This window comes from Crotalus tigris, unplaced genomic scaffold (genome assembly GCF_016545835.1).
Source record: "Crotalus tigris isolate CLP2741 ecotype Arizona unplaced genomic scaffold, ASM1654583v1 scf7180000024434.1680833, whole genome shotgun sequence".
NCBI classification, from domain to species: domain Eukaryota; kingdom Metazoa; phylum Chordata; class Lepidosauria; order Squamata; family Viperidae; genus Crotalus; species Crotalus tigris.
In genome coordinates, this window is record NW_024100602.1 from 745,247 (window position 1) to 1,025,658 (window position 280,412).

The 280,412-nt window shown below is 38.9% G+C and overlaps 2 protein-coding genes and 1 long non-coding RNA gene across 5 annotated transcripts; 1 reads left to right on the top strand and 2 right to left on the bottom strand.

The window, feature by feature from the left end:
• The first annotated feature begins 612 nt into the window (after positions 1–612).
• SLIT1 (slit guidance ligand 1) lies at positions 613–154,423 on the top strand. Of its 3 annotated transcripts, none has more exons than XM_039331113.1 (37): positions 613–781; positions 28,205–28,276; positions 28,539–28,610; positions 33,484–33,555; positions 100,437–100,508; positions 113,065–113,136; positions 114,579–114,650; positions 115,855–116,018; positions 117,657–117,804; positions 119,293–119,364; positions 120,551–120,622; positions 121,265–121,336; positions 122,307–122,450; positions 123,105–123,268; positions 123,775–123,798; positions 126,098–126,242; positions 126,641–126,715; positions 127,285–127,428; positions 127,549–127,692; positions 127,889–128,055; positions 130,310–130,442; positions 131,606–131,674; positions 132,369–132,440; positions 133,795–133,866; positions 142,587–142,658; positions 143,936–144,099; positions 145,287–145,411; positions 146,322–146,419; positions 147,861–147,997; positions 148,844–148,937; positions 149,119–149,256; positions 149,939–150,176; positions 150,290–150,420; positions 150,710–150,864; positions 151,439–151,727; positions 152,681–152,892; positions 153,542–154,423. In XM_039331113.1, the coding sequence occupies exons 1-37, from the start codon at positions 747–749 to the stop codon at positions 153,778–153,780; spliced, it is 4,440 nt and encodes a 1,479-aa protein (XP_039187047.1). In that variant the 5' UTR covers positions 613–746; the 3' UTR covers positions 153,781–154,423. The 3 variants fall into 3 exon arrangements, with proteins under 3 accessions (XP_039187047.1, XP_039187045.1, XP_039187046.1); XM_039331111.1 differs by lacking the exon at positions 613–781 and adding an exon at positions 1,002–1,445; XM_039331112.1 differs by lacking the exon at positions 613–781 and adding an exon at positions 1,002–1,445 and having other exon boundaries at positions 150,710–150,819.
• Positions 154,424–159,684: 5,261 nt separating this feature from the next.
• On the bottom strand, positions 159,685–232,608 carry LCOR (ligand dependent nuclear receptor corepressor). The gene is made up of 6 exons (XM_039331152.1): positions 232,510–232,608; positions 219,309–219,441; positions 214,220–214,507; positions 204,463–204,556; positions 200,111–201,079; positions 159,685–171,007 (listed from the first exon to the last, which is right to left on the bottom strand). Exons 3-6 carry the CDS (start codon positions 214,455–214,457, stop codon positions 166,318–166,320), a joined length of 5,991 nt encoding a protein of 1,996 aa, XP_039187086.1. The 5' UTR covers positions 214,458–214,507; positions 219,309–219,441; positions 232,510–232,608; the 3' UTR covers positions 159,685–166,317.
• Positions 232,609–257,364: 24,756 nt separating this feature from the next.
• On the bottom strand, positions 257,365–265,427 carry LOC120302546. Its single transcript, XR_005555158.1, has 3 exons — positions 264,499–265,427; positions 261,979–262,088; positions 257,365–260,456 (listed from the first exon to the last, which is right to left on the bottom strand). It is a non-coding gene; the product is annotated as an uncharacterized LOC120302546 (long non-coding RNA).
• Between the last annotated feature and the right edge of the window lie 14,985 nt (positions 265,428–280,412).

The window sequence follows — 280,412 nt, forward strand, 5'->3', positions numbered from 1 at the left end:
AATGATAGGTGCATTATGAAATCACATTTGATTGATTGACACTGACATCAAGTTAATATTAATTCTTAGTGGCCACATTGATAGAACATCTCTAAGATGATCTGTTCATTTCAGGTCTACTAATGTTGCATCCATTGCTGCTGAAATCAAGCACATTCACCTTGTGCACCTTCTCTACTTCTCCTTCTCTTACCATCTACCTCTCCCACCATTATGAATTTCACAAGGGAGGTGAATCTTTGCATAATTTAAACCTGGTCATTTGTGCCTGAGTGCAAACTCAGATCAACTTGACTGATTTGATTTATAATCTATTTGGTTTTTTGGGGGCTATCCAGGGTATTTTCAGGAGTCTTCTCCAACACCAAAGTTTGGAACTGTCAATATTCTGTATATTTTGCTTTTTCGACTTTCACTTCCATGAAGCATCATAGGGGGGAAAAACTGTCTCCACAATTCTGATCTTTTAACACATCATAGCATCTGAATATCTTTTCCACTGCTACTCTGCCAAATGCTAGTCTGCAACATATTTCTTTTTAAAAAAATTTTTAAATGGGGTTGTTGTGTTGTTGTTTTTCAAAAAAAAAAGGGGGGGGAAATGGCCAAAGGTGGTGGTGGTGGGGAATTGTTGATGTAGAGAAAATATAAGTAGACAAAGAAGTTACGAAAATTATATCGTTATTGCTCAGGATATCATTTCTCCTCTGGAAGGAAGCTGGTATTGGAGCGAATTCTCTGTGGTCATGTGGATGCCTGCATCAGCGCTCACTCCTCACAGGTTTTTGCCTTGTTTGTCTTCTGCAAGAGTTTTAAGCCTCGTCCCTCTGCTTCTCTGCGCATCCGTTTTCCCGTTCCCGTTCCCTCACTATATGTTGGGGGGGGGGGTGTATCTCTGCGCCCGAGGCGAGTGCAGAGAGTGAGCTAAAGGGGGGGTGGGTGGGAGAGGTGGAGCCAAGGCTGCTCCTGCCATCTGGGATTGATGGATGAGTGCTCCTTCTCTGTGTGTGTTTCTGTGTGTGAGTGTGCGTGCGTGCGTGTGTGTATTTGAGCGAGAGAGGGGAAGGGAGAGCCCGTCCGCCCGTGCCCCGAGTTCCGCGTTCCGGACGCGCAAAGGCGCGACAGAACCTGGCATCCTTCGCTTGCGTCAGACACAACGAGCTGCTCCACGCCGCGCCAGCCAAACGCGCCGCTGCGAGATAATGTGCGGGGCAGCTCCTCGCTAGCAGGCTAGCCCAGGCAGGCGGCATGGCTCCGAAGCGGCGAGCGGGGTCAGGCGGCGTGTGGCTGCGGGCGGGAGCCTGCCTGTTGGCCTGGGCGACCGTTTGCCGCGTCCGGGCGAGCGCTTGCCCCACACGGTGCGCCTGCAGCGGCACCACGGTAGACTGTCACGGGCTGGGGCTCCGCAGTATTCCTAAGAACATCCCGAGGAGCGCAGAAAGGCTGTAAGTGTCACCGGAGCGAGGGGACGCGCGCCGCACCGGGAATGCCGCGGCTCTCGGGTGCCCCGAGGGCCACTTGGGAGGCGTTTGATCTCTCAGCGCCGCTCCGATTTCGCCGGCGCCCGCGGGAGCTCCGCAAATGCTGGCCGTCGCGATTTCCCTCCCGCCCTGACAAAGGAGCCCAGCCGCACTCGACGCCTAGGACGCCTCGCTGTGGGACGCGCTCGAACGGTCCCGGAGGCGGCCGAGACAAAGGTCCCTCTGGGGAAGTCGGAATGCGAGGAGGAAGTTGGGCCAGACTCGGGCAGCGTTCGATTCCGAGCGTTCCTCTGGGGCTTCGGGAACAATCCCTCGGTTGCCGTTGTTAGGCAGCCCTGGCGCGCTCCCGTGCGGATATGCCCCCTCTCAAACCTCCGGGTCTGCACGAAGCAGGAGCCTCCCGCCCTCCCTTTTTACATACGCGGGGCAGCGGTTCGGGTCGGATGAGGAGCCGCGGCTCCCGCTGGGCGCAGACTCAGGATCGCGTTTCCCTCAGCGACGAATAGCGCAGAGATTCCTCGCTAGGCAACTTTCTTGTCCCTCGAGCTTTGTTGTTCGGAGATCTCTCTCTCTCTCTCTCTCTCTCTCTCTCTCTCTCTCTGTGTGTGTGTGTGTGTGTGTGTGTGTGTGTGTGTGTGTGCTTCCTTGGTTGCGCGTTCGCAAGTCGAGTGTGAATCTTCTGGGGGCCGGCTGGGGCTGCTTATTTCCCAGAGCTTTCTACGAAAACTGTTGTCTGGCGCTTGCCTCAGATGTGTGGAGCTCCAGTGGGGATAACGAGAGCTTTTACCCAAGGCATCCAAAGGGCACCAGGCTGGGGAAAACGGAGCTACATAGATACCTGCTTTGGAAGGAGGGTGGGTGGTAGTGAGGAGATTTTATGGAAATGGGCTAAGAGGGGGATGAATGGAGACCAGCGTTTACATCGCTGAACTGGCTGGCGTCGTCATATCGCTCTCTGCCCTTTTTAAAATGTCCTTTCTGGGACAAACCTCTTTGCCAGGCAGACGTATCGCTAGCTAGAATGTATCTGGGTTGTATGGAGACTGCAGCAAACACGCCAGGGCTCAAAACTAAACGGTTGTTGTGGAACGGATGCTTTCTCTCCCCAAGAAGCCCGCAAGGTTAGGGACACTACCCGCCACACGGTCCCAGTTAGCTCCCTTCTCCCTCCCTTCAGCACTTTGACTAGACTAAGCTATAGGAAAGCAAGAGGAAACTATTTGGGGAGATAACTAATCCTCTGGATCAATGAAGCCCATCTTGGCTTCTTACTAATTGCCCGAAGCCTTAGCAAATAAAGGAGAAATCAGGCGGGAAACATGGACTATGGGCATCTCTGATCTCTCTTGCTTGTGAATTTTTTTGTAATAAAGCAGGGGTTAGTGGGGATAGAACTATTAAGGCTCATTCATAACAGCCTCATTTGCTCTGCTCATTAGAATGACCCCTATGTTTCTGCACCATGAAGGTGGCTACTACTTTGAACTGGGTGCAAAGGGAAGTAAAGATGGAAGGCATACCAAATAATTCATTAGAAAGTGCAACATTGGATTGTGCAGTTTGGTCAGGGAAGGAGGACAAGTGGGTAAGGTGGAGCCACTGCTACTGAGCAGAATATTGCCTCTCACACTTGGGCTTCTTTTGCTTTCTCTCTGAGAACTAGTTGAAACTCTATGGAAGGTTAATGATTAAAGTCTGGTATAAAGACCTGATATCCCGTTCAGCTACCCAAGCTGTATGCGTCTGTTCTGCACTTCCTACCAGTTCTGCATCCATTCCTGGGTCTCAGAGTTTCAATCCACCACTTTTCCAAAGTCTCCTGTTTCTTTCCCCTCTCAGGATTATGTCTCCTGAAGCCAGATAGATGGTATGCTGCTTGGTGCAGTGGATACACTTTTAGATTTATGGGGTAACCTAGTAGAAAATAAGAATGGGCTTAAAATATTCCAAGGCAAGATTTATATAAGCAAAAGGTGAAGCAGAAGTAAAAGGGGGGGGGGACTCCCCTTGCCAGGCAGGGTGATGCTACATCTGACTTGAATGACACAAACAGCAGTGAAATGAACATTTCTTTTGATATGGTAGCATTGCAGCATTCTGGTGAGATTTATACTTTGGAAAGTGTCTAAGGGTAGACTTTCACAGCGAGCAGGTGACTTTCCTCCCTTTGGCTGCCTCCTTCATAGCTTGAGCTTTGTTCCCTTCTGTGCTCATCAAAGCCAGATGTGGGGTATAATCCATCCTTCTGGAGACTGAAATGAGACAGTCCAGTGACAGTTACAGCCTCCCCTGCCAGGACTTACAGCTGCTATGGGCTGGAAGTAGCCATATTCTAGGCTTTGAGGATGCCTGGCCTGTGGTGCATCTGGAGGATCATGTACAGGGCAACCCACCCCTCTTATTGTTGTTCCTCCTACAAACCAATTAATGCTCTCAGATTAAGCCTAATCAGGTCATATGCCTGTGGACACCTCTGTGCACAACAAAGCAGGCTTGGTGAACTCTCCTAGCAGCCCTGTGTGATGTCTTCTTTAATGGCATTTCCTTCTTTGGCACCTTAATTGCCCTCACTGAAGTCATTATTATGCCTCAGCCGTAAGAAGCTGCTCGGGGAGCATAGATGAATGGAGTCTGCCTATCACTTGGAATGTGTGGGATCCACACATACAAGACTCTGCTCTTACATAAATGACATAATACCAAGAATGGGTACCATGCTGTGCTGACAAGAAGCATCTAGTTTGTTACTTATAGTTGCAATGCTGTCATTTCTTGTAACTCTTGCTTGCTCATGTCAAAACTGGCAGAGGAAGAATTGCAATGGGTTTCAGGAGTACTTTGTGAGTTTATGGATAATATGAACGTGTGACTCATCCTCCTCTGTATCCTGAGACATACAGAGATTGATAGCACAGATTATATAGATCTTCTTGCGTAAAGGGGAACCATGCTAGGGAAAAGTTATTCCTACTCCTATATCTACTCCTACTATTATAGAAAGTACTGTATAGGTTTTAAACTGCTCCCATCATTTGACCGATTAAAGTCCTAGCACTTGCTTACCTAACTGTGGGTACTGCTCATTTTGTTCAACAATCAAAATACATAAGAGAGAGGAAAATAATATATTTTAGCTGTTTACTATGCTGCGCTCTTTGTTTTTAGACTTCCAAAGAACCTTTTAACACAGTGTGGTTCATGGAGTGATACATAGCTATCTATACAGATATGTTTTACTTTATTATTTTAAACAAAAGCAAATGTAAGAAGGACTCAGGTTGCTAGACTGCTAATTCAGTTAGGGCTGTTTCACATTTTATATATGGAAATGGGATGGCTGATGTAAATTATGAATTTGGTGATCGTACATATAGCCAGAAGCAATTCCTGGGATGATAGTGACACTTTCCTGGCTCCAGTAATTGATGCTGGTTGTATCTGCAAATGCTTGCTTGGAAAGTTATAACTTCTACATAAATTCATACAGTCCTTGGGAAGAATACAGATGTCCATGTATATCAGAAAATACGCTATGAAAATTAGCTTTGCTCTGATGCATAATGCCTTGCTAAGAATAAAATAATGCCACAATTCAGACTTTAGGCTTCATGAAAATCAGGGTTTAGAATGATGTCCAAACTATGGCATCCTTGGTGCTCTCTGGGCTTGGATGTTATGCTTGGAGATATTTCATTACCCAACTAGGTAACATAATCAGTGTGATTGAATGTGGTGTTTGCTTCCTGTTTATATACAGTACTTGTCCTGCCTGTTTTAGTGGGGGCGTGGTTTTTTCCTTGGTAGTTCCTTGATTAGGGTTTTATTTTCTGCTTGTTTGCCTGGTGCTAATCCCTGCTTATCTGGGTGTTGACTACTGGAGGGGATGTGTTCTGGTCTTTTTGGGTTTTTTTCTGAGCTTTTATATTGTCTCTTTTGAATTGTATGTAAATACAGTTTATTTCTGTATGTCAATTGTTGGCTGATTTGTCTGAATACCAAACTCTCAGGAATTCTCAGCATTTTTATTTATTTAGATTGGTCTAGGATGCTCACTGTTTTCCAATTGAAATTAAGGTTGAGTCTGTTTATTGTGAGACTAAGGAGTTTTTATTGTATCTTCTGACTGTTAGGCTGGTGTTCATGGATGCATTTTGCTAGTCTTCTGCCTTTTATTCAATATCTTCTTTTCTAGTCTTTTCTTCTATTAGATGTTCAAACCGAAAACCATTTCTTTTTAATTGTCTATCAAGGCACAAGAAGAAAGAATATACTAATAAAATTTTATAGGATATCCAAATTGACAAATCATACTTAAGTGATAATTGTATGCTACTTTATGGAGACGAGTGAGTCAGAAATTTGTGAAGCTATCTACTATAAAAACAGAAAAAACATACTTTTTCTGAATGTTTGATGTTCAAAACAGAGATTTGAATTCTAAATCATAGCACAAGCTGTTGTTTGTGTGATATCTGAATTGATCCAACAAGTATTAGGTTAATCTCTTTAACTCTGTGGTAAGGTTAGGGTTAGAGTAAGCTGCAAATAGGCCCTTGAGATATTTTATGTGAACCAAACAGCAAATGATAAGCATTTTGAAGTGAAGTACAGAGTATCTAGCTCAGGTTAAATTAGTGTGAAACCTTTAGCAGTAAATCCTACAAGTATCTCTTTCCCTCTAGTACTTTTTTCTTCTTAGTATCTTTCCTGGGAGTGCAGAGTTCGCATTTATTTTGCAAGGGGAGGGGAGGAAATCAACCAAGTGTTCATCCATTGGTTGCCCCAGGAATTGATGGATTGGTTTGTCACCAAGCCTGACATTGTGTGCTGAGACAGAGTGATTAGCCCAAAGTCATCCAGGTGGCTTTCATGCTTAGGCAGGACTAGTACAGTCTCCCAGTTTCTAGTTTATGCCTTAACTACTAGGCCAGGGGTAGGCAACCTTGGCTCTTTTATGACTTGTGGGCTTCAATTCCCAGAATTCCTGAGGCAGCAGCTGGCTCAGGAATTCTGGGAATTGGTCCACGAGTCATAAAAGAGCCAAGGTTGCCTACCCCTGTATTAGACAATACTGGCTCTCATTTCCTCTCTAGTAATAGAAAACAATAATACAGTAACTAAAAAACAATTTTTCATTACATCCAAAAATCAGCTTTTCATGCCTAAAGGTAAACCAGCACTGCATTCTCATAAGCTGAGATGATATAATAAAAGGAGTACATAGAATCCATAAGGTAACTGCATCTTGCTCTAAAATGTGCTCTAAACATTTTGAAGAAACTTTCCAAAGTTTAATATTCCCCCCTCCCGCCCCTTCTTCACACTTTCCCCATATTTGCATGGTCCAGGGTACCACAGTTCTTTGGTTCTTTGAGTAGATGCTGTTCTTGTTTCCTTTAGTATCACTAAGGAAGTTAGCTGGCCAAGTAAACTTTGTTTATAGATTTGTGCTTTGTTTTTCTTTGGCAAATCTGGGAGGCAGTATGTTAGGAGATAGAGCAAGAGCTGTTTCGATGTTTTTTTGACTGCCTTTCACCAAATATATGAGCCTCTTTCTTTAACAAATAGGTCCCCTGGTGTCCTAGCTTCAGAAATAAATACCAAGCTGGAACAGTCCATGGATAGTTCTTTCTAAAGAAAGGCACCGAGAGAGCATTTGGTGAGCAACTAACATAGCAAGCAGATTGCTAGATACCACTCGCTATTCTTAATGGCATTCTGCAAGATACTAAAATAAAAATGTAACTGTTAAAGAAAACAAAATCATGTGAATGCATCTGAAATAAATGCTAACTTGGTCTCAGCTACTGCTAGCAAGCATAAAGTCAAGGCAGCAATTACTATTATAAGAACCCAGAGGGTGGGGGAATCAATCTATAAATTCTAGATAGAAATACAGCCAGCATCATGTCGCTGGCCTTAAGCAGATGACATATGGTCAGCTGACAATCAACCCAAAGACCAGACTTTGTTGCAAAGACAACAACATCTCTTGTATGAAAGAGTTGGGTGACCTCACAGGTCCAACTCTGAATGGGTAGGAGCTCTTGCATTGTGGCTGTTTCCCATGCTGCTTTGGTAAGGCTGAAAAGGAAGCAATCAGGCTAACAGACATGGTGATTTTTCATTGCAATGTCACCAGCAAAGCAGTGCTGGGATGGAAAGCGGCCATTTCAGTCACATTCAGCCTGTGCATTTCCTTTTCTGTAATACAGTGCTAGATAGATATGAGAAGAAGCCATGTTGCAGCAGGTCCCTACCTTATTGTTAAGATAAGCATATGAATTGAGCCATAGCTTTTTCCAGAATGGCCAATTGCATCTCTTTTTATAAAGTTTCTGAGTTAAGAAACTATATCAGCTATATTGCCATGGGGTTCATCTGGCAGGTAGCCCTGAGTTCTAATGATGGCCTTTGTTTTCAAAATAAGAAATTTTTCAAATCTCACTTATTTTTATGACACGGAAGAACCTGATTCAGATTATTTAAATGATGTCTTTTCTTGATTTTTCTTAAGACCATTCTATTCTGTAGATTAGGGAGGTGCAAAATGTTTTGAATCTAAAATGTTTTCAGTTGGAAATAAGTTGTTCCTATCAGTTTTGAAATACAGTACTTGAACTTAAAGCAATCTTGTGCTAAACTTTTGAACAACAGTTTTAAATTGAAACAAATCTTCCAAGCTCAAATGTTTCAAATTCAAAAAAGTTTTCCATAACCCTGCTTCATGGGGGATTTGCATATGCCAGTGTGTGAAGGTACAATTTTTTTATAATTGTAAATTACATGTTTATCTTTAAAAAATTAAGTTAGTTTTCAAGTAACATATCAAGTACATATCAAATATGTACAAAATATTTTTTGGGGTGGAGGGAGAATACCAACGTTGATATACTCAAGATGAAAGGAACAATCCTTTTACTGCCTTTATGTCACAATCCCTTAAAGAAAGAGAAGACCCTACTGAAATTGGGTTTGGTTCTGTCCAGATAATTGTTCGCTGTGATAGTAGTAAAAAAAAATCCTGGATGAGAGCCACAAGCATGCAGCCAAAGTTCTACCCCATTTGTCTCTGTTATCATATATTGTGGCTGCCATTTAGACATTTTGATACAGAAAAAAAGGGTGGGGCTTTGAATGCATGCTTGTGGCTGTCATCTTGACTTTTTTGACCACTTCCCTATGGATGCATCTCTTCCTTTACATTTTATTAAATGCTATTTTGAACCCATCATTCTAGGGAAGAATAAGATAACTCCTGAACTTTTATTTATTTGCTTGTTTGTTCGTAAAATTTATTGGCTCACCATCTTACCTCAAGGTAACTCTTACCGTTGTAAAAGATAAAAACAATATAAATTAAAAACATAAAGAAGTTAACACAAAATGTCAAACATTGTGGCCCAATTAAAAGATGGGGAGGGCAGGAGCAGGATGGTGGAGAGGTGGGATCTGTTGTTAATCCAATGCTCAATTTGTGGCAGGGTTGAATCATGGCACTTCTAGAGTCCATTGCTGTATTTTCACATGAATGTGCTTTGCAATTCCATTTTCCTTTATGCTGTTTTTCTACCTCTTTTCTTTTCAAAACCCAAGTTCATAGTATATTGTCTCTGTGGCTTAGTCAACACAGTAGAATTTTTAAGTGAGCTGTATGGCAATTACAGCATAAATACAGATAAGACTACCTATATAATATGTATTCCAGCCCTGCAGAAGCCATAAGTTTTCTCCAAAGGAACACCTAGACTGTGCTGATGTTCCAGATTGCTCTTAAAATAATAGAAGCTTTTTCTGTTGACTTTGCTAAGATCTCTCTTTTGACCCTGATTTTCTTTTAATAGGTCTCGACACACCCATAAGTTGGAATATGTCTCCACCTAGGCTAAATTATGTTGAGGTGGCTTATGATTTTGTTTCTCCTCTAAACAATAATCCTTTTCTTTTCTGGTTTATTGTATTGCAGTTTTTTGGGTGTTACTACAACCACTGCTGAATTGGGTGGTTTTAGAAATTTAAATTACAACTAAATAAATTATACATAATTTTGAGAGAAACTTTAGTGTTTCTTTTGAGTCAATAGACAGAAGTGCATACTTTCAATGTCAGGAGCCACATATATGATTCCTGAAAGGCTTGGGTACAGCCCTCCTCCATCCCCTGGAGATTTTCATCCATTACTATCCAATTGGAAAATTGTTAAATACACAAGTGTAATTACTCAGTACTTTTTGGAGTGTGGTACTAGGCAAATCACTCAAAACCTTTGCTTAGAAAAGTTGTTGCCATATGTATTTTGTGAAAATACTGATATACCATCAGATCTTATATAGGAATAAATGGGAAGTAGTGAAGCTACTTTATTCCTTTTTAATAGCCAGATGTTGTAAGGGATAAATAGTTGGAATATGCATAGATCTATTTTGGAAGTTTCAGATATTTAGCTAATACAAGAGTTAACTGTTCACTGGAGAGTTCACTGTTTTGGCACAAGGCAAGATTCCTTATGGAAGTAGCATTATAGGCTTGTGATAGATCACAATGGCAGTCATGTTTCATTTCCTTTCCTTCAGATCCTTGTCTGGGTGGTGGGGAATTTGCAATTCTATTCCAATTTCTCCCTTCAGCTACTTCCCAAGCAGATGCTGTCAGTGTATTGCCATGGAAACACTGAGTTCGCCTCTCCATGGAATTGTGTGCAGAAAAAATATTAGTTTAAAAACTCTGCAGCGTTTGTATTGATGGAGCTGAGGTTGCTAACCAGGATGAATTGCCCCAGGGATGAAGAAAACCCCACTAATAGGCAGTAAGGCTGCAGAATTTGCCTTCAGAGAACATTTTTCAATAAAATACCATAGATTTCCTACAAATTCCCATTGCCTTGTGTTTATTATGCCTTATATACACTTTCTTTTAATTTATTATAGTGACCTTTAACTTTGGAGTTAATATCACATACATACATATGTATGTATGTGCATGTGTGTTGTGCATTTGTATGTACAATTTCATGTAATGATTGGAATGATTAAAGGTAAAAAAAAAGCAGTAGAGTTGAGATCAATTCTGATGACCATAGCCATTCAATTTTCTTGGTAGTGCAACAGAAAGAATTTGCCATTGTTCTCTTCCAGGATGCCTTTTTTCATTAATAATAAACCTTGTATTTATAATACAATCTATGTTATTATTCCTGTGGCTCAACTGAACCCTTCCTTTATTCAAATAAGCTCTTGCATATAATCTGCTGCTCTCCTCATAAAATCAGGTCCTGTGATCTTCAAGCATAGCAGTCGTGATTCTGCTGCAGGGAAGGAAAGCAACACATCTCAGGAAGAGATACTTCTCTAATGATTTTGAGCTTTAAGAGGAATAGATTCCAACTGATGCTTGCAGTGTAACCATAGAAAAGACACAACAATTTCTTCATCATGTCTCCAGGTCCTGTATACTTCCTTGAAGAACACCAACTGTTTGTGCATCAACTGAGTTTAGCTCAAATGTTGGAAAGAAGACTTGGCTGCCCTGAACAGATGCAGCCCATTGAATTATAGCATCACTGCATCTTCCTTCAATGTGATATATATCCCCCCAAAGTATGAGTTTCTAATTGGCCACTAAAGGCAATTCAATGCATGTGTTAAATTGAGAAGTTGCATGGATCCCATACCGAAATTAATAACAAGAATGGCCTTATGTTCCTTGTTTTCCCAGATTGGGATAAGATACATTTCCCTTCCTTCTCATCTGCTGATTACTCCTGCTGCTATCTAGCTAGTGTTTCCTATTGTGTTACTTTTTTGGTTTTTCTTTTTCTATTATGAACTTTGATGGAACTGCTCTTGATAAAGATTTCATTGTTGGTTTTAATATCTGTAGGTTATTGCAGTTTTGCAGTCAAAGTTAGGAAACTTGGTAATGTTGACTCAGAGAAAACACAGAGAAAGTCAGTGGCAGACAAATAGCACTCTAATATCTTAAGCGTCTTTGTTGTTGAACTTAAAAGCTGAACATAATGTTGTTTCCCTGGGCAGCACATATGAAGGGACCTTGCCCAATTTATGTTTCAGTGTTTGAAACAGATAGAAAAACCAATGCAATAATATGAATATATTAAACTAAAACAAGTTATGCCAGTATTTACTTTAAAAGATAATCTCCATTACCACACCAAGAGAGACAGACAGAAAAGAAAAATCACATTAACTTGGGATGCAGCGGAATGAAAATCCTCTGTATGTGTGCTGTGGCAAGAGAGTACAAGAAATATTGTTCCCCTGGTTCTCTTCAAGTCTTCAAAAGACCTGACCTAGAACTGATATATCCTGTAACAATGTATTTGGTTTAAATAAAAGTATCCTGCCTGTGTCCCCTTGTGATTTATCAAAGAATCTGTGTATCACATTGTAAAAATATTCCCCTTCCCGATAAGCTCTCACTATTCCGCCACAGCTTTAGGGTACATAAAATTTGCAGTGTCCATTGTGAACATGACCAGCGGTGTGCTTGGGGAGTATTGGAAGGCATAGTTCACCCTCACCTCTAGTTTCTTACTTGCTTCCACCTATTCTATTGCTCTCCCAGCATAGGCCCTCTTCTTTACTACTATTTCCTGAGTTCCTTGCATGCCCGTTCACTTCTACCAGCCTTTCGCCAGCTGTCAACATGAATGAAGACAGGACTCATGGGGGGGGGGGGAGAGAAGAGACATATTTGCAAACACTGTTTTAACAATACTCTGAATGACCAGAATGTCACCATTTTTATTTTTTATCTTTTTTGGAGAAGGGGAGGGTTAATATTTGTATAATTCTGCTTAATGTAATAAGATTTTTAAGGTGTTGGACTAAAAAGGGGGAGACCCAGCTGTAGTCCATACTTAGTCACAGCAGCCATTGGGTGGTTTCTGCCCAGTCATTCTGTCCTCACATGGAGGTTGTTGATGTGGACGGGGGAGGGGGGACAGGGCAAAGAAAACACCTCCATAAGCTCCTGAGTGAAACACAGGGTTTTTATTGTATTTATTTAATTAATTATTACATTTGCACGCCACCCATCTCATCATCAAGCAATATAAAACTACTCAGTCAAGAATCTGAGCTTTTGTTGCTTATTACATAATTTCCCTGTATTTGTCAGTTTCAGTCACTTCCTCCACTTCCTAAAAGAACAGTTGTCTAGCGTTAGTTAGTAATAGTAGTAAAGTTGGAAGGGACCTTGGAGGTCATCTAGTCCAACCCCCTGCTCAGGCAGGAAACCCTACACCATTTCGGACAAATGGCTGTCCAGTCTCTTCTTAAAAACTTCCAGTGTTGGAGCATTTACTGCTTCTGGAGGCAAGCTGTTCCACTGATTAATTGTTCTCACTGTCAGGAAGTTTCTCCTTAGTTCTAGGTTGCTTCTCTCCTTGATTAGTTTCCACCCGTTGCTTCTTGTCCTGCCTTCAGGTGCTTTGGAAAATAGCTTAATTCCCTCTTCTTTATGGCAGCCCCTGAGATATTGGAATACTGCTATCATGTCCCCCCTTGTCCTTCTCTTCGTTAAACTAGACATACCCAATTCTAGCAATCGTTCCTTATATGTTTTAGTTGTGTATATGCTACCCTACAGGATCTGACTGGTTGTTACAGTCATGGCAGGATCTGCCTCCTTCCTCCCTGGACAATTTAATTATTTAGTATCTATATATTTCTTTCTCTCCCCCCCCCCTCTATATTATTTTCAGTTGGGAGGCTCAAATGGTATGTGCAGGAATGGTAGGCAAACCATCCTAGAGTACCCCAGGCAGAGCTCTAAGGCAGACCCACCCCATTCCTGCTGCGGTGCTCTCGGTGCTCTCCGCTGGGGTTATTTGAGATGCTGAAGTAGAGAGAGGGGTTGTAAAGCCAGAGAAAGAAACCAGCCACTCTGCCTATAACAAGGGGCAGACCCCCAACTCATTTAGCAGTGGCAGAGAACAGTATAGGGACTGCCAATGTGGATAATGAACAAATGTTATGCTGGCATTGGTTTGTTCAAAGAGGGATCAGTAGCAGAGAAAGAAAAAGGCTCCCAATGGTGTGTCAAAAAAAGAGAACAATTATAGTAGGCTCTGTAAGAGGCAGTAAATAGAAGTAGTGCACATAAGTAAGAAGGCAAATATATTTTCAGATGCTTTGGCACAGAGTCTTTTCCTGGACACAGCAAAATAATTTCCATTATATTCAGTTATTCTTGTTTTTCAGGACTTCAGAAGATTAGCTTCTGTAGCAATTTGTATCAGAAGGCTGATTAAATCTGAATCATATACATTTGAAAATGAAAAGGACCCTTTTTCAGGCAGTCAAAAAGAAGACAAGTTTCATTTAACAGATGAGAAAGTGAAAATTGATTCTAAGCTTTGTGAGTGGAGGACTGCGGAGAGCAACAGAAGCAGAATTTACCTGAATTCTATTCTCCACAAAATTTCCAGAGGTAAACAATATATATTTTAAAGAGAAGGTACAACTGAGGTCCTATTGTACCTTATAGCAAGAATTGATGACATTCTGATGCTGGAAAAATGGCAATCTTATTTTGAAGGAAGAGCTACTGGAGCTTTTCCTGTGTTTCTGAGACAGAAGAGGGAAAAAGTCAGATTTCAGATCAAATCTCTTACATAAAACTGCTACACCAAGGATCAAGGATTAAGGAATGGCATAATGGGGATGGGATAATCTGTGATTTGCTGTATTTGAGAAAACATACAAGTATCATACAACCCTTTTCCCCACAGGACTTCATATTCTATGAATAGAATAAAGCCACTTCCGAGGGACAGGGTAGAATTACTATTTATTTCCCAAACTAAAATCTAATTCCAAGCGATGCATCCTGTTCATTGGCATCAATATATTGTAAAAATTAAGGTATTAAACATACCTTCTTGATCCAAATGGCTTCATAGGGTTGTTGCTATGGTAAAATCAGGGGAAATATCCATCCTGAATTAACTGTTAAGCAAAATAAGTATGTGCTTAGGGCATCAAGAGAAATAGGGTAGCACAGAGGTTTTTCTCCCCAGCTATCATGCCCTTTAATCTTTCACTGCCACAATCAGCTCTAGTTTTCAGCACTTATTAAGTCTTCGAATCTTTTCAGTTAAGCAACGGAAAGGCCAAGAGTCACCATTCTGAGCTGGGTTTAGCGCATGAGTTGGCTGTAATCCAGTCCTGACACTGCCTTTAACCGCTTGGAAAAAAATGTGGGATACAAATAAATAAACAAGACGGATGCACTTTTTAATGCTTCAAAGATTCTGCTCTTGGGGAAAAAAAACCCTTTTATCTTGTGCTTAATATTTTTCAGGCATTTCAGTTACTCTCTAATGGTGAGATTGAGAAGAGAACTCACTCTGATATACTCTTGCTATATCTATTTGACTGGATTGAGTTTTCCTGGCTGAGGAATTCTGGGAGTTGAAGTCCACAACTCATAGAAGGGCCAAGTTTGAAGACCCCTGGTTAACACTTTTTGTTTACTCTCTAGACTTGTTAAGGAAAAACACAAAAAGGCTTAGGAGAAAGAAAAGGTGTTGCCTTGCCTTGTACAGCTGGATGAGTATATGTGTGCACATATGTGTGTAAGAGGGAAAGAAGGGTAGGAAGGGTTATACTGATTTTATTGTGGAGAAGAAATACTTCCACTAACACCTTGTCCAGAATATTTAGTTGCTTAAAATCATGGTAAATGTGATTTGGCAGGCATTGTTTTTTGGTTCACAAGAATCTGATGGACAGCTCTAAGTTGAAAAAGTACAAAATTGGATTCTGAACTATCAAGAGTAGGCGCCCTCCAGTTGTTTGGGTCTATGATTTCCATGATTCACCTCCTCTAGCCAAATTCACTGGGGTTCTAGATGAATTTCAGCATGAAGATCAGGTTGGAATGACAGGTGATGTGGAACAATTGTTCAGATCACTCAATACATCAGGTTTTGTAAGAGTTGGGATAAGCCGACCCTACCAGATTACTAGTTTTTAAGCCTGGTAGAAAGTTGCAAAATCTATCCAAAGTAATGTGCCATAAGTATGACAGATCACTGATTTGAACTTCCTAGTCTGCTTGCAATGTCAGAACTAGGTATTATTTAGGACAGTGGTTCTCAACCTTTCTAATGCCGTGACCCCATAATATAGTTCCCCATATTGTGGTGACCCCCCAACCACTTATACATCACCGGGTGCCAGGGCGTGGCCAAAGAAAAGGGGGAAAAATGGCGGATAGCCTTGTTTGGCGACCCCCGTGAAATGGTCGTTTGACCCCAAATGGGGTCCCGACCTACAGATTGAGAATCACTGATTTAGGAGGATATTGGGCATGTATTTTCTCTTAGGACAAGTGAAATACTAGAAGTGATTAAGATAGAATTCAGATTGGAAAATTGAACTTGCTTTGGAACTTATTTATTTATTTATTTATTTATTTATTTTCTGCTCTCACATTGAACTCACACCTCCAACGTATATCATTTAAAATGGGGGAAAGAAAAAAAATGGAGATATCCAGTTATGGATCTTTCACATCGTGCAAATAGAATTCACTAATCAACAAATTTTAATCAGTAAATGTGATGCTTTTGACAACAAATCATATCTGAATCTCATCAGACATTTATATATTTTCACTTTCTTTTATTCCCCACCTTTTCCTGTCTTCAGTGTCTGCTCTCCTGGTTCTGTCATCATTGGCATTAACACATGGTAATGAAAAGGTCAAAGAAATGTAAAAAATGTATTGCTAGGAACAACATTCTACATGTTTTTTTTCTTTAAAAGTACGTGTGATACTTCTTAGTCTTATTATTCATGTCTATATTGAAAGGTTGGCTTTATAAATATAAATTAAATGTAAGAGAAAAATACTAATTTTTATTTGAGTTTTGGAAAAGAACTATGAACAGATTAAATTAAAGTTACATTATAGAGGCCATTGTTTTTATTTAAACCTTTTATTGCTATTTTTAATTAGGTGATAATGTAATAAATGAGCAGCAGTAGATACAAGAGGAGAGGAAAAAAAGCTGAAAATATTAAAGTGGGAGTTTGATCTAGTGGTTAAGGCACCAGGCTGGAAAGCAGGAGATGTAAGTTCAAGTCTTTCCTTAGCCATAAAAACCTGCTGGGTGATCTTAAGCTAGTCACTCTCAGCCCAACTCACCTCATAAGCTTGTTTTGGGGGGAAAATAGGAAGAGGAAGGAGTGCTGGATATAGTCACCATCTCGAGTTTTTTGTAGAAATAATATAGGTGGAACACAAATAAAATAAAATAGGTGATGATAATTTCCATCAAACTTTCCCTCTTGTTCTTTATATCCTATTTTACCTTTGTTGCTCTGTATTGGTTTTCACTATAATTGTTTTCCTGTTATTTTGAATGGACTGTAATATGCTAATATGATTCATAAAAAGAAATATTCTCCAACCTGTTGTTCTCCATATCAGGTTCTCGTTCTTCAGTTGTTCAATCACTGTCTCTCAGCAACTGTCTTTTTTGAATTGCTGTGTGAGTTAACAATGATAATACTTATCAAGCCATCTTATCCCCCATCAGCTTCTTTGATTGCCTTTGGTTTTTCTAAGCATCTCAGTCATTTATTTCTCCAGTAATTCTGGCTTCTGCATTATGTGTCTGAAATATTTAAGCTTTATTTTCATAATGATCAGGGTTTCTAGTGAACAACCTGGTTTTATTTCTTCTAGTATTGAATAATTTGTTTTTCTTGGAGGCCTAGATAACCATCACTATTTTCTCCATCACATTTCAAAGGAATAGAGTTATCTCATTCAGCCTTTCTGATTGTCAGCTTTCACAGGCATGTTTGGGAGATATAGACACTAAGTTTAATATCTTTCCACTTTGCTATTTTGTCTAGCTCTGTCATAGCCTTTCCCCCCAACTAGCAGAACTCTCTTTGTTTCATGGCTACAATCACAATCACTATCCCTGTACATTTTTTAAGCTTTTTTTGAGATAAAGTCTGTTAACTACTACAACTTCTTCTCCAATATTTGCATTGAGTTGAAATTATCTATTGACATAACCATAGTTCTTTTTTAAAAAAAACATTGCGCAGCAAACAGTTTTTACATTTTTTCACCTCAGCAAGAAACTTCTTAAGTCTTCCTCATTTGTACCAAAATGATATCATCAGCATATCTGAGGCTGTTGATATTTCTTTCAACAATCTTAATTCCAGTATCCATTTTTCCTAGTATGGCATTTTTCTTGAATAGTTTGCTTTTAATTTATCAAATAAATAAGGTGATCATATAAAACCTTGTAACATTCCCAATTCTGAACCTTTAGTTACTCCATATTCTTGCCTCTTGTCATCACACATATTTTACAAGATTTAAGCGAGAGGCACAGTATCTCTATTTTTCTAATTTCTTATGGTCTAGACACTAAAAGAAATTGCAGTTAAATATGTCTTTTTAAAATTCTCTTTTCCATTTCTGTTGGATGTTACCCATGCAATCTTGAGGTTCCCTATTTCTTTGATGCCTCTGTTGTATGTAATGTTGAAATCTGGATTGAAAAATCTTGAGCGTTATCCTACTAGTATGTGAAATAAGTAGTTATTCAGTAGTTTGGATATTCTGTAGCACTGCCTTGTTTCGTCCTGGAATATAAAAATCCCTCGGCCTGTATTTTGTTTTCATATTTACTTACAAACCCCATGTAGCATTTTTACTCCATCATCTTGTAAGATTTTAAAAAGTTCTGCCTGGCGTGTCATGTTCTGCAGCTTTATTATTAGTAATACTTTTGAGTGGTTCTAGGTTAGTGACTGAGTCATGATATATATAATCAAATCTGCGACCTTGTTTGCATAGATCTTTTGTATTTTCATGCCATTTTCTATTCTCCTTTATATATTTTTTTACTCCTGTAGACTTGTCTTACCTTTAATCATGCTTACTTCTGTGTAAAATATTTTTGTTTTTTGTTTTTGTTTATTTTCTTAACACTGGCTAATTTCTATTTGATTGCTATCCTTAATTTCCTTGTACTGCCTATTTAATACTGTACAACTCTTCATATTTTCTTGGGGTTTTCTGAAACTCAGTATTTGCTTGGGTAATTTTTTTCTTCTGTCTGTTGCTTTTTACTTTCTGCTTTTCTTCAGCTATTTTCAACATGACAGCAGGCAACCATTTCACTTTGTTTTGCTTCTTGTTAGTCTGATGATTTTGTTTTTTTCAAGCTGTAATTTTGCAGGGAGTTTATTGTCTAGCAATCAGTGCAAGATCTATTTTTGTGACGAATTAGGGCTTATAAGTGTTATTGCTTGTAGAATATTGATGTACTAGTACTAACATTGATAATCTTTTAGCAATAGAGGCTACTTCCATCTTCTTATCTTTTTATGTTGTCCATAATAGAAGATATTCCTTATATTCCCATTCCAGTACATATCTATTTGTTGATTCCTAGAACTGTAGCATTCATTCTTGACATTTAAGCTTTTAACAACATTATATTCTCCTTGGAGTAAGATTCTAACTAACCATGTACCAATGGCATCAAATTTCTGAGCACATCAATATATAGTTATCCTTTTGGCTTTAATCCAGCCACAGGAAAAACACCAGTGTTATTCAGACCCTCCGCTTTCCTCTAATAATTCAATGGATGCTAAGCATGGGGATAGATATCTTCCATTATTACTGTTTGTGAATATACATTTGTTTCTTGACAAAAAATATTGGAGTGGTTGTCATTTCCTTTTTCACCCTTAGTCTGACTCCTTATAGTAGGCCACCTTTCTGGGAATTGCCACATATTGGAACTAGTGCAGTATTACTAAGTGGTTATTGATTAACATTTGCTGATCTATTGTCACTTACAGTTAGATAAGGCAGTTTTGTACAGAAATAGTTAGGAATTATATTTAGGGATTCTTTGCAATCAAATGGGGCAAGTGAATTCCTGATGTGAAACATCAAAACCTCTTGCATGTGGCAGATTTTCACAGCCTCATACAGGCATGTCTGACTCTTATTAGCATAGTATTATTTACAGTTTGCACTCTTCCAACTTCCAGTCCTAGAATATATTTTTGTTTTTTATTTAATTAAACATTGCTGGGTGGGGGAACAATTTGGGGATTTGACAGTTTTAACTGTGAAGCATGATTACAGTAGTATGATTTTGTTCTGAAAGAACACAACCTCTTGTGTCCTGTGTAATTTATTTTACTTTTTAAAGACACACCTGTAACCTTCTCATTTATTTAATTGATGTTTTGCTCTGTGTGTAGTTGATTTCTTTACCTATATTTAAAATACTTAAAGTAATGTTAAACATCAAATGAGCTCTATTATTATACCTGATTGAAATAAGCCAGAAATGGAACTTGAGCTCCCATCAGAAAGAACCAGGCTTTCCTGCAGAATGAGTATGTGGGAATGGTCCTAGCAGCACAGAAAGGATAACTTTCCCAAAATGGCTATTGTTACTTTATTTTCTTGAAAAGTATCAAGAATATCATTATTGATTTTTTCATACATCACCCTTACAGCCATATCAGCAAGGCTTTGGGTTAAGAATAATAATGCTACATATTTTTTTTAAAAAAAAAAATCAGCATGAGGTTTGCCTTGGATAGAACTCATAGAAGTCATGAAGTAAATTTCTGTTGCACATTGTACCTCCTTTACCACTGGCCAGTTGTCCTTTGGAGAGAATCCAGTCAGACAGATAAGGTTAGGGTTAGAGTTCACATGGTATTCTGAGTAATTTTGATTCTTGTTACTGACTGTATTCATACAACGTGCTTAATATGTTTATTGAGTTAACCAATTTTTCTGAGTTTACATAATATATTGAACCATAGGCTACCGAATAAACTTGGTTCATACAATATATTAAGCTATTAAAAAAACCTTATGAAAGTTAACACTAAACAAGCTTAGTTTATTGTCAGAAGTGAACATTGAGATTCACACATGACCAATTCAATTAGCTATTTTATTGTTCATGCCTTTAACACAGGAGTCTTCTCAGACTGCTGATTTGCATCTGGGCCAAACCAGATAAGGTTCAATGGCATTCAAGGGGGATCAAACTTTGCCCTCTTGTGACTATGTAGAGATTCCAGATTAATTCCCTGCTTGACTCCTCCCCCTGGCTCTGCTAGTCTCTTTTTGACATGTGTTATATAAATTAAATTTCTAGCTCTTTAACTGGACAAGTTAAGTTTTGGGGTGAAAACTACCTTTGCCTTTCATCTTATATAGACAAAATGGGTCTATAGACAAAATGGGTCTAATCAGATGCTGCTGATTTTCAGAGTCCACATACCTATAAAAAGGCTGCTATTTTTATACAGGATGTTTTTGCTATTTAAAATTTACCTCCCATATAGGCCAATATTATTAAGAATAGTGTTTCTTATCATCATTCTGTCTTTATTAACTTTACGGCAAATTGATTACAAGCCCGAGTCAGTAAGATAGCATATTCCAGTAGCAGAGAGGAAATAATGTGAAATGTATATTCAATCCATATTTTTTAAGCAATAGCTTGATGAAGAAATCATAGTAACTTTGTTTACACATAATGCAAATTCCCAAGTGCAAGCCATAATAGCTAGGTTGAGTGCTTTTTTTGTAAAAAGAAAAGGTGCCGGAACTCACACATGTCATATAACCCGCCTTGCCTACCCTACAAGGTTCCATCCAAAAAAGGTCCGGAACTCCATTCTGGGCGTTCTATGACAAAAGAAGCCTTGGCTAGGTTCACAAATCACATTATGCCACAAGGAGACAATGAAGAAAGACACCATTTAAGCCTGGTTTTGGTAGAAGATTAGAGACTTGGAAGTGGAAGGACTACTACAGAGTTCAGTAGATTCACCACTAATAATCTTTCGCGAGCTGTTGCTTCCATTCTTGCTTATCATGTCCCTCATTCTTTTGAACCCAAATGGCAGTAGTTTTCCTATGGCCATGGCACAAAGGATGGAATATGCTGCGGGAAAGGGAACAGCAAGTTGTACTTTGTATGAGCAAAAAAAAAAAAAAAAGAAAAAAAAATTAATCACTTGGATTAAATCAAATTATCCATATTCTTACAGATTTATGCAGAGGAGCTTTGGCCCCCAATCCTGGATGCCAGTCTATCAGCAATGCTTCCCTTGGTGTCCCCAATTCATTATTTTATTTTATTTTATTTTATTTTATTTTTTATAATTATTTTAATTTTCAAAAATGAAAGGGCAATTACTGTACTGCAGTGCAAAATGCTGGCATTCAGAATGTCGCTGGGTAGTCTACAGATCCCAGAGCTGTAATAAGGAACACCCCAGTGATTTATTTGGAAAGTGCCCAAAAGAAGACAAAAATAATTTGAGGTTGTAAAGAGCTAGAAAGTATGGTGGGCATAGTCTCATCAATTTACCTTTAGGTTAATTGGTATTTTGACTGATAACACATTCCCGGACAATCTAGCAATCGATACCTAGTCTACATATACAGTTGTGATAATACTGATACCCATTTGATGATTCTCTCCTGGCTAAAGTTGGAAGTAATGGCACAATATTGTGGTGCTTCATCAGCCTCAACATCAGGGCAGGGGTGGGGGAGTGGCAGTCATCACTCGGAGGTCCCTGAGTCCTCTTGGGATTCCTGCCCCGGAGATTGTTGGGTGTGAGTCCCTCCTATTGAAGTTGGGTTCACGAGTTCAGTTGGGCTTGTTGCTGACGTACCTACCTCCCAGCTGTGTTGCAACAGCCCTGCCTGCGCTGCTGGAATCAGTAGCCGGGTTGGTGGTGGAGTTCCCCAGACTTATGGTACTGGGGGACTTTAACCTGCCATCACTCGGCGAACGCTCAGAGGCGGCACAAAAGTTCATGGCTTCCATGGCAACCATGGACCTGACCCAGATAATCCAGGATCCGACTCATAGAGGTGGTCACACGCTCGACCTTGTGTTTCTCTCAGGGCAATGGAGACATGATCTGGAATTAAGGGGAATAGAGATCTCTCCCTTGTCATGGACAGATCATTTCCTATTGAGGTTGGATTTCAGAGCATCACTCCCCCACCGCAGGGAGGTGGAGCCGACTAGGTGGTTCCACCCCAGGCGCCTAATGGACCCAGATCGGTTCCAGGAGGAGCTTGGGGAAATACCTGACTCCCTTGTCCACAACTCGGCCGGGTCCCTGGTCGCGGCCTGAATGAGGCAGCGTCTGGGGCCCTGGATCGAATTGCACCTCTGCGACCTCTCTGTGGTAGTGGTCCCCGGAGGGCGCCTTGGTTTACTGAGGAGCTCCGGGAGATGAAGCGCCACAAGAGACGTCTAGAGCGACGTTGGAGGGCCAGTAACTCTGAATCTGACCGATCACTATTAAGAGCCTATCTTAGGACTTATTTATTGGCGATAAGGGCGGCAAAGCGTGTTCACTTTTCCGCACTTATTGTGTCCGCAGAATCTCGCCCGGCCGCCTTGTTTAGGGTGACCCGCTCCCTTCTTAAAGTGGAGGAGGCGGAGGAACCCTTGCAGGGGAGAGCTGAGGAGTTTGTTCAGTTTCTTTCGGACAAAATTGCTCAGATTCAGAGGGACCTGGACTCCGACTGGGCAGTGCCAGCCGAGATGCCAGGGGCAGGTCTTAGTCATGTTATCTGGAGCGAGTTTGAGCCTGTGACCCCTGATGAAGTGGACAAGGCCATGAGGGCGATGAATGCCTCCACCTGTTTATTGGACCATGCCCCTCCTGGCTGGTTTCTGCCAGTAGGGAGGTGACACGAGGCTGGCTCCAGGCGATAATCAACGCCTCCTTGATGGAGGGGTCTTTCCCACAACCTTTGAAGGAAGCGGTGGTGAGGCCCCTCCTCAAGAAGCCTTCCCTGGACCCAGCTGTTTTGAAGAACTTTCGTCCTGTCTCCAACCTCCCCTTTGTGGGGAAGGTTGTAGAGAAGGTGGTGGTGTCCCAACTCTTGCTATCCTTGGATGAAACGAATTATCTGGACCCTTTTCAATCTGGTTTCAGGCCCAGCTACAGCACTGAGACTGCTTTGGTCGCACTGACCGATGACCTCTGGTGAGCCCGGGATAGGGGTCATTCCTCTATCTTGGTGCTTCTTGACCTCTCAGCGGCTTTCGATACCATCGACCATGGTATCCTTCTGCGTCGTCTCGGAGAGGTGGGGGTGGGCGGCACCGTATTGCGGTGGTTCTCCTCCTACCTCTCTGACAGGTCGCAGTCAGTGTTGGCGGGCGGACAGAGATCGACCCCTAGGCGCCTCGATTATGGGGTGCTTCAGGGCTCGGTCCTGTCCCCCCCTCCTTTTTAACATCTACATGAAACCGCTGGGTGAGATCATTCAGCGACACGGGGTGAGGTATCATCAGTATGCGGATGATACCCAATTGTATATCTCCATCCCGTGTCCTTTCAGTGAAGCAGTCAATGTGATGTGCCGGTGCCTGGAAGATGTGAGGGTCTGGATGGGGGTGAACAGGCTTAGACTCAACCCTGACAAGACCAAGTGGCTCTGGGTCTTGCCCCCCAAGGGTCATCCTGATGGTCCATCATCGGTCCTGGGGGGGATAAACTTACCTCTCTCAGTGCAGGCACGCAACTTGGGTGTCCTCCTGGACTCACAGCTAAATTTGGAACAACATCTATTGGCTGTGGCCAGGGGGACCTTTGCCCAGGTTCGCCTGGTGCACCAGTTGCGGCCTTATTTGGACCGGGAGGCTCTACTCACGGTTACTCATGCCCTTGTCACCTCAAGACTAGATTACTGTAATGTGCTCTACATGAGGCTACCCTTGAAGAGCGTTCGGAGGCTGCAGTTGGTTCAGAATGCAGCCGCGAGAGCGATTGTGGGTGCACCAAGGTACACCCACATGTCACCTATCCTCCGTGAGCTGCACTGGCTTTCTGTGGGTCTCCGGACGCAATTCAAGGTGTTGGTTATCACCTTTAAAGCCCTTCATGGCTTAGGACCAGGTTACTTACAGGACCGCATACTGCCGCATAGTTCCAGAGACCGGTGAGGTCCCACAGATTGGGCCTCCTTCAAGTCCCGTCAGCCAGACAATGTCGGCTGGCGGGCCTTCGGGGAAGGGCCTTTTCTGTGGTGGCTCCGACGTGGTGGAATCAACTTCCCCCCCGAGATTCGAACTACTCCCACCTTGCCGGCCTTCAAGAAAGCCATTAAAACTTTCCTGTTCCGGCAGGCCTGGGGTTGTTGTATGAATGCACTCATTTTTATTGTTATATTTGTTTTAATTTTTTACGCCGCCCTGAGTCCCTAGGGATTGGGCGGCACATAAATTTTATTCATAAATAAATAAATCAAAGCTCTGCTCTTTTAAGGGGGCGGGAGGGTCTTGATCACTCCATTATAACCAATATCTTGATTTTTTTACTCCCCTCTCCCCAGCTTTCCCCACTCCCAGTAGATGCCTCTGGTTAGGAGAGCAATTTTCTTTCATTTGTTCCACCCACCACTCAGGATGACTTCCTCTAGATAGGATAGTTGCTAGCACTTCATGAACCAGGAAAATCTTGGCAAATGCAGCCAATACTCAAAGCTGTCCATTTTAAAGTGCACAAGAGTATTATATAACAGAGTATTATATAACATGGAACAAGTTGTATGTCTGGTTGGAGACTAGAAATAATAGAGGAGAATAAATATGGAAAGGTCAAAAGTGAAAATATGTGTATAATAATGTATAATAATAGTAATATGAATTATTCTTAGTAAGAAGTAGAACATGAAGAAAGAAAAATGTAAATAAGAAATAACGGGGCTATAAGGACAAATATTCTAAAGAAGAATAAGGGGGAAAATGTAAATAATAGATTACCGTTACGCAATTGCTGTAAAAAAAAAGAAGTATATATTGTGTGTGTATGTGTGTTATGTTTTGCTTTGTTTTGTTTTGTCTTGTTGGTTAAAAATAAAAATTAAAAAAAAAAAGAAAACAGCAGGCAAAACATTCCCTCTTGGAGCTACAGGCTGGACTATCACTCCACTATCATGCTAAAAATCAGGAACACCACTGCATTTACTTGGCAGGGTCACTGAATTGATAATCAAGTGCTTTTCAGAGAGATGCACTCTAGTTACTATATTGAAATGAAAAAGCGATACATATATGTATGTATCAAGCCTTCACAATGGTTCCACTATATCAGGAATTTATCAATCTCCTTCTAACAAAGATTGCCCCGGGCAAAAGCCCGGGCCCAATTATTGTACTTCTGTAATTGAATATGTAAATTTCTGTGGGCACTGGCACATTTGAGTGATAGTGCTTTTGCTTCACACTGGTATCCAAGACAATAGCCCCATCTCCAAGATGGCCTCTAGATAACACAAGCAATATAAATGGCAATTTGCTGAGGAAGTCATTTGTTGAAGCTGACTGGGTTATACCCCAGAAAGCCCTTAAACACATCACGAGTCTGAGGTTGCGGCTGCTGCTGCTGCTTCTCTGTCTGATGAGTGCAGTTTGCCAACACCTGCTGAGGTGCATAAATGTTGAAACAGTGTTAGCAGCTGTGACAAACTCTTTCTAGCAGTTGTCTTTATTGAACTATGATGACTTTCTCTCAAAGGTCCTTGTCAATTCTCATTCTCTAGAGGTTCTGAACTTGTTGGCAGGGCTTAAATTTCTCTTCACAATATGCAGTAGAGAGAGAATCACTATTATTATGAATGTATCCAGCTGAGGATAAAATTACTTTGGCAGTTTTTCCTGTCTTACAATTTTATCCAGGGGCTTTGTGTCCATGTAGATTCTCAGTCATCCAGGTCATGGTTGTCTCAAAGGTGCTTTTTCAAGAGGCAACTGGTCTTTACTGATTTTCTTTGAAGACGTTTTGCTTCTCAATCAAGAAGCTTCTTCAGCTCTGACTGTGTGGTGGGGAATGGAAGGATTTATATTCCTTGCAGATAGCTGGTCTTTTGCATTCTTTTACAGAATTGTTGAGGCCACTTGGAAGTTTATCTGTGTCCTCAAGATCACCTGAGTGGTGCAAATGGATGTGGAGCCTTCTTGGAACTGCTGAAAGGACTGTGTTGTAGACTTGAGATAGATGATGCAGTATCCGTCCCCCTCTGTTGAAAGAAGGTTGTTCAATTTTGACATAAATGGCGTCTTTGACCCCTCTTTCAAACCTGTGGTACTCTCTGTCTAAAATGTGGACTTTGCTGTTTTCAAAAGAGTGGCCTCTGTCTTGCAGATAGACTGATGAATCTTGTCCTGATGGGTTTGTTCTCCTATGTTGTGCCATGCATTTATGTTTTGTTTCCCTGGTGTACAGATCTGCACATGTCTCACTGCACTGTACTGCATATACCAGGTTGCTCAGTTTGTGTCTATCCTTGAGGTGGACAAATTTCTGCCCTAGTGTGTTCTTGGATTTAACACATATGTTGTGTTGTTTAACACATATGTTGTGTTGGCTAAAGATCCTCCTGAGTTTTTCAGATATTCCTGCAACGTATGGAATGAAAACATTGCTTTGTTTATTGTTCTCTCCTTTCTATTACTAACTAATTGTCTTTAATTTGCTAATATCATTCATAGCAACTATAGTCCTATTTCTCAAAGAGTTAGGAGATATGATCCATTCCTAGTATTGTATCGATGTGAAGTAATATTTAGCAGGTGTGGTTTCCTATCACTGCTATGCGGGGTTGAGAGAAGTGCAGATTTGTTACTTGTTTGCAACTGAACTTTTAAAGGGTAGAAAAGCAATTGCTGCATTGTCACCCAATCTATGGGGGTTTAATTGATTTTGAAATCAGAAACTAAATCTTGTGCAAATTTCTGTTCATATCAGGATACAAAATCAGTTTGCATACATCCTTCAGGAATGCAAATAATAAGCAAGTATACAGCAATCTTCTTCAAACTTGTGCCTTCTTTAATCATGGGACTTCAGCTGTAATCATCAGCAAGTATTTCCAAAAGAGCTGAAATCCAACACATGTGGACAAGTGTCTGTTGGGAAAGACTGGTATAGACATTCTTTCCAATGGATTCACTCTATCATATTCCTCTTCATTGTCTTGTGACTGTTAATCCCAAATTCAAGCCTGTACAAAAGTGCCCATCACTCCTACATTCTGAATAGCACACCTAAATTTGCATATATTCAAAATATATTTTTGACTAATTTCAGCTCCATCTAATGCCTCTGATATATGCAGACCTAAATTCTTTGTTTTTCTGCCCTCCCTTAGTGAACTTTACAAATCCACTTTTTACTAATTTCTTAGTTATGATAATTTAAACCTGTACAGTGGTAGCAGTCTTAATAGAAGAGAAATTCTGAAAGGTGCTCTTTTTAAAAATCTCTTGATTATGAAATTCATTTCATTAGGGACTAATACAGAGTACTGACAGGCTAGAAAATGAGATAAACAATTTCATGAAGAAACAGAGGAGAGTAGACTGCTTCTAAAAATGTCATAGTCCAGGAAGAACCTTAAGTTTATGAACTAGCTCAATAAATAATCTATACAAAAGCTGGAATGACTTGCCTTATAGATGAACTGCTATATAATATTTTCCCCCAGCTTGGTGCCTCCAGTTTCTATAACTAACCTTCAACCTATTTGCAGCCAAAACATTTTGAGAACATCTGGTGGGGAGCTTCTGATGGGGAGTGTGGATCTGAGACATGCATATCTTTTCATTGCTGATGTTTCTTTCCTTCTTTTCACAGGGAACTGAATGGAAACAATATCACTCGGATCAGTAAACATGACTTTGCTGGGCTGAAGCAGCTGAGAGTTCTGTGAGTGATTTTCCCCAACAACATAATCATCTTGTTCCCTTCTCTGTCTCAGTATCACTCAAAGTTTAGGCCAGGTGTTCCCTTTAGTTGATGGTGGCCTTAGTTCCGTAAGAGGATTGGTCCTGCCTCAAGTAAGATGCATACTCCTATTCAAAGAAACAGGACTTCCACTTACTAGTTTAATAAGTGTGCCTTTGTCTTCCTGTTTTCCCTGTTTTTCCCTTTAGATGTTCAACTTCTGATTCTTGTGTCATTCTTATAGGCAGCTGATGGAAAACCAGATCAATGTGGTGGAACGAGGAGCGTTTGACGACATGAAAGAATTAGAGCGACTGTGAGTGTCTCAGAGCTCTGGATGTGCTATAAAAGCTGGTGGTGGGGAAAATGCCAGAGAACAAAAAAGAGATGCAATTTCCCAACAGATACCTCCATTTTTTCTTTTCTACTAAACCAATGGTGGCGAACCTATGGCACATGTGCCAGAGGCGGCACTCAGAGCCCTCTCTGTGGGCACGCGTGCCATGCCCTGAAGATGGCAATCGTCCCTCTTCAACCAGCCGCCCGCTAACTCACCGAGGTCCACGTGGCTGGATGCATCCCAGTACCCATGCGCTCACTGGCCTCTGTGTGAGGGGCCGATGGTGTCAGGCAGCAGCCACCCCAGCCCCTGCCTTGCCTTGCCCTGCGACAATGGCTCCCCTGCCCTGCCCTACCCTGCCTCGCCTTGCCTTGCCTCACCCCGCAGGATGAGCCTCCTGCCCCCTGCCCCACCTGCCAGAGACCCCCTGGATTTCCCCCAATCCTGCCCGGCCCCCACAGGTGTCCCTGCCCACGAGCAACATTGAGGTGATCATGCCCACCTTGGCCACACCCACCCAGTCTGTCATGAGCACCACAGCCACACCCACCCAGTGGGCCATGCCCACCTGGCACCCGGCGATAAGTGGGTTTTGGGTTGCAGTTTGGGCACTCAGTCTCTAAAAGGTTCGCCATCCCTGTACTAAAGCATGCATTTACAAGCATGAGTTAGGGGTCCCATTGGACTTCCTGATCCTTGATAGATTAGAAGTGGAATTAAGCAGATATAGGAAGAACACACCTTATGGTCAAAGGCAATCAATTCCATTACTTAGATCAAGAATAACTTCTCTTTGCCCCACCCTCCTGCTCATATGAGCAGATGGTGCAAGATCTATGTGTTTTTACACTCATCTTGAACAGCTTGGCTGGCATTTGTACCCAGATGTTCTCAATCTGTTTGCCATTCTTTTCAGGTCCAAAATAATTTTCAGTAAGAAGCATCCAATCAGGAACAATGCACAGACCTGTCTCAGCAACATCTGCATGTTTTCTTCACAGCAACTGTAAAAAACACTACTTAAAAAGTTGCTGCTGCTCTCCTGGTACCAACTCTGCCACCCTCAGAAAGCTAGAACAGTCCCAGTGCAATGTTGACTGATGTCCAATATCTTTAGAACCTGTCACTATTTATATTGGCAGTTCTTGTAATATAGATATGCCATATCTATATTACCATGGACAATGATAAAGTGCCATGGACAATGAAAAGTTTCTGTTTACTTCTGGATGGATTTTCTGTATCACTTCAGCCCTTTCCTTTATTTCTGTACTGTTCTACACTCCACCCCACCCCAATTATCCTCTAGAAAAAAAACCTGCCTCCATGGTACTATTCGAATGATGGCGAACCTATGGCATGCGTGCCAGAAGCGGCACCTAGAGCCCTCTTTGTGGGCACACCCGCCACTGCTGCCAGCATCTTGCGCAGCTGGAGTAGAGGTAGTAGAGCATGTCCCCAGGCGCTCGCTGGCCTCTGTGTGGGGGGGCTGATGGTGTCAGGCAGCAGTTGACCCTGCCTTGCCTTGCCTTGCCCTGCAGCAATGGCACCCCCTCCCTACTCCCTGCCTCACCATGAAGGAAAAGCCTCCTGCCCACTGCTCCACCCACCAGAGATCCTCTGGATCTTTCCCAATCCTGCCCAGCCCCCACAGGTGTCTCCCCCCACAAGCAACATTGAGGTGGCTACGCCCACCCCGGCCATGCCCACCCAGTCTGTCATGATCACCGCAGCCACACCCACCCAGGGGGCCATGCCACCCCGCTGCTCCCCCTGAGGACATCACAATGTTGATGCAGCCCTGGTACTTTGTGATAAATAAGTGGGTTTTGGGTTGCGGTTTGGGCACTCGGTCTCTAAAAGGTTCGCCATCACTGTACTATTCTATGACTCAGTACCTGACTTGCTCTTGCATCGTTAATATTCTCTGCTCTTCAGTCTTGATAATAGTCCAAAAATATATACTTAAAATACACATGCTTTGCAACCAGAGTAATAAAATTAAAACTATGCATGTACATAATCATGCTATGGTGTATATATTGAGTATTTCTATTTACAATATTTGGTCATTAACTTTTTCATCAGTTATTATCAGCTAAATCTGCAAACACATGCTGATGCTAACAGGAGTAATTTGTCAAAAAGTATGTCAAAAACAGAAAGCTATGAGACTCTGACATCATGGAACATGAGTAGAAAACCACGATGTATTGGAATTTGAATCTGAATCCAGCACTATTTTACGGCATAAAATATACACAGGATAAATATTACTAATTATACTTTTTTATATATATAAATTTTGATTTTTTAATACAGTTCAAAAGTACTTATTCAACAAACATGTTGTCTGAGTTTATCATTCATTAATACAAATCGAATTCCTAATCCCTTATTCTTTACCCCAGCCATTGATAAAATAAGTCCCAAGTTTGAAAAGATTCTGTTTCTTCTTTTTCTTTCAACCTCAGAGTAAGTCTGTCCATTTCCACACAATCTTCTAGTATTTTTTTAATTATTTCTTCCTCTGGTGGTATTTCTTCATTTTTCCAATATTGTGCGAATATGATTCTTGCTACTGTTGTCACATGTAAAATCAAGTGTATACTTTTTGTCAAGCTTTTCTGGCATTATACCTATTAAGAAAAGTTCAGGTTTAAAATCAACATGTTTTCCCAACATCTTTTCTAGCCAAGTATGTATTATCCAATATCTCTTTGCTTTAACACATGTTCACCATACATGGTAATAGGTACCTGACTTGTGATTACATTTCCAACATCTATCTGACATATTTTTAAACATTTTTGCTAGTCTTGCTGGTGGCAAGCGCTATCTGTAAAACACTTTATATACGTTTTCTTTGTAAGAGGTTGACATTGTCAATTTATAATGTCTTTCCCACAAGTTTTGCCATTTCTCTAAATCTATATTGTATCCAAAATTCTTTGCCCATGTTATCATTGTTCCTTTTACTTGTTCCTTTTCCATTTTCAAATTCAATAAAAAGTTATACATTTTCTTAATTAGTTCCTCATCAGAGGTTAATAATATCTGATCAAACAAGGTCTGTTCTTTATAAAATCCATACAATTTAACATCTTTATTATATCTCATTTGCATTTGTAAATATGCCCACCATGATAGATCAATACCCTGATTTTCCATCTCTTGTTTAGATTTTAAATTCCCTTCAGAGTTTAAAATATCTTTATATGTCCATATTTTCTCAAGACTGACTAAATTTGGATGTACAAATGCTTCCATTGTTGAAAGCCATCCTGGAATTTTCAAGTATATTTTACATTTTATTTTTTCCCATGTTAGTAATAATGCATTTCTAATATAGTGGTTTTGAAAATATTTATGAATTTTATTTTTCCCATACCATAGGAAAGCGTGCCAACTGAGTTGTAGGTCATGTCCCTCCAAATACAACAACCTTTTATTTCTAAGAGTTATTCATTCTTTTACCCATGTTAGTACTGATGCTTGATAATATAAAACCCATTCTGGCAAGCCAAAACCTCCATTTTCCTTAGCTTCTTGTAACATTTTCAGTTTAATTCTAGCTTTCTTTCCTTGCCAAATAAAATTTAAAATTAGACAATTTAAGTCTTCAAAGAATTTTTTTCCAGTTTTATAAGTATCATTTGAAATAAAAACAATATTTTTGGTAATATATTCATTTTCACTGTAGCAATTCTTACTAAGATCAACAATTGCAAGTTTTTCTATTTTTCTAAGTCAAGTTTTATTTGATTCAGTAATTTTATATAGTTATCTTCTTTTATCATTGAACATCTTGCTGTCAGGTATATTCTCAAGTATTTAACCTTTGTGAGTATTTATAGTTCTATTTCTTCTGACTTTTTTGTTTATCTGTAAGATTTTTAACTATCAATTTAGTTTTTTCTCTGTTTATCTTATGTCTTGCTATCTCTCCAAATTGTTCTATCTTTTCTAATAATTTAGGAATCATCTTTAAAGGTTTCTCTAGGATGAATACCAAGTCATTTGCAAATGCTTACAATTTATAAGTTTCACCTTTTATTTCTTGTCCTTTAATTTCTGGGTCTTGTCTAATATTTCTATTCAAAACTTCCAAAGTTAAAATAAATAACAATGGAGATAGTGGGCATTCTTGTCTTGTGCCTACTAATTATTCTTAAGAAGGCTTTGAAGCTTTTTTGCAAATATAATAGGATTTTCACATAGCATCACTGATGGGTGGGGATGGGGATGTCCAAAGAAGCAAGACAGCAGATGCAATTTCACAATTCAAACCTTGCCCCTTTTGTAGAACTTGGATTGTAAGACTGCGTTCACCAACTGGCCTATGTAGGCTCTGCCACTGGTGTCTAATTTAGAGATGCTATGGAACCAGTGCTTAGATTATCAGCGGAAAAGGAAAATCTTGGCATCTGTAATGGCTATTTCCCCATATAATTGGAGTATTTAGTGGAAATCACTAGCTTTGATGGCATGAGATACATTGACGGTTATATTGTGTCACTGGTAAAATAGGATATTTTATTGTAGATATTTTACAGGGTTTGTGTTTGTACTCCTTGCCTAATGTTCATATTTTATTGCACATATCTGCGTCCATTTGCACAGAGAGATTGATAAATATGGACTAGGAAAATTATTTTTTAAGATCAGGGAAGTATTATTCCATTCTAGCCATAACATTTTGAAGATATCTTGCAGAAAACTGACCAAAAAATTGAATTGCAACTTGTAGTCAGTAGTATATCATCCCTGGGTTGAGGAAGACCACCTGCATCTAAATGTATCTATGAATGCTTATGATGACTTCTTTTTCCACTCTCCATTTCTCTAGACGGCTAAATAGGAACCAGCTACACACTTTGCCAGAGCTCCTCTTTCAGAATAACCAAGCATTGTCACGGCTGTAAGTAATGTACTGCATTTTTTTCATAGCTTGTTGTGTAATATTTTGCAACTCGTTCTCCTGAAAAATGATGGTGAATTGGTGCTGCCATTCATTCAGGCATTTAAGCTGCTGGGTGTCAGTACCATGACTCAGATGAATTGTGCAGACAAGTACACTAACGCAGCGTGAATCCTTGGATGTGATTGTGTTTTGTAGTTGTTGAATAAGTTTGTCCAGTCCCTACCTATAGATGTTGTACTACCTTAATATCATAGATACCAGTTCAATATGAATCAATGTTTTTGCTTCCCTGGACTCCTAAGATCCTTCTATGTTTTAAGGAAGTCAAAGACCATTTACTATATTGTCTATATATCAAAGCTTATGCACTATATATGCTAATGTGAACATACTACAGTTCATATATAAATACTGGTACTATGTGCTGAATTTTACCAAATGATATTTTAGGATAATAGCTGAGATATGAAAGTTGATTGGTAATCAGCTACTCATTGTCCCAATTGTTCAGTTGGCTGTATTTCTACAGGAATTTTTGAAGCAGTTTTAACTTCTGGTTGGTCAGCAAATTAGGCATTAATTAAGTATGAAAATTGGGACAGGTAGAGCAGTAGCTACAAAGGAGCTCCATTGCATATCCATATCCAGATACTCAAGTACTGAAAATACAAAGGAAAGAGTAATTTCACATGCTGCACAGATGTACCTGGGTTGAAAGGATATTACAATTATGCCTCTTGCTAAACTGATATTGATACATTTTAGTAGCATAGTATTTGTATACATGTATGACTCTTTGTGTACATTACTGTGAAGTATTTTCCAAAATGTTTCAGATGAGGAATTCATGAATGAGAATTGGATTTCTGACTTTCAGGATTAAATGCTAATTTAAATATTTCATGTTTCTCATTAAGCAGATATGTAATTTTTTGTTTCAATTTTTAATTGTCAGGGGCTAGAAAAGAGAAAAAGTGGATCATACTTTTTTTTAAAAGTAACTGTAAATAGATTAAAGGCAAAATGTACAAATGTAAAAAAAAAAAATACCTATACATTTGTATCTCAAATGGTTGTCCTAAAATGTTTAAACTTTAATTTGTTGGTAAAGCATCTTTATCATTATTATGTTTCTGTGTAGCTTTTCTAAATGCAAATGTACCAATAAGTTATATAATATATTTGCTTCTATGATTGTTAACTATTAGCAAAACATAACATCATGCAAGGGGGGAGCACCTGCTGAGGCTCATTATCACATATCAGAAGGATGTGAAAAGAGCTTCTGGCAAAGCTTTTAAATCAGAAAATCCACTTATATAATTAGTGAGTGCATCCTCTCCAGTTACTGAAGGCAAGAGCAGAAGTAGAAATATTAGGTAGTATTGAGCCAAAGTGGAAGCAAAAAGATGACATCGGCTACACATAAGCTTTGGATTTTTCAGAATTTCAAGAATGGCTGACTACAGTGGCTATGTTTGTATGCACTAATCTATTGGGGTACATGACTTATCTGGGGACACACCAGCAAATCATCACTGGATCTCAGCTGGATTTTTTTTTAACCTGTTAGTGAAAAACTGAAAATTCCACAGTGTTCTCGTTGTGTTCTGAAGCATCACAGAGAGACTGCAGGGTGCTTTAGTTTCCCAGTCCTTTTTGGCTCACATTTTTGTTGGACTGACATCTTTATCAAGGAACTCAATGAACTTTTTATACTCCTTTCCTTACAACAATTTAGTGGGGTACTGGTCTGTACTGGGAGAAATGGACTGGTTGAAAATGAGCTCCTATGCATCTGAGGGCAGAGGATCAACAATAAACCCACCAGAGATGGTGTCCTTAGAAAAGTCCTAGTCTTCAGGGTTGCTTTTGTCTCACAACTGAATGGAGGCAGCCAGAAGGCAGAAGTATGTCAAGTAAACTAAGATCACCAAAGGTAGGCTGCAAAATCTGGCTCACCATAGAAAATAGGTATGGAGAGTCACTTTACCATTATATTATGGTTGTCCATATTTTTACAGGCCACATATGTTAGCCCAAATTTAACTCCAAACAATTTTGTGTCCAGCTTGAGCTAAAATCCTGTTACATTGTTGACTAGGTTTTCACATTTGTGAACTAAATCAGCACATCATTTGAATCCAGCTGATAAATGATTTCATTTTTTTCTGTTTGCTTTCTCCCTTCTCATTCCATCATTTCTTCTGTGCTATGTTTTTCTTTTCAAATTTTTCCACAACATATACTTGAATAAAGAGTATTCTTTGTACCTTGGGATGGAATAGGAGTTTTTAATAAGTAAAATTGATACTTTAAATTATTTGTAACTTTCCCAATTACACGTGTGTGTATGTATGTATGTTTAGGCCATATTTAGGACTTCTCAGGGGAAAAGGTTATTGAAATCAGAACTGACTATTGATAAATTTTATTTTTATTACATTTTTATTGTCTGAAAATGTTTATAAAAAATTGAATATCAGAGTTGTTTACATAGCATGTATGGTGCCAGAGTGCCCATAAATATTTTCCTTACATTTTTAAAAACGTAATTATTAAAAAAGAAGAAAAATGGAAGACAGATATTTTATAAGTGCATAGTATTTAGTTCTGATATTACCTCTGATGCTCATAATGGTAATAGAGACATTCTTAGGAATCTAAGTGTGGTCATCTTTCCAGCAAAAAAGAAAAACTTGGGCTGAGATAATAGAAGTCATATTGAGTAGGAGGAGTAGAAGGAATAATAGGACTCAACCTGACTAGTTTGTCTTCTAAAAATGTTTATGACTGGGCTTGTCCATCCTGGATCCTGGTGATATTTTCGTGAGACCGTAGCCATGACAGGATCTCACAATTCCAAATATGTATATAGCCTACCGCCCCCTCCAATTGTTTTGGGAATTATGAACTAATGCCACTTAAAATATATTAGGGACTTGTTTTGTGCCTTGCATACCTGAATGGTACAGTTCTACACACTCTGAATATGTGACAAGTTATCTACTAGTGTCTATTCAGAGCTAAGGGAGATAAATTGATAGTTCAGCATAATATGGTAATTTTATTGTTTATCTACAGAAGCCAGATTTTAGTAGTCTATAGCGGAAGGAGGCAGAAAGCCCTGTTTTCTTTATCATGCATTTTTGGATAGTTTAATAATGAAGGAATCCAGCAGCCTCAACCAGTGGGTGGCATTCTCCTTCTGAGGAAGGGCAGGGCTGAAGAAAGAAAGCCAAGCTATCAAGGAGAGATTTGCTTGCCCCCCTCCCCCAATTTTCTCTACCTTTTAAGAACCACCAAATTGATTCCTATGGAATGCCAATTTGGCCTGGTAATAGGGGCTCCAAGTCTCAGGGACAGCTGGGGAATGGGAGGGGGAGATGTGCAATCCGTTTCCCATTGCAGTCCAGGACTTGCTTCTCATCTAGATGGAAGATCTTAAGAATGAGTATGAAAGGAAGTACCAAGGAGATGGTTTCCTCTGTTTTGTAAGGAATAATATAAAAGGACAAGAGCAAGGGTAGGTCTGTGCTAGCTCTCTAAAAAGCTTGGTTTCTGAGGCAGCCGTTGCCAAGGTAGCTGATTACTTGATTTGGCTCACTGCCATTGGCCAATGACTTTCCTCCTCCAAGTTTTTAGACAGTTGCCCACTGTTGTTGGACAGTATCCCTCTCATAAATAAAGCCATAGCCATTTCTAGATTTATGAGGGGATCAGTACATGTACATGTTGTGAATGGATTAAGCCTTTCCACACATAACTATGTGTCCAAATCCTCCACTCTGTTCTAGCTGGATCTAGCTGACTTTCATCTTTTTTTTCGTGTTAGAATACATCTTTCAAACTAGATTACATGTTACATTATCCTTCATGTTTCTAAACTTCATTGTGTCTTCAAGGATTTCTGGAGAATACAAATTGTAAATCAAAGCTACATAGGATTGTATTCTATTTAAGAGGATTTTTCTGTCTTCTGTTTATTGTAATGGTGCATATGTTTGCTCTGAACCTAAAGCTTATGGGAATGCAAATGGCTATATGAGTTAAGGACCTGCATGCATTATTTCTGGTGGTGCAATGTATTTTTAAATGTTATGGAATTTTACATATCTTAAATTTTTTCTCAATGCATTGAAGTATTTTGTTTGTTTATAGGTTACATACATAAAGGACAAGTATTTATAATAAGACACAGTACATAAAAACCATTGAAATTTACAGTTATACTACAGCAATAAATAATAAAATTGGCTATCATGCTGAATGTCAGTGGCTCCATGCTGCTCATTTTCAAAATGAAATGGGTAACCTATAAGCAAACAAAATACTTCAATGTCCCCCCTAGTCCTTCTTTTCATTAAACTAGACATATCTAATTCCAGCAATCGTTCTTTATGTTTTAGCCTCCAGTCCCCTGATCATTTTTGTTGCTCTTCTCTGCACTCTTTTGAGAGTCTCAACACCTTTTTTACATCATGGTGACCAAAACTGGATGCAAACAGTGAACAAACAGTTACTTTTTAAATACGTTCTCATTTTTTCTTTGCATTGTTGTCCTATAATAAGTCTATGTGATCACTAAGAGTTGACACCAGCTTGACAGCATATAATCATTCAACCTAAAATAAGAAAGATAGGCAAAGTTTCCAGAATATGGACGAGATATGTGGGCTTAAGATATTTAACAGTGTGGTCTTTGTCATTATTAAAAACTCCCTCTCTCTGTGGATATGGTTCAAAAGGTAATTAAATAACTATTAATGATGCCCAGACTTCAACAATTGTTGTCATGTATATTATTTTGAAGCCATGCATATTTTTCACATTTTTACTGAAGAGTTTGAAAGATTTTGTTTCTAATATGGAAATTATTTATGAGACATATTCTTATAATTGGGGAAGGAAGAACCAGTTTCTTGTGTTGACAGTAGTAAATAGGATGAGGTTAGCTGTGACTTTCACTGTACTGTATGGCAGCTTCATCAGCAACATGATACAAAACAATATAATATTTCTGCACTTCCAGAATTATTATAATATTTGCCAAGAAGAGATAGGGAAACTATTAAAACAAGCAAATTAGTACTGCTTGTAGTAATAATAGTAATAATAATAACACAAAAATTATAATACACAGTTGACGGAAAATACGTTGCAATAATAGAATCATACAATATGTATGAGGGGCATTGTTGAGCTCGAAACCTAGAATAGTTTTTTTTTAACTTTCCAGATTTGTGAATAACACAATTATCTGCTTCTCCTTCTGTCTTTCTTTTATGGAGCACATAAGCCTTACTATTCAATTCTAATCAGAATCACCTCAAAGTATGAGTTGGGAGGCAAATAAGAAAGAAAGAAAGAAAGAAAGAAAGAAAGAAAGAAAGAAAGAAAGGAAGGAAGGAAGGAAGGAAGGAAGGAAGGAAGGAAGGAAGGAAGGAAGGAAGGAAGGAAGGAGAAAAAAAGAATACTCAACATAATGAAATATTTACATTCTATCATGGTACTTTGCTATTTTCATGATGGAATGGAGTATGGCAAAGTCCAGTCAGAGCACAAAGAAGAATTGCAACCAAATCACTGTCACCCTTAACTTGGCTGTGTGTAAAACACTCTGAGGGCAGTTAAACCTTGTGTAATTCTAACAACTAGTTGTCACTGTACTCTTTATTAGACTCATTTTAAACTTTTGCAAAGCTTGGCAACTTCTCAAGTCACTTCAAAGGACAAGGAGATACTGGTTTAACTGTTAACAGTTTCTGCCAAGAAAGCACTTAGATGGATGGGAAGGGATTCCTAGCATCTCTGTGACATTACTTTTCATAGATGTAACCATGACAACCTGGTTTACAACTTGTTTGATATTCATTATGTAGCCTCAGTAATTCTTTTGAGTATCAATGTGCAACACATAGGGAGAGGGCGTCTATTTCATTCTGCTGCATGACTTTTTGCTGGAGACAGGTGAAGGAGAAACGTAATGAATTTATTTCCTCTCTGTCATAAAAACTATTTTATAAAAGGACTGAAGGAAATGTGGATTAATGGTCAAGACAAAAATACATAGATTATGAATAATAACCTACATTTCAGATCAGCTACTTTGTGACAGTTTGTAGATAAACAGACTTTTCCTCTACAAAATATATTCTTTGCTAACTAAAGTTGTGTTTCAAAGCACTATGGTTATTTTTGTTCCTCTTCATGTAAGCAATTAAGAAACACAGCTTTAGAAGCTGTGTGTTCCTAAGTGGTGCAGCATTGCTGAGTTACAATATTTTCATGGTATATATGTGGTATGGGTATTCTTATGTATATACATTTTTTTTCTTTTAAGGAGTTCAAAATAGTCAAGAATTCTATTTCTTTTTAGCTCCTTAGCTGATCTGCATGAAATGTGGGAAGCTCTGATTTGTTGAACGTCACCCGGTCAGCTTTTCAGCTCCACAAGACAGACCTCCCTGTTGTCCCATACTACAATTTGTCTCTATAATGGGCACACATTCAGAGGTCCTATGGTAAATACAGTTTCCAGAACCCCTCCAAAAATTGCCATAAACGTGTTGTTTTTAATATGTTTCAATGTGGAAATGGCATATTCTATTTAATATAATTTAATTTGAGTTAATATTAAATCAATTTTTGAAGTGTGCTCCTGGCCTGCGATTGAAAGGCCAAATGTGGCATTCAGCTTCCCCAAAGGTTGCACATCTCTGCACTATGTGGATCATCATATGTAGTGTTGTGTATGTTCCCTGGATGGGATTAACTGAAAGACAATTATATTGGGATGGAGAAATACATGTCCTTAAATCTCTTTTCTCATTAATGAACGTTCAGAGCCAGGAAATGGTGCTTGTCTGATAGTTTGCTGGAGAAGACCCAACCCTGCTGACCTTATTTCAAATGGGGTTCAATTAAATTGTCAACCTTGGACAGATGAACAAAGGGCTAGGCCTTTCTTGCTCCTTTCCTGCATCTCACATTTGCAAGAGGACCAGTCTTACTGTGAAAATGAAGAACTGTTCAGTTGTCAAGGTCACCTTTTTGCTTTGGTAATCATGAGCTAAATACATTTCCATCATTCTTCCCTTGCTAAATGTATAGCTTCATGACCCACAGGGACAGTGACTTTTGTTATTATCTAAGAAAACATATGGCAGGGGACTGTAGTGAGAAGGAGAGCAAATGGTCCTTTTTTCAGAGCATCTAACATTAAGTTAAGCATAAATAATCTCTCTTTCTTTCTACAAGTTTGTGGTTACATCCATCTCCAGCCATGATTCAGATTCTATATTATTCCTGTTTTTTTAAAAAATGCAAATGTATTCACACACACACACACACACACACACACACACACACACACACACACAGGAAAATGCCATGCACTGGGAAAATAAGGACTTTTTCTCACTACTGAGTGAAATCACTCTCTACTCTGTGCTCAATATACAAATTTTAACTATTTCAGATTCTTTGAGTCAGTGAAATCTATACTGGTCGAATATTTGTTGCCCCATTGTCAATGTTTGTGCTACTTCCATTCTGACTCACTGCAGAATGACACTTTCTTAAGTACACCAAAAAAAGTCCTCACAGGACAGGTGGGTACATATGTTGTCCCAATCGGTCCGTCAATTAAAAAAAGGTGCAACTTTCTTGCTTGCATAATAGCCCCTTATAATCACAGGAAAATGTTATTTTAATATATAGTGCATGGAAGCACAAGTACATGTGGAGGTCCTATAGTTTTCCAGCAGGAATAGACAACCATTTATAGGCCCATTTTCATCCTATATCCATTTGATCATAAATCAAGTTGAGGATAACCTATGACAAGACTGAGATGGGATGGTGTGTTCATTCTGGTCTATCTTGATCTCTTGGTGCCCTTTAATATCATCAGTCTTGATCTCTGCCTCTCTCTTTCTCTGCCTGCCTGCCTCCCTTTCTCTCTGTCGCTCTCTCTCTCACACACACACACACATTGTATAAATAAAAAAATTAAAAGAAATAAAAAGTAACAAACTAATACAGAATAAAGAAAACAAAGAGAGAAAGAGATAAGGAAAAACAGACATGGAGAAAGAAAGAAGCTTCTATTTACCTTTATAGCAAATACAAGTACAAAATTATCCTTATGATTACAAAAAAGCTCACTTTTTTTCTTTTATCCATGATTTTTCTAGTCATAAAAACCACATAATAAGGGACCTTTTTCTGTTTCATACGAAAAGTCTATAAGGAGTTTCCAGTCAGTCATAAATGTAAATATATATATTTAAAAATAAACGAAGTTAATTTAACCATTACTGCAAGTTCCACCATCTTCACCAACCATTCTTTATTGTGGGTACTGTTGAACTTTTCCATTTTTGAGCATATAATAATGCATTAGTCATATCTATATAAACAAAATTCCACTTTTTTTTTTTAGGCACCTATCTGTTGATGCTAAAAAACCCCATGGGATTTGAGGGTACCTGCTCACTTCAGCCTGTAATACAACACTCTGATCTGCCTGTGATGTGTCCTTGACTTTGTAATGGGTTACAAAGTGCAACAGATTTTGTAGTTGTAGTAGTAGTAGTAGTAGTAGTAATAGTAGTAGTAATAATAATAATAATATTGGAAGGGACCTTAGAGGTCTTTTAGTCCAAACCCCTGCTCCTTGTAGCTGTTATTAGATGCTTTTGGCTTAGGAGAAAAACACTATTTAATGTTGGTACAACTAAGGACAACTTAAGTCTATTTCACTCAGGACAAAGACAAAATATTAACTTAACGAAACAAATATCTCAATGTGGGTAACATACCTAATATTCTTTTCTCCTCCTATCGTCCCACAACAGCACCCTATGACAGTGATGGCGAAACTTTTAGAGACTGAGTGCCCCAAAACTGGCCCCACCCCTGCTCCACCCCCTGCCCCGCCCCACCCCACCCCATCCGGCCTGCCCGGAGGGCCACTCACCACCTCCAGGGCCTGCCACAGATCGCCCAGCAGTGCCATGGCGGCTACACCCTCTGCCCTTACCCCGCGGCATCTATTGTGCGCGATGGGGCTTGAGGGCAGAGTCTTGTCTACACTGTCTGGCTGCCATGTCCTTGGCTACACTGCTCCGTGTGGGCCACGCTTGGGGGCGACTCTCCTCCAGGGGGGCTGCTGGTGAGGGGGTCATGGGGGAGGCAAGCCTGGAGCAAGGGCACGTGTGCCCACAGAGAGGGCTCTGAGTGCCGCCTCTGGCACCCATGCCATAGGTTCACCACCACTATCCTAAATGGTGGGTTGAGCTGAGAAAGAGTGACTGGTGCAAAGTCATCCAGCCAGCTTTCATGGCTAAGATGGGGTCACCGTCTCCTGGTTTCTAGCCTGGAAAGCCTGTGCTACGATTAGATGCAAAGCAAATTTTCATTCTATATTACAGGTAGTCCTCGATTTGCAACCATTCGTTTAGTGATCATTCAAAGTTATAATGGCATTGAAAAAAGTGACTTATGACCAGTTTACACACTTATGACCTATGTGACATCCCCATGATCATGTGATCAAAATTTCAGGACCTTGGCAACTGGCATGTATTTATGACAGTTGCACTGTCCCAGGGTGCTCTTTTTGCTCTTTGAGACTCAGTGTGCACTCACAGTAGTGGAGAATATACTCTGCAGCCTTTCTGTAGCCACTTTGTTTTTAAATTAACTGGCTCCCTACACTCTCTGTTTTCTATTCTTATCATTGTGATATTATTTAATTCCAGATAAATTGGGAAAATAATCATTTAGTTCACCTTCTGAATGCAAATACAACGCTTTGTTCTTAAGTAACTAGACTGCATATGAATGTTCCATGCCATTACAACCAATATTACAGGTTCCAGTATCACAAGTTCTATACAAAATCTCTCTCCTTTTCAGGCAACATTCAAATTGGGGGATTTAGTGCTTCTTTAGAAGTTTTCTGGCATAAATACAAAGTTGAGATAATGATAGATGACATGAAATAAATAACCCTATTTCTCTATAATCACTTATATTGACCACTAGGAGGCACCGCATGATCAGTTTCAACCTTATGAGGACTCCTTAGATATGAGTAGTTCTGTTGTCAGATGTTATTCTATGAAATTTAAACCTTCTACCAGGAATTGATCTCACAGATTTTCATATTTTTGATGACTACATAGAGCGCATTAACTTTAGGGACTATCCAGCTTCTGACTCACCACCTTCCCTGAAGCTCTCAGAACAGAGGGATATCAGTGTTATAGATTATATCATGGCCCCATGTATGAAATTGCTTCTATAGCCACTTAATTCTCCTGTTAAGATAGTGAGCAACATTTTTCTATTTTAGCCAGTTATCTCTATGAATTAGGAACACTGCCTCCTTATCATGCTCATCGACCCTTTTAATGACTAGATATGATGGGTAACATCTGAAAAGTAAAGTTGTTAATACAGAGTGGTGGATTAAAGTGAATTGTAGATTAAAATTGGATGCCAGTAAGACATGCAATATTTGATTTAAGTAGTTCCCACCATTCCCAAGGTAAAAGTTTTATTATTCATTTTTATGTTTTGTGTTCAAAATTTGCTTTTGTTTGTTAGTTGCGAAGTCGTGTCTGACCCATCGCGACCCCATGGACAATGTTCCTCCAGGTCTTCCTGTCCTCTACCATCTTCTGGAGTCCATTTAAATTCACATTTGCCAATATGTTCATTATAAACAGACTTTTTAGAGCTCAGGGCCTTAAAGTAGTAAGAGGTTTTTGTATCACAATCTATCTCAGCAAGTAAGAAACATTGTCCTACGGTATGTTCCAGCACCAAGTTATGAATTAAAAAGGCAAGCTTCATATAATTCCTGTTTAGCATGCACAGTAAGGCACATTTCTATTCCAGCAATATAGCACAAACAGAATTTTTCCCCTTGATGCTTGGCCTACTGTTGTGGCTTAAATTATTTCAGTGCACCTGACCATTGATCAATGTTGAACCTCTTCAAGTGTCAACTTAGTGAATTATTTAAATACTGCCTCTACTGGCTAAACTGGCAGAAAACTTGTGCATGTTTAGAATTGTAATATTTTTCTTAAATGAATATTTAAAGGAACTGAAGAATGAAAAGTTAATAAAGTAACATCTTTTTGCTTCATTACATGGGAACAAATGGAGAAAAGCCTACTTCTCTCTCCTTAAGAATAGTTTGTTTTCAAAAATTAATGTTCTGTATATAAACATTTAGGGCAAGAAACTACCAAAATGATCAATTTTATTTTATAGAAAGATGCACAGAGAATTGCCCTTTTTAGGACTTAGATGCTATTAGCAGTATTAAAACACCATCTTCCTAATGCGGTTTAGTTCAATCAATATAATAAAAATAACTCAAAGTAATTTTCAAAGTAAATAAGCTTATCAACTGTTTACCAAGCAGGCCAATCTAGACTAATTTGATTTGTGGAAAAGAAAAAGGTTAAAAAATATTACTCTATGCCTTAAGTTGGGGTTATTGGAAGTGACTAGAGATATGAAGCTTCTGTAGTTGACAGATTGCCCTATAGCAGAGCAATGTAATTGCATTTCCTGGGGACATTTGCCTTGTTTTGGTTTTTCTTCCAGGTTGCCTTTTGCTGGATTTCTCTGCTGAACAAAACATATGACTCGTTTTGTTCTTAACTGCCTGAATAACAACTCCTATTTAAATTCCCTTTTGCTTATGTTCTATCTTTTTCTGAATATCTTGTTGCTGACTTGCTTCCATGCTGTTTGGAAATGGAAAGACAAATTTACTGGCAAAATATTATCTGTTTAAACATGAGCTCATTGAAAATGATTATGTAGCTGATTTGAACCCCAGAAAGTGAGAGCTGGATAGAATTTAATGTAAGGTCTTTTAATATATATATAAAACAGTAGATTTAGTTTATTCTTAATAAGAACACTGTGTTCTTCTTGTGAAATATGTTAATAAGCTGAATGTCAGAAAATATTAGACATAGTTGTTTCGTTTTTTACTGGCTATATTCATATAATATCCTAAATCTGTGGTAACAAAACACACTTCCAAGAAATATGATGGCATCTGAATTGGTTCACACAGCATGCTAAGACAATGGCTAACTTATTAAATCTTCATTTTGTGGATGTGAAGTTGGATGTTTAAATAATTTAACAACCAGTTCTGTTTGTCGTCATCATTGGTGTGTCGCAGCTTGCATATTTGTCAACACCGGTGCGACGCGTGTCACATATTCGTCATTTATTTTGTGGAAGATGCTTTTCTTCTCTTTAGATGGGAATTGTAACACCTCTGCATTTTCCATTGTTGTTGCTCCTTGTCACCAAGCTGGCAGGCTGCACACTGTAATACTTTACAGTATATAGACTTTTGCTTCCAATCTTTCCTGTCTTTCATCCTTTCCCAAAAGATTTTCTTTCATACATAGACAATAACAAAGATATTACATGACGTTTTAGGGATTTAGACTTTTTGTAGGTCAATGACAGTTTAAGTCATTTATTTATTGTTATTAAATTTATTTGCTACCCTTTATGCTGTGGGGCTACTTTAGGTGGCTTAAAACAGTAAGAGGAAGTATAAACATAGCAGTACCAGTAGCAAAATAATGAAACAATAAAATAAACAATGAAAATGCAGTAATATGAGATTAAAAGATGGGCGAAGGGAAGCAGGGAATGCGGGAGGGGAGGTGGGATCTGCTATTAGCCACCTCCATGTGGGACTCCCCTGTTGGGTCTCCAGGCCAATTGGCAGAGCCTGGTCTTCAAGTTCTTGCAGAAGGATAGGAGGGTGGGGGCAGATCTCACGGGGGGGGGGTTAAGATGTTCCAAAGGGTGGTGCTATGGCAGAGAGGGATCCTGACAGCTGGAGTCCTTTAACTGATGGGATTTGTAGTAGCCCTCTTTGCCAGCACAAGTGACCTGCGGGACAAGATGCTTCATCAGATAGCCTAGATCCATGCCATTAAGAGCTTTAAAGGTCATAACCAACACCTTGAACTGCACTCAGAAGCAGCCCAGCAGCCAGTGCAATTTGCAGAGCAGAGGTGTAACAAGGGCCATTCTAGGGGTTCCAAAGACTGTTCATGCTGTTGTACTTCCTACCAGCTGAAACATCTGAATGGACTTCAGGGCTAGCCCTATGTAGAGCATGTCAAAGTAGTCCAGACAAAAGATGACTAGAGCTTGAGTGACTGAGAGCAGGGAATCCAGATCCAAGAAAGTTCACAGCTGTTGCACAAACTGAAGCTGTGCAAAGCTGTGCAAAGTTCTCCTAGTCTCTTTGAGCAGGTGTCATGAGTCTAGGAGAACCTCTAAGTTGCGGACTGGATCTGAATGGGAAAGTGCAAGCCCATCCAGAAATAAGGATGACAAAAATCCAATTTTTGAGGTTCCATGTATCCAAAGCCACTTGCTAGGGTTCAGTCAGAGCCTGTGGTCCTCCATCCAGGCCCCTACAGCTTCCAAGCACTATGAATGGTAGTGACTGAGTTACTTGGGTCACCTGGCATGGAGATTTAAAGCTGAGTATTATCAGCATACTGGTGATATCTCAACCACGATGATCGATGAACTCACCTGCAGCTTCATGTAGATGTTAAATAGGAATGCGTGGCCAAGGCTGGATTTCTCATTCCCTATCAACGTCAGTTGGGACTGGTCTTGGAGAAAGGGGATGAACCAGCGTAAAATTGCTGCCTAGCCCAGTTCCCACAACTGGCCCAAAAGAATACCATGGTTGGTGTATTGAATGCTACTGAAAGATCAAGGAGAACAAGAATGGTTGCACTACTCCATCCCACTTTTGTCAGAGATCATCCATAAGTCGATAGATGAATGATCCATAAATCATTCTTCTGGGAATCCTTTAAATGTAATACTCTGATATGGCTATCACATCTTAGGAATATATGTCCCCTTTGGTATGGGGTGGGTATGGATGATTAGAAGGATGCCGAATGAATTATTACTGAATGAATTTGGATTAAATACAAATGTCACTGGCCAGTATGAAATAAGAATGTTGAATATTTGATAATGAGAAAATGAGAAAATGATTAAGGATAAAATTGCAAAAACCAATATATGAAAAAGGAATGAATGGATCAAGAGGAACAGGAAGACTGATTAAGCCATAGTTGGATGGAGTTGTTGAAATCCTCAAAAAATGGAAAGGTGATAAGTTTAAAGAACAAAGGGCAAATAAATTATAGTGGAAGCAAAATTAATTTTGTAAGAATAGAATGATGGGAGTACACATTCCACCTTTGGGGCAACCATGAACTGGATGACTGAGAATCTCCATAGACATTCAGGATATTTGTCCCTTACTATAAAAATGTGTTTAAAAGAGGAAATAGAAAAGGATACAACTCCTAGAAGAGGATATATTTTTATTTCTGTAATTCTTAATGGACTTTTGCTGGTTATGATTGGATGATAATAAATAGATGCTAATAGATAAAAGATGAGGTATGGGATGAAGAGATTTTTAACTGAAATATTAGAGAAGTGATAATTTACTGAAATTTTTTGAACTTGATTCGATGAAAAGGGAGGCGATTTCTTCATATATTTTTTCATTTCCCCCTTCCTCTTCCCACATTTTTTTCCTTTTCTTTTTTATATTTTTTCTTAGTTTGTATTAGTTTTTTTTTATTTTTGTATTTTTAAACTTTAATAAAAATTATTATTGAAAAGCTATACAAACCCACCCATTCTAGTTACATCATCAGTCAATGCAGGCCACCAGATGATCAGGAGGCTGAATTGCAGGCCCTGCCCCTGAAATGTTGTGCATTGTCTATACCAGGGGTAGGCAAACTCGGCTCTTTTATGACTCATGGACTTCAATTCCCAGAATTCCTGAGTCAGCATAGCATAGCTGACTCAGGAATTCTGGGAATTGAAGTCCATGAGTCATAAAAGAGCCGAGTTTGCCTACCCCTGGTCTACACTAACTGAAGATTGTTCTTTGTGTTTTGTGTTTTGAGAGACTTTTCTAGTTTTAAATGGACATAGTAATGGTTAAGCCTTGCCTCTTCTGATACTTAGCCATGGTCTTCCTTAGACGTGTCAGATGAAATACACGCAGCTATTAGATATGCTGCATCAGCTTTTGCGTCTTGTAAAGGTGTTGGTTTGTTTTGATCCTTAAAGTATGATTTCAAATACATTGTGCCAGCATTTACTGTAGTACAGTAGGCTAGTATAATGAGACTACAAGAAACTGAAAGAAAATATATTACATGAGAAAAGCTATCACCTTTTTATCAATTCTGCTTAATAAGATATATACATTCTACCAAAAGTCAAGTCCCATAAACAAGTTACCTTATAAATTGCATTAAATGTTTGAACTGACTTCTTCCAAACATTTCCTTGTTAGTTTGAACATGACCCTTGAACATTCCTAAGTACAGTAAACTTTTCTCTAAAAAATAATTAATAAAACATACTGTGATAGGCTATGGGACCTGACTTTTTTATATCTGTATATTGTTTGTATGCAGGCATAAACATTCATCTTATTCTTTAATAACACCCTAAATTCATCTCTTTTGGGAAAATAGGATTTGTATCTCTCATCTGTTAAACTATTTACTGTTCCAAACTTACCTGCTGTTGGGTACCTAACCTGACATGACCCTTGTCTAAACTGCCCTAAAGCACTTGAGCAATTAAAAAGGCTTCGGATTAACATGTCTCAGTGTTTGCCTCCTTCTCCAAGCCAAGTCCCTTGGAGGCTCCAATCTCATTTTACACATGTTTTTCCTAAAGACAAAGAAAGCTGGATTAATTTTTACTGTGCCCAAGGGAACTATTTGCAATTAAAGATGTCTCGCTGACTGGGACTGGGTGGTAGGAAATAACACTAAAAAAATTTGCAGGATATTTCTTTCTCATCTACTACTCATCTACTTTCTCATCTACTTCAGCATCTAGTCCAGAAAAAAATGAGAGACAGGGTCAATATTCACTTTTAAAATAAGGAGTAAACTCCAATTCATCCTAATTACAGGAATGTTTATAATTATTCAAATTTCTTCCCTTGTACTGTAATACAGGCTTTCCCAACCTAATACACCCAGGTGTGTTAAAAGTCCACCACATAAAATCAAGTTGCATCAGAATATGTTTCATAAATCTCTGGTATGGGATACGTCCAATTATATTATATGGAATGAAATACATATTGAATTCTGTTCATTTAGAAAAAAACCACACAGTTCCCAATCTTTCTGGCTTTGCAGACGGGCAGCAGTGGCGGGGGGGGGGGAAGTGGGGATGGTTTTGTGCATCCGCCTGCCGCTTGCGCAAATGGAGCTTCGTGCACTTGTGCCCTCACCCGCTGCTTGCATGGGCTGATTCCCAACTAGGGTTTGGGGACCCCTGCTGTATAGAATCGAAAGTATTTCAGTTTATGGTAGAAATGTGGCATTTTGCATGAACATTCTAGGAGGTTCACTTTAGCTGATTATGTCTGGCTCAATTATATAAATTATGTCTATTTATAAGTATTTCATTCTCGAGTCTTTTCCATAAACTTAAAATAGAAGTCATAAATGATGAACAGAAAGTTGGAAAGTGAGCTTAATGTTTCTCTTATCCTACTGTGCCAAAAACGTAGCTGTTATTTTATATGGAAGAATGGCTACCACTAGTGACAACTAGTTTTTTCCCCAAATCCTGAAGAATATACCATTCTAAATTTTATGTTAGTATATCAATACAATTCAGCCAAATGCTAATAGGAAAAAAATAATGTTAAGAGAGACTGGAAGCTTTTGTAGATCTTGACAAATAACTGAATAATAATCATGGCAACAAAACCTATTACTTAAGATGAGAATATGCAGAGTTCTCTGAGGCTGGTTGTTGCTTGCAGCATCTCTGAGGTCACATGATCACAATTTGAGTGCTTTGCCATCAGCTTGTAATTATAGTCACAGCATCCTGCAGGCACATTAAAACCACTTGCTGTCTTCACTGCCAGCTTCCAACAGGCAGTCAATGGAGAAACTGGCAGAAAGTCACAAATTGTGATCACATGACCACAGGACTCTGCAATTGCCTAACAATAACAACTGGAATTGTTGCAACTTGATGTTGTAAATTGGCCTGGTCACATGATGTCATGCTTTATGACAGCTTTGTTTAGGGACAGAATTGTTGGTCCCAATTATTAATTAATTATTAATTAATGAGCCGAGGTGGCGCAGCAGTTAGAGTACAGTACTACAGGCCACTTTAGCTGACTGTGTTCAGCAAGTCAGCGGTTCAAATCTCACCGGCTCAAGGTTGACTCAGCCTTCCATCCTTCCGAGGTAGGTAAAATGAGGACCCAGATTGTTGGGGGCAATGTAAATATATATATATATATTGCTTACTGGTGTACACTGCTTAGAGAGTGCTTGCACTTAAAGCGGTATATAAGTCTCATAAATAAATAAATAAATAGATTAGCATAGTTAAGTAAGAAAAACCTTTATAGTAAAGCAAGAAAAAACAGGATGCTGAATGAATTATTACTGAATGAATGTGGATTGAATACAAAAAGTCATACCTATCAATCAACCAATAGGAAGATATCACATAAACACGACTGACAGAATAGCCCAAAGCACGTACTGTATTCCAGTAGAGAGAAGTTCCCTGAGCATGGGCTCCAGTATGGGTCCAAAAGCTCGGAAGAGTAAACCTCTGGTCCCAGTGACCGTCCTAGATTCGATTTTGCAACAAAAGTCAGTGACCAGTACGAAAGAAGAATGTTGAGAATTTGATAATGAATACGAAAAAAATGATTAAGGATAAAATTGCAAAAACCAGTTATATGAAAAAGAAATGAATGGCCCAAGAGGAACAGGAAGTTTGAGTAAGCCATATTTGGATGAAGTTGATGAGATTCTCAAAAACGGAAAGGTGATAAGTTTAAAGGACAAAAAGCAAATAAATTATAGTGGAAGCAAAATTAATTTTGTAAAGATAGAATGATGGGGGTACACTTTCCAATTAATACAACCTTTAGTTGTATTTTTTTGTTGTTTCTTTCATTTATTTTGTTTATTATTTTATTTCTTCTTTGTGCTTTCTATGGTGTGTGTTACAGCTGAAATGTCCAAGCGATGTTTACAAAAGGCTTCAGTATAGTAATTTGGCAGACTAGAGTCCATCCTTCCCTCACTATGCTCCAGGATATTTCTAAGTATTGTTCCTCCTTGCTTAAATAGATTTTCCCTTCGTTATAATTCTGTTATAAGTGCTTTGGCTTCTTGGACTGTAAGAAGATAGATAATGGTGACAGAGTCCAGGTTGGTAACAAAGGCCATTTCCCCCCCTCCCCTTCCCCTTATTTCTACCTATGACACAGCTGGAATTTTATGAAAAGGAAAATATTTACAAAGTTGTTGAGTGTGTGCAATGTGGTTTGCTCTGCTAGCTTTTCTGAAAGGTATATTAAGTGCAAGAAACAGAAGACCTGATGCCTCCACCTGACTCCTTTTCCAACCCATTTATCAGAAATAATATTAACTCATTGTTTTCCCTTCCTAAATTTAGGGAAAATAGAAATCCTGGCTCTCTGCCTGCAACTGCGAAGACACTGCCCTGCAAATGCGTTGTATGATTTACCCAGCAATAAGTTCATTCAGCCCTCAGAGACCTGACATTTGGCTGCTAGATAAATGAAAGAACATATTTGACTCTCTAGGCCCTTCAGGAGGGGATCAGCTTTTCCAGCTGGAGCTGAATTGGGAAGGGAGGAGGAACTGAAAACTTATGGAATAACATTCCTAGGAAGAACCTAACAATCGGTTAGGGAACTGCTCCTGGTTTATTCAGCACAGGACAGTGCCAGGCGTTCAGGATCCCATTATTTGCTAGCAGGGACTCTGAGCCAGTTCAGGACCCAGCTGCATGTGTTTTTCCCAGGGGCTATTGTTCCAGGTTGCTAGGAAACATGGCCCTTCAGGTGTCGCTAGGGAGACAAGGGCCTGGGTATTTGGTTTTAGGTCAGCCACAATAAAAGCTACAGAACTGCCTGGGCGTCCTGGGCCCTCCTCTGTCATTTGTCAGCTGCTCCTCCTTCCCTGTGCTGTATGTGTGTGTGTGTGCATGTGCAAATATGGAAGGAGGGAGAGAGAAAGAGTGGGAGTGTAGGCTGCTAAACAACATGGGACCGATGCCAGTTTGGTGATCCAGCTGACATCTTTGTAACAATGTAGTACTTTGCGGAGATACTTCAGGCCCATGGCTGATGCCTTGTTGAGAATCCATTCCCTTTGTTTTCTATATCTTGAAAAAAATTAAATCATCCCTGGCAGTTGTCAGTTCCTTTCTCCACTACCATGGCTTTCCTGGTTTGGAAGGACAAATCCTTTCCTCTGTCTCTAAGTCCTTTCTTTGGAACAGATGGTGGCAGGAGTGGGGTAGGGGTTGGGAGTTCATCCTCCATCAAAGGAATGGTGCTTTCTGCCTCCTGTAGAGGTGTCAGCCCATTGCTATTGTGTGGCTCCTTGTATGAGGGGAACTAGTCATTCAAGACAAATGGAAGCAAACCCTCCTCCCCACCCTCACTTCACTGTCTTTGAAATACAAGTTCAAGAGCTATGAAATTGGATCCAGTGGCTGTATGAGAAGGAAGAATATACTTCAACCTTGCTAGTTTTTCTGACTGTAATCATCCACATGCCATTTTTTTCTCCTCCAAATCTTCCTCCAGATGGCACAGATCAAATGCATATACAATATGCTTGAAATTAGATTTGTCGGTGGATGAGTAGGAGATGCCATGATATTTATCTGTTTATTCTGTTGCAATACATATTGTATAGTAAATTGTGTGATTTAAGGATTTGGTACTAATAAGGTAAACCTGCCCACTTTAGATTTACAGACCAAGCTACCTTCTTTCTCACTGTGGATTGTGTGGATATGATCTTCCTAAATTCTTACCCTTGAATGTGGAGTCCTGAGACATTCCAGCTCTCACACAGTCTAGTGGAACTTGGTGCTTTCATATCCCATTACTATGCACATGATTTTCTGCAGCATGTTTGCTTAGCCATTTGCTTAATGGCTGCTTGTTAATGTAAGTGGAGCAGATGTAAGTGCAGATACTGACCATTTAAAATGGAGATTTAAGACAGTTAATCAGTTCCAGTTTTGCCTCTCCACAGAGATATTGGTACAAAGAAGGGTAGTGTCTACAGGAAATTATTTTTGCTTCATACACATTTGAGATAAAAAAGTTGTACCCTGCAGAGTATCAGTTTTAGAATATTGTTTATTGATAAGATGTTCACATGATTCTGTACTTCCATGAAACTTCCCTTTTGCTTTTCCTTTCTATCCTTTGTTCGCCTTGCTACAAATGGTTGTTTTTCTGCTCACCAACTTACAAATTCCTTTTGTTAATCATGGCTGCATGCATTTCTCTAATTGTTGCTCTATATTGAATTATTTTTTAAGTGCTCAGTGAAAAAGCCATGCTTTTCACACAAACATATATAAAACGTATCAATAAGTTATTTTGAAAAATGAAAAAAACATATAAGGCAAAAAAATCCTTATTGTTTTTTTTTTTTTTTTTCAAATGGAGCAGACAGGCTTCTTACTTACTATTTGCTATGAGCAGGCTCTTGACTGAATCTGGTACCCTCTGGTAAGTTAAGGTTCAACTCTCAGTAAAGCTATGATGTTATACCTACCATACTAAGAGTACCCAGTTGGATAAAAAGACTCTTGTTAACCAGCTACCATAATGAGAAAGAAATCTTTCTTTTTCCTATTCCTGAAATCTATCAGATTTTTATAAGATGAGACTAGTAATGGCCACTGTCATTGTAACTATTCATTTAGGGTTGGACTTTCAAGGTACATCATAACCTACATAGAAAAAAATAAAATAAAATCTGGCACTATTCTCATTTTTAAGAAGAATGTTAGTGCCAAAAATATAATTAAGAAAAGTGAATGTGACAAAATGTAATGTGAATGTGGCAAAATTTAATTTTAAATTTTAATTTAATTTAAATTTTGATCAGACAGACCAATAATTAAGGAAAAATCCAAGTTTAGTGTATGTTTTGGGGACTGGGTTTCTTTCTAGGGACCTGGATTGTTATTTGAATTTGATTGGGCACTGCATATTATGAGTGCCTTCCTATTTGACTTTGAGTCATCAGGAGTTGCTGCCTTCCTTCTCGTTCTTGCAGACCTGAAGGCCACATGCATATTTCTTTCCTTTAAATTCGAGATGCACAATCTTTTTCAGGCCAAGAGCTGGAAGGATTGGGTCACAAATTCTACTAGTTCTTTTGGATTTGGGAACAATGACCACACTAATATGAACGGGGAACTTTTATTCCAAGGCAGTATAAAAAAAGACACAAATCAAAGAATCAGACACAAATCATACAGGAATACTGAAACTGTAACATTACCCAATATATTAATTAAGTAATGTCAATTCAAGACAGCAAGTAAAAGCATTCAAGATTACAACATGACAAGAAAGAAAAACTTTATGCCCCTTCTGCTAGTTAGGAATCCCAAAAGGTAGATGATGGTTAGACTCTTTCAAAGTCAGCAGATATGAAGCAGCACTCAGGTGGATCAGCATTGAAGTTCCATTCTATGAGATTTTTTTAATTAACTTATATAAGCCCTGGACCCTAATTAAATACACCTGCTTTTCAGTTGTCTCATCTCACTGGATTTTAACAAAGACAAGGAGAAAAAGTTGACCTTATCTTGGAACACTTTGTCCTTTTGCCAAGAATGGAACAATCACAATTCAAAACTAAGCAGTCCTGCCAAGAATGAGACCATGAAGGCTAAGGAGACTTTGTTTATAACAGGTGGTGATGAGAACATCTCAAAATTAAAAAAAATATGTTTCTCAGAGTTTATTGGATTGGGGATGAGAAAGATCATAGGTTTACATAGGTTTTTCACCAAGGACAAAGCAGAACTAAACAAGACCCAAGTGTGACCCATTAATGAATAGAATAAATGCTTGCTTAATTCTGCATTATATGGAAATATAAAATCACATCAACTTCTATTGGTGAGGAAGAACTGGCAAGGAAGAACTGAGTAGTGGCATGTGCCATGCACATAAAGGAAAGAGGTATGTACCAGTATTCAATTCCTCCTGACCAATTTTCCTATGGAACTACCAGCACCACAGATGTAGGTCCCTGCTTTAAATAAAATTACCTTTTAGAATATTTTATGTTGATTAAGGTGCAGAATGAAGATCCTAAGTTCATGTGTAAGGGAAAAACCTAGTTCAAGAAAAGTACATTAAAATGGATCATTTTGATGATATATTCTTTCTTAGTTTTAGTGTCACTGAGACTGAGGGAGGCCCACCTGTTGGCCTTTTCCAGACATTCTGTCTCTGAGCTGCCTCCTTATTGCTTGGATTCATGTTTCTTCCTTCTCTCATTTCCTTCCACAAATAATGAAAAAAATAAATAGCGCAGAATTCAAGAGCAGGGATTCAGGGGACTGGGGAGAAGATTGATGTGCAGGATAGATTGCCAGTCTCCTGTAGAGCATTTTTCTCTCCTTTTCCACAGGTGCTGACCCTTGACATTCCACAGCAGCCTGGGTCACTAATTTGAAATAAAGCAAACATTAGCCCTCCCCTGAGTCTTAGTTGTGGGGTCTAGACTTCTTGCCTGCATTTACATTGCACTTGTGACTGCAGGATGTGTGGTCTCCATAAAAATAAGTCATCCTGTTCTTAACCCTAGGCAAGCTTCTCTAATCAGCCCTTTTCTTGTAATGGCGAAGAGTAATCTAAAGGTCTGCTCTGGGGATATAGCCAAACGTTGGATTCAATAGAGAGTAGATATTTCAGATAGAACATCATAGATAAAGCACTTTAATTTTGATTTAAAGATCCTTAAAGATTGTCTATATTTGCTTTCCTTGGCCTTTTAATAGATTTGCAAGTTCTATATTTTATTCTATAGAGTATTAGCTTTACTGATACAGGAAATATTATAGAAATATCTATAAATTTGTCTTATAAGGAATTGGACAATGACAGCTTGATTGATGGTTAAGTTGTCTTTGCCTCATTTTGTTCCTGATAACTCTATATGTAATTTTTTTTTCCAATGAAAAATATAGGTTTTCACTAGGTGGATAAATGAGTGTGTTAGATGGTAAGAAAGTAACCAGATAGGGTTAAGATTTCACTCCTACTCAGTTTTACAGTATATTTTTAACTATATTATTAGCTTTTAAATTATATTGTGTAACACATATAGAATTTACTTAGTACCTACTGCTGCAAGTCTGATGGATGAAGATCTCACCTATTTTGTAGCAAAGCTCCATAAATCATACAACCTGTAACTTATACAAGCCTTGGACATGAAACAAATCTTCAGTTCAATAAATTCGTTCTTTCCCATCCTGCAGTCCTTCATATAGACATTTATGAAAGCTAGATGTATTACAATAAAACATAGCAATAATATGCCCATCTTCAAATTTCTATAATTTTGTTTTGATTCTACGATTTATATTACCTATCTTTTGCTTATATGACAACTTATATTAGCTGCTTTTATTTTTATGTGTGTTTTTCCTAGCATACCACTCAACAGGTCAGCATGTAAGGGTTAAGCTCATAATACTCAGAGTTAATGAACAGCATAGAAGAACAATACATTCTGAATAAGTGGAAAAGAAAAAAAATGTTCACATAAATTAGGGGATTAAATGACATACTATGGGGACAGCTAAAGAGAAGAACTGCAATCTCTCTCTGCTTATTAAACGTAATCTAAATGCTAGGTTCATATACTGATGAAATATAGTCAATGACTTTGTATTGACCTTCCAGATATTTCCTTGGATTTTAATTCAAATATTTGTGGATGGTTTCCTCTTCTATTTGTTCTCCTCTTGAAACATTAAATAACAACAAACTTGGTTCCTATCACATCATTCTTAAGTGTCAGAATAACACAAATGCCAATGTCAGATATTCTTGATAGTTCATGGCCAAACTGTTGGTGATAAAGACACGAAGTAGTCTAAATTTAGCTTAAACATGCTTAGGCGAAATCAGACTTCCAGTCCAGGGAGTGACCTCTGACTATCTCATTGTAATTGCAAAGGGCATGGTAGAATCAAGTAGAAGTCACACTAGTGGCTAGATGTAGGACATTGTTGCATCACCCTTCAAATTCTTGTCAAAATAGGCCTACTGGAAAACTAGTTGCTGACCAAGACATCTTCTTTGTTTTCAAGTGCCTAATAGATGCTTCCAAGAGATTCATAAGCAGAGCACTAATCTTCTTCTTCTTGTGCTTTATTCATTATTGGACGTTAGCGATCATGTTAGTGATCCTGTTTTTATCAGCAGCCACGTGGCTTATGTATGGCTAGATTAACAGGAATGAAAAGGGCTGACAAATAAGTTCCCCTGTTGTGCTGTAACTGTGTTGTAAAGCATTCTGTAAGTATCCAGGTATTAAGATTCTGGAGAAAAAAGCCATAAACCACCCAGAGTCATTGGAGACAAAATGGGCAGCAAATAAATTTCACAATAAATAAATATATAATAAATAAATGAATAAAATTAAGAAAGATGCAATTTGCAGATGAAGGCTGCTAGGTTAAAAATTATAGTAGTCCTCAAATTATTATCACAATTAAACCCAAAATTTCTGGTGCTAAGTAAGACATTTGTTAAGTAAATTTTGCCCCATTTTATAACCTTTCTTGCCACAGTTGTTAAATGAATCTCTGCAGTTGTTAAGTTAGTAACACAGTTTTAAGTGAATCTGATTTCCCCACTGACTTTGCTTATCAGAAGGTGGCAAAAGGAGATCACATGATCCCGAAACACTGCAACCATTATAAATATGAGTCAGTTGCCAAGTGTCTGAATTTTGATCACGTGACCATGGGGTGGCTGCAACAGTCGTAAGTGTGAAAAATGGTCATAAGTCACTTTTTTCAGGATGTTGTAACTTCGAATGGTCACTAAACAAACTGTGATAAGTCGAGGACTATCTGTAGTGTTTTAAGTCCTTTGTCTACCTAATAATAGAATTGCCTTGACTATTGCTTACATATTTGTATAAATGCATATTTTTATGTGAGTGTACACACACTTTTTCATAGTCTCTCTCCACTGGTGGCTTTTATATTTGATGACAGGCATTTTTTCTAGGCTTCTGTTAACAAATATACCCATTTTCTAGCCTACTATAAGAAATTTATACGGAAAGCCTAGTCTTTTCACTCTAAGAAGAATTAGCCCTTACCCTATGTTCAGGAAGGTCACAGGAACTGGAGCATGCAACTGTATTATATGCCTTGTACTGTAAATCTTTGTTAGAATAAACTGTCCCTGGCTGCCTAACCCAGTTAAAGGGCATAGGCTTTGGTGACAGGAGCAGTCTGTCATTATTAGCATTTTCTTTTTGGCATGAAATCTTTTTTGCTACCCAGTCGGCTTACAACTCTCTTGCCTTGCAGATGATTACAGATATTGGGAGAGAATGCTATTAATCTTGCTTTCTTCAAAGTCGACATTAGCTTGTGGCAATCTTTGTCTTAGAACCTTATGTCTATGACCTCTGGACATCAAGTAGGTTGAGATGGATTATTATCAGACTTGCATGCACATATGTGCACTCACTAGTAAGGACTTAACAAACTACAAATTTAACCTACCTTTCCCTGAAAACTGCAACCATTTTCCCCCCCAGAATATAAAACCTAGATATTTATGGAAGTTCTTATAACATGTTGCAGCATGATCATTGAACTAGTCTGTCAGTTTAACTGTATATAAGTATAAACACAGCAATATTAGGAAGATATGAAAAATGTAATGGTTCAAGACTTGAATGAGATCTGTTATAGCCTTTGTTTTGACGTGGCTTGCATCAATTGGATTATACACCGGTAGCCTGGGCTGGGTTTAAATTTTTTTTATTTATAAATCTCTAATTCTAAACCAGGTAATGACTACAAAGAATTATCAAAAGCAGATTGGAATAGTTATTTTAGTAAGGCTAGAACAATGACAGCATTCTATGTTTTCATGGGATTTTGTGTTTGTGTTTTCAAGATGATTTTGTGTTTGGTCAGTGTTTTTGTGGCATCATATAATTTTGTGAAGTTGGAAAAAAGTTGCAAATTGTTTTGAGTATTTTCCTTCATGCAAATTTAACCCAGTGAATAAAATGTGGCACACTGATGATAAACTCTTCATTGGGAAAAAAATTAAGCTACACAAGGACACTTTCTCTTTATCCAGTGGCAGGGGTTTTTTTTATCCTGAGATGGCTGCAAATCATTTTAGAGTGTGATCTCCTATGGTATATTAAAAATGGTTAGGCAGAGGGCTTTTTGCCACACCTGACTGCTAGCATCTATTGTTGTATATATCAAGAAATAGGCTATGCTACCACCCAAAACAGAATGGCTTCTCTTATAGTAGCATACAAAAGCATTACTTCAAGTAAAATCAATCTGCTTATATTTGGTATTCTCTCAAAAGCACGCCAGGTGTTCTTTCATATAATATATAGCAATTTGCTTTCATGCCCCAGATGGACTTCAACAATAAACTAATTCAATCCTGTTTTTTTTTCTCTTGAGAATCTCCCCTATTGTAATAATAGTGGGTGACTGATTAATGAAATGTAAAAGAGAAATTAAGGTTTGTATCATATTAAGAAAGGACAGCTGTCTAGAGTATTCTACTTAATGCAGCTAAAATTCATGCAATTATTTGAAGATAATGGGATAAATTAAATGCCTTTGTTTCCTAGTTTTAGGCTATCATGTGAATTTTAAAAAGCATTGGTTGGTTAATGAATGACATAACTTATATATAATTATAAATATATTGTTATTATTTCTTTTATTGCATTATCCTTATAAAGAGAAGACCATTGGAAAACAGCATGCCTATTTTTTTTATTGGATGAGCATATACAGTATCTTAACACTAAACTTCAGGCAGTTATTTGCAACTAAATAAAACATGCTAATAAGACTCATAGACCAAGGAACTCTTTTGTCTTTCTGGTGCTACTACAAATCTGACTATCTAAAAAATTGTTCCCATTGTTGCTCACACTGATGACTCTTCAGAAGCTGTATTGCCTCAATGTAGCGTTCATGTTCAAAATGGAATTGTGGACATCAGCTTGGTGGCATGTTGTTGAATATTTCTCCCTAAGGTTGAACTTGCTTGCCTTTCCAAATTCATACCACTAATAGTTTAAAAAAAAAAAATCTCCCCTGGACAACAATTCTCAGACAGTAGTTAAAGTTTTTATTTCTATTTATAAATTATTGATAAATTACCAGACAATAGTTTGTCATGTGTGATGAAACCATAGGCTGCCCCTAGGCTGGCAGGTGAAGGGCCCAAATAAGCCTTCACATTTACAATTAGATCATAACAAATCATTGATAGCCATATTTTAACATTCAAAAATGAAGACAATTGGAAAAGAGCTAGTTGTTTATATTGCATGCATATATCACATATCACATAATTTTAAAGATATTTATACATGTAATTTTATTTCATAGTATTGTTTTATTTTTTGCTTCATAACAGTGAAGTTGCAAATGACATTAAATCAGTTAAAATCTCTTTGGTTGCTTCCAACTAAACTAATTACACCATAGATACTCCTTTTAAAAAGTTGCCTTATAACCCATTATCTGTTAACGACAATGAGAAATCTCGTGTCATTTATATTATGGTTTGTGGTATGAAATGAAATGAAATTTCTGACATTTGAAGTGATACTTACATAAACTCCTTGAAACAACAATCCTAATTATCCAAACCTCAGGCTGAACCTTCTAGGACCTGCAGTAACACTTCTGTTAATATGCTTACAGCCTCTCTTTTACGTATTAGGAGGCAGCAAGAGCAAGGCATAGTCCTAGAGACTATACCTGAGAAGTACCACCCCTGTCCCTCCTGACTATTGTGAGTGATGCTACCATCTGCCTTAATTACTCCAGTTGTAGACATTTTGGGATAGGCTTTTCCCCCAATCAGATGGAGGAGAACAGTTGTGGAAACTAGATGTGTCCAATGAGATCTGAATGTAGGGTAATCTCAACTGAAATATCTCTTTGTTAGAATCAAATATCATAATTGGCTGGATTCAAATTCCCTTTTAGGGATTATCAACTGATCATGAATTTATTTCACAAGGATGATATAAGGATAAGCAGGATGTGGATGAGGATAAAGCTCTAAGATTTTAAATAAAAAATCAGGCCTCTATATATAGATTCAGAGGTTCATAAACATCAGATGTAAGGATCTGTGGGATGATTAAGTTTATGGATAGCTGTGGGGAAGTGGAGAGCAGAATGAATCTGACACAAGAACTAAGATAAATTCCACCCAATCTCCTCAGACTAGAGGTGGGCAGAAGAAATTCAAGTAGATGAGGAAGGACACTACATTTTAGGTGCTGCTAACTAAAAAATCTTGATAATACTCTCTTGGGTCATGCTACCAATTTCTCATAAGGTAACCAAAGCAGAGTTACTGGTTGCAAGTGCTGATGAGTGGAAGAGGTTTGCTTGAAGCCTTATAAATGATATTGGCTGACGGGTGAGCTGCATTAGACCAATGGATGTTGGGTTACTCATCATGATTTTAACTGTCTGATTTGAATGTATCTATCCCAAATTCATACCTCAAATGAGATAAAAGTATTTGCATACAAAGATTCTAAGCTAGTAGGAAAGTGGCTCAATCTTTTGCATTCCCATGACATCAAAAGTATTCTAGAAGTGAGCTGACTAATTTCTGAGAAAGCTACAAAGAGAATTAAAGGATGTGAAATCAAAGATTTTTAGTGGGTTTTAGTGGGTTTAAAAACTGCAGTTAGCTTCCATGTTAGAGACAACTCTTGCCTTATGCCTTCAGCTCCTGAATCTCAGGTTTTTCTAATGGCACGTACATAACTTGATTTAAAAAGTCTGATCATGAATGATTGAAAAAAGATTAGTAAACATTATTTATTTTATTTATTTATTTATGAGACTTATATACCGCTTTAAGTGCAAGCACTCTCTAAGCGGTGTACACCAGTAAGCAATGTATATATATATTTACATTGCCCCCAACAATCTGGGTCCTCATTTTACCTACCTCAGAAGGATGGAAGGCTGAGTCAACCTTGAGCCAGTGAGATTAGCAGACTTTTAAACATTCCTCAAGTTGTCTGGAAAATGGACAGCCAGTTCCTCTTTTAGAAATGGAATTTTAGGGGAAAAAAATGAAAATCAACTGTGTTCTAGAATGAAAGCAACCCAGTTGTTATAAATTCTGTAATGTAACCATTTTTCCAGTTAGTAAATCTTGAAGTGGGAAACTTGTTTTCAACAAAGCTGATTGCCAGAGGTCTTACAGCTTTAAAATCTCACCTGCTTCCAAAGCCAGGAGTGAAATTGACAAGAATTCTGCCATCTCTTCAATATCTCCAGCTGGCCTTTAAAGCCCTTGGGCAGTACATCTTCTTCCATTTGTGTGGAGTGAGTGTGAGAGATCTTCATTGCTACAGGTTCTGCATCAGCTTGGGGCATGTTAATGATTTTTACCTCTTGTTCTCAGCATTTCAAGTCATCCAATATTAAAAATGTTTTCTGTTCTCCTGTAGTTGCTGATGGAAATAGATGGTGACCAAATGGAAGTGTTCACAATGCAGGAGGCGCTTCATTTATCTGATCACGGGTCAGCCCATATCTGCTTTCTTTAATTGATTGGGAGTCAGTGGAAAGGTGGAGTGTCTTACCTCTTAAGGCCTGAAGCTTCATATGTGTTGTTTTTGCCCACATTTTTTATTAAACATTTCAACTTCTATAAAAGTTAAATATTACTAGTTCCATGAAGTGACTGTGGCTATTGCATGACTCAAACAAGCAACTATGTATTCAAGCCTGTAATTAAAACTATTTGAACATTATCATATGTATCGAAGTACATTGGGTAAAGCTATAGTTTGATATATATAGTATGATATAGACTCATGTTCATAAAAAAACCTATCCTTTCAGCTTTCTAGAAAATATTCCTGAAATATTTCAAAATCTATCTGAAATTATCATCTTATAGATAGATCAGATACTATAATTTTGATGAATAGTGTAATGGCCCTGATTATTGGTGACATTTTTAAAGGATGGCTTGGAAAATTGGTTGAATGTATAAGGGAAAAGGTCTAGCTCTGGGGTAGGCAACCTTGGCTCCTTTATGACTCGTGGACTTCAACTCCCAGAATTCCTGAGCCAGCTCTGCTGGCTCAGGAATTCTGGGAGTTGAAGTCCACGAGTCATAAAGGAGCTATTTCAAGTGCTGAAAATCCTGTTCTGTAGAGACGAGCCTCAGAATCTAAACCATTTTATGTAGTTCTTGGATATCTAAAGTTATGTGCAAATGTTATAATTCTTAAATAATACAAGAAACCCTAAATATTTAAATATACAACATCTCTTGTGCACTGAAGTATATAAAACTCATCACTAAAAGCAGCTCTACCACTCTAGACTCAGTGAGCTACAAAAAGACAGAACATGGAGAAGAATATATACATTCTGAAGGAAGCACAGAGCTTTGAATGTTTTTTAAAATGTTAAATCCAAAGTGTTATATGCATACACATTTGAAGTAGGATATGGGCATTCTTCAAAAAAATGCTAATCACTAACACTGTTGCAGACAGCCATAGCTCAGTGAGGAAGCACAAACTGCACACAGTAATTATCTAGTTCACCCTCCCCCTCCCCCAATGTGGAAAAGCTGCCTGAACTCATAGATAGTTATATGATGCTAACTGGCTGAGATGGTATGTATGAGCGCTATAGAAATGCCTTTCTTATGTGCATTATTTGGTGAAAAGTTATGAAAGCAAAAGAATAAATTCATTTTTTCCCCATCCCTTGAAGTTGGTGTTGACTTCTGGTAAGTGTCTGGACAAGTTCCTATAGTTTCTTGGCAGGATTTTGGAAGTGGTTTGCCATTGCCTACTTCCTAGGGTTGAGAAAAAGTGACTGGCCTAAGGTCATGCAGTTGGGTTTGTGCCTAAGGTGGGACTAGAACTATGGTCTCCCAGTTTCTAGTCAGGTGCCTCTAATCTCTGTACCAAACTGGTGCTCTCAACTCAAATTTCAGCACTGCAAAATCTTAGATAACTCAGTGTTCTATTGAAATTAGTAAAACTTAAAGTGTATGTCTAGACATTGTAAGCAGCAGGTCATTAACAGATATGCTATCTTTTCCTAGTGACAAACCTAGATTACAGTACTGAATAATGTTTATCATGCAGTGGAATTTGTTTTGAATTCTTAGCCATCAGCTAACAAAAATGGTACCAGCTGGGTTAGTAGAGACTCTTACATGTATTTTGTTCTCCTACGTACATCAACATATAAATGCATTACTATTTTGAACTGGATATCGGGATTCCAACCCAGGCAGTCAACAGAATATATTTACTAACACACTAAGTCTGGGTTTCTGATCGGGGTTCTAGCCAGCATGGAGAATAAATGAACTGCAGATGGGCCCCTTCTACCTCGTGTGAAAAATGAATGAAAATTGCTCAGCAAGTAAAAAGAAAATTCCTTGCTACTGTATGGACCAGAAACAAATTTGGATAGCCTGCCATAGATAGTATAGTATGAGAAATAATTTAAAAATTATAATAATTACATTAAATAACACAGTAGAATAATTCCTGTAGTGAGCATCAGAAGCCCTTGAGGAATCAACAATGTACAGCATTTGAAGACGTGTTCCACGAACATCCAATGCTTTACTAGGCCCCAGATTGGAGATTTTAGTAGCTCATCACATATGGAAGAATTTTACAGTCTTATAACTTGGGAAATTAGGCACTTAATGACACAAAGGGACTCTCTATAGAGTAGCTCTATTGCAATCACTTTCTATTTAGAGAGGGTAAAAACATTGGAGATCAACATTATGTTTTTTGCCATTTTTCCTGCTTATTGATGATTTTACTCAAGCATTCTCATCTGGTTTTCTGTGGAATGTTTCCATCCATTATGGATGGAAATTCTGGAAGTTGCAGCTTCAAACATCTGTTGTAGAAGGCAGCTTTAAGAAGGCTGTTGTGCATTTGAGATTATTTTGTGCTTTTATTGCTCTGTTCAGAGCTTGAGAAACAAGATAGGAGGAAGAAAGCTTTATGGGCTACTTTTTGTAATAAAGGCAAATGGGTTTTGTGATTATTTTAGTGCAGCAAAATGATGTATATCTCACAGTGGGGGAGGAATTATCCAGAAATGTTTCAATCATTATGTGACTAAAGGTTTGAGGAGGCAGCTGCCTGGCTGTGACTGGGAACTAATAGGACATGCTAATACCAAGATCTGAACTATTGCCAGCTAGTCAATGTCAGGAGACTGTGGTGTCAGACTCAAAGAAAAGATGCTGGTCTTGCCAAGTGCTGTATGCTTGGCAAAAAGGCAATGCCAACTCTTGTTCAATTGCCAAGTGCTGCCAAGCTCAGCAGGGAGACAAAGTCGGGGTCTTGGTCTTTAACTGGGAAGCTAGTCATGTTCACTAGGATGTATGTGGAAGAGTGCAATTTTGAGCAAAAACACTAAGGCTGGGCTTTGTAACCTTTTTGTGCCATGGAGACTTTTGAGAGTCTACTGAAACACAGGGGCCCTCTTTCAGAAAAAGAATGTAAATGCATAAATAAAATAAAATAAAATAAGCAAATATATAGATTGTATTATGAAAGAAACGTACAGACCGTCACTTCAAAACCACCTCTCAGAGCTCCAAAACAGAAAAAAAAAAAAACCTTCAAAACCACCTCCCAGAACTCTAAAACCAGAAAAAAAAATGGAAGGTAGTTTCCACAGGAGAACAGTATCTTCCTTCGAATTTCAGATGTTTTCCAAGCTGGTTTTTGGACATGTCAAACAAACACAGCAACTTTGTTGTATATAATAATAATAATAATAATAGTAAAGTTGGAAGGGACCTTGGAGGTCATCTAGTCCAACCCCCTGCTCGGGCAGGAAACCCTACACCATTTCGGACAATGGCTGTCCAGTCTCTTCTTAAAACTTCCAGTGTTGGAGCATTTACTGCTTCTGGAGGCAAGCTGTTCCACTGATTAATTGTTCTCACTGTCAGGAAGTTTCTCCTTAGTTCTAGGTTGCTTCTCTCCTTGATTAGTTTCCACCCGTTGCTTCTTGTCCTGCCTTCAGGTGCTTTGGAAAATAGCTTAATTCCCTCTTCTTTATGGCAGCCCCTGAGATATTGGAATACTGCTATCATGTCCCCCCTTGTCCTTCTCTTCGTTAAACTAGACATACCCAATTCTAGCAACCGTTCCTTATATGTTTTAGCCTCCAGTCCCCTAATCATCTTTGTTGCTCTTCTCTGTACTCTTTCTAGAGTCTCAACATCTTTTTTACATCGTGGTGACCAAAACTGGATGCAGTATTCCAAGTGTGGCCTTACCAAGGCATTGAAGAGTGGTATTAATACTTCACGTGATCTTGATTCTATCCCTCTGTTAATGCAGCCTAGCACTGTGTTGGCCTTTTTGGCAGCTGCCGCACACTGCTGGCTCATATTTAAGTGATTGTCTACTAGGACTCCGAGGTCCCTCTCACAGTTACTACTATTGAGCATGGTGCCACCTATGCTGTACTTGTGCATTTGCTTGTCATGTAAGAATCTGAAAGCATATTGACGATGCATTTAATATTAGCTCTTGAAAGCCAAACCTAGAAATCCTATCACTTATGGTAAGCTTGATTGAGGTGGATCAAGGACTTGATAATCAGATAGGAATATAAATGTTAAGAAAAGAAAAGTGAGAGAGAGAGGGAGGAAAAAAAGCCCATTTTCTTTTCCTTTCTCAGGGTATTCAGACTGAACACATGTTTCTTCCTTGTTCCCACTGACAACCCCAGTGACATTTCTGTTGGTATATGTTTTTGCAAATGGTGAATTGTTGTGAATGCAAGTGTTAGATTATTGTTATCTAGCACTGGTGGCTCCAGGGGAAAAGAAGTAGGTGCAGATTAATTTTGCAGATTCCCATTGACAGGAATGTGTATGGTGTTTCCTTATATGCTGTCTTTCCTTAAGCGATATGAGATGGCTGAAATGTATACTAATTATAGGGTCATTTATGCAATAATTATCTATAGTGGCTTAATCAGAGGAAAATATGAGAAAAGCATCATGGAAGGATACAACTTTCTGTCTTGGTAATGTTTTGGCATTGTCATGTTGTAGCTGAAGTGAGTAATTCATGATACCCTCCAGTTTAAAACTGCAGAGCTTTAAGCAAGGCAGAATATTATTTATTTGATTGATTGATTTTTTCCTACCTGTACAAGTAACTCAAGGCACAAAAAATACATAATATGCCCTTCTCCTATTATTTTCCCAACAACCTTATGAGCTGGGTTGAGTTGAGAGAAACTGACTGGCTGAAAGTCACATCCTGAGTTATCTGACTATATAATGATTAACACTGACTTTTAATCTGAAATAAATAATTATACTGAATTTTGCATTATAAACTTTGAGCTATAAGAAACGTTTAACGATGATACTCAACACATAGTGCTCTTAGATCTAAGTGCATTATATTTATTTAACAAATAAATATATTTGTTAAATATGTACTACACAGCACTTCCTGTGATTACGGTAGATTACTTATGAGAAAATGTAACTTGCAAGGGACCAAATGCATATGTTGTCAATAATCTAACTGCATTTCAGCCTATTGTTAGAAATTTCAGTAGCGAGAGAATAGTTTTCTTCGATGTGATCTATTGATTAGTAAGAGAAATGCCTGTATGCACAGTGCTGGAAAAATGAGAATATGCCATCAGAGGAAGAAGTAATAAGAAAAATCCTGGACTGTGCTGAGATGGACAAATTAACAAAAGAGATAAAAGAAAAGGAAGACACAGAGTATTATATAACATGGAACAAGTGGTAGGTCTGGTTGGAGACCAGAAATAATAGAGGAGAATAAATATGGAAAGGTCAAAAGTGAAAATATGTGTATAATAATGTATAATAATAATAATAATAATATGAATTATTCTTAGTAAAAAATAGAACGAAGGAAGAAAAATGTAAATAAGAAATAACGGGGCAATAAGGACAAATATTCTAAAGAAGAATAAGGGGGGAAATGTAAATAATAGATTACTGTTATGCAATTGCTGTAAAAAAAGGGGAGAGGAATAGATATTGTGTGTTATGTTTTGCTTTGTTTTGTTTTGTTGGTTAAAAAAAAAGAGAGAGAGAGATGCCTGGTCCAATGATATTATTTATCCTTCCATACCCAATCTAAAAATTTGATTCCTAGCAACTATTATTTTTCTCACAAATCTCCATTGTGTCCAATTTATTTATGGCATCTTTTTATAATTGTATGATGATTCTTACTTCGTTTCTAGTCCCCTGGCATGGAGTCTAACAATCCTATCTAGTGTTTTTTTTTAACAATATTTTATTGAGTTTATATACATAAGGAAAAAATAGGAACAATACGGGTATGGTAAGGGAAGGGGATGGGGGGAAGGGAATAGGGGATTTAGGATAAAATAAGGATAGATACAATCACATATTTTAACAAACAAGCTACTGTCTGGATCATAATAATGAGTAAATATCATACTCAACCATTTTTAAAATAAGCTTAACTATAGCCATATTACTAACAATTAATAAACAAATAAATTCATCTATTTAAATAAACATGAATAATAAAATCTCAAGAAGTCCTGACTATCAAGATTTACAAATAAAAATCACTAAAAATAAAAATGTCATCAACCTATTAATTAAAACTTGGTTAAAAATCAATCATCTATTCTAAAATATTAAGTCCTTTTCAGATTCTAACGTGTCTCTAACCATTGATAAAAAATTTCCCAAGTTATAAAATAAACTGAGTCATCTTTTTCTTTCATCTCCAATGTTAATCTATCCATTTCTGCACACTCTAAGATTTTAGTAATTATAGCCTGGTCAGCATGGTAGATTCTCATTTTTCCAAAATTGGGCAAATACTATCCTCGTGGCTGTTAAAACATGCAGTATCAAATAATCATTCTCTTTACCATAATTAGGTCTTAATATTCCTAACAAAAACAATTCCGGTTTAAATTCTATCTGTATTTTCATCATCTTTTCCAACCATCTATGAATCTTAGACCAGTATTTCTTAGCATTAGGGCATATCCACCAGGCATGGTAATAAGTGCCTGGCTGTTATTTACATTTCCAGCAAGTATCCGAAACATTTTTAAACATTTTTGCTAAGCGAACTGGTGTCATATACCATCTGTAAAACATCTTGTATAAGTTTTCTTTATATGCTACCGCTTTTGTAAGCTTAATATTTTTATCCCAAAGTTTTTGCCAGTCTTCCAAATCTATAGAATATCCAAAGTTCTTTGCCCATACTAGCACTGTTTCTTTCACTTATTGTTCTTCCATCTTCCAGTTTAAAAGAAATTTATAGAGTTTCTTAATCAGATTCTCATCTGTTTTTAACAAAAATTTATCTAATGGAGTCTGTTCTTTATAAAATCCTGTTGATTTTATATCTTTTTCGTATCTTGTTTGAATTTGCAAATGGGACCACCATGTTAAGTTAATACCTTGTTGTTGAAGAGTTTGCCTAAATTTTCTCTCTTTGTCCAAAATATCTTTATTACTAACCAGTTATCTAGTTTTTTAAACATTCCCAGTGTTTACATTTAAACTAATAAATCTGTATACATTTTTAAAAATCTCATTAGTTTTTTTATCTGACTTTTCATCATCTTCAAAACACAGAATAAATTAGTATTTTAATACAAATATATAGGTAACATACTGACTAGACTATTTCAAAGTCAGTGATTGAGGTGTGCAACTGAATTGCAACTTCATACAATTGGAACTGAGTTTGCTTTGCTTCATCTTTTCCTTTCTCAGATCTGGGTAAGTGAGAATATCTAGTTCACACTTATTAGTGAAGTAAAATCACAGTAGGAAATAATAGGAACTCTAAGCACATCATCATGCAGTGTCCTTGGCAGCACAGCCCTCCATAGAAATTGGTAACAACTTGAAAGAGAGAGAGAGAGTGTGTGTATGTTTTTCTCATTTTCACCTTGGAAAAATGTCTAGAAAGACAAAGGAGTCCCGTGCTGATAGGGCATGGATAGGGCATCAGCTAGTGGTAGCTATCCCATTAGCTGAATAGGGAAGTGTAATTATTACATAACTTATAGCAGGCATAGAGTGATTTTTGGATCTTCTTGTGACAGAATGCCTCCTAGAGTTTATCCTTGCAGCAGTATAGCTTATTAACTCCTCATCACTGTTGGGGATGGCAGGTACTTCAAGGATATGATCCATAGCCCGGAGTCTTACTTTATATCTGAATAGGGGCAAGAACTTATTAAGCCTACGGTAATTAAAAAGAAAGTGAGAAAAGGGGCACATTAGAAATGTCCTACAGTATGTATTCAACCAGTGAAGTGGCATACTATTAATAATCATGATTTAGAGGGTTTAAATGCACCCATTAAACTTTGGGGAAAATCTGTCTCTAACATTTCTAAGGAATCTTCCAAAGGAATTATGTCATATGAATTCTATCTTTTTTTGAGTTAAAGCAGGAACATTGTGCATCAAAGAGAAAAGGTCTCACCAGGCATGAGGTCTTATCTCTTTTCTGCAAGGCCTCTGACACTCTCCAACATTTTGATCCCTACTTTCCTTGCCATGGCACAACTGTTTTGCAGTACTTCCACCATCTATTTTGGAGGTAGGCAATTTATTTGAAATGTTTCCTCAGTTGTAATACCTTCAAGGCCTGGATTTTAAAATAATAACTTTTTAAGTCTTGAGGTAGGAGGGGGAGGAGGGTGAAAGAAATTCTATGGCATATATACTCAGGTTCTTACAACAACAACAACAATAATAATAATAATAATGTTGGAAGGGACCTTGGAGGTCATCAAATCCAACCCCCTGCTCAGGCAGGAAACCCAATACAATTTCAGACAAATGGCTGTCCATTCTCTTCTTAAAAACTTCCAGTGTTGGAGCATTCACAGCTTCTGGAGCAGTGGTTCTCAACCTGTGGGTCGGGACCCCATTTGGGGTCGAACGACCATTTCACGGGGGTCACCAAACAACACAGTCCCCCTTTTCCTTAGCTGTGCTACTCCCTTTTATTCTATTGGCTTTTGAAAGCCAATAGAATACACTCTCTTGAATAGAGTCTAATTCTATTGGCTTTCAAAAGCCAATAGGAATTGTCCAGGCTGTCTCTGCCCTGCTGAGCCCGCCAAAAGTTCCATTCTGCAAACGGTGCTGCACCAGTTGAGTAGTCCTCAATTTACGACCGGTTGAGTAGTCCTCAACTTATGACCGGTTGGGGGTCGCGGCATTAAAAAGGTTGAGAACCACTGTTCTGGAGGAAGTTTGTTCCACTGATTAATTGTTCTAACTGTCAGGAAGTTTCTCCTTAGTTCTAGGTTGCATCTCTCTTTGATTAGTTTCTATCCATTGCTTCTTGTCCTGCCTTCAGGTGCTTTGGAGAATAGCTTGACTCCCTCTTCTTTGTGGCAGTCCCTGAGATGTTGGAACACTGTTGTCATGTCCCCCCTCATCCTTCTCTTCGTTAAACTAGACATACCCAATTCCAGCAACCCTTCTTTATATGTTTTACCCTCCAGTCCCCTAATCATCTTTCAGCAGGAAGGTCCTACCCGAGGCAGAAGGACGAAACAGTGATGATTATTCAGTATTTGGAAAATAGCATCAGTCTTGGATTGGTTAAATTGCAGACACAGAAACATTTTCAGAAACTGCCTGGTTCCGCATAAATTGAACTGGAGTTGGATATACAGTAGTGAGAAGACTAATCTATAACCTTCTGTCCAAGATAGCTATTAAAATCTTAGTAAATTGCAGTTATCAAGGAAAAAACTATGTAGTATAATCATAACACAAGAATGTAATTTACCTCATTAAATTTATTTGGAAAAGATATTTATTAAATAATTTATTAGAAAAAAAACTATTATTTTGATTTTTGTTAAATATGATTTTAACTTTTTCCTTTCATTAACATGTAAACAAATCTCTGTGTAAAGCAATTTATAACACAGAGTTCAATAAGAAGCAATCAGTTCAAGAATGAAATCTACATTCTTTAACAAACATTTTGAGATAATTTGCAGCAGTTTCTTCTTTCTAATGTTGTACTTAGTTTTGTATGAAAAAGTCAATTTTATGCTTGTAATATCAATATTCTAAATTGTTACTAATATTGACAGGCTATTTTGTATAGCATATTGAGGCAAACTAAATAAACCACATTATGGCTTAATGCAAAGTTTAAACATAGTTTAACTGGACAAACAATAAATCTTAAATACCAAACCTTCCTATTCTTTCTTGAGTAATGTGGTCTGTTCTTTGGCCATATGCTTCATTTCTCTTGGTTCTGCCAATATTACCAGTATGCAAATATTAATTAATTTTGAACAGTGAGATAAGGACATAGCCTGATCTACATATGCAGAAAAATGTGGTAGAAATGAGGAGAAATTCATAAAGCAATGAAGAAGTTCTTTGCTTACAGAAATCTCTCACAGAAGAAAAAGACAAAGTGAGGGTCTTTTATCAGTGTGCCTTTTTTTGTTCCTCAAATGCACTCAAATGATAGGATTGTTACTTTTATACAGTACTATCTTCTTATCTTAAGCTCTTGTGAATGTGGTGTTTACACCTAGAACAGAGGTTGAAAGATGTAGGAAGTTAGCCATTTTCAAATAGTGCAAGAGAGACCATGCTATCTAAGCTGATTCAAAACAGTTAAATAGCAGTTCCTAAGATATTTAGAGGAAAGGATAATTAGTTAATTAACAGAAACACCAATCAGAGGCAGAAAGCACAACAGCTTTGGGAATTACCCACCCACTTTTTCTGTAACAAGCACAGCTCAGAGTGAAAATCTTCTGGACCTGTTCCATAATGATGAGGTTATCCTTTCTAAAATCTCATCTCAAGTATATCTTCATCATTGGCGTAATGTGTGGTATGCAGTCTACAAATCTTGGATGGCCCTCACTGCTTTCATCTGATTTTCCCCCCTAATGGGTAAAAAACTCAGTTGAGTCAGCAGCTGTCAATGCTTGGTGCTGGGAGCCAAATTGTCACAGCCCAATGCAAGCTGCCAGGGCTGCAGAGTCAGGGGTGTAATGAGACCTTAATAGTGCAATTACCACCCATTGATTTACCCAGCACATAATTGGCAGTGGCAGCAGCTGTCTTGTAATAGATGGCTGTGATTATTGGCAGTGATTATTGAGGAGCTGGTATAGGCCGTCCTGAATTTTTGTGGGCCCAAAGCACAAATTCAAATGCGTGTCTTGCATATAGAAAGTCATACATTCACTCTTGTCGCTCTCTGGTAAAAATATTGCAGGTTAGAAATTTTGGTGTGGGGGTTAAGGCATCAGGTAGAAACCAGGAGACCGTGGCTTCTACTCTTGCCTTGGGCACAAAGCCAGTTGAGTGACTTTGGACCAGTCACTTTCTCTCAGCCCTAGGAAGGACGCAATGGCAAACCACTGCTGAAAATTGTTGCCAAGAAAATTGCAAGGAAGATAACAAAAGGATATCAGAAAGTGGTTTCAACTGTTACTTTACAAAAAAGTAAGGCAGATGGAGGTGCATTTGTAGAGGCAGAAACTGTCTTAAGAAATACAGTGAAGAGAGCAAGAGATGGAAAGGAAGAAAGAGGAAGAATCACTTCATTGCAGCCTGCATTGCTCATAATCTAAAATGTTATTCTATCATTGAGTGTCCAACTAAGAATATTTCTAGTTACAAAACCATGGAGTTGGAAGAGATCACAAAGATAATCTAGACCAAGGGTGTCAAACTCGCAACATCACGTGACGTGTTGCGACATATCACGACTTTTTTTTCCATTGCCGGCAATGGGGTGGGTGCAGTTTCGCCATGACGCATCTGGCCCGTGGGCCAGCAGTTTGACACCCGTGATCTAGACCAATCCTCTGCAATGTGTAGGAAAAGCAATGAAATGTCCTTGACAGTTGGCTGTTTTCTCAAAAACCCATCACCTTTATAATTTCCATAGGTAACCTGTTCTTCAAATTTTACAGATTTTTTCCATCACAAGATTTTTTCCTTATATTTAAAGAAAAGCTGCAACTTATTTGTGTTATAAATTAACTTACACTATTGTTTATGGCCCTAATTTCTCTAGCAATGTAAAAACAGTTTCTGACCATCTTCCCTATGGCATCCTTTTATGTATCTGAACTGATATCATAGTTCCCCTTTTCTTCATACTGAACATCCCAATTCCTTTAACCAGTCCACAATTTCTTGAACCCATTCCTTGTCAATATCCTTCTAAAAATATGTTCACAACTGTACATAATACTTTAGATATGGTCTTACTAGAACAGAGTAGAGAAGAATAAAGATATCACACATCTTTGATTCAGTTCTTCCTTTAATGCAGTCCAGAGCTGGGCTAGCTCTGCTAGCGGTCTACGACAACTCACTACAGCCATCTTGCTAAGGCCACCTCACCGTGGGACAACTCACCATGGTCAATTTGCTGCAGGACAACTCACTCTGGAACAAGAGTTATAGTAATATCAAAGGAGTAATCGAATAGAATCATTAAAGAAAGGATGCCAAAGAAGGGATAAAATAAAATGTGAATGACAAAAATTAAATTTAAAAAAAAAAATTTAAATAATGAAATTGAACTGTTGAATTGTCCCACAGCAAGTTGTTTCATGGCGAGTTGGCCATGGTGAGTTGTCCCCGCAGCGAGTTGGACCGTGGCAAATTGGTCGTGGTGAGTTGACCATGGTAAGCTGTCCCATTCCGCTTCTAGCAGCTGTCTCATTTTCAGCTTATTGTTAAAACTTTCTTCAATATAAAGCCATAAATCCCCCACCTTGTATGTGTGCCCTGTATTTTTCCTCCCTATGTGTAATACCACATATTTCTCTCTGTTGAAAGACATCTTGCTCCTCTCAGCCCAGTTTTCTATTCTTATGCTATCAATCACAGATATTTTCAGGCTTTGTCTTCATATTCCACAGATTAGCCAGATTACTGACAATATCACTGAGGACAATATCTAAATTTCCTTTACACATTTAGGGATTTCTCTGGATCCCTTAAGTATCAGGGACAGACCATTTTCACTGGATCGTGCTTTCAAATATTTCTGTCAGCTTTCTCTCAAAAATGATTTGTCCTCAAAAATAGGAATTTTTAAAGTTACTCTGATCTTAGTCAGCTGCATCATGAAAATCCAACGGAGAGAGGTGGAACTTTTTCTATCAGCCTATTGTTCATGAACATGTTACTTCAGCTCTATAAAACAAAATTCATTCTGGGATAATATATGTCTTACCAGCAATTGATCTAGCATTCAAAAACAGGATGTTTGAGTTGGAGGAACCATCGTACTGCTATTGATTTCCTTGGCTGCATTCTTGAAGGGTGGCCAAAAGTTGCACCTTTCCACCATATCTCCTCCAGACATTTATTACTTAATGTTTCTGACCAGACTCATATTTATTTCTCGTCTACATTCTCCAACTGCCTGTCTTACACAACCAATCATCAGCCCACATTCATTCCCCCACCCTGGTGCTCACATAAGCATACAGAAATAAAAACGGAGCAACTTTGGCCTCAAGACGTCCCTAATGGGCTCTTGCTAGAATACAGAAGCTGATCTCAGTCCAGTTTCTCAGGGATATATTCACTTAGGGAGTTTGTAAATGAAAAATACATAGGCTTCTCATGTTGTTTCTTGAATTATTTATGTTATAGCATTGGTAATAACCCTTTTAGCTTTAACAAAATGATATTGCTTGACTTGAACAATTCCATGACTAAAGCAGTCATTTCATTATAAGTAACCCTCCACATCCTTCTTTCAGTTGCCAATTCTACTACTGTCTTATTAAAGCTACATTTAGAGCCCCTTTATATGGATTTTTTATTCTGACAGTAGCAAGCAATCTTACATTAAGTCTATTGTGTATCTTTATTACATGGAATCACAGAAATGAAGATTTGGAAAGGACTATTTACAGCATTGAGTCCAACTCTCTACATAGATCCAAATTAAAACATACCCAGACAGAGGGCTATTTAGCATCCACATCCAATGAAAAAAATATATAATGTCTCTTAGCAATTGGTTCTAAGCAGCTCTTTTTGTGAGGAAGTTTTTTTTTCTAACGTTGAACTGGAATCTGTCCTCTTGGGATTTAATTCATTATTTTATGTCTTGTACTCTGGAATAAGCCATAGTTTCTAGTATTTGAAAAGTATCATTATATCCTTCCCTCAGATGAGTTTCTTCAAAGTTGAATATATCCATTTGCTTCACTCTGTTTAGTAGGGCTGGCTGTCCAATCTTCTAACAATATTTGTTGCTCGCCTGTGAACGTGTTCCAGTTCTTCTGGATCATTGCACATAATACTTGAACAGGGTCTGGCCAAAACAAAATGGAATGGAACAGTGACTGCCTGTCATTTGTTAATTACCGTTCTGATGATACAACCTAAAATTGCATTTACCTTCTTTGCAGTCATGTCAAACTGCTCATTCATTCTCAAATTATAATTAATTAGTTTTCCAAGATCTGTTGCTCAAGTACTATTGCCTGTCAGTCCCATTCTATATCTATGTATGTAATTTCTATTTCCTAAGTGAAGAACTTTGATTGGTCTCTATGAACATTTATTTTGTTTCTTGCAGTTCACTTCTTCAAAATAATGAAAATATTGGATGTTTGTTGAAGAAATGTTTATAAACAGTAAACTGGATGGAAAATGTGCTCTCATCCAGTGCAACTGGATGAAAAATATTGAATGCTATTTCTAGTCTTCTACTTAACCACTCTCAAATTTGTGTCACCCACAAATTAAGTAAGCATTCCTACCATATCTTGCAAATCATTGGTGTAAATACTAAACTGTAGAGAAGGCCAATCCTTGTGGTAGCTCACTTAATATTACTCTCTAATTCAATAAGGAACAATTCATGAATGTCCTCTGAATATGATTCTTGAACATTTATCTATCCACCTAATTGTTGTGCCATCTAGTCTGCAATTAATCAGTTTGCTAGTGAGAAAGTCATGGAATAATTTATCAAAAGTTTAACTAAAGTATATTATGTAAGTCTTCCCACAATCTATTAAAGAAGTTATCTAAATAAAAAATGACATAAGTTAAGTCTGGTCAGATTTGTTTTATGCAAAGTTTTGCTGAGTTCTATAATTACCACTTTATTTTCAATGCACTTACACACTATTCCCTTTATGAGCTATTCTAGAATTTTCACAGGTTTCAAAGTCAGAATGATTGTTTTATAGTTTGCAGAACATTTTATTTTCTACTTTTTAAGATAGAGAAAACATTCGCTCTTCTCCATCTAGCAATTTACTGGTTCTCCATATCCAAAGTGATTGCAACCTAATAGTTTGCAGTCCTTTAATCCTCAAAAATGCATTTCTTTAAAAGCTTGTTATATTACATTCAGAACTATAACAGCATTCCAGAAGTCTAGAGAGATATATGGTCTTATTTTGATGGTTTTTCCAGGATAACAGTTTCTTGTCATGTTCATATATAGCTTCATAATTTCATTTCAGTCTATATTGCTCCATATCAGAGCAATATAGGGTCAATGATCAAACCATTACTGTACTAAGTTCTAAGGTGTCTATATATTCAGGGATCTATTGATGTATGTAACAAGAAGACAATTGATTGTTCTCTCTGAAAGATGTCTTCCATCAGCCCGCATCTGTCACTATTCTTTGACAACATTTTTCATTTGCACAATTCATATATTAACAAAAAAATCATATTAACTGTATTGCACTTATGTCATTGTTTGAAGTTCTATGCCAAGAGTGCAGGCTTTCTTTTCTTTTTCTCCCTTTTTAAAGAAACAGTTCAACTCAGACTGTTTGGCAGGAAGCCATGCTACTATTAGGACTTTTAGTCTGTTGGCTCTGCTCAGTAAGAATTGAGATCTCTCATGCAGTGATGGTGAACCTTTTAGAGACCGAGTGCCCAAACTGCTACCCAAACCCACTTATTTATTGCTGGGGGTCAGGTGGGCATGACCCACTGGGTGGGCATGGCTGTGGTGCTCACAGCAGACTGGGTGGGCATGGCCACTTCAGTGTTACTTGTGGTGGGGGCCAGGCAGGGTTGGGGAAATTCCAGGGGGTCTCTGGTGGGTGGGGCAGCCAGGAGAACTAGCTGTTAAATTATTTAAAACCCACCGATGGTCGCTTCCAAAGGTCATGTGCTCGCTTGCTTGCTACCCACCGTCGCTTCCAAAGGCCACTCACTCACTCTCCCACCAAAACCTGCTCCTTTTATAGGTTCCCTTCTCCCTGTCCAGCTCTCGTAGCTGTTCCCGGACTCTGCGCACATGGAGAGGGGGAGGGGAGCACTCCGGCCTTGCGTCTCTCTATCTGGGGTGACAGCGCGTATGCCCATAGAGAGGGCTTTGAGTGCCAGCTCTGTCACACGTGCCATAGGTTCGCCACCACTGTCTCACTGTGTCCAGCAACTTGTAGTGCAGCCTTCTCCAATTTGACATCATTCAGGTATGTTGCAACTGAAACCCCCAGAATTTCTAGAAGCAATATTTTGGTATGGGGCAGAATGTCCTCAAGAAACAGTCAAAATTGTCCAGGAGAAAAAGATCAGTGATCCATACTTTTATCTGATCATAAATATGCGAAAACATATAATATAATATATGTGGGTATATGCATAATTCTGTATTTATTTTTGTCATATTTATGTAGTGTATATTGGAGGTGTGATCCTTTAAGAGCTGTATGCAACGAAATTTCATTTTAATGCAGTGGTTCTCGACCTGTGGATCGGGACCCCATTTGGGGTCGAACGACCATTTCACGGGGGTCGCCAAACAATGCAGTCCGCCACTTTTTCCCCCTTTTCCTTAGCTGTGCTACTCCCTTTTGAAAGCCAATAGAATAGACTCTCTTGAATAGAGTCTAATTCTATTGGCTTTCAAAAGCCAATAGGAATTGTCCAGGCTGTCTCTGCCCTGCTGATCCCGCCAAAAGTCCCATTCTGCAAATGGTGCTGCACCAGTTTAGTAGTCCTCGACTTACGACCGGTTGAGTAGTCCTCGACTTACGACCAGTTGGGGGTCGCGGCATTAAAAAGGTTGAGAACCACTGTTTTAATGTATGCCGATTAATGTACATTCAAAGTGACAATAAAGTTATTCTATTCTATTCTCTTTTGCAAGCTATTCATAAAATACAGTATATAGAAAAATTAAAGATCGTATTGAAAGTATTATAGGCACAAGTACGTCCACTCAAAAAAGCAGCAAATAGTGCTATTCCTGTTGTTTCTAGTTTAAATTTTTCTGTGTCAAACATTTGTTTTCTAAATTACTATTTTAATTTTAAACTTTGAAAAGACAAATCAAATTTATAAAAAAATCCAATGTAGTCCATTGTCCCTACATTGCATGTTAAGTATTACAATGACCAAGAATAATATTATATAAGATTTTAGCCTCCTGTTTATAGTGGATAAAATTGAAACATCACTCTTCATAATCAGCAGTTGTCTTAATTATTGCTTGTACACAGCCCAGAAAAATCTTGTGATAGTCACATCCACAATCTTGGCTTCATGGATTTTGATGGCAACTTTTCCTATATCACATATACCTTGCAAATTGTGAATATCTGAAAATCCCTGTTGAAATCTTGTAAATGCACAGGAAGAAAAAAAACCCACTCCAAGATATCCTTAGTGTATAGAGCTTCCTTGAAGCTCTTCATCTATAATGCAAGCCTGGATGCACTATTGATTTACTTTACTAAAGGCACTCTTTTTAATCCTTGAATTTCTTTTCTTATATATAATCTCATGTCCTGGGTAATATAACTGAATGTTGAGGAATGGAATTCATGCATTCAAAAAAAAAAAAAAAAGATAACTAAAATTCCTGAAAAGTGTTTTTATGCATTTCTAGGTTGCATTGATAAGTGATCTAAAACATTTTGCTGCCTTAGTCAAAAGTAAGATGGCTACCAGTTGTTATCACATATAACTGCAGCTGGATAATGTCCTCTCTCCAGCCCCTGAGTCAGTAACAAGCTAGGTCCAAGACAAGATAGTGTTGAAGAAAAAATATTGTCCTCTACTACACTGGAACAGCTGGAAGGCTCCCATCACATGTAATGGGCACTAATTAAGTTAGACCTAGCTGAATAGTATGAATTCCATATTATTGTAGTACCTATGCACGATATTCCATATGGGTCAAGCACTTAAAGTGGCCCTTCTTTGTGCTCTTTCTTGCAGTCAGAGAAGCAGTTACCACTTGGTCAGTTTCTCAGAGTTGAAAGATGACTGTGTAACATCTGGCATGATGCTCTCCAGCAACCAGTTAGCTTTTTTAAAAAAATTATTAGTGAACTAATACTTTGGATAGAACTTTTTAAAGAATGACTATAGCTAGAAGACAGAACCATTTAGAAATCCTAGTCCTTTTGCTCTGGCGACTAAAATGATCAAATCAGAAATGCAGTTAGAGAATGCTGGGTGTCAATTGCAGCCCTATGTGGAGAGGATATACTTTGTCAGGGTTTTTTGTATGACTGACAGTTAAGGTGGATTACTATAATATGCCCTAAATCAGGGGTCCCCAACCCCCAGTCCATGGACCAGTACTGGTCTGAAGACTGCCAGCAACCAGTCCGCACAAGCAAGCAAAGCCCCATCCGCAGGATGCAGGCAGCACACAAAACCACTCACCCTCTGGCCCGTGGAAAAACCTCTCTCCACAGAACTGGTCCCTGGTGCCAAAAGGTTGGGGACCTCTGCCCTAAATGGAGCTCCTCTTGAAGACAGAAACTTCAATGAATGCAGAATTCAACTGTCTGAATATTAATGGAAATAAGGCAGTTTCGCTTCATCTCTCAATACTCAGTGAGAGCTAGTAATTATCCTGTGATTTTGTAGATCAATAAAAAGTGATGCTCATCCATTTCAAATTATAAAAAATATATAAAATAGATGTAATTTGACATGTAGATTTGATCAAAGCTGGAAATAAGGAAATATAGAATATTAAAATTCCTTACAGTATCCTGCCTGCTCAGTAGTTCTGAACTGATTAGAATCATGACCACAGGCAAATTGTGAATCTCCTGCTATAGAAATTCCAGAGAAATTATTCCTTATTCCTAGTTTCTGCATGGCAAAACCTTTCCAGTACTTCAAGATGTGATTATCCTATTCTCAAAAATAATTTCAGATTAAGGCACAAAACATTTACAATTGTTCTACAATTTATTTGCAAAATCTGCTGTCCTAAATTACAAAATTCAAAGGGTTCCCCCCCCCATCATCCTTCTAACAAAGACAATTTCCTCTTGTTAACAGGGTCTCTTCTCTTCAGTCTCTGTCTACATGTGGCTTTCCTAAGAAAGCTCCTGACTTTGTTTTGCAGATTAGAAGTAATGGCAAATGCAGTTCTTTGCAGCTTATTCCAGTGCTTAAATTAATTCATTCATACTCATTGTTGTTCCATAGTGGAATGTGTCATGCTTCACCTCCCAGCTGTCAGTTCATGTTGTGTCTCTTTTGCTCTTTAGTGCTCAATTTCTTCTCCCTGGGAAGGTATCTGTCAATGCACTAATTCCATTGTACCTTTCTTTTTAAAAGATGAAACAGATGCGAGGCAGATACCTTCCATCGACTTTCTGGATTTGTAAATATGCTTGTATAAATGCAGGGAGATATAAAATATATATGGATGGAGGACTAAGGAGCCTTTCATAATATGCCCCTCTCCAGGGACTGAATTGGTCCAAGCATCTCATTTACATGCAGGGTCTAAATACTCTTCAGATTTGTGGTCACAGCAGGAGGAAGGAAGCCACTGCTACTGCAGTAAATTACATTTGAATTTGCAAGTGCCTAACTGCTAATTGGACAGTTTTAAATTTGTTTTGGGAGCCGGAGAGAAATGGATTTCTGGAGAGCTGATCAGAACATTATAAGCCTAGAGGCTTTTGATCATAGATACAGGTAGCTTTAAATGTTGCCATGACAATTCCAGAGCCTGTCTATTGCCTCCTGACCAGTACAATTGATGGTGCCATCCTTGCCCTTCTCTCCAGAAGTGGTAGAATTTTATGATCTGCTACCATAAATGTATTAATGTTGATTCTGTTACTTTTTATATTTTAATCCTAACACCAGAGCTATAATTATGACTTTAGGACATGGTCCTTTGCTGCAGGGACAGAAAGCTTTTACTAAACAAAGCTGCAAAATATGCTTCCTTTTGACATAGTACAAATATTGCTTGAGGAAACATCTTTTACCCTGGCTAATTCTACCTGTCTGCTGTCTGTTGTCTGCATGCTTCCAGCAGACAAGAGCCAAACCAGCAGCTGTGAAAGCATCAGTCCCAAGGGCTGAATCAGAGGCGACTTTTGTGCTAATTACTATGTCCATCATGCGGGGAGAGATGAGATGGAAGGTTTCAAGGCTGCCTGCTGTTTTGGTGGTGCTAGTGACCAGCTGGATGGGAGGAGTTGTGAAACCTCTTAAAATTTTGGCTCCATAGGGATTTCCTCATTCCTGTTCCCGACAGTGACAGGAGAATGCATTGCATTATAGGATGTTATGAGTTTTCCTGAGCAGGAGGTGGGATACTGGCAGATCTTGGGGGGACTTGAGAGGAATGGTAGCAGGTGCTGTAGCAGCTTTCAAGCAGGCCTATCATCCCATAGGAATGGAAGTCATGTGGCTAGTACCAGGAAACATCTATTTTCTAAGAAAATGATTAGCATTACACTAGCAATATATGCAGTACTTTAACCAGCCAATAAGGCTTTTGTGGCAAAAAGGAACAGAAACAAAGATACTGTGATATGAAAATCTTTAAAAGCCCTTGGGGGATTATTTGGGTGAGGAATGTTAATTTATACAAGCCCAAAACTTACGGGAAAACTTTTATAAAATGTTTTACAGATGGCACCTTGATCCACAAAAAATGTCTCGTATGTATTCAAACTTGCAGCCTAAATGTTGGAGATGTGGTTGTTTGGATGCTACTTATTATCATATTTGGTGGTTATGTAAAAATATAAAAGCTTTTTGGATTAAGATATGGTGGAATATTCAAAGAATTTTAAAAGAAGGATAAAATTTACTCCACAATTGTTTTTGTTGGGTATTGTTTCCGACTGTGACAGTAAAGAAACTATATTAATGTTAAATCTAATTACAGTGGTTAGGTTGTTAGTAGGGCAATGCTGGAAGAAGGAATCTTTGCCTACTTTGCAAGAATGGTTTCTTAAAGTTTCCTATTTAGCGGAAATGGCAAAGATTTTGGCTTTTTTGAAAGATCAATCGCAAGAGAAGTACCTTTTGGTATGGAAAAGATGGATAAATTTTATACAATACAAGTATGATATAAAAATATTACTTAGCTTTTGAATAATTTATATTTAAAGTTTAAGATATTTTTTAGATATTTTTTTTCTTTTTCTAATTTCTTTTTTTTCTTTTTTTTTCTTCTTCTTCTTGTTTCTTTTCTTTTTCTCTTTCTGTTTTTTAAGTATTGGTGTTAAAGTATTTTATGATTTGTTTAATTATTGTAACCAAATTTGTATATGGTTCATTTGTGTTTAAAATTTTTTCTTTTAAATTTTAATTAAGCCTGTATTCAGCTCTGGGAAGGTTGGGGGAGGGTTGGGGGAAGGGAACTTTTTTTTGTAAAATTTTAAAAATTTTCAATTAAAAAAAAAAATCTTTAAAAGCCTTATTCCCACTTGCATTACTCATTCATGCCTTGAAATTTCCTTCCTTGCCTCCATGACTTAGCCTTTATCTCATCCCCTCCCATGAAAGAGACGATGGGCTTAAGACATCCTCAGCCCTATTAGTCTTAGATTTCCATCCTGCATTCTAGTACCATCCAAAGCCAGCATGAAGATGTGACAAATCAGTTGCATTTCACCATCCATTATTGTGGAGGTAAAGTCAGGTCAACAGTAGGAAGCATGATCAGAAGCATGTTTTGGGAGTGTTGAGAAGCATAAACCTGCCCCTTCTCTCATTGCTAGCAACCCTTCACTTCAGTCATTTTTCTCAGTTGCCGTTCTCTCCATCACAATATTTCCTGAGTTCCTATCAGCTCCCTCATTGGCCCCACCTTCTCTCAACCGGCTTCCAATAAGGTTGGGAAGAACCTGTCTGAGGAAGCAGAGGAATATGTTTTTTTTTATTTGGCAGACTTCTAGAACTATCCTTCCTTCTTCCTGCTACAGTGCTCCTCTTGTGGGCATGTTTCCTCCATTGGCTAATAACAAGCTGCAGCAGAACAGCGAAGCCATTAGAAAAACCTCCATTGCCTTTGGCATATTCACCACTTAAGACACTATTTGGCAGTGGTCTGGAGTAGATGAATCAAAATGAAGATTTAATTCTATAATAGGTAAAGGGTCTAGGTTGCACCATCTAGTTAGGTGGAAAGATAGCTCAGCATAAGCTAAGTCATGCCCAGTATGGAAAAGAAAAATAATACGTTAATAGAATTAGAAAACCCCTTTAGGTCTCTGAGTACAGCTCCTACTCAGTCAGAAATCCAACAGATGTGGTAAGTGAAATGCCAGGGAGCCCTCTGAGTATTTGACTGTAGTCTTGAACTGCTTTTATTGTTAGGAAGCTTTTCCTAACAATTTGAGTCCCCTTCCTGTAATTTAAATCCATTACTCAATTTCTCTAACTCTGGAATGATAGCAAGCATCACCAGAGCTACTTCTGTGTGACTGCCTTTCAAGCATTTGAAGGTAATTCTCTACAGTGTTCTCAAGGTTGAGGTGCCCAGCTCTTACAGATTCTCTTCAGGACTCAGTTTCTAGTCCCCTCATCATCCTCTTTGCTTTGGCTGAAGCTTTTAGTTTCTCTGAATTCTTGAAGTCTGATAGGCAGACAGTATTCAAGATTGGGTCTGACAAAAATGAGTTAAAACACTTCCTCCCATGATTTTGAAACAATTTAAAATTGCATTCCTTTTTGGGGGAGTAAATTATACTTCTGATTCATATTTAGTTTAATAATTAAGAATTATTCCATTGAGAAAAAGATAATGTTATTAGTTTTGACGTCCTCCATCCTGTACCTATGCATTTGATGTTTGTTTTCAGAGTAAATAACTTATTTTTGTTTTCTATTATATTTTATTCTATTACTTGCAGTCTTTTTCTATAACCCAGAAACATTGCTTTGAAATCTAGTTCTTTCTAAGGCATTAGCTCAGCTTCATGTAAGGTGCAGATTTGATAAGTATTCTTTTTTGCATCTTCATTCAAATCATTAATAAAAGTAATCAAGAATAGAAGGCTCAAATACGTTTTTCCAACTGAATGAGAAACCACTTATAAACACTTTTAAATACAGTTTTGAAGCAAACTATGTATCAATTTAATTGTCATGCTATCCAGCTGATACTTCAGCCTTTTTATGAACACGTTAAAAGCTACTTCGTCAGATACTTAGTTGATGTCCAGGTTTATTTTGTCTATAGCATTTCCATAATCTGTTGAGGAAGTTACCCAATCAAAACATAAACTAATTTTAATTTGCTTAGATTTGTTCTTTACAAATCCATTCAGATTTCTGGTAATCACTGCATTGTTTTCAAATTGCATACAGATCTTTTTGTATACAAAACTTTTTATGATCTTCTCAAGAATCGTCCCAGGTTTCAGGTTCAGACAAACTGAGCTGCAGGATTTTGCACAATTTTCCTTTTTCCCCATTTGAAGATAGGGACATCCCAGTGAGTTAGAACTTCATCAGTTCTCCAGGATTTCTTGGATATGAATTGATGCATAAAGATTTATTTTCCTAGGATGAAATTCATCTGGTCTTGGAAATTCAAAGGAAATAGATCTTCCATTATCACATTTCTATCATGTTCATGCTCCAGCCTTGCCCTTTCATCTTGCCTTTTCATAATTAACTCATGGAACACATACTTAGTTTTGGGGGGAAAAATTAAACCAGAGTAATAGGTGAATAGTTCTTTTTGTTGTTGTTGTTGTTACCTGATAGTCTTTTATCAGGCACTGAGCAATTGAGCAACTGTTGTAATGGTTATTTTATTTTTCTGTTACTTTTTTTGTTTTACATCTTTTGCCAAACTTAACCTATTCCAATTGTTTGTTTTGATACACCATTTCTACTGTTCTGGGCTACTAGTACATATTATTCTTCAATGACCTGGGTGTTTTTCCAATTCCTACATGTGTCCTTTTTTATTCTGAGGTAGAGAAAGGTGAACTTTGATTTTTATTAGCCTTTAAAGTACCTCAAGATTCCTGCTTGCTTATATATCTAATGGCACGAGTGGAGTGGAAATTTGAGAAAGAAATACCACAACTGCAAGCTGATTGTTTCACTGATGGCAACTGTGCATTGGAAATAGAATGGTTGATCTTAGGCAGTAAGAAGCAATTATCATCCTGCTGTGTCCAGCCCTAATCCTCTCAGCACAAGGAACTGGCAAACCAAACACGCTTCAATCAGGTTAAAGTGTGAAGTTGGGATTAGCCAAGAGAATGAGAGGCACATAATACCATTGCATCTCCTTATTGCATCAGGCTCAGCCTGGCCGTAGGGCAGGAGATTAAATGCTTGGCTTGCTTGTTTGAGCGAGCACCCCACTGAGAAAGCTGCGCCCTATGGATGTCAGATAGTTTGGCTTCAGTTCCTTGCTGAATGCTGGTCAGCACATTGGGAGGCCTTGCTTTCAGTCAAAACACCCATTCCAGATAGGTCTTATAGATGACATGTCCAAAACATATATGGCATGATGTAGGACAGGGCTTTTCAACCTGTGATACGGGTACCACCTGTGGTACATTGGCACTTGGCAGGTGGTATGAGATCATCTTAGAAAAGTGGTAGCGGGGGAGGGGAATGAGCTGAACTGGCACAGCACCACACAAACCTGAGCGAGAGATGGCTGGAGCTGCAGGGCTGTCAGGGCTCAGCGGAAGCGCCAGGATCAGCGCCAGGCTCCAGCTGGAGCTCGGCACTGATCCTGGTGCTTCTGCTGAGTGCAGAAGAAGCGCCGATCAGCTGGAATGTTGCAACATCTCCAGGGTCTTGTGGTTTACATTCAGATGCTTGGCAACTGATTCATATTTATGACGGTCACAGTGTCCCAGAGTCATGTGAAGTGACCAAAACCTGCTGCAACCACCCAGCAGACGGGGGGAATAAAAACCAAACACCCCCCCACCCCACCTCCGCTGCCAATCCTCAACAGAAATGCCCACAACAATGGAAACCTCGGACAGGAGGAAGAGCACCGCCGCGTGGGCAGGCAGATGTCTTGCTCAGCTGTGGCTTGGTGGGCACTTTTTTCAGTGCCATTGTAACTTCGAACAGTCACTAAGTGAACTGTTGTAAGTCGAAGACTACCTGTAATTTATCACTTTTTTCCTTTTTGGGGGGGGGGTCATCAAGTTTTTGACACCTTGCTAGGCGACTGATGGTACTCGGATGTTGCCATATCCTAAAAGTGGTAAAATTGGTGAAAAGGTTGAAAAGCCCTGATGTAGGAGACAAAGACAACAGGAGTAGGCTGCTGAGGCAGACATGTGTTCCTATGCAATTCCCTAAGTGCCATAAATTTGTGGTGGGATGGGATAACAACTAAATTAGAAGTTTTGTTAGATTGATCTTAAAGGCATGGTCATTCCAGTTTTAAAGAAGTGTTTGAATAAGAGATACTGACTAACCATTTTTAACATTACAGAAATAAAGAAGATTAAAATGCTTCTATGAGCAAAAAAAAAAAAAAGTCACCCCAGTATAGTGACTGTTTATCTATTAGAGAGTTTATCTATTAATATCTGGAAACTAAAACTCCATCAGAGTGGAGTTTTAGTTTACAGGTATTAAATCACACAGTCACATGCTAAGTATAATAAGGGGCATTTCTTGATATAGTCACTATTATACATTTGACAGAATCCTGATGGTTTGTGAAGATTGATTGAAGTCTACAAATGTCAGTTCTGGAAAATTTAGTATATGTTGGATGGAGGTTAAGTCACCAAAGAAGTGATGGGAGCATTGTATTATCTTCAAATCATAGACATCTGCCCATTGATTATCAATGCTTTTCATCAGAGGAACCAAGGAAGCTGGGTATCATGGTCCCCCTGTCTTTCTCCTCTCTTGAATAGTTGTCAGTAGACATATGTATGAGGACAGGTGCCTAGTAGTTGTACTAAATTGTAGTGTAATTTAATGCTTTTATTTATTGCAAATCTCATTGAGTTTGATCTTGTTATAGATTATAATTATTATATTTTATTAAACACATTTTGCCCCATTTTTGTGTCAGTTTCTGATTTTTTAAAGTCTGCATAAACATTTTCATAATTATCATTTGAATTTTATTTATTCAATTTCTATAGTTGATCAACTCAACTCTGGGCCTTATCACTTTATCTTTATCATGTTATCTCTTTATTTTTATCTCTTTCTCTTTATCTCTCTTTATTTCTAAAGTTACAACATCATTCTCTTCTTTCTACCTATCTATTCTACTTTCTACCTATTCTTTCTATCTATCCTGTCTAATCTTTTCAAACCATAAACCATGAATTCGTTTTTAATGTTTACCACAAAAAGTATATACAAGTAGTCTTTGATTTATGACCATAATTGAATTTGCAATTTCAGTCATAAGTTGTGAAAGTCAACAAGCAGGTCACCACATGACTTTGCCTGGTTTTTTTTATCTTTTTGCTATGGTTGTTAAGAAATGACACAGTCATCGTTAAGTAAATTCCACAGTTGTTAAGCAAACATCATGGTTGATAAGAAAACCCAATGTAAGCTATGAGGTGGGGATTTTTTGGGGAAACCTGAAATAAATGCCGGTTTCTAGCAAAAATGTCATAAATCATGGTCACATGGCCATAGGTTGCTGCAAGTGGCCATAAATGCAGGCCAGTTGCCGAGCACCTAAAATGTGGTTACGTGGCTGCCAAGGAGGGCAGAGACATCAGAACTTGGAATCTGGGGTGTAGATAGCTTTTTCAGGGTCCATTGTAATTTGGAAAATTTGCTAAACCACTGGTTGTGAATCAAGGACTAACTGTAAGGGATTTCTAGTCAAAAATAAATGAAATAAGTCAATTTGGAAATCTCAGCAAGTTAGATCATCTTCATCATTCATTGCTCTATTGTACGTTGTGCTGAATCTTTCCATCTTTGTGCATAAATAATCTTGCTGCAGCTGTCATATAGATCATATGAATCAGTTTATTTCTTTGAACCCATTTTTTAGTTTTTTGACATGTCCACTAAATATGATAAAATATACCTTCTTGTTTGCATTTCCAACATGAATTTGAGGCACCTTTATACATTGTTGACAATTTCTCTGATGACAATTTTATAAAAATTAGCTTTATGATATAACATAGTATAAATTTCAACCCTTTAATCACATATTTTCCAATTGTTCCATCTGTATATTATAACCAAAACTTTTAGCCCACTTGATCATACATTCTTTCATTTGTTGTTTCAAATAATGAATTTTGAAATTCATACATTTTAGCAATTACATATTCTTCATTTGTACATAATTCGATTTTCAAATTCAGTTTTGCAGTGTTCAAAACCAGAAACCCTTTTGTCTAAATCTTTATACTGTAATATTCTCTGATTAAATATGGAGAGAGGGGAGAGGGGAAAGAGGAAGAATATTAGAAATTGAAACTCTAAAGTTAATTATATATAGTTAGAAAGAATATATGATTTTGTACAATCTTTTTAGAATTAATAATCCCCTCTCCCCCCCATATACATGTAGTCAATTTTTGAATCAGAATTTTCTCACAAGATTTGAAGAAATGTGAAAAATTCAACAATAATTAATTCCCAGCTACAGCATTAAGGAATGCAAATTAAGTCAGTTCATCCAAACCAATCCAAACAAAAGCGAACCAAAAATATATTTTTGCTTATCCTTAGTTAAATAACAAATAATAAATGAGCATAAACGTGGACATAAATAAAATAGGGCCTCAAAATGATTCAGCTATGTAGAACAGTGTTTGCATTGCCAGGACTATGCTTGGTGATGCAGATGGGTCTAACCACATGCTCAGCTAGTTTCCCACTCATTGCTAGGTAGTGATCTCTTATTCTGTAATAAAGCTGCTTGTCTTTGGATATCCATTTATCTGACTCAGCATGAATGGATGGCTGGATGGGGGAAATAGCAGCCAGGTTATTCTTCTAAAGTCAGACAGAGTTCTTGCTCCAAACTGTTATTCATCAACATTGGAGCAGTTCATGTCTGGGAAAGTGGCAGCTTAATGTTCCTTGGAAAAGCCATGAAACTGAGTGAAATCAGAGTTGTACAAAGGAACCCCTTCCTTTCCTTCAGGGAAAAGATCCTGAAGGAAGCTGTCTCTAGAAGAGATCTCTAAAGGTCAGACACTTCATCTTTCTTCCAATTCCACAGTTCTGTGGCAGTTTTACAGAGATCTTGACTAACGATAGAAGAGAGGCAACGATCCAAAAGTGAATAAAAATTCTCAATAGGAAAGAGTCGATGAGCTGAGCTGATAAGCACCCATGTTGAATAAAAACATTGTAAAAAGAGGAAATTTCCTAGAGCATCTATTCCAGACAGTTAAGTCCTTGTTTTTGAGAATAAGGCAACAGGAATATCTAACTTTGGAATATCTATTATTATTATTATTATTATTATTATCATCATTATCATTTAAAAAAGCATTTTGAAAATGCCACTTAATATTGGAAAGCCCCTGCTGTAACTGTACAAGTAGGCTTTGACTTTTTGACAAGGCCATGATTAGTTCAGTAGGAGGCACTGCAGTTGCCACAGAATGATGATCACATCCTTCATTGGATTTTTAAAGAGACTAATGACAAAGTCTTCAGGGATCTATTAAATCTATCAATGTTATCTCTTTTTTATAATAAAGCAATTTATATGTTTCAAGAAATTGGAACAAAATACTTGAAGATTATCCTAACAGAGAATTTTATTCTTTCATGCTTTCATGTTTGTGAAAAATACAGGTTGATGGAACAGAACTGACAGAAACTCCTTGGTTTCTTGACAGAACAATGATCCCTATTAAATCTTTGTTTTAGTCACCACCAGAATGTTTAATAATAATAATACTCAGTGAATTGGTATATACTGCCTCAGTGTGTGCACTAGAATGTGTGCACTATTAGTCATTGCCTGGGGCAACATTCTGAACTAGAGAGAAGAAGGAGGCAAAAGAAATTCTGCCTCTTGTAAAGCAGTCCTGAAGAAATGAAAGCAGATGTTTTCAAGGTAATGCTTTTTCTCCATAAGCAGAAAATGCTCAATGTAATTTCTGCAGCAAGATATGAAACTAGTTATGTCTTTTCTAAGCTAACAGATCTGATCTGCAAAAATCCAGACACCCACTGGATGGCAAAGTTGCTTGGATTTTTGCAAACCAGATCCAATAGCCTTAGCTTTTACCAGCACAAATGCTGATTTAGTTTACAAAGCATTGCATATCTATTATAAAATAATTGTTTCTATTATGGCATGAATCAATTATGATTGGTTGTTTGGTACAAAATGTACAGTAATCAGGACTTCCCCAATTTACATGTCAAATCCAGATGTTCTATGTCAAAGATCTTAGAAACAAGACACTAAACAGAATAGAGGGATATGCCCAATATCTATTAAAAGCCTATTCTGCCCCCTGCTGGAATCTAGTGCAACATATTGTCATTCAATTATTTGCAAACTGTGTTGTGTGTGTGTAAGAGTGAGTTTTATACATTATAATCCACAAATATGTAATGAATTGCCCATTTATGCTGTGAACTACACAGTCCATCAACTTCAAACAAACCAGCCACTTAGCTACAAAATAATTACTATACAAAAGAAGAAGAACATCATGGCTTCAAAATCTAAGGGACTGGTTTGAACAAAACTCAGCAGCACTTTTTCGTGCGGCTGCTGATAAAAACAGGATCGCCAATGTCCGATAATAGATAAGGCACAAGAAAAAGAAGATATAAAAGAAAGAGCTCTGAGAGACATAACTGAATTAGACATCCATTTAACATTCTTAACCAGTTTTAAATTATTAGCAAAGTATGATTCAGAATCTGAAAAAGTTAAAGATTGTATCTCAAATGGATGAAGAATTTGAATATTTAGTCATAGAAATACAAAGTGGGAATCTGAATAGAAGAGCATCAAATATTTTGAAAAATATGCTTTGAATTGTACACGTTTTATCTTTGGAATGATATTCCAGTTTTGATTTTTAAAATGAATCGTACTTTTCCCTCAAAATGTTGAAAAAACAAAAATTTTAAAGGTTGGAACTTTTTTCTTTTTTTTAAATATGGTAGTAATGTTGCAAAGCACAACAATACTGGAAATGTTTAAAAGAAGAATGGGGGAAAATGGGAAAGTTGTAATTCGATTACAACCTGAGATAGTTTTATTAAACTGTGAAACCATATATCCCTCCAACAGATCCTATGTGATTTTTACTGGAAAGGTTCATTGATTCATGCTTTGGAAAAAAGGCTAACTAAATTGTGAGCATATTCTTAAATAATATCCTAATTGAACAATAAATCCAATTTAAAATTTAACGGTAATTGGAAACTATTCCAATAGGACAGGGGTCTGCAACCTTAAACATTCAAAGAGCCACTTGGACCCGTTTCCCAGAGAAAAGAAAACACTGGGAGCTGCAAAACTTGCGCGTGTGCGAGGAGGCGGGAGTTTGTTTGAAGAGTTTAATTAAAAAGTAATAGAGGCTGCTGTGCATGAGTTCTCTCTCTCTCTCTCTCTCTCTCCTCTCCCTCTTTTTCCTCTCTCTCTCTCTCTTTCTCTTTCCTCCCCCCTCTTTCTCTCTCCTCTCCCCCCTCTCTCCCTTTCTCTCTGCCTCTCTTTCTCTTTTTTTCCCTCTTTCTCTCCCTGCCTCTTTCCTCCCTCCCTCTCCCTCTCTTTCTTTCCTCTCCCTCTCTCTCTTTCTCTCTCTATCTTTCTCTTTCCTCCCTTCTCTCCCTCTCTCCAATCTTCTGCTCACCTGGCAAGCTGGCTTCAAGCTGTTCTCCAACAAGCTGACACACATTTTTATTGGGCTGGCTCTCTCCTGCCCTTCCTGCTTCCTGCAGAGACACAGCCAAGGCAGGAGCCCCACCCAATAAGCTTGTCAGCTCATCGGAGAATAGGGTGAGGCCACTCTCTTTTTTACAGAGAGAGAGAGAGAGAGAGAGAGAGAGAAGGGAAGCACAAATGCCTCTCTCTGTCTCTGTCAATGGCAGAGGAGGCTGGGAGCCACAGGAGAAGGCTCAAAGAGCCGCATGCAGCTCCGGAGCCGCAGGTTGCTGACCTCTGCTCTAGGTGTTCGCTGATTCGTTGTTTGATTTTTTCCAGAATCTTCCCAGATATTGAGGTCAGGCTGATAGGTCTGTAATTTCCTGGATCCATTTTTTCCCCCTTTTTTGAAGATGGAAGCTCTTTTCCAGTCCTCTGGTAGTTCCCCAGTGCTCCAGGATCTTTAAAAAATATAGTTCAGTGGTTCTGAGATCACATCTGCCAGATCCTTGAGAACCTTGGGGTATAATCCTGGTCCTGGTGATCTGAAATCATCTAGGCTGGACAGGTACTCACTTACCATTTTCTTGCCTATCTTAACTTGTGTTTCTATTCTGTTTTTTATGGCACTATTTTTGATAGATTGGTCTGTTTTTTCCCTTCGTGTAAAGACAGATGCAAAAAATGAGTTAAATAGTTCTGCTTTCTCCCTGTTGCTTGTCACCTTCTTGCCACTTTCACTCACTGATGGACCAATCATTTCCTTCACTTTTTTCTTGTTTTTTACATGTTGAAAGAAGCTTTTTTTTGGGTTATTTTTGACTTTGGTCGCAAGCCTTAGTTCATGTTGAGCCTTAGCTTTCCTCACTTCATCTTTGCAGGTTCGGGCTATTTGCTGATATCCTGACTTAGTTATGTGCCCCTCTTTCCACTTTCTATACTTGTCCTTTTTATCTTTCAATTTATCAGAGAGTTCTTTATGCAGCCATGCTGATTTCTTTTGAGAGTTTTTATTTTTCCTCTTTGTTGGTATACATACCTAGCATTAAAAAGGTTGAGGTTTTCTTTCTGGTTCTAAGAACCATTGCCATGGATGAATTTATGCCAGGCAGAAAACTATAAAATTTATCACCAAGCACTGGCCACACTGGTCATTTAAAAGGGCCATTGAGGTTTTCTTTCTGGTTCTAAGAACCATTGCCATGGCTAAATGTATGCCAGGCAGAAAACTATAAAATCTGTTACCAAGCACTGGCCACACTAGTAATTTAAAAGGGCCATTGAGGTATTCTTTCTGGTTCCAAGAACCATTGCCAGGACTAAAATTATACCAGGCAGAAAACTAAAAAATCTATAATCCATCAAAGCCACACCTAGGATTAAATAGGGCCATTGAAGAGGTTTTTTTGGTTCTAATAACTATCACCATGGCTAAATTTACAGTAGGCAAGAATGGTCTAAAATCTATTATCTAAAGGTCAGTTGTGATTGACTTGGTGAAGTAGCATTCTTGATGGAAATCATATTCATTCTTGGGTTATATTCCTTCTTCTTCCATCAAAACACAAATATTCTCCTTTATTGGTATTCCTCGTATTAAATTGCATCACCACGTTTACTTTCGGTTCTAAAAAGTCTGGCTGGTACAGCATTATTTCTAAGGGTGTGAAGGTGGGAGGGAGGTGATCCCAAAGGATTGCCTTCCGGTTTGAGTCTCATTGAGGGGTTCCTCAGGCACTGGAGGAGGCTTGTAGCTGAGTGCTGTTTACTCTTCCAATGTGATTCGTTCTCACTGCTTGCTCAGGGACTTAAAGGGTCGCCCAGGGCAACCCAAGAGAGGACTTCCAGTATGAGTCCCCCACAGTGTTTGCTCAGGGGCTCAATGAGACAGGCAGCTCATTCAGTGTGTCACAGAGTGGGAAGCTCAGAGACTGTAAGACCTCTACCAGTAGGGGCATCACCACCATCGCCATGCTGTGTTGGTATGTGGAATGCTCATAGGGCCCTATCTGGTTCTAAGAACCACAGCCAAGAGCTAAAATTGTGACAGGTCAGAATTTTTTTTATTCTTTTTAGGTATGTTTGTCACACTTACCACTGCTCTTTTTACCATTGATACTTTATAAAAAAAAATTGCAGGAATAAACATGTTGCAAACAGTACCTACCAGGCATCCACACTTTCATGGTATACTGGAAAGTGAATTAAACCATCTGTCTTACTGTTGATGTCTTTTTCGTCTATATGGATTTATGTCTTTGAAATAAAAAAATCAACATCACCAAATGACTAACTTATGTTCAGACTAGAAAAGCTATCCATCAAAGGGGACTTTTGTGTTTTATCCTACTAGTGAAAGAAGACAATATGCAATGAATTGGAACATTGTTCCCTTGAGAATTCCTCAGACCATGCAACTAGTCATCTTTTACATGTTTTGCTCCTTTTAGGGACTTGAGCCTTAACTAAAATTTCCTCAGGTCCCAAGAGTTGACTTGGGAGAAAGTAAGGGCAACTCCAGGTACTGAAGCAATTTCCTGAGAGTTAAGCCAGGTCCTGGGCCTGAAGTAATTTTAGTTAACTTTCACCTCTACTTACTTGAAGTACTTTTTAGCCTTCAAGAACATGGCTAAGATTACCTCAGACTTTACCCCAAGCTAATTTTAATTCTTATTCCCTGTGGTGGTTTAGAACTTTTAAAAGGACATGACTGAAATTATCTCAGGTTCCGCCAATATTTTACTCTAAGAACTTGAGCCTTGGTTAAAATTACCTCAGGCCTCCAGAATTGACTTTATTTCAAGAAAATAAGTCCAATTCCCTGACCTGAAGTAATTTTAGTTAACTTTTTTGTTTAGTTACTTGAAGTAGCTTGTCCTTTACATATTTTGCTTCTTTTAAGGACTTGAACCGACTAAAGTTACCTCAGGTCCCAAGAAATCACTTTATTCCTGAGAGCAAGGTCAGCTCCTAAGTAATTTTATCTTTACCTTTAAAACTATTTTTAATTCTGACTTGCCTATGGTGGTTTGGTCCTTCTAAAAGAACATGGCTGAGATTACCTCAGATTCCACCAATATTTTAAAATGTGCGCCCTGGCTAAAATTACCGTATATGCCGGCGTATTAGGCGACCCGGCGTATAAGACGACCCCCGTCTTTATAGCCGGGCCGCATTCCTAGAACGTCGTCTTATACGCCAGAAACTACCAGTATTTCCGGCGTATAAGACGACTCAGCGTATAAGACGACCCCCGTCTTTGGCGCCGATTTCAGCGCTCGCGGAAGTCGTCTTATACGCCGGCATTTACAGTACCTCAAGATTACTTCAAGAACTGACTTTATTTCAAGAAAGTAAGGTCAACTCCAGGACCTAAAGTAATTTTAGTTAACTTTTTGCCTTTAGTTACTTGAAGCCACTAGTCCTCTACATGTTTTGCTTCTTTTAAGGATTTGAGCCTTGACTAAAACTTTCTCAGGTCCCAAGAGCTGACTTTATTCAAGAAAGGTCAACTCCAGGGACTGAAGTCATTTTGCATTTAAGCTGATTTTAATGCTTGTTCACCTGTGATAGTTTAGCCCTTTTAACTACATCTGGCTAAAATTGCCTCAGCTTACTGCAAGGACATGGCTAAGATTACCTCAGATTTACTCCAAAGCTAATTTTAACTCTTATTTACCTGTGGTGGTTTCGTCCTTTTTAAAAGGACATGGCTGAGATTACCTCAGGTTCCACAAACATTTTATACTAAGAATTTGAAGTCCTAGCTAAAATTTCCTCAGGCCCCAAGAATTTACTTTATTCCTGAGAGGAAGGTCTGCTCCTGAGGCAATTTTATCTTTAAAGCTAATTTTAACTCTTATTCACCTGTGGTAGTTTGGTCCTTTTTTAAAAGGACATGGCTGAGATTACCTCAGGTTCCACCAAAATTTTAAGAACTTGAGCTTTGACTACAATTACTTCAAGACACAGTGGTTCGCGTTATTCCCCAAGGGAAAGACTGAGATAAGTATCTTTAGTGACCTGTGGTATTGGTGCCCTTTAAATAAAACACCATTGAGATATTACCTCAGCCACCACTGGCGTTTTACTCCAAAGAATACAAGCCATGCTTAAAATTACCACAGGTGCTATCCTGACTCCCCAAGAACAATAAGCTATTAATTAGCTAAAAAAACTCATGCTCCCCTCCGTATCTTATAACTAGAAAAGTTTCAGCTAGAATTACCTCAAAGCTCAAAAGGCTGTTGCCCAGTCTCGAGCTCAAGGATTTGGGCCATGGGAGAGAGACTTTTTTGCCCTTCGGCGCCCCGCAGCATCATCCTTTTCAGGGAACAAGAGACAAGGTAGCGGCACCTACTGCCTCTGCAGCATGCTTTGCTTTTTGTACTCAGCCTGAGGAGCCCACCAACTTTTTAAATGTCCCCTTGGAGAGGGGACAGACTGCTCAGCCAATCTGAGGGACGCATTTTCGGAGCAGCCAATCACGGGCGAGATGGGCGTGCAGAAAAGAGCCCGCAAGGCGGTCCGGGGGCACTGGGCGGGAAAGGCGCGTGGTCACACAGGTGCGAGCATTCGGCTGTTTCCTTGGCTCGTGGAGCGGTTGCCATGGAGATGGCCGCGGTGCACAAGACGGCTCATCACAGCCTGGTGGGTCTCAGCCGCACAGGTGAAGGCGATTAGGTGGCTGCGATGCTGAGTGTGTGTAATGCCTTTTCCTCAAGGCTTCGCCCCACCTAGGAGACCCTTCACTCCACCCGCAGACCCTTGGGCTACAAATCCCATCCGTCAGGCAGCCAGCGGGTCTCCCCTTGTGCATAAGAGGCCGGAATAGGGCTGGAGATTGCCTCCCCCCCCGTTGCAAAGGCCCAGTTTTTAAAATATCCCCATCATTTTTGCAGGAGTGCTTTTTAGGATTGAGAGATCCAGAGGGTGACTTTGGGTTTCTACTGAGGAATGCTTTGGATTACAAATCCCATCAGCCACCTCCAGGGTGGGGGTGTTGATAGGGAATTTTTTTTCTCATGTTGAGCAGGTTCCCCCCTGCTTAAAATGCTCACTGTTTTTACAAAACAATCTGAAAATGTAATACATACAAAAATAATAATAATAAAATTATAGTTATATGTACAGTCTAGGAGATACTTTGGACTATAGGTCCCATTAGCCGGCCTTGGGACCTGTAGTCTTACAACAGATTACCCTTCTGGTTGGTGGGTCGTCCCCTCCACCTAAAATTCAAAGCTCTTTTTTCATCTTCTCGACCCTGTCACAATCTTGCCAGGCAGCCCTTAGTTTTATTTTGAATTTGTTATTTTTTTTTTCAGTCTTTTTTTCTTTAAGAAAAAAAATCCAGGACTGGTTTGCTTTGCTTTGCTTTGCTTTGCTTTGCTTTGCTTTGCTTTGCTTTGCTTTGCTTTGCTTTGCTTTCCAAGGATTCTGCTAAAATGTTATAATAGAGTTTCTGATACATAGTGTCTTGGCCAGTGAAAGAAATTGACTCAAATTTGAAACTATTTCTTCCTTTTTCTATTATTGGAACTCTTCCGTATCCACAGTTAAATATTTTCAAAAGAAGTCCGATACATTTATATCTCCATCATAAAGATTTTAATGACTTTTAATGAACCCCCTCTCAACATTTTCCACCATATTGCGCCCTCCAGATAGGGTATGTTGTGTAAGAGCCATCTAAATATCTTAATTTGAGGATGTTTCAAATTATACTATCACTATAACTTACAGTATTGATTTTATATTATTGTTTATGGACTTGTTACTGATTTCTGCTGAGTTGACCAAGAACATTTAGTTTAAAGTCCCACAGGGATGTTTGGATGCTGTTGAAACATCATCACTTTTATAAGTCTTCAGTGACATATTGGAATATGTTACTTTAGTATCTTAAATTTTTTGTTTGCTCCACAATGTTTGTTATAAGTGTCTTATTTCTTGTTCATACATATTTTTCTATATTTATTTATAAAATTATTTAGTATTTCAAAAATACTAACTAAATGAAGAAAAAAGTGGACAAGGCAAGCTGAAGGAAAAGTACTGAGCACATATTTTAGATTGGTGAATCAGGATTTCAATGTGACTCACGGCATACATGCCCAAATCCAAGGATACATACTTTTTCTTTAAAAAATAATTAAAAATACAAAAATATAAGATTTTTCAAAAAAATACAAGAAGAATTCCTTGAACTTCTTAAAACCAAATCATTAGTTATAGAAATAGGTCACAAAACATCTTGCTATTGCAAATTCATCCAAAATAACTATTATTGAAAAGAGCAGACAATGTGGAATCTGTATTTCTAGAGCTCACTCTTGATTAGGTGCCGTCAAATCAGTGTTGACTCTTAGCAACCATATGGATAATTCTGGTGTAATGATGGTAAAGATGGCCATGCATCTGGGCTCCACCAGTCCTTGTCTCCTATTGCCTTGTCAGCCCTCTTCCTCTCAAATGACAATTCTTTTTTTTTAAATTTCTCTTTTGCAGAGACCTGAGTGAAAACCTTCTTCAGGCTGTGCCCAGAAAGGCCTTCCGTGGAGCCACTGACCTCAAGAATTTGTGAGTGACCATGATAGACAGGATAGTGTGCCATTGTATCATGCTGTTGATTTTATAATAATTGATTATGTGCCATCAAATCCCTTTTGCCCCTTAGTGTCCACCTAGGTAGATTTTTTTTTTCAAATAACAGAATTGTAAAGGACCTCGGATGCTTTCTAACCCAACCCCCACTCAAGCAGGAAATCCTATATCATTTCAGACAAATGGTTGTCCAATCTCTTTTTAAAAACCTCCAGTGTTTTGGAGCACCCACAACTTCTGGAGGCAAGTTGTTCCATTGATTAATTGTTCCAACTTCAGGAAATTTCTCCTTAGTTTTAGGTTGCTTCTCTCCTTGATAAGTTTCCACCTGTTGCTTCTTGTCCTGCCTTCAGGTGTTTTGGAGAATATAGGTTGATCCCCCTAAAAAATTTAAAATAAATTTTAATTTTTAACTAAAAATAATTGTACTGAAGATAACAAATAGAAAGAATAAAAACTATATAAACTAAAACATATAAGAATAAAAAGAAAAAAGAGAAAAAAATAATTTCCCCATTCATCTCAATAAGTACAATGTAAATAATTTATCACCATATATTGTTACAGCATATACTCTATTCACCTCATATCTCATCTCTTAATTAAAAACAAAACCCAAATTCTTGTCATTTGTTCTTTATTAGAAAAAAAATCTATAAGGGGTGCCAAATATAACTAATTATCTATCTTAAACGTGATCAAATAAGCCAACCCTATATTTCTTCCCTGTAGTTTTAACAGTCTTAATTCTTAACCCCTTCAAATAGCATATCAGAGCTTGATTTCTTGTCACCATTTTGTCCTCTCTCAAAAAAATCTTCCAAAATTTTAGCAGACCTCTTTTCAACATCCAGTAACAGGAATTTGTCCCCTTTTCTGTTACTTAAATCCTTTAATACTCTTTTGTACATTTGGTAAAAAATTACTTATATTTTCCTGGTTTAATGGTGTATATCTCCTTTAGGTAATGAAGTTTTTGTTTGTAAGTGTCTATATCCTTCTCTTTGATTGCCTCATTTATAACCATATTCAGATTGATTTCAAATTTATACAGAGTAACTTGTTAGTTTTCTGTTACTTCCTTGGTATTCATCATTTACTAAAATTTCAGAGTTTATTTTTAATAAAATTCATCGGAAAACTCACTGATAAATATAATACTTTCCATTCTTTATTCAGTTGAGTTCTTTGTTTCCCTCTAGCTCCCTCCAATATCCAACTTCGAAAGTCTCATTATCTTGTTTGACTTAATGGAAACACAAACAGTTCCATTTCCATGCATTATTGAGTTATTTTGCTTTTCTTAAGCTTTCTCATCCAACATGCGTCAGCAATAATGTCACTTTTCCCTCAGCTTTTTCTAAAGCCAGCTTCAGCATTTGGCACCACCTTTTCCATGTAGGGCTCTACTATGCATTGGATGATTATTTTGCTAGCCTGTGAATTTAATGGTTTGTACTGTTGAGTTTTCTTTCTCTGGTATTGATATGTAAATTGACCTCTTCCAATCTGTTGGCCACTGTGTCATTGTCCAGACTTGTTGCCATGCTCAGTAACAATCATTATTGAGTTTTCTGTTACTTTATACTTTTCTAAAGACACTCCATCATTTTATTTAGTCTTTGGATTTGCTAATAACCACAGTGCTGTTCTAACTTCAGCTGCTAGTGTTTGAAGTTCTTGCAAATAGAGAATATCTTCTAAGATATCTTAAATGTTAACTTCTCTACTATGCAGAATTTCAGTATGGTCTTTCTGTTTTTGACCTTTGAATCAGTTACTGTCTGTCCACTGGCATCCATTAATCTTCTGAGATCAGAGATCTTTGAGGAGACTTTCCCCATTTTTCCACGTGTATTTTCATCTTCAATGTTTTTATGGATGTTTATGTAATATTGCTTCTTATCTTTTCTAACATTCTTTTGTAGGTCCCTAAGATCTTTGTCATTCTTGGCTTTGCTTTCTCTTTTCTCTTGGCAATTTTCACCATCTGTTCTGACATCCAGTTTGTTTTCTTCTATTTTTTTCTCTTTGCAATCTTTTTCACATTCAACCTTAATGGCTTCTTAAATCACAATTCCTTTGATTCCTTAATAATGAGATTTAGGACTTCAGAATGATTCCTGATGTTGTCCTTGAAAATGACATATATGCTGAAAATCATATTGTGGAAACTGATTGGCTTTGTTCTTCCATTTCTAATCACATTAGATTGATTTGGAAATGAACAATTTGTGATCCACAGCCTGATGTTAGCTATCTCTGTACTGCTATAAATGAGTTTTTCCACCTTCATATGCCATAAATATAGTCAATTCGATTTCTATGACCTTCATTGAATGATATCCATACATATAGGCTGGTTGTTTGAAAGTTACGAAAGCAATGAAGAAATCTTTAGATTGGCAGAAGCTAATAAGTTATTTTACTGCTTCATTTCAGATAGCCCAATTACATTCTAGTTTCCAACCATAAGCAGTATGTCTTGCTTGCATATTCTATTTATTTCAGATTGACTACAAAACTCATCATCTTGCTCTTCTTCAGTGCTTCTTCAGGACAATCATCATAATAAAGGCTTATCCTTAAAATTTAATACCTATTATTAAAAAACTGACTGCACCGCACACAAGTACTGCTTTACTATATTTGTCCTGATTATAAAAAGAACACTCTCCCTTCTTGAATTTTTTTTTTATTTATCCTGAGTAGTGATCTTCTTACTGAAAGGGTGAGAAGGGTCCAATTCAAATTATTTCAATTAGCTCATGCCTAAGATACTAATGTGTAACTGATGCATTTCAGTTTTCACTATGTTGAGTTTTTCCATATTCATGCCTCTTCACATTCACACTGTGATTCTGTCTTTGCAGCTTTGAATTTTCTTTTCCTGCCTGGAAACAGTGACAATTAGACATCCCAAAGAGTTTAATGTAGCCACTTCATAAACACATAATTAATACTCTGAAAGATCCTTAGTTTTTCTTTAATAACATGTCAAGTGCTATCAAACCTGAAGGGTTCATCATCCAATACTATATTGTTAATCCATTTTCACTATCTATTCATGTGGTTTTCTTGGTAAAATAAAGAAATCGCTTATCACTGTCTTTCTCACTAGTGTGAAATGATGGCTTCGCCATCCTCACTAACTTTGCCAGCTCTTCTTATATCACTGTTGCTCAACATAAATGCTTGCTTGCTTTATTTTTTTATATGTATATATTTTATTAGTTTTTATAGGATTAGGAATGAGGTAGGGTCGGGATTGGGATTGGGATTAAGGTTAGGGTTAGGGTTGGGGTTTTTTCAAATAGCATTCTCAATATTTAGCAAATAGCATAATGTCTGGGTTCATATGTTTAAAAAAATAATAACTAATAGTTAATTATCATAAACAATATGTTAATTAATCGCTCGATGGTCTTTTTCTTGCTAATATATATTCAAACTTACATATCACATTCCTTTCTCTCCAACTCATTTTTCTAGCCATTGATAAATATCCCATGTTTTAAAATACACTGAGTCTTTTATCTTTTATCTTTGAAGTCAATCTATCCATTTCTGCACATTCTAAAATTTTCTTAATTAATTATTCTTCAATTGGTAAATTTCATTTTTCCAATGTCGGGCAAATACAATTCTTGCTGCAGTTAGTATGTGTAAAATTAAATATATACAGTCTTTCTCATAATTTGGTCCTATTATTCCTAACAAAAATAATTCTGGCTTAAAATCTATTTGTTTTTTAGTCATTTTCTCCAACCATAAATGTATTTTTGCCCAAAATCTTTTTGCTTTTGGGCATGTCCAGCAGATATGATAGTAAATACCTGGTCTTTGTTTGCATTTCCAACACTTGTTTGAAATATGTTTAAACATTTTTGCTAATCTCACTGGTGTCATATGCCATCTGTAAAACATTTTATATAAGTTTTCTTTATATGCCACTGCTTTAGTTAATTTAACATTTCTTTCCCATAACCTTTGCCAATTTTCTAATTCTATATTATATCCAAAGTTCTGTGCCCATATTATCATTGTTTCTTTTACTTGTTCTTCCTCCATCTTTAAGCTTAACAGATATTTATAAAGTTTCTTAATTAACTTTTCATCTGTTTTTAACAATATCTGATCAAATTCTGTCTGTTCTTTATAAAATCCCATTGTTTTAACATCTTTTTCATATCTTGTTTGGATTTGCAAATATGGCCACTATGATAGATCAATACCTTGTTCTTGTAAATCTTGTCTATCTTTTAATTTTGCTTCATTGTCCAAGATATCTTTATAGGTCACAACTTTGTCATAATTAATTAAATTTGGGTAAGCAAAAGCTTTCATTGTTGAAAGGTACAGTATCTTGATTTAAATTTTCACTTTTATTTTTTCCCATTCTAAAAGAAGTGCATTTTCTTATAAAGTGGTTTTGAAAGTATCTATGTATTTTATTCTTCCCATACCACAGAAAAGTATGCCAACCAATTTGTAGGTCATGCCCCTCTAGGTATAATAGTCTTTTGTCTCTAACTATTATCCATTCTTTAAGCCATGTTAAAATAGTTGCTTGGTAGTATAACATCCAATCCGGCAGTCCAAATCCTTCACTTTCTTTCGCTTCTTATAGCAATTTCAATCTAATTCTAGCTTTTTTTCCTTGTCAGATAAATTTCAGTATTGTTGTATTCAGTTCATCAAAAAAGGCTTTTCCCAGTTTTACAGGAATCATTTGAAATAGAAAGAGTATTTTTGGCAAGATATTCATTTTCACTGTTGCTATTCTCACCAGCATTAAAAGTTGTAAGTTTTTCCACTTTTCCAGATCCAGTTTTATTTGTTTTAGCAATCTTATGTAATTATCTTCTTTTATTGTTACACATCTTGCTGTTAGATAAATTCCCAAGTATTTAACTTTGTTAATATTTGAATATTTGGTTTTTTTGCTAGTTGGTTTTTTTGCTTTTCTGTTAGATTTTTTGTTAGCACTCTAGTCTTTTCTATGTTTATTTTCAACCCTGCCACTTCTCCAAATTTTTCTATTTTCTCTATAAGTTTAGTGCTTGTTTCAAGTGGATCTTCCAATATAAAAACCAAGTCATCTGCAAATGTTTGTAGTTTATATTTTTCATCTTTTATCTCCAGTCCTTTAATTTCTATATCTTGTCTGATGTTTCTATTCAATACGTCCAGTGTTAGTATAAATAATAATGGAGATAGTGGACATCTCTGTCTTGTGCCTTTTTTAAAGTTAAAGTTTTCTGTAAAATCTCCATTTACAATTATTTTGGCTGTTTGTTTACAATAAATTGTTTAATTACATTTATAAAGTTTTCTCCCAAAATCCATTTCCACTAGTTGGTGAAACATAAATTGCCAGTTTACATTGTCAAATGCTTTCTATACATCAAGAAATATTAAAGCCATCTGTTTCCCTAGATGAATTTCATAATACTCTAATAGTTCTTAAATTGTTTTTTATCTGTCTTTTAAGTAGAAAACCATTTTGGTCTGTATGTATAAATTCGGTCAAAACTTTCTTTAGTCTTTCTGCTATTATTGAGGTGAAAATTTTATAATCTACATTTAATAGCGATATTGGTCTATAGTTTTTTATTTGCATTAGATCAGAGTTTTCTTTGGGTATTAAGATAATATTAGCTTCAATCCATGTATTTGGTATTTTAGCCTCCAGAAGTATTTCATTACACAGTTCTTTCAAAATAGGACTTAGTATATCTTGTAATGATTTATAAAGCTCTGCGGGTAATCCATCTGGACCCGGAGTCTTATCATTTTTTTGCCTTTTTATAGCCTCTATAATCTCCATCATTGATATTTTTCCATTTAATATATTTTGAATAATCTCTGAAATTTTTGGTAAGTCTGCTTTTTTTAATTACTGCTGTATTTTTTCTTTTGGAATTTCCTTGCATTATAAAATATCTCATAATAGTCTTTGATATTTTTTTTAATTGTATCATTTTGAAACTGTTATTCACCTTTTGAATCTTGCAGCTTATTTATCAGTTTTTTTCTCTTTTTCTTTTTTCAGTCTTTATGTAACCATCTCCCTGGTTTGTTGCCATTTTCAAAAAAGTTCTGTTAAGCCCTTTTAATCTGTTAAGCCATTATTTCCATCTCAGCTAGATTTAATTTGTGTTTTATTATCTCCATTTGTTTCTTAAGTATTTTCTTTTGTGGGTCTATTTGTAGTTCTGATTCTAACTTTCTGAATTCTTCCTTCAACTTTAACTGTTGTTGTTTCTTTTCTTTATTTTTTTAGTAGTATAAGTTATAGCCAATCCTCTGAAATGTGCTTTAGCCATATCCCACACATATTGAAACGATGTTTCTTTTTTCTTGTTTATTTTGAAAAAAAATCCATTTCCTTTGTCGCTAGTTGTATGAATTCTTTTTTTTTTTCAATATAGATTTGTTCAAGAACCATCTTAATTTTTTATTGGTTCCTGTCAAAGTCATCTTTATTGGGTTATGATCTGCCCAAACATTAGTTTCTATCTCAATTTCCTGTATCGTATTAAGTTCCAAAAATGTCTATATCATATCAGTTCTAGAGCATGATTTATGTCTATTTGAGTAAAATGTATATTGTAATTTCTTTGGATTTTTCCATATATCTTGGATACAGAGTTCTTCTGTCAGTTTTGAAAATGCTTTAAGTAATATATTTCCTCCTTTCCTCCCTTTTTTAGCTCTTTTATAGTCTAAAGTTCCATCTGTTATTGCATTAAAGTTTCCCATTATACAGAGATTTTGATAGTTCAATTCTAATATTTTTTAATGTAATTTTTGGTAAAATTGTCTTTGTTTATCATTTGGTTCATATATTGCTACAATCAGTATCTGTTTTTGATCCATTATTATTTCCACCATTAATATTCTCCCCTCTTCATCCGCATAAATTTGTTTAGGGTTCATTGTTTCTTTAATTAAGAGCTATTCCTCTTTTCTTTTAAAGTGCTAATGCAAAGTGAAGTTTACCAATTTTCGGTTGTTCTAACAACTTATAGTGTTGTCTCTTAATTTGTGTTTCTTAGAGGTAAATTATATCCATTTTTAATTTTTGTAGTCATGTAAAGGATTTTTTCCTTTTTGAGGGAGAATTTAATCCATTTATATTCATTGACAAAATCCCACTCTCCTTCTCCATCTCTTTCAATTATATCTAGGTCTTAATCTTCTAGTCAATCTTATCTGTCTCTGATCTCTTGGTCTTGCTCCTACTTCTATGTATGTGTTTTTAGCTTCTTCCTCTTCTCTTGGTTTGACTGCTCCTTCTACTGCCATTTCTTCTAGTTTCTTTGTTTCTCTCTTTGTACCAGGTTCAAAATCACCTCCTTCCAGAAATGCTCTGGAATGCTCCATCTCCTCATGGTTTCTCATTGTAACCACCAAGTGTCTCTTGAATTGCTTGTAACGTCTCTTGAGTTTCCTTTTGGAAGTTATTAGCCTTTTCTTGTTGGAGCATTGTATCAATTGATCTCTGGTAAACTGGACTTGCAGAAACAGAAGAGGGAGCAGAAGTTCCTTTTTTTCCAACTTTAGATAGATTGGAGATGCTCATCTTTATCTTTTAATCATACTTTATAATCCACCAAGTAAATCAGAATTTGTAATCCAATAGGCTCCTAACAAATAGGAGAGGTAAATAATAAAAAATAATAAGTAATAAAAAAGAGCAAAAGGGAAAAAAAGAAACAAAAAAATATACCAAAATTTGTAATTCGAAGTATTATGTTAGAAGAAATTTCTTGTTATTCACTCTATCAAAACAGCTTGTAAAAATTCCAGGTCAAACTGTATTTGTAATCCAGGTAAGTCAGATGACTTCAAAAACAATTTTTATTTATAATTGTAATCCATCCTGTAGGAAAAGGCAATCCAAAGGCAGCCTTCTCTTTTCCAGCCACAATCTTCAGGACTATAAATTCCAAGGACACCAAAAAGTTTAAACCAGGGGTAGTCAACCTTTTTATACCTACCGCCCACTTTTGTATCTCTGTTAGTAGTAAAATTTTCTAACCGCCCACCGATTCCACAGTAATGGTGATTTATAAAGTAGGGAAGTAACTTTACTTTATAAAATTTATAAAGCAGAGTTATAGCAAGTTAAAGCATATAATAATAATTACTTACCAAACACGACGAGTTGTGTTTCTACCAAACAGTTATACTTTGGTTTCATCTGACCATATGACATTCTCCCAGTCCTCTTCTGGATCATCCAAATGCTCTCTAGCAAACTTCAGACGGGCCCGGACATGTACTGGCTTAAGCAGGGGGACACTTCTGGCACTGCAGGATCTGAGTCCCTGGCAGTGTAGTGTGTTACTGATGGTTGCCTTTGTTACGTTGGTCCCAGCTCTCTGCAGGTCATTCACTAGGTCCCCCTGTGTGGTTCTGGGATTTTTGCTCACCGTTCTTGTGATCATGTTGACCCCATGGGGTGAGATCTTGCATGGAGCCCCAGATTGAGGGAGATTATCAGTGGTCTTGTATGTCTTCCATTTTCTAATTATTCCTCCCACGGTTGATTTCTTCACGCCAAGCTGCTTGCCTATTGCAGATTCAGTCTTCCCAGCCTGGTGCAGGTCTACAATTTTGTTTCTGGTGTCCTTTGACAGCTCTTTGGTCTTCACCATAGTGGAGTTTGGAGTGTGACTGAGGTTGATAACACGTTCAAACAGGTGCCATTAATACAGGTAATGAGTGGAGGACAGAGGAGCCTCTTAAAGAAGAAGTTACAGGTCTGTGAGAGCCAGAAATCTTGCTTGTTTGTAGGTGACCAAATACTTATTTTCCACCATAATTTGCAAATAAATTCTTTCCAAATCAGACAATGTGATTGTCTGGATTTGTTTTCTCGTTTTGTCTCTCATAGTTGAGGTCTACCTATGATGACAATTACAGGCCTCTCTCATCTTTTTAAGTGGGAGAACTTGCACAATTGGTAGCTGACTAAATACTTTTTTGCCCCACTGTAGAAACAGGAAGTCTGATGAAATTACATTTAATTAATTAAATTATTAATGAGATCCCTGAGGCTGATGCTGCGAAACTAAATACTGGATATCTGGCTCAATTTTTGTAAGGAACAAACGAAGGTCTCCTCTTTCGGAAATATTCAGGCAGTTTCTTTCTTTGGTCATAATATGATTAACAGCACTAAAGCCTGATTCCACAAGATATGAGGTAGGGAAAGGTATCAATAAACTGAATATCATTTTCCACATATTTGGATATAAGGCAGGCATTTTTTTTACTTTGCCATAGGTTTTCATATCCACCACTATCAAATTTATGTTTACTTTCTTCATCATATCTAATTTCTAACAGTTCTTCTTGGCAAGTTATATCAGCCTCTTCAATATTTGCGGTAAAAGGATTTTTCATCCAGTCATACACCTTCAATTTCAAAATATCTTCAGATCGTTTTTCCATGTCCAATTTAAGTTTGTTGAGGTGGCTACTAAATCTGTCAATATCCTCTGGAGTTACATCATCTTTTATAGATGATAATTCAGGAAACTGATGAAATTCTCTCTTCAATAGATTATAACGAAGTAGTTCAAGTTTGTCAATAAATAATGACACAATACTTTGGCAACCTATAAGAGTCTTATTAGCTCCCTGAAGCTGCAAATTGACATCATGAAATCTCTTGAAAATATCTGCCAAATAAAAGGCATCATTCTTTACTGTTTTTAACTGTTGACACAGATTGGTCTCATTATTACTTTCAAAAAATTGTATGACACTATCATATAATGCTACAAAACGAGCCAAAGATGTACCCTTTGACAGCCACCGAACTTCTGTGTGCAAAAGTAACGTAATAAAATCTTCATTATTGTCCTGGCAAAGCTGTCAAAACATTCTATCATTTTTTGGTTTGGATTTGATCTTGTTTATGGCTTGAATTATTATATTTAATGATGAATGGAGAGTTGTACTTAGATGTTTTCCTACAAGATGTTGTCTATGCACCACACAATGAATACATAAAACATTTGGCACTTCTTCCTTCAAATAAGCAACAAATCCACGATAGCAACCTACCATTGATGGTGCTCCATCAGTAGCACATGCAACAATATTATTCAAAGGAATATTATTTTTTGTAAAGTATGATTTCACAGTATTAAATATAGATAATCCTCTTGTATCTGTAATGAGATTTATTGCGAATAGCATTTCTTCTTATAATGTATTGTTTTCATCAAAATAACGTACATATGCCATCAATAAAGCATTATTATCTGCAGTGGTAGACTCGTCCAATTGCATAGAAAATGAAGTGTTTTGGAGAATACTTATCAGTTTTTTTTCAACATTAACTGCCATTTCATCAATTCATCGCTTTACTGTGCTATCGCTTAGGGGCAACGTTTTTAAATTTTCAGGTATATCCTGATGCATTACTGTTGAAATAAATTCTTTTATAGAGGGTATTATTACTGTTTCTCCAATATTATAGCTTTTACCACTTTTTGCAATTAATTGTGAAATGCGATAAGCGCAAATTAATCCATCTTCGTTCGCTGCATGTTGTTTCTTAAATGATGCAACGATTGTTGAATGATTTTGAAATTTTTTATATATTTCCTGAAAATATTCAATGGGCTTGTCCTTATCATTTGGATGCTTTGTAGAAAGATGTTCTCGCAATCGACTTGGCTTCATTGCCTCATTGGATAATGTTTTATGACACATTGGGTGTTGTTTATTTACAACAGATTCTATGAAACCCATCTTCAGATACTCTGGCAAATAGCCATGAGCGTATTTCTTTTTTTGAGACATGGCCTCTACCTTGGTCTTGAGGGAATGCCCAGTGGAGTCTGGTTTGCCCCCGATCCGTGCCTGTCACAGCAGGATGAAGAGAGAGCCTGGTTCTTGCCAGAGATGAAACCTCTATGACTGAGGGCTCTGTGCGGCTCTCAAAATGGCGGCCGCGCCAAAATTAGCGGCCGCTTGTATTTGGGCTGGGCCTTCCCAGCCTTGAGGGACCCTAAGGGGAAGCTTGTTGTTTGTTGTGCCTTTAATTTCCACCCCCCAGAGCCGAAAATGAGGCACTTGCAGTTTTATCTCATTGCGCAGCCTCTGCTGCGATCCGGATTGTCAAGAAAGTCGACGGGAGCCTCGCGATGACGGCACGCTTCGGTGAGGCTCTCTGGTCTCTGAGAGCTCCGTGGGTGGTCACACAGCTGAGGCTAACACCCCACGTCTGCTGGAAAGCTCTGTGAGCCGATCGGAGGGCTCGATGGATCTGAAAATTTAAACGGCTCGATTGAACCCCTACCGCCCACCAAAAAAGCTGGAACGCCCACTAGTGGGCGGTAGGGACCAGGTTGACTACCACTGGTTTAAACTATAAATTGTGTCTGGGCATCCAGCCAAGTTTTAGAGCTCCAGTCAAAACAACTTAGTAAAAAAAAAAAAAAAGGTTAAATGTAATTCTCAGTTTTGGCACTAGATGTCATTAAATGTCCATTCCCACCAAACTTTAAAAAGTTAAAAAGTTAAAATCCGATGGTTTCCAGACACAGAATAAAAAAAGATTTATAAATACAAAAGTTTCCCAAATTATCCTTCTTTTATCCCTCAATTATCTTCACAAAATTGTTATAAATCAGTTTTAATTTCCCCAAAGCTTAAACCTCCACTTATAGTTCAGGAGTGAGGGGTAGAGAACCCCCCCCTCCCTAAAGCTTGGGGATTTCTTGCTTTTGAGTGCTTTTTTCCAGAACCGGTATTTTTCGCTTGTGGAGAGGTAAGGAAAGTAGTCTCACCCGGAATCAGCTGTTTCGCTTTCCGCTTGTTAGTATTCATTGTCTCCAACGATCAACTGCTTCTGGCTGACCACATGGGTGCGGTCAGCCTTTCTTCTTGCCGGTCCCGAGGGCTACTTTGGATCAAGTGGGTCAGCTACCATTGGCCTGTGTACAAAGTTTCACCTTTTGGCCAGTCACCTCTATGGGGTGACTTTCGGTCCTATTGGATCCCCAGCTGGTAGAAATTGGGCTTGGGGAATGGAGCTTCATTCCCCTGTGCCCATGTTGCAGCAACATCACCGGAAACTCCCTAAATGCTTACTTGCTTTAGATGGGCAGCCAAGTGACCTTCATGACTTGAGTACCCTGATGGGAGTATTACTCTTAGTATATGTATTTTTTACTCACCAGGAACCTACCACTGAAATGAGGCAGTATAACAAGATGAGGCAGATAGTGATTTCATAAGCCTTTGTAAAGGAAGATAAATAAGTTAAAAACAATGTCTGCCATTTATTATGCAATATTTGTGGACACTGTTGCACCCCAAATCATAATTCCCCCCAATCAAACCTTCTCGTCCTTGGTTCTTGCCATAATCTAATTCTGCTTATTTCTGACCACCGTTTTCTTGCATTCCTTCACTTCTCATCTGCTAAAGCTGTGCTGATGTATGGAACATCTTACTGTACATCTAAACTAGGTAACAATTTATCCTATCTTTCTTCAAACAGGCAGCTGGACAAGAACCATATAAGTTGCATTGAAGAAGGGGCCTTTCGTGCTCTCCGTGGGCTGGAAGTATTGTAAATATCTCTCTTAATGAACTTCAAGATTCTACTTTGCAGTCTTCCTAATCTCAGGATCTTCCAAATGTGTGGATTCCAAATCCCAGAATTATTAGTAGTAGTTATGCTATTTGCAGAATTTTGGAGTTAAATTCCACATGTGGGCACTAAGATGGAAAAGGTGTTATATATATTTTGCATCCCAGATCAAGCTACAGACATAGAAGACATGGGCAATGTATTCTCAGATCACCCCCTTTGAAAGAGGATTTGTAAGAGAATTCATAGAAGCCATGACTTCCCTTCCATTTGTGGAGAGTGATTTAGTAGATAAATAGTGGTTATCAAACTGAGAAGGGATTCCCCATTATGTGACTGATAGGAGTTTGGGTTTATATTGAACACATAATCTAAAGTGGCTCAGAGTGTCCAGCTTTCCCTCCCAGGTATGGCTGATAAGAACAGCTGTTGCTTCCTAGTTTAGGGAACTGGGAGGTTTGGATATAGGGATTGGGCTGCTGTTTGGGGAATGGAAGAGTATTATAGTGGTGATGGGCATTGGGGGTTATGGTAAGAGTCAGAGAGTGGGTTATTTCCAGGGACTATGAGACTGATATTTGTTACTGGTCTCATGGTCAGCTGCTCAGTCTAAACCCTGGTATCCTATCAGCAGATTTTCAGAGGTTTTTAGCCGCTGCTTCTGAATGCAAGTTTGGTTTGTAAGAAGGTCTCCTTTATGAATAATTTAATACTGATGAGAGGCCTGACTGGGCATGTATGACTTTTGGAGCTATATCCATTTAGGTTTTGAGTCTGGCATCAGCTGAGGTCCTGGGGCAAGGTGGAGATGTGGTAATTGTCATTTGGGATCTCATGAGCACTGTACCATGGGTCACTGGATATGAGACCCTGCTCATTAAGCTGACCTGGGTTTGCTGCTGTTGTACCAGTCTCCCTGCTGCACAGCAATCTTTTTGCCTGAGCTCCTTGACACCATTTCTGGATTGAGAGTGGAATTCCCCAGACTTATGGTCTTTTGGTTCCGGCAAACCACCTCTTCCTAATTACATCTGCCTGCATCATTAGTCTGGCAGAGGACATGCTGTAGGTTCTGTCTGACAGGAAATTACATTTGGTGGGTCTCAGGAAGTGGGCCTTTTCATGCCATGGTGCGCACCTTGTGGAATCTTCTTCCCCAAGATTTTAATTTTTTTTATTTTTTAAATTGTGACTGTTTTAATGTATTTGTTTTTAAATTAAGTTTAAATTAATATACTGCTCAGAGTCACTTTCTTGTGAGATAGACTACTATACAAATTAAATAAAAGATGATAGAGATAGATAGATAGATAGATAGATAGATAGATAGATAGATAGATAGATAGATAGATAGATGATAGTAAAAATAGTACGTGTATTTCAAGTATTAAGTGATGCTTTTCTTTTTTCTCATTTCTTAGGACTTTGAACAACAACAATATCAGCTCCATACCCATCTCCAGCTTCAACCATATGCCCAAACTGCGTACTTTGTGAGCACATAAGGAAATGGCTCCTGGGTGTGATAGGGTGGGGGAGGCAGAAGATAATTGACTGGGTATCGTACATATCCCGATGAACTAGAAATTAATAAATAATATAAGGGGTTCTGATGGAAACACTTATTGACACTTTTAGATTCTGCACATTAGCTTTAGGATTAATGTTCTCACAGTCTGAAATGCTCCCAACATGCAGGGTCTTATTATGTGGAGTTGTATAATAACGGGAGACTCATAACAGGTGGTAACATGTAGCCAAACCAGGGCACTTTGGAAAAACCTTAACAGGGACAATACTGATAGTTCTTGGATAGAAGACCAGAAAATCTCAGGGCTATAGGCTGGAGTGGAAAGCAAAAACAAAAATTTGGTAAAATCATCAACAAATTCTTACTGTTGCCATGAAAACTACGTGTACAAATCCAGGTAATCACAAAAGCTCAAATTGTGAGACACCATGATAACATTGGAAGGTAGTATAGTTGTCTGTCCAAGGACATCTAATTCAGTCAATCACAAAACCAACGAAATCTCTTTATTGGGTGTTCCAACACACAATAAAAATTACCATTTTGGAAACAAGAACCCCATCCAATTTCAAAAAGTATCTGGTATTCAACAAGATCTAGCAACACATCTACCATCTCTAACCTCTCCCCTATTGGCTTGGCCACTATTGTCAATCAATGCTTGAGAGATGTGTTCTGTGATGCTCAGCTTTAGCGGTAACATCTCTAATGAAGCCACTTCTTTGGCTACTTTTTCTCCAGTTCTTTTTCTTTGAAGACTTGATATACAAAATTGGACAATTGATTAGGGTTATGATTCTTACCATATAATAGATTGAATGGAATTAGTTAACCTGGACATAACTCAGTCTGAGATTGATTAATGGGTTAGTTGACTATCTCAAATGCCCTTATTTTGAGTGCCTTCCAGCAACAGTCTGGGTGGGTGAATGCCATCATTGAAGAGGCAAACAGAAATCTGGGTAACTTTCAATCCACTTCTTAATGCAAGATTCATTCCTACTCCTATAGAATCAGAATCTCCTTTCCAGAAAATGTTCCCAAGTTATCAGTCAAATTCATTAGCTTTATCAGATTCTCTAGAACTGGATTTGTAAATTAGGAGTATCAAGCAAAAGAGTTTTGTTGTTGTTCTTTCTTCCCACACCTTTACTTTGTCTCTGCAGCCGCTTGCACTCCAATCAGCTGATCTGTGATTGTCATTTGGGTTGGCTTTCCCAGTGGCTCCGCCAGCGACCTACTATTGGACTCTTCACCCAATGTGCTGGTCCTTCATCCCTTCGTGGTCTAAATGTTGCAGAAATCCAAAAGAATGAATTCAGCTGCGCAGGTCAGTGGCATTGGCAAGGTGCTAGGAGCTTTCTCCTTGGGGGCAAAAAGAATGAATTTTCCTCCAAGCCTTGGAAGAAAATCCTCTTAGGATCCCCAGAACAACCAGGAGGAGGTCTTTTCTGCTTTCAGATTTAAGACAGACCAGCACTTGTACCCAAGAGTCAGTGGTTAAATCTGCCAATTTCCCTCCTACATACATTATATAACTACACTTCCTTTTTATAATATGATGACCTCAGTATTCCTATTTCACTTTATAGATAATGCACAGCAGAAATTGTTTCATGCTGCAACAATTATAATTTTGAAGAGAATTCTGTTTGTCATGAGTTATCTGCATTGATCAAATAACACATAGCACACAAGGATCTATATGTGAACCAATTATTATTGTTTGAGGCATATCAAGGATAGAAATACATTTATTTCTCTGTAAGATTTACTCCTTCAGCCAGATAATTATCCAAGTGACATTCAACTAATGCACGCATCAGAGCTTCACAACTACTTGTCCCTCCCCCTACCTACTGGCATCTGCCTTCAAAGAAGGAGGCAATGTAGCAAATTGTGTTATGACTTAATTACTCTATCATTCCAAGATGAATTATCTTCTTGCCTTCAATAATATTGCTTCTGTTAATATAGTAGCATGCCTGTCCTAAGCTGTAGCAAAGCATAGAGCTATTACTAAATTTTCCAAAGAGTTAAGCAAAGGCTTCAGGTAAAAATTTACCTGGCAACCTCTTGCAGCTAACACAGTGTTAATACTTTTGAATGGTTTCCTCCCTTTGGATGTTTGCACCAGACAGATAGATCTTATGTCATGCTATCTTTCTTTTTCCACAGAAATGTTTATTCTAATTCCTCTTCAGTGATTTTTGATCACACTGTAACTTGCATCTATCTCTTCAGGAGACAGCATAATATCTTCACTCACTAGCTATCCTTTTTCTTTAAAACATCTACACTATTACTACTAGCTTCCCGCTACCTCCAATTTCAACTTTTTCTTTCTGTAAAAGACATTGTGTTTGTGTATTAAATCTTTTCTCATTTTCTCCCATATTCTCTCCCATCTCAGATTATCCCTACCGGTACAGCTTCTATGTCTGGGAGATCATTAAATGATATAAGGTGTTTACTTCTCTGTTTTGTCACATTACTATCCTGTTTTTCCATTCTCTGTAGCTTCTTTGCTCACTACACTTCTCAGACATGTTAAAATGCATAGTTGCCCCTTTCTCTTTACAGTTTGTATACTTGCTGTCCCTCAGAGTTTGAACTCAGTATTAGTTCTGGTTGACTCAAAGTGAATACGGGAGGTATCAGTTCCAATAGGCAAATGTTTTCTTGCAGTCTCAAAGCAAATATGCATTTATATTTTTATTTCACATTTGAAAAGTTTACACAAATTTAACTATTGTTTATACTGTGTGACCTTGTGTTGAAACTGTCCATTAATTGAGTAAATTCCTTTCTTAGGTCAAGCCAAATATTCCCCACATTATAACATAATATCCGCAAGCAAAGATTAAGTGCATGTACAAGTCTGTCTCCCTATGTGCACTGCAGAAGCACTTAATCTCTGCTTATTTTGTATAGTGAATCCTATAACTTTCTCATTTTATTTCTCCAGGCCAAGATGATGTTACCAGGATTCACATCTGCAGTTTTTCATCTGGGTCCTGTCCTGCCATGTGTACTTGTAGCAATGGCATTGTAGATTGCCGTGGCAAAGGTCTAACAGCCATCCCTGCAAACCTACCAGAAACCATGACAGAGATGTGAGTAGGAACATGTTGGCTAGGGAACAATTATGTGACCTAGTAGCAATGGAGTTGGAGGCAATTGTATCCTGGAGATTTTTTATTTTTGACTCTGGAGGGGGCTTCACTGCCATATCAGACTTGAAGACCATCTGATGGTCCTCCTACACTTACAGCTTCTGCCTGAGAAGCAGTTAAGGACTGTTGATTGGAAGGGATCTATTTCTGTACCCATATCTGGATTAGAAGATCCTATTCATAGTCACTGATGACTAAGTAACCTCTAACATGGATTACTAGCACATGCTCTACATGGGTTTGCTTTGAAGAGCACTTCAAAGTTACAGCTGATCCAGAATACAGTGTTGTGGGGAGCTGTGGATGCACCTCAAGTAACACTACTACTTCATGAACTGCATTGGCTGCCAGTGAGCTTCTAAATGCAATTCAAGGTTCTAGTTGTCCCCTATGAGCCATTCACAACATAGAGCCTGGCTATTGGCAGGACCACCTATCTTTCATTATGACTCCCCATCACAAGCATTGATGGGATATGAGATAATGCCTTCTCTATCACCACATCTGCCCTATAAATATCATTGTCATTCAAGATCCAGATGTTCTCTATCCTATCTGCCTTGCAAAACTTTCAAAGACTTAGCTCTTCCCAAGGGAGTGTTGGGCCAAGTAGCTTTACAACTCTGCTTTAATTGTTCTGGTTATTTGAATCACTTCTTGTTTTTAGTTCATTTTATTTTGTCAGGTGTTATTTGTTGCTTTTAATTTGGTGTAGTGCATTAAGATTTGTATGGCATGGACAGCCATATAAATTGCATGAATGAATCAATGAATGGTTGTCTGAATCTACCTTTTGTTTATTTAAGTGAAGAAAGTGGAACATTAATGTATTCATATGTCTGAAAAAATTTTTTAAATAACATTATCGTGCTTCCTTCATTTATCCTGTAGTTCTATTATGCAGGCAAAATATGAGAACTATCTTAAGTAATAAGTTTTAAATAGTCATTTGATGGGTATTTTATTTAGGCTTAAATATAATTTGTAGCTAATTCATGCATTATGTCCAAGTAAATATACTAGGAAAATGAATTATGTAGATTTGTAGATTCAGATAATTGAGAAATTGTTTATTGTGTGATCATGTGATTACATCCACATAAGTAACTTGCAAATGAAAGTACAATGTGTTATAAAACAAAGCATGTATTAATGATTATACTACTTCACTAAATGTAAAACTGCATGGATTTCTAAAACCTATAATACATCAATTTAATTGTATAAAAGTATTATTAATTAATTGGCAAGCTGAGCTGAAAGTCATGCTAGTTTGACTCATGTACAGATAGGACACTACTCTCCTTTCTCTTAAACAGATTATTCTGTTCACCCTATACAGTGCCCTTATTGAATAATGTGGTATTTCATCTATTTTTATTGGTGTACCCCGGTTGTTTTCTTTCTAATGGTTGGCTTATAACACAGACGTCTGGAACTCAATGGCATCAAGTCCATCCCCCCTGGAGCCTTCTCATCATACAAGAAACTGCGTAGGATGTGAGTGACTTGATATAGATCATGTCCATCCAATCATTCTGCTTCTATCAATTACATTTTTCACCACCTTGGTTTAGTCTATGCTTCTTCAGCCTTGTGCAGTCTTTGCTCATTATACATTTAACTCTTTATTCTTGATGTCTATTATTCAGCTGAGAATGATAGCTAGTGAGGAAAGGATAAATTGAACAGCAAATTAGGCTGATAAGACCTATGTCAGAGATAAGGCATTTGAAATCCAGAGGTGTGGCTATCTAGAGTTCCTAACATTTTTTTCAGGTAGTAGGTTGGGAGCTGTGGTTCTCAGTTTTTGCTTTAGATCAGAGGTGTCAAACTCAATTTTAAGAGGGCCGTATCAGCATTGCGGTTGCCCTCTGGGGGCCAGGTGGGTGTGGCCAGGGTGGGTGTGGCCTACTGGGTAGGTGTGGCCAGCTCTACATCATTCGTGTCAAGGGTGCCTGTGGGGGCCTAGGCAGGAGTGGGACAGAACTGAAGGTCTCTGGCAGAAGGGGGTGGGACCAGGGCAAGTGCCAAGGCATGGTCCACTGGAGGAACCTCACTGTTCCTCTCAGGCCATGCAGGGGGGTGGCTTATGGAGCTAAGACTGAATGCGTTTCAGCATAGATGGCCACCACAAAATTGTACATTGGCTCCCGGCCGGCCAGGGCCAGGGCCAAGGCAGAGGGGGCCGTTCCCTCACTGTTTCCAGGATGGCTTTGCGGGCCACATGAAACCACTTTGCGGGCTGCATCCAGCTCCCGGGTCTTGTGTTTGACATATCTGCTCTAGATCTTCTTCTTCCATGCTCCATCTTCAGAACTGGATGGCAATTTGCCTTTCTAAACACAAATAAGTGTATTTTAATCTGCATTTATTCAATCCTTGTCTGAACAGGAAGAATTAATCCAACTCTGACTCTCAGGAGGGTGATGCAAGAATATATTATGTTATATGGGTAAAGAATGGAAGAAATAAGGAATAGGCCAAGGGTTATATATTACTTCAGTTTTCCAAGGTTGTCAAGTGGTCCCTTTGCTGTCCATCATTATCACAGAAAATATCTACTTATCCACTTATTTCAAGCTTAAAATGGCAAATAGACTGTTTGGGGGAATAGTTTACAGGGAAGAAAAGTGGCAAGGCTTTTGAGTATTTATGAATGTTGATTTTGTCCTATATGTTCTAGAGACCTGAGCAACAACCAGATTTCAGAAATTGCACCTGATGCCTTCCAAGGCCTTCGTTCACTCAACTCTCTGTGAGTAGTCAGTGGGGAAAACCATATGGAATACATTACTATAGTTAAGGATGCAAAATCCTGCTTGCATGTTGGGCAAGAATGTTCTTCTTTCATGACGCCACTTGCACAACTTAACTGATGCTAGCCAGAGTAACTGCTTACAATATCCTGTAAATGCCAAGCTGGAGCTCCCTGAAGATACCAATCTCTATTCCCTGTTTCTTTGACCAATATTTTCTGTAGCTACTGGCTCATCTCATAATAGTTACTTCATAATTCATTTTCACAGTTAGTTATTTCAGAGAGAAAATGTTTCTATGAATCAGGTTTTCAGGCCATTATGCTGATTAATTATAGTACAGTACTGCAATTCTTCTTTTCAAGGGGTTTGCAGTGGAATGTTTGAAAAGTGCTGCCTTATAGAGTTTTAGCTATTCATCTGACTTAAAACAGCTGCATATTTTGGGCGTATTGGATACAGTACTTATAGGAACCCAGATTTTAATCTTTTTAAATACTAAAATATTGCTGTTGTGTGTGACATAAGAAAACTGTGTATTAAAAAGTGAACCTAATATTGAATAATACATGATAGCCACCTCTCTCAATACATTATATAGGGCATCACTAATCCAAGGACTGATTTTATTTCTTTTCCAGAGTCTTGTATGGGAACAAGATCACAGAGTTGCCCAAAGGAGTATTTGGGGGCCTTTATGCACTACAACTACTGTAAGCACCAGTAAGAAAGATAGCTAAATGGCTATCTGGGATATCAGCATAGTAGGAGACCCTTAGATACCTCTATTACAATCATTTAGAACTTCATTTCCAGCAACATAGTTATTATTTATTTTTAGAAAACAACAGCTTCTCCAGTTGCTTAAAAACTGATGATAATGTACTCTATTTTCCTCACTGCCCGCCTTACTCATTTATATTTTTCTCCCACATTCTCACATCTAGTTGTTATCATTTCATTTCCAGCATCAGATTCTGCATCTCTTCCTAGCCTACCTTTACTCCCCTTCCATCTGCACAATTCCAGATGGAAACATTGTTTGTTTTTAGTCCTATAAATCTTCCCTGTGGACTTTTCTCTATCCCTTTACTTGGCTTGAATTAGGGATGGATAAATAGCTGTATACTTTTTGTGATTTGTCCAAACTTAAATGAATGGCATCTCATTTTTGCATCAGTTCATCATTAAAAACAACTACATGAAAAGTCATACAGATTATCCTGTGCATTTCATTGTAAAATGTGTGTGTGTGTGTGTGTGTGTGTGTGTATTCACTCTTTCCTACTGAGATGTGCATTAGCTGTATTCATATAAAAATGCACAACTCAGTAGGAATAATGTACCACATTTAACTGAGTCATGGAAACTGCTTGCAAAATTGTAAATTAAAGAGTAAACAATGCAAATATTTATTTATTTATTTATAAAATGTATTGCCCGTTGAAAAATGCAAATATTAAGGAATAACTTTGCTTAATTTCCATATTGATTTGGAAGTATGCATTAGATGACTTCAGATTAAAATAGGTTGAATTTATTTGCCTGAGTTTTGCTAGTAACGTGGTTGGGTGCACATGGGTAGGTCCTTTGCATAACAAGCAAATAATTTTGTCTAATATCCAGTACTGTTATCACAGCATGTGCACACATTACTATAGTATGGTTGCTCCATCACTCCAGGCTACTGAATGCCAACAAGATTAACTGCATTCGAGCAGATGCCTTTGCTGACCTGCAGAACCTCTCACTGCTCTCTCTTTATGACAACAAGATCCAGACCTTGGCCAAAGGCACTTTTGCCACCCTGCGTGCCATCCAGACACTGTGAGTGCTGGCTTCAGATTTGTTCAGGGGTAATAGGGGGTGGTAGAAGGGTGGTAAAAGGTTTGAATTCCGGAGGGCCAAGGGGAAGGCGAGCCAGAATCTGGGGGAAAAGAACCAGGAGATTACAATAGATAAATTATCTAAAAAGAAACAAGAAGTCCTGTTCTCGTAGGAAGATATTGGCTCATTGAGCTGGTGTGGTGTTTTGATTAATGTATTGGGCTATAACTGGGCAGACTCAGATTCAAGCCCAACTTCAGTCTCAGAAGCTTGTTAGGCAACTTTGGGTCATCTCTCAGAAAAACCCATCTCATGAGGTTGGAGTGAGGGGGAAAAAAATTGGAGGACAAAGTGCTCCCTAGACTGTCTTGAGGTCCTGGAAGAAAGATAGACTATAAACCTAATGAATACAAAAATCATTAATAAACATAATAAAATAAATTCCTAGAGGATATTCCAGAGCCATTGGTAAGCCTCTATGTTCTGGCAACTAAGCAGAACCCAAAGAAGGGGGCTACTGAAAAAGCATTCAGCTTTGCACTGGCTAAAAGCACCATCTTAGCAGCCACACATGGCTCTCAGATCAAGCACCTGAGCTGCTAACAGATTCCTGAATGGTTATGCTCAGTTGTTCCTTTTTCTTTCCTACTGCAGCCATCTGGCCCAGAACCCGTTTATTTGCGACTGCAACCTGAAGTGGCTGGCAGACTTCTTGCGTGCCAATCCTATCGAGACAAGTGGTGCTCGTTGTGCCAGTCCCCGGCGCTTGGCCAACAAGCGCATTGGACAGATCAAGAGCAAGAAATTCCGCTGTTCCCGTATGAACTGCTTTCCTGCTATAGGGTTGCTTTTGAATTTGGGTCGAGGAGATTGATAATGGGTGCCCTTTCTTTGTTATAGCCCACCTTTCAAGTGATTTTGTCTCAACACACAATAGACTGTAATGAACAAGTAGAAATGTTCTCCCACCCTTTCCTTCCTTCCCAAAATATTGCCTCCTTTGCATTTCCACATCCCTCATTTTAAATTTTCTTGTGCCCAGAGGTCTAAGGAATCAGGATACATATAAACCATAAGCCATCTTAAACCATAAGCCATCTTGAACTTAGACCAACAGAAATGCCTTAGTTGAAATGATCAACTAGCCTGCAATTCAACCTCTTATTTAATGTCTAGAACACCGAGATAAATCTTTTTACTATAAATTGGTTGACTGTTCTAATCTCTTAATTTGGAAAAAAAATATTGCATGCTTGCTCTAACATGCCTGAAAGCGTTGTGTTTGCTGTATTTACATTAATACTCTGCCCACCTTTCTTTACAGCCAAGGAACAATACTTCATTCCAGGTAAGGGGAAAATGATAAAGTAGGATATGCTGGGATTAATATATTAATTAAATGCATATACCTATTTGTCCTTTCTTTGCTGGGCAGACATATAAGAATTGCCTATTAAATTGAATGGTTTATGTTAAAACCTCCAAGTGTAATTGAATGGCTTATGTTTAAATAACTTATGTTAAAACTTCCACATGTAGCTCAAGGTACTGGTTATTACCTGTAAAATCTTTCATGGCATAAGCCTTGTTATCTAAGGGAGCATCAGTCTTTTGTAATTTTTGCCTGTTGTGTATGGTTGTCCAGAGTCAGAGTACTCCAGGATCCACCTATTAAGCAATATCATCTGATGGGATCTAGAAAATGTGCCTTCACTCTTCATGTGCCCTCTGGGACAACAGTGTCTTTCCTTTTCCCAACCATGTTTAAAACAACCCTTAAAACATAGTCTTTCCTTGGTTTAGATTGGATTACATGTGTTTTGTTTTTTTTTAGAATGAACAGTCTTTCTTTTCTGGATTCCAGGCTTTACTTGTATTTTTTTAGTTAGATGTATTATTATATGCCACCCACACTTGTTATGGAACTGGATAGCCTCATAAATTTAATAAATAAACCCAGAAAATTTGTTATGAACAGGATAACCAAATTTCGTCTTCAGAGCTGTAGCGCTTGCCTTTCGTACATCTAGCATGGTCTTTCAATTGTTCCTTTTACTAGGTCAGTGGAGAAAAGTTGCCAGAGGAAATTAGTGTTTCTTCTGAAACTAAGCTTGATTATGCTAGGCAAATTGATATATTCTGTGTGTTGTAGTATAACTTCTGTTATACCTTACTGCTGGTCAGGATGAGTGGGGTTTATGGAGTTTCCTAGATTGTAGCCCAATACATCAGGATGACTTCACGTTGTCTAACATATTGCTTATCACAATGCCTATCAAATGACACAGTATTTTCACATCTCAGTCATGCACAACATGGTTTAAATTTGATCCTGCATCACTTTTACTTCTACTGAACTCAAAATACTGACAATATGTAGAAAACAACAGGAGCAAATCAGTGCTCATCCTGATTTCTGTTAGCTGACCAATAAGAAAGTTCAAAGATTATAATTCAGTGTCCTTACCCCTAAGCTACAATTGGTTATAGAGTAACAAATATAGATGTATTTGTATCCATTTGCCCAATTATTCACCATGGAAATGTTGATTAGAAAAAATATGGACTTGCATTGAAATCCTCCAAAGTTTTCCCAGCTGTCTTACTATCATTCCATTATTGCATTTAAAAACCTCTGCAAATTTTGAAAGTGAAATGATAATATGCTAGTACAGGTAGTCCTCAACTTACAACAGTTTGTTTAGTGACCGTTTGAAGTTACAATGGTACTGAAAAAGGTGACTTATGACCATTTTTCACAGTTACATCCATTGCAGCATCTCCATAGTCCATATGATCAAAATTCAGATGTTTGGCAACTGACTCATATTTACGACGGTTGCACTGTCCCAGGGCCACGTGATCCCCTTTTGTGACCTTCTGACAAGCAAAGTCAATGGGGAAGCCAGATTCCCTTAACAACTGAGTTACTAACTTAACAACTGGAGTGATTCACTTAACAAGTGTGGCAAGAAAAGTCATAAAATGGGGCAAAATTCACTTAACAAATGTCTCGCTGAGCAATGAAATTTGGGCTCAATTGCGGTCGCAAGTTGAGGACTACCTGTAATTATGCAACCAAATACTTTCCCCCAATAACAGTGGCCTTGATTGTATGTTGCTACAGCAGCTCTCAAAGCGGAACCCCCACTCTGAAGCAGACGGAGGGAGCGATGGGTAGCCTAAGTCAGTCAGGAGATGAACTGGAAATCTCAGTGGGGAAATTGGCTTTCAGAACAGAATTATAAATAGAGTTAACTTTTAAAAGCAAGCATCATGAGATCAATCCAGATCCTGATCTGATGAAGTGACATAAAACCCTTATGTGGAAATGCCTTTATTCCTGAATATGAAATGCAAGAATACACTTGGAAGGCGAACCAATGAAAAATTTAGCTTAATACCCATACAGGCTGATCCATCAGGCTTTTTTTTTTTTTTTTTTTTTACATAGAGCACAGGGGTAGAAAATGGAATTTTTTTTTTTGCTTTTGCAGATGATCCCTGCTCTCTTCTGTTTTGTGCAGAGGAGTGACAATGATTATACCCAAAGGCAGAGAGTAGTAAGGGGCATCTTCTGGTCTTCTCTAGAAGAAGATTCCCTAGCAGTACAGCTATCTTTAACTCACACTTCCTTTTTCTGGCAGGTACAGAGGATTATCATTTGAACAGTGAATGCCATAGTGACGTGGTTTGCCCGGCCAAGTGCCGCTGTGAAGCCAATGTAGTCGAGTGCTCCAATCTGAGGCTGACAAAGATCCCAGAGCGCCTCCCACAGGCTACTGCTGAATTGTAAGATCTGAACTTGCCCTGTCCATCACTGAGCATCCATTCATTTTTTTTTTCCATAATCCAAACAGAGTGCTCTTTCCTTCTTTGTCTTCCCTATGGCTTCTTCACCCATGACACCATGCCAGAGGTCATTATTTTTAGGATGCATTCTGCCACTGCTCCTTAATAAGATAAAGCAGGAGGCAATACCAATTCTGTGTGCAACCTCTTCGGAGAACTCTGTACAAATGCTCATGTCCTTCTTAGGAAATCCCCAAACTTTCACTGTGTCACTCACTTCATTTTTTTGCTTATTCTGGTTGATTTATGTATAAGAAAGCCTGGGTATTATATTGTTCATGCACTGTAAGTCTTTGCTCCCAGGCTTGCATGTTTATTTTATTTACTTTCCTGTGCAGACGCCTGAATAACAATGAAATCACAGTGGTGGAGGCGACAGGTATCTTCAAGAAACTTCCACACTTAAAGAAAATGTGAGTTACATGGATGAGAACTTCTAGGAACACATTGCTCCTTATGTAGGATTTTGGACCGGGCTTTATAGCATAGCAATATTTTAAAAAGATGTGGCAGAGGGAGAGCTGTCAAAGTTCCTACAGGCATTGGTATAAACAGATATAAAGAACTATGCTGGATCCATCTGCTGTCTCCCTGCATATATGAAGTCCGCAACCAGGGCATTGTGTAATAGCGCCCTCCTGCCCACATTCCCTAGCAATTTTGGGAGGCATATTCCTTCGGATAGTGGAAGTAATACACAGCTATTTTAACTAGTGTTTTTCTTCAAGAAACAGATGCAAATATGCTTCCGGTTAAAAAATTAGGCCAAAAATTATGACAGATGTTTAAGTGGGTGCAGAAGTAGTCTAGAGGAGAATTAAAAGCTGCTAAATAAAACACCCTTCCAGCATGGGATCTATCAGAACTAGTCTTCTTTTGTTACTGTTGAAGCCTGGTAGGCTGTGAACTAAGAAGCACTAAGATGCAGATGAACTAAGATGCAGCTCTTCCTGTATTGACTTCCTGCTCCTTGCTTCCCTAGAAATTTGAGCAACAACAAAGTCTCAGAGATTGAGGATGGGGCCTTTGAGGGGGCAGCCTCCGTGAGTGAGTTGCATTTGACTGTTAACCAACTGGAGTCTGTGCGCAGCTCCATGTTCCGGGGCCTGGATGGGCTGCGAACACTGTAAGTCAGCCCTAACTGAGAGTAATGGGGGGAGGGAGCACCATCTTGCAAAATATTGATGTTTCTTCTTGACAACTAAATAATTGTTACTACAAAATGGCTCTTCTCTTTTCTCTCCAGGATGCTGAGAAACAATCGCATCAACTGTATTCACAATGACAGCTTCACTGGGCTGCGCAACGTGCGTCTTCTCTCCTTGTATGACAATCAGATCAACATTATTTCACCGGGGGCTTTTGACACGTTGCAGTCACTCTCTACTCTGTGAGTTGTGAGGAAGGGAATTTTTAGTTAAATATACCACCTGGTCCTTTCTCCCAGATTTTTGTTTTATTTTTCCTTTCCAAACTATTCTCTGCTCTCAGAAACTTCATCATGAATTGGAACTTAATTCCACTTGCAGGCAGTTAAAATTTCCCTTGACAGTAGTATTATTTATCTTCTTTACCTTTGAACCCAGGAATCTACTGGCTAACCCCTTCAATTGCAATTGTCATCTGGCCTGGCTGGGTGATTGGCTTCGCAAGAGAAAGATTGTGACTGGGAATCCACGCTGCCACAATCCAGATTTTCTGCGCCAAATCCCATTGCAGGATGTTGCCTTCCCCGACTTCAGGTGTGAGGAAGGTAACTTATGGGCGTTCATATTTTGGATAATAGCAAGGACTACAAAGCAAATGTGCAAGTTTTACAGTGGGGTTTCTTTTATATGTGTGCCAAATCATTTTGTCCCTTCTAAAAGAGCAGTGTAATCCAGATTAATAAAGAATCATGCTTAAACATGCTGCAAAGCTCTAATTGACTTCTTTATCCCATTTCTGTATTCAACATTGTTTTATTACAAATCTAAAATAGCATAGGGCAGTGGTGGCAAACCTATGGCATGCGTGCCAGAGGCGGCACTCAGAGCCGTCTCTGTGGGCACTCGTGCCATTGCCCCAGCCTCTCCTCCCCCCATGGTCCCCTCCTCAACAGCAGCCCCCCCGCAGGAGAGTCACCCGCTGGCATGGCCTGCACAGAGCAGCGCAGTCAAGGACATGGCAGCCAGGCAGTGGAAACAAGACTCCACCCTCGTGCTCTGTCATGCACAGATGATGCTACGGGGTGTGGGCAGAGGGCGTGGCCGCCATGGCGCTGCTGGGTTGCTTGGGTGATCTGCTGCAGTGAGACATGGCGGTGGTGGGTGGTCCTGCAGGCAGGGCAGGGGGCAGGGTGGGGGGCAGGGCGATTCTTGGGCACTCAGTCTCTAAAAGGTTCGCCATCACTGGCATAGGGCATTCACATAAACAGGCACTGCAAAACAATCCCATTCTATATTTCAACAAATTTTGCTTAGATTTTTACTTTTGAATCATATTGTTCAGTTCCATGGATATATCAATTTGCACATTTTGTTGCACCTAGCTAAATATAATATCTATATTGCTCAGTCCAGTCATTTTTGCAAGTATTTTCCTTTAATATGCATATATCATGCAACTTTTACTAATACACACATTTTTGTGTACCTTTTTTCTGCCTTATTTTCCAGTTTTTTTAATCTGTCCCAATCAGCAAACTAGTTTTGTATGAATGTTTTATTTAGAAATTTACATCAGAATATCAGGAAAATCTGCAGATAGGTTATGAAAGCTTGAATTTTGCATTGAAATGATAACTGAATTAGTTTTTCCTTCCCTTTAATGTGTCAGATCTCTAGTGGTCCAACTTGGGCAAGTCATTCAAAAGATGCAAAAGCAACACTTTTCATTGATTGAAATGAGGAGAGTATAACAGGCTGTTATGAAAACCACAAAAAACTACATGTGAAAATGAAGAGTAGAATGGAGTTATATGCAACGACTCACTTTAAATTCCTTTGGAATTTGTTGAGAAATTCTGAGCACTGCAATTTGTGGGACAGTTGTTCAGTTTTCTGCCCTCTTCCTACTCTTTGGATGGAAATTATCATATTTCAGTTTTGATCTTGGCTATCTCAGTTACAAATACATGGGCATAACCCACTAGTCTAATATGAACTACACAACTCTGTGTGCTTTAGATATATAGAAACTAAGCAATGAAGAGTAGCACCAAAATAGAGAAAGCCAGTCTAGTGTCTTCCAGTCAGAAATTAGCTGAAATGTTATTTTTGCTAAACATGCATGGAGTTCTAATTATGTAGTGGTTCCTAGAATTATGTCTATTAATTTTAAGCATTCTTTTTTAAACTTAAACAGTTGGTTAAAGGCAAAGCAATTTAATTAGCTATGGTGTTTAACCATCCAGATTAAGTAAGTGAAATTTCTTGATGAAAACAATATTGTATGATAATACTGATTCACTAAAGGAATAAACCATGTGAGTTTGGCAAGCAAGTGTACTGTCGTTGGCCTTGATCCAATGTAGTAATTACTTTCAATAGAGGCTTTGTGTGGAGGATAGGTAGGAATGGCTACGACCCGGAAAAAAGTAATCACAGTAACTTAGCTTTTTGAGTATACTTCTCTGACTTAAAACCTCGTTGTAAATCAGGGGTAGTCAACCTTGGCTCTTTTATGACTTGTGGACTTCAATTCCCAGAATTCCTGAGCCATCTTAGCTGGCTCAGGAATTCTGGGAGTTGAAGTCCACGAGTCATAAAAGAGCCAGGGTTGACTACCCCTGCTGTAAATCAATACAAAAGCACCATTTCGAAAGGAACCTTTCTATCACTTCCCATAAAAAGGTTACATTGTTATTTGTAATGAATTAATCACATCAGTTGATTAACATCCCGAGTTCTAATTGTTCCTGATATTTCTACACACTAATAGAAAGCCCAGAATTTCTTGCAAATATTTGAGACAATATTTATATCTGGAGTCTCATATTGCATTCTTCTTGGTTTGTCCTTTGGCAGGTGAGGAGGAGACCATCTGCTTCCCACGTCCTCAGTGCCCCCAGGAGTGCACCTGCCTTGACACAGTAGTTCGCTGCAGCAATAAGCACCTGAAAAGTCTCCCAAAAGGGATACCCAAGAATGTTACTGAGCTGTGAGTATAGATACATAGGACAGGGGTATCAAACTCAATTTCATTGAGGGCCACATCAGCATTGCGGTTGTTCTCAGGGGGCCGGGTGGGTGTGGCCAGGGTGGGTGCAGCCTACTGGATGGGCGTGGCCAGCTCTACATCGTTTGTGTCAAGGGTGCCTGTGGGGGCCTGGGCAGGAGTGGGATAGATCCCACTCTGGCAGAAGGGGGTGGGACCAGGGCAAGTGCCAAGGCATGGTCCACTGGAGGACCATGCAGAGGGGGGTTAATGGAGCTAAGACTGAATGCGTTTCAGCATAGATGGCCACCACAAAATTGTACATTGGCTCCCAGCTGGCCTGGGCCAGGGCCAAGGCAGAGGGGGCCATTCCCTCACTGTTTCCAGGATGTCTTCACAGGCCACATGAAACCACTTCGCGGGCCGCATCTGGTCCCTGGGCTTGTGTTTGACATGTCTGACATAGGATATCAACTGGAAGGAACATTATGACATTGTATACATGGATTAAAGGGTTAGCACAATTTTTAGGCTAACAACCACACTTGGTTTTGAGGTGGTCTAGGGACTGGAGTCCCCAAAAGTAGAACAAAAATATAGGTGGAATCAGTACAAAAACTAATTTATTTTAGAAGAAAACCATGATATTAATTAAATCCAGTTAATGTAATTGTTTTCCATGTATTTAATAGTTTTCTCCAATCACATTAAAAATGACACATGTGACTAGCAAATTTTGGAATAATTTGGGATTGTATCCAGTTTTTCAGGGGCTGGATGGATCTCAGGTTGTACTCTCTGGATTTGGAGCAGCAAAGTAACAAATGCTTCTAGTCTCTTGAGCTGCACAATATTTGCAGTTTTGCTCCCATTTGTATGAAGAAAGATTAAAAAATATTTTTGGATGTTCAGCAACAATTGAACTTTTATTTCTGTATGGCAAATGTATTCATTGGAGTATTAAGTTTGTCATTCTGGTTTATCATCCACAAATAGTGAATGTGGCATATAGAAAGGGCCATAATTATCATTCTGTTGCTCTATAATGTTTTAACAAGACAAGGTGGTATACTTCATATTATACACTTTGCACAGAGAGATCTTGAACTTTGCTCTTTTAGCATTTCAGTTGTAATATCTGACACATATTTTTATTATTCTTACAGCTATTTGGATGGCAACCAATTCATCCTTATTCCAGGACAACTCTCCACTTTCCGTTACTTGCAGCTGGTGTAAGTGTCCGAGATGCTCTAAGAAGTTACTCATCTGATGAAACCTACAATGGTCTTTCCTGGAGATGGTAGATTAAATATAAGGATCATAACACCCTCTAGGACAGTGATTCTCAACCTTTCTAATGCCGTGACCCCATAATACAGTTCCCCATGTTGTGGTGACCCCCAAGTGGGTGTGGCCACCAGTAAGAGGGAGTAGGACAGCTAGGGAAAAGGGAAAAAAATGGCGGACATCATGGTTTGGCGACCCCCGTGAAATGGTCATTTGACCCCAAATGGGGTCCCGACCCACAGGTTGAGAACCACTGCTCTAGGATGTTCTGAAAACTGCTAAGATCTTCACCATAATCTAGATCCATTTTCTCCAACTTGGTGACTTGAGATGAGTAGGTGTGAACTGGATTCCTTTGCTGCATATCTAATTGGACAAAGAATAAATAGGAAGAGACATAAATTGTACATCAATGTGTTGTTAATTGATGTGCTACAAATTAAAGCCGGTGCAGAAAATAAGGGGGTATATAGCAGGTCTTAGTAGAAGCAGATGGTCATGATGTGACTAACTAGTATATGTGACAGATGTACTAGAACTGCAGTTTCAGATGATTGTAGATTTTTGCTTAAGAATTGAGAGGAAGAAAGATAGAGTTAAAAGTGATATTAGAACCTGCACTGTGCTTCTGTTTTGCAGAGACCTGAGCAACAATAAGATCAGCTTCCTCAGCAACAATTCCTTCACCAATATGAGCCAACTGACCACTTTGTGAGTGTTTTCTAACAGAGCTGAATCAAAAGCAATTGTGATAGTTCAGATTGCAGGGACAGATATCATTGGGGTCCTGTGGCAAAAACCTGGGCAAAAGGCCACATCCACACAACTCTTTTGCCATGTTCCCCTTCTATCCTAAAGCTAGCAGGAACTCCAAACTCTTGCTGCCTCTGTAGCACACTCTTACTTAGGTACCTGGAACAGGCCCAAGCTGAGCTGCTGTCTCTCCAGCTTTAACACAAAACATCCCAATGCCTATGATTTGGCTATAATTCCAGCCCTGCCCACCATCATCTAGCATTTGAAAAGCCTATTCCATTTAGAATACATAATACTCTAATTATGCTATGCACTATTTTTTTTTCTTTTCCTAGTGGCCTATTTTTTTAAAATAAAACAAACAGACCACTTTTTGGCAGAAAAGAGTATCAAGTGAGGAATGAGCTTGTCAGTTTCAGGACTTCTCCCTGTCTAGCTGGACCAGTCCACCCACCCATTTTTCAAAAAATCAAAAACAAAAAGTGGCAAAGTTCCAGTTTCCCTTACAACAGAAAGAAGACTTAGAGAGCTGAGAAAGAGATCGGGGATGAAGAGACTAGTCCCACAGGAAACCAGCAGAAGTAATTGAAGTCACAAGATTGCTATCACAAAGCATGTCATGTCAGGCCACCTCCTGAATGCCCATTAATGCACTTTACACTGTCTACATAATATTAAGATAAGTGTAGCATCTTCAAGAATTCTTAAACCTGTCATGGGAGTCACTGAGATGCAGGCAGACACACAAGGTTATGTTCTCAGAAAAGTGTTAGTGTACCTTCCTCGTGCCAGGGTAAGAAGATTGTATGGATTTGCTTAGAGACTTTATAAAGGCATCTGCTATGTGGCTTTTTACTGTGCAAAGCAGGTTTCCTTTCCAATGGCAACTTACAGTATATCCTGTAAAGAGAGAAGCAACCTGGAATTAAGGAGAAACTTCCTAAGAGTGAGGACAATTAACCAGTGGAACAGCTTGCCTTCAGAAATCGTGTGCGCTCCATCACTGGAGATTTTAAAGAAGAGACTGCATAGTCACTTGTGTGAAATGGTATAGGTTCTGCTGCTCGAGCAGGAGGCTGGACTAGAAGATCTCTAAGGTCCCTTCCAGCTCTATTCTACTCTATTCTGTCCAAAATGGGGTTTATGGGGAGAGATTCTGATTCAAAATAGTTAAGATTTTTATATGAGTTACCCATTAGTGTAACTTGCAAAACTAATATTAGGGAGAGGAATACAATCAATGTATGGAATGTAATTACACAACATGTGATTGTTCAGCTTGTTTCTGCCTCTCTCCAATTTCACCTAGGATCCTCAGCTACAATGCACTACAGTGTATTCCCTCACTAGCCTTTGAAGGTCTCCATTCACTACGGCTGCTGTATGTATCTTCTGTTTTGCAACCAATTCATATCACTGGTTTCTCCTTAGTCATTTCTCTAAGGAATCTCCTGTTAGTTCGTGGTTTACTGGAGAATGAACTTTGCCTTGTTTCAATGGATAGCAGCCAGGCAAAGGGTATTGCAGAATGAAGCAATATTCCAGACTGGAAGGCCCATTTGGAATTTTGGGGGGGAGGCAGGTTGTGGGCAGTTTGAGAAAATGACTTCCATTTTAAATGACCAACCATAAATCACACGTTTATTATAAAGCAAATTTATGATGCATCTCTCCATCAGTGCCCAAGCCTAACCTCCCAAATGCTTTGTACTACCTCAAAATCAACTTTGTTTTTTACCAGGCAGGTGGGCAGGCAATCAAATAAAGCTGTACATTGCTTAAATAGAGAATATTAGAGTTGGATCTTTACCTTGCTGCAGGCCAAGTTCCATTTTATGTTTAAACTAAAAGATGCTTTAAATAAAGAGGTCAGGTGAAACTGTTTGGAGGAGTCAAAAGAAATGGCTGTGGGGATATAGGTGTTCTTGGGTCCTATTTTCCCTTATTGTGGGGTGTTTGAGAGAAAATTGATTAATTTCATATGGCCTAAGAGACCTTTCCTTCATATGGTCAATGTTTGTATAAGGTATATGTACAGTAATTGTCTTGCATTGTTGTCCATTACTCACTCGTGTTACCTGCCTAGGAAAAAATTCTCCAGTATGAATTCATTTAATAATGGAGACCAGAACACCCATCCATAGAAGCATAAATTGCAGTTTATTTTGATGTACTGGAGACCAGAAATGGTCCAATGGCAGAGAAAGCAACCCCTTAATAGAGATTTATAGAATGGAATTAGAATATACTTGTAAGTTACAGTATCAGAGATAGCGAAGTAATGAAGATCGAGCTATAAAAACAAAGGTTTATTGAGGATACAGAAACCATGTGTTATAATAGTAATAAAAATCTGGCGGTTCTCTTTCTTTTCTTATCTCCCTTGTCCTTGCTTCCCATAGTTTTCCTGGCCTCTAAATATTCTTTCTCCTTGTGATCAACATTTCTTTGTCTTCCTTTTTATGGCTGTACTAGCATTTTATTGCTTCTCTCAGGGGCCCAGGAGAGGTGAATGGGGTGGGTGTGGCTGATCGGCTTAGTCTAGCTAATAACCATTTTTATACTTCAGTCCCTCCTTCTGGAGTTCAGACTGCACTGCATCTCTGCAAACTCCACTCATATGAGCCCTTATCATTCAATTTCTTGTTCCTTCATTTCAAAATTGTGCTTTGACATTCAGTGCTTGAATGGACATTAGAAAAGACAGCATGCGGGTGGAGGAATGCAATGAGTAATAGGCAAATTCTGCAAGAGGCAATACAGGTAGTCCTTGACTTACAACAGTTCATTTAGTGACCCTTCAAAGTTACCACAGCACTGAAAAAAGTGACATGAGCCGAGGTGGCGCAGCAGTTAGAGTGCAGTACTGCAGGCCACTTTAGCTGACTGTGTTCAGCAGGTCAGCGGTTCAAATCTCACCGGCTCAAGGTTGACTCAGCCTTCCATCCTTCCGAGGTAGGTAAAATGAGGACCTAGATTGTTGGGGGCAATTGCTTACTGGTGTACACCGCTTAGAGAGTGCTTGCACTTAAAGAGGTATATAAGTCAAATAAATAAATAAATAAATGACCATTTTCCACAAAACCATTGCAGCATCTCCATGCTCAATTGTTGAAAGCTCAGACGCTTGGCGACTGACTCATATTTATGATGGTTGCAATTTCCCAGGGTCATGTAATCACCTTTTGCAACCTTCTGACGAGCAAAGTCAATGGGAAGCCGGATTCACTTAACAACCATGCCACTAACTTAATAACTTGAGTGATCCATTTAACAACTGTGGTGAGAAAGGTCGTAAAATGGGGCAAAACTCAGTTAACAAATGTCTCACTTAGCAACAGAAATTTTGGGCTTAATTGTAGTCATAAGTTGAGGACTACCTGTAATTCAATTACTCTGTATTGTGATTACGGGTAGTCCTCAAGTTATGACCATAATTAAACCCTGCAATTATATTCATAAGTTGTGATGGTTGTAAAGCAGGCCATCACATAATCAGACTCGTTTTTGTTACCCTTTTTGGAGCAGTCATTAAGTGAAGGCAACAGTCGTAAAGCAAGTGCCATGGTCATTAAGCAAACTCATTGTTTGTCATGGGGTATTATTTTCTCAAAGGGCACTGCAAATAGCCATAAATGCAGGTTGGTTGCCAAGTGCCCAAAATAGGGTCATGTGGCCATGCAGGAGGGGCTCAGATAATGGAACTTTGGAACCAGGTCATAAGCTTTAGGGGAGGGGTCCATCATAACTTCAAACTGTTGCTAAGATACTGGTTGTAAATTGAGGACTATTAGTATTGTTCAAGTAAATGTCTATGTTTTCCAGTTGTCCATTAGATTGTGGATGAGAGGATGACAAATGACTGTGAATGTCCAATAAGTAGAAAAGGGATGTGAGTGTAAACTGAGTACTATAAGCTGAAATAACATGATTAATTAAGTTCTACACCAAAAAAAAAAAAATTCTCTAAAAGAGTTATACTGTCTCCTAAATAAGTGACAGTCCCTCCTGGGAATAAAATAACTTATCCTAATAAACAAATTCATAGCACCAAAAAGGTCATGTTACTTTTTATAGCAGAAAGATCAATAACAAAATCCAGGGAAACTATATCCCATAGTATAGGATGGAAGAGGAGTGGCTGGAACAAACTAGCTGGCTTATTCACCACAGTCTTAGCCCAGCAACAGGCATGGCAGGATGAAACATTGTCTTTGACATCAGTGTTCAATATTCATTTAAATTCTGATGCGATGTTTTGAATACTTGCTACATGTCCCACAGCTTTATTATCATGGTAAAGTTGTGATATCTATTCCCTGAGAGGAAGAGGAATGTATAAAAGAGCATTGTGAAAGGAGTATCCATCAGTCATGAGGAGAAGAACTGGCTGGTGGGGCTCCCTGGCGTCTGGTCTCTGACACATATGCAAACAAATCCAATCCGACAGATCTACTGCCTATTTCTCTGCGTGACTCTTTTGTGGGAGCGGTTGGGAGGGGACAATAAAATTGTTCTGCTTCAAGATCATGGTGGAGGAGATGGCCAGGGAATGTCATATTTAATTTTGCAGTGCACGTAACAGCTTTTTATATGAACTAAAAACATACCGTAGATGACACAAAAAATGTGGAGAAAATGCGTGCTCCTGATCTGACATGGAGTGAGCGTCTGTGCCTTGTGCCAGTGCTTCACATTCTTGGTGGGCTGCTCCCTCCAAGAAATACCTCCACTGTTGGAATATTGCATTTATTTATTTATTTATTTATTTATTTATTTATTTATTTATGAGACTTATATACTGCTTTAAGTGCAAGCACTCTAAGCAGTGTACGCCAGTAAGCAATGTATATATATATTTACATTGCCCCAACAATCTGGGTCCTCATTTTACCTACCCCGGAAGGATGGAAGGCTGAGTCAACCTTGAGCCGCCCACTGATCTTTACTTGAAAATATCATAGTTTCTTTCAGTCAGGAAGAATAAGGTGAAAGGCGAAAAACAAAAAAACCCTCCTCTCCCTTTGTCAAAGCATGCCAGAGAACGGCTCTCAAAGCCGATTCAAAGGCATCAATTTCCACAGCAAAGGGGCGAGTGGGATCTGGATGCTTGAGTAATGCATCAAAAGAGATTTTTCAGGGTGGTTTGCTCTTGAAGAAATTTCTTTCTTCAAAAGTTGATTAACTTCAGAAAAGTGGGTCTTCTGAGAAAATTAGGATGTCATCTGAATTTTAAGAGGAAACAACTGTTAAATTTTCATGACCCTCTTCCATTCAGATCAAATTGTAATCTCTTAAGTCCAATTTAGTGAAAATGCATGACTTCTGAGAGTGATCTAGCAGATCTGAAATAAGAGGCAGTGCATAGTGGTTGCTAATGGTTACAGAATTCAGTAGTCTGTAATTGTGTACAATTCTCAAGGAATTATCTTGCTTTTTTACAAGAAATATTGGCAGACGCTGGATATGTAGAAGGGCAAATAAATGCTTTCTTCAGATTGTCATATAGAGCTATTTTAAAGTGATTAACTCTTTCATAGACGTAGGTTATTGTGGAGGCTCTGGCTTTAGGTTTTAAGTTGACAGTACAGTCATACACCCAGTGTATGACTGGGTGTATGACTGTACACAGAAGGCAAGGTAGCTACTGCCTCTTTCACCAAAACATCAGGAAAATCAGGTACTGTGGGAGGCAATGCAGGGTGGCATCAGAGGAAGAGAAGGAAAAAAGTAGCATGCTTGTAAATGGGACTGTTGATTCTTGTGTGTGTGAGAGAAATTGCTTCCTGCACCTAATGGATAATTGGATTATGAATTTATAGCCAGTCTATGCTGGGTATAGGAACATGTAAGGAAAATGTGATAAAGTGGCAAAAATTCTGTGTTATCATATTTTCAACTTGAGAATACTGCACTACACTAAAAGAAATTGTCCTGCAATTGTCTCAACTAACAGAGATCTAGGACAACTCAGTGGAGCCAGCTTGCTGCAGCCAGCTCAAAACTGTTAGCTCGCTGCCACCAAGTCACCTATGCCAGCTCACTGCCACCAAGTTGCTGCAGGACAAAATTGGAGGTGTCCCATTTTTCACACACACACCACTACCCACCTCAGCCATGACTGCCACTGTTGTCCCTGGTCTCTTCTGCCTGGAGTTCAGTGTGATGGCAGCAGCAGGGAGGTATGTGAAAGTGGGACGCCCCTGCTGCTGCCACCTCGCCACCCGTCTGTCGCCACCATCCTCAGCTTTGGGCAGGGTGCAGTGGCAGTGGCAGCAGTGGTGAGAGGGGGTATGGGAAAAAGGGAAACCTCCAGCCACCACTGCCACTCTGCACTCTGCCCACTTGCTCTCCCATGGTGAGTTGTCACTACTGCGAGTTGGTCATGTGGAGTTATCCTGCAGTGACTTGATGGTGGCAAACTGGCAGTGGTGAATTGGCCGTGCCGAGCTGGCCGTGCGGAGTTGTCCCATTCTGACTAGCGAAGGGTTCTGTAATAACTGCATGGGAAATGCAAACTAACACATTATAGTTTCATCTTTGGAGTTAGTTGTTGTGCCAAAGTTAAAGTGCATCAGCAAAAAATAACAGGAATAATATCTGGGAGGGGAATTTATGAAGTGTCCTGAAGATTTGGTTCTGGAACAATTTGGACCCATACTCTTGAGGTGACTTGTAGCTCCACAATTGTGGCACTTTCCACCTAACTTAGAAAAAGGATATTTCATGGGAAGGCAAGATACATTGTCCTTCTCATGAGAGAGAAAGGCTTTCAAGATTGTTTCAGGCCTTTAAAGTAGACAAGATCAATTAACTGGGCACAGAAGGGATTCCAGGAATTTGTATAATACTATAGGATAAAACAGCAGAATCTTGAAAACCTCTCAGTTTCTCTGTGTCCCATCTTACACAAATAAGATCAAGTGCAGCTATTTTGAGCATTGGGTTATTTATGCTCTCCTTTTTCTCAGGACTGATTAATCTTTTCTGAAAGTTCCTAAGTGGTTTAGTTATTGTTTCTACATTCCCAAGGCCAAGTCTACATTTCTTCTTAATAGAAACTCAGTATTATGAGTTTTCAGAGCAGGTATCATTTTAAGACATTTCCCATATTGAGGATCTATCCAGGAATTAGATAAATAACAGAAACTTACAATTCTCCTTCCATCTTGAGGTAATGTTTTGTATGCTTGCTTTCTGCAAATAAGGAGTTTAGGTGGGCCTATCGGTAAAGTCATTACTAACATTTTCCTGATACAAACAGATATAATCCCATTATATATTGCAGTAAAAACAAAGTAATACATAAATTCTCCAGGGAACAAGAGAGGACAGAAGGGTGTTCCAACAGCAGGAATGGGACAACTTGCCACAGCCAACTCGCTGCAGGACAACTCACTATGGCCAATTTGCCATGGGACAACTCACTGCAGGACAATTTAACAATTCTATTTAATTATTTAGAATCAATTAAAAATTATTTTAATTTTTACCATTCACATTTCATTCTGTCCTTCCTTTTGCGTCCTTTCTTTAATGATTCTTTTTCATCATTTCTTTGATATTAGTGTAATTTTTGTCTTGCAACGAGTTGTCTGATGGCATGTTGGCCATGGCGAATTGTCTGGTAGTGAGTTGGCCATGCCAAGTTGGCTGCAGAGAGTTGGCTGTAGCAACTTGTCATAGACCCCCAACAGCATCCTAGCTAGGAGGCAAGTCCATCAATTAAGCTAGTAATCTTATAAACATGTTTCTATTCTGCAAAATGGGACAGAATTCTTGAGAAAAATTCTTGGCAGCCTTGGGAAGTGTTGGAGACTCTGAATTCAATGCAGAAAGTGTCATTCAGAAGATAGAAATAGAGGATATAAATCTCATCTTCACCTACATTGGCTTGATCATTTTCACAGCAAGGAATGTGTGAACCCTCCACATTTTACACTTTATGACACTAAGAGTTATTATAGGGCCGTGGTGGCGAACCTATAACCTAACCACAGGTGGCATGCAGAGCCCTCTCTTTGGGCATATGCATCATCGCTCCAGTCCTAGGCCTTCAGCTGGGCTTTATAAAACCTTTTCGTTTTGGGCCTCCGCCTTCGTGTGCAAAAAAAAAAAAAAATTCAATCAATCAATTTCAACTTCTTGCGGGAAAAAAAAGCTCTCGCAAAGTTGGAATTGATTGATTGAACTTTTTAGTCCCACCCAGTCTGCCGTTACCACTGCAGCCACGCCCACCCAATGGGCCACACCCACCCATCACCCGACGATACATAAGTGGGTTTTGGGTTGCAGTTTGGGCACTCGGTTTCTAAAAGGTTCGGCATCACTGTTATAGGGCAATGGGAGGGGGGGGGTTGTTAGCACCTGGAAAGATCCAGTCCACCATGGCACTGGGCAGTTATTTTCTCTGAGACTCCAGCAAATGGGCAAGCAACTCCAATGTTGGCTTAACCTGGGTAAAAATGGGCTAACATTGTTTGATTAACAATAATGTTGTCCCAACTTCCAGGTAGACCTAGAGGCCATTCCATACCAGAGACACAATCCTCTCTTGGAATATAAATGATTGCGCATTGTGGGAAAATAATCAGGGTGATATCAAAACTCAGAGGTGTCTAAAAATAATACAGTAATATGACAATAATATAACTATAAATTAAATACAGTAAACAGAAAGAAAGAAGGTTATGTAAAGTCTCATTTCTCCTTTGAACAGTTCCTAAAAGGACATTGAATATAGGAGAAACTGTTCATACACCTTGATTACAATCACAAGCAGCATGTTAACTAAGTAGAAAAGTCTCACCCAGCCTGACCCACCACTAGCCAACACCTAGATTTCACTTTTCTAAGAGTGAAAAAGGAAATAAATGGAGAACTCTCTCCAAAGCCTGTGTGACTTACAGCCAAAGAATAGAAAGAAGGGATCACAATCCTGAGCAATGTATACTTCAGTGGAGAAGTATACATTCTTAACACAAGAATGCTGTGCTCTATTAATCTCACTGCTAACACCACATTGTAAGAAAAAACATCTTCAATGTAAGTTCATTTAATGACTGACACTAAAACACTCATCAATAGAAGCACAAATTCTAATGTACTCCAGTATACTGTGGATGAAAAGTAACTGATCTAGAGGCAGGGAAGACAACCTCTTGATATAAGTTTATGTGAACTAGAACCTACATGTCATTCATGAGGTCAGAAGTAGTGAGGTAATGAAGGTGATTTATTAGAATAACAGGTATTGCATCATCGTGTTTCTATTTCTTCCTGCTATCTCCCTTGTCCTTGCTTTCCACAGTTTTCCTCAATCCCAATTATCCCTTCTTTGTTATCATCCTTTGTCTTCCAAGCATCATTACTGACTCTACTGTATTTTTGTTACTTCTTAAAGAGACCTAGGATTGCCACCTGAAGGAGAAGTAATCTGCTTAGCCTAGCTCAGAGGTTCCTGAATTCTTTTTGTTGCCAAGCTGTATGTCACAGTATCCCAAGGATGCCACAGTGAATTCACTAATCATTGCATTGATCGAGCAGTAAAATATCTGCAAGTTCTCTGGGAACTGTGGGCCTAGCTACTATCTTCTTCTTCTTCTTCTTCTTCTTCTTCTTCTTCTTCTTCTTCTTCTTCTTCTTCTTCTTCTTCTTCTTCTTCTTCTTCTTCTTCTTCTTCTTCTTCTTCTTCTTCTTCTTATTCTTCTTCTTCTTCTTCTTCTTCTTCTTCTTCTTCTTCTTCTTCTTCTTCTCCTTCTCCTTCTCCTTCTCCTTCTCCTTCTCCTTCTTCTTCTTCCTACCAGTTTGAATGCCAATGTGTGGTTTAAGAGGGAAAGGGGGAGCAGGCTTAATGACATTCTGAAGAGCAATTGCACTTAGACTTATATACCACTTCATAGTGCTTAGAGGTTGAGTCAGCAAAATCCTGAATTCCTCACATCCCATTAGGTTTACTAAGACTAATTGCTCCGTATGTAGCCTTCCAAAGATAATAGACAATGGGAAATCACAACATGAAAAATTAGGACTCTGTTTCTTCCTCTCAATAATTGGAGCTCTTGTTTGAGCATAAGAACAGTTGTCTGTATTTGCATTCAGGTCTCTTCATGGAAATGATATCTCCACACTCCCTGAAGGGATCTTTGCTGATGTTACCTCCTTATCTCATCTGTGAGTATCTGTATCATTAATATAAACATTTGTTCCCCTTCTTCCAAATAGGGCTTCTAGCATTTTATAGGATGGTGCTTGGCGATACAAAGGAGAAAGCACAATTTGTTTACTTTTGTTCATTCAGCTGTGCAAAGATGCTTAGATAATAATTGCCATGACAAAGTAGTTCCAAAAATTTTGTAGGGAGCAGTGTTCTCATTGTTCTGTAGTGATAGGAACTGATGCAGTGTGGCTTGCTGAAATATGTTGAAGTTCCTTCTGGCATCTTTCATCATGTGTTAGCAGCTTAACTTAATATTCCATTGTGTACCTACAAGGGAAACTAGTTCTTGAACCCTTTGACTTTCCTCCCAAAAAAATGGAATGTGCACGTAGTCTGCTGCAGATCAGAAGAATGAAAGACAAAGCTTTCTAGACCAAGGCTGGGTTAACACATGATTTGTTCATCTATGACTTAGCAAACTGTGATTTATAAATTAGAACTTAGTGTGTTGAGTGAAGCCAAGCAAGTGTGTTTATTCAGTAAAACATCACATAGTGCAGAGTTCCCCAACCTGTCTGGCTTTGCTACTCGCTGCTTGCACAAATGGAGTGCACGTGCACACACTCACCTGCTTCCCGCACAAGTGGGGAGGTGTGCACGCGCATGCTCACCCACCACTTCTGTGGTCTGGTTACGAACGTCTCAAGGCCCGGTAGTGGGCTGTGGCCCTGGGGTTGGGGACCCCTGCCTTAGTGTGGTGGGTGAACATACCTCAAAACTTTAAAGCACCACAATAGTCCCAATTACAAAGATGAATACAAATGACAATTATCTTAATCTTGAGTTCATTGGGTTTTTTCTGGTAATTGGCTAGAATATTTGCTCAGCTTTAAGAATGTATATATCTTTTTAGACATACTTGTGAGCACTATCTTTGGGGGAGGAAAAAATTCTACACACACTGTCAATTTACATTCTTTGCACAGTGTCTGTAATCTCAGAGCATGAGTGATGTGGGCACACTGCATTTTACTCGAGGCATTTAGCAGATTTAGCATCAAGTATTAAGACATCAAATAATAAGCTTGCATGTCTGATACATCCCTTTAAAATAAATGATGAAAATTGATACTATTCAGAATGCAACAATGTGGCATTTAAAAAGAAATGGAAATAAAAATTGGGTTATTAATCAGTTCCAGGACCTCTAGGGGCATTTCTGCAGAGTGACCAGATGAAACCTTGCACTTTGAATAATTATACAGACTTTATGATTCTTCCCGCTGTGCAGAGCAATTGGTGCCAACCCCCTGTATTGTGATTGCCACATGCACTGGCTCTCAAGCTGGGTCAAAACTGGCTACAAAGAACCTGGCATTGCCCGTTGTGCTGGTCCTGCGGATATGGAAGGCAAACTTCTGCTCACAACTCCAGCTAAGAAGTTTGAATGCCAGGGTAAGCTACAGAAGCAACAAGGAAAATAAAAGGGAATAGTGGGAAGAACTACTACTGAAAGTTCTGAAGAACAGCATTGCATATAACTAAAGATCTCTTGGCTATGTGAACTTTAGTTTGTTCTGCCCAGCTGAGTTGCCTGGGACCCTTGTTGGGAAGTGGCATGAATGTTACAAATATGAGACTGTTGAAGTTAATATTGGGCATATGGGGGGGGAAAAGTGAGTCATGGAAGTTGTTAATATGCACACAGATATGATGAAGATGGAATGGGAGAAGTAGATTCTAGTTAAGCCAGTAAAACCAATATCCTACAAGTAGTCCTCAACATACGACCATTTGGCAATGGTTCAAAATTATGATCACGCTGAAAAATGACTTATGATCTTTCTTTGCACTTACAATTGCCAGAGCATCCCCACAGTCACACGATTGCCATTTGCAAATTTCCCACATGGTCATTTGCAAGCTTCCCAGCTAAGTCATTGCAGAAACTGGCAGGTTGCAAGTGGTGTCTCACTTAACAACCCTGGCAAAATACATCATATAATCAGGTGTGGTTATGTGATGCCTCATTTCACGACTGCACAATTTTCTGTTCCTTATTGTGGTTGTAAGTTAAGGATCACTGTATATAGTTCCATGATACTGAAGATTATGAATGAAATGCCCAAAGAATGGGCACAGGCATAGCATTAGCTACATCAGCCTTGTGCCTTATATATGTAATAAGATTATAATTTCCAGAATCCCTAATTACCCTCATAAGAGGCCTTGAGTCAGCTCTTTCTTCTGTGTATGTCACACCAATGTAGAATTCTTTAAAAAGTTCTTTTACTTTTCCCTGTGAAAACTTATTCCTGTGAAAGAAATGGGGAGGGGAGGGACCCTGCTTGCTTTTGTAGAAAATTAATACTATTTTGAACACCAGGATTCAGTATTATGCTTAGAAACAAGTGAATGGGTGTTCTTTTCAGCCGTTATCCATTTTTTTAATGTGTATATCCGCAAATCACAAATTTGTCAGAGACCCATGTTTAGCTGTTGGGGAAAAGGCAATACCTTGGAAGAGATTCTGATCAGGAAGCACACAGACTTTATAGTCAGATATAAGAAATATGTCTTTAGTTATTTCAGTTATATTATCTTAGTCTTATTCATGCAATATCTTTTTTTAATCTGTGTAGGTCCTCCCCCGCCAATCATCCAGGCCAAGTGTAACCCCTGTCTCTCCAATCCCTGCCAAAACAGGGGCAGTTGTCAGCAAGATCCTCTGGGCTCCTATCACTGTGTCTGTCCCGATGGTTATAAGGTAAATAGGGTGGGAGGGTGAGGTGGGAGGGGACAAAAAGGAGTGGGTTTGCTCCCTGTTGGTAAACTTCTTCCTGGGAAATACACAGCGTGTGTTCCACACTTTTAGCCAGGTTAATGAAAGACATAAGTTCATTCATACAAAATGCTGAGCTTGGTTTGCCTTTTTGTGGCTTTAAATGTTGTGCAATGCACTGGATTATTTTATGTTTCAGCACAATACAATGTAGTCCTTGACTTACAACAATTTGTTTGGTGACTGTTCAAAATTACAACAGCACTGAAAAAGGTGACACGATCATTTTTCATGCTTAATGACCTTTGAAGCATGCCTGTAGTCCCGTGAGCAAAATTCAGATCCTGGTAACCGACTCATATTTATGATGTTTACAGAGTCACCCGGATTATGTGATTTACCTTTTATGAGCTTATGACAAGAAAAGTCAATGGGAAATCCAGATTCACTTAACAACCATGCTACTAACTTAACAACTGCAGTGACTCACTTAACAACTGTGGCAATAAAGATCATAAAATGGGGCAAAGTTCACTTAACAGCTGTCTCGTTTAGCAACAGAAATTTTGGACTCAATTGTGGTCATAAGTTGAGGTCTATCTGTATTGTATAAACCCAGAACGTGGGTAAGTTCAGTAGTGAAATTAAACATGTTCTGTGAACACAACCAATTGTTCCTTTGACACTGAGCAAAAAAAGAAAGAAAAAAAAATGGAGAGAGCTATTTCTGTTAACAAAAACAATTTAAAAGTTCAGGACAATTTCTATATAACAAGTTAATCTTCTTTCACTGTACACATATGGCTGGTGTGCAAGCAATTGATTTTCAAAATGTGTATTGGCCAGAACTTATCCATTTAAAGGGTAATTGTTTTGTGTTATTTCCTTATTCCAGGGCAAATACTGTGACCTATCTTTTGATGGTTGCTCCGGCAGATTCTGTGAAAATGGTGGGACCTGCCTGCCTCAAGAAGGAGATGGATCCAGCTTTACGTGAGTGGCAGTTCAAGATTTCAGAAAGAGTCTCTGACCTAAAATGGAAAAAGATCTTGGTTAGCTGCAATACATCATCTGCCAAGAACCTGGGCAGAAACCTATTACAAAATTGCCAGATGTCAGACTAAAATAAATCCAGCTCCATTTTCTGCCTTAAGCCAGAATCAGACACTGAAAAGTATTGGGAAGTATTTATTCAGTGTTAATCATATATACTTACATTTAGGGGACAGGGGATGTTTTCAGTACATGGTCTGATTCTGCAGGCAATTTATTTCTGTAACTGTGGCTTGGGATTTGGGAGACAAGCCACTGGATTACATGCATCCCAATGGATTACCAACTGTTTCAGTTTTTTGATATGCTGAACCTCGATGTGCACCCTCCCACTCTCCTCCTCAAAATACAGTGTGGGTGGCTTTCTGGGAAACATACCGTAATTAGTAGCTTGAAATGAACTGCACTCAGTAGAGAAAAAAAGTGGGGCCCAACCCGATCTGTATATCCAATTTGCCAAACTGCTAAATGGCTTTTCATCGTATCGCCATATCAACATAGCATCTTTAAAAGCCAGCACATAATGTCCCTTGGGATAACAAATATTTTTCCCTACACATGCCGCTCTGCATTACCCCTTTATAGAAAGATAGCAAGTAGGAACACAAATGTTTTGATCAAGGGCATCAGAGCTGACAACTCACTGCCTTTGTTAGGCAAGGTCACCAGTTTTTTTTTCTATTTTTGCTTCTTTGTCTAAAGTCCACGCAATAGAAATGCAAATGCCACCGTATGCAACTCACAGCATACATTTATTCATCTACAATGTTCTCCTCTACTTTATGTGAGTGTGTATCTGTTTGCAGGTGTGTCATATTTAAATTAGTGTATTCTGTGAATTATATTATAGTATTGCCTCATGAAGATTTATATAATCATGTGTAGTCCTCAAACATAGCTATGGAGGTTGCTTAGAAAACTTAAAAAATAGTTAAAATAATAATCTACAACTTCTCCTTCGTTGGAATAGATTTAAGGACGTTAAATGAGAAATAAATCAGGATCAGGATTCTCACATTTGTGCTTTTCTCTAGTCCTACCCAAGGGCCCTGCTTTTTCTTTTTGGTGCCAACATTGAAGACCTCATTAGCATGCCACTCCATCTGTCCTAGAACTTATAGCAGCTTTAGCTTCTTCTCAATTCGAGACTTCTAGAGTGGTCCAACTAGCTCCTGTACTTGGAAACCAAAATGCTAAGATGGATACAAGATGGAACACTGAGAGTTATGGAGATACTGAACCCAGTTTCAAGAAAGAAGTATCATCCCTACTTTTCATCTTTCTTGAAATTTAGATAAGGGTATAAATTCCAGAAAATCCTACAAGAGAATGCTTCCAGACTTTCAATGTATCAAATAGCTCTCGTTTTCCTTATTAATAGATGTTCTTGTGTGGATGGATTTGAAGGTCCAAGATGTAATCTGAAAACCAATCATTGCAATAACAGTTGCAAGAATGGGGGCACATGTGTTAATGGGTCCACTAACCACACATGCTTGTGCCTACCCTTCTATACAGGTATGACTTCAATTGTAAATTACTGCTGATAGTGGGAGAGTGCAGAGCTTCTGCTTTTATCAATGAAGGGAGCAAAATCGCCATAGTGTCTAAAGGGACCCTACATGTGTTGGGAAATGAGATCACATGCACAAAGCAGACTACTCATATGATTTTATTATCCATCCCTTGTTATAAATTATGTGGATTATGTTGGCTAATGTTAAATCTATCTTTTTATGGTCAATGTTTCTTTTTAACTTTTTTAAGTGCAGAAAACAGCTAGTGAAAAGATAAGTTGTTCCACTCTTCCCCATTATTAATTTTTCAGAATTGCTATAGACATTGAAGATATTTTTTTGTTGGCTGGTATCTTGCTAAATTTAGTTCTTGGAAAAGGAAGGGAAAGGAGTGAATAGGCTTGCTGGCCGAATAGTCAAAATACTTACATATAATGTGTAGCTCCTTGTCCTTCTGCATGACCTCCAAAAGTTGAATATTTCTGCATAATAGTAAAATTCATCTGTTTATTTTAAAGTCGCAGAATTTACTTATTGTGCATACCTATCCTGGAACAAAACAGTGAAAAAAATGCAAGCCAACCATCTGAATTGGCCAACATAAAAAGGGGTTAGGGATATTTCAACTTTTGAATGACTGGGTGTTTCCAACTATTAGGTTCAAAAGGTGAATATTTCAGCAATATGTGTTTTTGTTCATTAATGCTATAATGCAAATAGGAATGCTTAAGGTCAAATATGGGCTTTCCACCTTTTTATGTACCATTTCTTTGGGGCAGAATGAGGCATATTCAAGGAGAGACACTATTTGTTGTGCTTCTGCCTTATCTCTGTATTTTTTCCACAGGGACATATTGCGAACAGCTGGTGAATGTATGTTCCCCAGAGCTCAGCCCCTGCCAGCATAATGCCATATGTAGAATCTCCCTCGATGGACCCAAGTGAGTGAGGGAAAGAGTGGAGTTTGGGAGAAAAAAAAAGTTTTAAAACTAATGAATGTGTACCAAATAATGTATGGTGGAGTTAGAACAAATGGTTATATTCATTGCCTCAGTCGTTTCCTAGTTGGTGTACCTTGCTGCTCTTTTGAGCACTGGATCTCATTCCTGTTCCTGCCTCCAGGTGTGAATGTATGCCTGGCTATGCAGGAGATAATTGCAGTACGGACTACAATGACTGCCTAGGCCACCAATGCCAGAACAATGCCAACTGTTTTGATGAACCAAATGGTTATTCCTGTCTTTGTACTGGCGGCTTCAGGTAAGGATATTAGATGGAGATGCTGCCAGCATTCATATAATTTCTACAAAAATATCAAGTGTTCTGCAAAGCTAAAGACCAAGGTTTGTCCTTTATTGGATGATTGACCTTCTTCCCACTTGCTTGAAATATTGTCAGGAGAAAGAGTTGTAACACAAGGAGCAGTGTTTGCAAAAACATATAAAGTAGTGGTTAGACTTATTAGTAACTAGCTATTTCCAGGGTGGCTTCACTACCCTTGTAAGATGGAGATCCTGCAGCATCTAATATTTCATGTGCTTTCAACAACAGGTTGATCACAATGCCACCTGTGTAGGTGTTTGTTTGAAATCTTATCCAACTTGTTTCAAGTGGCAGTGTACAAAAATAGATGTCAGAGCATTATTCTTCCACTATGGTTGGACCATATTTTTATTTACTCAGAAAATAGCAGACAGCAAGTCGAACAACAAATCTGAGTTCCTGGAATGCAAAGTATATAATTACTTGAATAAGGAGAAAACATTAATAGCATTTATACACCTGGGTGATGCCAATGGTGGTTTATGAGATGCTGAAAATGAGGAATCAATTTAGAACATTGGAATGAAAGAGAACACATCCTGCTTCCAAAAATGTATCAATTTCAATAGCTGATTCTGGCAATAAACTTATGCCCTATTGTATGCTTGCTTCATTCTAGTGGTCAGCTCTGTGAGATCCCACCTCATGGCTCCTTTCAGTCCAGTCCCTGTGAGAGGGTTGAGTGCCAGAATGGTGCCAACTGTGTGGAGTTAGGCAATCGTGCCTTATGCCAATGCCTTCCTGGCTTTGGAGGGCTCAAATGTGAGAAGCTACTGAGTGTCAATTTTGTGGATAGGGACACATACCTACAATTCACGGACTTGCAGAATTGGCCCACTGCCAATATTACTCTGCAGGTAAAAAAGATTTAAGTCTCTGTCCCAACCCTCCAAGAAGCATTATCTATTTTCCTGTATAGAGTTGGTTTTCCTATCTGTTATTTTTTTCCCCACTCTCTTGTTCTCTGCAGGTCTCCACAGCTGAAGATAATGGGATTCTCTTATATAATGGGGACACTGACCACATGGCAGTGGAACTTTATCAAGGCCATGTGCGTGTCAGCTATGATCCAGGCAGTTACCCTAGTTCAGCTCTTTACAGGTAGCTCTGTCTTTGATTTCTCATTCAAACTAAGGGAAGTTTGATGGAATGTGAGCAAATTTGTCTGCATGACCCTGCAATCTGCACTCTGACTTTAGGGGAGAGGGAGAGATGCTAAGGTTTAGATTCGGGTCCAACAATGCATTGTTGACAGTTGATATAGAAAGCAGAGAGTGGTCTTTAAAGAGAGTGTTGAATGAATGTTGGATGGGCAAGATTGACTGTAGATGTTAGATGTTGTGAAAAGGGTGTATACAAGAGCTCATCCCATCTCGTTCTTTTCTCCCAGTGCAGAGACCATCAATGATGGACAGTTCCATACAGTGGAACTGGTGACATTTGAGCGGATGGTAAACCTATCTATTGACGGAGGCGATCCCATGACCATGGATAGCTTTGGCAAGGCCCACACTCTGAATTCTGAGGCTCCACTCTATGTGGGGGGTAGGACTGCAATCTCTGTTGGGGAACAGGGAAGCAATATCCTGCTGAAACCAGAGAGAGCATCAGTTTTTTCCAACACTTCCACACTTTTACAAGGAGGCTACCATATGGACTAGGAGGTTCTAATAATTCTTAGTTTGAACCATTTATATATTATTAATTAGGAGAAGGAGGAAGAGAAAGTCTTTCTTTCTCCTTTTGTGAACAGAGGCCAGTATGTAGAGAGTCAAGGAGAGAAGAGGCCCACTGGCAGGTGGAACAAAATAATGTAATTGTCTGGGCTCAGGTGGAACAAAATAGCGTAATTGTCTGGGCTCAGTATTCCTTAAATTGATATGTCTGGCTTTAACATTTTTCTACAATATAGTAGGCCAGCCTTCTCCAACTTGCTATGCTCCAGATAATTTATGAAGTTAACTAAATTGCAGTCCCAGCATGTTTAAAGTGTATCAGTTTGGGAAAAGGGGAGGCTGAGACTTTTAAAGTTTATTTCCTTCCATCAATCATGATCTTACCAGCATCCTTCTTTTCTTCTTCCCTGCCTGATGTTGCTCCTATGGGCCTCTCCCACCAGGCATGCCAGTGGATGTGAATTCTGCTGCCTTCCGAGTCTGGCAAATCTTGAATGGTTCCAGCTTCCATGGATGTATCCGCAATTTATACATCAACAATGAATTACAAGACTTTACTAAAACCCAGATGAAACCAGGAGTTGTGCCTGGTTGTGAACCTTGCCGCAAGCTCTATTGCATGCATGGCATTTGCCAACCCAACACTGCTCATGGACCCATTTGTTACTGTGATTCAGGCTGGACTGGGCCCCATTGTGACCAGCCCATTACTAACCCTTGCCAGGGACACAAGTAAGTATAAGTGTTAAAATTCTTTTCTTCTAGAACTGGGGAACAAAATCTTTTTTTGGGGGGAGGCATACGTGGGAGAGCAAATGTGGAACTATGAGAACAATAATAGGACATTTGTTACCTTGCCTATCCATAGCTGCTGTGACATATCTGGCCAGTCATAAAATATCCAGAAGACAAATTAATTTTGGATATGCTCTATCTTCCCAGTGGGCCCTTTAGTAATGTGTGAAAAGAAAGTGTGCTTATTTCAGCCATTGCATACCAGTTCAGCCAACAAAATCTGGAACATTTTGGTTCTGAGTTTTAACAGAAGATGCTAGAGTTAGTTCCATTATCTTGTGGTATTCTAAATTCTAATCTCATTTTGTTTTAATTAGGAGAATTTATAAAGAAAATCAGGTGGTCAGAAAATGTGGTTGGCACTAAGAAGTGTATGAGGGCAGATTAGAGCCAGTTTGATCTAATGGTTAAAGCACCAGGCTAGAAAGCAGAAGACTGGGAGTTCTACTCCCACCTTAGCCATGAAAGCCATCTGGGTGACTTTGGGCCAGTCATTCTCTCTCAGCCCAACTCACCTCACAGGGTTGTTGCTGTGGGGAAAAAATAGGAGGAGGAAAGTGTGTTGAATATGTTTTGCTGCCTTGAGTTATTTGTAAAATAAATAAATAGATAAATAAATATTTATTTTTACAAATAGATAAATAAATATTACTCTTCACTGCTTTCCTTGGCTTGAAACTATCTATGCAAATCAGGTAACTCATTGCAATGCTGTGAGCAAAAAACATGTATTGAGAGAGTGTTTTCATTGCTGAAAGATCTACGGCGTACATGGATCCCTAAATTACTAATTGTCTCTGATTCAAGATAGTAGGGAGAGTTGAAAAGAGGCACTGGCTTAAGTGCAATTACATGTATCTACTTAGCTTTATGTCCCACTTTATCTTCAGGTGTGAACATGGAATCTGCATGCCTCTTGATGCACTTTCCTATAGTTGTCAATGCCAAGATGGTTACAAAGGAGCCTTGTGCAACCAGGAAGTTGAACTACGTAACCCATGCAAAACATTGGAGTGTGTTCATGGTCAGTGCCAGATCTCAGATGCAGGAGAGGCCTACTGTGAATGCAGCTCAGGATTTGATGGAGATCTCTGTGATCAAGGTCAGAAATATTTCCATTTCCATATGTGTTGACCATTAATTACTAATGACACTAAAGGAATTTCCCTTCTGTGCAAAAAGTTAGGTTCATATTTTTGCTGGCAAGTCATATTAACCCAGTCCTCTGTGAATGATGGAAAACTTACTCAGGAATCAACTTCCTCCTGGAAATGGATATTCTAGCAAGTAAAATATTGCTTCTCTGAAACTATAGGAAAGCTTCTTGGCGTATCAGCTGCAGCATAGGTAGTCCCTGTAAGCAGCTTTGTCCAATCATGGTGGTTATAAGTAACTTCAATAATGAAGGAACATGAGTAATACAGCCACGATTCCCAATGTTTAAAATTCGGAATGATTCTTTACTGTCAACAATATTATGTGTTCTATTTCCATGGGAGAAAGCAGAGGCATTTCCACACACCACTTTTTAGAAGAAAACAGTGCCTTTCTCAACCTGTCTCTAAACTATCAAAAGGCTCAACAAAAACAAGTCCCTCCTTTAAAGTATGACGACAAATACCAGAACATTATTTTAGCTTCCCTTTACTAAAATCCCTCATTTCATGATAATAATGATTATGACAATGAAAATGTCTATAAATATGATGACCTTGAGTCATCCTTTTGCCTGACCTTTCTGTTTTCCCCAGAATCAGAGTGTCGGGGAGAGGCTGTGCGAGATTTCCATCAGGTCCAGCGAGGTTATGCCATTTGCCAGACAACACGGCCAGTCTCCTGGATGGAGTGCCAGGGATCATGCCCAGGACTAGGCTGCTGTGGAGGACTGCGTCTTAAGCGCAAGAAATATACCTTTGAGTGCAGCGATGGCTCATCCTTTGTGGAGGAAGTGGAAAAACCTAGCAAATGTGGCTGTTCCCATTGCATGTAATCTCTGGTGAGGGGCAGGCCATGGCCAGAGACCTAGAGGTGAGACCTGCCCTCGCAGAAGCCTTGGGAACAGTCTGGAATCTGAGCAGTTCCTTTATTATGGTCATGTTGGTTATTCAGGACAGAAGAGACAAAGGTGTAGATAAAAGCGGTTTGATCGTTGTTTTTTGCTGGGAAATCCAGCTGAACAGATGTATTTATATCCAGCACGGATTCTACCTGGGGCCACTGATTGGGCACACCATGGATTCTTACTGAAGATCTCTACAACTGTTTGTGCTGCCCAATGTAATGTCCTAAGAACCATGCCCATGGGTCATGCCTGGCCTCAGGAACCAGTCATTTTGTATCTTTTGTACCTTAACTGGAATCTCCTAGCTACACCATGCCTTTTTTTTCCTCTTCTGTTAGCCAATTCTACTTTTTCTCTTATCGAGTATCTTCTCTTATTCTCTGCTCATGGTAACTTCATCTTCTGTTAATGGGGCTAAATTGCAAGCAGTACAGAGACCAGAAGCGAAGGGAACATTATTACAAGACTAGAAAAGAAAAAAAAATACTTAAGAAATTGAGGAAGGAATTGTTGCTGCCTACAACTTAATGGTTGTAAGACACTGAGGAATAAAAACAACTTAGACTTGCAATTGCATTGTAGTCGTTACTTGAAAGCTGCCTCCATTTATTAATAATAAAAAAAAACAGAATGGCCAAACCACTGGCATTACTATTGCTGTACTGTTGCAATTTGATGCCAACTTATTCAGAAGTAAAGCCTACTCAATTCCATGGAATTTAATTTCTAAATAAGATTAAGATGTGATTACGAAGGCTAAAGAATCTGGGCTATAAACTTCAAGTCTGCTGACAGGAAGAAAAAGGATTACATCCAATCCTTGTTGCAAATTCTCCAATTGCCACGATCATTTCTTTGATTCCTTACTTTTATCTCAGTCTTCTATACCATAAAATCATTTTTGCTACATATCACTTGATTATTGTAACAAATAAGTTTGCATTGATGGAAGATGTCAGTTCTACCATCCATTGTTATCACCTCTAGAATAACCTTGTTTACATCAATCATTATTCATGGAAGGAAGATAAACAGCATGTATCTCTTGCATTCAGCTTATTGTATTATTTTTCAGCCCTGCAATCGGATGCAGCAGGCCTTCCCATAAAATAGAACCTTTCTCCTTCTGTAAATGAGAGAGGAATGAGATTGGCACTTTGCTATATCCAGTGGGAATAAGATAGAGCAAGGCATTTAAAATAAAATAAGCTGAGATGTCTTCTTTCTGTCTCCAAATTCCTGCTTGAGAAAAGGCTTTTGTGGAGGACTTTAACAGCAGGAACAATTTGCTCAAGGTTTCATTTCAGTAAATGAATTTTGTTTGTACTGCTTACGATTAGTTGACACATACAAGTAATATTAGTAGCTTTAAGTTACAAAAACAAACTAGATTTTCTGTATTACTGTAGACACAAATTTTACGAAAGTTGGCCTTCTCTCTCACACACACACACAAATTAAGAAATACACTTGCAGCTTATTTGCATAATTTATTTTGCTGCTGGTTGGGAAAAGCAAGGCTATCTATTAGACATCAGGGCTGCTAGTTCCAGATTATGTTGTGATTATTTTCTGTCATGTTGTAGCTAACTTCAGGGGGTTCTAAGGCCAAAAGCTTTCCAAGCTGATTTGTTTCTTGGCACATTGGTTGGCAAAATGACATTTTCTTGTTGAACTTTTCTCCCTTCAAATTATTGATGTATCTAGAGGCGTAGTTTGCCATTGATTCTTTTCTCAGGATGCCAGAACCAAGAGAGTTGCTGCAACTTCACCGGTGGCTGCCTGGTCATAAGGCAGATGGCTTGGACTTTTAAAGCAATCCCTATTCACCCTCTTATCAGAGTGTGAGCTTTCTGCTGCTGTGACATTTTGTACAACTGTGTTCACCCTCATGTTGTCCTGATCCTGCCACTCATGATTGACTTTTTTATCATACTATATCCCACTTATATAATCCTCAACTTATAACCACAATTGAGCCCAAAATGTCTGTTGCTAAGTGAAACATTTGTTAAGTGAGCTTTGCCCCATTTTAGGGCTGTTTTGCCATAGTTGTTAAGTGAATCACTGCAGTTGGTAAATTGTTAAGTAAAACTGGCTTCCCCATTGACGTTGCTTGTCAGAAGGTCCCAAAAGGGGATCACATGATCCCAGGACACTGCAACCGTCATAAATATGAGTCAGTCACCAAGCATTTAAATTTTGATCATGTGACCATGTGGATGCTGCACAGGTCATAAGTGTGAAAAATGGTCATAAGTCACCTTTTTCAGGGACATTGTAACTTTGAATGGTCACTAAAGGAACTTTGTAAGTCAAGGACTACCTGTATTGCAGCTAACCAGTATATCTGTAGGCTGTCCCACTATCTGCCATTGTGGGTGCATTCCTATCTTTCCATGTAGGGATCCTACTGATAGAAAATATTTATCCTTTTCCGGCTTTTGAAACCTCATCAGATAATAGATATGGACTGAGAAAAGGCCCCCTTTAGCGCAGCATTTTGTTTCTCACAGGGGCTACCCAGATATAACTGGATGCTTGGAAGTAGGAAATGGAGATACTGGATGCACCTTTCCGGCATTGTTCCCCTGCAGCTGATATCTGAAGGCCTGCTTCCCGTGCCCTGGAAGTAACCTTGGGACCTGACACTAATTCCCAATAATCCGTTCTCCATAAATTATCTTATCACCTTTATAGCACCGTGATGTCACATTCTTTTAAGTCACCTTGAGGGCTTATTCAAATATTAAATAAGCTCTTGGTAGGCATTATCCTGCAGCAGCCTTGCAAGAATGCAGTTATTAAGCCATCACAATCTGATGAGAGCTTTGAGGCCTTAAACTCTACCAATGTTCTTGTTTCCAAGACAACCTCAGCCAGGTGTCATTTGAAACTTTTTATTTTTAAACAAGAGGCTCCGCTGGAAAGGTAACTCCTTGGCACTAGCTCAAGAGCACATGCGACACGTGCAATCTCAAGGTAACCGTTTCTAAAACATCAGATTTTATTGTACAGCAGTTTCAGTAAGATACTCCCGAGGGCGAAATAGTGTATAAGTGTATGCATGGTATTCATTAAACTGACAGTAATAAAGAAATAGCAGTAATAAAGCCATCTTCTACTTCCTGTGGGGACATGCAGGAAGCTAGTGAGTCCTTGCAGAATCTTCTTTTTCAAGGTACATATGAGTTATCTCTGTTTCTGAGTTTGTGCCTACACTCCCTGGCTTACTTTGGGACCTGTGCTATTGCTTGCTAAGAGAAAGTGGGTGAGTGGAATAAAGCTGAGGTTTATTCTGCTATGGCTCTTTTGAGATTTGCTTAAATGTAAATGATAACCAAGTAAGGCCAAAGCAGATTTGAATACATGATTTACAGATTTACATTTTACTCACTACTCGTATGCTTCCCAATATTTTTCATTCTTATTCTAGAAACCCTGAAAAAAAAAATGTATTCAGAAAGTGCAATTTTTGAACTTTTAGGGCAATGATACAAAATATATAACCTTTTTAACGATTTCTTATTTCTAATGGTAACTATTAGAATCTACAGAATAGCATATTTCTGAATTTGTACATTATATCTGCCAATCCAATACATATGTCCGAATAAACAAAATGACATTGGATCATGCTTATATGCTTAAATTTAGCTGATTATGGCCAACTCATCCTCCACGCTATATATACACTTAGAAATGTTGGCTTCAACTCTTACAATTTTCATCTAACACCTCCTTGGATCATAATATGAGTCAAAGCCTGGAATGGATTTATTTGAAATAAAAAAAATGTTTTCTTTGTCTACTTTTTTCTAATTTTTCTGCGCTGCACAATTCCTTAACTCAGATTTATTACTGGCTCTTTAAACTAGTGAAGCAATGGTGTCTCAGTAAACTCTGCATTTGAAAATTGCACTAAGCTTTGTATCAACATTATTGAATACAATACTTTTGGTGTCCCAACAGTCTAATCAGTGCAACATTTGAGTGATCATGTGAACTGCTAACATTCAATTTTATACAGTATACTTTCTTTAGGGCAGCAGTCTTGTTATAGATTTTGAAAAAGTAGTTTGTTATTTTTCATGGGATGATAACATTAATTTATTCATAGACATGAAACTAATCATCTCTCTCTGTAACAAATATGTGCCATCCTCCAATGCCTATAATGGTTGTCCAAGTAAAATATGCTGTTGTTGTTTCCTAAGAAAAAGATCAGAATGGTGAGTGTTCCTCTTCCTTGTATGATGGAGTACTTTTTGTCACCCAATCCCTGTTGCTTCTTGATGGGAACCAAAGAAAAATAGATATGATGGATTCAACATATTTATTTCAGCACTCTCTCTCCTTCCTAACCAAAACAGGAAACAATAGACTGAAAATTCCAGTTAACAAAATCAAAGTTGTTATTCCTCTGCCTTTTAGTTATACAACCTCTATTATATGTGTGTAGGGATGCATGTATGCATGCCAATTTGGTGTAGCAGTTAAGGTACCAGGTTAGAAGTCACCTGTACCAATCTTTCTCCACCCTTGGAAGATGGCAATGGCAAACCACTTTTAAAAATATAGCCAAAAATATATTGTGCAGACTCATCCGAGCAATTCCAGGAGTCGAGAATGACTTGAAAGCACTATATACACATATATCTTCGCAGCACTGTTCACAAATAATCTTTGCAGCAGGTTTTCATACAATCCTGCTTTTGTTCCTTGATCTATACAATGCATCCATGCAAATGTGTCTAGCAACAGATCTGCTTTTTTTAAAAAAAGTATTTTAATATTTTAGCCAAGATTTATGTTTCAGTTTACAAAACTCCTGGTTTTTGGTCTCATAAACTGAAAAGATAATTGGAAAATTAAAGAACTACTTTTAAAAACACTATTCTTACAAAAGAAAAAAAGAAAAAGCATGTGCCCTTTTTGAAACTTGAAATCAATAGAAAAGATATTTGCGTCATTTGGACATAAATTGCAAAAATTAGCAGACTAGATTTTCAAGACTGGAAGATTTTACTACATTCTGCTTTTATTTTAGACCAAAGTGAAACACCAGCATGAGAATTGTAACAGAGCCCATTTCTGGCTTAATAGTTCTGTTACCACTTAGCCTTGTGACTGAACTATTGCTATAATTTGGAAGGGAGAGGGAAGGTGGAGGAAAGGGGAGGAGTAAGCTGTAAGAAGTTAGCAATTCTCTCTTAACTCTTGTCCAGTGTTTGGCATGGAGATAGCAGCAGTGACATTTAAGACACCTCATGTAAGCAGCAGTGCCAAGGGGAGGGGGAAATATCTACATACAGGAAATCCTCGATTTACAACAGTTCATTTAATGACTGTTTAAAGTTACAACAGCACTGAAAAAAATTCTTATGACCCTTTTTCATACTTGGGCCAGCCTTCCTTCCTCTGGTGTGTCCATGTATTTTGACTATAATATCTAGAATGTCCAAGCAGCAGAGTTAAAACCTCTGCAGATTTTCAGCTTTCCTCAGGATTTTGATAGCTGTTTCTCCATTACTACAATTGTCTCTATAATTTCCACCAATAAAATGAAGCCAGGTGAAGGAGGGGCTGTTTTAGTCTCATAGGTTAAATTGGGGGATATAATTAACAAAGAAGATATTATCAATCATTTCTGATTTTTCAAAGGTTCAGTATCTGGTGTATCCATTACAACTGTGTCTCAAAATAGCCACTGAAATTGATAATCAGCTCAATTTTCCATTAATCAGCTGAACAAAACTTGTGAAACACTAGTGAATTATGGACCATGGCTTGAAAATATTTATATTAAACTTCATCACACCACACCAGTGCTGACATTTTAAAAAGTTTAATAAGCTGCAATAAAATAAGGACCCATGGAGTACATAGAGTCCATCACAATGCATAAAAGAAAGAAAGCTGCACAGAAAAAAGGTAAAAGGAATAATCACTTTCCATTGATTAGTCAAGGAAATAACAGACACACACAAGTATGATACAATTTCCATGATAAAATAGCCCTAACTGTTATAGGTTTATGAATTACTGGAAAGAAACAGAGTATTACCTTTTGTATACATTTAAAATGTTCTTCAGATGAGGTATATAACCATTATCTAATGACACATTTTAACCAACAATACACAACAGACACATTCTTCTCCTAACATCACAGCATTTTCCAGTGCCCCGAAGAGAAGAGAAGGATATACAATCAAACCCTTCCAAAATACTACTTATCATACATTGGGTTTGGATGACAATATCAGGCTGGTCAAACATGGGGAGGAAAAATCCCCATAATTGATTCTTGAGATGGGATAGAAAGGACTGCTTTGGATAAAGAAATAAAGAGACAATGAGTGGATAATAAAAGGAATATAAATTAATGCATAGAATGTAAAATTGCCAAATGCATTTATTGGCTTGTTGAGTGCAAGACATTGCAAGGGCTCATTGAACTTTCTCCCTAAGCTTTCACGTACGCTATTGGAAAATAAAATAATTGCAGAAGGTTAGAATCCTGCTTCCTATGCTAAACCTCCTGTAGCAACTTTGTAAGAGAATTGAAGACATTATCAACAAATACAGGCAGGAGTTAAATTTCTGGATAGCAGAAAGTGGATGCAAGAATTAGCAGAAAGGAGCTACATATAGGATTATGCCTTAAGACAGGCAACTAATAGATTTCCAGAAAGAAGAATGGAGCAAGCGTTTCCAACAGCCCAAAGCACATGAAAATCACACACTTAGGAATGTCCACACAATCCCATCAAAATAATTATCAAACAAAAGACACTGATATCCTAAATAACATAGAGTGATCTAAGGAGTGTTAAGAGAGAGCGACTAGAGAACATAAAAGTATGTTCCAAAGAAATAAAATAAAATAACTTTTAGAGAACCCAGAAAAATGGGACCTAAACTCAATCCAGCATCTGAAGATTTGGAGTGAGATTAAGAATTGACAACAATCAGCTGCAAATGACAGAAAGCACCCCAACATTCCCCATATGTGCCACTGCTACCCCACCCCCGCCCAGCTTCTAATAAAATCTCCTTTTATTCACTATCCCTGAGTCCATATCCCCAATCAATACATTTCTTCTGGGTTGCCAGATTCCCTGCGATGATGCCCAAACATGGAGTAAGACTGAAACATAAGCTGTTTCTTTCTTTAGATGGCAAGACCACTGAGGAGAAGCAGGCATTACTGAGATATGTGCACCCAGGCATATGGCCACCCATATGCCATTTTATCACAAGAAACATTATTACTAGAATTCTTATTGCTTTCAAGTGCTGTGCCTAAAAGTGCACGTGACCAAGCAGTTTTCAAAGAACTGTGCTCAATAGTTGAATTTTCAAGTCACTTCCATAGAAGCAAAAAACAAACAAACCATGTCATGCTTTCAGTCCATTTGATGTAGCTTTTACAGAGATGGTCAGCCTGTGCCTGTGCTATTCTCACTTTAGCCTGAAGGTTTTAAGAATTTTAATAGCTGAATTCCTGTCTATTATATACACAGCACTTGTTCTAATGCAAAGTGTAGTCTCTAATGGTTTTATAATGCTTAATATAAAGATTTATGTATTAGAGGTGCTGGCTTTAACATAGAGGAATATTTAATGATGAGTGTGAAATATTTAGCCCATGCACAGGCTTACATCTCAGTTAAGATCTAGGATTTTGATTTTGCAGCATAAATTCCAGATCATATGACAGTTCTTCTGTTTAATGCTATTTGAAGTATGAAACATGCCTTTATTTAAAAAAAAATACCACTACCTTTCTATCATATTGCAAACAGCACTCCTGAGACTTGTCAGCACAAAATACAGGAAATAAATATTTTAAAACTATTTCTATTTACATTATTATTCTTCCATTTTGTGACTACCTAGGGAGAAAAGGCAGAATTTATCCTGCACCTAGGAAAGCATTTTAATCTCTAGCCAGATGCTGTGCAAACACAGCATCATGCCCATATGTCTCTATTACACACACATATAGGTATATATTCACATTACATCCGAATGTAATGCAAACACACACGTACACAATTTAGAAACTTTTGATAGCGATGTAAAAAGTTATTTATGTAAATGATTACATACATGCCAGAAAAACCATTCAGACTCCATCCATTTCTAATTATTTAGGAAGCCTGCTAAAAAAGCAAGCTTTTAAAGAAGAGAACAGTTTACTTTCAATGCAAATTTGGAACTCCTGAGATTATCCTAAGATAGGTATTCTGCAGTATTCTGGGATAGGCAGATATTGTTTAATATTATTAAAAGGAGCTGTTGCAGGATATAACCTGTTCCCAAAAAAAGTTAGTCCTTTATAAGTGGTCACTTAACAACTGTATGAAGTTATGACAGATTCAAAAAAAAAGTTACTTATATTTGTCCTAGTAGTTACAATTGATGCAGCACCCCTGCAGTCATATGATCACATTTTAGGCATTGGCAAATGGATTGCACTTATAACCAGTTGCCATGTCCCATGTTCCCATGATCATGTTTTGCAATTACTTTGCATCTTCATGCAAAAAATGCCCATCAGATAAAATGAGTTCACACTTATGACTTTGCTTAATAGCCACATGGTTCATTTACCGACCATGGTGACTCACTTAATGACCTGGAAAAAATGGTTGTAAAATCAATTCTGGTGGTTGGTGCCTCAACTTATGACTATAATGGCTTACAAACAAAGTTCCAGTCCACTGTAGTTGTAAGTGAAGGATTACCTATACAACTATCTTTTGCGATTTTGTGAATGTCAATGGTCCTCAAATGGCTCTCCAGATGTTTTGAAATTGCACCCAAGGAGCTTACTACTATTGGTACTATGTTTTCTTTTGTTAAAATTATTCTACTTCTTTTTGCAGATCTATTGTATTTTATTATTTTTCCAGTTCATTATTATTATTTCAAAGTAAAACACATACATGTTGAGAATATGTGTTTGACAGGATGAAAGAAAAAGCCATAAACAGAGAAAAGTGAGTGCTCCAATTGTTGTAGAAGTTACTGTTATGGACAAAGGTGTGAAGGTACAATTCCTCACTTCATGTACTACATGAGTTTAAGCTAGAAACTACTGAATGCATTAGCATGCCCAAACACAAAGAATCAAGAGTTTGATAAAGAATAGGATTACTAAGAGAGAACGGAAGCATGCCAGTCGGAAGAATTGTAGACAAAGAAAAAGACCACAATAAGAGGGATAAGATGCAAATATGATAAAAGTCAAACAACAGGACAGGTTTGGGGATTTTTTTCTATGGTAATCAAACTTGAAATTGCACCTTACATACCTAATATCTATTAGATGGGGGAAAGGTAAAATGCAAGGCACATAATTACATCTGTAGTTTCTAAAAGAAAAGTCTGACCCAGCAATAGTACAAGCCAAGTTTCGAAGTTCATTTTAATGAAGAGACTCGAATATCAAAAAGAAGTGTTTTGAAGGACATCCCAAGGAACTCTTAAAAAAAGGTATTTGAATATTAGAGGCTAAGCATCTCTGCCAGGTATGAACTGAGTGTCACTGGGACTGAAGAACAGAGCACTACATCTTCCAATTAGATAACACTTTGTTTTCTTTTATCTCAAGACTTGTTAGCTCTCTATACCAAGTTGCATATATTTAAAAAAAAGTACCTAAACTGTTTTGAACTGCTTGGTTAATCTCTTCTTTCCTAATATTTTGATTGTATACATAGAAAAGGCATGTCCAGTTGGTAGCCAAGAGCACTCAAGTATGGGATGGCATGGCCTTCTCCAAAAATAGTAAGAAGCTGAACTAAAACTATCAGCAACTCTGGGCCTGGCAACCGATGGATTTCTCAGAGTTATGCAACTTTGTATGTGCAGCAAAACAGGACAGATTTGAAGCTGAAACATGTTACATAATGCTAACACAAGGAACATTTCAGACTCCAGACCACACAAGAACTGGGACAGCACAGGTGGTAGAAAGATTTTATTAGCAGAGATCTAAATCAGAATCACTTATCTTGAAGTGATGTACCAAAGATGCCCCAACTACCCAGCAGTTGGTTAGGAAGCAGCCCTGGGCAGAGGGAGCAGGAAGTTTTATGCATATCTGAATGTAATAATGTAAAGTTGGGGGGGGGGAAAGATTTTTGCAACCCCTTGCCATCACCATACACATACATGTGCTCACACATTACCTTAAATATTTTTAATACTCCTGGTGGAATGTCTAGCACATTTGATATTTACAATTAAAATAGCAACCAGACAAATTCATATGAATCTTTACAGAGAACATTAAGCCTAACCTGATGCCTATGACAATTAATTTTATACATCGTGATTTAAATGAAAAGAGAAGTTAAAAATCAAGTCATTTTAAAATATTATATAAAATGGGTCCACCCTGATATGTCTTGTAGCTTTAGGGCACCCTCTCAAGTCACCCTTGGATAAGAGGGTGAGCAACAGGGCTTCATATTTTCAGACACCAAATTCCAATTTCCTTGATCAATGAGAAACTTTACAACAGCTAGTTATCAATTTTCTGCCTGCAGTAATGAGCTTTGGTATAAGAGTACAAATGCTAACGTACTCTCTATCCTTTAAAAAAAAAATCAATTTCCTCACACATTCATTCCCCCCAAAAGTGTTTTTTCCCCCTTATATTCAATAACCCCCTCACCGCCTGGAAAGGCTGGTTCAGGCCAGTTAATACAATAATGCATAAAGATGTTTGAGTTTGTTGTTCTCATCTGGTATCCATGGCAAGCTATTCTGAAAGGTCAAACTATCTGAAGGCCTTCCCAGGAAGCTCTCAGGAGTCAAACATGGCAAACCTGAGGAGGTCTGCACAAGTTTCTAAGCAATTATCTAGGCCAGGGGTAGGCAACCTCGGCTCTTTTATGACACGTGGACTTCAACTCCCAGAATTCCTGAGCCAGCTATGCTGGCTCAGGAATTCTGGGAGTTGAAGTCCATGAGTCATAAAGGCCGAGATTGCCTACCCCTGATCTAGACCTTTGTTGTGGCTTAGCGAGAGCTACAAAAATAAAATAAAAAGCTGGTCCTTACCTTTTCTCTCTAGTCTCAGAGCAAAAGGAGTTACTGTTACCCCCCAAATGAGCAGCACAAGACAGGGTGTTTTCTTTGAGAAAACATTGCTTTCCCTCTGATTTGATCCAAAACAAATGTCTGAACTGGAAAAGTGACTATTGCATATAAAGTTAATGAATAATGGGTGAGCCTACACTCTTCTTGGGGGGGAGGCAGAGAGAAATTTAGTTCATGTTAAGTTGCAACCCATATATTTGTGAAAGTACCAGAAAGTTCCAGCTGCTACTTTATTCACAACCAGCATTATCATGTTTTTACTTTTTAAAAAGCCTTCAGATACCTGAAGAACTCTATGGAAAAGGAACTTACAGCAACTTCATAGTTTAAAGATATTTTAAAAAAATCTTCAGCAACGAAAGATCTCTGACAAGAGCATCTTCCAATGCTTTTTCTTTACAGATACTTTTTTCTTGAGATCCATACACTTCATTTTAGCATCATAATATGCCTATGAATTCAGGAGTATTTTAAACAGGGATTTCCCCCCCCCCAAAAAAAACCACCCCAGGAATGTTGGGATAAATACATTTCAGAACTACTCCAACAGAAATTGAGGCAGCATTTTAAAATGTAGCCTTTAAGGTGTTTAAGGTATAGAGCAAAGTTCCATGAGGCAAGCAATCTCTACTTAGAGTAACATTTTCCATTCATCCAACAAGACTAGTTTCTTGGGTAGGCCAAGCATGGCTGATCATCACTGAAAACATAAAAAGATCTTTTTGACACAAAACCTGGCTAGCTTATAGCCAAATCCTAAAGCCCAAAGTTACATCACATAGGTAATTATTAATAACTTAATTATAAAATCCATCATTATGACCTGCTAGTGAAGAATGTAATTAGAGGAAACAGCTTTGGGTTTAGGCTTCATAATGCCCTGCTCAAATTAAACAGTGTCAGTATGCTACAATGCACAAAAGGAAGGAAACGTTCCTGTCTGAAGCTTAGCAGACATGCCATCAAACTCTGTGGGATGTGCATGACAGGTGGTTCTCTTTCCATTACAGTACAAGTGCATGTGCATTAACCCATAAACTGCTAGCTTCAAATCAAGCAGACAAATTTATTTGTTTCCTAAAATGATAAATAAGGCACTGTACTTTGAACTGAAACCGTCATGCTTCCAGTTCAACTCCAGGAACTTTCAACTTTTCTTTCTCTGTGATTTAGAAAAATGGTGCTCCTCTCTGGATGCAACACAAATCGAAGGCTCCTTAAAAAGCAAGAGGGAGTTGGCCTTTAGCCATACCCAAACACCCCTCCCTCCCTCCCTGTTCAGCAGTGGAACTACCGAAAGAAAGAGGAAGAGTTTCTATGACACCCTTCCTACCCAAGACGTTGCTACTTTGCATCCAGTCGCCTGCGTTTGCTGGGAGAAGGTTCTTTCTTTGCCCTCAGCTTCCTCTTGCTCCGAGTTTTGTTCCCCTGAATTCGTTTCACTGACCTGGTGAGAGCTTTCTCACTGCTTGCCTTTTTAAGAGACTGATTGGGGGGATCTCGCACCATTTTCTCCTTTAGAGCCTTTATAAGCCCTTGCTGCTTAGAGAGCAGGCTGGCCTTTTGACTGGTATTGGCTTTCCCCATGTGGGTGGGAGCCTTTTTTTTCCCAGCTTGTGAGTCAATTAGTTTCTTTGACTTCTCATTCTGAGAGGTGTGCTTACTATTTCTTCCTGCTGCTGTCTGCTTTCTAGTAGCTGGAGCTCCCACTTGCTTCACTTTACTGACTTTCTTAAAAGAAATTCTTTCCTTGCTTGAAGGACTCAACTGCCCCAGGGCCAGCGTCCTGATATTCTCATTTGGTGTCTTCTTTTTGCTTTGCTGAAGGTTGCCTTTAGTGGAGGTGTCCTCCTGTAACTTTCCTTTCCCTTTTCTCCCCTTTCCTCTTTTTTCAATCAGAGTGGTTTTAGTAGGAAGTTGGATGGCTTTCACTTGCTGGGCCAACTTGGGGGACATCAAGGGTTTAATGCACATGCTCTTGTTGCTTGAATTGCTTTCGGCCAAGAGGTGCTTGGACACAGAGTCATGCCTCTCCTGTTTGACCACTCTATGGAATCCATGAAGTTTGCCTCTCAAGTTGGAATATTTCCTCAAGATCCGTGAGCTAGTCTGCACCGGCATGCTAGGAGAAGGCTGGATGCTCTTGGGTCCAATACATTGTGCCAAGCTGACTTCAGAGGGAGATGTCTCCTTTGGACTGACAATCTGCTCTGACTCAGTCTGATCACTATTCTCTCGAAGTCTGGTCCACAGCTTTTGAATCTTTATAGTATTTTTTGCTGGGGTCATAGCAGCAAACTTCTTTAAGTGTTTCTTTAGACGCTCTGCTTGGAGAGAACTGGGATAGATGCCAGAAGAACAACCCTTCTGGAGTGGAAGCTTCATGAGAGGAATGTCTCCTGGAATACGTGTGTTCAGCTTCTTCACAATGACCAGAGATTTGGTTTCAGTTGTCTCCATAAACCATTTACAGATATTGGATATATCAAAACTCTTCATGAAAAGCATCTGAACAGGGGACAATTTCTGGACGTCAGTGGATCCTTTAAATTTTCGAGTCCTCTTCTTGCTTTTCCAAATCTCTTTCAACTTGTCAGATTTATTCTTGACCTTTGGAGCTGGCTGAGCCTCCTTCTCCAGCTGAATCCAGCCTTTCTGAATCTTCATATAATGGGCATTAAAGTTAGTGATGAGCTCTTGGTTGTCTTCCTCAGCACACCATTCCACAAATCTGGGCTTGTCAGAAAGTACTTTTATGCTGTTAAAATCAACAGAGTTTTCATTTTTTGCATTTGGTTCATCTGCGACAACAGGATCTGCTGATGTGGTCATGATATCAGAGTTTGCTTGTACAATTGTTTTTTCTGATGTATTTTTTGTGGCAGTGACCACATGAGATGTAGTAGGAGTGTGTCTCAAGTTATAGAACTGTAGGGCTGGTTTCTTGCATTTCATTGTCTTCTCTGGCCGTACATGCTTGCTACTAGGACATGTGAAGCTACTTGCTTCATGCTGGTTGGACAATACTTCAATAATATTCATAGGACTGTCAGAATTCTCTAAACTTTCTGGCTTTAAATCTATCTGCTTTTTGGTCTTATCAGACATCTCTGTTGGAACATGAACACTTCTCTTGTCAGAACTGGCTTCTAAGCAAATTTCAAGCATTGCTGCTGGCTTATCTTTGTTATCTTCTCCATTCTGGCTTCCTTCTATTACAGATTCCTTTGCCATCAGTTTCTTATAGGTCTGCCTTATTGTGATGTCATTTCCCTCATCTGCCTGCTGTTCAATAGATTTGCTACTGTCATTTAGCAGTGTGTGATGGAGTCTGTCATTAGGAACACACACAGATGTTGCCCCATCAAGATGTACCTCTCTCTTAAAACGCTTAGCACCAGGATTTTTAGAAAGCTTTATCTGTAGCTGCGGAAGCTGAAGAGAGTTGGAAGAACAGGGTTGTTCAGAACTGTCCTCTGTAGGCGCCAGAGACTGCTGGCTTCGAAGACAGCGATCTGAAACAATGTGGGTTTTTTTCTCCCGCCTTCGTTTTTTGTCTATGTTTGTTTTGGAAGAAGTCTCTTTCTTGTCCTTTTCTGATGTTTTGAGCTCTACTGGAATTTCACTATTAGCCTCCATTTCCTCATCAGACTTGGTGGTCTCACTGATGTCTATTGTATCATTTATATTTTTCTCTCTCTTATCTTCATTGGCATCCACAATGGGCAGCACATTTTTACATTCAACAGAGAGTCCTTCTTTCAAATTCTGGGAATTTTCAACACTGGTTTCGAGTGTGTTAGTACAATCCAAACTGAGAGGCAGCTTTGCTGCTTCTAAATTGGAAAGCAGCTGGGGAAGCTCCACATCCATTTTGATAGTTGCTACCACTGAAGGTTCTGCAGAAAGAGTCTCTGAAAGTTCTAGGTCAATATGAGCAGGAAGTTCAGGCACCCCACTGGTAGGATGAATTACAGGAGACATACTCCTTGGGCTGGCAACAAGCTGCACAGGTGATACACTGTTGGGAATATAGGGAATCTCTGAAGGAAATGTCATACAAGGTTCCAGAACATCTAGAGCAGGTGGTACTACTGAGGGTTCTGCCAAGTCTATAGGGGAAAGTAGTGGGGGTTCTATAGATGGTGATACATTTATAACAGAAGCAGGCTCATCTAGTGGAGGCAACAAGTCCATGCTATTGGCAGATACTTCAGGCATCAACAGATCCATGCTAATATGGGGTTCTGGTTCTATCAAAATTGGCGGTTCTGGGATAGTCACATTTCCCAAGAACAGAGAAGCTGTTTTATCATTAGCAGCTTCTGAGACAGAATGTACAACAGAGTCTGCTATACTGTCACTATTTTCTTTAGGTCTATTACAGTTATAAGAATCAGAGCCAGAGCTATGTGCCTCCAGCATGCTAGTACTGTCTTGCAAGTCCCCTTCATTCTGTTGAGGAAAAGAGACAGTCATGGTCTCCAGTGAAGACACCAACAAGCTGTCTTTATCTGAATGAAAAATAGGGCAGGGAAGTAGAGAAACAGGCATGGTAGCTTCTTCAGCAAGACTAACCTCTCTCTGTTTCAGGACATTGACCTCAGAAGAGATGCTTTCATAATAGCATTGTTCAGGTCTTATTTCGTTGAAGGAATCTTCTTGAATAGGGGCCGTTGTGGAAGATCTTTGATCATCATTGCTACCCACAGGTTCAGCTGCAGCCAAATAGCTGCCACTTGGAAGAACAGTGCCCTGGATAGGACTTGTTAGCACCTCAGGCCTTGTTTCCAGGGTGTTCCCATTCTCCTGTGAATGCGAAGTCTTGGCCAAGGTGCGAATAGTAGGAAGCTCACAACACTCACCATTGTAGTAATATCCACGAGTGCTCTTCCTTGCTGTCTTTCTTGCTGATACTGTCTTTTTATTCTCATAGTGACATTCTGTAATTGGTTGGCTAATATAGACAACATCATATTGATTATCATAGTCATTTATTCTTAGCCCTGAAGACTTCTTGCTTTTACGTGTACTTTTAGCAGAAGCTGAAATACTCTTGACCCGGGAGTGCCCATTGGTGGTTTTGTGGTGCACTGTTGGCATGGAATTAATAGGCAGCCAAATGTCTTTGGCATTCTCCACATGAGTCTTGTCAACAGGATGCATGTGGCAGCCTCCCTTGCTTTTCCCTGAAGCCAGATAGTGATTCTCTACCTTTGATCTTGTTTCTTGGTCATTGATTTCAGTATCCTGGTACACAGAGGCTTTGGAGCTGCACTGCAAGGCATTCTCTTTGTCTGCTCTCCGTGGAGAGCTAGTGGTGAAAGCTGGCTCTCGAGTTTCCTCTGAGAAAGCTTTGAAAGGGTTCTTCAAAGAACCTACCCTATTCTCTAAAATCTCCTCATTAATGTGTACATTTGTTGCTTTCACAGCTACATAGCCTCCCTGTAAACCTCTACTTTGCACCTGATCTTTGTCATCTTCACCTTTCCTAACCCCCATCTCTTGCTCAGTAGCGGAGGTCTGCCCTTCCAGATTTTTAATAGAGTGATGGGTATTGGAGGCAGTGAGGTACCCTTGGGTGGGACTATCTCTGGGACTTATAGAAGTTGTTCTAATAGTTGGAAGCTCAGGGAAGTCTCTTCTGACAATAGAACTGAGGTTTTCTCTTCTGTCTGTAGATTTCAGTTCTGAAGCATGTTTCAGTGCATGGCATAGTATTCTCAAAGAACCACGGGCCTCTGATGGTTCTGCATCCAGCAACAGAGGAAGTTTTGACTCAGAGCAAGAGGTTCCACGCTCCTGGTTCTCAATATGATATTGGCTGCACCCTGAACTACAAGTAGACACATCCATATTTTCAGGTCCAGATAACTGCTGGCCCTCATAGCCTGTTTGTACTTCAGTGCAGATGTCATTCAGGACACGGACGAAGTGTTTCTGGTGGTATGTGCACAGTCTGACCATAATTTTTTCCAATGGAGATTTCGGCTGGCCAAGAGAATCTATTGCTACTGCCTCTGCTGTCCCCTCACTAAAGAAAGAGAGAGAGAGAAAGAGTCAGTATAGTACAAAATTCAGGAATAAAATTCACAGTGTAAATGGTTACAATTCTCTTTTCTGTCACAATTGAGTTATTCGGAAAGACAGTATCTTTAAATTCTACTGTAATTGAGCAAGTAGATAACACAAAATCCCAAACAATATTAATATTATGCCTGAATTTCTTTTCTGGTTTCTGTCCATTTATGTATAACTCAAGCATTACTACTACCTGAATATGACCCTATTTACAACATAATCCTTAAGAGTGAATCTAATGAGGTGGGAGAAACAACTTGAACAAATTAGTATGCAATGACAAGCATTACCCACAGTCCCAGTGTGGTATAAAGGCTTGGACTGGGAAGATCCAGGACCCAGATGTTTTTTAGAAAGCTTTTGACCAGCAATTGCTCTTCAGTCTCTTTCAGGCCAGCCTACTTCAGGCTGATTTCTTGAGTAAAAATTGAAGGAAGGGGCATGACTTAGCGGGGGACACCTTTACCTTTTTTTTTACCTTGAATTCCAGAAAGAAAAATGTGGTAGAAATCTAATAAGCAAAACTTAATAATTTAAAAACAGACCTGGATAATATTTACAAAGTATATAAAACCAGGTGAGCTATTTTCATTATTGCAGATTCTGAACAAATAGGCAATACAATACATCATTCTAAACATGTGATTAAAATCTCTTCAAAACATGCTGCAAAGTTTAATTGCATCAAAGGCTAACACCTTAAGAAAATATAAATTCCTTCATAAATTCAAAGTTTCCAGCAGACTTCAACTAAAATCTTACCAATTTAAAAAAAAAATAGCATGGAAGAATATTTCTAAGTATATGGTTGGGAGGGGGAATGGTTTATGGGTGCTAAAACTTAATGAATTCAGAATAGCATAAATATTCTGGCCAGAATATTGGACAAAGTCTCTTCTCCCAAAGTAAGTGGTGAGGTTTTTCACTTTGATATAATTTAATGGCCAAACATCTTGGGGTAAAAAAATACATCAGCCTAAAGAAGGCAGCAGTCATATCTACAGTACTTCTTACAACAACTGAATAATAAAGTAGTTTTTAGTCTTTGGAAGTTGCATGGAAAATGTGATTTCACCTTTCATTTATTTCTTAAAGATACATTTCGTTTTCAAAGGAAAGGAGTTCCTGTGGATTTTATTCCACTAGTTATTGTCAACTATAGGGGGTGATGCTCATCTCCATTTCAAGGCCATTGAGCCAGGGCTGTTCGAAGACGTTTCCACGGTATGTGGCCAGAATGACATTGTAGAGTGCTGTCTCCTCCTCAGCGAAGTGGTACCTATTTATCTACTTGCATCTGCATGCTTTCAAACTGCTGGGGGAGTGGGGGGTAGAAGCTAGGCAAAGACAGGCATTCACCCTGTTATAAATTGATGAACTAAATAATGTGATAGTTATGCTTAATAAGCTAAAAGAAGGGGATAAAGGAAAAAAATAAAAAGAGCAGCCTAATTAGAACCTTGTGCTTGGGTCTCAAACCTGGGCTGTTGGCTTTCTAGTCAACAAGCCCAGCATCTTAACTACTGAGCCATTGTGCTGCTTATTTTCTAAGAGAGAGTATTTATTGATCCCATATAAAAAGCATTTCATATTCGGATTATTCAGATCTCATTCTTATAAGTAGTAGAATAGGTGGTACAGTAAGCATGTTTCTGGGCTATACCACTTCTTATTGCAAGTAAGAGCATAAAGTAATGTTGTGTTCAATATTACAAAACTATAATCTGCCTATACATAATTAAATACTACAGAGTTCTTTCTAACTTACAAATACCCTATGTTACTTTTGCATGATGATCAATCACACTGAGCCTCCAGCTGGATTCAGAAGGGGTATAGTTCAGAGACAGGATTATCATTGGAGAGAACTAGATCTCATTATTAGCTGGAAACAGAACATGGTAAGTTTAGATTGTAAATTTCCCCCTACGGAATTCACTCCACGGAACTTTCTTGCAGCTTGTCACAATAGAGACACGGAAATTATATCGGAGAAATTATATAGAGTCTGTATCCTTACATGCACACCTCAAGCAGCTGACATTCATAAATAATTTTGATTCTCAAAAAAGGACAATGTTTTGTTTCAACAGTAGAAGACAAAATGACAAATAGATCTGTGTAGTGTTTTGGACTTGAAAGTAAATTAGTGCCTTAGAGCAGATGGAGATGTTTGTGTAATATTTGAGATGGGCAGTTTTGCTTTAGAAAGTTGCAGGCAGATGCTATAATAGCTTTCCTACAGACCCTAAAACATTTTTTGCTTTTGGATATAAAGCCCTGCTATTAAATCTCTGAGTGTTTCGCAAAAAATCAAATCAATAAATCTGTAAGGATTTATATTTCATCTCTAGTTATCAACTATGGAAAACCCCATTCCTGCCTTCTCTGGATTCTGTCATACGATGAAGGGAAGGGGGTGAACAAAGGGGCTTTATGGCCCTCACTTCCTTCAGTACACTTCAAAGAGACTGGATGTGGATACCACCAAAAGGACTAACCATAACAATGGGGCTATTACTTTTCATGTACTCCTCTCTGAAGTCTACCTCCTGCCGACAGTGAGAGAAAGGAGATGGGAATGTAATGCCTGGGACTGTCGCTGGAAGAAGGGGGTGATGGGGTGGGGCTACTGGGGAACCCCTTAAAACCTTGAATGGAAGAACTTGGACCCCAAGTCCTGTCTAGAATGCCTGCAACCAATTTCTCTTAATAAAGATGCCTGTTGGAAGAAAGATTCCAAGAGTTCTGTATTCTTAAGATGCAAAGTGGGGTGGGTCCTTACAAAATCAATAGTTGTATTTAAGAGCAGCAACAAAATGATGTATTCTGCTTAAATGAAGAAAGTTTGAATAAACAGAATTGGGTTTTCTTTTGTAGAAACATGAAGTTCATCAAATTCAGGTGCTGATACACATTTTAATTCTACCATTTGTGGTGGTGAATCCCAGGATTCTAATAAAAAAAATCTAATTTTATCCACAAGCCTTAGATTTGTTGGCCTGTAACACAAACTACATTTACCAAGTTCTCCATTTGGTGATTTAACCTAATCTGTCCAGCTCAAAGGTAATATAATAAGTAATAAGTTTAATACAGTAAATTGATGAGCTAAATAATGTGATAGTTATGCTTAATAAGCTAAAAGAAGGGGATAAAGGAAAAAAAGAAAAAGAGCAGCCTAATTAGAACCTTGTAATGTCCTAAAATAATTTAGTGTTCTTAAACATAGAATAACTAATCAAAATTAAGATAAGATTAACCATAAAACCTGCTGGTGTACAACCTGATGAAGTAGATGAGCATAGAAAAAATGGAATGTGTGCCCTATATATACACAGATACAAAGAAACTATTATTGTGAAGCCTTACTGCGCTCAAAGAATCAAAGGTCAAAGAATACGATCAGCACAAAATTTCATCATTATTTTAACGTGTGTGTCTATATAAAATCTTGAGAATTAATTTTCATTAGCACACACCATTCCCCAAACTTGTAACTTTTTCATTTTACAAACTCTTATGTACAATTCTTAAAAATAAAGAAATTATGGCTAGCTAGAGGTTTATTGACCTTGTTTATTTGTTCTTTATTTTGTTATTTTTATTTGCAACCTTTTATGTGTAAGTCTTACAAATAAATTATGACTATTAAGAATCACATGTATGGTATAGTTTTATATTTCTGTTGAGTGACTGCAATCAACAATACTTCATGATTAAAAAACTCTGAAGAACCATGGGGAAAAAAATCCTAGGGCACAGTTAAAATACTGTAAATATAATTTCTCATTTATTTGAAGAGCTCAACCACAAGCACACTGGAGGAATGCTAGACTATATTGAAATTTAATTTTAAGTAAGTTTATTCTAAGGCTAGCTTCATGCACTCATTTCAATGGAATTAACCACATGTTTTGACAGCTGATAGTGTTTCTTTAGGTAACAAAAAGCTTGAAAGCTCCATGACAAAACAGCAGTGGTTCTGGATTCCAAGCTACACTTTTTATTGTTTCATAAATTTAAACATGCCATATAATTTATAGCCCTAATTTCCACCAATTCCTTTAAGAAAAAATAAAACCTAAGTTACTATAACAAAAGTATTGTTTCAATGTTTTCACAAAAAAAGTGGATGTCTTTTTTCAGATTGAAGCTGCAAAGGTATGTCAAGGATTTAGTAAAATGTAATATTGATTTAACATCCTCCAGCACATCTCGAAGGTAGTCTTGGATTATAGCCAAGCCATAACTTGATGAGTTCTGACCCCAGAGGGAATTTAGTTTCAGATTCTTCAGTTCTACTTGTGCTTGACACTTTAACAAGGAAAAGCAGACATCCCAAAATATAAACTCTAAAAGCATTATCAGTAAACAGTAATAATATGCATTTATTTCTCTTTTCTACTATCCATATATCTTCCTTTCCTATACCAAAAAAAAAAAAAAAAAGGAAAATGGACTTTAAATCCAGGCTCCCAAAATTTTGAAATTCAGACTTATAAGAATTAAATGCATACTGTAAATAAATATTTCACTTAGTCTTATTTCTGATAAAAAAAACTTTCCCACAAGAGAAAGTTTTGTCCTCTTTCAATTTCTTGCAGAAGGCAGGTTTCATCTTTTTTTTTAAATTATGTTTTTACCTGTAATGACTGGCTGTTAGGATGCCCATCAAAGTATGGCTGTTCAGCTGCCCTGTTCCGGTTTATATTTCAGAGAGAGAGGAGGAAATCAAGGAGAAAGGGATTGCAGAGGTACGGATGAGAACAGACAAAAGGGAGACTCGGAGCCCTATGCAAACCTCCACCAGTCGGAGAAGAAGAGTTATGAATGGCTATATAAATGTGTAATAACAATAAATTAACATATTTATAACCCAATCTAAAGTTATTTGATAAAAATTCATGTATTTTTAAATGTGACTGAGCCCACCTTATATCTTCTTATTCTACTTAGGTTTTTTTGTGGCAAGAAGATACAGAGGTCCCCAACCTTTTGGGCACCAGGGACCAGTTCCGTGGAGAGAGGTTTTTCTGTGGACCAGAGGGTGTGTGGTTTTGTATGCTGCTTGCATCTCGCGAACGGGGCTTTGCTTGTTTGTGTGGCCCAGTTGCTGGCATGCTGCAGACCGGTACTGGTCCACAGACCCGGGGTTGGGGACCCCTATTATAGATTTAATATAATTTTGTTTTAATTTTGAAGAAGAAAAAGATAATAAGGAATAGACACCCAGAACAAGGAGGCTATGCAACAAGTACTCAGAATGGGATTAGAGTATATGAATGGGATATGGCTTCTCATGAGGAATTATTTGGATTTGTTCAAAACATTGTTTTATTTTCACACCACTTTTGTGAAGTAAAGGGAATAAAAGTCAAGTCAGGAGCTGTTACTTTTGGGGTGTTGCCCTGTGCCTCTAGAGTAGAATTAAATTACAATTAAGCTTCACTCTCTCCCTTCTAATATTCTGGAAACTCTTCCAGAAAGTGTTCCATGAATAGTTTGTTATGATTATCTTTCCCCTGAATTTATTTATTAAATTTATGTTATTTTAATTTATTATTTGAGGCAGCTTATTGTAGTGATTAAGGTATCAGACTAGTAACTGGAAGATCATGATTTCTAGTTCTGCTTTAAGCATAAAGCCAACTCGGTGACCTTGGACCAGGCATTCTCTCTCAGCACTAGAAGCAAACAATGGCAAACCACTTCAGAAATCTTGTGAAGGGACTTGTCCAGGTAGTTGCCAGGAGCCAACACTGACTCAAAGGCATCCCACTCAAAAAAAAAAGCTAGCATTTAGTTTTGTAAGATTTTATTTCATTAGTATTAAAATTAATTTAATTTTCATGTAATTTTGACTAATAATTAGTTGTTTTTAATTAGAATTAAACTTTACTCCCTCCCTTCTAATATTCTGGAAACCTCCAAAAAATGTTCCATGAATATTTGATTATGATTAATAGTTTATTTATAGTTACAGTGTATGTATTATTGCTATAGATGCTTTTTCTTGACTCTTTTGAAAAACCACCATGAGTCTGTATTGATTTGGCAGTGTACAAGCAGAATAAATAAATAAATAATCTATTTTTGTCGACAAGCATATAATAAAATATCAAGAGCGAAGCTATGATTTCTACAAACAGAACTGTTGCCATGCAACTGTCATAGTGCTACAATTAATGCGTTTCAGAATTTGCTGTACTGTGAAACTGTCTACATAGTAAGATGTTGAAACATTGGTGGAAAAACAGAGCTGCCCCTGATTGATTTTATGTTTTCAGTTAGAATGGTTAGTACAAATATCTACATCTACACTTCAATTTTTTTTTCCCTGATTCTGATCTGAAAGATGCACACAGATGATAATAAAGGCACTGCAAAAAATCCGTAACCTGACAAAATGTTTTAGGGTGAAAACCAAAGATGTAGCTGAAGTTAAAAAATATAGCAAGTTTCACTTTGGATGTTTTGGAGGATTTATTCATAGGAATAGAATTTTTAAGGTTAAATACAGTCAATTTAGCTCATGGTTACACAATCACCAAAACCCGTTTCACTTGGTACACACTTATTTTTTGTCTTGCTTAATAAAACCTAGGAGTATGATTCTCTTCCAATTACAGGCAGGGAAAGGAGATACAGTAAACGTTCCTTACCAAAACTGCCGTATATCCACACACACACAAAAGCCCACTCCAACCAAAGTTTCTCACTATTCAATATATCTAACCTTTTCTCTTTGTTTATTTCACTGGAAAATCAGTTTCAGATTACAAGTTTACAGGTATGTAAGAAGCAGCAGTAGAACAAAAGTTCAAGGCTAAGTGTTTCTGTTCCTTTCAGATCATTTTAAACATCACAATTATAGCTCTATAAAAAAAATGAGAGAAAGCTATAAGCTTGTATCTCCCATTCCTAGATTTTTATATACCAGTTCAGATTTATTTCTTTCCCTTCTTCTGTCTTATGCTTTTCAGAAGTCCAGCTGATTAGCAGAGGCAGCCCCAGCACCCTGCTGGAGTTACAGCTTCCTCCTATTTAAACTAATGGGGCAACAAAAATTTAAGTTTTAGGACATTATTTGAGGAGGTTATAGTTCAGGATTATTAAAAAATAAAGGGAAGAAATATAAAGTTGCTTTATTTGATCAAAATTAAAACAGATATGTGGTTATTTCTGGTAACTCTTAAAAGACTTTTACTGGTTAGGACTGTACCATGAGGTTTTAAGGATTTGTTTATACGTAAGAGATGAGATATGGGAAGAAATCACTTGTTGTATTTTAAGAGAAGCTGATAAGGAACAATTGTGTATATTTATTGTATTGAAGAGAAAGTTATTTCTTTATATATTTCTTTTTTTCTTTACTATATTCTTATTTTTTATTTTTATTTTACACATTCTAGTTTTTCTTTCTATTCTTTTATTTTTCTTAATTTGTATAAGCTTCTATCTTTCAAATTGTAATGTTTAATAAAATTACTATTAAGAAAAGAACAGCAGCATTAATTCTGTAAGTGATTTTTATTTTACTTTTCAAGAAGGCTGATCAATGTATCGAAAGTATATTCCTTGGTTATAGCTTGATATATGCCTCATCTTCCTGAAATGGATTGATTGCCAAACAGTGGAACTGAAAAGGACTTCTAAATATGCTATGGGAACCAGGGAATACATAAGAAGAAAAGGGGTAAGTTGTCTATCTAGTGCCAAATGTAAACAGCGATAGTTCTCCAGGATTGGAAGGGAAGAGAATCAAACATATTTTGTTTACTGTAAAGATTCTGAAATTTCCTTAAGAAGTTGCTGGCTTTATTTTCATTTCTTCTTCTTGTGCCATATCCGTTATTGGACGTTGGCGATCATGTTGGCGATCCTGTTTTTATCAGCAGCCGCATGAAAAAGTGCTGCTGAGTTTTGTCCAAACCGGTCCCTTAGATTTTGAAGCCACAATGTTCTTCTTCTGCCTGGACCTTGTTTGTCTTCAATCTTTCACTGGAGGATTAAATGGAGTATGCCGTATTTTTCTGGGTGTCGCATCATATGTCTGAAATATTCTAATTTTCGTTTTTTAATTATTTTGATGATTTCCCTTGGCTTTCCCAGGCGGCTTATCATCTCCTTATTTTATATTATCCTTATTTTCATGGACACAGCTAATCATTATTTTACCATGCCTCCAAAATAGAGGTTTTAAGATGTTTTATTAAAAAAAAATTAGTCTTCTTCTATTCTACCTGCATCTAACTCAGTTCAGATGGGTAACTCTCTCTAAACTAAATACACATGTACCTGAGTGAACATTCATTCTGGAGTGTTCTGCTTTTCCCCTCTTTTTCCATACAACATTTGAATCACCAGCTGTGACGCATCTAACAGCCTTCTTGTGGCTAATTGAAAAACATTATTATTCAGTCCATCCCTTTAAAACTAGGGGAGGTTTATATTCTGAAACATTAACCCACGTACTGCTTCCTTTTCAAGGGCTTTGAACAATGGTCCATCTAATTTTCATGCTCATCAAGGACACTGGAAGCTTTCCTATTTTCTCCCCTTAGGGTAGTACAAACACCACTTCCTTGCAAGCTGGCTCCATGGATAAAACCATAACAGCATGTATAGCATCTGTATAACACAAATCAGAAATAAGAGTCTAATAGTGGATAAATTCATAAAAAGCTTTAAGTAAAAAAAAAATCTGCTTGTAAAATCTTCAACATTATTGCACGATAACAATTTAAGCCCAGAGAGACTAAGCATTGTGTGCTGCAAAAGTACATATAGTAAGGCAATTCTGGTTAACACTTTGATTGATTACATGCCATAAAGTTGGTGTTGACTCTTAGCAGCCATAGATAGATTTTCTGCAGGATGATCTGCCTCCTTTAAGTCTTTCAATGAGGCAACCTTCATTGCTGTAATTGAGCCCATCCACCTTGCTGCTGGTTGTCCTCTTTTTCTCATTCCTTCTATCTTTCCCAGAGTTAAGTCCAGAAATAATAAATAATAATTGCAAAAGGCAGTTTTACTTGGAATAGCTTTCATTCTGCAATGATACCTTTAACACCATCAAACAACATATACCTATCCCAGTTCAACAGGTGGATAAAAATACCAAATGCAGTCTGAACATCTGGGTGGCTATGCAATGAACCCATAATTAACAACATATGTTCAGAACATGATTAATTTGATCCTGATCATTTGTGCTTCAGATGAGAACTTTGGATCAGTTTGTTCTATGATCCATGTGTTTGTTTTCTTGCCAATCTATGGTATTTTCAGGAGTCTTCTTCAACAGCTAGCAAAGGATCAATGTTTTTGCTATCTTGTTTCTCAAAGTCCAATTTTCCACAAAATGTAACAGTAAAAAGTACTGCCTGAATACATTATATTATTTTGATATAGTGTATTTATTCAGTATTAACTAGAGATTATTAATACTCAATGGGTGTGATGGCTCGGTGGTTAAGGATGCACAGCTTGTTTGAGACTCAAGCACCGTGTGACATAGTGAGCTCCTGTTACTTGACCAAGTTCCTGCCAACCTAGCAGTTTGAAAGCACGCAAATGCAAGTAGAGAAATAGGTACCACTTTGGTGGGAAGATAACGGCGTTCCATGCACCTCAGCATGTAGTCATGCTGGCCACATAACCGTGGAAGGGTCTCTGGACAATGCTGGCTCCCTCAGCTAAGAAACGGAGATGAGCACCACCCCTTAGAATCAGACATGACTGGACAGTATTTATCAATACTCTAATGTTTATATAACACAATTCTGATATTTGTAGGTATAGACGTACTCAGTTATGTATTTATTTATTTAATTAATTCAATATAGGCACCACCAGTCTCCAAATCAAGACTCAGTGGCTCAGAATATAATAAACCATAAAAACAGAGTATAAGACAAAAGTTCAATAAGATATAAATCAACTGAGCAGCTCTGTCCAACTTAATCTGGTTGGTTTAAGGTCTGGGAGAACAATCAGATCTTCAAGGCCTTATAAATATCAACAAAGTAGGAATCACATGAATTTCAGGGGTATCTTATTACAAGGGCTATGCTGCAATACAGAAGGCATGCATCCTGGATCATGTTTGATTGAAGAAACCTAGAGCACACCCACTTTGCTGGCACATATTGGCCAGGCAGAAACCATGGCAGATGCAGTCTCTCCAATAATCAGCCCTACATCATATAAGGTTTTATAGATCAGGGGTCCCCAACCCCCAGTCTCTGGACCGGTACTGGGCCGTGGCATGCCAGCAACCAGTCCGCACAAACAAGCAAAGCCCCATCCATGGGATGCAGGTAGCACACAAAACCATGCACTCTCCGGCCTGTGAAAAACCTTTCTCCACGGAACCAATCCCTGGTGCTCAAAAGGTTATAGATGACCAAACATTGGACGAATACTGGCAATCAGCACACCTTGCAAAGCAGGGTTGTCACATGGGCACATTGAAGCATGCACACCATTTCCCATATTGCTGCATTCTGAATCACCTGCAGCTTCTGAGTGGCTTTCAGATGCTTGGCAACTGATTCATATTTATGATGGTCACAGTGTCCCAGGGTCATGTGATCCCCTTTTGCAGCCTTCTGATAAGCAAAGTCAATGAGGAAACCAGATTCAGTTAAGAACTGAGTTACTAATTTAACAACTGCAACGATTCACTTAACCAATGTGGCAAAAGAAGTCATAAAATGGGATAAAATTCATTTAACAAATTTCTAACTTACCGACATAAATGTTGGGCTCAATTGTGGTTGTAGGTTGAAGACTATCTATATACCCACTTACCACACTTTTAATGGGAAACTTGTACCTGTTTTACCGACATTAATCTTTGCACTGTTCTATCCCCTTCTCTCCTTCTGGTTGACTCAAAAAAGCCTCTCCTCTGTCTCTCTTTCTCCGTCCCTTTCTCTTTCCCCATCGTTTTCTCTCTCCCTTTCCCTCCAAAACCTCCTCCTTTTATATCCTCTTTTCTCTCTCCCTCCTCCTTTTCTCTTCGATGTAGCTGCAGCGGACTCCTTTCCCCAAGGCTGCACGTTTCTCTGTCTCTCTTTCTCTGTCCCCTTCTCTTTCCCTGTCATGTTTTTTCTCTCCCTTTCCCTCCAAAACCTCCTCCTTTTATATCCTCTCCTCTCTCCCCTTTTCCTCCTTTTCTCTTCAGTGTAGTCGCAGCTGACTCCTTTCCCCAAGGCTGCACGCTGCTTCTGGAAGCACCAATCAGCTGGAGCCCCACGCTGATCTTGGGCACTCAGCAGAGCCCTGGCAACACTAGAACTAAGGAGAAACTTCCTGACAGTTAGAACAATTAACCAGTGGAACAACCTGCCTCAAGAAGTGGTGAATGCTCCAACACTGGAAGTTTTTAAGAAGAGAATGGACAGCCATTTGTCTGAAATGGTATAGGGTTTCCTGCCTGAGTAGGGGGTTGGACTAGATGACCTCCAAGGTCCCTTCCAACTTTTTATTATTATTATTAACACTGCAGGTCCAGCTGACTCTCCCACAGACCTGTGCAGTGTTGCTGCCATTTCAGCTCATCCCCCTGCTACACTTTTACATTTTTTTACAGTGCTTTTCAACCTGTTGTATGTGTACCACCTGCCAGGTGCCGAAGTACCACCAAAGGTATGCGTACCACAGGTTGAAAATCATTGATCTGGAGTACATTGCAGTAGTCAAGGTTATGATGGCATGAATGACTGTCTAAAGGGTCTCCTTATACCGGAAGGAATACAACTGGTGCATCAATGAAAATGTGCAAAAGCCCCTTTGGCTACAGCTGCCCCCTGCTCTTCAATCAGGAGCTATAAGTCCAAGAAGACCCAAGATAGTATGACAATCTTAAATGGGGAAATGCTACCCCATTCAAGAGTACAGAAGGAAAACCCCCACAGCCATTTGTTCTTGGTAGGACTGAGTCATGAACATCTCAATATCTTTTCCAAGATTTTCCCTGCTTTTCTACCAAATCTTACTCTGTAATGTATTTCTTGACTTCTGATTCTTTGACTGTCAATCCTAAAAGGAAGAAACCATTCACCACTTCAGTATCTTCACTGTCAGTTCTATGGCTGGTTGCAGTACTTATTGTCATTAGTCTATTTAATTTTAGTTCTGTTACTTCACTGTGCTCCTCAATTTTCATTACTAGAGCATCCAGAGCTTTTGCATTTTTAGCTCTCAAGAATAGTGTCATCAGTGTAGCCAAGAGTAATATTTCTTCCTCGAATTTTAAAACCATACTCATATTCTTCCAGTCCTGTTTTCCTCAGTATATATTCAACATAATGTTTGAATAAATTAGGGGACAGTATACAGCCTTGGCTCACTCCTTTGCAGAGTGATCTAGAGTCAGTCTGTTTGCCATATTTCGTCCAGATTTTGGCTTCCTGATGTCTTTGCTTTCTTGGCGTTGACTTCTCTTCTCTTCTTGGCAATTTCCAATACTTATTCTGAAAGCCAGTTAGCTTTCTTTGGTTCTCTGACCTTTGGCTTTTATTTTTACATTTATTTTTAATAACTTTTTAAATTTGACTCTACTGTTCCTCTTGTTCACTAATAAAGAGGTTCAGTGATTCCTTAAGGTCTCCTTGAGAATGGTGGGTAAATGCTCAAGATTATTTCTAGAAACTGGTTGGCTTTATTTTTCCACTTTTAGATTGATTTGTAACATGCAAATGAGAGGTTTGTGACCTGCTCCACAGTCAAATTCTTGCTACTTCTTTATGGATCTTTTCCACCTTCTTGTACCAATAACATATTAAATTTGATTTCTGTGTCTTCTGTCTGATGATGTCTATGTATAGAAGAGTCATTCTGATTGTTGGAAGTGTTAGCAATGCCAAAATTACTGGACTGGCAGAAACTGTTGTTTTCCAGTTACGTTTTGTTTTTTTAGGCTATATAGTCCAACAACTACATTTTCCTCCTCAATATTTCCAACTTCAGCATTCAATCTCCAACTATAAGTAACACATGTTGCTTGCATGTACTGCTAATTCAAAGTGAACTTGACCACAAAATCCAATCTCCTATTGGTCTGCATAAGGGCATGAAGCACAAACTTGGATATTATGCAAAGTCTAATTGATATTGTTTTGCCATTGACTGCATTGTACTTAATGACTATCCTTGCTATATACCTCCTGAACATGAAAGCAATACCATTTTTTCGTCTTCTTTTCTTTGTCCTGAGTGGTAAATAGTATGGTCTTCCAACAAGATCAAAAGGTTAATTCCACTCCAGTGCAATATGATGTCAATGTGTACTTGATTCATCTTTCACTGTACTAAGCTTTTCCATGTTCCTGCTTTTTACATTTCATGTTCCCAGTGTAATTCTGTCTTTGCAGCTTCAAATTTTCTTTTCTTGCATAATACCATCAGCAATTAGATGCTCCAATGGCTTTAAACTAACCACATTATAAACATCATTAGTACTCTGAATGATCCTCAACATATGTTAAATGTTATCCAACGTGAGGGACCCAACACCCTGCACTATAATTATATAATGTAACAATCATATATTGCCAATGGATGTGGTTTTCTTGATAAAATACAGAAGTGGCTTACCATTGTGCACTGTGAAATGATTCCTTTGCTGTTGTGACTAAAGTGATTATCCATCTCTAGCATCTTATCTTGCTGCTGTCCAATAAAGTGCTTGCTTGCTTTAAGTAGGCAGCTGGTATGAACCCCTTAAGTGACTCTGTTGAGATTACATACTTCATTCATCCCTCATAGGAACACCTTCCTCTCTGCCATATTGAGGTAGCACAACAGGACCTGAGTGAGAATTCACATTTTTGTCTACAGATTCAAAGAAAGTTGTGCTACTCTGACTCATTTGCTTGATTTATTTGTGACATTTGTATGACAATTGGAAAAATTTTACACGCGCGTTATCCACCTGGCATTTGTTGTCAAGACCATATCTCCAAACAGGAGGTCTTAGATCCTGCAGAGTTCAGCAATATTGAATCTCTGATTATTAGAGCCTAGATGAGATGGATGGGACATACCATTAGAATGGATCACTGCTATATAGCCTTACCGGTTGTTCTATAGTGCCTAGAATCTGGGAAAGTTCACTACATAAGCATTACAAAGAAGCTATGAATGTGGCAACCAGCCAAGAGAACTAGAAGCTGCAGCTGCTGATAGAACCTACTGGCAAACCCTGTGCTATGAAACCTCCACCAGTTTTGAAGATAGGTGACTCCAAAAACTCATAGAAACCCATGAATAGCATCGCAGAATAACATCCAAGTTATTACAACAATGGTCTTTCAGTGACCCCATTGTGCTAGACTCTGTGCTTCCAGACTGGGACCATAGAGTCACCTCCTGTCCATAGATGAACTGCACAACATCATATCTTCTTTGTGCCTCATTGTTAAATTGTCTGGGTAATCTATCAAAAACAATTCAGTTCAAAAATAAAATATAAAGGCATGCTCTCGAAAGCAAGATATACTATTACCAGAGTTTTTAAAGGTCTGGGTGAACAAGGGCACCCCATGATAGAATTAAGCAAGACTGTCTAGGAAAACATTTCCATAATAATTTCTGCTACAAGAACAACAAAAAAAAAAGTGGGAATTTTGAAGGGGATCTTTCTGGTAAAGTAGTCCTAAAAGCTTTAGTACTTAAGTGTTAAAACTTTAATCTGGTCCTAGAAATAACTGGGACAAAAGACTTGTACCATGCTCAAACCAAACAATGTTAGTAATTCAGTGGCCCTTGTTTGGAATAAATGAAAAATCCTAACTGCATTACACGTTACTAATGTATGAATACTATCATCAATTTTCTTCTAAGTAAAAAATACAATATCAGTCAAACCTGAAAAACAATGCTTTGGGCAACAAGTGGAATCACTTCTGAAAGGTGTTTATTGTATGGAAAGAACTGTATTTCATATCTCATTCCCTTGCAGAGGTCATTCCATAAGATAACCAATTAATGGAAATAGGCCTAAAATATTAAGTTTCATGTACAAATGATTGTGTTGTTCAGGTTTCACTTTCATTATCATCTTGTTCAGGAAGGGAATTTCAATTGTTAGCCTACGCTGATTAATGTCAGTGTTCAAGTTGGTTTTCCCCAAAAGTAGTTGGTTTACAATGTTGGGGTTTTTTTTTAGAAAAGCAAAGCATTGTTTTCTTTCAGCAAGACAAGAACACAGGTATCTCTTCACAATATTCAACAATTAGAGAACATAGATCATACAGACAGTGATAAGCTAGCTGCTAGCATCTACCACTAAAACCCCAAACTGAAATTAATTTTGAAAAATTGGACACATTCTCTCCTAATGAAATAATTAGGATGTACCTCATTGGTTGGAAGAAAAAATAGAAGTTGAATCCCTTTTCTCCCTCTCAATAAGATTAAAGCACGACAATCTTAAACTTGCATCTACTCTATAAATATACTATTCACTCCTTTAACATTTATATTTAAGATCTGCAGGTTTATCTTATGTAAATGTTTAAAACTTTACGTAGTAATACTATACAAATCAGTTGAGAGTTGTGGATTCCCTATATGCATGGGTATTTGAGTAAATTATAAGCCCAGTATTATTAATGGTCTTTATATTGTAAAATATTTAAGTATAGAGAATAAACATTTCATGATGAAAGCACTGATTGATAATCACACTCAGATCCCTTCAGAATGCTCACTGTCCAACTTTTAATACTTCAATGATACCAGCATTAAAACTCTAACCTAAATTTGGAAACATGACAGCAAGCATACAAGCTGGCTAGGAACCACATTTATACTTTGAGAGTACTTTATTTATTTTACAATTATTTTTCAGCTTCATTTTCAGCACTGGTCCAGCAGTAGAAAAAGTGACTAGAGATATCCAGGTCATAATATGTAGTTTAATTGTTCAACAATCTTCCTGCCCCAAACCATGTTCTTATGTAGGCCTCAATTGCTTTAAAAAAGTTTATTCTGCTGTCTCCATTCATTCATATGACTGACATGTTTATGTATCTTTGGAATGAATGAATGAATGAATAAATGAATGAATGAATGGAATGATTCTATAAAGTCCTATTGTAATGACCCTCAGCATAAATATTTTTCTTCCATCTTGAACCCTCCCCCCCAATAATCTGCAAAGTCATTTCATTTTAGGACCTTACTGCTAGAATGCTAATTTAAAAAAGGTAAGAACAGGGGTCCTCAATCTTCAGGCCGTGGCCCACTATCAGGCCTTCAGCCTTTTGGAACTGGGTGGCGGAAATGGCGGGCAAGCGTGCATGCATCCCCACTAATGCAAGCAGCAGGTGAGCATGTGCACTCCATTTGCTTGAATGGCAGGCAAGCGTGCCTGCCACTTGTGCAAATGGAGTTGTGCGTGTGCTTGCCTACCGGGTGTGTAGAACCATCCCCTCTTCCCCCCACCGGTCCGCAAAGCTGAAAACATTGGGGAACCCTGATCTAGAGTATCTAGATTAGAACCCAAAAGGATGCACATCATCTGAAAATATTCAATTAGTATTTGCCATCATAATGAAGGAATAGGTTTTTTTCAAATGCATGGCTATGTGTGTCTGTCTTCTGTAATCCAGATACATCCTTGCTGCTTTTCTCTTCATACAGTGATAGTAATAGTTTTATACAGTGATGGGATTCAAATATGTGAACAACTGGTTCTCTGGGTGGATGCAGCTTCCGGAAGCCCATTCTGGGCCTGGGCAACAAAAAATTAGCTGCCGGTTCTGCCGAAGTGGTGTGAACTGGCTGAATCCCATCACTGGTTTTACAATTATCCTAGATCCAATTCTATTATTTTCACGTAAGATTCTAATCCTCATCTGTGGGCCAATACTTATTATTTCAGAAAATATACCATGTAAGCATTGTTTTGAGAAGCAGTGACATTTGATACTAATTCAATGATAATATTTATTTGCAGTATTTAAACTTAACACTTGTTCAAAAATAACATCTTAGTATATAATTGAAGTAAAGCTCCCAGAAGGCACAACAAGTACAATGCTCCTTATTCAACTGATAGCACGTAACTGAAAAGTAATTTCTTCAGAAGAAGCCTTGACTTAACACCCATATTATGTTGGTAGAAATATGCAAAGATCCCAGTGCAGTGCATGAAAAGGAGTGATTCTATAAGTAGCGTATTAGAGTTCGGAGGAGGAAAAATGAAGTTGTGTTTTTAATAACTACATCTTCTATTACCTACCTTTTTTCTGTTTCTCTCACATGTAGTCATGAAGAATAGTGAGATATATCAGTGAAATATACATCAATTATTGTTAAATTGCACTGCATTTGGTAGGAAAAATATCTGGAACAATTAGGCAAGCTTGGAGTTTGTCAATACATCGAACCGTCTCAAAGGTATGTGCTATTGTGCAAAGGCAAGAGGTGTAAAAATTTCTAATAATTACATTATTTGGGTTTATATACATGCTCTTCAGGGAAACTACATTTACTAACAAGTTAGCTAATACCAATATTAATATTGCATTCAATAGCATATAAATCATAAAAGAAAATGGCTACTGTCCCTATTGTTTCAAACAGTACTACTATTCTCACTTAGAATTTACTTACCAACTCAGAATTTAAATCCTTTAAAAATTCAACAGGAATATGTATCTATGTAAAAAAGTGTTCAGAATTAAAAACACCAAGAGTTTTAATAGCACCTGGAAGAACATGAGAAATGCTGTGCTGAAAGGAATTAAAAATAAAAGAAAAACCTTTGGGGAAAGAAATTAATCCAAAACTCTATTTCATATGGTGGGGGTGGAGGAGTGGCTCCAATATTTGGTGATCCACAGCTATTTAGCCAAAAATATGTTTCTACACAGACTGGTAAGTATAATACAGTGATTCTCAACCTGTGGGTCGGGACCCCATTTGGGATCCAACGACCATGTCCTGAATAGAGTCTAATTCTATTGGCTTTCAAAAGCCAATAGGAATTGTCCAGGCTGTCTCTACCCTGCTGAGCCCGGCAAAAGCCCCATTCTGCAAACGGTGCTGCACCAGTTGAGTAGTCCTCGACTTACGACCGGTTGGGGAGTCGCGGCATTAAAAAGGTTGAGAACTACTGGTATAATAGAAAGGTGGGATTATGAAGATTTCATCCCCTTAATTTAGTCCTTGCTGCATGTGTTCTTTTGATTCTATATGTTTGAGCAGCATATCAAACACACCCTAATTATTATTCCAACAAATAATCTCTACCAGGTTTTGGGGGGAACTGTATCTGGTTCATTCAAGTTTTGATTATGCTGCAGCAGCACAAGATTACTCTTTTAATCTTCAGTCTATGAATGGACATCTAGGAAATCATGGCTTTTCTCTAATGGATGTACAAATTTATTCAAAGATGTAAGCATATTTTCTTGCTAAGATTTATGTTTCTTCTGCAATAGAGATTGATAAAAGATAAATACTCCATAAGTATCACAACATAATTAATTACAGTATCAAAACTTCAGTTGAGATTAATTAGCCAGAACGTTCCAGAAGCAAGAGCTTCAATAGAAAAGTGGCACATGATGTTTCCATAAAATACTAAGTAGAAACATTCTTGGTTATGTAAGACAATTCTTAATTTGAACGGAACTTTCTATGTATCATCCCCTATTGTGATTTTGTGTTGTTCCTGGTTCATTTCCAAAGAGTTCTATTAATAGGGTTTCACCTCCTGGATTGCTTACAAACCATACAAGCTTTATATAGCTCACTGTGCCACTTCCAAACATAGAAAATGAACCATGAAATCTTTATATCTAGACTAGAACAGGTAAGATCAAGATGACCTCATTAATGTATGTGAGACAAAAGAGATTACTGAAGAAATACTCTACACATATTTGTACTGGCATTACATTGGATAATTTTAGCCCGGTGTTAGTTAAAAAAAACCCTACCTAACAGAAAAGTCATTCTTGATCAATGTCTGCTCACTAGAGCTCACTTTCAAACAAGAATTCAAATTTAAGAAAAGATGTCTATATTCCACTTTATTTTATTGTTTAAATAGAAAATTCTATTAAATATATTAGTGGTGAAATATTGTAGTGATCTGTTTAAAGAGATGAAACAGAACACAGTCTGAAAAAGCTATTATATTCAGCAAAGGATGGGAACTATGAAGAGAATTGGTATTGTACTAAATATACTAAATGTAGATATGGAAGAGATCAGTGATGTATACCTCTCTCTGCTACATCCAATTTCAAAACCTCTTAAAAAGCATCTACCTACAATTGCAAAGTTCTGTGGCACTCTAATGATGCTAAGGTCTGGATATTAGAGGATATTAGCATTCTCTAAAAATCCTGCTGAATGCCTTATCTGGCAGGGATGTTATTTAACTGATTTAGCCCAATTCCTGTGAACTAGCTGTAGGGCATTTGGAAGGTAGCAATTCTGATACTTGGAAAATAGCAATCCAGCATCCAAGAAAATGGTGTGGAAGGAAAAAACTGGTTGCGTTTAAATAGAGTACGGAAGATTATGTAAGTTTGTAAGTGGCATGTACTTAATTGGGGTAAAAAAAAAAAAAGGGAAGACAACCCTAAAATGCAGCCCCCTACTGTACTGTTTGACCCACTCCATTCTTAAACAGGAACTGTTTGTTGACTAATGTAGACTATATCTCTGCTTTATGGGATACACTAAAAAAAAAAAAAAGGGGGGGGGGTTTTCATTCCACTAATGTTCCTGTTCTTTTACCATTACAAAGATAGGAAAATATAACCATCCCTGGCTACCTATGCACATGAACCCAGACCTACTTATTTTAACAAGGTAATTTATATTATTCATAATTTTAATTTTCATAAATAAAAATATCATTTGAAACAGGAGCTTTGTTGTTTAAAACCCAATTATTATACCCTATGGTATTTAAAATAAATTAGTGAGAATTGAACATTGTGTTAAAAACTCTATAGCAAAGATAAAGCTAGAATCAAAAAATGATATATACATAACTTGAGAACTGTGCAAGCTGCCAAAATGAGACAGGTATGATTATAGAAATAATACGACATTATTGGGTGAATACAGTGAATCACGTTGTGCGAAGAGCAGAATGAAAAAGTTGCTTTAGAAAGAGCAGGAATTTTAATTTTTAACTAGACCAGATTATATTTTATTCTTGTCTTGCATATAAACACAAGATTGTTGGAAAATATAATTCTAACATTAAGCACAATAATTAGCAAAAATTCTATTTGATTTTAGGGGTATATTTCTGATAAAATAAGATAAGATATAAATTCATCCATTATTCTCATGTAGTGACAATTCCTTTTGAACATAATTGCAGATGACAAAGTCTGAGATTTATCACATCTAGAGATCCGAGAAAAGCTCACAGTGCAGCAGTATATACTGTACTAACATTTTACTGCACTGAAAGAATATTCAGAAGGAATATTGTACATGAAAATGATAGACAAATCTTGTGGTGACATTCCTCATCAAATATTATTTATAATCCAATTCTTCTCTGAGGGAAGAATTGTTTTCAGTCAATTCATATAAGACCCCCCCCCCTCATTTCTAAAACTAATGTAAACATTTTGCTGCAAGAGAAGATGCATTCATAGGCATCTGTTTGACTTTTCAAATACATTTGTGGCTTCAGCTCATTGAAGCACATCAATCTACTTCAATATTCCATTAGACAAATACATCATGAAAAGCAGTACTATTATTATTTAAAAACACACTTTAGAAAGCAGTGCTTTAAAACATTCAGGTTTTCACAACAAAATTTATTAGAAGAATAGTGGTTCTGAAAAGTCTAGCATCCAGTGAAAACTACCATACATATTACAGCTGGGAATGTGTTTCCAAAATGACATGGCCAAATACAAGAGGGTTGTTTAACCCTTATACATGCACAATAGAATCAGCATTTTGACATACAATGAAAAGAGAGAGAGAGAACCACATGAATTAAAATTTTATAAGTACTTATCACATATATTAAGACACAGCTTATTAAGTCCAGTCAAAAAATCAGAACTGCATTAAAAATTAAATGTAGTGCAATCAAACCAAAAACCTTAATTTGTGATCATAAGTGCTCTACTACATAAAATGTTGATCATAGCAAGGAACAAAAAAAGTTCAAATCACACAGTACAAAAAATCTGTAAATAAATACAAGCTACAGTACAAGAGAAATATTAACTTATACAATTCCGTCAAACTGTAAACAGTATATTGAAATGAGGTCCATAGATTAAAAAGGGGGTTCCTGCTTTATTTTTCCATGACACTTATACTTTTAGAGGTCTGTAAAAATGCCATTTTTCCTTATTTTACATGCAGAGAACTTTCTAAAGTGTAAAAGCGTCAAATAATAATGCAGGAGCAGCATTAGTGTATAGTTACAGTGAACTTGATGCCAGTACAAGCAGTTGGAATTAAGCTAATATGTTACTCGCACTAATTTTAATGTTCACCAATAGACCTATTATTAGAGCTGTGAAATGCCAATACATTCATAATCAATGCATGGCAACTAGAGGTCAAACACCTGAAAAGGGCTACAATTTGGAAATGATCATGTTTCTACAATATAGGTGCTCCTGCTCATTATTTGAAAAAATTTACACACTTGCCATATTACATCAACTTTGGCAGAAGGATTACTAATAAACTCAAGCCTGCCTGACCCATTGGCTTCCATCACAGTGGCCAGTGCACAGAATTCCTAGAGACATTGCATAACTAGAATGTAGAGGTCAGACATCCAAGGGCCAGTGCTCAAGCTTATAAGTACCTAAGATGAAGGAGAAACCACAGCTAGACTGAGAAGCTGCCTCTGCTCTATTTACAGAGGCAAGTAGGAATGTATTTGACATTAGCTGTGCTGGCTTGGTAGTGGCATTTTTAAATATTTAAGATTACATATATAATATATATGTATATATACCATAATACACATACTATATATAGAAATTTCTTACAATACATAATTATCAGGAACCCCCCCCTGCGATCTTGCTCAGTAGTAATAACTGAATATACAGAATGCCACTACGTGTCTGAGGCACTGCGTGCTGGAGAGTAATATGCAGCTTTAAAATCCGTTTGGCTGAGTTATACCTGGATACCTGAAATGAGTTTAAATTGACATTCATCAAGGATGTGCTATTAGCACATTAAAAAAAAAGCAAAAACAAAAAAAACCCACGAGTCACTGCTAGGTTTAAGAATAGTGTACAAGTACCTGAATTGAATGAGGGTAGTGTGTAAACTGTCCCTGAGGGTTTTCAAACAGTGTGTGTACAAGCTGGAATCCTAAGCACATTAGTTTAAAACTTACACTGTGGACTGATAAAATACCAACATTTGACAACTGACTGAGTGGAGGTTAGAAAGTTATGAGCAAACACTCAAAACATATTTATACATGTTTAAGCAGCAGTTAGCTGCCTTAAGCAGAAGTCCCACAGATCTCTACCCCAAATGGGACGCAAGAGAAGTTGCCATCTGTCAGGTTTTTTCTTTGAGGCTAGGGCACACAGCAGCCACCACTGACCATCTTTCCAACAACTAAATGTAGGATGCACCTAATTACAGACTAGCAAAAAGGTTAGATTTTTAATGTATTTTCTCTATAACATTAAAATCCCTTAAAATCACTAATGCTGGTATGCTACTCTAGTTTGTTTGTTTTTTTTAATTCTCCCTTCATTTAAGAAAATTACCATTCAAAAAGTTAATGGTATAACAAATATACCATCCAACAACTTAAACATTAAGATCCGTTTTCAGTCCCCTGGTGTAAAAGCATGTCAGTAAATTTATATTAAAATTTACATGGTAAAAAGGTTTGAATTTCAATCAAAGATTCTAAATACTGCTCATTCCCTGAAGATAAAAAGGAGAAAAATCCCTACCCATTTCCCTAGTGATATACTCTCAAACCAAGTTCCACACAATGTTCTACAATTATTCTTCATTTAGGAAACTTAACTTAGCCTCCCACATTTAGATCCCAAATTTTAAAGCCCTAAATGGTCTTTAAAATAATCTATTGAAATGTAAAATAACAGACCTGTATGCTTACAAGTTTCCTGAACATTATATGACTGAGTTATTTATTATCAATAGAAATCATCTGACCTAAAAGCAATAAATCTTTTGTGGACTGAAACTTTTAACAGTACCTTAGACTTGAAGACCAGATAAATTAAGACTAGAGTTGCAATAATAAAAGTGCTGAAAGGTCCTTTTCCTGCTTTTCTTTTTGTTATTTTTAAAATCTGATTAGACAAGTATATTAATGGATTGTAAAGATATTTTTATAAAAACTGTGAAGTTCTGTTAAATGTAGCACCAAATGTGAGGTACATTAGAGACTGAGGCGGCACACCCATAACAGCAGAGTGGGAGAAGAAATATATCCATCAATTTTTTTATAAAATTGTTACCCTCAACTAGTTTTTACTTATCAAGAATTCCTAATGTATGTTGTAGTAACATGAGAGAAAGATCTTGGAATCTTAGTAAAATAATCAATGGGAGTGTTATGAGCAGGATGGTAACTTCTCGAAGAAAATATAATGAATGCTTTCAGGACATAATCCAATTAGAATACTTCTGTCCTATCCAGAATGCTACTGATATACAAAAGGTACAAAATCCAGTTATCCATCTGAGAAAGCATGCAATGGCTAATAGTTTCTTATTACAGTATCTTGAGTATGGATCTTCTGTCTATATAATATCATCTGCAAATGAAGGGAAATAAAAGTATGCCTATTACTTCTGTTTAAATTTTATATTTGGCAGAAAACCTATTCATTGATTAAATTTCAACTTATAGCTAGATATTCTGCAATGCATTATTTAAAAAATAAGCAAAAGCTCTATATCCAAGAGCTGCATAATCAACTCTTTTAATTCCATTCCTTTTAGCTCCAAAGATCACTTCTGATTTAGTGATGATTCCTGATCAACTTGTTCCACATCCTTTCCTATGTGCCCAATTATTAGGTGTAATGTAAAGTGTTATAATAATTGATAATGCTACTGCATTGTCCTCTTTTGTAGTAGAAAGAAGCTAGAACTTGTTGATAAGGTGAATGATAAAAAATAATTATCATGTCTCAGGTGAACCAGAACCTCCACTACTGAACCCATTTCTTTTCATTTCTTTAACTGCTTAGGAACTATCTGTATTTCACAAGTTAATTTGGGAACCACTGACAAAATAATTTACCAATTATTCACCTATCATATTATTCGGCAATTTTGTCCTGTTAAGCAAATATCTGTGTAAAGAGATCCTCTACTGTTAAAATGCATGTAAATTATTAACCTGTTGTTTATTTAATGAGAAGTAAAATAGTAAGTGTGGATCAAAAATATATGACTATCTCTACTAATGTAAAATATGAAGAAGCGTGGTAGAGTTTCTAAACAAAGTGACAATAAGTAGACAACAAATGATTAAAAACACCAAATGCAAGTATCAAAATATGCAGTCAGCAAATTCAAGTTATCAAAAGGGGAAGGGGAGAGAGGGAGAGAGAGAGAGCAGAAATCTTTTGAAACTACAAAGAAAGCAAATGAAGTCTTATCTCAATTGTTTACATTACAAACTGTTCTTTTGAAGGCTGCCTAAATCTTTCAGGCAATCTAGCACATTAATCTTTCCACCTTTGAACTGAAGAAGATGACTTAAATTTCTAGAGCTCTAGCAAGGTGCTTCTAAATAGGAGAAGAGAATGGTAAATGTGCTTCCCCATCTGCCTATGTGCCATAACTCTTTTCACCTCTAAAAAACTCACAATATTTATAAGCATGTAATCCAAAATGTACTGGATTAGAAGTTTTGACTAAATATTGTATCTACTTAAAATCAGGTTCCTTCAACTGCTTATACTTGAGAATATTCAAAATCAACTATGATAAAGAAAACAGTCCCATACTGCTCTCTTCTTTAAAAGACACATTGTATTTTTATTAACAATATTAGAAGTTATTTAGATTTGTTTCAAAACATATTTAAAAATACATACAATCTAGGCTTTTCGTTAGGCAGTTGAGAGCAGCCTTTGAATTCTCAAGAAATATTGATTTATTCTTGGTGCATTTGGAGGGATGCAAGTGTAGGATCTTTAAATGCTCCTAATTAATCAATTTGGGGATTATTTCACTTGGATAATTAAAAGTAAGACCACAGCCTGAATCCTATAACTTGAATTCTTGATAATTATGGTGAAGAGGCCTGGGGCATTGGAAGTGAGGTCCTAAAATAGCTGATATGGAAGTAATTGTTCATCAGATCTCCAGATTTTCCAGAAAATTTTATATTTTACAGATCCAAGTAAAAAACTGGTACATTTTCTACACACTGGGCTTGTTCCACAGAACTGTACAATAATTAACTCCACACTTGTACCCCTACAACACTAAGCCTTAGTCATCTGTATAACCTGCTGCAGCAAAAGGTCACTCACCAACATCTAAATTCCAGTACAATAGAAAACTTGATTTTAAACATTTTTTTACACACTCACATACTCACATTCTCTCTCTCTCCCTCTCTTTCTCTCAAATCCACACACAGTCATTAATCTTCTGGGCTGGGGGGAAAGGGAGAACTCACCCTTTATACACTGTCTCTAAAAGCAGAGGCTGCCATAAATGATGTTCACAGTTTCTTTCTGTTGTGCAGGTGCATACAACACCATCAACAGATAAGCCATATTTCTACAAAAATTCTGGTTGTAGGTTAAACATACATGATAAAAATGCCCCGATTTTCCTCCTACAGACTTAACTTCTGAAGCATTGCACTTGGCTATTCCTTAACCTGCGTGAAAATCAGCAAGGAAAACAAGGCAAACATTTCTTGCAAAAGTTTACAAGAACGTCCAGTTATTAGAAATGGTAGGAAACAAAGATTTTCTTACAAAGACAGTAGCAAACCACATTTTCCCACTATGATCAGTTGGGATTTTGGTCATGCAAATGTCTGTTCAGCAGAAAATTGAACATGCTAATGGGTAAACACTGATTCCATTTTTTCTACAGGCGAAATGCTCCCAAATACTACTCAAAGCTACACCAAAGGCGCCTATTAGAGCAGTCTGACTTTAATGGACCACTTAGGGATCTAAAGCAAGATACAGCCACAGGATGAACCACCTTGGAAAAAACAAGTAAGATGAAATCTTATAACAAAAGTTTAACATTAAAAAGGTGCACCTGAATATTACGACTAAGTTTACAAAACCTACAATAAGATAAAATATAGATATATTTATATCTTTTGAATATTCAGCAGCGTTTTGTATATTTTTGAGAGGCTTCTGAAATTTTAAAAAGGGACAACTAATTTTAAACATGCTTCACAAAACAATAATGGCTATTTTATATTGCAATTACTAAAGTAATGCAATTAGTGCTTTAAAAATAACCTACTTTTTTCTTTTCTTTTTCTTTTCTTTTTAAAAACAGAGACCTTTTGAGGAAATATGGTTGTTCCAAAGCTTCTGGGTTTTTTTTTTTTACCTGAATAGAAAGTGATCACAGATAATAAGTGTTACATTTCAAAGCTTTGTAGATGAGAATCTTACAATCTTCAGGTCCCAGGACTTAAATCTGAGAAAATTGTTTGGTTGTTTAATTCATTTTCTAACCAAAGCAATAAGAATACACAACTATCACTATCTATTTACAGTTCTCAACCTATGGTCTGAAATGACATACAATTAGTTCTCTTCTAAACTGCAGCATTAAAGGGTAGGCACACCATTTTTCTGCTGCACGATTGTCATCCACTTAATGATACAAATTGAAAATATTAAGTAAGTAAAATGAGCACACCAAATACAATAATAAATTTTACGGAACTCAATTCATACATCACTTAAATAAAAACAGTCACAAAAGGTTAAACCTCAGACAGCTAAAGTCTATGCAAGTGTTACACTTCTCGCTTGCAGCAAAACCCTCTCCCCCACTTTCAATAGCAGATGAAACCACAAATTTAAAAACAGTGCATTTTTATTGCAATCTCCAGTGAAACTGGATTATATTGCAGAGTTTCTATACTACTACAGGGCTTTAAATAGATGTCTGTACTGAGATGGCATTTAGGACAGCTAAGGAACTCTGCTTTTTGAGAATGGAAATACATTAAGCAAATTAAAAAAAAAAGTACATTAACAGTAGTACAAAGCATATATGGGCTAGAAGCCCAATCTCTCTCAAGAATGAGAAGTGCATATTTAACATGACAGCAATGGTGTGCCTAACCTCTGCTTCCCAGCAATCCACTGTATTCAATCAACAAATCAAGAAGGCCCACAACTAATTGCCCCAAATTCAAGCAGCAGTCATTGGGGTTATTTAGGCCATCTTCCTATGAATCATAGCATCCACTTTCAGTCATCGGGACAAAAACTAACCATGAACAGTGCTTAATGTCATCTTACAAACAAATTCCATTGCCTCTTTTGGTTGTGCAAAGCAGAATGGAGTCCTATCAATCTTTTGCACAGCTATGATCAAATTATCTCTCCACCTGAAGAACTGTTACGTCTAATTCAGTGAAGCTGCAGATCCAGAAAGCTTTACTTAAAGCTTAAAATATAAGAATGAAAAGATGCTAACTAAAAAAAGCTGAATAGTGGATTAGGAGTGCTTCTGATGATCTACCTATGTGTGTGCTACTCCACTATTAAAACAATAGTGGATAAAACAAAAACAAAATGTCAGGAGATGTAAGAACATTTCCTGTTACTGGCAACTTTAGTATTTAAAAAGGAAACACCCATTGGGTGTTCAACCCTGACAGCGTTATAGCTAAATAAGATGCTCAGCCTAAACCAGACCAGAATGATCTGATCGTAGGTTTTATTAAAATTTGTAAAAATTTCTTCCCTGAACGTTATAACATAGATCCTTCATTTATACAACTATTTAGTCAGACTACTGAGGTTGTAATATTTAGAAATTAGTGAATTTACGAGGGTTTTTGTTTTGTTTGCCCAAGAATACAGTAAACTGTTATTTGTATTTCTGACCCCCAGAAAGGTATGTTTTAACTAATTGTTGGAAACACAGTCTAGTGAACTCAGGATCAAATCTACGAAAAGCATATTGGTCACAAAAACCATATTCTTGTTAAAATGAGGAATACCCTAGTATATCATTCAGTGTACCCTGATTCTCCTAGAATACAAGGAGTTGTTGAGATAAGGCTACATCCTCAAACAGGCAGGTCCAACCCTCACCTTTATAAAAGAATGAACAAAATTACTATGAAAGTAGTGTTCCAAAGAAATTAACCAAAGCATTTTGCAGGTAGTGTACGCATGTAAAGATCCCCGTCCCATCCCCACCTGCCTCACCAGGTGAGCACTAAGTAAATTGCAAACAATAAAAACAAAACCTCCCAATTTAAAATAAAATGGCCCCTATTAGATCTAATAACAAACCAGCCCCAAATCTCTGAATTCCAAAAGACCAATTATTATTTTAAAAAATTCTTTCCAACCAACTGGATCCAAGGGAACAAAAAAGAGAAAATCTAAGGATAATCCAGTAATCCAGTTTTGTTTTTGAAGTCTGGTATTAAGAGCTCAAGAAAGGGATTATTATTATTATTATTATTATTATTTAAAAGGCCATATGAAAAAAGCAAACCCAGTAAAATAACTGAAAGTCCATGCAGGCTCAAGAGGCAAGCAGTCCACTTCCATGTCTGCATTTTTTGTGAGGTAACTCAATTCTCTATAAAATATTAGAGAAACATGCAAAAGGCCAAAAAACAAAACAAAACACAAAAGGCTCTAAGCCATACTGAGCCAGAAAATTTACAAATATGCAACATTCAGAGCACCCACTGTGCCCTCACAAGTCTCTGCAATGGTTCTGCACCCAGTGACTGAAGAGGAGTTAGGTACACACGGCTGGAGTTGAACAATGCCATAGTGCTCACCCAGTTTAGTATGCAATTGGCACTCTACAACATCCCTAATCGTCCTTTGACTCATTTGCACTGTGTGCTGCCTCTCCCTGGGGATCTATCTCAAGCTTTACAGAGACATCCTGTCCCTCCGAACGCATTAATTTCATTTTTTTCTTTGGAGGGTTTTTCAAAGTGCCCAGCCTCTCTTTCACTTTATACTCCAGGGTGCTGTGGGGAATCCCATAAATACTCTGAGCTTTGGAAACGCTCATTTTCCCATTCATCACCACAGAAATCGCTTCCTCCAATATCTCACTGTTGTATTGTCTGTATCTGCCTCTTTTCTTCCGAGGTTGCTTAGAGCCAGGATCACCCTCCTGATCAGAGGTGGAATATGGCTGTCCAGAGGTAGATTGCTCAGCATCTGAGCCCCAGGAATCTGGTCCAGGATCCAGCAAGCTCCTCCTATTTTGTTTCGGAAGGATAGCCCTTAACTTTTTACTAAGCGCGCTCTCCGTTTGTGAACCCATCACCAAAGAGCTATAGCTATACTGGTCACCAGAACGGGATTCCCATGAAAGGTCCATGCCTCGAACTTGTGGTATCTTTAAATCCACAGGAGTTGAATGGCTCATGTCCTTTTTCCCATCCTGTTTAGTTTGAAGTGCCATTTTTTGAAAAGCAGAGTTTTCTGTAAGAAAAGGAAGGTCACTAATGTTGTGGAGTGCACCATTTCCCCTGAATTTCATTCGGGTAAAGTTGAATTCGTAGTGTGGTTTTGCCCAAGAAGCCTCCCTGGATAGTATCATGTGCTGTCCGTGATTCTGCAACCCAGATGGCCCATGGCTGGCAGCGGTAGCATGCTGGTTTCTGCTCAGCAGTTCTTCACTTATCTGCAGTGATCGAGCCAATGGAACTTTGAGAGATGTGGAGTGGCCAGACCCTTCCCTCGTTCCATCCTGCCAGCTTCTTGGGGGTACCCCATCACCACTCCGAAGTCCCTCTGCATGGTGCTGGCTGGGTCTCCCAGGTCGCCTAATTGGATGGAAGGAAACTGATGTGAGCAGGACTTGCACAGGTAGGGAGGAATGGGTGAGGGGGCCACTCCTTTATTAGAAGGCCTTGCTTGGGTAACATCACTTTTGTTGTTTTATTATTATTTTTTTTAAGTCTCAGCAGTCAGTTTTTTAAAATGTTCAAAAAAACAAAGAGAAGCTTTTTGGGCAAAGAAAAATGAAACCTGTCAGCTGGTCTTTGGTTGGGTTCACAAAATCTTGGAGCAGATAAGACTTCGCGCAAGTGTCTGAAAATAGCATCTTAATTATAGATTAGAAAAGAATAATCACCAGAGTCTATTCACGACTGTATTACTAGTGTGACGTTACCACTAAACAAGTACAGTAATAAAAGAGTAAGCCAAGTGACAAATTGCAGCAAGTTCAACACACACTCATACACACCAACCATCTGCACTTTTTATAAAAAGTGAAAGCTCTGGACGATATGGATTCACACTATACATGCTAATTGCTGCAGCATCAAAACTGTTCAGCAAAACTCAAATAATTTTTCTTTCCATTAAACACAAAAATAAAAATAATGAAAAGTTCACAAATTTAGTACTAATGTCCAGACTTCATTTATTTTTTTAAAAATGACATCATGAGTTACAAAAACATTGGTCTCATTTTTTATTTATGCCAAGTCATAAAGAAACAGTTTCTATTTCAAAACTACAGTACTCAGCAGTCTATGCACATTCCAACTTTACTAATTCAACAGATTAGGAATTAATCTATTTTAATTTTATCCAGTTTAATCAGACTATTAAAATATATAAATTATTTACAGTGTATTCTAATAAATAGTCCCCCCAAAACATATGTAACACATTCTTCTTTGTTGTTTCCATCAGGACAATCATAATGCACGTTTTCCCATTTTACAACTGGAAAGTTCTGAAAGCATGGAATGGACAAAGAATGTATTTAAAAAAATTTTAGGGATTCTAATCCTTTAGGTATCTGTTTTCAATATTAGAATCCAAATTTAAAATGTTGTTTTGATAACAGGTATTATTCATTGTTTCTGAACAGAACAGCCACGTGGTTTATACTTCTGATAGACATTTAACATATGCTGAATATTTCTACTTTGTCTGATAACAATGAACCATTGTCCAGGGAACATTAATTAAGAAGACAAATGTTCAATGGCATTAAGCTTAACATACAAGCAAAAACATAGGCAAACAGTACTGTTTGACAACTCTTAATGCCAACTTCTTTACATAAGACACAGCAAAATATGCTGATCTTTTGAAGATGATCTTCAACTTTTTATGTGGTGTGCAATGTTTAAAACAAATTACAGAAATTATGCTAAATTGTTCAGAAAATGAACAGATACAGTAGATATTCCTCTTTAAGAAACTTTGGGGTTTTAGGAACCTAGAGATCACAGGGCTAAATAAAGAATCCATGTAATCATCAATTTAAATATTTCATTTTGCAATTAAAATTGGTAGCTGCAAACAATGCTATTTTATGTAGAAGTCCAACTAATTATAACAACATATTTACATGGCTAAACTAAGCCTGAAGAAAATATTTTTATGTAGTCTATCCTTACTCTTGTATCTACTATAGCCCTTACAATGCCATCCTGTATCTCTTTACTTCTAAATGACTAAGCTAAGAATTCAGAACTGACAAAACTCTACAAGCTTTTTCAAGAGAAGTTTTTCCCAGTATAGTTAGAATAGTATCATAAGTGCTTTTATTCAATATTTTATTTTGAAAACATCCTCAATACAAGTAATTACAAATCTACCTTGACCTAATGAATCATAAGAAACTAGTGTGATGACAGTACTATGTTATAATAATGGTTTATTTCACCTCTTTGCCCATATCTTAACAATTTTTTGTACAATTCTTCACCCACTAGTTTGCTTTGGCACTCTTGTCCAAACACTGTGTTCATTAATATTAAGCGTTCTTTATTGGTTTCTGTTAAATTATTGAAACTATCAGCTATTAACATTTCAGTCTACTGAAAAATGACCTGGCCTCAGCTATTCAATCGCATATGATCTCTTATATCAGTCTGCAGAGCTGACTAACCCAAACTGACAGAGCCATCAACAACATGGTTGTAGATAGCTGCTAAGGATCCTTCACCTCAGACTCAAAAGAATTATAGAGTTGAAAGGGATTATAAGGATCGTTTCTTTGCAGTGTGCAATAAAACCAATTAAACCTCCTATAAGAGGCGATTTAACCTCACTGACATGTTTCATCTCAATAAGTTTTTCAACGGCAATTAAACTGTTATTATTGTCTTTGATATTGCACCTGGGATAATGTATTATGATGAATGGTTACTACATTCTGTTTTCACTCCAGATCACTGTTTTCTATATGAAAACTTTGCTGTAGCCATATTAATTGTGAAAAGCAGTATCCACTACTCCAAAGATGATGGCAGGAAACCTATCTGAAGATCCTCTAAAAATTGCAGCAGACCCTCTAAGCATAGTTCATATGCAGACATAATAGTACCTCCGTAAATGATCTATACAGAAAGTTCTTGACTTAAGACCACAATTAGGACCAGAATTTCTGTTGCTAAGCAAGGCAATTGTTAAATGAGTCATGTCAGATTTTACAACCTATTTAGCCATGATTGTTAAGCGAAACTGCAGTTGTTAAGAAAATCACATAGTTGTTAAATGAATCATGCAGTTGTTAAATGAATCTGGCTTCCCCTATTGATTTTGCTTGTTAGAAACTAGTTGGAAAGGTTGCAAGTGGTAATCATGTGACCTTATGACACAGTAATCACTGCCAAGTGCCTTAATTTTGGTCATGTGATTGGTGGATGCTGCAACAGCCATAAGTGGGAGGATCAGCCATAAGTCTCTTTTTTCAGTGCCACTGTAACTTCAAACAGTCATTTGGTTGTAAGTTGAGGACTACTTGTATGTAGGAATGCTATAACTGCAAGCATAATATACACTTTATAGAGTTGCTATGATAATATAAATGTATATAAGTTTTAAATAGAACCTATGTAACTTGTACAGCTTCAAGTCAAAGTGCTGGTTCACACAACTAGTGCCTCATACAATTCTTGGTAGGTTTTTAAGCATAATAATGGTCTAAAGTGCTTTTGCATCAAGTCTGTGGGTGTTAATCATTGTATATAAATGTAGACTTTAAAAGCTGAAAAATCCTATGTCTATATTCAACAGAAAGACTGGTTATTTCCATTGAAATTATAGTTGAACACTGGAAATAAGTAATTTTCTAAATTAATTAATAATCCAAAAAATTAAAAACTCAACCTATCACGAGCAGTTGACTTCAATTATAACCCGTCTTAGGTGTGAGCAAAATATTAAGAATTTCTCTTACCCATTCCCAGGAGTAGCAGAGCAGCCAGGTGAATGGCTCAAGGAGGCATTGCCTGCACAAGGACTTTTCTTAGTGGACAGATCAAGCACTCCGTCTGCAACAACATGAGCGTAATTTGAGAACGGGAAAACCAAACACATATTTGAAAACTTATTAAAAACATAACTTGTTAATCTGGGATCAATTCAACGAGTTTTCCTGAGCTTCACATTCAATAACTATTTTTATTTATATTGTTTATAACATATTCTTAAATTTAGCAAAAAATCCCAAAGCAAAAATCTTCCAATATTTTTGCTAGCAAAGGTGAAAAGCTTTTCAATTACTATAAATATTTCTAGCCAAAAATGTTAATTGTGCAAGTTCTACATCAGCAGGCTATATCCTAGAAAGATGTGCAAAATATTTTGAGATTTTAGACATGGAGACTGGCTAAACATTTCTTCTCCATGTGATTTTCAAATAAAATTACTTAGAAGCATAGAATCATAGGTTTAAAAAGAACCTTGGAGAAGTTCTAGTCCGACTTGCCAAGGGCAGAAATCCTTGGACCATCTTAGACAAATGGCTGTCAAACCAGTGATGGAGCACCCATGCTGCTGTTCCATTACTTAACAGCTCTCACAGTCAGAAAATTCCTCGTTATCTCTGTAAAGTTTCACTTATTGGTTCCTGTCCTCCCCTTGGGCAGTATGGAAAATAAATCCATATTTTTTTCCCTGTGACAGCCCTACAAATACAGAAATACTGCTGTTATATCTCATCTTCATCTTTTCTTATTCAAGCTAAATATAGTCAATTATTTTAACTATTCTTATGATTTAGCCTCCAAGCTATTCACCAAGCATGTTGCTCTTTTCTGCACTCTTTCCAGTTTCTCAGCATTCTTTTTTTTATTATTGTAGTAATCAAAACTGGGTACAATATTCCAAAGTGGTCTGATACAGCATAGAGCCGAGGTGGCGCAGCAGTTAGAGTGCAGTACTGCAGGCCACTTTAGCTGACTGTGTTCAGCAGGTCAGCGGTTCAAATCTCACCAGCTCAAGGTTGACTCAGCCTTCCATCCTTCTGGGGTAGGTAAAATGAGGACCCAGATTGTTGGGGGCAATGTAAAATATATATATACATTGCTTACTGGTGTATACCGCTTAGAGAGTGCTTGCACTTAAAGCGGTATATAAGCCTCATAAATAAATAAATAAATAAATATCACTTTCTATGATTTTGACATAGAAGACAGAATTCATTCTTGGTAGCTGCAGCTGCTAGTTCATGTTTAATCTGTAGTTGGCAGAACAATCTGGTCCTTCTCATAGGTGCAACTGCTAAGCCAGGTACCATTTATCTTGTATCTGTACATTTTGCATTTTCTATCTAAATGCAGAACACTACATTTCTTACCACTGAATTGCATTTTGTTGATTCAATGTTCAAGTCTATCAAGATCCTTTTGAATCCTGAGTTTGTCTTTTGAGGTGTTGGCAATCCTTTGCTGACCCCAGATTTGTGGTATCTATAAATTTGCTGAGCACCACTACTAAATCCTCTTCTAAATAATTTATAAATATTTTGAAGAGCACTTGATCCATGACAGAACCCTGAAGTATCTTATTGTATACTTTACTCCACCTAGATGTATATCAATTAATGACACACATTGGGTACAGTTGTTCAATGAACTGTGAATTCATTTAGCAGTGGGACCACCCATCCCACATTGTTCTATTTTATTAAGAAGGGGGCTCTGATCAACTTCATTGAATGTCTTACTAGAATCTAGACACATTATATCCATAACATTCTCTTGGTCTACTGACTTAGTCACTTTGTTAAAAAAAAAAAAACAGTATGATTTGTTTAACGTAGCCTATGTTTAATGAAATGATGGTTATAGTAATCACAGTGCTCCTTTCTAAAGTGCTTGCAAACCCACTGCTTGATTCTTTTTTCTAGAATTTTCCCAGGTAGTCAAACACTCTTCTCTAAACTAACTCCAAGGAAAATCTCTTGGGAATGCTAAATTAAGAATAATAACTTTTAGGAAATGCATAACTTTGTAAAAAAAAAGTATTATAAACAACTCTAAAGAAGCAATAAGAGGGAAATAATAATTGTCTGAGTAATGAATATCTACATCCACTCAAAATGCACACTTCTACTACTGTAGTTATAAATGTCCTCATCTAAGATTATGTTTGTAAGTTTTGCATTGTGAAAAAGAGGAAAAATTCAAGCTTTTCATTTTCTAACCAATTCAGATCAAAATTGCTGCTTGCTAAGTGACATCCACACTATCTTTAGCACACTAATGAAGAAGCTTATTGCAGATCTTTTCTTACATAGCTAAGTAACACTCACAATTTTTATACTGTCAATGTGTTCTTATTTAATAATTACTCAAACAATTGGTGGTTAAAAGAAACTCATATCATCTTAGCAATACATACTTTGTCTCTGACATCTGCAAATCGGGTAGGTGACTACTAAGTAGGCAATGCCTTTTAAAGCCCTCATTACTTGTAGGGATTCCATTCCGGCCTATCCATGGATAGCAAAACAATGGATAACAAAACCTTGAAAAACAATGTCTGTGCTTGCACAAAAATCCATTCTCAATTTCGTACATATAAAAAACACACAAAAATACTCAAAACCAGAACCACATGCCAAACTTAAAGATATATGAAATATTTTCTAGCAAATAATGACATTTTTTATCATTCATGTAATTGCAGGAACTGAAATAATGGATAATGAGGTCCATTTATATAAGTATATAATTTGTTAATATCACCAGATAGTCAATTAAAATTTTGAGTTCCTCTACCAAGGAAGACAACAGTACATTTCTCTTAACATTCTTATCACCTTTCCTGGATCAGGCGACCCTATTCATAGTTACTTGTGTCCTTCTCACCACACAGTTGTATTCTACATTGACTGCCCTTGAAGTCTAAGTGGAAGATTCAGCTATAACAATATGCAGTAGTCCAGGCAATTAATGGAGCACTAATCTTTGCCTGTAGAACTCCATTAAAACATGAGCTAAGAAGGCTGCCAGTTGTTTGCCTTCTTAGTTTCTGTTTTAATGGTTCTACAGGCAAAGTTTATTGCTCCCCTAATTGCCTAGATTGCCACATATTGTAATAACTGAATCTTCCAGGTAGGGGCAGCCCAGTGCATTTCAAAGCCCTGGTTATCACTTTTAAAGCCCTATGAAGCTCAGGGCCTCAGTATCTTTGTGATTAGTTTCTTCAGGTAGAATATGCCTGAACACTAAGCACTTATGGGGGAAGTATTTGTGGAGGGTCCCATCGTTGCAGGAGGGCCAACTTTAGGGACCCAAGGTTCAACACTTCTCAGTAATGGCTTTGGAACACCATATCACCAGATACGCAATCATCCAAGCCTTGCAACATTTTCAGAGAGCTATAAAAACACAGTTCTTCAGGAAAGTATTTGGGAATGTGTATGACCAAAGTATTCCCAAACTGTGGCACATCAGTTTAATTAAAAAAATAAATTCATACAATTATAAGTTTACTACATTTCCACTGTAAGCTACTCAAGAGTTTCTGAGAATTGGGTGGATATACTGTAAACTGTAGAACAAACACAAAGCTCACTTCTTTGTCTCTCTCCCTCAGCCTAAACTCAGAATAAAAATGAAGCTTTTCATTATGTCCTCTCTCAAGTTCAATGCACATTCTCTTGCATCTTGCTCTCAATCTAACTCAACACTAGGGAAATAAAACCTGTCTTTATTTTTTATCAGTCGTCACAATATGGGATTACAATGCTTCTTCTTCACGTCTCATCCCTTTCTGTTTCTCCTTCTTCCTGGTTTTTTATTCAGTCATTTCTGGAATTTTAAAAATACCGTATTTTCCAGCGTATAAGACGACTTTTGGGAAGATTTTCATGGTTTAGAACAGTGGTTCTCAACCTTCCTAATGCCCCGAACCTTTAATACAGTTCCTCATGTTGTGGTGACCCCCAACCATAAAATTATTTTTGTTGCTACTTCATAACTGTACCCCTTTATGGATTACTGCCTTCTCGTGGCGAAGGGGCTTGTGTAACTCAATGAAGCTATAAGCTATGCCATGCAGGGCCACCCAAGACGGACAGGTCATAGCAGAGAGTTCTGACAAAATGTGATCCACTGGAGAAGGAAATGGCAAACCACTCCAGTATCTTTGCCATGAAAACCCCATGGACAGTACTAAAAGGCAAAAAGATATGACGCTGGAAGATGAGCCCCTCAGGTCGGAAAGTGTCCAATATGCTACTGGGGAAGAGCAGAGGGCTAGTACTAGTAGCGCCAGAAAGAATGAAGCGACTGGGCCAAAGCCGAAAGGACGCTCAGCTGTGGATATATCTGGTGGTGAAAGGAAAGTCCGATGCTGTAAAGATTTTTTCTCCATAGGAACCTGGAATGTAAGATCCATGAATCAAGGCAAGCTAGACGTAGTCAAAAAAGAGATGACAAGACTGAACATCGACATCTTAGGAATCAGCGAACTAAAATGGACAGGAATGGGTGAATTTAACTCAGATGACCATCAGGTATACTACTGTGGGCAAGAATCCCTCAGAAGAAATGGAGTAGCCTTCATAGTCAATAAAAGAATAGGAAAAGCAATACTGGGATACAATCCCCAAAATGACAGAATGATCTCAATTCGAATCCAAGGCAAACCATTCAATATCACAATAATCCAAATCTATGCCCCAACCACTGGTGCTGAAGAGGATGAAATTGACCGGTTCTATGAAGCCCTACAGCACCTTATAGAATTAACACCAAAAAATGATGTCCTTATCATCATGGGGGATTGGAATGCTAAGGTAGGAAGCCAAAAGATAACCGGAATAACAGGCAAGTTTGGCCTTGGAGTACAAAATGAAGCAGGGCACAGGCTAATAGAATTTTGTCAAGAGAATACGATGGTCATAACAAACACTCTTTTCCAACAACCCAAGAGATGGCTCTACACATGGATATCACCAGACGGTCAACATAGAAATCAGATTGACTATGTGCTCTGCAGCCAAAGATGGAGAAGCTATATACAGTCAGTAAAAACAAGACCAGGAGCTGATTGTGGCTCAGATCATGAGCTTCTCGTTGCAAAATTTAGGCTTAAATTAAAAAAAAGTAGGGAAAAGCACTAGGCCACTCAGGTATGAACTAAATCATATTCCTAATGAATATACAGTGGAGGTGACAAATAGATTTAAGGAATTAGATCTGATAGACAGAGTGCCTGAAGAACTATGGATGGAAGTTCGCAACATTATACAAGAGGTAGCAACTAAAACCATCCCAAAGAAAAAGAAATGCAAGAAAGCAAAATGGCTGTCTGAGGAAGCTTTGCAAATAGCTGAGGAAAGAAGGGAAGCGAAAGGCAAAGGAGAAAGAGAAAGATACACCCAATTGAATGCAGAATTCCAGAGAGTAGCTAGAAGAGATAAGAATGCCTTCTTAAATGAACAGTGCAAAGAAATAGAAGAAAACAACAGAATAGGGAGGACCAGAGATCTCTTCAAGAAAATTGGAGATATGAAGGGAACGTTTCATGCAAAGATGGGCATGATAAAGGACCAAAATGGCAGGGACCTAACAGAGGCAGAAGAGATTAAGAAGAGATGGCAAAACTACACAGAAGAACTATACAAGAATGAGCTTAACATCCCAGATAACCACAATGAGATGGTCACTGACCTCGAACCAGACATCCTAGAATGTGAAGTGAAATGGGCCTTAGAAAATCTGAGCAACAACAAAGCTAGTGGAGGTGACAGTATTCCAGCTGAGCTATTCAAAATCTTAAAAGACGATGCAGTAAAAGTGCTACACTCAATTTGCCAGCAAATTTGGAAAACTCAACAGTGGCCACAGGATTGGAAAAGGTCAGTTTACATTCCAATTCCAAAGAAAGGCAATGCCAAAGAATGTTCAAACTATCGCACCATTGCACTCATTTCACATGCTAGTAAAGTTATGCTTAAAATCCTACAAGCTAGACTCCAGCAATATGTGGATCGAGAACTACCAGAAGTACAGGCAGGATTTCGAAGAGGCAGAGGAACTAGAGATCAAATTGCCAACATACGCTGGATCATGGAGAAAGCTAGGGAGTTCCAGAAAAACATCTACTTCTGCTTCATTGACTATGCTAAAGCCTTTGATTGTGTGGATCACAACAAATTGTGGCAAGTTCTTAAAGAGATGGGAATACCAGACCATCTATTTGTCTCTTGAGAAACCTATATGCGGGTCAAGAAGCAACAGTGAGAACTGGACACGGAACCACTGATTGGTTCAAAATTGGAAAAGGAGTCCGGCAAGGCTGTATACTGTCGCCCTGCCTATTTAACTTATATGCAGAGCACATCATGAGAAAGGCAGGGCTAGATGAATCAAAAGTTGGAATTAAGATTGCAGGGAGAAATATCAACAACCTAAGATATGCAGATGATACCACTCTAATGGCAGAAAGTGAAGAGGAACTAAAGAGCCTCTTGATGCGGGTGAAGAAGAAGAGTTCAAAAGTTGGCTTGAAACTCAACATTAAGAAAACCAAAATCATGACATCCGGCCCTCTCAATTCCTGGCAAATAGATGGGGAAGAAATGGAGGTAGTGACAGATTTTATTTTTCTGGGCTCCAAGATCACCTCAGATGGGGACTGCAGCCAAGAAATTAAAAGACGCTTGCTCCTGGGGAGGAAAGCTATGGCAAATCTAGACAGCATACTAAAAAGCAGAGACATCACCCTGCCAACAAAAGTGCGTATAGTCCAGGCCATGGTTTTCCCAGTTGCAATGTATGGCTGTGAAAGTTGGACCATAAGAAAGGCTGAGCGCCAAAGAATTGAGGCCTTTGAACTATGGTGCTGGAGAAGACTCCTGCGAGTCCCTTGGACTGCAAGGCGTTCAAACCGGTCAGTCCTAGAAGAGATCAACCCCGACTGCTCTTTAGAAGGCCAGATCCTGAAGTTGAAACTCAAATACTTTGGCCACCTAATGAGAAGGAAGGACTCACTGGAGAAGGGCCTAATGCTGGGAAAGATTGAGGGCAATAGAAGAAGGGGACGACAGAGAATGAGATGGCTGGATGGAGTCACCTGAAGCAGTAGGTGTGAACTTAAATGGACTCCAGATGATGGTAGAGGACAGGAAGACCTGGAGGAACATTGTCCATGGGATTGCGAGGGGTCGGACACGACTTCGCAATTAACAACAATTAACAACAATTAACAACAACATAACTGTAATTTTGCTACTGTTATGAATTGTAATGTAAATATCTGATATGCAGGGTGTATTTTCATTGTTACGAATTGAACATAATTAAAGCATAGTGATTAATCACAAAAACAATATAGCAATGTTCGCTGGAGAAGCTTACTCTTCCTTGCTCAAAAATGTTGGGAGGGAGGGAAGGGGAAGGAAGGAAGATTAAAGGGGAAAGGAAAGAGATGGAAAAGGAAAGAGATTGGAGGGGAGGGAGGGAAGGAAGGAAGGAAGGAAGGAAGGAAGGAAGGAAGGAAGGAAGGAAGGAAGGAAGGAAGGAAGGAAGGAGAAAGAGATTGAAGGGGAAGGGATGGAGATGGAGATGGAAGGAAGGAAGATTGAAGGGGAAAGGAAGGAGATGGAGAAGGAAGGAGATTGAAGGGGGGAAGGAAGGAAGGAAGGAAGGAAGGAAGGAAGGAAGGAAGGAAGGAAGGAAGGAAGGAAGGAGAGAGAGAGATTGAAGGGGAAGGGATGGAGATGAAAGGAAGGAATACTGAAGGGGAAAGGAAGGAGATGGAGAAGGAAGGAAGATTGAAGGAGAAAGGAAGGAGATGGAAAAGGAAGGAAGGAAGGAAGGAAGGAAGGAAGGAAGGAAGGAAGGAAGGAAGGAAGGAAGGAAGGAAGGAAGGAAGGAAGGAAGGAAGGAAAGATTGAAGGGGAAGGGATGGAGATGGAGATGGAAGGAAGGAAGATTGAAGGGGAAAGGAAGGAGATGGAGAAGGAAGGAGATTGAAGGGGAAGGAAGGAAGGAAGGAGGGAGATTGAAGGGGAAGGAATGGAGATGGAGATGGAAGGAAGGAAGGAAGATTGAAGGGGAAAGGAAGAAGATTGAAGGGGAAAGGAAGGATATGGACAAGGAAGGATACTGAAGGGGAAAGGAAGGAAGGAGAGAGAGATTGAAGGGAGGAGGCGCTGCCAAGGATGCACAAGCAGCTCCGCAGAATTGCCAGGGGAGGGGGGGAGGCTCTGGCGGAGAGCCAAGTGGCGGCACATCCAGCGCCTCGGAAGATGCATGGAGGTTCTGCACGCCTCAGAGCCGTCGGCTACCCTCTCACACCCGCCAACCTGGAGCCTCCCATCCTCATCCCGGCACCTCTTGCCCTCTCCCAGCCACCCCCCGGGACCTGCCCGCACCTCCAGCCTTCTGAGCGCCATCGCAGCGGTGGGGTCGCGGGAGCCCCTTTCCACGCCGCGCAGCCCATCGCACGCAAGAGGGGCGCGGCCGGAGCGCCAGCTCCTGCTTGGAAGGCGCCACTTCTCAGAGCTCCTGTTTGGAAAAGCAGTTGATAGCTTTGACCAGGAAAGTGTTTACACAGATTCATCTTGTACATCAATTCCACCAGTTTCTGGATTAAGAGGGCCTTGGAACGCTCAAATTTTGATCACCTGACATGTGGACTATTTCCATGCACTCTATGGGGAGCTACCACTAAAGACCACTTGGAAGCTGCAGCTGGTTCAGAATGTGACAGCATGGGGAAGTATGGCCATGCCACAATAAGTCCATGGAACCCTTCTGCTTTCTGAGCTATCCTGGTTACAAGTGGGCCTCAGAATATAATTCAAGGTGCCGCTTATTATCTATAAAGCTATTCAGTGGCATAGCACCCGACTATCTGGAGGATCATCTATCTCCTGTTGATGTCTGCCAATCCTGTTCATTTTGATAATGTTGGCATGCATTGGATTCCATCAATTAAACAATGTCATCATAGGACCAGGAATTAAATCTTTTCTGTTGCAGTGCATACCATCTGCAACAGATCTCTCAGGAATCTATGGTCCCGAAGATATGGCTCTTCCTCAGGGCTTTGGCTAAGATAGGTAACAGACCACTTGTGCAAATGTTCTTTGATAAAGAAGTGTGTTTTGCTCTTCTAGGTGTGTATTAGTTTTTCTGTTTTGTACTCTTCCAAACTGTTTCACAATGAAGAAGTGTATGAATTTGGGTACCATACAAATTTCATAAACAAACAAACAAACAAGTAAAAATTGTTTACATGCCCAATGAAGCTTTTTTTTTTTAAAGGATTATAGACAAAGCTACAGACAAATATTGATCGGGGCCAGCTACTGCATAAATAGAAACAGCTACCATCAACATGAAATGAAAAATATTGGATTGCAGAGGCATGAATGAATGAAAAATTTCATGATTTCTAAAGTTCAGAAGAGGTTCTGGTATTTTGAAATGTGGTTTCATCTCTGCCATTATATAGATCTTCAGTGCTTCCAACGTTCAATATGACAAGGCAGAAACATCTTTCCCAAAAGAGCCACCACACTTGCAGATTTGGAGGAGAGCACAGATTTTAAATCTCATGTACAATGTGTCAATCTGCTGGGGCATTTCCCAAATCTCTCAATTATAATTTGTTCTTCTATTCATTTAATAATTTATGATTAACATATTGTAACCACCCGCAAAAACTAGACAGAGATGTGTCATGCATACCTTGTTCACTAGAGTCCAACTGTGACTTTCTGACAGTGAGGTCCAAGGGTGAGTCCTGGTCAGCCATGAGAAGTTTGCTGAGCACGGGATTTTGAGCTCTTGCACCTGCAGTGGATGAGGCAACCGGAGATGCTTTCAGCAGGCTTTGGTTCTTTGTGCTATTGGGCGAACTGGAGTCCTGAGTAGAGCTAGTTTTTGAGGTATATTCAGCAGCAAATTGTCGGATCATCCGCTGCATGATCTCGCGGGCCACTAAGGAAATGTTGGGGTCTGAGACCCTGGGACTATCTAAAAGGCATAAAATTTGAAATAGTAATATTTAGAAAAAATGTAAAACCTGAATTATACATTCATAATCTAAATGCATCCAAATATTTTTACATTCATGTTCAATGATTTTAAAATGCCAGCTCAAGACTGTGACATGTTGTAATTGTTTATTTGACTTGGACACTGCTCGACATCCATTAATTGTAGGCAGCTCACAGAGTAAAAATAAACAATAATATGCAATCCAGATAAAGCCCATGAATGATATGGCAAATCTGGCCAATCCTGCAAAGGGTTCCAACTACCCTAGCCTAAAGCCTGGATGAAGATCTTCAAAATTCACTTGGAATGACAACAGGGCGGGGGGCACCTGGATCTGAGGAGGAATCTCATTCCACAAGGTCAGTACTGCAACAGAGAAGGCACATTTCTGGGGTCCCAATAGACGATACTGTTTAATCAAAAGGACCTGGGAACTTCTACACATCATGGGGCAATTTCACAAATATCTGACACTGCAAAGGATTTAACTGCAACTTTGGAATACAAATCTAATAGCAATCTTTATTATAATGATGGCTTAAATACTGCCCTCTCAGTGCAACTGAAACAAGGTAAAGGTTTCCCTGTCCAGTTGTGTCCGATTCTAGGGCACAGTGCTCATCTCCGTTTCTTGGCTAAGGAAACCAGCATTGTCTGAAGACATTTTCCGTGGTCATGTGGCCACAGGGCTTTACACGAAAGATGCATGGAATACTGTCCCAAGCAAATCTATAATTCTCAAAAGAGCAAATTTGGGACTTTTTCTTCATGGATATTAACAGGAGAATTCCTTGAGAGAAAGAGACTTGGACAGACATTCCAGAGAAGAAAGAGTTTATTCTATGAGGATAAGATTGGAGGGGGTGACTCAAATTTAAGTTAATAGGAGTTAAGATGAATTTTTACAAGTCTAATATATGTAATTGAAAGAAAGCTCTAATGTTTTTTGTGTTCATAAAGTGGGTATGAAAATGTTTTTTATATATAAAATGCTTCAGTAATTCCTAAAGTTTGTAATATATTATTGAATTTTAAAGTATGAATGTTAGGAAGAAATAAAAAATATGTATTAGCATTTATTGATTTTAGAAATATTTTTAAAGAAAACTCTAAAGCTTTAAAATTGATGTTAAAAAAAGATTTTTCCCCTTTAAGGTTAAAGAACCTGAGACATTGTAGAGAATTTTGTTAATATAAATGACAATAGTTTATAAAGACTAATATGTATATACAGAAATATATATTATCTCCCACAGCAAAAAATAAAGAAAGTAGAGATGGTTAAATTGATTACTTTATTCAAAGAAAAGAACATTTATTTATTTATTTATGAGACTTATATACCGCTTTAAGTGCAAGCACTCTCTAAGCGGTGTACACCAGTAAGCAATGTGTGTGTGTGTGTGTGTGTGTGTGTGTGTGTGTGTGGTGTGTATATATATATATATGTATAGTGTTGTGTGTGTGTGTGTGTGTGTGTGTGTGTGTGTGTGTGTATATATATATATATATATATATATATATATATATATATATATATATATTTACATTGCCCCCAACAATCTGGGTCCTCATTTTACCTACCCCAGAAGGATGGAAGGCTGAGTCAACCTTGAGCCGGTGAGATTTGAACCGCTGACCTGCTGAACAGTCAGCTAAAGTGGCCTGCAGTACTGCATATCTAATTTTGTTTCCATTTGGAAATTGCTTCTGGATTTTGTGCTTGTGATGGGGAAAAAAATGAAACTTTGATTTTGGTTTTGCTGATTAGATAGGTTTCTTGTTATAGAAATGGCTAGTATGTATTATTGTGTAAAAGCATAAAGATGAGCCTATACTGCTACTCTCTTCTACTGTGCTAAAAAAAATCAGAAGTCAACACTTTTTTCTTCCTCCCTTCCATCCTCCACACTTTTTCCTCTTCCATTTTTCCTCTCTTAAGTCTCCCAATATTTTCATTTTCTTTGTATTTTATATTCTGACAAACTGATATATTCTAATAACATTTTAAATGGAAAAAAACCCCCTAGAAATGCTTGGTGGATCGAACTCTGCTGGACTGAAATGGCCAGATGCCTACTTAATGACCTGTCACAAAGATAATTGACATAATATATATGATGGGAACACTTGAAATGTGCTAAGTAAAAGCTATTGTTATTAGTACAGGTAGTCCTTGACTTACAACCACTCGCTTAGCAGCCATTTCAACTTATGATACTCCCCTCTCCAAAAGATACTTATGATCCATATTCGAAGTTCCGACAGACGCACAATTGCATTTATAGCCATTTGCAACTCCTGCGGTCAAGTGACCATAATTTACAATGTTTTTTGAAGAAATGGGCATTTACTTGCAGTTTTCAGCATAAAATACCCATTGCGAACAACGGATTTTTTTTTACAAATTTCACATTCATTTAATGGGTGCCATAAAAAATGTCATAAAATTGGGTGATTTACGAGGTGCCTTGACTTATGACTATTGTGCTATATGACAGAAATTCTGGGCTCCATTATGGTCATACCTCAAGGACTACTTGTAATCCTACAAATTATTTTTCTTATTAATCTAACATTTGAGAGCATCATTCATTAGTGCTGCTACCTGATAGGCAGGTTTATGTCACAATTTTGCCAAAGCGATCATTTAACAATCTCGTTATTTTCAGCGTTTTATTGTTTATTGTTTTTATTATGTACATTTATGAATTTCAACTCTGTACAACAAAATTACACTTAAATAAACAAAAATGAAAATATATACATGATAAAAACACAGCAGCAATACCAGCACCAAAAACACTGTATCACGATATCCTGCCAAAGGCTTGAAAATACTACTAGGAGTTTATCAGAAAACAAGTAAGATGGATTTTAAATATAGTATATATTTCAACTTGGAACTTGGAAATAAAATAATCTTTGCTAACTTATGGTAATTGAGACCAGGAACTGTCTCACTAAGCAACCCAATCAGAAGGTGCAATGTTATGAGACCATGCCAACTTATGATGGTAGTTGCAGCAGTTTCAGTTTCTGTCATTAGGCGATCCTGCACAGTCGCAGCATCCCGCAGTCACAATATTGCCATTTGGAACCTCCTGACAGTTTCCCATTGACTATGCTTGTTGGAAGACAGCAGAGAAAGTTGCAAATGGAAATCATGGGATGCCGTAACTTTGTACTTACAAGCTGTTTACTGAACACCCAAATCGCAATCATGTGACCATGGGAATGCTACAACAGCTGTAATTATGAGGACCCATGACTCCTCTTCATTCAGTGCTGTTGTAACTTTGATTGGTCGCTGCATAAGTGGACATTAAGCAAGAATTACTTTACTTCTTTTTCAGAAAATAAAGCATTTCAGTATGCAGGATGCAAAATAAGAAATATCACATTTTTTCCTAGTATTTTTTCCTGAAGTGCAGGATGCACTTTTTTCAGAACTGAATCTTGATCCCTTGGTTAAGATGGAATTGCCTGAGCCTGATGGGTTGAAAAAGAGAGACTGGCCCATAGATTAAGAACTCGCAGTCTCCTGCTTTCTAGTCTGGTGCCTTAATTACTAAACAAAAATTACTATGTAACACTACAAATAGACCTAGACAAATAGTCAGTTTATAGTGTATTTCTATTTTTTATTTTATTTTTTTAAATTATACCAGGAATTCTATGGAAAGTTTGGCTGAGTAAGATAAAATCAGCTTGTGCAATATTTATTAATTTGTGCATGCTAAAACCTCACATAACACTGTCAACAAAAATAACACAAAGCACTTTGGACAGATGAAGGAGGTAAGCATGCCGGTGATAAGTAAGGGTTATAAATAAGAAAAGAATTTCAGTGATGGGAATAACTTAGATCAGTGATAGTGGAAGACAGACAAACAATATTCAACTTTCTCTTACTCTACACAGGATATAGATTGGGAAATTTCGGCAGCTCACAGATGTTCAAGAGACCATAAAAATATATGCACACTTCCATATCTCTTCCACACACCAATTCAACATTCAAACAGAAAACAGCAACTTTACCCATTTCTTTCTTCCTGTTCCCAAATGACTGCTTATCCATTGCTTTTAATGAACTGAGCAATGTGGAAAAATGAACAGAAATGCAGTAACTATATTCAAGTGCTATAAATATTCTATGGATTATCTATGTATGCTTTACCTTAAGTGAAACACAAAGGAAGTAATTTGAAAACAAAGAAAAAGCAAAACTACTGAAGAACTTTGGTTCAGTCAAAAAAGTATGCGTTCCCCTAAGACTTTGTGAAGGGTAAGATGAAAGTCAGGATTGAAGGTTAAGACAGACAAAAACATGATCAGGAACTACCAATTTATTCAGAAATTAAATTTCTGTGATCAAATAATTTTATTCAAAGGAATTGGTGGAATGTGCCACAGAAACTGAGAGGACAGATAAAAGAGAAGACAATGGGAAGATGAAGGACAGGAATATGCCACACTAACACCAAAAGTCAGATGAGAGAGCAGACGAAAAGGAAGCCACTTAGAAGATGAGGGGAATGTGCAGGTCAATGAAATATGCTATATTGGGTCATTAGTGGAGGAAGCTGAGGAAAGAATGCGGTGGAAGGGAAGAAAGAGACTGAAAAAATTGGGGACCAGGGATTGGGATATATTGCACTGACAGTTGATAAGCAGAGGAGAGGAGGCCAATATTTAACTTTTGCAAAAGAAATATTAAAAATTAATAAACTGAACCATTACATTAAATATTTCCTTTTTTATTGAGTCCAACCTTTTCGATAAAAGACTTCATGAAGGAATTCTTCCGCTTGCCTCTCAAACCAAATGATCTTTGTTTGCTCTTGTTTAAGCAGAGCGTGCTGCCCAACTTCCAATGCTGGATCATCCAGACTGACGAACTGTTCCTATGAAAACATTTAACAAAAGAATAAAAATGAAGTATTGTTTCTCATTGTTAAATTTAATAAAACAACTGCAATACTATTCGAATAGTCAAGCATTTATTATGCCAGTATACCAAATAGTTTCACTGTTTGGGTTCCATCAACTTAATAAAATTATTTCTAGACGAAGTTGTTCTAAAACTATCTCTAAAATCTAGGATGGACAGCTTGTGACACTAAGGCAGAATGCAGACCAGATCATAACATCATTATAAGTATTCTTTTCTATTCTGTTCTATTTCTATTCTTCTCATTCCCTATCCATTTCCCTATCCCATCCTACAGATAATCCTCAACGTATGACCACAATTGAGCCCAACATTTCTGTTGCTAAGCAAGACAGATGTTAAGTGAATTTTGCCCCATTTTACAATCTTTCTTACCACAGTTAAGTGAATCACGATGGTTGTTAAGTTAGTAACACAGTTGTTAAGTGAATCTGGCTTCCTCATTGATTTTGCTTCTCAGAAGGCTGCAAAAGATGATCACATGACCCTGGGACACTGCAACCACCATAAATATGAGTCAGTTGCCAAGTGTCTGAATTTTGATCATGTGACCATGGAGATGCTGCAATGGTCAAAACACTAAACTACACTACACTATAATTACAATATAATTGAGAGTCGGTTTGGTGTAGAGGTCAAGATGCGGCCCTAGAAATCAGGAGATTTGTGGGATGATTTTGGGCCAGTCACACTTTCAGCTCAACCCACCTCACAGAGTTGTTATTCTGGAGAAAACAGGTGGTGGAAGGAGTGTTATGTAGGTTTGCTGCCTTTAGTTATTTATAAAGTAATAAAGGTGGGATAAAAATCTAATAAATAAAATAATGCAATACCAATTAAGATACTGTAGAGGAGAGTGATAGTACACCTTACTGAAATTGCAGAAGCTTCTCATCATTACTCTGAGTTAAGAAAAACCATCACATAAGGAAAAAAAGAAGATGAGAAAAATACTATTATCATTACCATCTTCATTGATAAACCTCCACTTATTTAAGCTTACAATTTTGCTTCAAGAAATTATTTCTATTTTTCTTCTTCTTCCAGCCATTCCCAATTGTCTTTATATTTACTGGGAAGTTTTCTGATAAAACCTTTGATATCAAGACACAGGCTAAAGTAGGGATGCACGACTACCAAATTAAGGTCTCTCCAATAAGTACACCACATGTAAATGGCCACACTGGAAGAATGGACTATTCTGATTAGTTTTCATTATTTTTAAATAATTTGCTGCCAACCAAAATTCCAAGGGTACTGTATAATGGTATTTTTTCTTTCTTCTTAAACAAGAAAAAATAGTGGTAGCTCTTTTTAACCTAAGAATATGAAAATCTTAAAAAAATATTTGTTGTGATTAAGAGTTGTTCAAAGCAACCTGATAAATCACAGAATTGTAGGGCTGGACAGGACTTGGGAGGTTTTATAGTCCACCACCTGTCCAAGGCAGGAGTCCTAATACCATCTCAGACAAATGGTTGTCCAATCTTTTCTTGAAAACCCCAATTGATTGAACACCCCTAACTCTGGGAGGCAAGCTGTTCCCTGCTTAACAGTCCTTGGTAATCCTTATTGTCAGGAAATGTCTTATTTATTTCCAGATTTGAGCTCCCTCTGACCAGCTCCCACTAATTGCTTCTTGTCCTATTTCTAAACAACTGAATTAAAACACTTTGATTTAAAAAAGCTGTTTGATCATCACAAGATAGTACAAAGGAAAAAAAACGGGGAGGGGAGTTTGGCAGAGATCAAAGGGGCACTGCAAACTGCACTGGACATCCTCTCAGGCTGCACTCCTTGTATTCAAAAATACTCTAGGCACACTTCAAGAGGTTAATACTATGTTCACATTACATGTTCGTTATGCATGTAAATGTCCTGATACCTTCTGTCAAGGTTGAACTTACTCATTAGTCCAGATTCTATGGCAACTGTGGTAAAATTATTATCTGAAAATCCTGTAGCTAAGTACACAATGAGGTTCAGTGTATTACTGTTCTCGTTTCTAATTTACATTTGGATTTAAGGATTTTTTTTTAAAAAAAATTACTGCAGCTTTCTATCTATAGAACCTCTAGTGATGGGCAGAACATTTGAAAGGGCCAGTTTATGCAGCCAAGAGAAACCTCTAGCCACAGTTAATGCCTGATTTTCAAGGAATAAAGAATAAAAAGAATGAAGAGAGCCAGTCTAATGCAGTGGTTAAGGTGCTGGCTTAGAAACCAGGAGACTGAGTTTTAGTCCTACTTTAGGCATGAAAGCTAGCTGGGTTTCTTTGGGCCAAATGTGCTTTCAGCCCAACCTACCTCAGAGGGTTGTTGTGGGAAAAATAGGAGGAGGAAGTAGTATTATGTATGGTTGCTCCCCAGAGTTATTTATAAAATAACGGTGGGATAAAAATCAAATGAATAAAGTTAGATTTAAGATATATTACAAATGGCAAATCTATTCCTTTAAAGAAATGACCACATCCAACATATCCTTTCTCTCCATTAATTAGCAGTGAATTAATCTATTAAAATTACAAAATGTAAATATTTATTGAAGACCAAGACAAAACAAAATATAATGTAATCATTCAACTTAATTCAAATATTTCACTCATCACATTATATTTCTGAAGTTTACAAAAGAATTATCAAAGATATAAGAACTGCTGTGAAGATCATGTAAAATACAGAGGACCTATTACCATGTTTCACCAAAAATAAGACCTATCCTGAAAATAAAACCTAGCTTCATTTTACGTATGCCCCTAATATAAGCCCTACCCCCAAAATAAGCCCCAGTTCAGACCCTGCCCACTCCATCTCACCATCTGGTTGTATAAGGTGGGACAAGGCACACGCATAAAAATCAAGCTAAGGCAAAGGTGGGGTGGGGGAGCTGCCCCATGTGCCTCGTACCCACTTATCTCAGGACTGCTGCAGCCAGGCCTCCCACACCCCAACATCTGTCGCACTGCTGCCTGACTTCTTATTGCAGCAGGAGCGTAGCGCTGGTGTCACCATTTGCAGCAGGATGCCATATGGCGCGTTGCACTGATGCCCCCACTCGTGGCAGGAGGCCGAGTGGCGTGTTGCACCGGTGCCACTGCTCGTGCCGGTGCCGCCACTCATGCGCACCAGGGTCTAACATGCCACATGAAATACTGCTGCAAGCAATGGCACCGGCGTAATATGCTACGCGGCGTCCTGCTGTGAGCGAATTGGTGGCACCGGTGCAATGTGGCCTCCTGTTGCAAGGAGCTGCAGAAGTCGGGCAGCGGCGCAACAGGTGTAGGGGCATGGGAGGCCTGGCTGTGGCGGTCCTGAGGTAAGCAGGTAAGACATCCCCCCACAATAAGACCTATCGCCTCTTTTGGAGGCAAAAAAAAATATAAAACCGGATCTTATCTTGGGAGAAACACAGATAAGTGCCTGGAAGATTAATAATGGGGTAGCGTTGGGAATCAAATTTAAAGAAAAGGGGCGTTGTCTTACCTGAACGCCTTTTCTCAGCAGGATGATGTAGAGTCCAAATGGATGGGTTCTATGACGGCCTTCCTGCCTGGCAGACTGGGTAAAAACTTCGGCCACACCCCTTCCTTTGGGCGTGACCCCAGTTTTGACTTAGGCGAGAAACTTTGTTGGAATTAACATTGCAGCTCTTTATTATATCTTTATTATATCCCTGCCTAGACCTATCCTCTGGGTGGGCTTGGACTCTACATCATCCTGCTGAGAAAAGGCGTTCAGGTAAGACAACGCCCTTCTCCAGCAGGATGACTGTAGAGTCCAAATGGATGGGACATACCAAAGCCCTCATGTCCCCCTGGGAGGGAATGTCTAGGCTACCGAACTCTGAGCAGATACGACCTGTTGAAGAACTCTTCTGCCAAAAGCCGCGTCTGCTGCTGCTAGGGAGTCTAAACGGTAATGTCGAATGAAAACCGAAGGTGAGGACCAGGTTGCGGCCCTGCAAATCTCTTCCACCGGAGCTTGCGTTAGCCACGCCGCAGATGTGGCTGCGCTCCGAGTTGAGTGGGCAGTCACCTGAGTGGGTGCTGGCAAATCCTGTGAGACGTAGGCCTGCGCTATGCAGGCTCTGATCCACCTGCCTATGGTGGAAGAAGATACCTTCTTTCCCATAGTTGATGGTTGAAAGGACACAAATAATGCTTCAGTCTTTCGGAAAGCCGAGGTGCGTTTCACGTAGAAACACAGTGCTCTCCGTACGTCTAGCTTGTGCCATCTGTGTTCTAGCCTATGTTTGGGTCTTGGACAGAAATCAGGAAGCGTAAGTTCCTGAGATCTGTGAAAGATGCTATTTACCTTCGGGATGAAGGTCGGGTCTGGTCTAAGAACGACCCTGTCTTTGAAAAAGGTACACAGATCCTTCCTTACTGACAGTGCTGCTAGTTCTGAGATTCTCCTTGCTGAAGTAATTGCCACAAGGAAAGCTACCTTCAGTGATAGGTGATGGAGTGAGCATGTTTCAAGAGGTTCGAAGGGTGCTGATGTCAAGGCTAGAAGGACCTTAGGCAGGTTCCAGGACGGGTACCTGTGTATGACTGGGGGCTTTGTGTTAGATGCCCCTTTTAAAAAGGCATTAATCGCTGGATGTTGTGCTAGGGAAGTTAAGTTGTCGCAGGAGAGTACAGTTGAGAGGGCCGATATCTGTCTGCGGATAGTATTGACTGACAGGCCCTTATTAAGACCCTCCAATAGGTAATCTAGGATATTGGGTATAGATACTGCGGTCGGGTCTAGGTGAAGCGAAGCGCACCACCTACAAAATCCCTTCCATGTAGCGTCGTAAATCCTATTAGTGGACGCTCTTCGTGATGCCTGTATGATCGATATCACCCCTGCAGAATAAGATTGTTTAGTTAAGCTTTGCCGCTCAAATGCCAAGCGGCTAGATGTAGCCACTGGGGGTCTGGGTGTACGAGCTTGCCCTGACTGAGTTTTACCCTGTCCGGGGGAATCCTCCACGGAGGTGATATCGAAAGGTCCACGAGGTCGGCAAACCACGGGCGCCGTGGCCAGTGAGGGGCAATGCAGACCATTTCTGCGCCCTCCAGGATCATCTTGCGTATGGTTGCCGGTATTAGTGGCAGCGGTGGGAAGGCGTACAGGAGTTGCGCCGGCCACCGGCACCTGAGAGCATCCGTTCCCTCCGATCCCGGGGACGGGAATCTGGAGAAGAACCTGGGGAGTTGTGTGTTCTTGTGGTTGGCAAATAGATCTAGGTGCGGTTGTCCGAACCTCCGGGAGATCTCCTCGAAGAGAGCCGGGTCCAGACGCCATTCCGACTGGTCCACCTTGGCTCTGCTCAGGGAGTCTGCCTGGGTGTTTGTCTCCCCTGAGATGTGTTCCGCTCTGATGGAACTCACATTGGCTTCTGCCCACCGAGCCAGAGCCAATGCTTCTTTCATTAGTTCCACTGATCTCGTTCCTCCCTCCTTGTTTACATGTGCCTTGGCTGCTACGTTGTCTGTTAGTACGAGGACGTGCCTCCTCGTTACTAGGTGTGAGAAATGGCGGAGGGCCAGGTGTATGGCCCGAAGCTCTAGCCAGTTGATGCTGTGTGACAGGTCCTTCTGTCCCCACTGGCCCTGTGCTATCTGTGTTCCCAGGTGGGCTCCCCATCCGAACAGGCTCGCGTCTGTCGTGAGTGTGACCCTGTTCGGTTCCCTGAATATGCTCCCCTTGAGTGTCGTGGGGGATAGCCACCATTTTAGTGATTTCATCACCTGTGCTGGTACCAGCACACTCCTGTTGGAGGTGCTGAGGTTCCTCCTCTGGTAGGGTAGGAGGAACCACTGCAACTCCCTCGAGTGGAGCCTTGCCCATGGGATGATGCCCATGCAAGATATCATCTTCCCCAGGAGCTTCGAGAGTTGTAGCAAGGGCACTCTCCTGATCTTTTGAATTTGGTGGATTAGCTTGGATATGCTGATCAGTCGCTCCTGGGAAAGGAATACCCTGCACTGTGACGTGTCTATCACCGCGCCCAGGTGTTGCAGTCTCCTTGAGGGAATGAGGTGGCTCTTGTTTAGATTGACCGAGAATCCGTGCCCCTGTAGGGTTCGGATTGTGGTCTTGAGATCTGCCCTTGCTTGTTCCCGAGATCTGGACTGGATCAAGATGTCGTCCAGATAAAACTGGACGCGAACCGGGATCAACCTGAGATGGGCCGCTAGTACAGCTAAGATCTTTGTGAATACCCTTGGTGCTGACGACAGTCCGAAGGGTAATGCCCTGTATTGGTAATGTCGCCCCGCGTAGGTAAATCTGAGGAATTTCCGGTAGCTGGGGTGGATGGGGATGTGTAGGTACGCCTCTGTGAGATCTATTGAGGATAGTAGATCGTCTTCCCTGACGCTGGCTAGTATGGACTTTAGGGAGTGCATCTTGAACCTCCTGTACTTTATGAAATAGTTCAGGCCCTTCAGGTCCAAGATTGCTCTCCACCCTCCTGATGTCTTTGGGATAACGAAGAGGATAGAATAAAATCCTCTTCCTTCCTCTTCCTTTGGTACCTTCTCTATGGCTTGAATTGACAGGAGGTGAGCTATGGCCGAAGTTATCAGCCTTGTCTTGTGTACTCTTCTGGAGATGGGACATCTGATGAACCGGTTTGGAGGGGGAGAACAGAAGTCTAAGGTCAGGCCATGCCTGATCGTTTCCAGGACCCAGGCGTCGGTGGTGGTCTGTTCCCAGACCTCGGTGAAATTTCCTAACCGACCCCCGATGGGTGTATCCTGTTTGGCGTCACTTGGTACGCTTAAAGGATCTGCCTCCCGCTCCTCTATATGGGCGTCTGGACTGGAACTGGCCCCTGGCTCCCGGGCTTTGGCGATCCTGGGTTCGATCCTGTCTCGGGTAGAAGGATCGTGAGCCTCTGGGCCAGTCCCAGGATTGCCCTGATCGAAAGGGCTGCCTCCATTCCCAGGGGCTTCCTGGGCGGGAGCCCTGCCTCCGGAAGTCCTGACTGCCTCTCCTGTCTAACTTCTTTGATGGATGTACTAGGATTTTTTTCTTGTCTCTGCCTTCGCTGACATGTGGATCCAGAATGGAACCAAATAGGGCCTCTCCACTGTATTTGGACGTCGAGAGACGCCATTTGGACCTCAGGTCTGTCTTCCAGTTTTTGAGCCACAGTAGCCTACGCGAGGCCACTGTGGCCGCAATGGATCTTGCCGCATACTTTGTTGCGTACAGTGAAGCGTCAGACATGAACTGAGAGGCCGCGAGGAGTTTGGCCAATGTCTGGTGTACTCTGACCTGGTCTGGAGGCACCGTGCCCTGCAGTTCCCTCAGCCACATGATGCAGGCCCTCGCGAAGAATGATGATGAGGTGGCTGCTCTGGCCGCCCAGGCTGCAGCCATGTGGGAACGCCGGAAGGAGTGTTCAAATTTCTTCTCCTCAGGTTTCAAGACCTCCGCCATGTCTCCTGGAATCGCGGAGGTAGAGAATAATGAGATCAAGGGGTTATCTACAGTGGGAACCTCTAACATGTTAGAGAAGGAGGGAGATAGGTTGAAAAGCTTCCTCTCCGCGCTGTTAGGTGCCGGCGGGCTTGCAAGTGAGGACCATTGTTCCTCCAGCGTGGTCATGAAGACTTCCGCACATGGAATGTACTTGTCCTGTGGGACCTTTTTGGCAAATAGAGGGTTGGCCTCCTTGCTTGTCGATGGCCTCTCATCCTGTACTGATGTTAGGCTGACTGTGGAAACTGCCTTTATCAGGAGTGATTTTAGGAGCGCTGGGTTAAAGAGGCCAGAGCTCGTCTCCTGCTCAGGTGCGGTTTCCTCGTCCTCCGATAGGGGCATGTCTGACATGTCAAGATCTACTGAGTCACCCTCTCCTAGTTGAGAGGAAGATTCAGAGATGTTGGTAGGGGGTGGCCTAGCTCGTCCCTTACGGGGTGTGTGAAAGGCCACTTGCCCTTTGGAAGCCATGAATTGGGAGAATGCATCCTGCATGAATGCCTGAAATTGTGCCGACCATATGTTCTCCTGCGCTTTGTCGCTGGGGTGAGGCGCTGGAGTGTGGTCGGGTGAGGGAGAAGAAGCTGGTGAGGAGGGATTGGAGGAATCTAACTGTTCAGTTTCCCCAGGAGGAGACCAAGTCTTGAGCACTTCCTCGGCAGTAGGTTCTGTGCTGGGTGCCGCCACTGGGACAGGGGAAACCAAATTTGTCCCATTGGCATTGGTTCTCTGTGCCCTGCTAATTTGTCTTTCTAAAGCCAAATGTCTCCTCAAAGCCTCTTGCTCAGCCGTTTTAGACTGTCCCTTCTGAGTAAGGTGCTTTGTTTTAGCTTTCTTCTTCCCCCCCACCTCTGATTCAGAGGATCTGCGTTTTCGCTGCTGCTGTGGGGGGGACAATTGAGGGACCTGTGTGACTGAATACGAGACATTGTCTGCCATTGTGCCAGACACCCCGAGTAGGAAATGCCTGGGATGGGGGAATGAGGTACGCAGATCAGAGGCAGATGCTTGGGACTGTGCCCTCCTCTGCCTATACAAACAATGGCCGGACAGACAGGATTCTTTGGACAGAAGATCCTGCCAGGCAGTGACTAAAGGCCACTATAGGAACAGTTAGGGAAGAATATTCCTCCTCACCTCCTCACCTAGTCCAGACAAGGTGCAGTTTATATCTCTCTCTCTCTCCCCCAGTCTGTGGCTGTGGCAACAGACCACGATAGGAAACGGTTCTTTTTGCTTTCCCTCTTCCTTCCTCTGTCTCAATTTCCTTGGGTAACCTCAGATCCTTGCAAGGGAAAAAACCCTTTGTTTGCCGGAAAATGGAGTCCGGGTGATGGCCCCGCCCCCAAGGGGAAACGGCGGGAAGATCAATTTCCAAAATGGCGAATGGGGAAGAAGCCACGCCTCCCAATGGAAGCCCGGGAATCCACGAGGTTCAAAAACAATGGCGGATCCTGATTTTTGCAATCAGGAAGACTCCTCTAGTCATGAGGGGGCTGCGCCTTTCCTCTGGATAGAAGGAAATTCAGCGCCGGCTTTGCTCTTGCCGCGTTGTCTATCGCGCCGCTCAGCTGATCGCAGCCGAGCGGCGACCTGGTTTGCCGCTTCCCGCGCGGCTCAGCTGTTTCGCGCCGAGCGGCGCTCAGCTCCCTCGGCCAGGCTGCTCAGCTGTTGGGAGGGCCCGGAGGGCTACGCGCAACCCGGTGAGATCCCCCGCGCCAAACAGCTGCTCGGCGGGCCGGAAGAAAAGGGCGAGCGATCCGGCCCGTTCCGAGCCTCCCCAGCTAGCCCCACTCACGAGTCCGCCGATCCTGGCTGCCTCTCTCAGTTCTAATCGTTGCCAGGAAGTTTCTCTTGCAAAGGGAAGAAGAGGGGATTCCTTTTTTTTTTGTTTTCTTTGAGTTTAAATTCGTTTGGTTCTGAGAGCTGCCTCTCGCACTTGTACCAGGCTTCGAGACTGAGTCAAAACTGGGGTCACGCCCAAAGGAAGGGGTGTGGCCGAAGTTTTTACCCAGTCTGCCAGGCAGGAAGGCCGTCATAGAACCCATCCATTTGGACTCTACAGTCATCCTGCTGGAGAATGAGCAATGCTAGAACAGGTAGGAATTTATAAATGTATTAAATACTGAGGCTAGAATTAAAAAATTTTACCAGAGAGAGAAGATAGCTAAATATTTTTTTAGACTTCTTAAGAAGCTTGCCTAGATCAATGATGGCGAACCTATGGCATGTGTGCCAGACGTGGAACTCAGAGCCCTCTCTGTTGGCACGCGCACCAGGGCCACCAGCAGCAGGTCCAACAGGCCGCCACCGCCACCCGGAGCAGGAGCCCCGCCCAGCACAAAGGAGGCGAAGTGGCTAACTAGCAAGCTCGAGTAGAGGTGGTAGAGCAGAGGGCACCAACTATTGTCAATTGAAAGAAAAGGGAGGGGGAAGCATTTTACATGCATGCATGCGCACATGGGCCACGAGCATGCACGCACTGCAAATGGGATGGGGCTAGTGCCTGCATGATACTCACTAGCCCTGCCCTGTTCTTGTGTGGTGCAGCACATTGTATCTGCACCCTGTGGTGCGGCAGCGGCCGTTTTTGCGCCTTGCAGCACGGTGGTCCATTTTTGCGCCCCCAGTTTTTGTATGCCAGAGGCGGCACTCAAAGGCACCTCCCCGCCTCCTCCTGAGGGCACCACAATGCTGATGCAGCCCTGGCACTTTGCAATAAATAAGTGGGTTTCGGGTTGCGGTTTGGGCACTCAGTCTCTAAAGGGTTCGCCATCACTGGCCTAGATCATTCAAAGACGGATAATTATAGTGACCTGTCAACTGCAGACAGTCTGGTGAAAGCAAATCATTCTGACCCATTTCAAAGTAGGATACACGGTTGAAAGTCCTTTGTCAGTCTGATAGATCATTGTCTGGAAAATCAATAGAGAGAACATGGTTCTACCAACAACTCTAGTATCCTTCAAACTTGCTGTGAGATTTGGGAATAAGAGGTACAGTGGTTCCTTTCCCATCTCTTAAGTAGATTTCTGGTGCCTTTACTTGAAGACAGTTGCTCCTCAAAATGAAAGCTAGTATTTCTTAATTTCACAGCATATGGACAGACTTAACCATTGTTTCAACTGGGAAATTGTGAGGATCCTAGACCAAGCCAAGTCCAAAAATACTAGACAATTCCTGGAAATCTGGCACTCAGATAAATTGACCATTGACAGGCACATAGAGATAAACAACATCTACATGACATTCAAAAAGCCAAAAAGGAAACAAAACGAATGTAGTAGAATTACATTCTGCCAAGAGGAATAGATATGCAGAGAGAGTATTTTTTGATCCAAATCTCTTTCTGATTTCTCAGCAATGTGTTTTATCTTCTTTGGTTCATATGCCAGCTACATCCCTATCTAGAAGATAATTATCTCTAAACTATGGTACACAAGTTGGTAAAGTACAGGCTTGACTACAGTAATATCCTCTACATGTAGATGCCTGGGGCTAGTCAGGAAACCTAGTTGTTATAAAACTCAGAAAGAGTTTTGTCTAGAGAAAGATGTGAACATTTGTGCTTAAAGCACCATACTAGGCACCAACTTCTTTTAAACAAAATGCAAAGCTCTCACTATTACCTTACAAGCCCTACATCAACTTTTTTAATGCCGCGACCCCCAACCGGTTGTAAGTCGCGGACTACTCAACCGGTTGTAAGTCGCGGACTACTCAACCGGTCGTAAGTCGAGGACTACTCAACTGGTGCAGCACCGTTTGCAGAATGGGACTTTTGGCGGGCTCAGCAGGGCAGAGACAGCCTGGATAATTCCTATTGGCTTTTGAAAGCCAATAGAATTAGACTCTATTCAAGAGGGAATAATCAAAAGGGAGTAGCACAGCTAAGGAAAAGGGGGAAAAAATGGCGGACTGCGTTGTTTGGCGACCCCCGTGAAATGGTCGTTCGACCCCAAATGGGGTCCCGACCCACAGGTTGAGAACCACTACCCTACATAGTATAGAATAGATGATGAAGTAATGAAATAGTGAATGAATAAGGTTGGTACCAAAGTTTGGGGATGCCTAAAACTTTTGCATATTTCCTATTAGATGGTTTTTCACTGTTTCACATAGATTAAAAAAAAATTAGCTGCTTTTCTATTAAAATAGCCCCTATTCCTCCTAAATATTGTATTTTCAAGAAGTCTACTCATTAACTCTTATCCCAGTGCAACATATTATGGCTGTAAATATTTTTAACAAAATTTTAAAAAATATAAAACTGGTTTTGGAATTATGTATTAAGGTGGCCCATTTACATTATGCTATTTAGCATAAATTTAAAAATACAAAACATATCCTAATTTTGGAGTTAAGGTAATATATACATCTAGTGATCAAATAAAACAAACTTCAGTGATTTCAGTAAAATCAATACTAATAGTCCTTGAGATATTATTGAAATATGTCATAGCGATCTTAATCAATGGAAAGGAATACTAGGAATTGTAGTTCAGCAACATCAAAAATAAGAAGACAATGCAGGTTCAAACCTGTCTTCTTGGGGAAAAATGCCTTTTTGTAAAAGTTATTAAATGTGCTAAATATCTCCCGTATTCAGGATCAATTATTCAGAAGCGATGAATTTAAAATACATAAAAATATATACAACAGAATAATAGCATGTATCAAACTCTAACCAATTCCTACACTTAAAATCAGTTTTACTGACATTTCTTGAATCATTTCCAATGAAATTCTTGTTGATCTTTATAGATCTATTTTCTTCTCCCTACTGAAAATTATGATAAAAAACCAGTAGAGGCATTTACACTGTATGAATGAAATACACCAGAAATGTAACAATCACTCCAATGAATGTAGTATCTCCTAGCTTACTTATAAAAGTATAGTATGTAAAGACAATAAGAATGAAATGAAAACATAGTACACCAGTCAATACATCAAGAAAACAAAGAGCAGAATTATAATTGTATACGTATTAGACTTTAAGTAGCTAGAGCTACTATTTTCTTAACTAAGGAAATACTAGAAGAGAGAATTTTAATATTGCAGGACAGAAAAAAATGAGGGAGACCAACAGATGCAGCCTTCTCTTTAAGCCATGAAAAAACTATATGGCATATATAGTTAAAAGATACCACCATGGAAAAAGAATCTCCAGAGTGCAAGCACAGAAAAACTCTTTGTATAACAATTGCAGTGAGAGCTATACGCTTCATTTATAGTTTACATATTGTACCTCACAGCTAGTAGCCACAAAACATTTAGTGTCATCTGCGTTCTCAGGCACAATAAAAATACAATTGCCTTGTATCACTATAGATAATTTTAAAAATAAAAGCAAATGGGAAAAAAAATCCACTTCAAGAAAACACTTTACCTAGTCAATATTGCTTACTTTGTTCAATGTTCTCCTGCTTTGAAGAGGTGACTAAGGAGCAGCAGAACTACCTTCTGATTATGTTTTGCCAAAAACAAAGCTAAATAAAATCCCAAATCATTGCTGAAATTTATCTTTCTTGCATTGTTACCTTCACTTTTTCTCTTCTCAAACAGCAGAAAAGACAATTTTCATCAAAAGACCAATCAGAGACACCTTCAGGTTCAAAGTCTGTGAATAAGAAGAAAAAGTTATTTCACATCTGTAAAGATGCAACTTTTAAATGGTTAAAATTCATTTCTAATTCCCTACCTGTTTTATAAGACGCTTGATGCTATATGAGCAATGCTAGTTTGAATGCTACCATGCTTTTAATTTCCACAGTGTTACAAAAGTATAATTTTCGCCTACACACAAAGCTAATTTTCCTAAGCAACACCAAAACCACTGCCAGTTATGCTCATTAGTAATTTTAGCCAATATGAAACTAACTGTGAGCACTGCCTGGGGGAGGGAAAAAAAGCACAAATCACCAAGGTAACATACATTTTCTAGAGATAGAGCAGAGGTTGAGTTTGTCATTAAAGATGCAGATCAAGGCAAATATATATATAAGTATACTGTATATATAATACCTTTAAACAAATTCCAGATCTTTTAATAATTCAGGTCCAAACAGCCCTTCTAGAATACTTTCAAATCCTAAAATTAAAGAAAGAATGTTTAATTTCTTCAAATTACATATATAAATGCCAGAATATTGACAATTCTACATTTATCTGTTCTTAGAATAAATCTGAATGTCCTTTTATTATGTACTCTATATTTCTTGATCAATCCTATTCAAGTCAGTTAAAATATGCACAGACAAAATTATATCAATGCAGCATAGTGAAAATGAAGCAAAACAATTTAAAAATGGAAAACGTTGTTTAAATAATTCAATTAAGTGATACCAACATTAAAAAAAATTACTCACTTCAGATTATGAATTCAAAAATGTATTTATTTCCCAGAGTCTACTTTTAAGCTTTATAAATGATTTGAAAAGGAAAGCCACTAATGATTAATCTGAAGCCAAATATGGAATGTGTTCATTCTATAGATGCTTAATTATTACTGAGGTATTTACATTTTTTTTTACAATATTGAGATTTCCTATTTCAAATATAACACCTTCCCCTCCCCCAAAATTAATGCCATATTTGTGAATATAATTACAGTGTACTTTTGGCTTACAGCTAAAGAAACAGCACACCTATTTATCAGTTTTTCAGAATATGAGGGATATAGGAAATATACTGCATTGTAACAAGTACAAATTCTACTGAGATAATCTATTTACCATTTATACGTAAAGATATTTCACATAAATACTTTTACTGTACAATATCTGAGCTGAACAGTAGAGATTTCACAACATTTTCAATGTAAAATAATTCAAGGAATAAATTATTTCTTTACTCATATTACATAGTGAGTGATGGATTATTTAACTTTGGAAGAGAAAATTTAGTAAGAGTGATATCCTTCTGGTATGCAGAAAAAGTCCAATGCTCATGTAATAAAATATTATTAATGCAAATTTTGAGATGTAATAATTAAGTAGATTCCGAAAGTAGAAGAGTGCATAAAACAATGTATATAACTGGAAGGCAAAACCACAAAACTCCATCTTATTTCAGCTATATCAAGCAATCAAACTCATTGGAAAAGACAATTTTGCTTGGAATTGTCAGCAGTAAAAGGAGGCCATCCAAAATGGTGCCTAGATACCATCAAAGCTAATACCAGCCAGAGCATAAAATATAAATCATAAAACAACTGAAAGGTTGGAGACAGCTAGTCCATAAAACCTTCAAGAATAAAATATGATTGAATGGATATCATCATCATCATCATATCTTAAAGTATTTACTAAGATTCAAAGAACTGTGATGGAATAAACTTGACAACTTAATCACATTTTAATCTGTAGTGTAATGACAAAACTACAAAGAAATAACAGAAGCATAGGGAGACAAAACCCAAATTAAATAATAGAAAAATAAAGAACTGAAAAGAACAGTTACACATATACAGATGATAAACCCAAATTGGGTTTATCAGATGTCATAGCCTTGCTTTAGTTAATTTTAAAAGAGCACTGTCTCGTCTTTTAAGTTAAACTGACACATCTCTAATTCAGAAATAGTCCAGAAACATGGATGCTTTGTATATTACATATTAGTTTAAATAAGTACATTTTAAAAATATTTTAGAAAACTAAAAGCTGACAGAATTTGAAGTACTGAAAAAGAAATAAAATGTTAGAAACCCTACGACACTTTAAAATTTTCCTATTAAAATATGCAGGTAAATGCAGGTAAAATCTGAAATGTTAAAAACTTGCACATTTTAACTTATAAAGAATGGTCTCTAAAAAAGAAATATTTTAATTAATTGTCATTAATTCCTATTAATCAGAATTTTTTATGCAACTAAATAAGCATTCAGTGTCTATGAAATGGATTATATAAAGTATACAATCTGGCTTGCTTTGTTCACTGTTCTACCAATGGTAATGACGCTTGGTGTATATTAATATTAAATATTAGATTTAACAGTTGCATAGCAACAGCAGAAAAGCTTATATGCAATACTTGTCATAGAAAATGCCAAACAAGTAAGGACGAACATATTCAAAAATTATTTTAAAGACCTAGCACTTATAATTTATTAGATTTAGTTGCATAGCCCAACCCAATACATCAAAAATAGCAACAAATTAATCAAATAATGTGATCTGCTATGTTAAGTTTAATACAAAAAGAGTCAAAATAAACAACAAGGGAGCATGGAATAATTAAACTGGAAAGATTTTGAGATTATGAGAAATTGCTAATGTTTACTAAGATTTTTCTATCACCCTTTTAGGAATTAAAAGAAATATGATTTTATCCACTGATAACATTTTACTTGTTTGCCTTAAGATGTAATATATTCCTATTGATTTTAAGAGGAAACAATATGGCTGTCTTTGTTTGACTCTTTTATTCATTCCCATGTATGTTTGATCATTTCCAGTGCTGAATAGAACAGCATTAAAAGTCTCAGGAAATTTTCATTTTGTTATTTCCATTTCACAATGAATTTAGATTTTCTGTACTTAGTGGTGGTGTTTTCAAGGAAATACAGTTATATAATCCTTCTATTAAAAAACTGTCACGAATAACAATACTTGACTTTTTTAGTAAAAAAGTTCCACTGCAAGGGATAGATAATTCATCGCAGAAGACATTAAAAAAATTTCAAGGATTAATGCCAATCAAATAAAATCAAATCTTTATTACAATCATAAACCAGCATAAGGGATCAATGCAAAACAAAATTGTATTCTTAGACACTCATGTATTTAGATTCATACTTTAAAAAGCTAGCTTGTATTATTTTATTATTTCTGAGACTACTTCCAGTAAATGGTTTTCTAATTGGGGTATCTTAAATTAAATGTGAAAATCTTATTGTAATATATATATATATATATATATATATATATATATATATATCTATATATATAATATATATTTATATCATATATGTTTTCCTGAGGGTTTCGCGGGTGTTTGTATGTAGGTCTTTGGTTGTTCGGGTTTCTCCCGCGTAAAATTGGAAGTGTCTTGGCGACGTTTCGACGAAGTCCCATTCGTCATCTTCAGGCTGGTGTTTTCAGCTTCATGCTGCTCGAAGCACGAAGCTTCGCGGGAAAAAACCCGAACAACCAAAGACCTACATATACTATATATATATATATATATATATATATATATATATATATATATATATATATATATATATATGACGATTAAAAAGGTTAAAAATGTGAACCCTAGGGATATTCATAATAAAATATAAAAATGAACACTAGGGTAATAAAAACTAAAGAAGTTTTTAATGGGTTAAAACTATAAAAGTTTTAAAAAGCGCCAAGCTTTCGCCGTCACCTGCCGGCATCCTCAGGGCTGGCGTGCCAGAGAATGAGAAGGTCTTTTTATAGGCGTGCCGAGGTTTGCACTCGGCTCCTTGATCTTGTTATGGGGCCTGATTGGTTCAGCCGTGTGTAGTTGGCCTGCGCTTTTTTTCTCTTCTTAGTTGTATTTTTATCCTCGTCCGTCTCCAGTTCTCCCAACCTCAGATTAGCTGAATGGCAATTCCAGTTATTTCGGTTGCTTTCATGTTCCGATCTCCCCTCAGGCTTGGGTGGTGGTGGACGTTCCAAGTTCCTTTCTCCGCCCCGTTCTGTCCGGTTGCTACTTTTAGAGTCCCATATATTTCCGGTCTCAATGCTTTCGGTTTTAATATGTTTATCATCCTGGTAATCCCGTAAATTGTTACGAGTCTGGTATAGCGTGGGGGGGTATTCCGCATGGTGGAGGGGTCGTCTCTTGTTCGTTGTCATGCCCAGCTGTCTCGCACGTGTCTTACTCCGAGTGCTCAATCCTGGGGGTGTGTGCACAGTCATCGGGGCGCGTCCCTCCTGGTTACCGTGTTCTTCCTTAGTTCTCCCCTTTTTTACCTTGTTGGAAGCGCTCGCGTATGTTCTATGGGAGTCCTCAGGATCGTCAGGTAGGGGGTATGACAGCTCGATCTCTCGCCCCCTGCCGCTCTCCGACTTTCCTTCCTCCTCTCCAACGGTATGCAGGGGTTCATCATCAACCACCTCCCGTGGTTTGTCCTCATAGGAGCTGATCGTTCCAGCTACATGGGGAGGTTTTCTCCTCCTTTCCCGACCAGCTGCGATGTTTCTTTTGGTGTGTGGGCAGGCCATTGCGTTTGGTGATTCCTCCGCATTTCCACCTGCCGTATCTTCCCTCATCTCCTCTTTGTAGCCGGGGGTCCGGACCTTGGTTCTGTCCCTCCCCTGATCTTCTGGGATTGCGGCAGTCCCGCGGGGATGGTCAAGGTGCCTCGCGTTTGCTTCCTTTCTTTCGAATTGCACCTGGTTCGTTGGGCGGTGCGGGTGCTATCCAGATTGTTATCAAGCCGTCGGGGGTGTTGCCGCCGATTATTGGCACTCCATGATCTTAAGGCTAAATAGGATGGGCATAGGTCAATGTGCCTATTAATAGACTTACTGTCTGAGAGCCATGCCTCTCTAAGAAGGCGGCCCCCTTTGGTGTTATCATTTGCCAATTCACTGACGTCACTAAAGTTAAACTTATGGCCTAGATCCACCATATGGGCCCATATTTGGGAGTGACAGTCTCTCCTTCTCACTGCTAATTCGTGCTCATGGACCCTGGTCTTAATGCGTTTAGCAGTCTCCCCAGTATAATTACAGTTGTGTCAGGACGCTATTCAAACGAGTGGAGACACACTGCAGCACCGTCAAAGCCAAAAAAGAAGAGAGAAACCACCTCTTCCGAACATGTAGAGGCAACGGCTACCCGGTTAAAATCATTAATCAGTTCAGGAGACCACCTGGACTCCAGAGTAACCCTGCATCTCAAGAATCCGTGCCTCAAGCCACCACACGTATTGCCCTCCCCTATATCCATAACGTATCGGAAGCCACAGCTAGGATCCTGGCACCACACAAAATACAGGTGGCCCATAGACCCAACCAAACACTGCGAGCGGCCATAATGCGCCCTAAGGACCCGCTCCCCAGTACCGAAAGATCAGCAGCCGTCTATAGGATTGACTGTACGGACTGCCAATGTAATTATATAAAAACAAAAACATGACTCTTGGGAATATTCATGTTAGTCAAATAGTAATGATCACCAAGAGAGTATCTATAAAAATAGAATTTTAATCCACCGAGCTTTCGTCAAACACAATTGACATCGTCAGGGTTAAAAGGTAAGTGCCGGGGGAGAGTCTTATATACAGCTGTTTAGTGTCTGCTTCCGGCTCCTGGAGCGTGTCATAGGCCCCAGCTGATCGGGTTGGGTCTCCAGCCTACATCCCACATTACTAATCTGCATTCTGTCATAAGTTGTTTCAGAGTTGGGAGTCCAGATCTTTTTGCCTTCCTTGCTCATAGCCTCCCCACCACCACCATCCCACAGCCACGACTTCCCTCTACGAGTGGGGGTGGGCAATTATCTTGGCTAACGATATCACAAAAAGAGGCCGCTTATTAAAAGAGGCATGGTTCTCAGAAACTGAATCCATCAATAGGCGTGTGGATTTGTGTGCAGCACACCAGGCTCTGAAAATATGGAATGCTGGTAGCCGCATTAACCGGGAGAGGGGACCTAATTCAAAGACTTACTATCCAGAAGACATCGCCCGACCCTCCTCCTCATGTAATCACATTAATGCAGCCCCCACTGATGGCCCCCCCTTCCTGGAACAACTACAGACCAGTCCTGGCAGACAACTGCGGACGGATTCGCCACGATCCGTAGAGAACGGAACAGCATGGAGATGGAATGGAAATGGATGGGGATTCGAGAAACTGGAAGAAAAACGGAATACAACCAGGTCCGGTAGAGATGAGGAGAACGACGATGAACCCCCCCATGAGGAGGCTACCAGACACAGCATGACAACTCGATCGCAATCCAGCAGGAGAATGCACCCCCCTTCGACACCCCCAGCGCAAAGTTATGGGATGAAACAGCGACTACAATTAAAGGGGAAGAACGCCGTATGGAGTGGGAATGGAGAACCAAGGACAGACGGTAACGTTGCCCACCGGCAACGGATGGAACAACGAGCCACTGACAATAGGACAACGACAAAAAACATCTTGACGGTGCACAAGACAGAGCGTGTGGGAACGAACAGCGGACCGTACAGGGGAACCCAGGGGAAGAAGGAGGGGAGGAGGAACAATATGGGCGGGGGTTATGAATCTAGGGCACAATTCCGGGAGACGGATAAACAAGACCAAAATAGCCGTGAGGCTTGTAAGGATACTGAAAGTGATAATTGCCCACCCCCACTCGTAGAGGGAAGTCGTGTGTGGGATGGTGGTGGGGGGGAGGCTATGAGCAAGGAAGGCAAAAAGATCTGGACTCCCAACTCTGAAACAACTTATGACAGAATGCAGATTAGTAATGTGGGATGTAGGCTGGAGACCCAACCCGATCAGCTGGGGCCTATGACACGCTCCAGGAGCCGGAAGCAGACACTAAACAGCTGTATATAAGACTCTCCCCCGGCACTTACCTTTTAACCCTGACGATGTCAATTGTGTTTGACGAAAGCTCGGTGGATTAAAATTCTATTTTTATAGATACTCTCTTGGTGATCATTACTATTTGACTAACATATATATATATATATATATATATATATATATATATATATATATATATATATATATATATATATATATATATATGGTACAAATAAAATACGAGCACCAGGAGAGTATAAATATAAAAATATACTTTACTAAAATAAAGTATATATATACCTGTTTGTTTTTTTACTTCTCTTAATACTTTATTGCCTTGTTTAGTAAAAATAGGATACTATGAATATGCATTATTTTATCTATGTTAATACTATATAAATAGCTCATATTTAATAAGTTATACCACATAAATAGTAAGCAACAGCTATCTAGTTATCCTTTATTTTTCCAGTTATACTGCATATTTCATTCTGTTTTTCCATAAGTATTTACATAGTATGTCATCTAATGGCCAAAGGCAAATCTAATAGGCAGCTGTGAAACAACCAACAGAGGGCTAAAGATATGGTCATTATTTGAATAAAAGAAAAGTTATTAGATTCCGAAGTGCTCTATTATAGATCTTCGAAGAACAGACAAAGAAAAGAAATTCTTCATTTCTTTTAGCTTTTTCAAGTACAAAGTCACATGTAGAAGCCAAGAAAGATTTTCATTCTCTTTTGAATTTCATATGGTGAATTGCAAATGGCCCAGTTCCTCCTAGAGCAGTGGTTCCCAACCCCTGGTCCGTAGACCTGCACCTGTCTGCGGCATGCCAGAAACCAGGCTGTGCAAACCCCATACATGGGATGCAGGCAGCACATCAAATCACGCCTCTTCCAGTCCATGGAAACCCCTCTCTCCATGGACCTGGTCCCTGGTTCCCAAAAGGGGGGCCACTGTCCTAGAGAAACTCTTATAATCATGTTATGTGATGCTGAGCTCATTGGAACAAGGACGTAATGACAATGGTGATTTCTCAGAGTGTTGACAATCCCTATTTGTCTCTAATGGATTTAAGATCAGATTAACTTTATAGTTGAAATATATCAAAAACTTTACAGCAAATTATCTAGATATATTGCCACCTTTAGTTAAAACAATCTTGCAAGTTCTAGTTATATTCCACAAGGTTATTGTGTGTGAGTATTATGATTAACTGCTGCTCTTTCCTTTAACTGGAAAATCTAAATTGTTTTTTTACTCCAATTTTTACTTGCCATGATTAATGAAGAAAGGTTTGTATTCTTAGATTATCTCAGCACACAATACAACCAAAGTTGGAAGCATCATGGACAAAAACCTTGGAGATTATGGAGTAACATCCTGCAAAGTACAACTAGTTCAAAATTCAGCTAGCAGTCATAGCTAGTTCAGCAGAATAACTCTTATTATACAGAAATTCAATTAGTTAGAAGGGATCCAAAATTATGATGATTACCTATAAAGGTCTTTACAGTTCAGGTTCTCATTAACCACAGTATTCTTTCCTCCAATCAGAGTCTCTCCATCTAGTATGTCCTTTCTGGAGACATTGTAACTATGTCAATTCTCAAAGCAAATGGGGCTCTGAAATAGGCTTTCCTATAGATACTACAATTCTACATAATATGTTGTTGTTTTTAACCATTTAGTCGTGTCAGACTCTTCAGAACTTATACAGAATATATAGGTGTATATAGAATATACACTTCCCTAAAATCAAGATCGTTCTTTCTCTTATATTGTTTTGGAAAGAGATGAAACAAATATTCTTTCTCATCAAGCATATGGAACTAAGTTGATTGGAGGAGATGCTGCTACACATTATGCCCAATAGATCTACCTGTTCCCTCCATTCATTTTAGGAATGCTTAAGCTCTTTCTGTTTGAATGGATGAGGAGGAAAAGACGATGTTCCTTCATTCAGCCCACTTGCCTTAAAATAGCCACCCTCCAGATGTTATTAGCATTTGCCTTATTATTGCTTAGTACTAGTTTGCATAGCATGTTATATATAATTGTTGTCAATGGGATTAGGGACAACTGAGTGTTGTTCTTAACATGAAAGACAAAAAGGACAAGTACAAAAATTGGAAAGAGGAACACATAAGTAAGGCTGATTATAAGCAGACAGCCAGAACATGCAAAGATGAAGTGAGGAAAGCAAAGGCTCAAAATGAACAAAGACTTGCAACAGAAATCAAGGACAATAAAAAAGTGTCTTTCAACATATTAATAACAAAAAAAGTCAAGGAAACTGTAGGCCCACTAAAGAGAGAAGATGGCAAGGAAGTAATAGGCAGTAGGGAGAAAGCAGAGCTGCTTAATTCATTCTTTGCATCAGTTTTCACACAAAAAGAAATTATAGCCCAAAATACCAAAAAAACTACTGCAAAAGACAAAACTAGAAATAAAAATTAAAAGAAGCAAGAAAATGGTAAGGGAACACCTATCCGACCTTGATGAATATAAATCACTAGGACCCACAGATTACATCCCAGAGTTCTAAGGAGGTGGTAGATGTTATCTCAGAATCATTGCACCATATCTTTCAAAACAGGGAGAAAGCAAAACTGTTTAACTCATCCATCTTTACACAAAGGGAAAAACAGCCCAACCTATTAAAAACAGTAGGGTAATAAACAGATTAGAAACACAAGATAAGATAGGCAAGAAAATGGTAAGTGAGCACCTGTCCAGCCTAAACGAGTTCAAATCACCAGGACCTGATGGATTACACCCCAAGATTCTCAAGGAACTGGCAGATGTGATCTCAGAACCACTAAACTATATTTTCCAAAGATCCTGGAGTACTGGGGAATTACCGGAGGACTGGAAAAGAGCTGATGTAGTTCTCATCTTCAAAAAAGGGAAAAAAATGGATCCAGAAAATTACAAACCTATCAACCTGACCTCAATACCTGGGAAGATTCTGGAAAAGATAATCAAACAACAAATCAGCAAACACCTAAGCAGCAGTTCTCAACCTGTGGGTCGCAAGCCGCAGCCTAAGGGAGACCAGCCCCTGCGATCCCCAGCCAGCCCGACCACTGGACCCGATGGCCAGGAAGGCACGCCAGAGTCCAGACTGCCAGGAAGGAAGAAGGAGATTCAGCAAAGGTAGGAGAGGAGAGCCGCCTCCTGGGGCCCAGTGCTGGCGGTGGCTTCCTTGCCATCCTCTTCCTCCTCTTCTTCCTCCTACTGCCCCCAAGGTGGCTTGGGCAGGCGCCAGGGCAAGAGGGGTGCCTGGGGGGGAGCAGCCAGGCTGGACGAGGGGCTGGTGGGCCACATGGCACCAGCCCCCACCACAGCTCTATCGGATAGGTGGAAGGCGAGGCCGGGCAGCGGGGGGGCAGCGGGGACAGCGGCAGCGGTTTTCTCGCCCTTGCTCCTGCTGCCCCCAAGGCGGCTCAGGCGGGCGCCAGGAGGAAGAGAGGTGCCTGGGGGGGAGCAGCCGGGCCGCACAGCACCAGCCCCCACCACGGCTCCATTGATGGATGACCAGGCCGGGCAGCGCGGGGGCGGTGGAGACCCTCAATGATGCAGCAGCGGCTGCCGCAGCCGCCGCCCCCACCACCCCCACGCTGTCTGGCCTGGTCCTCCATCCATCAATGGAGCCGAGGTGGGGGCTGGTGCCATGCGGCCCGCCAGTCGCTCCGCCAGCCTGGCTGCTCCCCCCAGGAACCCCTCTTCCTCCCAGCTCCCGCCCGAGCCGCTTTGGGGGCAGCAGGAGGAAGGAGAGAAGGGCGAGAAAACCGCTGCCAGCTAATCTGAGCTGTAGCGACGAGCCGGTCTCCATGCCTCCTGGTTGCCCAGCCGCACTCCGCTCCCGGCCGCCCTCTGCACCGTGCGAGATTCTCCCCCGGCTGCCCAGCCCGCCTCCCTTGCCGTCGAAGGCCACCTCGGCCCTCTGGTGCCTGGCGCGGCTGTGGGGCTGCCGGGCAGGAGCGGCTCCTTCCCGGCTTGCCGGGCTCTGGGCCTCAGAAGCGGCCAGGAGACGGGGAAGAGGGCAAGGTGGCGGCGATGCCCGCATGTGCATCGGAGGCCAGCTGGGCCGGGAGGGGAGAAGTGGCACCTTCCAAGCAGAAGCTGGCACTCTGGCTGCACCCCTCTCGTGTGTGATGGGCTGTGCGGCGTGGAAAAGGGTTACTGCAACCTCGCCGCTGCGATGGCTGAAGGGGCGGGCAGGTCCTGGGGGGTGGCTGGGAGAGGGCAAGATGTGCCGGGATGAGGATGGGGGGCTCCAGGTTGGTGGGTGTGAGAGGGCGGCTGGCGGCTCCGAGGCGCGCAGAACTTCTGCGCGACTTCCAAGACCCTGGAGGTGCCGCCGCTTGGCTCTCCACCAGAGCCTCCCTCCCTCCCCGGGCAATTGTGCGGAGCTACTTGTGCGTCCTTGGCAGCGCCTCCCTTCAATCTCCTTTCTTCTCCATCTCCTTCCTTTCCCCTTCAATCTTCAAACTTCCTTCCTTCCATCCCTTTCCCTTCAATCTAATACCACTTTACAATGCCTTGGTAAGGCCACATTTGGGATACTGCATCCAGTTTTGGTCACTATGTTGTAAAAAAGATGTTGATACTATAGAAAGAGTACAGAGAAGAGCAACAAAGATGATTAGGGGACTGGAGGCTAAAACATACAAGGAATGGTTGCTGGAATTGGGTATGTCTAGTTTAATGAAGAGAAGGACGAGGGGGGACATGATAGCAGTGTTCCAATATCTCAGGGGTTGCCACAAAGAAGAGGGAGTCAAGCTATTCTCTAAAGCAGTGGTTCTTAACATGGGCGATATTGCCCCCTAGGGGGCGATTTCATTTTTCAGGGGGGCGATGGAACAAAAAGGGGGCAATATGGGGGCGATGGAGCAAGAAGTTTTGGAGACACTTTTGAGCCTTCCCCTGCAGCTCCGAGCCTCCTCCGCCATTTGCAGAGAGAGACAGAGACAGAGAGAGGCACTTGTGCCCCCCCCTCTCTCACACACACAGAGTGGGGGAAGAGTACTGGCAGATCAAGGGCAGAAAGAGGGTGGGGGAGGGAGGGAGAGACCCCTTTGACATCTAAAATGAAGATAACCCTGAAGATAGATAGATAGATAGATAGATAGATAGATAGATAGATAGATAGATAGATTAAAAGTAAAAATATATATATATGCAGGGTTATCTTCATTTTAGATGTCAAAAGAGTTTTGCGGCTCCCAGTGTTTTGTTTTCGGTGGGAAACGGGTCCAAGTGGCTCTTTGAATGTTTTGGGTTGCTTACCCCTGCTCTACCCATACAGTGGCGCGCCATTGGCCAGAATGGGCAGTGATGGAGGGGGGAGCGCTTCTTTCGAAACATCGCATGCTGTTTTGTGTGTCTCTTTGTATTGTACTTTTTTAGCGTGCACTCCAGTTCAATATTATATTTTCTTTGTGTCTTTTTAATCCTTTTTACAGTGTGCGTGACTATATATACTTTCCTCGAATCTTAATTTAGTTTCAGAGTTTTCGTCTTGAAATTCTTAGTTCCTGCATTGCGGTTTGTTCTTATGCCCTTTTTATATTTCTTTTTGCATCTTAAATTTCACTTGTAATTCAATCATTAAATGTTACTGTTTTTCTTTTTGGGCATTTCACTTTCTTGCAATTGAATTTTGTTTTCAATGGTCATTACATTTAAGTGTCTTGAATAAATAAGATAATAATGAATTATATGTATCACGAAGTTTGGGAATAAAGTAACGGGTGGCACCAAAATTTTTCAAACAGTTGAGATACGGGAAAAAGACTGGAAATAAATTATTTGCATCGATATGTCCTGATGACAATTTTAAAAAAAAACAAAAAAAGTGTTTGCATAAATTGAAGAATTATTTCTTATGCTGTGATTGAGAGGTTATGTTGGGGAAGGGGGGCGATGACAACTTCCTCATTGGCTCAAGGAGGCGATTCGTTCAAAAAGGTTAAGAACCATTGCTAAAGCACCTGAAGGCAAGACAAGAAGCAATGGATGGAAACTAACCCAAGAGAGAAGCAACCTAGAACTAAGGAGAAACTTCCTGACAGTTAGAACAATTAATCAGTTGAACAACCTGCCTCCAGAAGCTGTGAATGCTCCAACACTGGAAGTCTTTAAGAAGAGATTGGACAGCATTTGTCTGAAATGGTATAGAGTTTCCTGCCTGAGCAGGGGGTTGGACTAATGACCTCCAAGGTCCCTTTCAACTACTACTACTACTACTACTACTAATAATAATAATAATAATAATAATAATAATAATAATAATAATAATAATAATAATTATCATCATCATCACCACCATCATCATCATTGCACAGTCAGCCAGATGTTCAGACTGGATTTGGCATTTTTGTCTACCTATTGAGTCCTTACCAAGGACCTGGGATAGGCAGATGTGGATGTTTGATGGTATTACAGATATCGTCGCAGGATGGAAGCAGTTCCTAGTAAGGCCGCCTTTTGCAATTGACTAATGGAGAATTTGTCAGTGCCAATGGTGTTCAAGTGGTGCTCCAGTTGTTTTGGGATTGCACCCAAGGCACCTATTACTATTGGTATTACCCTTGCTTGCCTTTGCCACAGTCTTTCTATTTCTATTTGTAGGTCTTTGTATTTTGTTATCTTCTCCAGTTCTTTCTCGTCTATTCTGCTGTCTCCAGGCACTGCCACGTCCACTATCCAGACTTTTCTTTCTTTCTTATCGGCAATTGTTAAGTATGGGGTGTTATGTTACAGATACTTGTCTATTTGAATTCTGAAGTTCCAGAGCAGTTTAATTTTATCACTTTCTATGACTTTCTCTATTTTATGATCCCATTTGCTTACAGGCAAATGCTATTTCTTGCAGATCTTCCAATGCACCATTGTTGCTACCTTGTCATGCCACTGCTTGTAGTCAGTCTGTGCAATCTTCTTGCAGCAGCTTATTATTATTATTATTAATAATAATAATAATAATCCTGGAGCAACGGGAAAGGTACCTGAGGATTGGAAAAAAGCTGATGTGGTTCCCATCTTCAAGAAAGTGGGGGGAATGGCCAAGAAACTACAGACCAATCAATCTAACATCAATACCTGGGAAGATCCTGGAAAAGATAATAAAAAAACAGATCTGCAAACAACTAGAAGCAAACAAAGTTATAACCAGTAGCAAGTGCGAGTTTGTTAAAAACAGATCATGCCAAACCAATCTTATTTCATTCTTTAATAAAGTGACTAAATTAGTAGACCAGTGAAACACTGTGGATATGGTATACTTAGATTTCAGTAAGGCATTTGATAAAGTAGACCACGACTTATTGCTTAGTAAGCTAGAAAAAGACAACATCACCACCAGATGGATCTGTAGCTGGCTGACAAACCGTATTCGGAAAGTAGTCCTCAATGGTACTACATCCACATGGAGAAAAGTAAGCAGTGGGGGTACCACAAGGCTGTATCTTAGGCCCAGGACTCTTTAATATCTTCATAAATGACTTAGATGAGGGAATAGAAGGGGAACTCATCAAATTTGCAGATGACACCCCAGAAGACAAGCTCAGGATCCAAAAAGATCTTGACAAACTTGAACAATGGGCCCTATCCAACAAAATGAATTTTAACCTGGAGAAAAGGATTTCTCCAGTAAATAGGACATACAACTTTAAAGTAGAGTAGAGCAGTGGTTCTTAACCTTTTTGAAAGAATCGCCTCCTTGAGCCAATGAGGAAGCTGTCATTGCCCCCCTTCCCCAACATAACCTCTCAATCATAACATAGGAAATAATTCTTCAATTTATGCAAACACTTTTTTTGTTTTCTTTAAAATTGTCATCAGGACATATCAATGCAAATAATTTATTTCCAGTCTTTTTCCCCGTATCTCAACTGTTTGAAAAATTTTGGTGCCACCCGTTACTTTATTCCAAACTTCATGATACATGTATTTCATTATTATCTTATTTATTCAAGACACTTAAATGTAATGACCATTGAAAACAAAATTCAATTGCAAGAAAGTGAAACGCCCGAAAAGAAAAACAATAACATTTAATGATAGAATTACAAGTGAAATTTAAGACGCAAAAAGAAATATAAAAAGGGTAGAGGCTGCTGCACAATGTGCATAAAGATAAGCTATGCGTATTCACATATGTACAGCGTTCTGTACTGAAGCTAGCTGGAGGAACACAATTCAATCCACTAATAGCGAGCGATGTGATGTTTTTGTATGACAGATATGCAGTGATTCACTGTACGAAAAAGTCTCAAAAGTGTCCCCAAAACTTCTCGCTCCATCGCCCCCATATCATCCCCTTTTTGTTCCTTCACCCCCGCGTTGCCCCTTTTTGTTCCATCGCCCCCCTGAAAAACAAAATTGCCCCCTGGGGGGCAATTTCACCCAGGTTAAGAACCACTGGAGTAGAGTACAGTAGAGCAGAGCAGAGCAGAGCTGGAAGGGACCTTGGAGGTCTTCTAGTCTTTAATTTCTTTTCTATTATTATTTTAATTTTTTTTTAAAACCCTTAAAGTATGGTGTTTATAAAGGAAAATAATGAAAAGTTCGCTCAATTTTCTGTAGTTATGAATTCAGTTTTTACTGTTGTCTCATTTTTTGTTTGAATATTATTTGGGGACATAGTACATATAGCCAAGTCAATTTATCCCTATGGTAGAAGAGACCCCAGAGGAAATTAAGGGGGGGGGGGAGACTATGCTTGATTTTACTTTTCTCTGGCGTCTCTTCCAGAAGGATTAATTTCTGAAATTTGCAATACTTCATAGAGAGAAGTGCTCAAAAAGGATCCAAGCATATTTTTGAGTAAAACATATGCACCGAGAATATAATTCTAATTTTGGGGTTAGGGGCCAAGATTGAGAGAATGTAGCTTTCTAAAATCATTCTTCCTATTCACAGAATTTAATTGATATGGATGAAACAAATCTGCATCCAGATAATCAGTACCTTCACCTTCAAGTGAAGTGTTAATTGTCCTGGCAGACTATGTCTTCATCTTCTACATCAGGGGTCCTGAACTTATGGTCTGTGGCTCGGATAGCTGGCGAGCCTCCTGCCATGGTAGCACCGCTGCGCAGGTGGTAGCAGCTCCATTTGCGCATGCGTAGGGATGCTAGCACTGCTGCTAGCATCACGCGGGTGCCAGTGGTGTCTGTGCAGGTGTGCGGGCACCAGCGTGCATGACATGGGTGCACACGGCCTGTTTGTGCATGTGTGCGGGCCCCAGCACCTGTGATGGGGGTGTGTGTGGCCCACTTGCACATGCACACTAGCGCCGCTGCCATCGTGCCTGTACCCGTTTGCGCATGCATGCCAGTGGCTGCATACGTGCACATTTCTCTGCTGCTCCCTTTTTTCTAGGCCACCAAGCTGTAAAGGTTGGGGAGCTCTGTTCTGGATGATTTAGATAGGAAAAAAAGCAAAGAAGCAACACACCTTTTTGCTTTAAGTGATTAGCCAACTAACTTTAAATGCTTTTCTCTCATGGAGCATGCTTTAAATCAGTGGTTCTCAACCTGTGGGTCGGGACCCCATTTGGGGTTGAACGACCATTTCACGGGGGTCGTCAAACAAGGCTGTCCGCCATTTTCCCCCCCTTTTCTTTGGCCACGCCCCTGGCACCCGATGATGTATAAGTGGTTGGGGGTCACCACAACACGGGGAACTGTATTATGGGGTCGCGGCATTAGAAAGGTTGAGAACCACTGCTTTAAATAGTACATGCTTCTGGTCAGCAAACTGTTTTATTCAACATGCAAAAATACTCAGACCATGATACCAGAAGTATTCAACAGTAATATTACATACATAAAATAAAGTTAAACTCAATTTAACTTTTTGACAATAATACCACAGCAATTTGTTTTTCCTTTTTCCATACTTCTGTAGTGTCTACTCCCAATTTGTCATTCAGAACTATTTTGCTGACATTCATATGGATAGAAAAGATATGTGCAAATTAAAAGCTGAAAACATAGAATGATTTTAGCAGGTACAAAGAAACCATACAAACACAAACTGGTTTGTGAATCCATTGAAGCTGCTCATGAACTAAAACAGTGGTCCCCAACCTTTTTGGCATCAAGGCCAAGTCTTATGAAAGACAATTTTTCCACGGACTGGGAGGGGGTTGATTTCAGTTTCACTCACTCGCTTGCCAATCACCTTCATCTGTGCGGCCCGGTTCCTAACAAGCCACATACTGGTACCAATCCATGACTGAGGATTGGGAACCCCTGGACTGAAATATCTTGGGCTGAATTTCCTGAATAGAACTTAACACACACACACACAGAGAGAGAGAGAGAGAGAGAGAGAGAGAGAGAGAGAGACAAAATGAAACTCTGACCTGAACAGGGTGCAAAAACATTCAAAACTATTATATGATCCATCCTTCAGGCAAAATAAGGACAACTGAGAAAAATGTCACGGATTATAATTCCCACTATCTCCTTGGCCATTTATCACATCATTCCCAAAAGCATGGAATAAATACTCCTGTTTATTCAACAGAAAGAAATTGGAAAACAAGCAGAAATGAATTCATTTAATACAACCTTTGCTCTGAAAGTTAGTAATAAACAGTGTGATAACAGAATAAATTGAATCCATTACTCAAAACGATTTAAACTGAGGAACTCCTCTCATCTGGATTCCTGAAGAAAAGGTGTAAAGAAAGAAAGGGCTGAGAACTTTGCACACAGTCACTCAAGCCCTAGTCATCTCATGCCTATATTTCTGCAATGTGCTCTACATGGGTCTACCCTTGAAGAGTATCTGGAAGCTTCAGCTGGTATAGAACACAGCTGTTCAGGCAGTTCTTAGGGCTTCTAGGCTGGCCCATATTACACTACTGTTCTGTGAACTGAACTGGCTATTAGTTTCCTTCCAGGTCCAATTCAAGCTGTTGGTTATTATCACCTTTAAAGCCTTCATGACATGGATCCAGGCTATCTGAGGAACCAGCTCACCCTGATGGGACTATCTGCCCCATTTGCGCCAGCATAAGGGGCCCTTTTGGCTAAAAAATTTGGGCTGGCAGGGATCCAAAAGGGGATTGTTTTCTGCCTTGGTTCCCGCCATCTAGAACATTATGCACTACCAAGGTGAGATGTACGTACATCCTTTTGGTCTCCTGAAAGACCTTGAAGACATGGCTGTATCAGTTAGTCTAGGCCCCAATGGGAATGTGACATTTTGGAGGGAGCTAATGCAGTAGATAATATCCCATGTTCCCCCTGTGCCCTTTTCGCTCCCTCCCTCTCCATCCAGGTCATTTTTATTTCAACCAAATTTTAATTTTTTAAAATATTTTATTAATTTTTATATATTTAAGATCTTTATTGTTTTAATATTTTACAGTATATTTTAATTGTATATTTGTAAGCTGCCTAGAATCAATACCAGGGAGATGGATGGTATACAAGTTTAATAAATAAAGAAATCCAATGATTTCTAGCTGACAACTAGAAGAAAGGAAATTATGAGTTTTGCATGGAAGGATGTGACAGAATGAAGCTTGAAGTCTTTACTCAAATACATTTTTCAGCAACCAGAATTATTGCTTTAAATAATATCTTTAGTAAAAGATGGTCAGCAATTTCAGCTAAAGAGGAAGAACAGAAAAATCCAAAATAGTTAAAATACTGGGAGCCAAACAGCTAGTTCAGCTAGGAGAAGAAATAACTCTTAAGCAAATCTAATCTTAACAAATATTCTTTTGAATAATTTTTGTTAAACTACCTTTACAAGACAATTTGATACTTCTGAGAGTTAAAATCTATATCCAAGCCAAAACATTATTTTATGAACAGTCTGCTACTTATTCTATATACAGAAATGCTAATTTCAATTGACCTTTTAAATTTGAAGTCTGGTTTCTATACCATTAACTGAACCTCTGATTTTCCCAACATTCCTTTCTAAGTCATGCTACAATTCCAAATCAGCAAAAAAGTGGTAGCAAGATCTAATAACCCAGGATGTAATATGACTTCCTGGAGGTACATATTTCCTATTACTGCTTAAGAAATATATTACAGGTTCCCCAAAACCCAATGTGGAGCGTGATGCAAAATAGTTCCTCTAATAGTATTTGCAAAAAAGCTTAACTAGCCAGTCATACCCTCTGGATATGATTGCATGCATCAGTCATGCTCATTTCAAGGAGCAGAAATAAAAATATTCAGATATAGATCAATCCACGGTCAAGAATTCAAGTCAATTTAAATTTTGGTTCTTCAAATAAAAAAAAAATTACTGTCATATCCTCCAGTCTCTAACTTACATTCTGTAATTGCTCAAAGTCTAAAAAAAATTCTTTCAGAGGATTCTCTCAGGAAATTAGAACTAGCTTCAGAAAATGTACATAAACTACTTTTGTAACTACTTTTTGTAAAGATGTATAAATGAAAAGACACCTGTTTAATTCTTCTCCCTAAATTGTCGCTTCATTTGGGTTGGTGATCTTGACTTTACACCGTTGTACTGCCAACATTTTCTGATAATGTATTATACACAGCTTTCAGATTCTACTATTTTGAGAATTATTTGCAGTTTCTGCACAGGGATAAAGGAACTTTACTGTATACTCTATGTCAGGGCTTTTCAACCTTTTCACCCATTGTACCACTTTTAAGATATGGCAACATCCGAGTACCACCAGTCGCCTAGCAAAGTGTCAAAAACTTGATGACCCCCCCCCAAAAGGAAAAAAGTGATAAAGTACAGGTAGTCCTCGACTTATAACAGTTCGCTTAGTAACTCTTCGAAGTTACAATGGCCATGAAAAAAGTGCTCCTCAAGCCACAGCCGAGCAAGACACCTGCCTGCCCACCCAGCAGCGCTCTTCCTCCTGTCTGAGGTTTTCATTGTTGTGAGCATTTCTGTTGAGGATTGGCAGCGGGGGTGGGGTGGGGGGTATTTGGTTTTTATTCCCTCTGTCTGCTGGGTGGTTGCAGCAGGTTTTGGTCACTTCACATGACCCTGGGACACTGTGACCATCATAAATATGAATCTGTTGCCAAGCATCTGAATGTAAATCACAAGACCCTGGAGATGCTGCAACATTCCAGCTGATCGGTGCTTCTTCTGGACTCAGCAGAAGCACCAGGATCCGTGCCACTTTCCAGCTCATTGGTGCTTCTTCAGGACTCAGCAGAAGCACCAGGATCAGCGCCGAGCTCCAGCTAGAGCCTGGCGCTGATCCTGGCGCTTCCACTGAGCCCTGATAGCCCCAAAGAAGCGCCGATCATCTGGAAAGCGGTACTGATCCTGGCTCTTCTGCTGAGCCCTGACAGCCCTGCAGCTCCAGCCATCTCTCGCTCAGGCTTGTGCGGTGTTGCTACTAGTTCAGCTCATTCCCTTCCCACACAGCCACTTTTCTAGGTCGCGTACCACCTGCCAGGTGCCTATGTACCACAGGTGGTACCCGTACCACTGGTTGAAAAGCCTTGCTCTATTTCAGTGGTTCCCAACCTTTTCTATATCCCAGCCCCCTAGAACGCTTCTGATATATTCTCACACCCCTTACAAAAGTTTGAAATAACAGCAACAAATTATGCACATACATTATAGTTTTGAAAACCCAAGTTTTCGCACCCCTTGTTGGGAACCCCTGCTCTACGTGATCATCTACTGTTCAAGTTCAAGCAATTTTAAAACTAATTGGGGAATTTGTTATATGTATATTTGTTATACATATTCATACATATAATTCATGGGCTTGCAATCCTGAGGTGGTGAGATGCAGTAAAGGGTTTTTCTTCTCCTTTACCTTTCTTTTTCAAAGCTTTCTCTGATAAATACTTTAAGCAAAATCATCCTCTCTATGTATGTGCCTTTGGGTATTTAAAAGCATAGTAAATCTTCTTGACATTGGTATATAAAAAAGCTGGGCTCTCCACTTGAGCCAAACTGTGACAGTGATAAGAGAATATCAGAATAACAAAGTTAGAAGGCACCTTGAAGGTCTTCTAGTCCAACCCCCTGCTCAAGCAGGGCATTCTATACCATTTCAGACAAATGGTAGTCAATCTCTTATTAAAAACATCTAGTGATGGAGCACCCACAACTTCCGGAGGTAAGCCATTCCACTAATTGTTTTCACTCTTAGGAAATTTTCCCTTAATTCTAGGTTGTATCTTCTTGATAAGTTTCCATCCATTACTTCTTGTCCTGCCTTCAGGTGCTTTGGAGAATAGATTGACCCCCTCTTTTTGTGACATCTTTGTGATCATTTGGGACATTTGAATATTATAAGTGGTTTAATTTTTCAAATCTCCAAACACTGTTACTAGAGAGGCCAGGGCATTAATGTCTTTGAAGGACAATGGAAAGATTGTTTAAGTCTATTCCAAAAACTAACTTGAGAAAATGTCTCAGACAGGCTCCTCTTTAATTTTCACAAAAATAAAATGAGGAAGGGGAATACATTACCACCTGCAATATTCTGCAACTAAAGCCATTTCAATAAAAATAATTTTAGGCCTATATGACATTAGTTTCTTAGTCTGATCTGCTCTTTAGGGCTGACAACTACAGATCTTACCTTGCTTCATGCCTCAACCAAATGTTATGAAATAATTGGCCCTTCTTTTATAATCTTACTTAGGCATGTTAGTTCTTCTTTGATAAAACAGAGATGCAGAGTACCAGGGACAGAATACACTAGTGCAGCAAATATAAGACCTCAAAAAACTCCTATTCTTTACAGATTATTCATTGGGTTTTGTCTCAAAGAAAGAGATAAGGTTTAAAAACTGTATTTGGCATTCAGAAATCAGAAGACATACTTATCACAGTGCATTTATTACCATAATTCAGAATTCTAGAAATGTTGGCTTTCTAGCAATAAATACTGCACTAATTCATAATGCTCAATTGCTCCTGCTTGGCATTAAATGCCATCAGAAGCATCTAACCCTCAAAAACTCTTCAATGGTAAGACATGCAAACCATGATCTCTGGGTTGATCCACTGCCAAAAGTAATGAGTTGGAAACCATCACTTGTTCTTGGCTTTTGATTCCTGACTCCTTAAGAAGAGAAAAGCCAGGGAAGCAAGTTTACATATCACGATAAACAAATCATGAAAAAAGTTTTCAGGGGCTCATTTAACTCTTCCTACTGAGCAGCTCACCATTACATACTAACAGAGCAATACATGGAAGAGTCTGTTTTCAAGTCTTCTAGAATAATGGCCCCAACATTGTGGGCAGCAGGGACTCGTTCCATGGAAGAAAAAAAATTACACGAACGGGGGGGGGGGCATGGGTTTTTTTGTGCGCTATCTAGATCCCGCACATGCAGAGATGAAGCTTCGCTCGCTTGTGCAGCCTGGTTCCTAAGGGGTTGCGGACAATACCAGTCTGCAGACTTAGGGTTGCTGACCCCTGTTCTAGAAGGCATCTTACTAAATAGACTGCATATAATATTCTGTAACAGAATTCTCCTTCTGAACATTTCTCTCTTTTGCTTAAATATCCCTTATTTCTACCTCTTCCTTTTATTATCATCATCTTCTGCTTCAATACTGTACATCAGTCACACTTCAGGTATCATTTTTTCTTTCGCTCATTCATTTTGTTTCTTTTAACTATTGTACAAGTTTGTCCTATACTGTACAAATTGCTGTTCTCTATTTTTCCTCATCATATTTTCATTTTTATCTTGAACTTATCTCTTTGTTCATTTGCCATTTTTACATTATAATTATATACTTGCTCTAACCTACTGGACGCTTGCAAAAATACACAGGATCTTTAATGCTGAACATTTGAAAACACTTTTAAAAAGCTTCATTCAGCCTGTACATTTGAATAATCACATCAAGGAACAAGAACATAAAGTGTCCCCACCTGCCATCAAAAACAAATTCAACAAAGTCCCATAGTAATATGCGGCATCTCCAGAAAAAAAAAAGTATAAATGCTGTCTAAGAGAGCTATCTCTGTCAAAGTTGTAAAATCTGCACCAGTTGCCTCTCAAAGTTTAAGTTATGTTCATAAGGGGCAAATTGCAATAGAGAATATTTTTGCTCTATCAGCGTACTTCAACAGTCTCCATTTTCTACCCTCCCTGTAATCCCTACCTTCTTCTGTTTTTATTTAGTACAATACAAACTATTGCAGCTTTTCTATATAGTAATTTTCACTTCACACTTTTCAAAGATAGGAGGAAAGGTGGAAAAAGCTAAGACAAACATAACACTGTAGTGACTTCATGTAGTTAAGGTGAACTTATCTATGAAAGCATTAAAGAACCTATTTTTTTTTCAAATTGCTTAGCAATTAATAGATGCCAAATATTTAAAATATGGAAGAAGATTCGCTACCAAAGATTGGACTGATTTAAAATCCCTATCCAACTGTTAGCTTCTCAGTCAATCCTTATTACAGAATATACAGATAGTCCTCTAGTTCAGTACAGATAGTCCTACAACAGTTTGTTTAGTAACCATTCAAAGTTACAACAATACTGAAAAAAGTGACCTATGACCAAAGGTTGATGGAGTTAGCAGAGATGGCTAAATTGACTGCTTTGATTAAAGAAAAGAACACAATTACTTTTGTTTCTACTTGGAAACCGCTTCTGGATTTTTTGCTGGAGGTGCAAAAAAATTGAAACTTTGATTTCTGGTTTTGATTTGTTGTTATAGTCATGGCCAATTTATATTACTATGTAAAAGTAAAAAGTTGAGGTTTGATGCTATTATCTTATTCTACTGCTCCAAAGAGAGTCGGAAGTCAACATCTTTGCTTTCTTTTTTCCCCTTTGGCCTACACTTTCCCCTTCCCTTCTCCCTCCCTTACTTTCCCACTATTTTCCTTTGTTTTTTATTATAAACTAATAAAAAAATTAAGATAAAAAAATGACTTATGACTGTTTTTCACTTACGACCGTTGCAGCATCCCCGTGGTCACATGATCAAAATTAAGATGCTTGACAACTGGTTCGTATTTATGACAGCTGCAGTGTTCTGGGGTCATTTGATCCCCTTTTGCAACCTTCTGACAAGCAAAGTCAATGGGGAAGCCAGATTCACTTAACAACCAGGTTATTAACTTAATAGCTACAGTGATTCTCTTAACAACTATGGCAAGAAAAGTCATAAAATGAGACAAAACTCACTTAACAAAGGTCTCACTTAGTAAGATAAATTTTGGGCTCAATTGTGGTCGTAAATCGAGGACTACCTGTATATGGGTATATAACAATATAAACCAGCTAAGAAATCACATTTTTCAAACAATCTACAACTGACCTACTCAACATGGAATCTCAATAAAAATTATAAATGTTCAACTATGGGACATAATTAACAGATTTTAAAATAAAATCAAAATGGAAAATATAATCTCATTATTTTGATAACTATTTGATCAGTACCTAAAGAACAATACTAGTTCAATTTATCAACTTATCTGAAACTAGTTAATGATAATCTAATGCAAGCCACACTATATAAGTACACACTTTTTGAAACATGTTTAAAAGGAGGTTTTAAATTATTTTAAATTATTTAAAACAATTTTCTTAGCTTTCCTGAGAAAGAGAACAGACCTTAATTTATGCTTCCAAAAATCTATCATATATCAATTAATTAGGAGCCCGGCTTTTGCCAGACAATTTGAACATCTTGGCCAAATTTACAGAAGCTAACTTTCTTTTGCATTCACAACACTATTCTAGCCTAACAACCAATGTGCACACATTGGCAATACAATACAGTAATGAAAATAGTTTAAACATACTAACATCCTAGTCTTTGGGCATCCAGTCAAGCTATGCAAAGAGGTGTTTTTGTCCCTTGCTTACTCCCAAATGTGGAAGTAGGATCAGAAACTGGATCTGGAAAAAAGGGTAAACAGCATGTTAGTTAAATTCACAGATGGCACTACTTGGGTACTGCTACAAACATTAGCAAGAACAAAAATACAAATGGATTTTGGGAGACATGAAGGAAAAACATGACAATGATACGCAATCGGAATTCAACAGACAGTGAAAATGCTCCCTCCCCCCCAAACATCCCAATATACCAGGAGCAGTGAGAGATAAGAAAACTGCAGGAGTAGAGATGTTTCATTTCTGAGCCACAATAAAATACTCTAGCTTCACTACACTGAGTAAAATTAACCATGAACATTTTCTATAGAAACCTTCATTCACTTTCATACACATGGTCCTTGTATTGTAGTTACAGAACTTTTAAAAGGGGGAAACTACATTTCTTCTCAGAAAGATGCAATAAGCGTGCTTAGGAAGCAAAAGGTGCACATTCCTATTAAGATATTTACTTTTCTACCTAAATTTCCAGCTATATGGCACAGACAATTTTTTCTACATTGATTTTATTTCCATCAAGTATAAAAAAAATAGCCCCAGAATTTACAAAAGAAAAACACATTTTAGCTCTTTTTGTCAGAATAAACTATTGTTTTAATGGAAACAGTTCAACAATAAATACTTTCGAAATAAGACTGGAGGTTCACTTGACTTTCCACCAGAATCTAAGTGAAAAATTATGAAAAATTGACTAGCAATTCCTTAGCCTCTGTTTTGGCAGAAAACACCCCCTGGCTACCTTGATTTAAAACAAATGGTACAATACAATTATATGGGTTTGAATCAATGGCAGCGTGTTACATATTATTCTGGTTAACACATATGGTTCATCTTATAACAAAAGACAATACAGCACTATAGCCTAGGTGGCTTTATGTAAATCTCTTCATAAGATTTTCAGCACACAATTAAAAACAACCTGGAAAAATAAAGTACAACAGATAGCAAGCTTCAAAAACTGTACTGTGTCTCAAAAAAGGTTTCCTTGATCGACAGACCAATTACCTCTGATAGACTGATTCTCTATCATTTTGTAAATGTATTTTATTTAGAATCTATTGAGAATATTAGTTTGAAAATTTTTTCTGAGATCTTTACAGTTTGACTTTGTCACACATGGCCCCTCCCCCTCACTAGTAACCTTATATCATACAATTCAGAAGGATTGGAATTCAGACCTTCAGCACTAAAATTTCTTATCTGTGTTCCAGGCTTTTCTGATTTATCTTAATTATATGTGAGGAATGTTATGATCCAATATATACACAGGTATATATACTTCCTCAGAGAAAAGTGGTAAAATCCATGTAAGGTAACAGTATACTGCAAAGTAAAATTTTAGAATATAAATATTGAGATCTGACAACATAATGATTTTATGCCATCAAGAAGGAATTGATTCATACTGACCACATAGACACAAATGCAGAAACTATTTGACATAACATGGGCTATCTTCAAGATTTAAAAGATATTGTATTACTACATACCATCTGACGGAATATTTGTTTAAACAAAGAAACATCTAACCATACAAAGGGGAAAAAAGAAATGCAATACTGTCTATTTTTAGTAGAGGGATTTGTAAGACAGGATTTTCTTTCATTATCTATAGAAAATCCTGCACAACATTAAAATATTCAAGCAAGCTATTTATTCAGAACCATCTTTAATCTAAGGGTAACTTTATGAGATACTTTATTATGTTTAGCAGAATGTGTGCGTGTCGCTTATAAAAGGCACATTCATGTACACACTGCAGCTTTTCCCTCTGAAACACATTCATGATGGAACCCAACCCTTTTTCCAATTACCATTTTTGTGTCTGCTAAAGACAAAGACACTTTTAAATACATTGGTCACTTCACATTTGATGAAATGGCAATGTATTTTTACATATACATTGTTCCCTTAACTATAGTATATATAAGTTCCTGAGTGCTTAAAACATACAACTTTGCATTTTATGAAATTTAATTTGCTTTAACATTTTTCACTGCTTTACAAAAGCATGCAAATTTGATGCAAAGAAATAACGGAACTCTGAAAATAGGAGTTCATGAGAATAACTGTTACTGAAGACCACAATTATGTAAACATAATTGTTTTACACTTAAGGTTATCAGCTGTCGCATATTTTACATATTGAGGAGTTCTTGGTTAATAACAATGCATCAACAGCAATACCAATTTCTCTTTTTAACTTCCTATAAGTTATCGCTCTATTAAAATATTTCAGAATGTAGCTTTTTTAAGTTAAATCATTCACTTCTCAGTTATAAGATACATTTAATGTTTCTGAAGTCCACTCTCAACTCTCTGGAATATCTCTCTTGAGGTATTAGATTCACCATATAGTGTTAATCTATAAGTAATCTATAAATTACTGCCAGTGAAAAAGACTTCTTTTTTTTTAACTAAGTCATGTTTCCCATTAGAATAGACCGCAATAGAATTAAAAAAATTACAAAGCAGATCAGCACTATACAGTCTTTCATAATCAAATATTTAATAGTTCTACAAGTTTTATAAAATTGCTTATCAGACATAAAGGAGGAAATGAGATTTCATTCTTAGATAGCTTGAAACAATTTCTAAAAAAATTACAATTTTTCCTAATCTAATTATTTATCTAAGAATTAATGTCTCACTTCTGATAAATGTCATGGAGATACAACCTTGGATAATTGTAATAAAAGACTCTTTTGTCAAATACTTTTGTCAATGTATACAATCTTGAGGGAATCTGATGTAAAGATAAATTTATGCTAGATTTCTGACATTTTGGTGCACTGTTTCCTATTATTCAATTTTTATGACTTTCAGAGATCTGCTAGCTAAACAACGCACAACAAATTAATAACTTTGACATTTTTATGTACCTTCCTAGTTGTGTGTTCACCAATACAGTACTACCAGATGTCAGGCAAAGGAACATAGGGCGCTTAATATTAACCTCATTGTCACTCTTTTGCCAGAGGCCTTTCCTGAACTTCATCTGTCCTGCATAACTGAATACTTTTCTCTGAAGACAGGATTTGTTTCATCAGTATTCTTTTCCAAATCAGATAGTGCCAGTTCTTTCAACTTCTGCTACATTGCCTATAAATATGATAAAATTATACTTATAAGTAAAAGACTAAAAATATTCAGTTACAGATTCAATTATGTTTATGAGATTATAAATCTAATCTATATAAGATCTATATCACAATTATAGATTTTCATCTAGTGGTTTCCAAAAGTCTGAAACTCAAATCTGCCAATGTACATTAAAAAAAAGTACACAGAATATCAAGCCATTTTTTTTTCTTCACTTGACACAAAATGACTACATGTTTATATAGTATAGGTGCAAGTGATAAAAAAAACCTAAAGATGAGCTCCAATATCTGCATGCAGGGTAATCAGAAAAAGTAAGTATTAAATATACAATAATGGATATTTATTAAGGATTCAGAAAGAGATGGCCACTAACTGCCAAATGACTGAGCGAAAATATTTTCTAATCTTTAGTCTAGAAAGTTATCTGAAATATATCCTAAAAACCTCCTGTATAATAGCTATTTACAAGTTAGTACACTAACTATAATGGGATTTTTTTCTATAAAAAAGTTATGTAAGTTCATGAAAAGGTTTATGTAAACCTCTCTGCATTCCAACATGTATAAATGGCACATTTTATCTGAAACTAAATAATTTCCTCATTTGCTATAATATCCATGCCAACAAAAGCACATTTTGAAATTAAGTAAAAATCTGAAAAAGTTATTCCATTGCAATAGTTCTTATTTCACCTGATAGTCAGATAGTATGCAACATACAAATCAAAAACAATAACACAACAATCTTATTGGTACCAATTATAGTCCTTTCATTATATTATAAAAGATAGATTTTAATAACTTGTTTTTTAGTTTGCAAATCATCATTTCTAGTTGTAGTCCCAACATATAGGCAAATATTAAGGAAATTATAATACTTATTTCTAGTTTCTGAACACAAATAGCTTTTATTCCAAATGTATATTGATAAAAATAGACTAACTCATTTCTAAAGAATATATTTTAAGAACTATTTCTGTATCCCAAATCAAAGCATACAAATAATGTTTAAAATTAAGTTGTTATGCCTTTATACATTTCAAAATGCTTAAGAACACAAAATTTGTGATCTTATTTTAATGATTTTATAGCACTCCAATTTAAATATTCCATCTTCCTTCCATTTCCCCTACTTGTTACCTTTAAAAGGCTAGATCACCTGCTTTGTACAATATGTAAACAAATTATGTGGAACCTAGCCTCTGAAGTAATAAATTTCTTTTTCAGCTCTGCTACTCAAGATCAACTATGCAAACAAAACAGATAATATTCTGTACTATTGGGCTTTCCTTTCTCATAAATGAAAATGAAATTATATACAATTGTTTCACTTCTGTGAAACAAGGATCAGAAAATACCTTAATATATTCTAGCAATTTTATGAGAGCTAGTACATGAAGTAAACACCACCTCATAAAATGAATCAACTTAAGTTCAAACTATTAGGTACAATACTATCAAGATAAAATATCACTAACATAATTATACTTTGGACTGTCTAAAATGTTTTTGTACTTTACCTCCAAAAATAATCTGGATGACTAGGTGATTAACCTTCACAGTTTAGTCATTTCCTTCATATCTTTTGTTTACACAAGAGGGGGAAAGTACACCCAAATGGAAACTGGGGCTGCAAAGAAGGCAAGAGGAAAAGGAGTGAAGCATTTAGCATTAATAATATTTTTTCCCCAGAGTACATTAGGTTGCTAAAATAAAAAATACTCTCCAAATCAAGTTCAGCTTCTGGAGACTTCGTGGATACCATCCATATAATGTTTGTGGCAGCAATATGGAGCTGCCAATGCCTTCTGGGTAATTGTTTTGATTTCCAAGTCTAGCCTACAATCTGGAAATCCCTGGTGGTCAGCTTCTGAGCCTAAATAAGGTCAGCTAGGTGTTACCATCTGCTCAGAAACTGACTGGTAAAATTATCCAAACTGCTTTATAGCCTACAACTAACTTTAATAGTTCTACTTGAATAAGAGATCATTATCAATACATCCAGAAATCAGTTTCAGCCCCAAGCCCTCTAAAACTGAAAGTACAATTCAACCCAAGAAACCTTTCCAACTATTTCCCCTACAAAACAGGCCAATACAGGCTGAAGATAAGATCTATATTTAGTACATCTGGAGAACATCACAATGAGGAACACTAACGAATTTGTGAAAATAGATTAAATGAGAGAATACATGCATGTTAAATCAAGCGATATAGGACGAAGCAAAATGATTCATCTCCTAGTAACTAGAGACTAATCTGTACAAATTCTATATACAAGTCTCCTTAAACGAAATGTGTTAAATACATTACATTTTGCAGTTTTTTTAAAAAAGCAGCACTAAAATATATGTTTTCATCAATTTTTTTTTAAAAATATTAACTCTTTTAAGTTACTTTCATGACATAACCTTAGTCAGATATGCTTACAGTTAACAATACATTCCCACAAACCATGGGCTATTTTTGGTACAATTAACCAAAATAGTTTACTGAGCAATATATTGGGGGAACAAACAGCAATTATTCCATATTTTGAATTCAAATAATCAATATTTTGTAAAAAAAAAAAAAGGTCAAGTACATGATTAAGAATAAATAAGCATATAACAACTGAATTAAAATAAACATCATTATTAAATTGAATTCTGCTTGTGCTAAAATTTGGGGTTTTAAAGTAAAACAGCACTAAATATTTTTACGATCACAGTGAACATATTCCAGCATGTTTCCTTCGCTATTTAAGAATAGGACCTTAGATTCTACTACTCCTGTTACAATATATGTTGTAATTCTAAACTACACTTATTTGGCAATAATGTCTCTAAAACCATGAGTGTACTTCCAAATAAGCATGCAAAAGATTACATTGTAAACTTAGAACTCCAAAGTCAAGTATTGAGTTACTAAAAGTACAGTATTGTCATAATCTGAAGGAAAACACATCGCTCTTCAAGAAAATCAAGAGAATATATATAGCATGAATTTAAAAAACGTTTAGGATATAATCCTGTACTAATTTACCTTGGAAAAAGGTTCACTGAACTCAGTCTGGCTTAGTGCTGAACAGACTTGTACAGGATTGGAGACATTATTAATTACTGAAAGCCGCCTATATTGTTTATACATTTTGAAATTCAATCAGATAGTAAGCCTTGTGTCCTAAATTAGTGCATCCTTCACCTTCATCTTTGTTTTATCTCTAGCAGCTAATTATGATTGCAATAACAGCTATTTTTTCAGGAAAAAAACAATTTACAGTATTAGCTTTCAAAGCATTTGGAAATCAGTATTTCCTTTAAAGGTAGCTTAAGCCGCAGGATCTATTTTCGACCAAAATCTAATTTAGATATTTAAAATATGAGTTAAAGACCACTATCTTTCGACCGTGCCACACCAAAATAAGTTAGCGTTTGCGCCTAAACTAATGCTAAGAAAATGCTACTGCTTAGTTACGGATATAATTCGGCTGTCAAAAGGAGTAAACGGGGTGAGGAGAAAAAAAAAAAGGGGTGGCCATGGCGATCCGCTTGTTAAAATCTGGGGAATATGAGAGGGGCGTGGTCACCCGGAACGATTCGACTCCACCATCATCCCATCAAGGGCAACTTTCGCCAAGTCGCTCAGCTTCTCATCACGGATGTGCATCGCGCGGCTACGGCTAATCTAAACACTTCCTTCCTTCACCCGTTCCGGCGGATACAGACCGGCCTAACCCCTTCCCCCAAACAAAGAGCCCTCTTCCTCTCCCCCAAAGGGGCGGGAGACCAGGCCGGAGTGGGCGGGGCGGAGCCTAGGCCGCGGTTGCTCCGTGAGGCGCAAATGGGGGAGGGGTAGAGAGCGCGCGAGAAGCGACCGATCCGCGCGGGCGGGAGCGTGCATGGCTAGCCGGCGAGCGAGTGAGCAGATGGGAGTGAGTGGGGGGGAAGGGTGCGGCGCGCTGTCCCCTCGCTGCAAGGGAAGGAAAGGGGGGGGGTCAAACAGCGGTCAGCCTCCCGTCCTCCCAGAAGGCCTCCTCGCCTCCCCGCTCGGTCTCTCACCCACACAGCGCAGCAGCCGGTGTCGCCACGAGTCGAGCTGGTGGCGGAAGCCGCGCCTCTCGATGGAGCACTTCTGCCGCCCGCACGGACTCGCCATCTTCTGGAGGAGGGGCCCCCAAGTCACCGCCGGCACGCCTGCCATCTGCGTCATGCGAGCGTCAACGCGCACGAGCCACGCGGGGGCGGGGCGGGACTCTGACTGCTACCGCCCGAACCAAAGTGGTTACACGGCAATCGTAACTGGAAGCGGGATAAAAGCTTCAGTTATTGGCAGGTGGGGAATCTCGTCTGTTTCCCCCCCCCCAAGACTCCCGCGCTTGAGAGGTTCGTTTAGTTCAGCCAGCGATGCATTCCGGTCAGGTTTAGACCGCTAGTAGGACAGCGTAAACTAAGAGCGAACTTGTGCGATAAATGGATATAAAATCTACACCAATGCGACTTTCCAACTAGCCTGCAGGCCATTTGACGCGGAAGTCCTTCCAAGTAAACAAAGATAAAGTTATACTGCAAGAGAAAACAGTTAAATTTGACATGAAAATAAGAGGCATTCTTTTTCAATCTTTTAAATAACAAAACGTATTTCTAATGAAATATCATACATTAAAAATATTAAAACTGCATGCAATCCTTAGGTATCCTTGGTACAATTTCATGAGGCTCTGCAACATTGCCTTTCGTTTCTTCACATTTTCTTCCCACAAGAATGTTAAAAATGCAAAGTTTCAATTTTAAGGATATATAGAATGACTTCCTGTACCTAGTTGTTCTACATTTAAACCTGATACATGTATATTATGAAGAATGTTTTTCAAAAAAAAAAACTGTTAAAGAAATCACGTTTTGAATATTCCACCACAACTTCTATATTTTTGTAGGGTATCCCAAAATCTGTTCTTCCCCTAACCAGAAAAGTGAGGTATTTTGCTGCAGTGCCATAATGCATGGCATTCTGAATGAGAAATAATTGGAAATGTAAGTTGTTTCCACAATAGTACTGTTAAAAGAAAAATCGGGTCCAGTTCCAAGCCGGGAATAAAATGGAGGTTGCTTAAGAAAGGTCTGTTTATTGATGAGCAGAACCAACAACAGCATGCAGTTCTGGGACAGCTGACAAAATGGAGAGTGGGTGAATTTTTATACCTTCTTTGGGGCTTTGTGTTTGAGATGCCTGTTGTGAAATATACTTTGACCTGTGCTTGAATGTGCCCTTTTGCTATTCTAACTATTGTTGTCTGAAATCCATTGTGGCTGGGAAGTCATGCCCTGTCCTTGGAGCTGGGTGGGGAATGTAAATTCTTAATCCCATCAGCTGGGGGGACTGAAGGCATTTTGGTTATGAATAGTCTTTCTGAATGGATTACCAAATCTCCATTTCTAAAGGTTGGCCTCCTCAGGTTTCTGTCTGAGGAAAGGGAGACTGGAGCTGTTTCTGCTTAAGATATTTTTCTCCATTTCTCTTTCAGGGGAAATATTCTATCTTGCCTCTTTTAATATTCCCCAAAATATTTCATTCTTGGGGGGGAGGTGACTTCCTACAGTACAATATTTATATGCTAAAAAATTGGCCAAAGAAGGAAAAATTGATTGCACATAATGGGAAAGGATCTGCCAGAAAGCAAGTGAGGCAGCAACTCCATTCCAACTCAAAGCTACATGTACTGCTGCATCTTTCTTCCATAAAATGTGCTCTGCCCCAGATACTAAAAGATAACTCGTTCAAAATAATATGGAGGTTCACAGCTATTAAGAAACCCCCTGGATTCACCGTAACAAAAGAAAATTAGGTTACTATATTACCATGAAAATACTAGAAATATTATTTTGTAAAAAAGATTTTTTTTGAAAAAAAAATTACCATGTCCTTTTATTGGAGGTTACATTAGGCAAGGGTTTATTCACTTTTTCACTGGTAAACAGTGATAATCATTTACAAATGTTGCTTTAGTTCATTTCTTATCATTTATTTTCTAGGCAATCTAAACTCCTCTGTCACATTGAACATTTATAGACTGCTAACTTTACCATGGCCAAAGACAACAGATGTATTATTTCACCCACTTATATGAAGGAACACTGTGATGAGTAACGTCTTCTGCCATATACTTTCAGCACAATTAATATTTTGTCTCATAACAGATCTCAGATATTAGCCATATTTGCCACAGTATCATGAAAAGGGGCGTTGTCTTACCTGAACGCCTTTTCTCAGCAGGATGATGTAGAGTCCAAATGGATGGGTTCTATGACGGCCTTCCTGCCTGGCAGACTGGGTAAAAACTTCGGCCACACCCCTTCCTTTGGTCGTGACCCCAGTTTTGACTTAGGCGAGAAACTTTATTGGAATTAACATTGCAGCTCTTTATTATATCATTATTATCTCCCTGCCTAGACCTATCCTCTGGGTGGGCTTGGACTCTACATCATCCTGCTGAGAAAAGGCGTTCAGGTAAGACAACGCCCCTTCTCCAGCAGGATGGCTGTAGAGTCCAAATGGATGGGACATACCAAAGCCCTCATGTCCCCCTGGGAGGGAATGTCTAGGCTACCGAACTCTGAGCAGATACGACTTGTTGAAGAACTCTTCTGCCAAAAGCCGCGTCTGCTGCTGCTAGGGAGTCTAAACGGTAATGTCGAATGAAAACCGAAGGTGAGGACCAGGTTGCGGCCCTGCAAATCTCTTCCACCGGAGCTTGCGTTAGCCACGCCGCAGATGTGGCTGCGCTCCGAGTTGAGTGGGCAGTCACCTGAGTGGGTGCTGGCAAATCCTGTGAGACGTAGGCCTGCGCTATGCAGGCTCTGATCCACCTGCCTATGGTGGAAGGAGATACCTTCTTTCCCATAGTTGCTGGTTGAAAGGACACAAATAATGCTTCAGTCTTTCGGAAAGCCGAGGTGCGTTTCACGTAGAAACACAGCGCTCTCCGCACGTCTAGCTTGTGCCATCTGTGTTCTAGCCTATGTTTGGGTCTTGGACAGAAATCAGGAAGCGTAAGTTCCTGAGATCTGTGAAAGATGCTATTTACCTTCGGGATGAAGGTCGGGTCTGGTCTAAGAACGACCCTATCTTTGAAAAAGGTACACAGATCCTTCCTTACTGACAGTGCTGCTAGTTCTGAGATTCTCCTTGCTGAAGTAATTGCCACAAGGAAAGATACCTTCAGTGATAGGTGATGGAGTGAGCATGTTTCAAGAGGTTCGAAGGGTGCTGATGTCAAGGCTAGAAGGACCTTAGGCAGGTTCCAGGACGGGTACCTGTGTATGACTGGGGGCTTTGTGTTAGATGCCCCTTTTAAAAAGGCACTAATCGCTGGATGTTGTGCTAGGGAAGTTAAGTTGTCGCAGGAGAGTACAGTTGAGAGGGCCGATATCTGTCTGCGGATAGTATTGACTGACAGGCCCTTATTAAGACCCTCCAATAGGTAATCTAGGATATTGGGATAGATACTGCGGTCGGGTCTAGGTGAAGCGAAGCGCACCACCTACAAAATCCCTTCCATGTAGCGTCGTAAATCCTATTAGTGGACGCTCTTCGTGATGCCTGTATGATCGATATCACCCCTGCCGAATAAGATTGTTTAGTTAAGCTTTGCCGCTCAAATGCCAAGCGGCTAGATGTAGCCACTGGGGATCTGGGTGTACAAGCTTGCCCTGACTGAGTTTTACCCTGTCCGGGGGAATCCTCCACGGAGGTGATATTGAAAGGTCCACGAGGTCGGCAAACCACGGGCGCCATGGCCAGTGAGGGGCAATGCAGACCATCTCTGCGCCCTCCAGGATCATCTTGCGTATGGTCGCCGGTATTAATGGCAGCGGTGGGAAGGCGTACAGGAGTTGCGCCGGCCACCGGCACCTGAGAGCATCCGTTCCCTCCGATCCCGGGGACGGGAATCTGGAGAAGAACCTGGGGAGTTGTGTGTTCTTGTGGTTGGCAAATAGATCTAGGTGCGGTTGTCCGAACCTCCGGGAGATCTCCTCGAAGAGACCGGGTCCAGACGCCATTCCGACTGGTCCACCTTGGCTCTGCTCAGGGAGTCTGCCTGGGTGTTTGTCTCCCCTGAGATGTGTTCCGCTCTGATGGAACTCACATTGGTTTCTGCCCACCGAGCCAGAGCCAATGCTTCCTTCATTAGTTCCACTGATCTCGTTCCTCCCTCCTTGTTTACATGTGCCTTGGCTGCTACATTGTCTGTTAGCACGAGGACGTGCCTCCTCGTTACTAGGTGAGAGAAATGACGGAGGGCCAGGTGTATGGCCCGGAGCTCTAGCCAGTTGATGCTGTGTGACAGGTCCTTCTGTCCCCACTGGCCCTGTGCTATCTGGGTTCCCAGGTGGGCTCCCCATCCGAACAGGCTCGCGTCTGTCATGAGTGTGACCCTGTTCGGTTCCCTGAATATGCTCCCCTTGAGTGTCGTGGGGGATAGCCACCATTTTAGTGATTTCATCACCCGTGCTGGTACCAGCACACTCTTGTTGGAGGTGCTGAGGTTCCTCCTCTGGTAGGGTAGGAGGAACCACTGCAACTCCCTCGAGTGGAGCCTTGCCCATGGGATGATGCCCATGCAAGATATCATCTTCCCCAGGAGCTTCGAGAGTTGTAGCAAGGACACTCTCCTGATCTTTTGAATTTGGTGAATTAGCTTGGATATGCTGATCAGTCGCTCCTGGGAAAGGTATACCCTGCACTGTGACGTGTCTATCACCGCGCCCAGGTGTTGCAGTCTCCTTGAGGGAATGAGGTGGCTCTTGTTTAGATTGACCGAGAATCCGTGCCCCTGTAGGGTTCGGATTGTGGTCTCGAGATCTGCCCTTGCTTGCTCCCGAGATCTGGATTGAATCAAGATGTCGTCCAGATAAAACTGAACGCGAACCGGGATCAACCTGAGATGGGCCGCTATTACAGCTAGGATCTTGGTGAATACCCTTGGTGCTGATGATAGTCCGAAGGGTAATGCCCTGTATTGGTAATGCCGACCCGCGTAGGTAAATCTGAGGAATTTCCGGTAGCTGGGATGGATGGGGATGTGTAGGTACGCCTCTGTGAGATCTATTGAGGATAATAGATCGTCTTCCCTGACGCTGGCTAGGTTGGATTTCAAGGAGTGCATCTTGAACCTCCTGTACTTTATGAAATAGTTCAGGCCCTTCAGGTCCAAGATTGCTCTCCACCCTCCTGGTGTCTTTGGGATAACGAAGAGGATAGAATAAAATCCTCTTCCCTCCTCTTCCTTTGGTACCCTCTCTATGGCCTGAATTGACAGGAGGTGGGCTATGGCCGAAGTTATCAGCCTCGTCTTGTGTACTCTTCTGGAGATGGGACATCTGATGAACTGGTTTGGTGGGGGAGAACAGAAGTCTAAGGTCAGGCCATGCCTGATCGTTTCCAGAACCCAGGCGTCGGTCGTGGTCTGCTCCCAGACCTCGATGAAATTTCCTAACCGACCCCCAATGGGAGTATCCTGTTTGGCGTCACTTGGAACGCTTAAAGGATCTGCCTCCCACTCCCCTATATGGGCGTCTGGACTGGAACTGGCCCCTGGCTCCCGGGCTTTGGCGATCCTGGGTTCGATCCTGTCTCGGGTAGAAGGATCGTGAGCCTCTGGGCCAGTCCCAGGATTGCCCTGATCTAAAGGGCTGTCTCCATTCCCAGGGGCTTCCTGGGCGGGAGCCCTGTCTCCGGAAGTCCTGACTGCCTCTCCTGTCTAACTTCTTCGATGGATGTACTAGGATTTTTTTCTTGTCTCTGCCTTCGCTGACATGTGGGTCCAGAATGGAACCAAATAGGGCTACTCCACTGTATTTGGACGTCGAAAGACGCCATTTGGACCTCAGGTCTGTCTTCCAATTTTTGAGCCACAGTAGCCTACGCGAGGCCACTGTGGCCGCAATGGATCTTGCCGCATACTTTGTTGCGTACAGTGAAGCGTCAGACACGAATTGCGAGGCCGCGAGGAGCTTAGCCAATGTTTGGTGTACTCTGACCTGGTCTGGAGGCACCGTGCCTTGCAGTTCCCTCAGCCACATGATACTGGCCCTCGCGAAGGATGATGAAGTGGCTGCTCTGGCCGCCCAGGCTGCAGCCATATGGGAACGCCGGAGGGAGTGTTTAAATTTCTTCTCCTCAGGTCTCAAGACCTCCGCCATGTCTCCTGGAATCGCGGAGGTAGAAAATAATGAAATCAAGGGGTTATCTACAGTAGGAACCTCTAACATGTTAGAGAAGGAGGGAGATAGGTTGAAAAGCTTTCTTTCCGCGCTGTTAGGTGCCGGTGGGTTTGCAAGTGAGGACCATTGTTCCTCCAGCGTGGTCATAAAGACCTCCGCACATGGAATGTACTTATCTTGTGGAACCTTTTTGGCAAATAGAGGATTGGCCTCCTTGCTTGTTGAGGGCTTCTCATCCTGTACTGATGTTAGGTTGACTGTGGAAACTGCCTTTATCAGGAGTGATTTTAGGAGCGCTGGGTTAAAGAGGCCAGAGCTCATCGCCTGCTCAGGTGCAGTCTCCTCGTCCTCCGAGAGGGGCATGTCTGACATGTCAAGGTCTACTGAGTCACCCTCTCCCAGTTGAGAGGAAGTTTCAGAGGTGCTGGTAGGGGGTGGCCTAGTCCGTCCCTTACGGGGTGTGTGAAAGGCCACTTGCCCCTTAGAAGCCATGAACTGGGAGAATGCATCCTGCATGAATGCATGAAATTGTGCCGACCATATGTTCTCCTGCACCTTGTCGCTGGGGTGAGGCGCTGGAGAGTGGTCGGGTGAAGAAGCTGGTGAGGAGGGATTGGAGGAATCTAACTGTTCAGTTTCCCCAGGAGGAGACCAAGTCTTGAGCACTTCCTCGGCAGTAGGTTCTGTGCTGGGTGCCACCGCTGGGACAGGGGAAACCAAATTTGTCCCATTGGCATTGGTTCTCTGTGCCCTGCTAATTTGCCTTTCTAAAGCCAAATGTCTCCTCAAAGCCTCTCGCTCAGCCGTTTTAGACTGTCCCTTCTGAGAAAGGTGCTTTGTTTTAGCTTTCTTCTTCCCCCCCCCACCTCTGATTCAGAAGATCTGCGTTTTTGTTGTTGCTGTGGGGGGGACAATTGAGGGACCTGCGTGACTGAGACATTGTCTGCCATTGTGCCATTGTGCCAGACACCCCGAGTAGGTAATGCCTGGAGTGGGGGAATAAGATACGCAGATCAGATGCAGATGCTTGGGGCTGAGCCCTCCTCTGCCTATACAAACAATGGCCGGACAGACAGGAGTCTTTGGACAGAAGATCCTGCAAGGCAGTGACTAAAGGCCACTATAGGAACAGTCAGGGAAAAATACTCCTCCTCACCTCCTCACCTAGTCCAGACAAAGTGCAGTTTATATCTCTCTCTCCCCCAGTCTGTGGCTGTGGCAACAGACCACGATCAGAACGGTTCTCTTTCTTTTCCCTCTTCCTTCCTCTTGTCTCAATTTCTTGAGATAACCTCAGATCATAGCATAAGGGGTCCCCCTTTGTCTGCAGGGAAATGGAGTCCGGGTGGTGGCCCCACCCCCAAGGGAAAAACGGCGGGTAGATCCGCTCGTTCAAAATGGCGAATGGGGAAGAAGCCACGCCTCCCAATGGTAGCCCGGGAATCCACGAGGTTCAAAACAATGGCGGATCTTTGAATTTAGCAATCAGGGAGACTCCTTTAGTCTTAAGAGGGCTGCGCCTCTCCTCTGAGGAGAAAGAAAATTTAGCGCTAGTTCTGCTCTTGTCGGGCTGCTTCTCGCGCCGCTCAGCTGATCTATGCCGAGCGGCGCCGCGGTTTGCCGCGTCCCGCGCGGCTCAGCTGTTTCGCGCTGAGCGGCGCCTCGTTCTGTCGGCCAAACCACTCAGCTGTTTGGCGGACCCGGAGGGCGACGAGCAACCCGGTGTGAGGTCCCCGCGCCAAACAGCTGCTCGGCGGACCGGAAATCGGCGAGCGATCCGGCCCCGCTCCAAGCCTCCCGTTAGTCCCTGACGCCCCACTCACGAGTCTGCCGATCCTGGCTGCATCTCTCAAGTCTTATCAGCTGCCAGGAAACTTTTCTTTCAACTGGAAGAAGAGGGGATTCCTTTTCTCTTTTTTTTTTTTTTTGAGTTAAATTAGTTTTGTTCTGAGAGCTGCCTCTCGCACTTCTACCAGGCTTCGAGACTGAGTCAAAACTGGGGTCACGCCCAAAGGAAGGGGTGTGGCCGAAGTTTTTACCCAGTCTGCCAGGCAGGAAGGCCGTCATAGAACCCATCCATTTGGACTCTACAGCCATCCTGCTGGAGAACACCCAGTCTCATCTGTCATTGCATAATTCTGAAACAATGTAGTGTGTGATGCAACTATTTCTGTATAAGCTTCAATAAAACTTGACAGATTTATTATGGGACAAGAGGACCTGACTACATCATGCCCTTATTTGTAATCAGTTAGATTACTGCAATTCCCTATATGAGGCTGCCTTTAAAGACCACCAGGAAGCTTCAGTTGGTGCACAACACAATGGAACAAGGTATCATCTGTATGGACTGTTGGGCACATATACCTGTTCTCTAGCCGTGCAACGGCTGCCTATTAACTCCTGAGTGCAATTTTAAAAGCTGGTCTTAAAATCCTTTATGGCTCAGCACCTGGTTTCCTGTGTCTCCCCATTAGAATTGGCCTGACAATTTTTGATCCTGCTGGAATTGTCCCCTAATTCCAGGAGATCATGAGGGGTACTATTTTTTGCTAGAGGTTCATTTGTCAACAATTTGTCTCTTTTTCAGAAAGTTGAAGACTATACACTGTTTTCAGAAGGTTGCCATGGCTCACCATATATTGTGCTGGGCTTTATTTGCCTTATTTCTAAGTTGCTTTATTATTTTTAAAGATTTTTCCCATTTTTATTTGTATAAATAACTTAAAGCAGCAAAGATACTAATGCTCCTTCCTTCTTCTGTTTTTCCCATGACAATCCTGTGAGGTGAGTTGAGCTAAGGGAGAATGACTGGCCCAGTCATCCAGCTGGCTTTCATACCTAAAATGGGACTAGAATTCATAGCCTGGTTTCTAGCCTGGTGCCTTAATCACTAGTTCAAAATGGCTGTTTTGTATTTAGTTTTTATTGTATCTGTCTTGTGAGCCACCAAGTCTTGTGATTCTGGCATTTCATACATACATAGTACGTACATTTGTGAAAAGAAACATTGTTTCCAGTTAAGATATATAGAAATATTTATCCTTTCCTTAGCCTAAAAATAAACACTTTGGTGTCCTTGTGCAAAGTCTGATAGAAGACTCAATACTGAGGAAGACACAGACCACCCATAAGGGTGAGAAGGGAAATTTTTTATGTATCACTTGCTTCATTATAAGTTGAGTGAAATCATTAGTTTCATTCATGAGTTTACAAAAATTTGTTTATGATTGGGTGAGGAACATGATACTGCACATTAGGGAACTTTGGCTAAAAACACTAAATTTTGAGCAGAATTCTGACTGGTGCATAATCCATATGAAGTACAAAGAACATGAAGAACTCATGTATTATCTTTAGAAATATAGCAGAAAAACTGGAGAGTTTCTTTCAAAACTTTCATTTGATGTATGCCTCCTTCAATTTTCTCTTTGGTATTCATTACGAACTTCATTGAAGTAGTCAGAAACAGATGTAATGAAAGAGAAATTCTCACAAAATATGAATGGGCTGAATAATAGACAAATGAATTCCCAGTTTCTTTTTCATACTTGAATTAGCAATCAAATCATTCCTATGAACATCAAAACTACTAAAAAGTTACAGATAATCCTCGACTTATGACCACAATTGAACCCAAAATTTATGTTGCTTAGTGAGAAATTTGTTGTGATTTTTGCCCCATTTTATGATCTTTTCTGCCACAGTTGTTAAGTGAATCTGGCTTCTCCATTGACTTTGCTTGTCAGCTCACAAAAGGTGAGCATATGACCCCAGGACACTGCAACTGTCATAAATATGAACCAGTTGCCAAGTGTTTGTGGAAAGTCAGCAAACCCCCCCCCCAAGAGAAGGAAATATTAAAAGGGCAGAATATTTTATTTCCTCAAAGAATCTTAAAGAGGCAGAAAAGCATGCCCAGTTTTTCTTAATAGCCCCAAGTCTCCCTCTCCCAAGCAGAAACCAGTTCTGTAGAAATAATCCATTCAGGAAGGTTGGAGCCCTCCGGCTACATCAGGGGTGTCAAACTTAATTTCATTGAGGGCTACATCAGCATTGCGGTTTTCCTCGGGGGGGGGGTGCATGTGGCCAGGGTGGGCGTGGCCTGCTGGGTGGGCATGGCCAGCTCTACATCATTCACATCAAGGGTGTCTGTGGGGGCCTGGGCAGGAGTGGGACAGATCTGAGAGTCTCTGGCAGAAGGGGGTGGGACCAGGGCAAGTACCAAGGCATGGTCCACTGGAAGAGCCTCACTGTTCCTCTCAGGCCATGCGAGGGGGGCTGGATGGTGCCGCGGGCTTCCCGGAGCCCTGGGCAGCAGAGGTCAAACACCCAGCCCGGCCCTCAAGCACCCGCGGCACCAAGCCCAGCCCCACTACCCCAAAGGGGGTGCCCAGCTGCACTTACCTCCTCCTCAAGGCTGCTTCTGCTGTGCTTGCTCTCCTTAGTCAGGTTGCTCATGATGAGTAAGAGGGCAAAGTCAGAGGGAGGCCGACTCCCCCTCCATGGGAGGAGACCCGGCTTTCTATCCAAAGCTTCCTTAGCAATAGGATGGGAGACCCCCAGGATAGCCCAGAAGGGGGCAAGGAGATGGTGAAAGGGCAGCAGGGCAGCGCTTCCCTCAGACCCTCCCTCCCTTCCTAAGAACAGAGTGGTGGGAAAATATTTGAGATGAGGGAGGGAGAAAAACAGGCAAGAAATGCAGCTGGTGAGGTGTCACCCTTCATGAGGAATGACGAAATGCACCATCGCCTGGAACTGGCCAGCACATGGTCCTCTCCTACTTCACATATCTGGCTTGGTGGGCTTTGGGGGAGGGGACACCATGAGCAACGTGAAAGTCGACTGCTACTTGCATAATGCCGTCCAGCCCCCAGCCTGCCTGGTTTCAGCAGGCAGTAAGGTGCTCTCCTCACAGGCAGGCTGGGGGCTGAGCGGCAGCGCGCTTCTTTTTGAATTTGCACCGCCTGGCTCAGCCTTTTGGTGCTGTGAGGAGAGCACCCCACTGCCTGCCGAAATTGGGCAGGCTGGGAACTGAGTAATGTCGCGCTTCTTTTTGGATTTGCGCCACCTGGCTCAGCCTCTCGTGCTGTGAGAACAGTGCCCCACTGCCTGCTGAAACCTCTCCCCTGGAGCCCATCAAGCCGGATATGTAAAGTAGGCAAGGGCCATTTGCTGGCCACTTCCAGGCGATGGTGCATTTCTTCATTCCTCACAAAGGGAGATACTCCCCAGCGCACGCCCAGGGGGCAGGGCCAACGCAGCAGGGGCCGGTCCCTTGCTGTTTCCAAACGGCCTTGTGGAGCTAAGACTGAATGCGTTTCAGCATAGATAGCCACCACAAAACTGTACATTGGCTCCCAGGTGGCATGGGCTGGGGCCAAGGCAGCGGGGGCAATTCCCTGTTTCCAGGATGGCTTCGCGGGCCACATGAAACTACGTCACAAGCTGCATCCGGCTCTGGGCCTTGTGTTTGACATGTCTGAGCTAGAAGCTTAAGAAGACAAAGACACCTAAAATCTACATACCCTGCCCAAACTCTAAGACAGGACATAATAGGATCACCCACAGATGCCAAAGGGGCACACTCAGACTCAGGTCAAAGTAAAATACAAAACCTCATACAGGAACAGGAAACAACTCCAAACAAAAACCCCAGAGGGTATAAAACCCACCCCCTACTACATGTGCTCACTCTTTTCTTCCAGAGCCATCTTTCTGTCTGGCTCTCCTATTCAATAAACTGCAACCTTCTTTCTAAAGCAGCCGCCATGTTGTTTATTCCTGGCTTAGACTGGACCCTGATGAAGACTTTTCCTTCTACATGTGTAAATCTTGATCATGTAAGCATGGGGATGTGCAACAGTTGTAAGTGTAAAAAATGGTCATAAGTCACTTTTTTCAGTGCTATTGTAACTTTGAATGGTCACTAAATTAAGTGTTGTAAGTCAAGGACTACCTGTATATGGAAACACATCAAAACTGTTTCATCTTCAACTGGAAGTTTAGAATAGAAACACAGCACTGGAAAGTACAGCTAGTCCTCGTCTTACAACAGTTCGCTTAATGACCCTTCAAAGTCACAACAGCACTGAAAAAAGTGACTTATGGCTGTTTTTCACTTATGACTGTTGCAGCATCCCCATGGTCACGTGATTTACATTCGGATGCTTCACAACTGACTCACATTTATGACTATTGCAGTGTCCTGGAGTCATGTGATCCCCTTTTGCAACCTTCTGATAAGCAAAGTCAATGGGGAAGCCAGATTCACTTAACCACCATGTTACTAACTTAATACCTGCAGTGAGTCACTTAACAACTGTGGCAAAAAAGATCATAAAATGGGTAAAACTCACTTAACAAATAGAATACAATGTCTCAAATGTAGACAGAAATTACTTCAACAAAATTGAATTGGTACAATTCAGTCCAATACAAATATTACATTTATTCAATTGAAATCCTGTACCTACCACAAAGAGCCTTGGACTGTTTTAAAAATGATAAAGAAATGTATTTTTGCAGCCGGTGACATTTCAAATCAAAGGATGGTCTTCAAATTTCGACTATAAACTTTGAAATGCATCTGATTATATTATTAGACATTTTTACAAGTAAAAATAGCAGCTGACAGGAAGTCACTGCTTCACCCTGACATGTTTCCAGCTAGTAAAAAAGAGCCCTTAAAAATTCAGTGTACTGTATCATTACTGCATAATGGAGGCCTAAGAGGGCAGCAAGATTGATCACAACCCATAGTTGCAGTGAATGAAGTGGTGGAGAGAACGACTCTGTAATCCAGAAATGTGGTGATACGGTGATTAAAGGTAAAATGGCTATATTTCCATTTCTGTGGAAACTTAGGAAAAAACAATAGTTTCATATTTCAATTATTTGCTTCTTTTTTAAGTTGCCACAGACTTTGTTGGTTCCATAAAATTGACATGGTTATCTTTCTTAAAATTGGATCTAGTTTCCTAGAAATGTGGATAATTGTAAAATTAACTATGGGTCTGAATTGTGCCATGTTATAGTGATGATTAGACATCGCTTATACCTATTTAGAATATAGTTTCAATAATTGTCTTTCATAGTACTTCTATCTTGTAATAAAGTATATTCCCAAATCAGCCATTTTATAGAAGCATTCAAATGTAACTACTAGCCCAAACAGGTCAGCATTTGCATCTAATGATTTCCCATCTCATGAAAAAACTGAAATTTCAAATCAGATTATTCTAGTTGACAGAGTCTATCTTCATCTTTGCATGTTTTAGATACCTGCATGCTAGTAAAAGATAATCCCTTACAATATACCTTTACTGATTTCATATTAAAACCTCCACCATATGCTTCAACACTTACAAAAAGTAACTGAAGTTTTATTACTCAAACAATCCATCCCAAAGTATAACCTTTTGGCAGTGAAGAACTAAACCTAGCAGTTCGTGTTACTTCAACATTGAAGGGGAAAAAAAAAACAGAAAATAACTTGACTCCAAGAATTCTGTATACACAGGAAATGTAGACCAGAAATACTATTTGGATCTTTTCCCTAAATAAACAAGTATAAAATTTTTACTCATACTTATTTTATGAAGTTATGTGGAAAACAGATTGTTTTAAGTTATATTTATGCAAAATATTGACAATTCAAGTGTTTCAAGTCTTTCAAGCATCACTTTCAAGCACCACTTGATTCTATTCATGTCTGTCTATAAGTAAGGCTACTGCTATAGCTTTGAACTAATAAAGTATAAACCTCAACATAGTTTGTTTTCTATCTCCACTTGCAACAGGTCTATTTAAACCTTTCCACCCACGGCAATATTACTCATTAACTGCTGTTTGTCACTCCCCTCATATATACTAGAATTTTTTAGCAACTCCTTGGACCTTTGGAAGTGACAAAGTTCACACCAACTACTATCCTGAAAAGAAGCACAACTATTATCCTGAAAAGAGAACAAAAGTTGTCATTAACTCATTAGCAATTCTAATCCCCTTGTGAAAATGCCACAATTGATATCCAAGAAATTTGAATTCTTTGGCAAGAGTTTGTTTTTAATTTTTAAACAGGCAATACTATTTTTCGGCTCTCTGTGCCTTCTATACCAGGGGTCTTCAATCTTGGCCCTTTTATGACTTGTGGACTTTAATTCCCAGAATTCCTCAGCCAGTGTGCCTGTCTGAGGAATTCTGGGAGTGGAAGTCCCCAAGTCATAAAAGGTCTAAGTTTGAAGACCCCTGTTCTATAGAAAGACAGTTTGTTGTGACAAATGTATAAGTAGATAACAGAAAACAAAACTCAAAGCTAAATGGGTTAGACCAGGCATGTCAAAATCCCAGCCCACTGGCCGGATGCGTCATGCTGAAACCGCGCCCACCCCATTGCCAGCAATGGCAAAAAAGTCACAATATGTCGCGAGTTTGACATGCTTGGGTTAGACCAGTGGTTCTCAACCTGTGGGTCGGGACCCCATTTGGGGTCGAACGACCATTTCACGGGGGTCGCCAAACAACACAGTCCACCATTTTTCCCCCTTTTCCTTAGCTGTGCTACTCCCTTTTATTCTATTGGCTTTTGAAAGCCAATAGAATAGACTCTCTTGAATAGAGTCTAATTCTATTGGCTTTCAAAAGCCAATAGGAATTGTCCAGGCTGTCTCTGCCCTGCTGAGCCCACCAAAAGTCCCATTCTGCAAATGGTGCTGCACCAGTTGAGTAGTCCTCGACTTACGACCGGTTGGGGGTCGCAGCATTAAAAAGGTTGAGAACCACTGGGTTAGACTATTGAAGAAGATTACAGAAACTTTAAGCGCTTAATACCTTATTTTTTTAGGATTGTTATGGCTGCACATCAAGAAAGTGAAACAAAACTCAAAAGATTGATATGGACTTGAATTCCATTCACATATGTATTTCATTTCATTCTGTGAATAGAACCACACTAATTAAAGATCCAGTCCAAATTAAAATTTTAAAAATATGTAAATCTCTTTTCTCCCAAGGTCTCCACCCACCTTTGCTCAATTAATCAAAAAACACTCAAGATAAATCTCCTCCCCTGGTCTCTTCCCTCCCTGATATAGCTGACAAAGTAAGAGCCTATGGCCTAGAGGTCAACACAGCTGCCTAACTTGCAAGCAGCCCAGGTTTGAATCTCAGAAGAGTATGTCTTGCTGATGAGAGCTAATCAGCTCGAAATAGCTATCCCAGTCCCCATTCTTTGTTAGCAATCCAAAAATTTAGGAAACACACACGCACACACACATATATATATAGTGTGTGTGTGTGTGTGTGTGTGTGTGTATATATATATATATATATATATAGGTCTTTGGTTGTTCGGGTTTTCTCCCACGTAAAATTGGAAGTGTCTTGGCGACGTTTCGACGAAGTCCCATTCGTCATCTTCAGGCTGGTGCTTTCAGCTTCGTGCCTCGAGCAGCAGTGTGTGGTCTTGGCTGTTTCTTCCTTTTAACTGCCAGTGGAGGTATGAACTGATTGGGTGGGAGCTTGGCTGTGTTCTGATTGGGGGGAGGTGTGTTCTGATTGGTTAGGGGCTTGGCTGTGCTCTGATTGGCTGGGGGGTTGGCTGTGCTCTGATTGGCTGGGGGGTTGGCTGTGCTCTGATTGGCTGGGGGAGTGTTCTGTTTGGTTGTGCTCAGGTTAGTCTGAGTTGCAGAGGGATTCAAGATTTTGGGCTGCCCTGCCATTCCTTGGCTTCGTGTTCGTGGTTGTGCTTC

Bases quoted from the DNA above. Each gene is read 5' to 3' on its own strand.
- LCOR (XM_039331152.1), bottom strand. From the start codon at position 214,457: ATGCAGCGGATGATCCGACAATTTGCTGCTGAATATACCTCAAAAACT. The intron at 204,557-214,219 runs GTATGCATGACA...ATGTTGTTGCAG, and splicing joins GTTGGACTCTAGTGAACAAG to ACGGAGTGCTTGATCTGTCC. The intron at 201,080-204,462 runs GTAAGAGAAATT...CCATCCAATTAG, and splicing joins TCTGCTACTCCTGGGAATGG to GCGACCTGGGAGACCCAGCC.
- SLIT1 (XM_039331111.1), top strand. From the start codon at position 1,249: ATGGCTCCGAAGCGGCGAGCGGGGTCAGGCGGCGTGTGGCTGCGGGCG. The intron at 126,243-126,640 runs GTAAGATCTGAA...TTTCCTGTGCAG, and splicing joins CCACAGGCTACTGCTGAATT to ACGCCTGAATAACAATGAAA. The intron at 133,867-142,586 runs GTATGTATCTTC...ATTTGCATTCAG, and splicing joins CTCCATTCACTACGGCTGCT to GTCTCTTCATGGAAATGATA.